Source organism: Lissotriton helveticus, chromosome 5_1 (genome assembly GCF_964261635.1).
Source record: "Lissotriton helveticus chromosome 5_1, aLisHel1.1, whole genome shotgun sequence".
Classification (NCBI taxonomy): domain Eukaryota; kingdom Metazoa; phylum Chordata; class Amphibia; order Caudata; family Salamandridae; genus Lissotriton; species Lissotriton helveticus.
The window spans coordinates 15,660,750-15,948,249 of record NC_136065.1 but is presented as its reverse complement, the minus strand read 5'-3'; the positions used below and the strand labels follow the sequence as shown (position 1 = coordinate 15,948,249).

At 48.0% G+C, this 287,500-nt stretch overlaps 2 protein-coding genes across 2 annotated transcripts in view; both read left to right on the top strand.

Moving 5' to 3' along the window:
* Positions 1-32,571, top strand: part of LOC144752900 (class I histocompatibility antigen, F10 alpha chain-like) — a 128,320-nt gene extending 95,749 nt beyond the window's left edge. The window contains exons 5-6 of the mRNA XM_078640726.1: positions 17,101-17,130; positions 30,233-32,571. Of these exons, the coding sequence (XP_078496852.1) occupies positions 17,101-17,130; positions 30,233-30,252 (50 nt within the window). The 3' untranslated portion in view covers positions 30,253-32,571. The remainder of the gene's footprint in view (positions 1-17,100; positions 17,131-30,232) is intronic.
* Positions 32,572-102,902: 70,331 nt separating this feature from the next.
* LOC144754061 (major histocompatibility complex class I-related protein 1-like) lies at positions 102,903-268,455 on the top strand. Its single transcript, XM_078641580.1, has 7 exons — positions 102,903-103,047; positions 172,634-172,684; positions 181,921-182,190; positions 182,926-183,198; positions 230,254-230,523; positions 252,451-252,564; positions 266,897-268,455. Exons 1-7 carry the CDS (start codon positions 102,984-102,986, stop codon positions 266,956-266,958), a joined length of 1,104 nt encoding a protein of 367 aa, XP_078497706.1. The 5' UTR covers positions 102,903-102,983; the 3' UTR covers positions 266,959-268,455.
* The last annotated feature ends 19,045 nt before the right edge of the window (positions 268,456-287,500 follow it).

Here is a 287,500-nt window from a genome sequence, read left to right as displayed (position 1 = left end):
TGCGGCAGGCTGGGAGACAGGGCCCAGGGCCGGAGCACCCGACCCGGGGCCCGCCCGGGCCCCTGGACCCAGCCGGGGCTCCCAAGCCCGGAGGCGCATGGGACGCCTCCCCGGTCCCTCCAGACCCCGTCCCGGGCACCCTGCCACGCAGCAGGACCAAGGACAGAGCCCGGGGTGGGGAGGCCGCCCTCCCCGGGCCCTCAGGGGCCCTAGCCACTGCTCCTGAACCCAGCCAAGCAAGGGGAGGCTCCCCGGGCACATCGGAACCCCTTCCCGGGCCCTTGGCAGTGCGGCAGGCTGGGAGACAGGGCCCAGGGCCGGAGCACCCGACCCGGGGCCCGGCCGGGCCCCTGGACGCAGCCGGGGCTCCCAAGCCCGGAGGTGCATGGGACGCCTCCCCGGTCCCTCCGGACCCCGTCCCGGGCACCCTGCTACGCAGCAGGACCAAGGACAGAGCCCGGGGTGGGGAGGCCGCCCTCCCCGGGCCCTCAGGGGCCCTAGCCACTGCTCCTGAACCCAGCCAAGCAAGGGGAGGCTCCCCGGGCACATCGGAACCCCTTCCCGGGCCCTTGGCAGTGCGGCAGGCTGGGAGACAGGGCCCAGGGCCGGAGCACCCGACCCGGGGCCCGGCCGGGCCCCTGGACGCAGCCGGGGCTCCCAAGCCCGGAGGTGCATGGGACGCCTCCCCGGTCCCTCCGGACCCCGTCCCGGGCACCCTGCCATGCAGCAGGACCAAGGACAGAGCCCGGGGTGGGGAGGCCGCCCTCCCCGGGCCCTCAGGGGCCCAAGCCACTGCTCCTGAACCCAGCCAAGCAAGGGGAGGCTCCCCGGGAACAACGGAACCCATTCCTAGGCCCTTGGCAGTGCGGTAGGCTGGGAGACAGGGACCAGGGCCGGAGCACCCGACCCGGGGGCCCGCCCGGGCCCCTGGACCCAGCCGGGGCTCCCAAGCCCGGAGGCGCATGGGACGCCTCCCCGGACCCATGGAGCCCGTCCTGGGCATTGAGCCATGCCGTTGGCCTGGAGATGGGTGCCCCGGACGCCCGGGGGAGGTCTGTCCGGGACACATGGAGCCCGTCCTGGGCATTGAACCATGTCGTTGGCCTGGAGAAGGGAGCCCCGGACGCCCGGGGGAGGACTGCCCGGTACCCGTGGAGCCCTTCCCGGGTACTTTGCAACGCCGTTGGCCTCCTGGAGATGGGTGCCCCGAACGCCCGGGGGGCGGGCTGCCCGGGACCCGTGGAGCCCGTCCTGGGCACTCTGACCTGCTGTTGGCCCGGGGGGGAGGGACCCCAGACGACCGGGACCCGTGGAGCCCGTCCTTGGCACTCTGACAAGCCGTTGGCCCGGGGAAGGGAGCCCCAGACGACCGGGACCTGTGGAGCCCATCCTGGGCACTCCTGTATGCCGTTGGCCCGGGGAAGGGAGCCCCGGATGTCCGGGACCCGTGGAGCCCGTCCTGGGCACTCCTGTATGCCGTTGGCCCGGGGAAGGGAGCCCCGGACGTCCGGGACCCGTGGAGCCCGTCCTGGGCACTCTGAAATGCTTTGGCCCGGGGAAGGGAGCCCCGGACACCCGGGGGGAGGACTGCCCGGGACCCGTGGAACTCGTCCTGGGCACTCTGACATGCCGCTGGCCCGGGGAAGGGTGCCCCGGACGCCCGGGGCCCGTGGAGCCCGTCCTGGGCACTCTGACAAGCCGTTGGCCCGGGGAAGGGAGACCTGGACGCCCGGAACCCGTGGAGCCCGTCCTGGGCACTCTGAAATGCTTTGGCCTGGAGAAGGGAGCCCCCCCCGGACGCCCGGGGGAGGACTGCCCGGGACCCGTGGAACTGGTCCTGGGCACTCTGACATGCCGCTGGCCCGGGGAAGGGTGCCCCGGATGACCGGGGCCCGTGGAGCCCGTCCTGGGCACTCTGACATGCCGCTGGCCCGGGGAAGGGAGCCCCGGACGCCCGGGGCCCGTGGAGCCCGTCCCGGGCACTCTGCCATGCCGTCAGCCTGGATGGAGCCCCGGACGCCCGGGGGGACGAAGGCCCGGGACGCATGGAGCCTGTCCCGGGCACTCTGCCATGCCGTCGGCCTGGATGGAGCACCGGACGCCCGGGGGACGACTGCCCAAGAGCCATGGAGCCCGTCCTGGGCAATTTGACATGCAGTTGGCCTGGAGGAAGGAAGCTCCGGGTGGCCTAGGGAGGTGTTGCCCAGGCATATCCCATCTGGTCCCCATGGCAGAGAACCACCAAACCTGGAGGGGTGTCCGGGCATACCCTGCCCCATAGTAATCCGGAGGCAAATTACCCCCCTTTCTTGCAATCTGTGCACGCGAGGTGACAGAGGGGACCCAAGGCGTGAAAGAACCCGACCTCATGGAGCCCTCGCTGGGATCCGGGAGGCGAATGGCACCTCATTAAGACTTCCAGGGAAGTTCGGCCATCTGGTCCCCCCCCCATAGGAAAGCGTTGCGGGCGACCAGATGCCCGAGGGGATCCGGGCGACCAGATGGCCGAGGGAATCCGGGCGACCAGATGGCCGGGCATGGAGGTGAAGCCGCCTGGACTCTTCCCCACCCCGTCCCGGGACGAATGCCCGGGACGCATGGAGCCCGTCCTGGCCACTTGACGTCCCGTCCTGGGCATTGAACCATGACGTCGGCCTGGAGAAGGGAGCCCCCCCGGACGCCCGGGGGAGGACTGCCCGGTACCCGTGGAGCCCTTCCCGGGTACTTTGCAACTCCGTTGGCCTCCTGGAGATGGGTGCCCCAGATGCCCGGGGGTGGGCTGCCCGGGACCCATGGAGCCCGTCCTGGGCACTTTTACATGCCGTCGGCCTGAAGGTGGGTGCCCTGGACGCCCGGGGGAGGCCTGCCCGGGACCCGTGGAGCCCCTCCCGGGTACTTTGCCAATGCCGTTGGCCTCATGGAGATGGGTGCCCCGGACGCCCGGGGGAGGACTGCCCGGTACCCGTGGAGTCCTTTCCGGGTACTTTGCAACGCTGTTGGCCTCCTGGAGATGGGTGCCCCGGACGCCCGGGGGAGGTCTGTCCGGGGCCCATGGAGCCCGTCCTGGGCAGTGTGACATGCCGTCGGCCTGGAGGTGGGAGCCCCGGACGCCCGGGGGAAGGCTGCCCGGGACCCGTGGAGCCCTTCCCGGGTACTTTGCCATCCCGTTGGCCTCCTGGAGATGGGTGCCCCGGACGCCCAGGGGCGGTCTGTCCGGGACACGTGGAGCCCGTCCTGGGCATTGAGCCATGCCGTTGGCCCGGAGAATGGAGCCCCCAGACGCCCGGGGGAGGTGTTGCCCAGGCATATCTCATCTGGTCCCCGGGCAGAGAATCACCAGCCCTGGAGAGGTGTCCGGGCGTACCCTGCCCCTAGTAATCCGGAGGGAAATTACCCCCCTTTCTTGCAATCCGTGCACGCGAGCTGACAGAGGGGACCCAAGGCGTAAAAGAACCCGAGCTCATGGAGCCCTAGCTGGGATCCGGGAGGCGAATGGCACCTCATCGGGACTTCCAGGGAAGCCCGGTCATCTGGTCGCCCCATTGGAAAGCATCGCGGGCGACCAGATGGCCCGGATCGAAAGGACTCCCAGCTCCCCATCCACCCCAAGCCTTCGCGGTAGGGTTCCTGACTGCCAGCCCACGCAAGGCAGGGCTCTTGGACCCCGGCTGGGCCTCAGGCGCAGGTTGGACCACCGGAGCTCTAGGGCCCGGACGACCTGGGGGAGGAATGCCCGGGACCCGTGGAGCCCGTCCTGGGTACTTTGACATGCCGTCGGCCTGGAGGTGGGTGCCCCGGACGCCCGGGGGAAGCTGCCCGGGACCCATGGAGCCCGTCCTGGGTACTTTGACATTCCGTCGGCCTGGAGGTGGGACCCCCGGACGCCCGGGGGGAGGTCTGCCCGGGACCCATGGAGCCCGTCCTGGGTACTTTGCCTATGCCGTTGGCCTCATGCAGATGGGTGCCCCCCGGACGCCCGGGGGATGTCTGCCCGGGACCCATGGAGCCCGTCCTGGGTACTTTGCCAATGCCGTTGGCCTCATGGAGATGGGTGTCCCAGACGCCCGGGGGAGGACTGTCCCGGACTCATGGAGCCCGTCCTGGGTACTTTGACATGCCGTCGGCCTGGAGGTGGGTGCCCCGGACGCCCGGGGGGAAGCTGCCCGGGACCCATGGAGCCCGTCCTGGGTACTTTGACATTCCGTCGGCCTGGAGGTGGGACCCCCCCGGACGCCCGGGGGGAGGTCTGCCCGGGACCCATGGAGCCCGTCCTGGGTACTTTGCCTATGCCGTTGGCCTCATGGAGATGGGTGCCCCCCCCCCCCCCCCCGGACGCCCGGGGGATGTCTGCCCGGGACCCATGGAGCCCGTCCTGGGTACTTTGCCAATGCCGTTGGCCTCATGGAGATGGGTGTCCCAGACGCCCGGGGGAGGACTGTCCCGGACTCATGGAGCCCTTCCTGGGCACTTTGACATGCCGTCGGCCTGGAGGTGGGAGCCCCAGACACCCGGGGGAGGGCTGCCCGGGACCCATGGAGCCCGTCCCGGGCACTCTGCCATGCCATCAGCCTGGACGGAGCCCCGGACGCCCGGGGTACGAGTGCCCGGGACGCATGGAGCCCGTCCTGGGCACTTTTCCGTGCCTTCGGCCTGGAGCCCCCCCAGACACCCAGGGGAGGACCACCGTGAAAACCATGGAGCCCGACCCGGGCACTCTGCCATACCGTCAGCCTAGATGGAGCCCCGGACGCCCAGGGGACGAATGCCCGGGACGCATGGAGCCCGTCCTGGGCACTTTTCCATGCATTCGGCCTGGAGCCCCCAGACATCCAGGGGAGGACATCCCTGGAAACCATGGATCCCGACCCGGGCACTCTGCCATGCCGTCAGCCTGGATGGAGCCCCGGACGCCCGGGGGATGAATGCCCGGGACGCATGGAGCCTGTCCTGGGCACTTTTCCATGCCGTCAGCCTGGATGGAGCCCCGGACGCCCAGGGGACGACTGCCCAGGAGCCATGGAGCCCGTCCTGGGCAATTTGACATGCAGTTGACCTGGAGGAAGGAAGCCCCGGGTGGCCTAGGGAGGTTTTGCCCAGGCATAGCCCATCTGGTCCCCATGGCAGAGAACCACCACCCTCGGAGGGGTGTCCAGGCGTACCCTTCTCCCTAGTAATCCGGAGCAAAATTACCCCCTTTTCTTGTAATCTGTGCACGCGAGGTGACAGAGGGGACCCAAGGCGTGAAAGAACCCGACCTCATGGAGCCCTCGCTGGGATCCGGGAGGCGAATGGCACCTCATTAAGACTTCCAGGGAAGTTCGGCCATCTGGTCCCCCCCATAGGAAAGCGTTGCGGGCGACCAGATGCCCGAGGGGATCCGGGCGACCAGATGGCCGAGGGAATCCGGGCGACCAGATGGCTGGGCATGGAGGTGAAGCCGCCTGGACTCTTCCCCACCCCGTCCCCGTCCCGGGACGAATGCCCGGGACGCATGGAGCCCGTCCTGGCCACTTGACGTCCCGTCCTGGGCATTGAACCATGCCGTCGGCCTGGAGAAGGGAGCCCCCGGACGCCCGGGGGAGGACTGCCCGGTACCCGTGGAGCCCTTCCCGGGTACTTTGCAACGCCGTTGGCCTCCTGGAGATGGGTGCCCCAGATGCCCGGGGGTGGGCTGCCCGGGACCCATGGAGCCCGTCCTGGGCACTTTTACATGCCGTCGGCCTGGAGGTGGGTGCCCTGGACGCCCGGGGGAGGCCTGCCCGGGACCCGTGGAGCCCCTCCCGGGTACTTTGCCAATGCCGTTGGCCTCATGGAGATGGGTGCCCCAAACGCCCGGGGGGAGGACTGCCCGGTACCCGTGGAGTCCTTTCCGGGTACTTTGCAACGCCGTTGGCCTCCTGGAGATATGTGCCCCGAACGCCCGGGGGGAGGGCTGTCCGGGGCCCATGGAGCCCGTCCTGGGCACTGTGACATGCCGTCGGCCTGGAGGTGGGAGCCCCGGACGCCCGGGGGAAGGCTGCCCGGGACCCGTGGAGCCCTTCCCGGGTACTTTGCCATCCCGTTGGCCTCCTGGAGATGGGTGCCCCGGACGCCCGGGGGAGGTCTGTCCGGGGCCCATGGAGCCCGTCCTGGGCAGTGTGACATGCCGTCGGCCTAAAGGTGGGAGCCCCGGACGCCCGGGGGGAGGCTGCCCGGGACCCGTGGAGCCCTTCCCGGGTACTTTGCCATCCCGTTGGCCTCATGGAGATGGGTGCCCCAGACGCCCAGGGGAGGTCTGTCCGGGACACGTGGAGCCCGTCCTGGGCATTGAGCCATGCCGTTGGCCCGGAGAATGGAGCCCCCAGACGCCCGGGGGAGGTGTTGCCCAGGCATATCTCATCTGGTCCCCCGGGCAGAGAACCACCAGCCCTGGAGAGGTGTCCGGGCGTACCCTGCCCCTAGTAATCCGGAGGGAAATTACCCCCCTTTCTTGCAATCCGTGCACGCGCGGTGACAGAGGGGACCCAAGGCGTAAAAGAACCCGACCTCATGGAGCCCTCGCTGGGATCCAGGAGCCGAATGGCACCTCATCGGGACTTCCAGGGAAGCCCGGCCATCTGGTCGCCCCATTGGAAAGCATCGCGGGCGACCAGAGGGCCGGGATCGAAAGGACTCCCAGCTCCCCATCCATCCCAAGCCTTCGCGGTAGGGTTCCTGACTGCCTGCCCACGCAAGGCAGGGCTCTTGGACCCCGGCTGGGCCTCAGGCGCAGGTTGGACCACCGGAGCTCTAGGGCCCGGACGACCTGGGGGAGGAATGCCCGGGACCCGTGGAGCCCGTCCTGGGTACTTTGACATGCCGTCGGCCTGGAGGTGGGTGCCCCGGACGCCCCGGGGGAAGCTGCCCGGGACCCATGGAGCCCGTCCTGGGTACTTTGACATTCCGTCGGCCTGGAGGTGGGAGCCCCGGACGCCCGGGGGGAGGTCTGCCCGGGACCCATGGAGCCCGTCCTGGGTACTTTGCCAATGCCGTTGGCCTCATGGAGATGGGTGCCCCGGACGCCCGGGGGGACGAATGCCCGGGACGCATGGAGCCCGTCCTGGGCACTTTTCCATGCCTTCGGCCTGGAGCCCCCAGACACCCAGGGGAGGACCACCGTGAAAACCATGGAGCCCGACCCGGGCACTCTGCCATACCGTCAGCCTAGATGGAGCCCCGGACGCCCAGGGGACGAATGCCCGGGACGCATGGAGCCCGTCCTGGGCACTTTTCAATGCCGTCAGCCTGGAAGGAGCCCCGGACGCCCGGGGGACGACTGCCCAGGAGCCATGGAGCCCGTCCTGGGCAATTTGACATGCAGTTGGCCTGGAGGAAGGAAGCCCCGGGTGGCCTAGGGAGGTGTTGCCCAGGCATAGCCCATCTGGTCCCCATGGCAGAGAACCACCAGCCTCGGAGGGGTGTCCGGGCGTACCCTTCTCCCCAGTAATCCGGAGGAAAATTACCCCCTTTTCTTGTAATCTGTGCACGCGAGGTGACAGAGGGGACCCAAGGCGCGAATGTACCCAACCTCCTGGAGCCCTCGCTGGGATCCGGGCGGCGAATGGCACCTCATCGGGACTTCCAGGGAAGTTCGGCCATCTGGTCGCCCCATAGGAAAGCGTTGCGGGCGACCAGATGCCCGAGGGGATCCGGGCGACCAGATGGCCGAGGGAATCTGGGCGATCAGATGGCTGGACACGGAAGTGAAGCCGCCTGGACTCTCCCGACCCTGTCCCCGTCCCCGTGCCCGTGCCCGGGACGCATGGAGCCCGTCCTGGGCACTTTTCCATGCCTTCGGCCTGGAGCCCCCAGACACCCAGGGGAGGACCACCGTGAAAGCCATGGAGCCCGACCCGGGCACTCTGCCATGCCGTCGGCCTGGATGGAGCCCCGGACGCCCGGGGGACAAATGCCCGGGACGCATGGAGCCCGTCCTGGGCACTTTTCCATGCCTTCGGCATGGAGCGCCCCGACACCCTGGGGAGGACCACCCTGGAAACCATGGAGCCCGACCCGGGCACTCTGCCATGCCGTCGGCCTGGATGGAGCCCCGGACGCCCGGGGGACAAATGCCCGGGACGCATGGAGCCCGTCCTGGGTACTTTTCAATGCCGTCGGCCAGGAGCCCCCTGACTTCCAGGGGAGGACCACCGTGAAAACCATGGAGCCCGACCCGGGCACTCTGCCATACCGTCAGCCTGGATGTAGCCCCGGACGCCCGGGGGACGAATGCCCGGGACGCATGGAGCCCGTCCCGGGCACTCTGCCATGCCGTCCCGACAAATTCGTACGGACTCCTAACCTTACGACACGGATCGGAATCGAGCCCTCTCTGACCCAGCAGTTTCAGGCGCCCGGGGGACGAATGCCCGGGACGCATGGAGCCCGACCCGGGCACACTGCCTTGCCGCCGGCCTGGATGGAGCCCCGGACGCCCGGGGGACGAATGCCCGGGACGCATGGAGCCCGTCCCGGGCACTCTGCCATGCCGTCGGCCTGGATGGAGCCCCGGACGCCCGGGGGACGACTGCCCAAGAGCCATGGAGCCCATCCCGGGCACTCTGCCATGCCGTCCCGACAAATTCGTACGGACTCCTAACCTTCCGACACGGATCGGAATCGAGCCCTTTCTGACCCAGCAGATTTCAGGTTGATTTGCTATATACTTTACGTACGATTTTATGGGGGCCGATTCCGATCCGGTACGTAAAAGCAAATACGACCGACATGTCGGACAACCACGTACACCCAGGGGATAGGACTGCCCGGGTCACATGGACCCCGTCCTGGGCACTCTGATCTGCCGCCGGCGCCGGGGATCGAACCGTGATCACCAGATGGGGATATCCCAAAAATCTGGCATGGATACGGCCCGCCAGGACAGGTTTGGGCACCCCTGCTCTAAACCTTCCCTTAACTTCATATTAGTCACCCCTATGGTAGGCCCCAGGGCAGGGTGCATTGTAAGTGTAAGGTAGGACATGCTTTGATATGTGTGGCATGTCCTAATAGTGAATTACAGCCAAATTCGTTTTTCACTATTGTAAGGCTACCTGTTCTCTTAGGCCAAGATGGGCTGCTGGAATTATTACACTCTATAATCCCAGCAGGCTCAAGGAACATGGTAGAAAATAAAGTTTAGTATGCCTGAACTCAGAATAATAAAATACTTCTTTTAGTAAAGTTTATTTTAATATCCTGTGTTTGCAAATGCTACTTTTAGAAAGTTTGCATTTGCTTGCCTAACCATTTCAGCCCGCCTCTGCTTGGATGTGTATCTGACTGTCTGGGTTATGTGAGTGACAGGGCTGGGGGCTGACAGGTTGTGAAGGCCAGGATTACACCTTAGTGGGAGGTGGGAGTGCCCCTGGACTCTGAATAGGGATGTGCTCTGCCACCAAAATGCTGGCTCTGCCCCCTAGGGTCCCTTTCATTTTGAATTGTACGCCCCAAATCTCGCACCGCTGTGCGCAATGTCCGCTGGTTCCCCTGAGGCTGGTACGCCTCTCTGTACCCTGGGACCCTGTGTGTCTCTACAAAGGTCCAGGTACGTCTTGCCCCCTAAGCGCGACTGGGCGCTTCCCGTGACTGCACCCGAAGCCGGCTCAGCCTGACGTGCCCCGCAGCACCTCTCCCAAGCGCACTCAAGCTGCCCCGCAGCGCCTCCCCCAAGTGCCCTCGAGGCTCGGAGCCTCTGGGCAGCAGCACGCCTACCTTTGGAGAACGGCCCCGTACGCTTCATTGCCAGAAGCAGTATGTCGCGAACCTCGGCTCACGCGAGAAGCGTGAGAGTTGGAAGGAGGCCGGGATTCCACCCGTCCGAGGCACCGCGAAGCACAACGAAGGGCAGGACCGAGTCCCTAAGGTCCTAGAGGGGTGGAAAAGTGCACAATCTGGTTAAACAACTGCCAAGGAACTGAGAGAACTGTGTGGAAGGGAAAAGAGACAAAGAAGAGACATTTTTTAACTATAAGTTAAAAGAACACTTACCTATTTACAACCTTGTGGCTAAGAAAATCGTTATATTGGTCTTGTGATAAGTCTACCTGCATATGTATATTTTTACATAAAGAGAAACGTATTTTTATATATCAACAGCCTGGTGTCCATTTGTGGGGGGATTGGTATATTTACTGTGTGTGTTACTGCAAATGCTTAACTAACAACGCCTGGAGAATAGCCTTGCCTGCTCACGCCACGCACCTAGAGGGTGAGCAAGGGTAATTCCAAGGGGTCATCCTTCGCCCTGACTTAGAGGAGAGGGTCCCTGCTTGTCACAAGTGAATACTTGCGCCAACCAGAGACCCCCAATTCTAACACCGAACATTACAAACGAAGAAGGAATGTGAAAGAAACAGCCCTGGAGAGAGGGGAAGGGGTGTGAGTCAAATTAGCAGTACTAAGGAGAAAAGGGGACAACAAATACAGCCAACCCCTACAAGTAAAAGAAGTATAGGACAGAGCAGCATTGCTCAGTGATGGAAATGTATGGTCCTAAGACCGCATGGCCAAATGCAATAAGATTCTACAATGGGCCCATGAGGTTAATGGGAGGACACCACAAGACCGGAGGCAACGGGAGAATGAGGAAAGTACCCCTGGGGGAGAAGAGAATCCCGGAGCTAGTGAAAGCAGCGAGGAGTTGGGAGACAATTATATCCCAGTGGCAGAGGAACAGCCGAGAGAAGAGAGTGTGACCCCGAGCAGAGAAAGACCCGGTACCCAAGGAGATAAGGTGGTGAGCCCTGCAGAGAATAGCTCCAGAGAAGTTCAGTTCACTCCAGTAAGACGCACACGAGCAGGCAGAGTGGTGGTCAGGCCCGCCCGTTTCCGAGATTTGAACTGGGAGAAGCTAAATAGCCCCCTGATGTACATAGACTGCATGTTTTCCATTGATATGGAAAAAGGGGGAGATATGTAGAGTTGCGCACTAGTTTATGCGCACTACGTCACAGCGTAGCGCGCGAAGCGGCCATCTTTAGCGCACTGCGCATGCGCGAGAAGGGGAGAAACGACCGGAGCACATCGGACGCCAAGCGCTCTCCTGTGAATGTTATAAACCTAATAAATACCAAGGTTCCACCTCACCTGCTTCACTGGTGGTTCTTCCTAGTGGCAATAGCCTCATTACAGATATGTTTTTATTTACTGCGCTGTGTTATGCTGCCATCTAGTGACCATTGTTCACATTTTTTGGGGGATGTCTTATTCATATGACATTTTACAGTTTATAGCAGTGCTTCCCAAACTTTTTCAACCCACGGCTCCCTTGACCTATTAGCCGTCGGCCGCGGCTCCCCACTATGTTACAATTTATTTTTAGGGTGGGGGGAATGTAAGCTGTTGGAAATGGGATCCCCGGCTGGCCAGGGCTTTCGCCAAAGTCAGTCAGAGACCACCACCCCCGAGTCAGGGCAAGGGAGTTACACGCCAAGATAACCCCTGCTCACCCTCTAGGTAACGTTGCGCGAGCAGCAAGGCTAAACTTGGAGGCGATGTAAGTTAAGTATTTGCGCATGCACCCCAGCAACAACACCCAGGACCCACCACAAAGGAAACTCCACACAAGGTTATATAAAAATAGCCTTTGTATTACACCCAAACACATTAGATAAAACACACACTTTACAATGTGCCAGAGGCACGGGCAGAATTTACAGGGGATATGTACAAGACAGGGCCACCTGGACCACTGTCAGGAATCAGAAGTAACACTTTCAGAAATAGCACTTAGAATGTAAATCACTGTAGCACAAAAATATAACACAACCAGTAATTACTGGTAACCTGGACCTCACTAGCACCACCTGTACTAGGGAGAAAACAACCACCTAAGTATTACAGTACCTGTAGGAGTGTAAGCACATAACACATGATGCAATGCATAACATTCATTCAGAGGTGTAAGGGAGGAAAACACATGATGCATCAACAATACATTCAGAGGTGTAACAACAAAGCACATGACGCATAAAAACACATTCAGAGGTGCAGAAAATGAACAATTGCGCCAAACTCACGTAAGTCACCACCTGTGACTGTCCCTAGGCCAACTGGCCTTATTGGGGCTAGGACGCCCTGTGTCCCAGTGTCCAGGGGCCTAAACGAAGCAGTTGCCCACAAAGTGCTGGGCAACTGGTGCAACAAGGTTTGAGCCTTCCAGGGCTCAAAAATAACAATGGGGCCAATGTGGGAGCCTCGCTGGGCTCTCAAGAAATAAATTGGCCCCCTGAGCCTCTCAGGGCTCTAGACAACTGTGGCGCTTTTGAGCCTGTCTGGGCTCCAAGTAAATCAAAATGCCCCCTTGAGCCTTTCAGGCTCAAACACAACTGTGGCACCTTTTTGTAGTAGTCCCCCCTCTGGGGGACTCGAGGACAATGGCTCACGCCAGGTAGGAGCCCCGCTCGGGAGACTCGCTGTGCCTAAAATGCCCCCAGAGCCTCTCAGGGCTCACCAACAATTCCCCTCACTCGGGGAGAGAGCACGAGGGTGGGGGCGGGCACCGACAATGTGCCCCGACGCCTCCCCCTTCCCTGGAGCAACCACTGCGCCGTCACTCACCCTGTCTCGCTGCAGCTGGCTGGAGAGCTTCCGCTCCTCGGGGGCTCTCTCCACACTTCTCTTCCGGGCTCTCCCTCGCCTAGGGGGGGGAAAGGAAAGACGCCGGCTTCTCCCCTCACCGGAGCGCGGGGTGGCCTCCCGTCTGCTTCCGGTTGCCTCTCTGTCCTGCCCCCGGCCTGCCTGACTTCCGGGTCGCGGCTGCGGGGGCGGGACTTCCGTCGGGCCGCGCTCGGATTGGCTGGCCGGCGGGAACACTTCCGGGTCGTCACGGGCAGCGCGGCGGCCCGTCTCCGGCACTTCTAGGCGGGGGGTGAGTTTATCGAGGAGTGGGCTCCCTCGAGGTAAACTCAAAGTATAGCGGCAAGGTCCCTGGCAGGGTGGGCACCTGCCAGGGGGCAAATTAATCAAAAGTAAGCGAGGTGGCACTCGCTTGGGGCGGACAATGCCGGGTGGGCACCGGCCTCTGCAGACAAAGCGCTCCCAGCGCTAGAGGGGCGACCACAGCGCTCCCAAGCGCTACAGGGCAAAAATGCAGCGCTCCCTGCGCTAAATGCAAAATAAAGCGCTCTTAAGCGCTAGAAGGGGAAAGAAAAGCGCTCCCAGCGCTTTCAATCAAATGCAGCGCCCCCAGGCGCTATAGGACAACAAAGTCCAGCAAAAGTCCTTGTAGGCAGGTAGGGGGGGCAAGGCTGGGCCTGGGGCCAGCTCACTGGCCCTCCAGGCAGGGAGGCAGTCCAAGTGGCGGTTCCTCCTGGCCCCAGCAGCAGCAGCAGCCCCCCTCAAGTAGGATCAGGAAAAGAACAACTTCTGTGGGGACACAGCCCCATTTTTATACACCATATTCCTTTGTCTGTAGGTGCAGGGTGGGGGCGGAACCAGTCGCAGCTGGTTCTTGAGTACTCTGTTTACCTCAACCACCCTCTCTATTCACTGTCAGGGCTTGGGTCATTAGACACACCACAGGGGGGCGGAGCCAGCATTGTGTGGGGAAAACCCAGCCCATCCAGGACACAGGTACACTCCTCCCACACATCACTCATGCTAATCTCCCACTCACCACCGGGCAGACCCATCCAGACTTCCTGGAGCCTGGCATGCCAGCCAGCTCCAGCCAATCACGCTCCAGCACCCTCACTGCACACGTACAGCCATGTCTAGGAATGACACTTCCCCACTAGACACATACATGCCGCATACACCATCTTGCAACATTCACTCTCACGAGTTCACACATACCAGACTCGAGCCTGTACACCCCACGCATCAGGAACTACCAGGGACACATACATTCCCCATGCATTCCTATGGGCGGGCAGGCCTAGCTCAGCACATGCACTCAGAGTGCGCACGCACTTTCCACTGGGACACAGTGAAAGTGCGCAGAATCCAAAAATCACCATCACCAGGTCACAATTTAAAGGCAAAAAGTCTAGGGGTGAACCTGCCCTAAGGGCCAAAGTCCAACATAAGCCCAGCCTCAGGAGTCGGTAGTCCCAGAAAGTGCACAATCATGACTGCAATGTTTTGATTTAGGTCCACTGAACAGTCCTTAAAGGGTTACAAAGAACAGCACCTCTCTCTTTCCATGAACACATTAAAGGAGATTGGGGTAGCTGGACCAAGACTGGAGACAAGCTGAGGAAACCTGCAATACTGTCAGAGAGAATACTCTTCAAAATGACAGAGTGGTAGACCAGACCGGTAACTCTGCACCCAGAAGTCGTAAGTTAACTGGCACTTATAGCAGAGTGTGAACTACAAACGAGTGTAATTTATACATTAAAGTGGTTTGGAGTTTATTTAAATTGTGCCTATGACTTCATTACTTTTGTTTGCAGTCAAAAATACACCCTTATCAAAATAAACGTTAACTTTTCTCAAACTCCCCATATTAGACAGATGGATTAAGTGATTTGTAGTGCAGGGTTCTCTAGTCAGGCATGGCAGGTACAATAAATGGAATAGAGGTGGATGCTAGCCATAGAGATTATATTTCAAAAGAAAGAGAAATTTGCTAGCAGCTCCAGCTTCTCCTTGTGCCCTTTATTTTATGTACTTTTGTCTGCGCCTCAGAATACTCATCCTGTACTGCATCGAGCACGGGGGCCTCTAACACCTGAAAAACTTCAGTTTGGAATGACTTTGATCTTGTTCAACACGCTTGCGGGCATAGAAATAAAAAAGAGGACCGCACGAACACGGTCCTTGGAGGAGATGAACGTCTTTCACGGTCCAATGGTTCCCAAACTCACAAACGGTGTGCTTGGTGCGCGGCGCCCCTGGCTAGTTTTGACGGTGCACCGGGGTGCTGCGGCACACATATTGGGAACCACTGGTTTATAGTGTTTTAGTCAATGCTTCACTGTTCAGTACTATGTATGGAAATTTTGTATCACTTATTTTTATTACAGCTTTACAGTGTTTCAGCTTAACGCAATACGTCTCCTTTAAGTTGAGGATGTTTGGTGTTCCATACAGGGCTTAGCTGCACTTCACATTGTCCCTACACAGGGTGTCTATGGGGTGCTCCCCCATTTTGTGCACAACTCTAGTCTGGATGTATGATGTTACAACGCATGCTTTTACCACGCATGCTGTTACAACGCAAGTATTACAACGCAAACCTTTACAACGCATTACACTTGGGGGTGCTGGATAGTGAATAGTTTAATTTACTATTCCAACTCCAGTCCCCATGGACACTAGGGAAGGTGTTGGATAGTAAATTAAAACTATTCCCTATCCTAGAGCGCCCCCCAGTGTAATACGTTGTAAAGGTTTTCGTTGTAATACTTGCGTTGTAACAGCACTGCGTGGTAAAAGTTTTGTTGTAAAGGATATTTCCCATCTAGTCTACCTTCCTTAGGTCAGCTATGCAAGGGTGTCAACCCCTTTTGTATTTATATTTGGATCTCTACAGTGCACAACATATTTGCCTTCACATGGGTGTTACATGGGTTACAGTCCCATCTTCTACGGTGCACAACATTTTTTTTTGTCTCTCAGGAGATGTTTCACATGAGTTACAGTCCCTTCTTCTATGGTGCACAACATGTTGTTTTGTTTCTCAGGAGATGTTTCACATGGGTTACGGTCCCATTTTCTACGGTGCACAACATTTTTGCCTCCACATGGGTGTTACATGGCTTACCGTCCCATCTGTTCTGTGCACAGGAAATAACCTCCTGAGTTTTTCCTTCATTACCGTGCACAACATTTTTTTATTTGTCCCTTTTTAGGGTGTGTCTTATGGGTTTTTGTCCCTTCACAACAGTGCACAATAATTTAACGTGGTGTATTTAATAGGTTTGGTCTCATTCATTTCAGTGCACGTGTGCACCTGTTTACATGTTTATTACATTATTACCTTTACATAGGGTATTTGGTCTGAAAACCAATTGATGATTCTCTCAATTTCCTTTTACAGCTCAGTTTTCCTTTTGATATCTTTTACTGGTGTCATCTGCGGATTCTGATTTCTATTGTTTTTCCTTCTTCTCTGTCTTTCTCTTACTGTTGTTTTCTTTTGTTCATTGGAGTTTTTTTTCTCCTACTCTTTGTTAGTGTTTGGTATGACTTGTCTCTTTTTATACATGCCTGGCCAGCAAGTATGTCTTGAGGTAGCCTTTGATCTTTTCTCTTTTCGTTTCTGTTGTTGTGGTAGCAGAGAGGATGGCATTCTCACCTTTTGTCTTTCTTCTCTGTTTTCCTCACTTATATTTTCGCATCTTCTTTTGGTTGTTCTGTTATCTCAGAGGAAAGACAAAGAGTAAATCAGAAACGTCGCAAACCGACATCTTTCTTTTCGTTCTCTTTTCTTTCTTCATTGTTTTATTTGGAAGGAAAGGGGATATGTTATATCCTGGCTTTGTTGTTATGCATGAAATCTCTTGCTCTGCCAGTGGAATGTTCATCCAATGATGTATTACAGAATGTTGGGAGCCAGAGATGTCAGTTGAGAAGGGCTGAGCACCATCCTGGCTGCTCCTGGCGGGGTCTTGTACTGGTCTTGTAGTGGATTGAACTGGATGACCTGTAACCAACTACAAATAAACATCTAAAGATCCTCTACACATCTGGACTAAGTCACTTTACCGTTTTACCCTGACAGAGTAAAATTTACTCCGTCAGCGTAAAACTTGACATCTGCCCAACTCAAAATCAGGCAGGCAGACCTTGAGTTTTGCGTATTGCTACAGAGTACCTGTCCACCAAACTCTAAATCAGCCCCAAAGACCTGCCTAATGCAAATCAATGCTGACCCTTCTCCTCATGGGAACAGTCCATCCAGGACCATGGTCACGTCACACATTCTCCCTGCGACCCACTGCTTTGTTAGTTGGAAAATGTGAGATGTTCAACCCCCTGAATCCACTGAGTAAGCTACACCCCTGAGGCTGTGCACCCCTCATCCCTCTCTGCTCCAACCTCCTAATGAAAACATGTGTGATCACCCATTGAGAGGACAGGTTGAGTGACCTCTGTGACCTTACAACTCATGAAATGTGTTTTATTTTTCAGGACAATCTATCTACACTGTAGCAAACCAAGGTGAGTGACTCTGACTTGTTTGTGATGAGTTTCGCTCAGTCCATGAGAGTGATTAAGAGAAGACACTGAATGTTCTCATGATTGTTAAATGACCAAGTGAATGGAGCATTGGCAAAGAAACCAGAACATCTTGAGTGAAACCAGGAAGTCTTTCTGTGTCAAACTGTGATCATTGTCAGTAAAGCATCCATGCGGTGGAGGGGTGGCGTGTACAAGTTAAAATGCGATTTAATAAATGTTCGATATCCTTCCAATTCCAGAACTAGTTAACGAGGATCACAGAACCTGTGCTTAGATTCTGTCACTGACTTCAGAAGCAGCGGTTACCAGACTGGTGCATGACCATGGCGTGTGTCATGCATATAGGTGCACCTCATATGAACCATGCACACCCTCAGCAGATCCCTTCTTCCTGCAATAGTGTCTCAGAGCCAAAAGGTGGCGCTGTGTGACCTTGGCCCTGGCTCCTCCCCGGATATGACATCATGGGGTACAAAGGGCGCCACCTTATTCGCTGGCCTCAGTTCCTTTTTGACACACCCTTTGTTGCAGACCCAGAGCTCCTCTCCTTAGTTTGTACCAAATTTATCCAGCAATTGGTATGTTTTGGAATGTGCTTTTAGGCCAATGTCACCACCTATGATCATAGACTTCAAGCGGTGTTGTTCCTGCCTCAAACAAAATGCCTGTTTTGTATCCCTGCTAGGACTCTCCCTGGTGTCCAGGTCTCAAGTACAGCTCCATTTCTGGTGATACGTTTGTAATCCAGAAGAGATGGCGCACTCTAGGAACATTCTGAACATAGTGTACAATGGCACTAGCGGTAAGGAAGATGAATTGCACGGATTGAGGAGTAGGCCAAATCCAGAGAGAAAAAAGTTATCATGAATTCCGTGAGTTTCTTAATAAAAGGGGTCACCGAAAAGACCCCCATCTGCCAGTGCCCCGGCCTCCATGGTGCCCAGCTCTCCCAGCTTCAGGTTGATTTTAATGAAGAAAGAGCAACACTGCTCTGTGGATAATGCACAATTTTAGTTCACCAGGAAGCATATAGCTCGCTGGCACCCGCCGGTGAGAATGACGGGGTCAACCAGTTCGCCTGATTCATGAGCTGCAGCTGCCATATCAAATATGGCAGTGAGCTGCCCCAGAACATCCTGGTCCTTGTCCTGGCAGACCCTCCAGGACCGGTCCAGACCCTTTTTTGGAACATTGATAAACTAGGTGACAAAGGTCACCATTTTGACATCAATCTCTGGCTTACAGTCCACCGTGCCAGCCAGGGATGGTCTTGGGCACCCCACACACAGCCGACCCCTAACCTCCTTATCCATTGGTTTACGGATGTGGGAAGCCACATACGCTGCCATCTTGCTGTCAGGAAACCAGTCCGCAGAGCGGGGATGGCAGATATCCTCAGGATCCAGCAGGTCCTGGGAACCCACCACATCTTGGGGAGTAGACGCACTGTGATTGTCCAGCCTGGGTCGTTTGGCACCACCTTCCAGTCGCCAGGGTCTACTGGGACCTTGTTCATCACCAGAGTCCTCATCAGATTACTCATATTCTTCCCCGGTATTATTATCTACCTCCTGAGGAGAGTAGGTATATCCTTCATCGGGGTAAAGCCAAGCGGGGAATCTGATTCCAGCAAGGTGTCAAGGTGGTCTTGAGGTGTTACAGCCCTGGCCTTCGTATTTGCCCTGCCGGGAATCCTGAGTGTCAGAAGTGGGCACAGGCCCCACACCTTCCCATTGTGAGGGTACCACATTACGCAGGGCTATAACGTGGACTATATGCTCACTTAGGGATTATAAGGCTGACAAAAACACTCTTTGGAGAGAGACAACAGTAGTGTCTATCAACCCCATATGAATGGGGAGGAGATATTGCTCTTCATCCCCAGCCCCCCAGTATTCTGCATTAGAACCTGCCATGGATGATCAGGTAGAAACAGTGCGTTAAAGGTAAAGGCAGTATAGAGAGGGTGAAACCCTAGCCTAAGCCACAAGAAACACGCTATAAACCCTGTGTAAAAATGATAACTACCTGTTACCTTGGCCAACGCTTGTTTCTGGCAGAGGGGCATGAAGTTACAGGTACCAATGCTTGTTGTCACTTACCGTTGACGACGAAACAAGTGTTGGCTAAAAAGAGAACTAAAACAAGAACTAGAAGAATAAATTAACAAATTCAAAGAAAAACAAGGATTGTTAATATTTGTAACTAATGTAATAAATGTTGACACTAGTGCGTGCTGAGGGAGATATTTTATTGTGTAAACTGGTTGATCTTGGTCATCCAACCGGGGAGTGGGTGATCTTCCCACCTCAAAGCACCGCACATAAATAGGACTACAACAACTTCATGTGTACTTCTTTTAGAGCGCCACAAATCCTTCTGCAAACCTCACCCTAGCTAACATAACCAATGCTTGTTGTATAAATAATAATTACTAATTATAAAGTGCAAACATATCACCCATTTAAGGTGCTGGGGCCATCGGGGAGATTAAGTGAGCCATTGCCCAGAGTCACCTGATGCTGAGCTGCAGCCGGCACCAGGGAATTGTTAGCCCCATGCTCTGGAGTCAGTCGCTCTGGCCGCTGCGCCACAGCTCTCTCCCTGTCAAGCGTGCACACCCTCTAATTGTAATGGGCTGTAGAAGGAAATACGCTCCACTGTAATGAATCACACATCTGGAGCAAGAAAAACCCAACTTGGGGAAAGATGAGACAAAGGGCATCAAACTCTTGCTGAAGGGCGCCGACACAATCGCTCTCCGCGCGCTCAAGCTCAAAATAGCGCGGATTCCCTTCTGTTGGAAACGGAGCCGATGAGCCGCGCCGAGAGAAATATGCAGCTGGAATGAGGACGCTCCGTCCGGGCACGCTGTGCCCCCCACAGGATGCAACAGGAATCAGCAAGCTGAACCGCCAGTGACAGCGCGGCTCTCCTAGAGGTGTCAGAGGCAACTGCAATACGCGGAGCCACTCAGACAGCTCTCGATAAACAGTACACTGGGGCCAGGTGCTCAGAGTGCAGATAACAGCCCGCACAGCAAAGAAAACAGTGCATTAACCTCTACACAACATGGGAATAACATTACCAAGAAAAGCAGGAAGTGTTTTTAATTGGTGAATGTTTTATATGGTGGACTCTATGGTTGAACGAACTATTAAAACTAAGACTCAATGGGATTTGTAGACTTTATTGTTTTTGATATAATGTTTGTTGGTTCTCCCTTATAGTATCCATAGTAAGATGGAGATCCTCTAGTTCTCCTTATATTATCCACAGTGCAGTGGAGATCCAGTAGTTCTCTTTATATTATCCACAGTGCCATGGAGATCCAGTCATACACCTTACAGTTTCCACAGTGAGCTGGAGATTCAGTAGTTCTCCATATAGTTTCCACAGTGAGTTGGAGATACAGTAGTTCACCTTATAGAATCCACAGTGAGCTGGAGATCCAGTAGGTGTCCTAACAGCATCCACGATGAACTTGAGATCCAGTAGTTCTCCTTCTAGTATCCACAGTGAGCTGGAGATCCAGTAGTTCTCCTTATAGTATCCACCATGAGCTTGAGATTCAGTAGTTCTCTCCTTATAGTGTCCACAGTGATATGGAGATCCAGTAGTTCTCCCTATAGTAACCAGAGTGAGACGGAGATCCAGTAGTTCTCCCTTATAGTATACACAGTGATCTGGAGATCCAGTAGTTTTCCTTATAGTATCCACAGTGCGATGGAGATCCAGTAGTTCCCTTTATAGTATCCACAGTAGGCTGGAGATCCAACAGTTCTCCCTTATAGTATCCACAGTGAGCTGGTGATCCAGTAGTTCTCCCATATAGTATCCACAGTGAGCTGGAGATCCAGTAGTTCTCCTATTAGTATCCACCATGAGCTTGAGATCCAGTAGTTCTCTCCTTATTGTATCCACAGTGATATGGAGATCCAGTAGTTCTCCCTATAGTAACCAGAGTGAGCTGGAGATCCACTAGCTCTCCTAATAGTATCCACCATGAGCTTGAGATCCAGTAGTTCTCTCCTTATAGTATCCACAGTAAGATGGAGATCCAGTAGTTCTCCATGATAGTATCACCAGTGATCTGGCGATCCAGTAGTTCACCTTATAGTATCCACAGTGAGCTGGAGATCCAGTAGTTCTCCATATAGTTTCCACAGTGAAATGGACATCCAGTAGTTCTCATAGTGTCCACAGTGAGCTGGCGATCCAGTAGTTCTCTCCTTATAGTACCCACAGTGATATGGAGATCCAGTAGTTCTCCCTTATAGTATCCACAGTGAGATGGAGATCCAGTAGTTCTCCATTATAGTATCACCAGTGATCTGGAGATCCAGTAGTTCTCCCTTATTGTATCCACAGTGCAATGGAGATCTAGTAGTTCACCTTATAGTATCCACAGTGAGCTTGAGATCTAGTAGGTCTCCTAATAGCATCCACGGTGAGCTTGAGAGATGCAGTAGTTCTCCTTATAGTATCCACAGTGCGATGGAGATCCAGTAGTTCTCTTTATCGTATTCACAGTAGAATGGAGATCCAGCAGTTCTCCCTTATTTTATCCACAGTAAGATGGAGATCCAGTAGTTCTCCATGATAGTATCACCGGTGATCTGGAGATCCAGTAGTGCTCCTTATAGCATCCACAGTGCAATGGAAATCCATTAGTTCTCCCTTTTAGTATCCACAGTGAGCTGGAGATACAATAGTTCTCCTTATGGTATCCACAGTGAGCTTGAGATCCAGTAGTTCTCCTTATTGTATCCACAGTGAGCTGGAGATCCAGTAGTTCTCCCTTATATTATCCACAGGGAGAGGGAGATCCAGTAGTTCTCCCTTATTGTAAACACACTGAGATGGAGATACAGTAGTTCACCTTATAGAATCCACAGTGAGCTGAAGATCCAGTAGGTTTCCTAACAGCATCCACGATGAGCTTGAGATCCAGTAGTTCTCCTTATAGTATCCACAGTGATATGGAGATCCAGTAGTTCTCTGTATAGCAACCACAGTGAGATGGAGATCCAGTAGTTCTCCTTGATAGTATCACCAGTGATCTGGAGATCCAGTAGTTCTCCTTATAGCATCCACAGTGCAATGGAGATCCAGTAGTTCTCCCTTTTAGTATCCACAGTGAGCTGGAGATCCAGTAGTTCTCCCTTATTTTATCCACAGTAGGATGGAGATCCAGTATTTCCCTTTATAGTATCCACAGTAGGCTGGAGATCCAGCAGTTCTCCCTTATAGTATCCACAGTGAGCTGGAGATCCAGTAGGTCTCCTAAAAGTATTCACAGTGAGCTGGAGATCCAGTAGTACTCCTAATAGTATCCACCATGAGCTTGAGATCCAGTAGTTCTCTCCTTATAGTATCCACAGTAAGATGGAGATACAGTAGTTCTCCATGGTAGTATCACCAGTGATCTGGAGATCCAATAGTGCTCCTTATAGTATCCACAGGGCCATGGTGATCCAGTCGTTCACCTTATAGTATCCACAGTGAGCTGGAGATCCAGTAGTTCTCTCCTTATAGTATCCACGGTGATATGGAGATCCAGTAGTTCTCCCTATAGTAACCAGAGTGAGATGGAGATCCAGTAGTTCTCCTAATAGTATCCACCATGAGCTTGAGATCCAGTAGTTCTCTCCTTATAGTATCCACAGTAAGATGGAGATACAGTAGTTCTCCATGGTAGTATCACCAGTGATCTGGAGATCCAATAGTGCTCCTTATAGTATCCACAGGGCCATGGTGATCCAGTCGTTCACCTTATAGTATCCACAGTGAGCTGGAGATCCAGTAGTTCTCCATATAGTTTCCACAGTGAGTTGGAGATCCAGTAGTTCTCCTCATAGTGTCCACAGTGAGCTGGCGATCCAGTAGTTCTCTCCTTATAGTACCCAGTGATATGGAGATCCAGTAGTTCTCCCTTATAGTATCCACAGTGAGATGGAGATCCAGTAGTTCTCCCTTATAGTATCCACAGTAAGATGAAGATCCAGTAGTTCTCCATTATAGTATCACCAGTGATCTGGAGATCCAGTAGTTCTCCCTTATTGTATCCACAGTGCAATGGAGCTCTAGTAGTTCACCTTATAGTATCCACAGTGAGCTTGAGATCTAGTAGGTCTCCTAATAGCATCCACAGTGAGTTTGAGAGATGCAGTATTTCTCCTTATAGTATCCACAGTGCGGTGGAGATCCAGTAGTTCTCTTTATAGTATTCACAGTAGAATGGAGATCCATCAGTTCTCCATTATAGTATCCACAGTGAGCTGGAGACCCAGTAGTTCTCCTCATTGTATCCACAGTGAGATGGAGATCCAGTAGTTCTCCTTGATAGTATCACCAGAGATTTGGAGATCCAATAGTGTTCCTTATAGCATCCACAGTGCAATGGAGATCCAGTAGTTCTCCTTTTTAGTATCCACAGTGAGCTGGAGATACAATAGTTCTCCTTATGGTATCCACAGTGAGCTGGAGATCCAGTAGTTCTCTTTATAGTATCCACAGTGAGCTGGAGATCAAGTAGTTCTCCTTATAGTATCCACAGTGAGCTGTAGATCCAGTAGTTCTCCCTTATATTATCCACAGTGAGAGGGAGATCCAGTAGTTCTCCCTTATTGTATCCACAGTGAGATGGAGATCCAGTAGTTCTCCCTTATTTTATCCACAGTGAGATGGAGATCCAGTAGTTCTCCATTATTTTATCCACAGTGAGATGGAGATCCAGTAGTTCTCCCTTATTTTATCCACAGTGAGATGGAGATCCAGTAGTTCTCCATTATTTTATCCACAGTGAGATGGAGATCCAGTAATTCTCCATTATTTTATCCACAGTAAGATGGAGATCCAGTAGTTCTCCGTGATAGTATCACCAGTGATCTGGAGATCCAGTAGTGCTCCTTATATCCTCCACAGTGCAATGGAGATCCAGTAGTTCTCCCTTTTAGTATCCACAGTGAGCTGGAGATACAATAGTTCTCCTTATGGTATCCACAATGAGCTTGAGATCCAGTAGTTCTCCTTATAGTATCCACAGTGAGCTGGAGATCCAGTAGTTCTCCCTTATATTATCCACAGTGAGAGGGAGATCCAGTAGTTCTCCCTTATTGTAAACACACTGAGATGGAAATACAGTAGTTCACCTTATAGAATCCACAGTGAGCTGGAGATCCAGTAAGTTTCCTAACAGCATCCACGATGAGCTTGAGATCCAGTAGTTCTCCTTATAGTATCCACAGTGTAATGGAGAACCAGTAGTTCTCTTTATAGTATCCACAGTAGGATGGAGATCCAGCAGTTCTCCCTTATAGTATCCACAGTGAGCTGGAGATCCAGTAGTTCTCCTTATAGTATCCACGGTGAGGAGGAGATCCAGTAGTTATCCCATATAATATCCACAGTGGGTTGAAGAACCAGTAGTTCTCCTCATAGTGTCCACAGGGAGCTGGAAATCCAGTAATTCTCCTAATATAATCCATCATGAGCTTGAGATCCAGTAGTTCTCTCCTTATAGTATCCACAGTGATATGGAGATCCAGTAGTTCTCCGTATAGTAACCACAGTGAGATGGAGATCCAGTAGTTCTTCCTTATAATATCCTCAGTGATATGGAGATCCAGTAGTTCTCCTTATAGTATCTACGGTAAGATGGAGATCCAGTAGTTCTCCATTATAGTATCACCAGTGGTCTGGAAATCATGTAGTTCTCCTTATAGCATCCACAGTGCAATGGAGATCCAGTAGTTCTCCCTTTTAGTATCCACAGTGAGCTGGAGATCCAGTAGTTCTCCCTTATTTTATCCACAGTAGGCTGGAGATCCAGTAGTTCTCCCTTATTTTATCCACAGTGAGTTGGAGATACAGTAGTTCACCTTATAGAATCCACAGTGATCTGGAGATCCAGTAGGTTTCCTAACAGCATCCACGATGAGCTTGAGATCCAGTAGTTCTCCTTATAGTATCCACAGTGAGTTGGAGATCCAGTAGTTCTCCTAATAGTATCCACCATGAGCGTGAGATTGAGTAGTTCTCTCCGTATAGTATACACAGTGATATGGAGATCCAGTAGTTCTCCCTTATAGTATCCACAGTAAGATGGAGATCCAGTAGTTCTCCCTTATAGTATCCACAATAAGATGAAGATCCAGTAGTTCTCCATTATAGTATCTCCAGTGATCTGGAGATCCATTAGTTCTCCCTTATTGTATCCACAGTGCAATGGAGATCTAGTAGTTCACCTTATAGTATCCACAGTGAGCTTGAGATCTAGTAGGTCTCCTAATAGCATCCACGGTGAGCTTGAGAGATGCAGTAGTTCTCCATGATAGTATCACCAGTGATCTGGAGATCCAGTAGGGCTCCTTATAGCATCCACAGTGCAATGGAGATCCAGTACTTCTCCGTGATAGTATCACCAGTGATCTGGAGATCCAGTAGTGCTCATTATAGAATCCACAGTGAGCTGGAGATACAATAGTTCTCCATATGGTATCCACAGTGAGCTGGAGATCCAGTAGTTCTCCTTATAGTATCCACAGTGAGAGGGAGATCCAGTAGTTCTCCCTTATTTTATCCACAGTGAGATGGAGATCCAGTAGTTCTCCCTTATTTTATCCACAGTGCAATGGAGATCCTGTAGTTCTCCCTTATTGTAACCACACTGAGATGGAGATACAGTAGTTCACCTTATAGAATCCACAGTGAGCTGGAGATCCAGTAGGTTTCCTAACAGTATCCACGATGAGCTTGAGATCCAGTAGTTCTCCTTATAGTAGCCACAGTGTAATGGAGATCCAGTAGTTCTCTTTATAGTATCCACAGTAGGATGGAGATCCAGCAGTTCTCCCTTATAATATCCACAGTGAGCTGGAGATCCAGTAGTTCTCCTTATAGTATACATGGTGAGGAGGAGATCCAGTAGTTATCCCTTATAATATCCACAGTGGGTTGAAGATCCAGTAGTTCTCCTCATAGTGTCCCCAGGGAGCTGGAGATCCTGTAATTCTCCTAATAGAATCCATCATGAGCTTGAGATCCAGTAGTTCTCTCCTTATAGTATCCACAGTGATATGGAGATCCAGTAGTTCTCCGTATAGTAACCACAGTGAGATGGAGATCTAGTAGTTCTTCCTTATAATATCCTCAGTGATCTGGAGATCCAGTAGTTCTCCTTATATTTATCTACAGTAAGATGGAGATCCAGTAGTTCTCCATTATAGTATCACCAGCGATCTGGAGATCCTGTAGTTCTCCTTATAGCATCCACAGTGCAATGGAGATCCAGTAGTTCTCCTTATAGTATCCACAGTGAGAATGAGATCCAGTAGTTCTCCCTTATAGTATCCACAGTGATATGGAGATCCAGTAGTTCTCCCTTATAGTATCCACAGTGAGATGGAGATCCAGTAGTTCTCCCTTATAGTATCCACAGTGTGATGGAGCTCCAGTAGTTCTCCTTATAATATCCACAGTGAGCTGGAGATCCAGTAGTTCTCCTTATAGTATCCACAGTGAGCTGGAGGTCCAGTAGTTCTCCTTATAGTATCCACAGTGTGGTGGAGATCCAGTAGTTCTCCTTACAGTATCCTCAGTGAGTTGGAGATCCAGTAGTTCTCCTTATAGTAAACACAGTGAGCTTGAGATCCAGTAGTTCCCCTTATAGTATCCACAGTGAGATGGAGATCCAGTATTTCTCCCTTATATTATCCACAGTGTGAAGGAGATCTGGTAGTTGTCCCTTATAGTATCCACAGCAAGATGGAGATCCAGTAGTTATCCCTCATAGTAACCACAGTGCAATGGAGATCCAGTAGTTTTCCTTATAGTATCCACAATGAGCTGAAGATCCAGTAGTTCTCCTAATAGTAGCCACAGTGAGCTTGAGATCCAGTATTTACCTTATAGTATCCAGTATCTAGTGATATGGAGATCCAGTAGTTCTCCATATAGTGTCTGCAGTGATCTGGAGATCCAGTAGTTCTCCTTATAGCATCCAGTGAAATGGAGATCCAGTAGTTCTCTCTTATAGTATCCACAGCGAGCTGGAGATCCAGTAGTTCTCCTTATAGTGTCCACAGTGAGCTGAAGATCCAGTAGTTCTCCCTTATAGTATCCACAGTGAGATGGAGATCCAGTAGTTCTCCCTTAAAGTAGCCACAGTGTTATGGAGATTCAGTAGTTCCCCTTATCGTATCCAGAGTGAGCTGGAGATACAGTAGTTCCCCTTATCGTATCCACAGTGAGCTGGAGATCCAGTAGTTCTACTAATAGTATCCACAGTGATATGGAGATCCAGTATTTCTCCCTTATATTATCCACAGTGTGAAGGAGATCTGGTAGTTCTCCCTTATAGTATCCACAGTGAGGTAGAGATCCAGTAGTTGTCCCTTATAGTATCCATAGCAAGATGGAGATCAAGCAGTTCTCCGTATAGTAACTACAGTGAGATGGCGATCCAGTAGTTATACCTTATAGTGTCCACAGTTATCTGGAGATCCAGAGTTCTCCATGTAGTATCCAAAGTAAGATCACCAGCTCAAGTCTGTTTAGAGTTTGGTTTGACCAATCAAATACATTGGACCAAAAGTGCTTTGATTAAATTATGTGTAAGGCTTAGAGTAGCCACAACTAATTCTATTGAGAATTTGTGCTGGAAAGAAATAGAAGCCCAGAGAGAGAAGAAAACACATGGTTCCTGGGGCTGTTACTTAGCACAAGTTATTGAGGATCTTTGTGTTCCGGAAATTTGGAATTCAGGCATGGGGAAACAGGCCTTTAACAAAGCATTAAACATGTCGACAAAAATCCTGTCTAATATAACAGATGAAAACAGCTTATTACAAAGACGTCATGCCTAGACGGTGATTAATTCATATGGCACCAAGAAACTGCAGGTTTATTTATCAGCACATTTCTCAAACATTTGTAAAGAACCAATTTATGAATTTACGTTCTGTATGTGGAAAACAAAGGATTTGATACCCTTCTGGAATCACCATTACCAAAATCAAGACTGCAGACTGTGCAACTACAAACATGAATCCCTATCACATATTCTCTGCGCATGCCCGAAGTTATTAAAAGAAGGAAAGATATTTTTGAAAGAGATATTCATTAATATAAACGTACGAACATGCAAGGAAGCTGTGGCCACCTGGTTGGCTGGCTCTTCAATTCCGCTGGTCTGCAGGGGGGTTAAATTCATGAATTTGTATCTAAAGGAATTAGTAAGAATTGTAGAAGAAAAACAAACAATTTAATATACAGTTTTATGATGATGGTTTTTAAGATGAGGATGATGTTGTGGTGCAGCACTTTTTGGATAGGTCTTTGGCTTTACGAAGTGTAGAATAATGAACGAAGATTCTATTTTTTTATATTGGATGTTTTAAGTAATGTAAGGATAATATATAGTGTAATGGTTTTAAAAGACCGAACATTTGAATAAATTTGACTTTGACTTTGACACAAAAGTAACATACACTTTTGGATAAGTTTACTTTTCAGTATTTGCATAATTTGTGTCTGATTTACAAACTGCACTTTTGAGTACTTTTATATTTTAAAGCACAATAAAAAATCTCCACCTAGACAAAAAATATTTTTTATTGTGCTTTACTAAGTATCAAAATTAAAGTGATTTGTAGAGTTAAATAAAATCAATGTTATTATTTTTTCATAGAATGTATTATATTATTTGTACATTTAAAAAAAGATAATTGGAATATTTTATCATTATGTAAATAAATATGTACTAATTTCATCTGTTTTAAACATTAATTTATATTTGTATATATTTGTAACTATTTTAACTACTTTATCTTAATTTAACTTTATTTTTAGCGAAGTTTCAATGTGTCCCTACTTGGCAAGTATCAGTCGTTGACCATGTGTAGTACTGGCCTTACTAATGACACTTGGAGAGTGTGTACAAAGCAAAGGTATGTTACACTGCTGAGTAAGTTTACACTTTGTAGAAAGTTACCTACTTTCAGTATTCACAAACTCTGAGTGTAAAGCTACTACTAAAGTGTAAGTTCATGTCTCCACCCCCAGAGTAATGCAATTAGATTACATGTGAGTGGGTGGGTGCCATCCCTCCTTAAATGCCTTCTACTCCCCTCTAATCCCCTACCCTTTAGGTGTAAGTTTGACCCTTTTCCTGCCAACTCACTCCAGTCCCTCCCCATTTACTACTAAAAAGTATACTTACATGTTCTGAGACTCCACATTCGGGGTGTAGACCTTTGCACATAGGCAGTGTGGAGTCATAAAACTCGGCACACAGTTTGTGAATTGCAATTTGTTGTATGTTATGTAGTACCACAAAGTGCAGAATGGGAATCAGGCCCTAAGTTTGTGATTACCAAAAATATTGAACTCACTGATAAGTGTAAACTTACTCAAAAGTGTAACCTTATTCAAATGTGTAAATTTGAGTAAAACCTTTATTGTAGCAATGAATAAATATTAGTACAATAACACTATTTTAAAACACTATATTCTTTAAAATACTATATCATATAATATAATGGATATAAAAGAGAGTGTAGCCAAGTAGGTTTTATGAAAAGCGGACTCAATTTTAGGAACCCAGAAGAAACTGAATTAACTTTTTCATATGCAGGGTTTTTAAGGCAGTTCATGGTGGCGTGAAAGTTTTTGTAAATTTTCCAAAGTGGGTGGGACCAATCAGTCTATTGGTACTTGGACATTAGGTCTTAATAAAGTGTGACCTTCTTTTAAAAATGCTGGGCAACAACATAGTAGAAGAAGAGTAGGGCCTCCCTTAAGGTGCCTGGGTCAGTAATAACTAATGAGTGAAAACCTTTTTCAAGAAAGAAATCACAAGTTGTTATTTTTTTTTAACTCAGTTACTGCTCTTGTAAATAGATGGAGCAGTTCAAGCTTGTTACTTACTGCATCCCTGGTAGGCTGCGCACAGAGTAGACCTGTTTTCCTGTGATGTTCAGTATATTTCTGTTTTTCCTGCACTGTTTCTTATAATCTGTGCCTGGCTGACAATGGAACTCCTACTAAAGAAATGCCTCCTCTTCACTCCTTTCATTAGAGGTCCAGGTCCTGGGATAGGAGGCTCCCATCAGCGCCTTCAGAAAGGAGAGAGCATTCTTTGAGAGAAACTGAGAATCCTTCTCTGGGCCTCTGTTATCCTTCGCTCCTGAATGCGGTAGCAGCAGCGCTGATCCTTCTTGAGCCGGAGCACTTGCCTCTGTCACTCTCTTCTGGCTTCCATGGGAACTTCAACTTTATTTTTATATTTGTGCCCTTGATCATAAAATGACAGTGGGGGGGGGGGGGGGGGGGGGGGGGGAGGGTAGTAATTGAATACTTGTTTGAAATAATCCTGGCCGAAGTACTAGGCTAAGCTCGCGTAGTTTGCGAAGTGTGCCCTACTTTGCACTACGTAAATTGCACGTAGCACATTGCAAACACACGTAGCGGTCATTTTTTGCTTGCTCGCAGTCCTCAACGTCAAGTTGGCGACCGCGAGCGAGCAATATGACCAATCCGCGTTGAGAAAGCTGCCGCTCGAGTAGAAATCTACTAGAGCGGCAGAAAACGACCGCTTGCACTGTGCAAGATGCGGTTTGCACTGATTGCACAGTGCGGACAAGCATCCGGCACTGTGCAATCAGTGCAACAGCATTTTGCACAGTGCACTACGCAGTTCGCGTAGCTACGTGTAGCTCGCGTAGTGCAAAGTGCACTTCGCGTAGCTATGCATAGCGCTACTATGTGAACTACGCCCAGGGTTAGTTCACATAGTATATTTTTATTTATGTTGTTTGGAAGTAATTTACCTTGAAATAACATATAATTGCTTTAAGTTTGAAGTGTAGGCATTTAATTTCAGACACATTTAACTTTTATGACTTAGCAAGTAGCAATATGTTATGCTTTTGGTTTTTCATTTTTATAACCAAGTTCAGTAGATCACTTTCAGGAAGCATGTTTCAAAGTATTTCCCACAATGCCCTTCACTCATGTGTGCATCAGATTCCTGTACCATGCCGATGTCTTTGAGTACTGAGACTAGAGGTGTTTACAGAGAGGTGAACTGTGAGTGATTGCTCTCTTGTTATAAAGCTCCTCTCCCAGTCTTAGTGGATATTTGAATACATATGTCATTCATACACCAGCTGTAGATGGTGATGTGGGGGTCACAGGACACTTTCTTTGGGTCCCAGAACAACTTTGTGAAAGTTGTAATATTTGTCAAAAGATAAAACAAAGTCCCCGGAGATTGGAGTGTGCCTCGGGTGATGGCTTATCTGATGAGTGAATGGTTAACATGGCCTCATTCACAAAGGTAAACTTACCGTTTCTTGTAAGTTTACTATTTGTTTACTATTCACAAACTCTGAGTTAATAGTAAGTTTACAACTTTGCACATTCCGCAGTCACAACAGAGAACTCGGCACATAAAAAGACAAACCACTGAGTTTTAGCAATGTTTATATTCTGGAACAGGGGTGGGAGCACACCGCTTCACCTCCCAGCAAGGTTCACCCCTGGCATTATGGTAAATGCAGTCTCATGTTGCTTGCTTTGCTTAAGTATTTACAAGTGTTTCACCAAAGTTGGCGCAGATGGTGCTGATCTCTAGACACGTGTTTCTGGTTCTTTAACGGTCATCAGTAGAGATTACAGGCTTCAAATATGGGGTTTGCTGAGTAGGCTGCAAAACATCACATCAGGTCAGGTACCTCTCACTGGCGCGTGGGTGCTTCTTCCACGAGCTCGTCAGCTCAATGACTCACGGGAAGAGCATGAATTGGTTAAGCCATTGGTGAGACAACATTAGCTGTTATTAAGTTCACCTTCCCTTAAACCCTACCTAAGAGTTGTGGCCAAGCCGTTCCATAGGCTTTTATTAATTAAATTTAGATTCAACTTGATACATCACACCTTAGGTACTTATCACTCATGGTGTAAACCGGAAAATGATCCCCCATGTGGTTGTGACGAATTCTCCCCACAGGACCCTATGCATTTTATCATGTTTTGCAGCTTGTACATGGTACCTGGGAAGAAGTACTTAGTACCCTTACTAAGGGAGGCAGGTTTTATCCAGGTTAGGCCTGCCTTTGTTTACTTACAGTCCTTATGTAGCATTCGTGTAATTTTTTGTGTAGCCAGTTTTTTAGTTGCGGCTCATAGAATCAAATCAAAAAATGTTCACTGAAGTATTCTGTATTGTAAATGCTTGTACCTATATACATTATCCATTAGATGCTTAGATTTGTACTTGTTTTTAATATGACGTACAATGATTTCCGATGACTGCATATCTGTATCAAATAAGTGCTGTTTTTATTGTATTGTATATATATGTTATTTATGCTCTTATGATTTTAAAAGAATCGAATAAAGTGTATCTTGACTGACTCACGGGAGTGCTTTTTAAACAGGAGCAGGCGTTTGAGCACACCGCTTCACCTCCCAGAAAGGCCATGGCTAAAATCGACAGGCTACTGAATCCTGGTGGCCAGTATATATATATATATATATATATATATATATATATATATATATATATATATATTCCTCCAAGATGCCTCTGTTTCAAGGACGCCACTTCACAGGCAGAAGTTTACAAAACTATTTATTTAAAGAAGCTGCATTTTACGGCTGTATTAAATCAGTCCCCGACGCGTTTCAGAGCCGCAGGCTCCTTCCTTCTGCCTGTGAAGTGGCGTCCTTGAAACAGAGGCATCTTGGAGGAATATGTGCGCGGCGGCCTCAGCCGCGGAGGATGCACTGCCTGTCTGAAATGAGGTGACAGGACCGCACGAGGGTGACTGGACCAACGTGGAAGCGGCATGGAAAGATAGAACATTGTGGAAGCTGCGCATTACGCCTGGGGCCCACCGGAGGGCTTTAAAATGAACAAAGGTTATGGCAAACATAGAACATTGACAAAATGCACGAACCCTATCTGTGGGGAAGAATTGGACTACAGCGCCCAGCATGCTCTCACTGGAGAGTGCATGCATTTTGGGAAATAAAGGGCTGTGGTTTTGTCGTCATTTGTCAGATTGCTGCCCCATGAGGAAGGAGCCTGCGGCTCTGAAACGCGTCGGGGACTGATTTAATATAGCCGTAAAATGCAGCTTCCTTAAATAAATAGTTTTGTAAACTTCTGCCTGTGAAGTGGCGTCCTTGAAACAGAGGCATCTTGGAGGAATATGTGCGCGGCGGCCTCAGCCGCGGAGGATGCACTGCCTGTCTGAAATGAGGTGACAGGACCGCACGAGGGTGACTGGACCAACGTGGAAGCGGCATGGAAAGATAGAACATTGTGGAAGCTGCGCATTACGCCTGGGGCCCACCGGAGGGCTTTAAAATGAACAAAGGTTATGGCAAACATAGAACATTGACAAAATGCACGAACCCTATCTGTGGGGAAGAATTGGACTACAGCGCCCAGCATGCTCTCACTGGAGAGTGCATGCATTTTGGGAAATAAAGGGCTGTGGTTTTGTCGTCATTTGTCAGATTGCTGCCCCATGAGGAAGGAGCCTGCGGCTCTGAAACGCGTCGGGGACTGATTTAATACAGCCGTAAAATGCAGCTTCCTTAAATAAATAGTTTTGTAAACTTCTGCCTGTGAAGTGGCGTCCTTGAAACAGAGGCATCTTGGAGGAATATATATATATATATATATTTTTTTACATACACAAGTTAGCCCCGAAAAGAGAGAAGCCACCGGCAGTGCACCAATTCACTTTTATTTTCATTTCGAGCAGCTTGCAAACAGGCTACCAAAAGGAACAAAAAACCTTCATAGTGCCAAACGCGTTTCAGGAAATTTCTTCCCTTCCTCAGTGGCTGTCAGGTAAGTAATGTCAAAGCCGCAGTTCATGTGCACAACATAAATCCAAGACCTGCCCGAGTGGGCGTGGCCACTCTCCTAGCCTTCTGTGTCTCGTAGTGCCACACGGTATTTCTCAAGTGAGTCCGCTTTGAACATTATGCCAGATTAAAACAAAATGTACTTGCCCAAGTGGGTTGTTATTCGAAGTTGTAGGGCTGCCTGTCACGCTTTCCAGCTGCCCGCTGTGAATTTCAGTCGGAACAAGGCTAGTTCCAACTCTGCCTCCCAAAGTGTTGACGCCTGCTTTGTTTTGTGCATCAGCACGGGCCCGCTGACAAGCGGTGGACCTCTCTCAAGTGGCTGGGCTCCAACCGCAATTAATTACACACACAAGTAAGCTGGGTCGGAGCCCAGCCGCTTGAGAGAGGTCCACTGCTTGTCAGCGGGCCCATGCTGATGCACAAAACAAAGCAGGCGTCAATAGTTATTAAAGTCTGTGGGATCAAGATTGTCTTTTTTTTTTAGTAAAGGCTTAATGACCGCTGTTTTCCAAACAAGAGGATAGCATCCTGAATTAGTGGCTAGGTTCAGAGTCTCTGTTAGATGGGGAACAAAAATCTCCTTACCTATCCTCATCAACTTGGGGAAACACAACTCTAGTGGGGAGCCAGATTTAGTCCCTTCCAGAAGATGGTCGTTCTCGTCATTAGAGAGGGGAAGAAAGGCTGAAAGAGAGTGATTGATTCCCGGACGCTGGGGAAGGCTAATAGCTGACAAGTTATATTTTGGTCCTCGATGGGGGCCATGGCCTTACTCTTCTCCAATAAGGAGTAAATGTTAGCAATTTTAGTGTGAAAATAGTCAGCCATACCATCACAGGAAGCCCGTGTTCTGCCGTGATGGCCCGAAGAGGAGGGGATGGATAAATTATCAATCAGCCTGAAGAGGTCTCTAGTGGACTTGAGAGTTGAAGTCATCTGAGTATGGAAGGCTGTTTTTTCTGCTCTGATGGCTGTTTTAAATTCTGCCAGCTTAGCGTTATACTTTGCTTTTCCGCTATGTCATACTGTTTATGCCAGATGCGTTCTGGACGACAACAAGATTGCTTAAGTAGCTTGAGTCTTTTCGAGAACCACGGGGATGTGAGTTTTTTCTTCCCAAATACATTTCTTTATGGGGCTAGAGAGTAAACTGCTGCATCTAACCAGTTGGAATACTCTATTGCCACCTGATTGGGATCACTACATTCTGTCCAATGTTTTTGCTTTAGGTCATGAGAGACGGATTCAGTGGTGATGTTTTATAGCTTCTTTTGAGCACCTTATTGATTCCATTTATGTCAGCTTTTTTTAGTTATTGGGAGAGTCAAAGAGAAGGGTATTGCATGATGATCTGACCACAACTGAGGAAGGGATTTCTCTACCCTAACATTCAAATTGTTGGTAAAGATGCAATCCAAAATATGGCCAGCACAGGGCGTGGCAGAGTCTACTAATTGCGAATAACCGCAACTCAAAATAGGCTCTTTGAATGTCTGTGAAACCTTGCAGGAAGCATTACCAATATGATAATTAAAATCTCCCAATAAGGTAAAATGAAGTTTGTTCAGATGGGGCTCTATGAGGTCAGCAAACTCTGTGATAAAGGCGGATCTAGGTTCTGGTGGTTAGAATTCCTGCAAAAGATTCCGTTGAGGAAATTTTAATAGTGACGGAAAATGCTTCGCAAACGTCCGGGCTGTTGACAAGGCTTTTATATGGCAGGAATAAGTCCTTCAAAATTATTGCTAGCCCACCTCCATTTTTCCTTAATCTATCTAACCTCGAAAGGTTATAATTTGGTGGGACTGCTTCAACCAGGTCAGTACCTGAGGATTCCTTGTCCCAGGTTTCTGTGGTAAATATCCACTCTGGCAATAACTAGGATACCTCTGTGAGTTGTCCCATGTTGACTTAAAGAGTGGGGGTGGTCAAAACTTGAGGGTTATCTAATTTAGAGGAAGTAAATTGATGGTGACAGCAAGTCAAGTAATCCTACCCTCTTTTGTGAGTGTTTTAAAATCCATGGGATGTATTAGTGTGCATTCATTTTTCTCGTTCCCTTGCAGGGCAAGAAGTTGTCTTTTAGTGTAACGGTGGGCTTGTGAATGTTTTAGGTGTTGAGAGTCAGGGTTTCTGGTGCGGGGCGCGGTCCAGATGCGGACGGGTGCAGACGGGCTTGCCTTAGGCACACCTTCAGAGCGCCAGTGGCGTGTCCACTGCGTGTGGGGTCCATCAGTGGAATGTATGAGCATTGCACTAGGTTGGTAACCCAGCAGCATAGAGCGCAGAAAGAGGCACAGAAAGAGGCAAGTGTGTTCCGGCTCCCGCCACTCAAATGGAAACCGCGTCGGATCGGGGTGTTGGAAACTCAAACCTCAACAAGCCCACGAGAATAGTAAGAAGCCCCCCCCCCGTTGCAAGGTAACTAATAGTTTTAGTAAAAAAAAATAAAAAGGTAGAATGTCTTAGAAGGTAATCACCCGTTAAGCGCTGCAACCTTTCTGCATGTGCACCTCAGTGTGCTCGCACCCTACCAGCAGCTTAACCTCTGTGCATCCGGCCAATCGGTGGAATTTATGGGCATTGCACTAGGCTGCTAACCCAGCCGGAAATTCACAGAAAGAGGCAAGTGAGTATCGGATCCCTCCTCTCAAACGGAAACCGCGGTGGACCAAGGAGTCGGAAACTTAAGCCTCAACAAGTAGGAGCCCAAGAGAATAGTAAGAAGACCCCCCCTGGCGCAAGATAACTAATAGTTTTATTAAAAAAATTAAAAGGTAGAATGTTTTAGAAGGTAATCACCCATTAAGCGCTGCAACCTTTCAGCATGTGCACCTCCGTGTGCTCGCACCCTCCAGCAGCTTAGACACTTCATGGCAGCAGGACCCCCTGCCCCACACTTAGCATGCATCCCGCAAATAACACACTAGACACCAGTGTTAGATTGGGAAGAAACTGCTGCAGGTTTATTTTATTACATACAACGTTATGTAATCATAGTGGGTTATCTTACAGGCAATCCAAGGGCAGGCCGCATTCTCGCCACCTGCCCGCTTGATGAGCCAGGCAGCACCGTGGCGAACCACCATGTGCTGCCCGTTATGGTAAACATAATACTCACGCCCCTTGCGGGCGTACTAGGCAAATCCCCGGTTGCACAGGCCCACAACCGCCCGAAGGACAAATGGGGCGCCGACACGTGTTCCCGGAACCTCCCATGAGGCCCAAGGTCTTAGGCTCTGGCACCCCTATGTGCCAGCTGAGGTCCAGTGCTGAACTTCTCTGCTTCCGGATTGCCCTGTAACTCCGCCACAGCCCGGCCGGCGGCAACCGTCGCTGGACGGGCCCCCCACTACTTAGCCTCCTTCCTACCTGCAACCTTTGTACGTATGTCTTTCAATTAACCTTTCTCAGTTAGCAGTGCATCCTTATAACCAGACTGCTTCCTGCCGGTCAGAAGAAAGGTCCCTCCCACAAGAGGGGAGAGAACCGATCCCCACAAAATAGGCCGAAGCTGTTACCCAAAACAGTCTTGCCGGCCAAGGCCACTCAAGCTGACATAGAAGGACTATGCAGATCCTACGCTGTGCACACTTTATTTACATAAGACAGAAGGGGTAATGCTATCCTTCTGCGCTAGAAAGTTATGCAGCTGAGTTCCTCATGGATCATACTCTGACCCCGATAAAAAGCTTATAGCCCACCCTGTCATCTCTAACATAACTGTGAGATATGTGGCATAACCTTCATTTTTTACGTAATGCCTGCACTGGCATCTCTACTTATTCCAAGGCAAACCGCATAGAAAGCTCAAGATATCTGTCAATCCACTGAGAGCCGGGGGCGTCATGCACTCCTGCTGCGCTCGAGCCTCGTACACATACAAACTGCCCAACAACGATTGCTTGATTCCTGTTACAACAGACATTATCGACGGCCAAGGCCCAGACACAACTGCTTCAGGGTGAGGCTGGTGTACACTGTGCTTTTGTTTAAACGCTTGTGCTTCTATACTCAAAGAATACAGGGGATTATTGTAGGGATAAATACAAATGTATTATAAATAACTAGTGAGGTGTACCTCCATTTGATATTACAGGATTGTAAAGGTAAAACAGCTGGCTACACATGCCCTCTTGAGTTTCGCCTGGGGACTGCCTCGTCCATGCTACCTCTAAGATAGCTTGTCTATAAGGTTGACTTACAACCACCTACGTAAGGGATTGCTTAGACTGGTACAAGGTGCCTCCAGGAATTGGAGACATCAAACATCAGGCCAACAGCTCACATTGGGAGGGGCTCCAAGAGAATCTAAGGATACTCCAGTATACTCACGAGGCTGTTCCGACCCAGGGCAGGGGAGCCCAGCCATACGTAAACGTGTTCGTGAAGCTGAGCGTCCCATTCCTGATAGAAACCCACTGTGCAAAGCCACCCCCCCTCTGAGAGAAACAAGCAAAAGGGGTGAAAATTTACCAGACAGAACAATCAGATCCCCCGCAAACTAAGCGGGGAAAGATGTGAGGGCCCCTCACCATGGAGCACCACAGGCAGAACGCCCTGACAGCAATTCTGAAAATTGTATAATTTAAGGTGCCCAGGAAACTATCGCACAACAGTAAAGGCTGCATAATAGCTGATAAGAGCAATACAATGGCTAATTACACAGGAGTATCCAGCAATAAATGAACCTCCGTGTACACCTATGAGGAGACCGCATGGTGTCCTAGGGGATTTACAGGTCCAGGCTGGCCTCCCGCCTGCTCGGGCAAGGACGCCTCACACTCCGTTACTCATAGTGAGGCTGCCCGAGTCAGCACGCTTGGCCCCAGACTGCGCTGCTTACCGACAACAGATGCAATAATGTCCAGTCAAGCAGCACAAGCCCCGACACATACAATGTACTATAAGAGCACACATAGGAATATCGTACAGGAGCTACCTCTGAGCTCCGGGCCCAGAAGACTACTACTGTAATACTTCCAAGGGGTGTAACCTGTTTATCCCGCCACATGGACCGAATGACACCTGGGGGGAACCAAAGATAGACCCAAACCCTGGCGGGCTGCCCCCAATGAGCTAACCTTACAACGGATGGTGGTTCCGTTGGCCCCCCCAAGGGTAGGGCAGTTCTCCAACTTGGTCCTGTATTGGGGAGAAAAACATCCATTAGAAGCCCCGCCCCCTCATATACCAATCTGTAACACAGAAGCGGGAAGGGGGCCGTAGATGCCCCCAGGCTACCCAGGCCAGGCCTGATTGTCAGATACAAGTACCAGTACTTCCACCTTACCCTCCCGCGAGGAGATAATTGGGCGAGTGCTTACGTACCTCCAGTGCCTGATGAAGAGGTAAGGTAAAGGCGTGGGCCTTCAAACTGACCTAAAAGATCTCCCACAAAATGACCCCTCCAATGACACTACCTGCCCTCACCAATATCTGATGGCAGACCTTACAATCTAGAGAATTCTACTTGCCTTGAGTGTGGAAGTGTCTTCCCAGTAATTCTTGTTGTAACAGAGTCCGTAAACTTGCAGAAATACTCTTCTACCAGTCTAAAGAACTCGTAGTAACATGCACATATTACTAATCTCTTGTCACACCTGTGTGCTACCTAAGCAATGAGATGGTTACCTGCAAAGCACCAGTGACACCAACGCCTGCGTAACCTTCATTCCTAGGAGTGCCTGTCGCCAGCAGTGAGGATTGGGATCACCATGCGGCCCAGGAACCCCTCGAAGAAGTGGCCCACATACCCGGCCAACAACTACTTATAAAAAGCATAAGGCTGTTCTCGCAGGACTCATAATTAGGAAATGATTGATACCTATCAAATTTAAAGCTCATAGGAGCAGCCACATAGGGGAAAGCTAAAGCACTACTTATTGGCTGGTGAAGTGATGGGAGAAAATGGCCGAAAGCCGAGGATGCCAATGTGGAGCCTGCCATACATGCGCTTGAGCTAATTAGCAACTTGTATGCCAAAACTACTCATAGTACAAGTCGCCGGGACTTGCCCCGCCAATCTACAGTGCGCTAAGCATATACCCGCCGTCGTTGCGATGCCCCCTGGTGCAGCCGGGCCCAGGTAATAACAATATTGTTGTCCGGGAGACAGTTACTCCCAGCATGCTCCAACCATGAGTATTGCTTGGTCTGAAGGAAAGTGGAAAGTATGTGTAGTCTTCCCCTGTCAAGTACAAAACCCTGTTGCAAACCCGTTGCAGAAGACAGAGGCAGCCACAGTCTCCCATGGGGGTGTTTGGGCCCAACAATCCCCTAAAGCTTACTTGCTGTGGTCCTACCCAGGTAACCCTACCTGCTGCCCAAGAGTAACCCTAGTTGTAGAACTATTGTGTCCTGGTTCAGAAGCGCCCCTGGAAGTGCCAAGCCATCCGTAGTGTTTAAAAGTGGGCATTCCAGGAACTTTGAGGTGCTGGTGCATGTGTGTAACTAATATGCATTTGTGATGACTTACCCTGCCCCTCCATAAACTCATGCATTGTGTTTGCGTGCTGACACAGCAAGGAGCACGCCAAGAGCTGCCCCTTGCATGGAGATTGAGGAGGGCATGCCAACTAGCACTAATGGAATTCGCAGTCAGGGAAAGCCTGGTGCACTGGAAGGAGTGAACGATACTCACGATACTCACGACTTAACATGCACACGTCACGTAACGCCTATGACGTACCTTACTACCTCTTAACATAGCCTTTGATTCCAGTGTTGCACGCCGCCTATCCCATACTACACTATCATGGAGAAGGCTGAAACCTCCAGCGCCTGCCGTGACTCAACCGGAGGCATAAACACCCCGCGGTACCTCAAAACCGGCCCCCAACGCTGGCACAGACACAGCCCGGCCGGATGTAGAACCAAGAAAGACTCCGGGGACCCCACAAGGAATCCCTTACCTGTAAGATACAGACCCTAGGTGCTGACTTGGCATGACCAGTCACCGAAAAACACCAGTTGTCCCGAAATACTCGCTCACCCGCGCTGGTATAAAATACCCTGTGCGCAGCTCCCTAACCAAGAAAGACTCCGGGGACCCCACAAGGAATCCCTTACCTGTAAGATACAGACCCTAGGTGCTGACTTGGCATGACCAGTCACCGAAAAACACCAGTTGTCCCGAAATACTCGCTCACCCGCGCTGGTATAAAATACCCTGTGCGCAGCTCCCTAACCTGGAGAAGAACTCTCCGAGTCATCCTGCCAGCAAGCCAAACCATAGTCGGAGTAAAATGGGCACCTGACATCCTGCATAATCGCATCCCTGAACTAAAAGAGGAGGGATTCGACATTTGAACAGCAATGCGGAGGCGAGAAAAATTGTAACGCGAAACTAAGAAAGGGCCAGAGCGAGCTCGACCTATCCCTTGCCATCAGCAGAAGAGTGCTGCTTGAATAAATAAACCTGAAAACAGTAAACAATAGCGCTCCAAGGAACACGATGCCACTTCTGCACTCTAGGGAAGGATACTCGAGATGCAAAACGACACGCTGCCCCGAACACACCCCGGGTCCCCTGCAGGCATTCTAAAAATTAGGGCGCCATTTTGACAACTCGCGTGGCCCCGTAGGACACAAGGTGGGTTATCTTAAGATAACAAACCCATGAAAACACGCCACCAGGAGGCCCATTACTAGTACAGTCGAAATTCCTGTCTGGCCTACGCGGAGACTTATCTGGACATCGCAAGTTCCCCCATGGGCGCCCAGAGAAATCTGAACGGCGTCGGAGAAAGAAAAAGCACTCCCCGTCCAGCCCCTAAATAAAGGCGTGACACCGAAAACAAACTACTCTCAATGCCAGGAGTGATGAAATGTTTAAAACCCCCTGCGCTCTTACAAAACTAACTCTAGCGTGAAAGAACACCCAACTGAGTTACGGTGCCACCCCGTAGGGTAAACGCCTCACTGCACCCCCAGTAAAGCCAGAAACGAGGGGCAGGGGAAGCCCACTGTGACTAGGAGGCCGCCCTCCAGATGGCCACTGCGTGGCCTCGGGCAGCCGCATTTCATCAATCTCATTAAAATCTGATATCGAACCCAAACGTGGGGACCGGTTCTAGATACAATTTAATTGTTTATAATGCCTGTTCTGATGCCGACAAATGCGATAAAATGAGTAATTCCGAGGTGAACTTCTCGACGTAATAGAATGCAGTCCTTTTGCAGCAGCCAGTGACGGGCAGGCATGCGACGGGGCGAAAAAGAGCCACCCACAATAGCAGACATTCAGTAAACAACACCGCACGGACACCTAGAACAACTACTCGAAACTGACCAATCTGTGAGGGAACCGACTCATGCAAACATACTGAGGGGAGTAACCAGCACCCACTGTGGTTTTTCAGCACAAAGCAAGATTAGGACAGGCCTCCATAAAACCTACAACAGGAACCTGCCTATTCACCCAACAATCACAAGGAATTGGCTCGTAAAGAGTCATCCAGGTCAACAAGGGTGATTGAAGTTGGCTATCTGGTATAAAAGTGCCACAAGACTGGTCCCAAACAGAGACCCTAAAACAGCAGTCATTTAATGAGGACCTGTGGGAGAGAACCTCAACTGGAGTGGTCCATACAGAAACATTTAGACCAACAACCATGGAAACCGGGTTATCCGACAAAGGAACCTTCATAAGACCAGACTCTAAACAGCAAAACCTTTGCAGAACAACCAGATTGTAGTAAAATGGAAGTGCAGGACTTGATGGAAATGAACCACCCAGGGCAGCACACATATAGACTACCTGTTGAGCCAGCAACCAAAATTGAAAACGCTTATAAATTAAAAGCAAGAAAAAACAGGAAACCGGTCTGCCCAGCAACGTACTGAGTGGTCAATACCTAGTCTGAAATTGAATGGAAACCAGGAAATGGTGTATACAATACGGATGAAGCGGAGGGCAAGTCCTGTCACTACAACAACAATGCACATCACAGAACTCGCAAAAGACGGGTCCACACAGAGACTCCAAGTGTAGAGACACCATAGACCGGTTCATTCTGTAGAAATAAAGCAACACCCGAAGAAGACCCTTAAAGTGGACCATTGATCACAAAGCGATAAGACTGGTGTAAAAACAGTGACTTAGCACAACCCTGATGTCCCACATGCCTCCGCTCGTTCACAGAGCCAAGACTAAGCGGAACATGAAACTGAAACCAGTCCCCGAGAGGGGCCGACTAACCCAATTGCCGGAACTGCGCACTGACGCCAGACCAGGCCTCTGGACAAGCGATCAGAGGACACCCAAACGGCGTCAGGGTACGGGGACAGCGGACAGTGGCTTTCTCCGTCAGTAGGTGACGTTGTTTGTCATTACCGAGACACGATGTTCCAACAAAGATTGGACTGGTCTCAGGGGTTAACACACGGGATACATAAGAATAAATCAGAGTGTGCAGCGAAATACTTATCTGACTCTTAGTTAAACTTTTGGGATAAGCTAGCCTGTTTCGTTAACTGCGAAAGACGAAGCCAAAGCCCAAGTGAACAAAAATCATACATTCAATGACTGGACCGCAGACGCAGAGTATGCCCGATGCTGCGCACACGCAACCCAAACGCGGGCCCATAAACTCGGCCTGCACACACCCATACACGTGGCCTGCACACCCCCACAAACGCCGGCCTGTATGTCCCCTGAGGATACCGAGGCCTTGGACCGAGGGGCCTCCCGTTGTGCAGCTGCACCCCCGCTGACCCCTCGCTACGGGAAACTTTGAATGAAAGCAAGCAGGCAGATGGCGGCAAACCCAGCAAACCGCCGCCAGACAAGGGAACAAAGAGGGTCTTGACGGCGCATCCCCTGCGAGGCAGTGGCCAGAGGACTCGCGGCTATCCCCGGCCCCAACCTCTGCCCCGCATGACTCATGACCAGTACAACCAGGCTCCCACCCGGAGCCACCGACGGAAAAGGGGAGAGACCCAAGGCTGCAGTTCCCAGACGCACACTCACCAGACAAACACGGCGCCAAGACCAGGAACGACGCGTCGCCTGGGTGAGCCAACGGCAGTAAAACAGCAGAGGACAACCGAAAATGTGTGTCCCCGCCACGAGATCACTACGACACGTCCGGTGCGGCAAAGAGGCAGAGAAAATGGCGAGGGGGGCTTAAGTACCCCTTGCCCTGCCTGCCGCACCGGACGTGACCACTCAGCTACACCTAGCTCCCCTCGGGACTCCGCCTGCCCGGGGGAGGAGAGGGGCTAGAGAGGGGCGGGGGAAGCCCTCTGTGTCTAGGGGGCCGCCCTCCTGATTGCCACTGCGTGGCCTCGGGCAGCCGCATAACCCGGAGCAGAAAGAATGTCTCTAAAAAGCGAAGTCACAAAGTCAATTGAATTCAGTAGTACTTGAGCAGCTGCTCACTTGAGAGTCTGGATTAAAAGAATGGTGGGTTACTGCACCAATGGTGCACTTACAGGTCAATCACGCTCCTGTAGGGTAAGAGCTGTGATTTGTAGATTAGCTTGGAAAAACACATTTGTTAAGCAGTTTATTGGAACATTACTGTTTCATCTGTGAAAACGACCCTGCTAATTGATTTTACTGCAAGGATGTATTGTTTTAATGAGGATAACATTTTCCTATCAGGATTGGACAGAGGCGATAGATTTGGGCATTGGGGAGAGTTCTTAAGGTTTTTAAACTTATTCTTGTGAGTGTTAGAATTTTGTGGGCGACCGTGGATTTTTAGACACATTTTTATATGTTAGAATTTGGGGATGACTGGGGATTTTTAAACTAATTTTAATGCAACTCGTATTATGAGGTTTGATTCTCTTTCCATGCTACATCGGGGACAGTTTTTTCTTTGCAGGATAGTCTGTTTAGAGCGCAAGGTGTCCTTTTGACCTATCTAGTCTGCGTGCAATTGTGAGGAGAGGCAGAGGTTTCATTTTTAGGGTTAAGTTTCTAGTGACACGTGTGTGCCCCTTGGGTCTTTGTAGGTGTTGTGAAATGAGGTTTTTCTAATTTAACAAAATTTCTGGGTCCCAATAAAACAATTTTTCTGATTTCCTCTTGAGAAATAGCTTGATGCTAAAATGTCTCCTACGGTACTTGCCTTTTTAGATGGTATAGGCGGACCCATACATACAACTTCCTTGAGATGTCCATCTTTCTTCAAAATGTGCCAGTTTTTAGCAATCATTTCTTGATGCTGAAATGAGTTGAATTAAATTCCAAAGATAATCTGTTCACATTGTCCTCTTTTTATTTATGATGCTATTTTGTGAATATAACAGTGGTTCTCTTGTTTTCTGATTGGCTCTTCTCTTTGCCCCTTCTAAGACACTTATTGGATATCCTCTTTCACTGAATTTTTAAACATATTGCACACCTCCTTATTGAAAAGTGTATTCATTGAATATATTTTCCTGGCTCTCAACATCTGACTATAAGGAATGCTCCACTTGAGAGCATCTGGGTGACCACTATTAGCATGCAATAAGGAATTTGTGGCTGTTGGTTTTCTGTGTATCTTTGTTGTCAGTTAGCCATTGATTAAATCTAAATCTACATCCAGGAAATCACAATGAGATCAGCTTTGTGTACTTGTTAATTGAAGTTGAGGTTATTACAATAAAGCTTTTCCACAAAAGAATTCGATTCAATGTCATCTCCCTCCACAAAATAAATAGATTATCTATGAAACGAGTCCATAGGCAATCTTCTGACTACTTTCTTCATTTTCATAGGCCCAGGCCAACTCCTTCTCCCACTACCCCATGAACAAGTTTGCATAGGTGGGGGCAAAGGAGATGCCCTTTCCTGTGCCTTGGTGATCTAAAAAATATTTTTCATCAAAGATAAAAGCACATTGTGGGTCAGGAAATACCTCAACATCTCTAAGAGCATTTGAGTGTGCTCAAACCATTCTATCGGATGATCCCTTAGAAAATATTCACATGTGTGATTCCTTTATCATGGTCAATGAAGGTGTACAACAATGTTACATCTAATGTAACCATTATGTAGTTTTATTTCCATGGGATATGATTTAATTTACTTAAAAAATCAGTTGAGTTCTTCAGGTATGATGGTAAGGCGAAGAAATATTCTTGAAAAAACAAATCCAGATACCATGAGCTATTTTCCAACAGGGGCCCAATTGAGCTTACAATGGGCCTCACTGGAGGGTTTTATATATTTAGATGCATTTTGGGGAGGAGATAAAAAGTTGCAACTCTAACGTGTTTCACTTCACAAACGCGCTTCCTGGCACACTACTGGTTGGGGGATGAAGTCCCCTTGGCTGCTAAGGGTCCTTATGGGCAGATAAGACCTCCTGTTACCTCCAGTAAGCCCCACACAGTGGGGTTGCTGAGAGCTGATTGGAGGTCATACCCCTTTGCTCCACCACTCTGCAAACGTGCCTCTCAGGGCCGACCCAGTAATTGCGGGCTGCCAAGGCCCTTGGCTGCGACTACGACCCCGAAAACAACAAAGGTGGGGATGGCAGAGCAGCTCACAGATTGCAACGACGAGAGAAGTGGCAGTTCCCCCTTCCCGGAAATGAGTACGGCGGCTGGAAGTGAACACAGAGCCATACACGTTCTCTGGTGCCAAGCGCCTTGGGATCCTGGTCCCATCATTACCGCTGATGCGATTCCTGATTCTGACACCAGGCCCGGCCTGTGGAGAGCTGGGCCTGGACCTGCATGACACACCCTGCCTTCCCTCACCCCTCTCTCGGGGCCAAGAAGATTGTGAAGCTGGTGGCCTCAGACATATTGGTGGTACATGGAGGCTCTTCCCCTCCCGCTCTCTCTTCCCCCTTCCCCCCTCCTGGGAGCTAGGGCCGTGTTGAGCTAGATGAGCTGCGCAACTGCTGCAGAGCAGCCTGCAACGCCCGCATGAATGCAACGCATTGCCGAGGGGCCGGACTGCTTCCACGGCGAGTCCTTGCTGCCATCGAGGCTGGGCCCTCCTTCCCGCGCCCCCCTGCACCTGGAATATTGCCTGTCACAGAGTTCCAGAGACCTGTGCTGGGCCCAGGGGGCCATCAGGGAGATGGTCAGCGCATGGTCCTAGTTGTGATGCATAATATTTGAAAGAGCACCAGGTGGGACACTGAACGGATAGCCTTGATGACTCTAACACCATAATTGGGGTGATTAAATACGGTGGAATTGGCGCTGCAAGCAGATTGGGGGCCTCGGGACGAAACGAGAACCCTCCTTGCCGCACTGGCAGTCAACATATCTTGGGCAGCAAGAAACCCCCGAAAACTGAGTACATACACGTTAACATACGGAGCGGGCTGGTGTCCACAGCGTGACCCATCTCACCCACATGTACTGCATCATAGACAGTGCTTTGTCCTCCATTTCCAGAGGACAACAGAATAAAGGGATTGCATTACTGGGCACAACAAGATCGTCACAGTGAGGATGGTGCAGCGCGGCCTGCCACAAGGAGTGTGTGGATTACTCGACAGCCTGCAGAAGCCAGCTGTGTAAGACAGGGCCAGTGTCTCCATTTTTAGAGGGACCATTTAATGCCCAAACACGCAATGGTGAAGCCACGTGTGGACAAATCACAGCCCCAACAGCCTGAAACATTGACATCTACAATGGATGGAGGGAATGCCGAACAACAAGGTGCTTCCAATACAAGTACTCCACCAGACCATTCGCATCGGTTTGTTGAATTGATGGTAGAAATACTGGACATTAAGACCACGTTAGGTCCTAAAATAGACACACTATGCCTCAATATGGGCTTCTTGTGAGAGGATAACAAGACACTCAACGCCAGAGTAGAGGAGTCGGAATCTGCACTGGCATACTTTGGCCCCACTGTACGCACGCAAGGATAGCAGTGTTTTGCAGCCCGGACAAACTCGCTTCCCAGAGAAACTATCTTTATATTAATAGATTTTCCTGTTATCTGCCGTAGAGAACTGCATCCAACCAAAGCCATGTGGTATACCCTTTTGATTTATCGCCAGGTGCAGCCACTCTGATTGCCCCCATCATCCCCCGGCCCCTGATTGAACTGGAACTACGATAAGGGCCATTTTGGATTACGCTCGATTCAGTCAGGATCCCATCTCCCCTGCTTGGAGCATAACAGTAATTGGTGAAACTGCCTTCTTGGTTTTTACATACAGGTGTGTTTGTCCCACACCACTTGTCCATCCTCGCACTGATGAAGGTGTAGTCCCGGCCGGGGCTAAACTTCAAAATGCGCATTGGCGTTGTACTGTTGTGGGTAGCTGGATTGTCTCCATCACTACCTTCTGGATGATATTTTGAAAGCCTGTCATCCAACCATCATGTGGCAGCTTAACCACCTTGATGTACTTGTTGATGTGATGATATTTTGTTGCGTTGTATGAATGACTGTGGTATCTGGAATGTATGATAGTATGATTGTGTAATCTGAATGTGGTGTGTGGGACATGGTAATTATAATAATCTGTTGTTGAGTATTATTTGTGCTATGTATTTATTCAATTAAAGTTTGATAAAATGTCTGTTGAAAATATGAAAATAAAATTGAAAAACTATGTTGTTTAAACAATTTCATCATTGGATTATTATGATATGTGCAGCTGTCTGCACCAGTGTGTTGATGTAAGTATTGGGACCCTCTTCTGTGGTAAATAAATAATTAATTACCGGTTCTATTTTTGACTGGATACAATATAAACAGATAGCTCAATAAATAAGAGTCAAGATACGAGGTAGCTGAAGTTGACAGGCTTTAATTAAGCATAAAGGACAGGAACAGGACAGCCTGCATGGGAATGGGATGGCAGGGCCCGGCAGCTGCCGGGGCAGGATCTGGGAATGGCTAGCAAACTTTAATAACAGTGCACAATATTTATAGTTAAACAAAATACATTACAGTCAATACAGTAGGCGTAGCAGTAGGCGGAGTTTGTAGCAGTCGCGAAAGATAAGGCATAAAGTGGGTGTAACAAGAGGTGTGTACAGGGCGTATACATAGACATGTGATGCAAACGTAACAGAATATGTCATAAATGGGGCGGAAACATGGAGGGGGCTACCTGAGCAGCTGGGACCTCTAACCTAGTGGTGCGCGCAAACTGACAATGACGTGTTACCAGGGAGAACTGGGGCTATGACTTCTGCACTAGAAGAGGAGACGAAAGTCTGGAGGGTCAGAGCGACATGTACCCAGGCATATCTAGTATCTGTTGTTTAGAGTACATGTTGATAGAATCCAAGAGTTATCAGGGCAAAGGCTAACAGACACTAAGACTGGTGCATGCATAATTCTACATGTAGTGTGTGTGTGAGGAATATTCTATGAATATTAATACAGTATTTCTCTTACATGGAGACATAAAGGCTAGACCATGACGGAAACTATTGATGTGATTCAGTAGCTTAGGAATGCAGAGAAGGAGGGCTGGACTGATAACTAGAATCATAACATACTCTTGGCAGACTAAGAGGCAGAGCCAGGCCGAGCCGGGCACTGTGAGGCATGAAAGTAAGCTAAGGGTCAGGGATACAGGTGGGGGCTGTATCGCTCCTCGGAGAGGGTTCAGGAAACAGGAGCTGAATCTGAGTCCGGGCCCTTTTGAGGCCTAGAAACGGGGATAATTCAATGAATTAACGTGCACACTGTAAAATGTGGCAACGTAGCTTTACATAGGCCTGATATTCGTTGTATTCACGAGAACTGGAAACTGACATACTAGAGATGGACACAACTGTAATTGCGTCTTTAATCGATCAGAAGGGAATACATGCATATCGATCATGCACATATGACATAACATGGGGAACACGTAGGCACATATAACATGGCAAAATTTACTTTTCCACATTCCCTCCTTGTGCCCTACGTTTCCATCAGGAAACATCTATATTCATGATACCATCTATCATTTCATATAGCATCATTTGCTCGTCTCGAATTGTCTTGGAACGGGACTTAGGACTAGGAATACAAGAGGTAGCACAAATGCCGCAAATCGCAGGGCCACATTGTATACAGAGGCAGCAACTGAATATGATCATTACTGCAATACCTAGAAATGACAATACTTTCCATCCCCAGGCAGATATGATACTCCAGAGCCAACTGGACCATGTCCAGGTGCCCGGATTCTGGTGTAACTGATGGGCAATTTTATGAAGTCTGGTTATAGCTGAATAAACAGACGGCGCGTTATTAGGAATGAAAATGCAGCAACTAGATCCGATGACTCTACATGCTCCTCCTCTATCGGCCAGTATGACGTCAAGAACGAGACGATTTTGGAGCACGACAAATCTCATAGCAGATTGCTCTTCGGTTAAGTTACCTAGAGCAGAAGTAGTCTCATTCACTACTGCTTCGAGGGTTCTGGTTAATCTACGTATTAACTTACTATTCTGGATAGGTCCTATAAAGAAGAAGAAACCTTTATTGAAATCTTGATATTGTTCTAGAGTAGTTTCAGTTTGATCGACAATTGGGGACTCGATCTCCCTTCTATGTCTGACGTGTACTAGATGTGTGTTTCTATGATAATCAGATGGGACTAGAAAAACAGGTGGCAGTAGGAAGGCAATGTAACAGGTTCCATCCCAATCGAGGGGCAGACGAACATATGCGGTCTGACCACAAACAAAATAAGAATGACGTGAGGCTTTGAAAATAGATTTCCCACTGTCACTATACTCGACAGTAGTAGTACAATCACTATGTCCTACATGTGCGGAACCATTATTTCGGACACATAATTCGCCTTTGACTGGTAGTACTGAAATGGCAGGTAAGTCTGGAGTAGTATCAGACTGAACATTCAATACCATAAAATTCGAAGAATAATTACCTAAATCATAAACTTCATTTTCTAGATCTAACCCTGTTCTATGGGGGAGACCTTGCTTGTCTGGAAAACATGTTCTATTCAGAAGGGACATATCATTGGAGGATGGCGTTAACGTGGACCATGCTCCACACGAACCATTATGTGAAAACGGATAAGGAAAGAGTGGCAGAACTCCCTTCGGTGTCTGGAAAGGGGGGAGTCGACCACACACCCAACAATTAGTGGCATTGCTGGTCTGGTGTGAATAATGTAACATTCTGATGAATGTGTTATTTCTCATAGCAAGACGATAGGATAACTCGTGAGGAGGCAGATCACTAAATGTGTGCTCTACTGTAGTATTAGCAAACTTATTTACATGAGAAATTGGAAAACATAAATGAAATGCATAACTTGTGCAGGTAACCATCAAACTTAGAAACAATAGAAAACTTAGAAAAACGATACATCGGATAGAGTTTTGACTAACTCTCTCACTATGGGGGTCTATCTCATACATGTCAGATACCTGTCTAACCGTTTCACCCGAGGGGGACTTAGACAATTAAACTGGCTGACTTATTTTACTAGACCGGAGCTTGGATTTATACTCCTGCTGCGGAGTTTTCTCTAACAGGGAGGGCTTGATTTCAAAGTCAGTAGCGGGACAGTCCTTGAGAATAGGGCAGTCTTTCGAAATGGAACAATCCTTTGAAAAAGTTTTAGTCCGTAATTCATGGAACTTCTTGATGTGGGACAGGTGGACCCACCCCTTACAGCCTTCCAACTTCACAGCCGTACGGGTGGTCAAGAGGACTAGTTGAGGTTGCTTCCAGCGGGGCTCCAGCGGACTTGAACGATCAAAATTCCTAACCAACACGAGGTCGCCTGGAATGACCTCATGTGGTTTCACTTCAGTATTGTCTGGAAATGCGGCGGCAACCTGTGAACGACAAGAGTGTAGGGCAGACATCAAGGAAGCTAGGTAATCTGTCAGCATATTACTGGAAACATCTGTAATACTGCGGGGTCTAGGTGTTCCCCACATGTTTGGGGGGCGGCCGAATACGACCTCATAAGGAGACAGACCTGATCTGGAATGTGCAACCATGCGCACAAAGAATAAAGCAACTGGCAGGGCAACTAGCCAGTCTACACCTTTCTCTTTACATGTCTTGGCAATACGGATTTTCAGGGTCTGATTATGTCTCTCTACGAGACCGGCTGCTTCAGGATGGCGCACACAATGGAACTTCCACTGGTACCCTAACAAGAGGGAAACATGTTTCATGAGCTCAGATGAGAATGGCTGGCCGTTATCAGAATACACGACCCTAGGGAGTCCATAACGGGGGAAGAATTCACGAACCAACTGCTTGGCAGTGGTCGCTGCTGTGTAATCTGGAACTGGATATGCTTCTGTCCACCTGGACAAAGCGCATACAACTACAAGAATATACTTGAAACCTCGACATCGCTCCATCTGAATATAATCCATCTGGAGGACTTCAAAAGGGTGATCAGGAGGTTGGAATCCACCTTGTTCCACCGGGACACTTTTACCTGGATTGAACTGGCAACATATCATACAAGTACGGACTTTCTGCTTGGCTGCAGCTCGTAAATGCTTGTTGAACCAAAGGTTCTGAATACTGTCTAACATGGCTTTTTCTCCTAAATGTGCTGGACTATGTGCGGTATTGATAATGACTTGAACCATAGAGTCGGGGAGAAACCATGTGGCTTTTCCCTTCGTCACCCATCCCTGATCTGTCTGGACCCCTCCTTGTTCGGACCATTTCTTGATTTCTTCGGGAGTAGCATGTAACTGTATGTCTATGACATCTTGTGTAGGGTCCTTGACTGTCATACATGTAGTCTGTTCTGGAGTGGATGTCTGTGTCTTGTTAACTGGAATGTCTGGTGTCTGAGCTGTAAGCTTGGCTGTTCGATCTGCTAGATCGTTACCTTGGGAAATGATGTCAGTAACTTTCGTATGTGCTCTGCACTTCATGATAGCGATAGCTGTCGGTAAATGTATTGCATCTAACAGAGCTTGAATGAGGAGACCATGCTGAATCTTGGTTCCATGAGAAGTCATGAAACCTCTTTCCTGCCAGAGCACTCCGAAGTCGTGTACAACTCCGAATGCATAATGTGAATCTGTATATATGTTTACTTTCAGGTTCTTGCACGTATGCAGGCTTGGGTCAGAGCAACTAGCTCTGCTGCTTGAGCAGACAGGGTGTCAATACGGTGTGTCTCTATAACTTCGGTTTCAGTAGTCACTGCATACGCGGCTACTAGTTCTCCTGTACTAGTTCTCATACATGAACCATCCACATAAAGTGTCAGGTCGGGATCAGGTAATGCAATGTCTGTCAGGTCTTGTCTTGGCTTAGTCATAGTATTAATGACTTCCACACAGTCATGTGTGGCAGTATTTGAAGTAACTGACGGTAACAGTGTAGCAGGATTTAGAATGTTGCAGCGTCTGATTTCTATGTGTGGCTGGAACAGTGTCAGTTCATAACCTGTTAAACGTGCAATGGTCAAGTGCTGTGTCTGTGTTCGGTTTAAAAGAACTTCCACGGAGTGTGGAACTTGTACCGTCAGGGAATGTCCTAACACTATGGAATCACTTTGTCTGATAGCTAGAGCTGTGGCTGCAACTGACTTGAGGCATGCAGGCAAAGCCTGGGCTACTGGATCTAATGTGCTCGAAAAATAAGCACAGGGCTTGTACTGTCCTGCTTGATCTTGTGTGAGAACAGATAATGCAGTACCATTACGTTCTGTGACAAAAAGTGTAAAAGGCTTACTGTAGTTCGGTGTAGCTAGAACAGGTGCTTGGCATAAGGCTTTCTTTAATTCATTAAAACTAAGTGTATGTTCAGATGTCCAAGGGAGGACAGTCGATACGGCTGCCTCCTGTGTCGTTAACTGTATCAGTGGCTTTGCTAGAAATGCATACTGAGGAATCCATTGTCTGCAATAAGAAGTAAGGCCAATAAAAGCACGTACCTCCTTCTGTGTCTTGGGCTGTGGAAGACTCGCTATTAACTGGATACGGTCTGGTGTCAACTGCCTACCCCACTTGGACAGTAAGTGGCCTAAGTAGATCACTTGCTGGACACAGAACTGGAGCTTTGAAGGGGACACCTTGTGCCCCATCTCGGCTAGGAAATACAGAACGGTAAGTGATGCTCGCTCGCAGTCACGCTCAGAACGGGCTGTGATCAGTAGATCATCGACATACTGGAGCAGGGCAGTGTCTGTTGGCATGTGAATGTTGTCTAGTTGTCTTTTAAGTGCCTGACTGTAAATACTAGGACTTTCTGTGAAACCTTGAGGAGCTCGTGTGAATTTATAGCTCCTTCCATTTAAACAAAAACCAAAAAGGTACTGGCTGTCTGGATGAATGGGGACACTGAAAAATGCATTCTTGAGGTCTATTACCGTAAAAAATATGGCTTCAGAATCAATGGCTGTCAATAGGGACGAAATATCTGGGACTACTGGATACTGAGGTATGATACATTTATTAAGTTCTCGAAAGTCAATCACTAATCGATATACTGGAGGTGCATTTGGATCAGTACGTTTCATGACTGGAATGATAGGAGAATTACATACATTGGAGTCAGTTTCTACAACCACTCCTTGAGCAATGAGCTCGTCAATAATTTTGGATAAGGCTGCTACAGCCTCAGGTGGCAATCTGTACTGTCTGATTCGTGGCAGGACAATACCTTGCTTGAGGGTCACACGATGGGGTGTGATTTGCATACAACCTACATCAGTTGGACCTTGCGCCCATAAATGCTGCGGAACCTTAGACAATCTTGGATCAAAATCTCGTAATACATAGTGACCTTTATAGTCCCTTAAAAACAATTGTATTCCTTCTGGAGAGCAACAAATTACTGCACCTAATTCTTTCAATGTTTTAATACCTAACAAATTTTCTGGACATGATTTCGTAAGTAACAAATCAGTAGTTCGGGACAATGGACCAACTTCTAGAGAAACTGGTTTGGAAATCTCGTTAACAATGGGTTTTCCTGAAAATCCAAGGGAAACATTTTTAGAGCCTGAGAGCGGAGCCCCTGGAACCTCGTCATGACTGATAGTAGTCCTACTTGCCCCTGTATCAATCAAAAACTTTCTGTCTTTCCCTAATACTTGACTGTGTACATAGGGACCCTCTTGATCTACAGGTATCTCGATGAGAGGCAAGCCTACCTCCCTCTCTAGGCTGTTTCATGAATACTGTTGATACTCTGGATACTCTGTCTGGGCATACTGGTACATCTGCTGTGTAACATGCTGTGTTGCAGCAATAGGCTGTGATGCTGGAACTGGCTGTGGTGCATTCTGTGGTGACTGAGAAGTCTGTGAAACTTGTTCTTGTCTGGGCGGACGTGGTCTTTCTTTAGTCTTACCAGTGGCTATGTTGTGTTTCAGAACTGCACACTCGTTTATAAAATGACCTGGCTGTTTACAATAATTGCAAGTCCCTTTAACGGGAGCTGCAGGATGACTGGTTTGATTCGGACCCCTTTTCTGACTGTCTTGTGGAACAGATTGGGCAATTAATACTTTCATTTTCGTATCTTTCATACGTTTCCTTTCGTGTTCTTGCTCTTCCCTGATTCTATTCTGGTGATACTGGAGCATCTGGAGCATTTGGGACGGGGTATTAGCTTGCCAAGTACTTTCGACTTTCAAAACTCGATTTTTAACTTGTGGACTTGAATTCTCGACTAGTTTAGTAACAAAAAGATGAGGGTATGACTCGCTACCTGTCCTTAAACCACTGTTAATGATAAAACATTTCTCGAATCTAGAATAAAAATCACTAGTATCTTCGTCTGGTTTCTGTTTACAGGCTGAGATGGCATCCCAGTCTTCCTTTTTCGTGGCTAATAACCTAGGCAAAACCTGAATCAATAACTCTGGTAATTCTTTACATTTATCTCCAAGACCGGTACCTGGTACACGTGCATTATCTTCAGCTTCTAGAGCTGTCCAATCTATCTTTTTCTCTCCCACCTCCCATTCCTTTTCCTTGAGTTTCCATATACCCCTGCGGGCAACAGGACTTTTAGCATTTTAATAATATCTGGATACGTATATTCTCCCATACGGAGCATGTCTTTTAATTCTCGATGGAACCCTGCTGGATCTTTGTCATGACAGGGAATTAATTTCTTCATCTCTAAGAGTTCCATCTTGGTAACTGGGGTGTAAACAAATACTCGTTGCATTTCACCATCCGGTGTCCTAACTGGGTGTACTTCTCGTAACGGATGCTGTCTATCTATGTAAAACGGTTTACTTTCCGGAGGTGAGACGTGAACGAAATGCGGATTCAGAAACGTTCTATATTTGTGGCGCTGTTCTAGAATGACACTAATTAAATCAGTACCTAAACCTTTCCATTTATACTGGAGTAACTCGTTCAGAACATCATGTAACGGACCTGGATCAGAATGCTGACCCTCATACAGTGTAATGAGGTGCTGGATCATATACATACCCACCAGTCGCTGCTCGGCTGGGGGCAGTTTCAGAAACATTTGTGCCACTATTTCGTCTGGAAAAGTGGTAGAATCAGTAATCCATCGAACTGCTGATCGGGCTAGTTCTTGTTCATGCATGTTACTAAGTTCACTATAACCGATACGTGATTTCAGAATGTGATCGGTAGCTTGAAATACTTGTTCCAGAGAACCTTGTTCTGGTGCTGGAGGATGAAAAACTTTCTTGTGTTCTAGGCGTGAATGTCGGTCTGGAAATCTGATTCTACCTACATACGCTATTCTAGTGGGATTCTCGTCGTCTACCTCTTCAGTAGAAGAGTTGTCTTCTTTCTCACTTACTTGTGCTGCTTTACGATTGTCGTGTAACCTTATTATTTCCTTACGAATTTTCTTGTACATACTTTCTATACTACTGAGTGTCTTGTGTCTTCCCTCGGCTATATTATCACTCCACCTTGTCAGAACTTTCATTTCGCTCGGATCTTTAGTCGGACAATCTTGTTCCCTTATTAAACAATTGATTAGAAACTTTAATAGCATGAGCTGGGTCTCAGCTTTCCTTAGAGACATGATTTCGCCAATACTTTCTGGATCGTCTCCTGTACGGATGAAACGATATATTCTGTCTAGATCTTCTTTCATATTCGGTAGGGTGTCCAAATACTCGGTCACCCGTCTTACACGCAATGAATATATAACCATATTATCATCGCCTGGGACTGGATCATAACGGCATTCGGTAAGAGCTCGCTTGATATCTGCAACGGACTGATATTTGGGCGTACGCTGTAACGCACGTTCATGTAACTCGACTAATGTTACACGTTTGTGTGGCGGCGGGGTACCAGGAGGACCTCCCCCCGCGGCCCCTAAACTGGAATCGTCGACTGATACTCTTCGTGCTGGCAGAGTGACTGATGTAGCGGGAACTTGTATTATGGGCTGGACCGGGGGTACCGTAACAGGTGCTGTAACAGGTGCCCCGGTGGCTGGAAGAACAGGAATTACATTATTTACGGGAGCTGGCGGAACAGGATTTGCATATTCTGGGACTGTATCGTCCAAATAGGACGAGAGAAAAATATCAGCTGCGGTCGGTTTGTGACGTAGCTTAATCGGAACTAATGGCGGCGGAAAATTACATGGTGCTTCTGGGGTTGCTTTCGGCAAGCCCTCAGCAAGAAGAGGATACATACCCTTAATAAGGGCATTTCTCTGTCTGTCTGACTGTTCGGTTTTAACTCGTTCACCTATTTCGATCAATACCCTTTCTTGGGCTCTTCCTGAGGATTCTCTACTTAACTCAGACTTTCTGATTTCTTTCTCTGTTCTTTTATGAGATTCTTTTCGCCATAACTCGATGGCATCTTTCTGGGACTGTCTGGATTTCTTTTTCCATAATGCTTCTTCTACTCGCATGATGCACTCGGCATCCCATGTACCTGATACAGGCCATCTATATTTCTCTTCTAATTCCTTGGTGTACTCTACCCATAAATCTAGATATAATATGGCACTTATGCCATGTTTATGATACATAAAATGACCTGGACTGTCCCTAGGCGGGACAGGAACTGCTTCCTCGAGCAGACCTTTTCTAGTTCTTAACTGACGTAACTTTGAGAACAGAGGCATGACTTAGACTGGAATCTAGACACAATACAATACACGATAAACACAATAATAATAACTGAAACAAATCACTCATACCACGACATTGAAAACACATGAAATAACATTTAAAATAACTGTTTGGACAGAATATTACCTGAAATACTGAAAACAGAACACATGAATTTCTCGAGAACAGAACTTACTAGAACAGAAACTTTACTAGAATGACTGGATGCACTGCTAAAACAGCACGAAACTTACCGGTCCCATAAAGAGACACGTCAGGACCCGCATCCACCTAGGTGGACACTTCGTGTTGGATCTGTGTACCCAAACCCACGGACCAGAGACAAATTACTTGACCCTGTCTAGATACTACCCCAGCAACGGTACTCACCGGGCAGCAAGAACGGAAGGCCTCGGACTGGACTGGACTGCTACGACGACGGACGGACGAACTTCGGACTTCAGTTACAGGTGGGCCTCCGGATACCTCGGACCTTGGACTCTCGGCTTGGGCTCTGGTCGGGACTCGCCGCGTTCCTCCACCGCCTCGTCTGGACGCTGGACCGCAACCTCCGTCTCCTCCGTGGGCCTGAGGGATACTTGAAGCAGAAATATCTGCATGTGCACGGTATAGTTCCGTCACGGCTACAGAGGATCAGGGGGCCTGCGTGGCTTCTCCGGCGCGTGGGGAAAGGGCAAGTCCCTATTCGGGCGCCATTATGTGGTAAATAAATAATTAATTACCGGTTCTATTTTTGACTGGATACAATATAAACAGATAGCTCAATAAATAAGAGTCAAGATACGAGGTAGCTGAAGTTGACAGGCTTTAATTAAGCATAAAGGACAGGAACAGGACAGCCTGCATGGGAATGGGATGGCAGGGCCCGGCAGCTGCCGGGGCAGGATCTGGGAATGGCTAGCAAACTTTAATAACAGTGCACAATATTTATAGTTAAACAAAATACATTACAGTCAATACAGTAGGCGTAGCAGTAGGCGGAGTTTGTAGCAGTCGCGAAAGATAAGGCATAAAGTGGGTGTAACAAGAGGTGTGTACAGGGCGTATACATAGACATGTGATGCAAACGTAACAGAATATGTCATAAATGGGGCGGAAACATGGAGGGGGCTACCTGAGCAGCTGGGACCTCTAACCTAGTGGTGCGCGCAAACTGACAATGACGTGTTACCAGGGAAAACTGGGGCTATGACTTCTGCACTAGAAGAGGAGACGAAAGTCTGGAGGGTCAGAGCGACATGTACCCAGGCATATCTAGTATCTGTTGTTTAGAGTACATGTTGATAGAATCCAAGAGTTATCAGGGCAAAGGCTAACAGACACTAAGACTGGTGCATGCATAATTCTACATGTAGTGTGTGTGTGAGGAATATTCTATGAATATTAATACAGTATTTCTCTTACATGGAGACATAAAGGCTAGACCATGACGGAAACTATTGATGTGATTCAGTAGCTTAGTAATGCAGAGAAGGAGGGCTGGACTGATAACTAAAATCATAACATACTCTTGGCAGACTAAGAGGCAGAGCCAGGCCGAGCCGGGCACTGTGAGGCATGAAAGTAAGCTAAGGGTCAGGGATACAGGTGGGGGCTGTATCGCTCCTCGGAGAGGGTTCAGGAAACAGGAGCTGAATCTGAGTCCGGGCCCTTTTGAGGCCTAGAAACGGGGATAATTCAATGAATTAACGTGCACACTGTAAAATGTGGCAACGTAGCTTTACATAGGCCTGATATTCGTTGTATTCACGAGAACTGGAAACTGACATACTAGAGATGGACACAACTGTAATTGCGTCTTTAATCGATCAGAAGGGAATACATGCATATCGATCATGCACATATGACATAACATGGGGAACACGTAGGCACATATAACATGGCAAAATTTACTTTTCCACACTTCCTAGGGCCTTTTTGAAATCCTTGGGCAGGTAATTTCTTTATATTGGTTGTTCTGATTCCCCCTGCATTACCTGCCCCTATTTACTTGTCAGGCGTCCCCCTTTTGAGTGGTTCTTGCGCCCCACTGTGACTACAGATCAACTCAAATCTCTGCAGAAAGAGGTGGAATACCTGGCGAATAGGATGGAGGACCAGGAAGGTTGTTCCTGCAGGAAAAATATCCACATAGTGGGGTTGCCAGAACAAATAGAAGGACCAGCCATAGACCTGGATCTAGAAACCTGGATCTCCGATAAAATCCTACAGGGCAGAGTCTCAGAATTCTTCTCCAGAGGCCCTCCATATCCAGGTAACCCGCTGAGACCAGTGGTGGCACGATTTTTCAACTATCGGGACGGAGACCATATTTTCCAGGTGACCAGGTCTATGGGTCTCTGCAGGAACAGAATGCAGCGGTACACATCTACCCATGATTACACATTGGCTGTCTAGCGCTGTAGATCCTCGTACATGAAGGTCAAGCAATGCCTGAGGGAACACCAGATACCATATGTGCTACAGTATCCTGCTAAACTCGGCATACACCATAAAGAACTCAATGTGTGTTCCACTCATGAGGAAACCTGGTCCTGGATAGATCAACATGGTTTCGCACATCCCCCACCCACTGCTCTAGCAGAACCACAATCACCCTGGAAGTCAGGAGGAGCACAAAGCAGATGGGGAGCCATAAGGTTCAACGGCCAACAAAGGAACAAGTGGCAGCAGAGAGGGCACAGGCCATAACAACAGCGGAACACCTCAACAATGCTATGGCATCTGCGAGATCTGAATCGAAGGATGGGCAAGACCGCCAGCTAGCCCTAAAAGACTCACAAAGCACAGAACTGTGATGAGACGGTCCGGAGATGACTCCACAAAAGGCGAATGAAGTTGGGTAACGCCCTGAGGTCTGCAGAGTCCTGAGGCAATGAACCAGCGGCAATTAACCAGTCTGCAAGTGGGGGGCTAGCAGGATGTTCAAAAGACATAAGATATACCAATATTTGTGTACCCACAAGGTCTCAATTGGGTTAACACAGGAGACACACTTTGCCACACAGACATTAGCCTCACTGCGCAAGTGCTGGCGAGGCACGGTCATAGGCACCACATACTCCGGATATGCTAAGGTGTCTTCCACACACGATACCTCAATCCTCAACTCTACTCTCAATTCTATTCAAAACTGGATGTTAGCTCATCAACTCATTATGAATCCCGCCAAAACTGAATTCCTCCTCTTCTCTACCCCACTCTCTCCTCCTGTTCAATCTTGGATGGATCAGCTGAATTTATTTAACAATAAACCTATCATTGTTGACAGTGCAAAATCCCTTGGTCTCATACTTGACAAAAGGCTCAATCTACTCTCCCACATCAATTCCATTGCAAATAATGCACGATACCAAAGCGCCTTCTCTCGGGGATTCGATGCTTCTTTCCGGAACAAGACCTAAAACCTTGTTCCTATCTCTGGTTCTCTCTAGATTGGATTATTTCAATTCTCTTCTTGCTGGTCTCCCCAAATCTCACCTTTCCAATCTTAAATCCGTTCTCCATTCAGCGGCTCCTTTTTTCTTTGGGGCCAAAAGAAGTGACCACATCACACCCATTTTGTCTTCTCCTCAGTGGCTTCCCATCGAAGAAAGATCAATCTACAAGCCTGCCTGTATCACCCACAAAGCCTTGCTCACTACCTCCTCTCAATACCTGGCAATTAAACTTAAAATTTCTGGAGGCTCTAGACCTTCTCGTAATGCGGAAAGTCTACTGCATGACCCCCCCACCTTCATAAATGACAGATCAATGGCTCAATCCTTCTCAGGCAGTGCAGTTAGAATCTGGAACTCACTTCCTCCATTACTCCGAAACCACCACCTCTACCCGGACCTTCAAAACTGGCCTCAAATCTCTTCTCCTCCAAAGATCAAAGATACTTCCAGAACTAATACATCCCTTTTCATGTCCCTCAAGGAAGTTCTTTCACTATTGTAAATTTGTAATCTATGCCTGTATGATCTTCCTAATGTGATTTTTTCTTTGTGTGACCGCCATCTTTTGTTTTATTTTACTTTTTCTTCTTTCTCATGTGTTTCTGTAATTTTCCTCATGTAACATACTTGGTTCTATTGTGAAGCGCTCTGACACCTTTGGGTAAAGTCTGCGCTATATAAAATGGCATTAAATAAATAAATAAATAAATTGATGACCTGAATCGCATAACACATATGGGTTAGTTGAGATCGTACAGTTTGCGTTTTCTTTATGAATCGTTTGGTGAGGCGACTTTAATTATTGGCCGTCAGATCCCTGTGAAAGTAGTCTTTCTGAAGAATTCACAGATCTCCTAGCTGGCCTGAACTGTAACCAGCATATTACAGTGGCAACTCATAGCAAGGGCCATACCCTCGATCAAGTTTGGACAGCCAATCTTGATATCTCCCTCCCTCTAGTATTTCCCTGCTCTTGGTCTGATCACTCTTTTATTTCCTTCTCCCTGAAGTTCATCTTGCCCTGTCACCCTCCACTTGCTACCAATTTTGTCGCACGTAATTGGAAGCGAGCTAATCTCACTGAATTCCACTCTATTCTAGCCACGACAGCCCCCAGTGACACGGTCTTGACATCTGCCCAGGCTGAGGTCCTTGATCAGTGGTTGGTACATGCAAGTGATGTAGTGGCCCCATTAAGAACCATTAGAACTAAACGTCCCCACGACGCACAGCGGTGGTTCACAGACCAATTGAAACTGGATAAACTGACCCTTCGACAAGCTGAGCACCGTTGGAGGCGCAACTACGACCCACTGCTAAAAACTGCATATGTCGACCTACTAAAACTTTATAAAAAATCTATCCTACTGGCCAAAACCTCCTACTTTTCCCAGAAAATCCTGAATTCCACATCTAAGACTAAGGATATTTTCTCAATTGTGGAGGAACTCACCCTGCCAGACCGTGTCACTGTCCAACCTCAACCCACACAAGCCCTTTGTGATTCTCTTAATTCATTTTTTATTGATAAAATCACCACTATTAAAAACAATATCCCTCTTCCTTCTTCACCTTCTTCCTTTTCTTTACCCCCTATGAACCCTTGTTGTTTTAATGTGTTCCCTCCCATTTCCCTGACCGAGTTTATTTCTCTGTTACACACAGTAAGCTCGGGTTCCCCCAATGACTGTTGTCTCCCTTAAATCCTGAAAGCCGCCTTTCTGGCATGCCCTGATCCCCCGCTGGCACTCCTTAACAACTCGCTTGCCACAGGCTCTGTCCCTGATGCTTTCAAACAGGCGGTTGTAGTCCCTATACTTAAAAAGCCTCGTGCTGATCCTTCTGTCCTGAGTAACTATCGGCCGATCTCCCTTCTCCCCTATTTGGGGAAAATTCTAGAGACCTATATTACCCGTTGCCTCAGTGCATTCATTTAGGGGTCTTCCTTTTTAGATGACCAGCAAGCCGGTTTTAGACCGGCACACTCCACGGAAGCTGTAATCGTGGTCGTAATGGATGTCCTGAGGCAAGGCGCCGACAAGAACTTGGCCCAGGCACTTGTTCTACTAGATCTGTCGGCTGCCTTTGACACGGTCGATCATGCTATCTTGATCGACCGTGTCAATAACGCGGGCATTCAAGGCATGGCTCTAACTTGGATCAGTTCTTTTCTGCACCAGCGCTCTCAGTCTGTTCATCTGTCCACCTTCTCAGCCCCTTATTCTTCTCTTTCTTGTGGTGTCCCTCAAGGTTCCTCTCTTTCACCCCTTTTATTTAATCTTTACATGCAACCTCTTATAGTTTCCGCCACACCCCGGTTACTATTTTTAATTATGCGGATGATTTACAGTTGATCTTTCCTATTGATCCCTCTCCCTCTTCCTGTGTCAACTTCCAATCCACCATGCTTGCCATCTCTGAGTGGATGCATTTTAGCCAGCTGAAGCTCAATCCCAACAAGACGGAGTTAGTATTGACAGGAGGGTCAGTTAACTCTTGGAGTTCTAGTTTTTGGCCCCCCTCTCTTGGCCCTCCACCTTGCCCGGTCAATTCGGTGAATAGCCTTGGCGTAATTATATCTAGCGACTTATCTATGAGGCCTCACATTAATGCAGTAACATCCTCCTGCTTTTTCCATCTACGCAGGATCTGCAAAATCCGTAGGTTTCTTACTACTGAGGCTCTCACACTCGTCATCATGGCTCTTGTCACTTCCCGCATTGACTACGCTAACTCCCACTACGTTGGGATTTCTGCTTACCATCTTCACCGGCTTCAGCTGGTACAAAATCAGGCGGCCAGACTGGTCTTCCAACAGCCCAAATTCCAACATGTCTTGCCCCTGTTGAGGAGATTGCACTGGCTCCCAGTGGCTTCCCGCTGCATTTTCAAACTGGGCTGTACTGTCTTTAAGGCCCTTCTTGCTCCTGCCCCAGCCTTCACTTCTTCCAGCCTTAAGCGTCACATTTCTTCAAGAAATCTTCGGTCCACTACTCACAACCTCCTAATTGTTCCCAGGTATAAACGCAAAAAGCATGGTGGCTCGTGCTTCTCTTTTCTTGCCCCCTCCTGCTGGAATTCCCTCCCAATCTCACTTTGACTCTGTCCCAATTATACCTGCTTCCGCAAACTATTCAAAACTCATCTTTTCCAATTAGCCTATGTGTAATTCTGCTGTTTGGCCTGTCCACTACTGTCTATGAGCACCATGAAACCGTCTGGTGACCGTGCGCGGTAAAAATGATTTTAACATAACATAACAGGAATTATAGAGATGGGAAAAGAGAGTACATTGCTTTCCTTGCTGATCACAAAGCAGCCAACATACATAGACATGTACAAAAGTTAGACATGGTTTTCTTTGTCTTTATTCATTCTGTCACCAATATAAAGCACAGCCTGGCTCCCCACCAAGCATCAAATGTGTAAATGTCACTGTACTGATGTATAATAATGCAGGCAGATTTTATAATGCACACATTGTGAAAAACCAATAAAGATGATAAAAAAAAGACAAGGTGACTTCATGCCCCAACTAGTAGTGCACCAGAAGGCACTTTTACAGAGTGCTGGAGAAAGTGGGCATGGCCACTGAAAACCTCTCAGCAAACCCACTGTATGGGACTTTTCTGGAGGTAACAGGAAGGGTAGTTGGCCCCCAAGGACCTTCAATAGCCAAAGGGACTTCATCCCTCTACTACTAGTGCTCCAGGCAGCGTGTTTGCAGAGTGGTGGGGAAAGGGGGCATGGCCTTCTACCAGGCCTCATCAATCCTGGTGTGTGGAACTTACTGGAGGTAACAGGAGGGGTAGTTGGCCCCAAAGGGTGTCCTCAGGGGCCAATTACCCCTCCTATTATCTCCAATAAGTTCCACACAGCAGCATTACTAAGATGTCTTCAGAGCCCATGACCCTTTTCTCAACCACTTTGCAAACGCGGCTCATGGTTAGGGGATGAAGAGTCTATTTTACTCCAGAGGGACCTTGGGGTCCAAAAAGCCCTCTTGTTACCTCCTGTAAGTCCAACACAACAGGATTCCTGAGTGCTGCTCAGAGTCCCAGTCCCCTTTCCCCACCACTATGCAAACGTGGCTACTAGTTAAAAAAAACATAGAAAGTCACTGAAACAAAAAAAGTTACATGAACGTTATAGTTGGGAATTAGCATTTAAAAAACCTTAGAAGTTCACTGAAAAAAACCAAAGGTTACAAGGACGTTATAGTTAGGAATTGGATTTTAAAAAACCTTAGAAATTCACTGAAAAAGACAAAGGTTACAGGGATGTTATACTTAGGCTCAGATTTTACTCATATAAAACTAATAAAATTAAGCAGTTATAGTTACCTGAGCTAACTATAACTTAAGTCCTCCGTAATGCACTGCTTATGACCTCTCATATTACATCACCCATGACATGGTCAGTGACATCACTGATGGCATTCTTGATGACATCATTCACAGAACCACTTACATATCTACTCACACCCCATGCAACCTCTTGTACACCCACTCGCACACCCACATAACCGCTCGCACACCTATTCAGACTCATACCAGTTCTCACATATCTACTTATTCTTCACTAGTAGTCACACACCTACTCACTCACTCATAAAGCCACTCACACAACCATTCCCTCACCCATACAGCCACTCATACAACTAGTCACTCACCCGCACAGCCACTCACATAGCCACAGACTCACCTGTACAGCTACTCACACACCCACATATTTACCTATAGTCACTCACTCACTCACTCACTCACTCACTCACCCATACAGCCTCTCAACACAGCCACTCACTCCCCCATACAATCACACACCCACACAGCCACTTACATACATATCCATTCACACATCCATAGAAGCACTCATGCATCCACTCACTCACCCATACAGCCATTAGCACAGACACACATTCTCCAATTCAACCACTCACACCAACTCACTTAACCAAACACTCACTCAAAAAACTACTCACCCACTCATACAGCCATTCAGATACCCACTCACTCACCCATACAGTCACTAGACACCCACTTACCCACCCATGCAGCTACTCACACTGCCACTCATTCACCTAAACTACCACTGACACAACCACTCACACACCTACAGACCTACTAAGAAATCCACTCACTTACCCATACAGTCACTCATACATGTATTCACACACCCATACAGCCACTCACACACCCATTCACACACAGATACAGACAGTCACACACCCACTCACATCATACGTGTTAGAGATAGGCCTGGGTGGAGTTGCACTACGCGGAACTTCACAAGGTCAACAAAATCTCTGCTGTGCTACGCGGTGTTCAGCTTGCGGGCAGTGTTTGCCAGCATACCTGTTTGCATTGTAATGGGAATGCAAATCCCACACGAACGGCACCACACAGTTCTCAAGTGCGTTCTCGCATCTAAATTTCATGCGAACAGTACCACACGGTCCGCATGTGCACAGCCATCTTCTTTTTCTGCTCTCTGTATGGTGCTGGGCCTAGAATTGTATCTCTCTTTTATCTGTGTTAACCTCCTCCTTTAAAACTAATCTACCCCTCATTTTCATTTTTTTAAATTAGCATGTGTCTTTGTGTTTGTGTATTTTACGTTTTTGGAAAATTGTTTTCCTGCCAAGTTCGGCGCACCGCCCACAGCTGATGCACTGCTGGGCGGACATCCTGGATCGGGAACAAGATCTGCTTGACCTGCTAGGCGTTGATGTTCCTCGGCTTGTGAGAATTTTATTTTTGTTGTGTTTGTGTTCTATAATGGTAAAAAAAACTTTCAGCATAACATGCTGCTCACACTCGGAGGTAAGTTACATTTAGTTTATTCTGACGTATTATTGTGTGATCCAGTTTCTAGTTTCTGCTGGGCAGGTGCTCAGTGGTACCTAATCGTACTCATCATTGGCGATCGGTTTAGCTGATTAATTACTAAACCATTACAGACTGTTCTCATGTCACTCTATGTAATCAGTGAGTTGCACTTTCTCTTTGTGCCTTTGTTTATGTAAATCATACAGTTGGGTAAAAGGATGGTTTGAAGAAAGGGTAGATAATTGGATGGTTGGATAATGGATTAGACATTTTGGTGAAAGACTGGATGAGAGAAAGTAATGCTTAATTATGGTGGCTATGGGTGAATTAAAATGAAAGGATGAATGAATATTTGGATTATTTGGATGAATAAGCAAGGCAGTTATTCTCATGAGGAGCATGCTGCTCACCTATTTTGTTTACTTTGTTTATGTAGGGTTCTCAAAGCTATGATTCAAAGTGGGGGGTATTTGTTTTGTTCTACTCCCTTGACTTGCTGTATTTGTTAAGTGAGCCACCCATCATTCATCATCCACCCTCCCCACCAATCTCATTTTTGCCAACTATGACTGAAGCGCAATATGGGTCAATTCATGACAGAAGTCTTGGCTGTGCATTGTGCTTCTGCTTCAGTTAATGCTACATATACAATGTTTTCAATGCATTGCAAATGAACACACAAGGTTTGTTGTTTCCATTCACCAACCTAGTCACCCCTTAGTACTTCACACCTTTAGTTTTTCTGTCTCAACCTGCCAAATTGGCAGTGAGATTTGGCAAAAGGTTTAAGAAAGACAAACACTGCACAAGGACAACATTTATCTGGGCAATGAGCAGCAGCACATCATTTGTCATCAATCTGTTGTGGAAGGAAGAAACGGAATGAGTATGACAGAGTTCAGATGAACGCATTGCAAACAGTACTTCTGCCCCTGAGACCCAAGTTATCAGATATCTAAAATTGTTCTGTCCTCTAGGTTGGGGAGTCAACCCACCCACCCAATTCTCCAGATTGTTAAAACAAATATTATATTGGATTGCAAAATTTGGTGGGGCATCTGCATTCTCTTTAGGAATGTCCACTCTTTGGTGGCTGTCTGGACTGGTCCAGTTGGTAAGCAGGAGTGTTGTTGAGCTCAGCTTTTGCCTTTCGTTCATGCAGGAGATTAGAAAAAAGAGAAACTGTATTTTAGAGTCATGGAGAAGGAAGGTAAGCTTTATGAGGAGTTTATCAAGAAGACTCAGAGGCAGAGTAAATAAAACAAGACAGGGACTCAGAGTTTCACTTTTGCCACAAGTCCAACACACACAAACACACACCAGCATTTCACAAACGTACCTCTCTCTTTTCCACATAGCTGAGTACTAGGCCTCAGACTCCTGGTTTACCTTTGAACTGAAGTTGATATCATCTTGCTTATAGCTGCTGATGAGGTAGTCCCTGAGCTCCTGCCCTGGGTGTTTCCATCCTCCTACTGAGACCTGACTCCGAGTAACTCCCTCCCATCATCATGACCTGAGCAAGATTGACGTGTAGTGCACTGCTGTTGAAGAACAAGTAGAGAAACAGAATTGCAGTATTTTGAATAGTTTTTTGTTTGTTAACTAAAGTGAGTGTTCTGGTCTCTGTAGAACCAGAATAAAGTTGAGGACCCTGCAATTAAATCTGGCTTATTGTGAAAGGGCCAATCACCCACAGGGAAAACAATTATCGCCCATCACTCAGGCCCCAAACATTGCAAATCAATACTCATCTTAAGAAATGTTCATTATTACAGTTCCTCACACCGTCCCTCACTGTCAGTCTCCACTTCAATCATCACTCACAGTTACTTGATAATCTGATCACTTATTGGTTACCTGTTCCAATACAGAACACTGTGGTAGGTACACCATTTTCTCTTTAATGGAGGCAACAGATTGAAATTTAGCAGTTTTGTAAATCAAACGATTGTCTAGGGAAGCTATCAGAGATGATGAAAAAACCAGAACGATCATAGGAGTGGACCATACTGGTTAATTAATTTTCTCTGATTAAGCTTGGAAGGCCAATCACCTGCAAGGATAAAATGATCGTCCATCACTCAGACCGCAAACATTGCAAATCAATCATCTCAGGCAAGTTCCCACATTACAGTTCAACTGTCTGCTGCCACCACCATTGTAATAAGTGTAGTTACCTCTTCCAATCGAAGCATGGCTAGTTTAGCTATTATGGAATTCATCTTTGATGCAGGCAACACATTGGAATTTGGTATTTCAGGCACTCTTTTTTCAATAATCAATGTTCTTCTAGGGCAGACCTTCTGTGCTAAGCGACCTAAAAAGGGATAGTTAATAGGCCTGCAAAGGGGGCAGGCAATGTCACCAATGTCATTAAGGAAATGTAGAGGCTTCTTCCATGCACACTGGCCCATCTTCAATCTGGCAATATATGTGACTAAACAAATGATGGGCAGCATAAATTTCACAGAAAAAGAATAATATTCCACTATTTTGTTTTGCAACATGAAATCTAAAAAACGTTTAGTAGAGTTTGTCCTAAAATTCAGGTGGTTCTCCCAGTAGTTGATCAGCTAACAGATTTGATTCAAATGCAAACCAATCACCCCCTCCTCCTCCTGGCTGCTGTTTCAGGAAAGGTGTAGATTTGTGGTATAAAATGTTTATTTATTTTGATCATAGTCAATCATTCCACATTTTGAGGCAAGAGACTGGTCCTTCTCACAGTAACACATTTGTAAAGCGCACAATCACCCGTAAGGGTCTCTAGGCGCTGGGGGCCGTCGGGAAGATTAAGCGAGCTATTGCCCAGAGTCACATGGTGCTGGGCTAACCTGCCGCCGGAGCCGGGGATCGAACCGTGGTCCCCAGATTCCAGCGTCAGTCGCCCTGGCCGCGGCGCCACACCTCTCCCTGTTCCAACTGCACTGGAAACACACTCGGCAGAAACACTGGTGACAGGACAAGCCAGACACTTTATTGCCAGCCTGCTGAGCTCTGGGCATTGGCACATCTACCCATACAAATACATCAATGGATTTTGATCCACATAGACCTCTTTTGTATCATCTAGATACTCCTGGAACATAACACTGTGTGAATGGTCATTGGTGCTGCCACTTGCACTACCTTTTTTTGACATTGCCTCTGCACTGGACTTGAGCCCTGCCAATTGAAACCAATACAATGCACAGGTTGGGTCCAGTCCTTCTTTTTCTATTGTTGCCGGTGTTCTGGTTGATGGTGTTGTTGGCTGTTGTGAGACAAAACTGCCCTCTCTGGAAGTTGAAGGCGGCACCCCACAACTGCGGGGTAGGACTCGAAGTTCCAACCGTTCATCTTTCAAGTTTCCAACTTACTCTACAAGCCACTTCTTATATTTTAAAACATCCTAGTCTTGTAGGAAATGCAGCAATGGGATAGCTTGGCCCATTTTACTGTCCTCCTTGCTAACTTTCCACGTGACCACCTCAAAAGGGAGTAGCATCTGTGTCAGGCATTTGACCAGGCCCCATTTGTCCGCATCCATGGTCATAGCTTTCCCAACTGCATCCCCTCCTCTTTGAATGACATAGTCATTGATCTGTATGTACTGGTCAAGCAGAGGTTGCAGCATGTAAAAGATGGAGTTCGAATGTGTGGGCACCTCCTTTATCAGGGCTTTAACATGTGCTCTATTATTATGCTGAATAAGCCAGAGCTGCTTCTGGGCTTTAAAAGAATAGCTGAAATTGGTGCAGATTCTTCTGCCGGTGGTCAGTATGTTGAGGACTACGTCTTCCTTTTTTGAGGTGGTTTTGCACTACCAGGTTGATGCAATGAACCAAACACAGGACCATGAAATAGTGTCAATCTGACATGGCCTTGACTCTGTTACTGTCATTGTCCGTGGCAACAAATTAAATTCTAAGACCTCTGGGGCAGCTATTCATACACCATGCTGTTAAATTCCTCCAAGATGTTTACAGGTGTATGTGATTTCTCCATGGCGAACATAGACACTACTGCTTGCCACCGAACACTCTTAAAGCTTTCTTCAGGGCCACAACCTGAAGATATCTTTTGCGTTACCCCAACAAAAGAGATCCAGTGTTCAGTGATGCATCAATCGCCTGGCAACTAGTCCACATGTCTGTCGTCAGGTGTATTGTGTGAACAACACTTTGCTGCAAAGCTTGTCAAACCAACTGCAGCACATCGTGATGCAGTGCTGGAATAGCCACTCTGGCAAAGTAGGTCCTACTTGGTACCTTCAATCTTGGGCAGATGGCTGCCACAAATTCTAAAACACTCCTTCCACAAATGAAAAAGGGAGGAGGTCTAGCGCTAAAATTACTGCCAGCTTCCCATTATACAAACGTGCGGTTGGATGGTTTCGCTCATAGGGGCCCTCCTGCCTAAACATGCTTGTAATAATTGCCTGGATAGTCTTATTTTCTTGGGGCACTGACACAGGTTTCTTTTGAGAAGTTGGTGCTAGTGGTAGGCTCAATGTGTGTGGTGGTGGTTGGGCAGTCACTGTATGCTACGGTGTCTCCATTATCTCACTCTAAGTCTTCTTGTGCTATTGTGAAGTCACTGGGGTGGGTGATTCTACTGGTGCACTGCTGGGGACAGAGCTGCTTTGCGGGAAGTTGTCACCCTATTCTTCCTCTTCATCACCTTCTGCCATGATTGAACTTGTAGCTGATGTTCCGGCTCTTTACACCACTACAACCATGTTTAGCAATTTTTGTAAGGTACTCCTCCCACTTGATTGTGTGATGTTTGTTCATATGGGTCATCTGGCCTTCAGTACCATAATGTGTACGAGGCTTACCTCAACAAACATTTGTGTGGCAAATGGTGCATACTGCAATGTGCTCCCCCTCTTTACTAACTGTAAAAAAGTCTCAAACTGGGGAGGAGTATTTTTTTCCAAGCCCACTACCAATACCTGAAGACAAACTGGAGGTAGGTGGCCATGTCATTGATTGTCTCTCTGCTTTGAAGGGTTGGAGCTGGAGGCGGTGCTACCTGTGCCACATCCCTTGGAGCTGGTTGAATAGCAATGCCAGAATCGTCTGCATCATCTTCCAAAATGACTACGGCGTCAGTGTCATCCTCCTCTTCATCCTCTTCCATAAGTCTAAGTCTTTCTGGAACTTTTCTTTTCCCCATGCCTCTCCTGATGTCTTCTGGTCTCTGTCAGGATCCACTACATGTCCCCATCATCATCATCAGAAGGAGTGCTGCTTAAAGAAGACTGTGCTCTAGTACCCTTCCTTTTCCTTGCTGGAGATGTGGAAGTCAATAATTCCAAAAGAGGAGGTTCAACGTCTTGCCCTGAAGGAAGCTCAACTTCTTGTTCTGCTCCAACATCAGAAAAAAACTATTGCTGGCTGTGGCTGCTGTCCACTTTGCTGTGTTTCCTGAAAAGATTGTGTCCTACTTTGCGATGAGAACAAATCCAATTCAACCTCGCTACTCGTTGGTGTCGACATTTGTGCACTGGCTGCCTCACTGACAGATATGGTCCTGGGCTTCGGTGGGGGAGGTGGTGCTGTTGTTGGAGGAGCGCTGCTTTCAGCTTGCTCACCGGAGGCCGGTGCGGCAGGCACAACTTTCCTGAATAAGGTTGCAGTCGGCATGCCAGTAGTAGAAATCTGCTTCTTCTACTCCCCACTAGCCACTTTTTTGTCAGCACCTTCCTTTTGGGGCCAACTTGAAACTGTCAGTTGGCAGTGGCACTTAGCTTCACAACAAGCTGACGAGATGACTGTGTTGCGTAGTCATTCATGTGTCACGTCATGCACAGGCCTTCTGTCTGGCAGTACTGTTGTCTCTTCTCTTGTGAACCAAAAATCAAAAAAAGCAACAAAAACATCAGTGAAAAGTGGCATTGTTGTAATTTAAGTAGTAGTACAATCAAACAATATCATTCAGTGTGGTTACTTAAGTTATCATAAATAATTCACAGTAGTCTACAGTGTTCATTCCTAAAAAGGAAAACTACACCAACATAAACTTTCATGGTGATTGTACACCCAGGAAGGATTAGAAAGAGTAACAAAAACAAAACAATACAGCTGTAACTGTTTGCTTTTTTTGGGCAATGCATTACGTCGATGTGGCATGCAGGGAGGTGCAGCTGACAAATGCAATGACAATTGAATAATCCTTACATAATGATTGCTGTTGGGCACCTGCAGCGGATATGGGCTGAATCATTAATGCCAGATGCTATGAAAATGGTTAAAAAAAGAATCCACAAAAAACATTACAAATTAAAAAACATATTTTAAAAAATCAAAAAATAAGATGTAAAAATTAAAATTAAGAAATTATGATAAGTGACATTAAACTCAAGTATATAATTTGTTTCTATATATTAAACTGCTATGTCATTGAGCAACCATCCATGCAAGCATATGGCAAAGGGCCACACTGGCTGGTTACACAAAATGGCTGCCTGCCATTGCCACATGGTGAACCAACAAGCAAGGAGGCATGGCCGCAACATAATGATAGAAGGTTAACACATGCACACCTATGGCAAAAGCACGCTGGAGGTCTACGCAAAATGGCCATCAGCCACATGGTCAGACAGCAATAGCCAGCAAGGGTGCATGGACACAAACAAGGAAGAAATGCATGCCTATGGGGAAAGCACACTGGCTGACTACACAAAATGGTGGCCAGTCACAAGGTCACAACAAGAACAACAACAACCAGCAAGGGTGCAGGGCCACAAAGAAGAAATGAGGAAAGCACACTGGCTGGCTACACGGTGCGACAGCAACAACAACCAGCAAGGGGGCTTGGACACAAACAAAGAAGAAATGGAGGCCCATGAGGAAAGCACACTGGCTGGCTACATGGTCCGACAGCAACAACAACCAGCAAGGGGGCTTGGACACAATCAAAGAAGAAATGCAGGCTGTGGGGAAAGCATCCCGCTGACTACACAAAATGGCGGCCAGCCACATGGTCATAACAACAACAACAAACAGGAGGCCTGGAAAACAAAGAACACATGCAGGCCTAGGGTGGATATCGACTATACAAAATTGTCCCAGGCCACATGGAATACTGATTCTTGAACAACAAAGGCAAATGGTGGCCTATGTAAAACACACATACATACACACACACACACATTCACACACACACACACACACACACACACACACACACACACACAGTTGCCAGACAAAAGAGGCATGGTAACACAGAGAACATAGAATTAATTAAGCAATGCCGAAAACAAAAAATAACAATGTTCACAACAACACACGTCCTCCAAATGCATTACCCCACTGAAACACTGTTTGTGTGAAAAACCACAAAAAACACATTTTGTATTTTAATTCAATGCCATCCATGGCCTAAATGATGTTTTAATTCTACAGACACCACAGAACCAGTTGTTTCATGCACCCATGAAAATTACAGGCCCTACTGGCTGGAAGGCTCATTGTTAAACTCGGCCACATAGTGAATTAATTGAATCAATCAATATTGCAATCTTATTAAAAAACATGGAGAAGAAAAAAAGAAAAATGTACTGAACTGTGCAACCTTTTTGATTTTCAAAGTAGATACACTTCATGCACAACAAAACTAGGCCCCTGCTAAAACTGCAGGCCTCCCACCACTATATATATATTTTTTTAATGAATAGAAGTCCAAATAAATCCAGGGACATGGCCCTAGTCAAACTAACAACACCCTTATACACCAGTTTTTCAACTTACTTGTGATATCTCAAAAACAAAGTCTTTAAATCCAATGGTATATATGCAGCAGACAAGGAGAGCGATCCTTTCAGCTTCAAATCCCTATGACAAGTGACCAGAAGTGGCACAAAGCACTGGGAGGAGCCTGCTGGACAGGAGCAGGATGTTGGAGTTTCTGAGGCACTTACTTCTAGTTTTAAAAAAAAGTTTTAAACAAATATGGCTTCCCTCACAGAAAAAACAACTCCAACGGCAGTTTGAGTAGAAAATCCACTCCAAATTCCTCTCAACTGCATTCTCAAGTAGAAAAGCTGCTCGACTGCTCCGTTTGCAATCGCAATCGGCTCTAAGAATGCTAGCTTGGTGCTGTCGCCACCAGAAGTCGTGTGAGTGAGCGCAAAGTCTTGCAGGAGCTCTCTAGCGGTGTGAGAAGTCTTTGTGCTCGCGGTTGTGCATCAAAAGAAGAATTGAATGCGCAAATAGAAAAAAATACTTCACTGCCAAATTGCGGAATTCAAGAATTACGTGTTCCTCCACGGAGGGCGGAGTGTCTGAATTCCACAAACACCACGAGCGGAGTGGAGTTTACCTCCTGGGGTTAGTATTTTGAAGCGAGATCAGGGACGCCATAGTGGAATATTTTCGCTGAATACTGGCTCAGTATCCAGTAATGCCACAATATGGGGACCATTTAAAGTATGTATTCTGGAAACTTGGATCGCTAAACAGTTTTTGTTTTTTGCTCCATCCGTCTGGACCTTGAGATTGTAGAAAAGGCATTAGAGGACCTTGGTGCACAGCTCTCCCTGGGAAATACCCACCTGCATTACATCAAAGGGCAAAACTTGTTGCAGAGTACCAAGAACTTACTACTCGCGAGGCCAATTACCTTGGAAAATATGCACAGGTGTGGGTATATGGTAAAGGTGAAAGACCTGTTCGTACACTAGCCAGACTACTACACCCCCAATATCAATCTTCCTTTATTATGCAGGTCCATTTGGAAGATGGCACATCAATTATTAGCAGTGCTGACATCACCACCTTTCTCTCATTTATATACCACCCGATCCACCCCCGCTAATGATGTCCTCGCTAACTATTTGTCTGAGGTTGCCATCGTCTGGCTTGAAGAAGGCCAACAGCAAATTTTGGCGTCACCTATTACAGTGGATGAGGTCTCTCAGGCCATCGGTGACCTCAGCAGAACCCGTGCCCCTGGTACTGATGGTACTGATGGGTTATCTTGCATCTTTTACAAGTCATTTAAACTATTGCTAATCCCTCATCTACTGGAGGTCTATGCAGAATCTCTGGAGACCGGATCGCTCCCCCCTGTGATGCAAGAGGCTATCACATCTTTGCTCCATAAACTGGGCAAGCCTCCTTCACCCTATGATTCTTATAGACCCCTTTCTCTGCTAAATCAAGACTATAAAATCTTCGCTAAGATCCTCATGACTTATATCTCTCTTTTGGTGGACAAAATAATATTGCTGTTTCAAACTGGGTTTGTCCCACATTTTTCCACATCTGTATATCTCCGCATGGTTTTTACAATTATTAATCATGTTACTCCTGAACTTACGGGAGCAGTGACATTGCTTGACACTGAAAAAGCGTTTGATTTCTTGGGGTGGTCCTTCCTTGTTAGGGTTTGTGTAAAAAAACATAGCACGACCTCACACTGAGTCATAAGGTCATATGTACAATCCTATTGCTGTTGTGTACTTTGTGGAGAAAACAGTATGTTAATAGTCCTTGGTTTATTATTAGTATGCACAATATCAGGAGACTGTACAATCTGCACTAAAACCAGTGTAAAAATCATTGCATTTACTTGTGCTTGTTTCTGGTGTAAAAGTCAAGGAGCTTTTCCTAAAAGATCATGCTGCCAAATCCAAACTAATTTTCATAAATACCACATTGTCTACTTGACAGTTGAGGCACGTGCGCCACGTTTCTTTGCTTCCCCAACTGAAGAACCCCGCCCTTCAAGAACTCTATAAAAGGCCTTCAAACCCAGTCGCACGTGCTTGCGCTCATTTGCATTCGTCCTCACCTGAATTCCAGAGACGTGTTCGTGCCTGCAGTGAGTGGTTCCTTTTTAGGCTGCCTGGCGAAAAGCTGCTCAAGCAGCGGTTCGCGCAGGCGAAAACTTTTGTTTACCAGTATGGATGTTCGTCCCGCCTCTGTTTACCATTGGCTAGCTCCATAAATGGACACTAGCCATTGGGAAACAGAGGCGTCCGTCATTCTGCGAGGCGACTCGTGGGCGTTTCTGAGAATTTTTCTCATCCGGCCCCTTTGGACACGTCAGTGTGGCGGTGGGCGGGGTTTATTTTTTTGCTCGTCCATGTTTCTTTGGGTCATTCCGCGGCCGCCTGCCGCCAGAGGAAGTGCAGGTCCAGGTGAGTGCTTTTGTGGCCGTTCCCGCCGCCCCCCCTCCCGCTGTCCGTGTTCCCGTTCCTGCCCCCCCTCCCGCTGTTCGTGTTCCCGCCCCCCTCCCGCTGTCCTTTCCCGCCCCCCTCCCGCTGTCCGTGCCTTTCCTGCCCCCCTCCCGCTGTCCATGTGTGCCCGTTCCCGCCCCCCCCTCCCGCTGTCCGTTCCCACCCAAAATTGGCCTCAAACCATCTTCAATATTTGCTATCTTTAAAATACGTGATTTAAAGTAGTGACTGCAAAATCTGTGCATTTTTAGAAAAACATATTATGGGGAGCAGGAAACTTAGAATCCTAGCTTCCCCACTTGTTCAGCTTCTGCGATGTTGGGAAAAGGACACCCTCTCTGTGCCTTGATTCAGTGTAGCAAACTAGCGACATCGCAGCCTCCTAGCGATTTCAAGGATGGGAAAAAGAGAGCTGCTCAGCCCAGGGACCGTGTGTCAGTGACCTCTGGTGACTCGTCGCTGGTACAGGTGATACGCATGCGCAGTTATTCTATAAAAAACAATCTATGATTGAAGCTGCCCTGTGTGGATAATACTAATGATAAAATAATATGCTGGGGCCCTGTCCTGAGTAATAATCACGAATATAAAAAAAAACAAAAAAAAACACTGACATTTTCGCTGAGGAAGGAGCCTTTAACATGTCGGTCAGTGATTGAAATATATGTGTCGATGCTGAACAGTAACCATATTGGTGGTGGCATGTATCTTCATTTGTGTAAATATTACTTGATAGTACAAGCTCCCATGCCTCTGTAAATATGGCTACTAACATGCTTTTTGCAAAGAAAAGTTTTCCGTTACCACAATCAGTACATGGTTGACTTTCTGCCGCTTGTTTTATATATCCACTATACAGCGCTATGAAACGCACTTGTGTGGAGTCTGTGCATAAAAATAAGTTCTTGAAGCACTGTACTCGGAGTTGGCACATGAAGGACGCATCACTGTAGCATTAAGGAGCCCCGGGATCAGCCTCACTTCCGCTTATGCAGCTGCTCTGCGTGGACCTGCTTCAGAGGAGTGCACTTGAGCTTCTCTTACAGAGAATATGGGAGCATTTTACGATGCGCCTCAGAGTGAAATGTGTAGCTTTCACAACCTAAGGCAGGTGCGGCTTCCATTCTCAGTCGCTTTGTAGAGTTTCCACAGAGAATCTGCCTGCAAATTGTTTGTTGGCTGCCATAAACTCACTGCGAGCAGCAAGCCCTCCCATCACTGAAAACTATTCTCCATGACTATGGAAGTGCCTTCCCAGTGTGTTCTGGTAGCTTGAGTGTTTACCATTTATTGCAGTATTATCCTTGTACCTGTGTATGGTACCCTTTTGTAACTTGCACACGTCACTTTTCTCTTGTAACACACTGTTTGCTACCTCTCACATTTTGTTTGCTTTTGATACTTGCACAAGTGCCACCATTGCCGATGTAACGTTTGTTCTTGTGCCTGAGTGTCTAGCATATATTGCAGTATTATACCTCTAATTGTACTTTGTTTCTCTTGTAACCTGCACACTTGTCACTTTTTCCTCCTGAATTGCATCGTTTGCTACCTCATGTATTTTGTTTGCTCACAATTGTCACTTTTACCTCATGTAACTTAATGTCTGCTTTTGTAATTTTGGTTCATTTGTAATTTTCGTCCCCCACCCCCCTGTGCGCACCCCTCCCCCCGCTGTCCGTGTCTCTGTTTAGGCACACCCAGGCACTCCTGGCTGTTCCCATCCCATTTTACAAGAGCCCAGCCCCATTAGCCCATTGCTAATGGCAATGTAAATGACAATGCCATTTATTTATCTGTTTTCAAAACCAACACATAAACACAAATTTTGTCATTTACAATGCCAATAGCTCTAACTTTTCCAAAGGCAAAACCATTGCATTGTAAATGCTTGTTCATTGAAGCTTCCATTCCCAGCTGAGTTTCCACAGCAACGCTGACTCGGAGATTCTTCTTTCCGGTCCTGACACTTTTCAGCTCCGTCCTGAAACAAAAAAGAAAAGCATAGAGAAGAGTCACATAAGGTTATCGCTTGTGTGAACAGAAGTGCACTCAAGGAAACTATGGGCCAGATGTAGGAGGCCATTTACCGACCAGTAATGGCCGATTTCGGCCGTTACCGACCAGTAAATGGGTATTTGGTATGTAGGGGGCCATTTTTACAGATTCTGTAAATTTACTGAATCGGTAAATTTACCGATTCTGTAAAATACCGATTCGGTAACGGACAGATGTAGGTGGGACTCTTCAGAGTCCCTAAAGCCTTACGGATTCGGTATTTTACCACCCAATCCAATTGGGTGGTAAAATACCGAATCCAGGTGTGCATGCACATGTGTGCATGCACACCTAGCCATGTGACAGACAGACATGCCCTTAGGGCATGTCTGTGTGCCACATGGCACACATGCCCGTCTTGGGGGTGCTAGAGGGTGTCAAAGTGACACCCCCTGCACCCTTGCTGAAATCGGTATTTACCGAATCGGTAAATACCGATTCGGTATTGCCCATTGATTCCTATGGGCTTCAAGGCCCATAGGAATCAATGGGCATTACCGAATCGGTATTTACAGAATCGGTAAATACCGATTCTTAACGATTCGGTATTTACCGATTCTGAAACACCTACATACCCCCCCCCCCCTCTATTTTACCACTTCTTAAATACCGAATCGGTAAAATTCGGTATTTAAGAAGTGGTAAAATAGAATTACCTACATCTAGCCCTAAGATATTTAAACATTTTAATGTCTTTTTTCTTTCGTTTGGAATCTATGCTACTTGCTTACAAAAAAGATAATTTATGAGCTTTCAAGACAAGACTCATTTCTTAGTGCACCCCAATAAGAAACGATCTTTGAGAATTAAGGCATGCTTACAGATAATTAATTACCTTGGAATCTTGAAACATTTCCCTGACCCTTAAAATAACAAAGGTCATCCAGTATGCCTGCAAAGAAAAAAGATGAAGGGAAAAGAACAATATATAAGAACATTTTCAGAGTCATTATATATGTTATTAGGAGACATTATATATTATTATCAGTCAGTCAGTCAAAAATACTTTATTCGATTATTTAAAATCATAAAAGCAAATGTGTAACAATTCATTTGTTCCTGTAGATACATCACATGTGTAAATTTAAAAAACAGTTAAGAGGTTCACCAGTTAAAAAAAGTAAACAAATATAAAAACAGTTTGTAAATAGCTTAAAAATTCAAAATCATTCATGCGTATTACAAATAACTGTTCTCTTGGCCTTCTTCCGTACTGCTGCTACCAGAAAATTTCCGACACCAAACATTACTCGGCTGCTACTTAATAGTTGCAAATAAGTCAGTGCGGGTCTAACTTGTATAAACCCAGCCTCCCTAAGTAGCGGCTTTAAAAAGGTTTTACGAGGTTCAGCATAATGATCACAGAACATAATAAAATGCAACGTATTTTGGGAGGAAAAGTTATCACAGCTGCATGGTGGGGAGGAATCCGGTTTACCCCAAACTGGAAAATGTCCTAAAGAATAGTGGATCAAGTTAAACCTAAACCTAATTAGGAGATGCCGGTGGAACGGAATTGTAACAGTTTTTAAATATGGTTCTAGGGACATAGTTGTCAACGGGGCATAATTTGATCTGACACAGGGTTTTAACAATTCCCGTTCCTCTCGTTCTAAAACTAGCATACCCAAGGCATTCTTCTTTGTCCATGCTATATCTTCCTTCTTGATGAGCTCCGGGGACCAATAAAGTTCAGGGCGCCCAAGTTTCCTAAACATTGCCTTTATATAAACTAACCAAGGTACTCTGTCTATCCTCTCTAGGGCCATACATTCTCTCAAAATTAGGTGGTTCAATGTAATCTCCTGGTTCAGCCAGGTCTTAACCCAGGTAATCAACGGGACCACCTTCAGTTGATCACTCACATAACCCAACCCCCACTCAGAATGAATGGAAAAAGTTGGGGTTGAGTTGGGGACCGCCAGGAGGGATCTTAAAAATGTATTCTCAACCACCTGTATTTTTTCCTGGGGTATATAGCCCCATAATGAGGCACCATATGAGGCTATGGCCAGGCATTTTGACTTGTATATATTTAAAAGTGCCTCCATAGGCCTCGCCCCCAGCCATTTTGCAAAGGCCATAAGTGCACATGTTGACCTTGTCACCACATTAGCATTTTGCTTCTGTTGAGGGCCCCATGTTCCTCTATCATCAAATAAACCCCCAAGGTATGTAAAAACAGATACCCCGGAAATTTCCATACCATTACACAAAAAACGTTTAGATTTAAGGCCCCTCCGGTTTTTACCCACAAGCATGGCATGTGACTTTGAATTATTGACCCTAAGATCGAGGGAACCCATAAATGTGCCAAACGAGTCTAATAGCCTCTGGAGCCCAAGACCCGTCCTGGCCAACAATACTGCATCGTCCGCGTACAGGAGGACTGGTATAGGTATATTATTATGGAAGTTCATTATAGTAAGTGAGAGACAAGAGCACATAATACTGTGGACTACGATTGGTGCATAATAGTGAATAATGTTCCTTTACTTTTACAGATATTTGTCACAATAATAATTTAAGCTGCATATTTAAACAAACAAAGTTGTGGTGAAAATAATCACAAGCACTGAAAAGTATTTTTTTCAAAATGTTTATGTTTAATAGATCGACAAAAGGAAAACAGTATATAAGAAGAGTTAATGAGTGTTCACTTGCGTTTTTTTTAGAAATCAGCTCACAGACACAATCAACCTGAAACCAGGATAAGAGTGATGTCAATTGGAGCTGTAACCAGAGGAGTGTTTCTTTTCGCTTATTATTTTGTCCCATTTTCCCCCTTGCCATGGAGGTCTATTCTAATTGGACTGCGTGGTGAATTCAGTCAGATGGGTATCGGTTTTTAGGGGTCGAAGAGAAATAACGTCTCATCTCTAAAGTTGAACAACCTGGACTTCAGGTGAGTTAAGGTTTAACATTCCTCTATGCCACATTACGCAAACTCTGATCTTATTTACCTCCTATACACGAATCATGCTGCTTGGCTCCGTATAAATGGCAGACTTACGGATCAGTTCGCTCTATCATGGGGAATCAGACACAATTGTCCTTTGTCGCCATTACTATTTAGCATCGTAATGGACACCCTTGAAAGTCACATACAGGAGCGTCACCTGCTTCGTGGGCTCCGATTTCATCGAGGCCCCTTATTGGCTTCACTATATGGAGATGATGTCCTGCTATTCGTCTGAGAACCCAAACTTATCTCCCCTCCTTCTCCGCGAGGTTTTGCAGTTCGGGTTTTTTTCTGGGCTTGTCATCAATTGGGCAAATCCGAAATATTCCCGCTAACAGATGCCACAGCCCCTTTTACTCTTGACTTCCCCCTCCGCTGGTGCAATGACCCCCCAAATACCTTGGGGTTTTTTGCACTGCAGTGCAGTGGAGGTCCTTTTGGCTTAATTATGGACCTGCAATTCACCGTTCATCGACACAAATTGACAGCGGGATCACCCTCCCCTTAACTATCGCCGGAAGAATAGCCATCATAAAAATGATGGTACTCCCTCGATTCTTAATATCTTTTTCTCAACATTCCCATTCCACTTCCCTCTAAATTCTCTGACAGGCTGCAGGGTGTGCTTATCAGACTGGTCCAGGCCAGTGGCCAGTTGCGCATCCGTTGCAGACATTGACAATGTCTTACCAACGGGGAGAGTTTGGCGTCCCAGATTTTATTTGTACTATTTAGTTGCCAAGGCACATTTTGCAAACTATTGATAACACCTGGATGCCAGACTGCAATATCTAAAACTGGAATGGTCCCAGGCTCATCCCCATTCTCTCTCAACTATTATACCTCATTGTCTATCTAGCTTGCCCACTGCGATACAGACCCTTCAGACAACATACTGGGCTTGGACAAGAATATGCTGATATCTGCGTGTTGATCTCCCTTGGACAACACATGTCTTTCCCCGATTATGGAAACTTTAGCCAAAAGAACACTATCTTGATGCGGGTTGCAGTCTTGTTCAAGTTTTCCATATTGCCCATCTGCAATCCATCACAGATCTCGCGGTAGGGACACGCTGTGTCTCATATGGACAGGTTTCTGCTACATGGGACACGCACCGCAGTGACGGCTGAACTTCGAGCGTCTACAACGGAACCGGCGGATTTCTCCCCGCTCTCACTTGTTATCATATCGGCTGATAGCACCCACCTGATTTCTGATTTTATCATTTAGCTCTTACACTTTGGCCACACAGGTGGGCATAGGGCGTGCTGCATGGGAAAGTGATCTTGGACACTCCTTTCCAGATAAGACATGGACCTGCTGTTACGGGCAAACCCGGTTTATCCCTTGCAATCATTGCCATAAGCTTTTTCACTTTAAATATATACATAGAGCGTACATTACACTTAAATTGCTAGCAAAGGTGGACCCCACTAAATCCCACAGTTGCCCTAGCTGTGCGACAGAGTTGACAGATTTCTCTCATTTAGCGTGGAAATGTGCACCAATATTACCATATTGGTGTGAAATCTTTTGCCATCTCCCCTTAATGATTGAATCTGAGCTGACCCACTCCCCAATAATGGATTTGCTAGGCTATGCTAAACCACTAGAGGCTGGAGTTCATTGTTTTTCTGCTAGTATCTTTCTCCTTGCTAAACGACAAGACTTTTAACACTGGGGTAGCCCTACAACCCCAACAATTAAGGCCTGGTGAGAGAATTAATATACTGCAACACCACTAGCGACACCTATACTTCCTTGCAACCATTTACCTCCTGACCCAAAAACATCTGGCAGCCACTTCGATCTTACTTTCTACTGTACCCTGAGGAGGCAGAGTGAATATAAACCTGTATGTTTCACTCTGCTGTACAGTATGCACACAGATTGATGATGTTAATGTGATGCCTTCTTGTCATTTTCCAATCGTGAAATGTAGGGTTTAACTGGCGTGATATGATGCTTTTTGCTTGGATATACACTTTCCCTCTCAAGCCATGCTTCTTGACATACCCTCTACCTCTGGACTGTAATTGAACAGTGCCTATATTGATTATGTTTCGATTCACATTTCAAATTATGCTTACTTATTTGTGCTCTAGTGTGTCATCTCGAATATCCCTGTGTGTTTGCTTTAAACAGAATTCATCACTTGCAGTAACTCAATAATCTGATCCCTTATTGGTGCAATGGTAACCTGTTCCAATCCAAGCACAGTGGTATGTGCCCTAGCTCCCCTTTAATGCAAGCAACAGATTGGAATTTTGCAGTCATATAAATCGATTATCTGGGACAGCCATACTAGATGATGAAAAAGCCAGAAGGATCATAGGAGTGGACCATAAAGGTTAATTAATTTTTGCTTAGCAAGTTTGGAAGGCCAATCACCTCGACGAAAGAATTATTGCCCATCACTCAGGACCAAACATTGCAAATCAAACATCTCAGGCAAGTTCCAAAATTACAGTTCAATACCCTCCCTCACTGTCTGCCGCCACTACATGAATCATCACTAACCATCATCACTCACACATTCACTCACTCATCATTGCAATAGTTGTAGCTACCTATTCCAATCCAAGCAAGGGTAGTTTAGGTTTTAGGTATTCAATCATCTTTGATGCAGGCAACACATTGGGATTTGATATTGGTAGGCAGTCTTGTAGATAGTAAATAATCTTCTAGGGCAGACCCTCTAGTGCTAAATGATGCAAAAAGAGATAGGCAATAGGCATGGGAGGGGGGCAGGCATTGTCCCTAATGTCATGAAGGAATTGTGTATGCTTCTTTGATGTACACTGGTCCAACTGCGATCCGGCAATATGTGTGATTATTAAAAAAGGTGGGGCAGCATAAATCTGACTCAAAAATAATAATGTTCCTCTGACTACTTTTTTGTTTTTTCATAAAGACAGACTTAAGTTTAATGAGAATAAAAATTAAAAGTTGTTTAGAGGCATTGGCCTACTTAGTCTTGGAATTAGAGTAGGTCTTCAAACCAATTACCCTCCTCCTCCTGTGCTGCTGTTTCAGGAACAGTATAATTGTGTGGTCTAAAAGGTTGGTTCATTTTGATCATAGTCAATCTCTTCACGTTTTGAGGGTAGAGACTAGTCCTTCTCACTGTTACAACTGCACCAGCTGCACTGAACCCATGTTCAGCAGACACACTGGTAACAGGACAAGCCAGATACTTTATTGCTAGCCTGCTGAGCTCTGGCCATTGGTGCATCTTCCCACACCAATACACCAATGGATTTTGATCCACATATACCTCTTCTGGATCATTCAGATACTCCTGGAACATCCTGTGGATGGTCAATGATGATGCCACTTTCTCAACCTGTTTTGCTAGTGCCTCCACACTGGACCTGTGCCATGCCAATTAAAACCAATCCAATGCAGAGGTTGAGTCTGGTCCTTCTGTTGCTGTTGTTGCCAGTGTTCTGGCTGGTGGTGTTGTTGGCTGTTGTGAGACAAGACTGCCCTCTCTGGAAGTTGAAGGCAGTACCCCACAATTGTGGGGTGGGGATCCAATTTCCAGACGTTCTTCTTTCAAGTCTCCGGCTTGAACTACAATCCAACTCTTGTATTTTAAAAACATCCCCTTCAAAATAAGGGATGAAAGTGGGCAGAATTATTTTGTACCGTGGATCAAGTAGTGTGGCACATATGTAATCTTTGGACTCAATGCTGTCATGTTGCAATTTTGTATTAGAAGCCAAGTGCAGGACTAAGCTCTTAACCAAGGTATGTGCTTCTGTGTTTTCATTCACACTTGCAGGGGCAAACCTTTCAGATACCTTCTTTACCTGGTATTTTAGGAGATGCAGCAATGAGATAGCTTGGCCCATCATTCTGTCGTCCTTGCTAAATTCCTGTACGAAAACCTGAAAAGGGAGTAGCATCTGTGTCAGGCATTTGACTAGTCCCCAGTTGTCCACATCCATGGCCATAGCTTCCCAAATGCATCCCCTCCTCTTTGAATTATATAGTCATTGATCTGTTTGTACTGCTCAAACAGACGTTGCAACATGTAATAGGTCGAGTTCCAATGTGTTTGGCACCTCCTGTAGCAGGCTTTTAACTGGTGCTCTATTATTACCCTGAATAATCCGCAACTGCTTCCTGGCTTTAAAAGAATAGCTGAAATGAGTGCAGATTCTTCTGCAGATGGTCATTATGTTGCTGGCTATGTCTTCCTTTTTGTGGATGTCTTGCAACACCAGGTTGATGCAAGGACCAAGCACAGGACCCTGAAATAGCCTCCGTCTGACAAGGCCTTGACTATGTTACTGCCTTTGTCCCTGGCAACAAATCCAATTCTATCACCTTTGAGTCACGACCATTCATACACACCTTGCTGTTAAATTCCTCCATAATGTCTATAGCTGGAGGTGATTTCTCCATGGCAAACATGGTTGCTCTTGAAACTTTCTTCAGAGCCAAGACCTGAAGATATCTTTTGATTTAACCCCGCAAAATAGATACCGTGTGCAGCGATGCACATGTAATCAGTCACCTGACAAATGGTCCACATGTCTGTCATCAGGTAAAGGGTGTAAACTACACTTTGCTGAAAAGCTTGTCCAACAAACTGCAGTACATCGTGATGCAGCGCTTGAACAGCAACTCTGGCAAAATAGGTCAAACTTGGTACCTTCCATTTGGGCAGATGGCTGTCACAAATTGTAAGAATCCCATTCCTTTCACAAAAGAAAAAGGGAGGAGGTCCCACGCTAACATTATTGCCATCTTGCCATTGTACAAATGTGCAGTTGGGTGGTTCCGCTTGTAGGGCCCCTCCTGCCTCAACATGCACATTACAGTAGCCTGGATTTTCTTATTTTCTGGAGCCACTGACACAGGCGTCTTTCAAGAAGCAGATGGTGGTGGTAGACTCACTGTGCCTAGTGGTGCGGCAGTCACTGTCTGCCATGGTGTCTCCATCTCACTCTAAATCTTATGCCATTTTGAAGTCACAGAGGTGGGTGAATCTGCTGGTGCACTGCTGGGGACAAGCTACTTTGCGTGAAGATGTCACCCTCTTCTTCCTCATCATCACTTTCCACTGTGATTGGACTCGTAGCTGATGTTACCGGGCTCTCCTCACCACCACGAGCATGTTCAGCAATTTTTCTAAGGTGCTCCTCCCATTTGTGTGGTGTTTTTTCATATGGGTCGTTTAGCCTCCAGTACCATAATTTGTACCAGACTTACCTCAATGAAAACTCATGCTGAAAATGCTGCATACTGCAATGTGCTCCCACTCTTTGCTAACCGTAAAAAAGTCCCAAACCTGGGAGGAGTACTTTTTTACTGTGCCACTGCCAATGCCTGAAGAAGAACTGGAGGTAGGTGGGCGTGTTGTCAATTGCCTCTCTGCTTCTCATGAGGTAGGGGTTGTACAGGTCTCATCTGGGGCTCTGCAAATATGGGAGCATATGGTGGTGCTACCTGTGCCACATCCCTGGGAGCAGGTTGAATAGTAATGTCAGACTCCACTGTGTCACTTTCCAGCATGACTGCATTGTCGTTGTCACCCTCCTCATCATCCCCTTCCATAAGTCTAAGTCTACTGAGAACTTTTTTTCCCTTGCCTCTCCTGTTGTCTCCTGGACCCTGCTGGGTTCCACTCCATTTGCCCATCATTCTCATTAGAAGGGGTGCTTGGAGAAAGTGGTGGAGTAATACCCTTCCTTTTCCCTGCTGGAGATCTGGGAGCCAATGATTCTTAAAGAGGAAATTTGTTATAACTTGTGTTCCCTGCTGCTCAGCTGATATGTATGTCATATGGATTGTTAGTACAACAAAATTCTTGCTCAGAAGGAAGCTCAACCTCCTGTTCTGCTCCAACATCAGGCAAATGTACGATTGCTCTGTTTCCTGAAACAATTGTGTACTACTTTGTGAAAGGGACAAATCCAATTCAACATCACTACTCGTCTGTGTCAACATGATTGCCGTGGCTGCCTCAGTAACAGACATGGTCTTGGGCTTAGTTTGGGGGGTGATGCTGTTGATGCAGAAGTGCTGCTTCTCACGTTGCTTGTTGGAGGCTGGTGTGGCAGGCACAAGTTTGCTGAAAAAGGTTCTGGTCAGCACACCAGTTGTGAAAATCTCCTTCTTCTCCTCCCTGCTGGCCACCTTCTTCACAGCACCTTTCTGTGGGGCCATCTTGAAGCTGTCATATGACAGTTGCACTTAGCCTCACAAGCTGAAGAGATGCCTGTGATGTGTAGTCAGTCAAGCATCATGTCGTGCACAGGTCTTCTATCTGGCAGTACTTTGGGTGATGTCTCTTTTCTTGTGCACCTAAAAGCAAACAAGCAAGAAGAACATCAGTGAAGCATGGTGTTGTTGTATTTCAATTTGTAGTACAAACAAACTATATAAGTGTGGTTATTTATATTATTATAATTAATTAGCAATACAGTGTAACTATCCATTCTTAAACCAAACCAACATAAACTTTCATGGTGTACAGTACACTCAGGAAGGATCAGAAAGAACAACAACATACAAATGTAACTGTTTGCTCTATGTACATCATGTTGGGATGTGGCACTCAGGGAGGTGCAGGTGACACTGGAATATCCTTAGACAATGAATGCTGTTGTGCACCTAGATCAGGCATGGGTTTGATGCCGGATGTTAGGAAAATGGAAAAATAAATGTTTTAATTAAAATTTAAAAAATTAGAATAAAAAAACTCAAAAAGACATTAACAATTTAAATACATTTGATTAAATGTACATTTTAAAAAACAAAACTAAAAAACTAAATTTAAAAAAAAGAAAAATTATGAAAAAAGTGAAATTAACCTCAAGCGTATGATTTATTAACCTGCTATCTCAACCATCCATGCAAGCCTATTGCAAAGGGCTACACTGGCTGGATGCACAATATGGCTGCCAGCCAGTGCCACATGGTCAACAACAGTGAGCAAGGAGGCATGGCCACAACAAGGAACACATGCATGCCTATGGTAAAAGCACACTGGCTGCCTAAACAAAATGTCCACCAACCACATGGACACAACAACAAGCAAGAAGGCATGGCGAACAAAGAGAAGACATGCAGTCCTATTGCAAAAGGACACTCGCTGCCTAAACAAAATGGCTTTCAGTCACATGGTCACTACAACAAACCAGGTGGCGTGGCCACAACAAAGATGACATGCAGGCTATGGAAAAAGCACATTGGCTGCCTAAACAAAATGGCCACCGACCACATGGTGAAACAGCTAGCAAGGAGGCATGGCCACAACAAAGAACACATGCAGGCCTATGGAAAAAGCAAAGAACACTGGTTGCCTACACAAAATGGCGGTCACAACAGCAAGCAAGAAGGCTTGGGGAACAAAGAAGACATGCAGGCCTATAGCAAAAGCAAACTGGCTGGCTACACAAAATGGCCACCAGCCACATGGTGACAACAAGCAGGAGTCCTCGAAAACAAAGAACACATGCAGGCCTATTGTTGGACCCGGCCTCGTGGCGTGGTCCTACCCCTCCCGCATGGCGGGCCCCGGACGACATCGGCCCTCCATCCAGCCCGGGTCGGCCTCGGACACACCTCTGCACGCCCTCCAAACCACCAGATCCTCCACCCGGCGGCCCACAACCACTGACAGGGCCCCCTCGGGCCGCCCCAGCATTACCGGTCCGGTGCCCACCCCGGACCCTCATTCCAGGCCCGACGCCATCTTGGGCCCATCACGTCACAGACACGTGGTCCCGGACCAGCCGCGGCCACGGCCCCAGCGAGCCCGCCATCGAGGCACCAAGAACCCTCCGGGTGGTAGAGTGGCCACTCCACCAGAGACAAGGAAAGGGGAGTTTCGATGGCTCTCCAACCATCCCCGGATGCCTGGTTTCGATCACCCTCCGGCCTCCCTGGGCTCCGGCTCCACCCCCCTGCTGGGTGTCTGGACACCATCATCCCGGCCCCTCTGACCCCCAGGCGAGAGGGTCCGGACATCAAAGGACTCCAGACCTATATCTGGGCCAGCCCCGGAGTAGGACGGCAGTTGTATCCCGGAGTCGAGAAGCCCTGCTGACGCTGTCGCGGCTGACCCTGAGACGAACTCCCCTTGCGGTGCTACCTGGAACCTGCTGGCGCTGCCGCGGTCCATCTTTGCTGTAACCACCTTGGAGCATGCTGGTGCTGCTGCGGTCCATCTTTGCTGTAACCATCTTGGAACCTGCTGGCGCTGTCGCGGTCCACACTCGCTGAACCATCTTGGAGCCTGCTGGCGCTGCCGCGGTCCACACTCGCTGAACCATCTTGGAACCTGCTGGCGCTGCCGCGGTCCACACTCGCTGAACCCTCTCGGAACCTGCTGGCGCTGCCGCGGTCCACACTCGCTGAACCATCTCGGAACCTGCTGGCGCTGCCGCGGTCCACACTCGCTGAATCATCTTGGAGCCTGCTGGCGCTGCCGCGATCCACGCTTGCTGAACCATCCTGGAACCTGCTGGCGCTGCCGCGGCCCCACCTTCCGGAACCCCCCAGCTCGAGGATTGAGAGCTGTGCGTAGGGTCCCATTGCAACCGACCATCTATAAGACTGTCCCGCTACCTTACCCCTTGCCACGAGACTTTCCAGATCTCTGGATCTGCTGTATATATTGAAACGATACTTATTGCCCGATAAATATTGAAAACTCTATCTATGTGTGGTGTATATTTGTAGTGGTGTGGTTACTCTGCTGTACGATTCTAGGAGAGGGCCCTCCCGTCGGAGGCCTCTCGACATCGCTCGGTCCCTTCTCTAAAGGAGGGGTAGACCTAGGGGTGGTCAATCAGACACCTTCTGCCTCCCCCGGGTTCGCCTTTCTAACATTGGTGGCAGGCGCTGCGATCCGAGCCAACGCAAAATCGTACAGAGAGTGATCTACCCGCTACGACGGAAAAACACACAGAGACCATGACGACCCAAGGAACCAACCTACCTGCCGAATTCCAGAAAGAGAAGATAGGAGAATACAGCCACAAAGAACTAAAACAATTCTGTAAAGACATGGGTATCGCTACCACTGGCCTGAGCACAAAAGAGGACTTCAAATCGGCCCTACAAGCCTGGGTGGAAACCCGAGACAGACCACCCCAAGAGGAGAATGGCCCGAACGGGCAACAGGAAACCAGCGCACCCCCGACGGGGGAAAGAACCGCAACACTAAACGCGGACCTCATCTATGAAGACGCTCGAGAACGAGAGCGCAACCGGCTACACGAAGTGGAACTTGCACGACTCCGGCTAGACGGAGAACTCCAGCTAGCGGAGAAAAAGATAGCCCTCGAGCAACTACGTCTGGAGGGGGATCTAGAAGAGAAACGGAGACAACGTGACCTCGAAGAAAAACGACTAGCCTATGAACATGAACGAGGCCTGAGAGAACTAGAAATCAAGGCCAAGATCAACGAAGATAGCGCGGCCGGGGCCAAGACCGCGGCCCCTCCCGTGGACACCAAGGTTCACCTACCGAAAGATGTAGTCAAAGAATACTACAAGAACGATGATATCCAACAATGGTTCAAAGCCTACGAGGTGGCCATGACCGCCCATCGGGTGCCCCTGAAGGATTGGGGCGCCGGCCTGTGGGGAAAGTTCATCAACGAAGGGAGAGACGCCCTGCTGGAACTCCCTGACACCGAAATGACCTCCTATGAACACATGAAAACGGCCCTACTCACGCGCTACGGACTCACCCCCGAAATGTACCGGCAGAGGTTCCGAGACTGTAAAAAAATCCCCGGTACCACTTGGGTAGAATATGTGAACTTTTTTAGCAGAGCCTTCGAGGGGTGGGTCAAAGGCAGTAAGGTCACTACCTACCAGCAGTTGGTCGACCTGATGTTATGGGAGCACCTCTCCAACAACTGCTTCATTGAACTACGACAGCACCTCCTCGACAGCAAGTTGACCGAGCCGCGGAAGGTAGCGGTCAAAGCAGATCGGTGGGCGAGCAACCGCGTCCACCGGAACACCACAGGAGAATACGGACGAGGGTCCCCGGGGAAGCACCGGCCGCGAGGCGGCGGGTCTGGCATCAGCCGAGGTCGAGACCTTCCGCCGGGGTCTTCGCCCGCCTCCTCTACACTAGCCGCCAGCCCGAGGGGGGCCCATCCAACCCGACCGGGGCCACGCCCCAACGTTACGTGCCACAGATGCCAGCGGCTGGGTCACTATGCCAATGATCCTCTCTGCCCCATGAACCAGCGGCCCGGGCACCACCGGGCCCCCCGGTCGACAAATCACTGCAGCTGCTCTGAGCGCAGAAAAGGATGAAGAAGAAGAGGTCCCTATGGAACCAGAAGAATGGGAGTCCGCGGCCATGTGCCTCGCCTCCCTGGGCGACAAACACATGATCCCCCGAGACCAGATTCCGATCAACACCCAGAAGTACTGCCAGTGGGTCACCATCAACGGACGCCGGGCTGAGGCTCTCCGTGATACGGGGGCCAGCATAACCGCCGTCCGCTGCCATCTGGTGATCCCAGAACAAATCTTGCCCCAAGTTCTGTGCCCTGTCCGGTCAGCGGACAATTCCGAGAGCCTGTGCCAGATGGCCCGCATCCCCTTCGAGTGGGGAGGAGTGTCCGGCCTGCTGAAAGTCACCGTCCGAGATGATGCCCCGGTGGACTGCCTCCTAGGGAATGACCTGGAAAGTTCCCCCTGGGCACAGATCGAGCGAAGAGAGCATCTGGGGATGCTAGGCCTTCCTGAATGGGTTTGCGTAACGACCCGATCCATGTCCACCCGGGACGCCGTCCCAACCGAAGACAAGCTGCCGGAAGAACCTGAATGGCCGGCACCTCCGCCCCCCGCCACTGCCACGGCCGAACCCGAACTGGGGCCGCAGGGCCCCAGCCATGAAGAACTTCCCGAGCGCGGGCCCCTTCCCGAACTAGCCCAGTGGCGCCAAGAAGGGGGCCCCACCCGTGAGCAGTTCCGTCGGGAACAAAAGACATGTCCTTCCCTTGAGGGACTCCAACAACAAGCCGCCACGCAAGCCACAGGAGACTCCTCGGGGTCCCACTGGGTCTATTGGGACCAGGACCTCCTGTACAGTGAACAAAAGATCGCCGAGCTGGGGGCCGGCCAAGTGCTAGTTGTCCCCCTCCACTTCAGAGACTTTCTCTTAAACCTGGCACATGATGTGCCCCTCGCCGGGCACCTGGGGCAGGACAAAACCTACAGCCGCCTGGTGACCCACTTTTATTGGCCGAAGATGCGCCGCGATGTGTACAACCACTGCCAAACCTGTCCGACCTGCCAAGTCAGCGGAAAGAGTGGGGGGAAAACCAAGGCCCCACTCCAACCGTTTCCCGTGGTGACCACTCCCTTCGAGCGAGTAGGGATCGAGATTGTGGGGCCCCTGGATCCTCCAACCTCCCAGGGGCACCGCTTCATCCTCGTCCTGGTGGACCATGCCACCCGCTACCCAGAAGCTATCCCCCTCCGGACTATCACAGCCCCCGTAGTGGGTCGGGCGCTAATGGGGATCTTCTCCCGAGTCGGCTTCCCCCGAGAGGTCGTCAGTGATCGGGGCACAAACTTTATATCGAAATATATGCGGTCCCTGTGGCAACAGTGCGGGGTCGCGTATAAGTTCACCACCCCGTATCACCCTCAAGGGAATGGACTAGTGGAGCGATTTAATAGCACCCTGAAAGGAATGATCAAGGGCCTAGAAGAGCCCCTCCGGCGCAAATGGGACGTTCTGCTGCCATGCCTCCTGTTCGCCTACCGGGAGGTACCCCAGAAGTCCCTGGGGTTCAGCCCCTTTGAACTATTATATGGACACCCGGTGCGAGGCCCCCTCAGCCTGGTCAAGGAAGGCTGGGAGCTGGCCGCCTCCGATACCCCGCCTGATGTTTTCCGATACCTCTTGACTCTCCGCAAACAGACTCGGAAGTTCCGGGAACTGGCCGAAACCAACCTGACGGCCAGTCAAGAGGAGATGAAGCGCTGGTATGATGAAAATGCCTCGTCCATTGAATTCGAGCCGGACCAGCAGGTCTGGGTCATGTCCCCGGTCGACCCCGGCGCCCTCCAGGACAGATGGACGAGGCCCTTCAAAGTGGTGGAGCGCAAGAGCCCCGTCACCTACCTAGTGGACATGGAGTCCCCCCGGAACCCCCTCCGGGTCCTACACGCCAACCGGCTCAACCCCCACTTTGTCTGCACCGAACTGAGCCTGTTGTTGGCTACCGATGACGGAGCAGAGGACGACTCCGAGCCTCTACCAGACCTCCTGAGCACCTCTGAGAAAGATGGCTCCGTCGAGGGAGTCTCCCTCTCTCCCGCGCTGACACCCAAACAGCGCCAGGACTGCCAAGAACTGCTGGGTCAATTTGCGAACTTATTTTCCCTCACCCCCGGAGTCACCCAGTGGTGTGTTCACGACGTCGACACCGGGGACAGTCCGCCCGTGCGGCACCGAGCCTACCGAGTCCCCGACCGAGTCCGGGCCTGCATCCAAGCCGAAGTTTCCAAGATGCTAGCCCTAGGGGTAGTCGAACCTTCAGACAGTCCATGGGCCAGTCCCGTCGTCCTGGTCCCTAAGGCCGCCGCCCCCGGGGTGCCCCCGGAGCTGCGGTTCTGTGTCGACTACTGGGGACTGAATGCCGTCACCAGGACCGATGCCCATCCCATTCCCCGAGCGGATGAACTGATCGATCGCCTGGGAGCCGCCAGGTACCTCAGCACCTTCGACCTCACGGCCGGATACTGGCAAATCGGCCTCACGACAGGGGCACAAGAACGATCCGCTTTCTCGACCCCCGATGGCCACTTCCACTTCAACGTGATGCCCTTCGGCATGAAGAATGCTCCGGCCACCTTCCAGAGACTAGTGAATCGGGTGCTGGCAGGGCTGGAAGAGTTCAGTGCCGCCTATCTGGACGATATTGCGGTGTACAGCCTCTGTTGGGACGAGCACCTGACCCACCTCTGGAAGGTCCTGACGGCCCTCCAACGGGCCGGACTACCAATAAAAGCCAGCAAGTGCCAGGTCGGTCAAGGGTCCGTGACCTATCTGGGACACCAAGTGGGGAGCGGCTAAGTGGCTCCCCTTCAACCCAAGATCGACGCCATCCAGGCCTGGGAGCCCCCCGTCACCCAGACCGCTGTCCGAGCCTTCCTGGGGCTCACTGGATACTATCGGTGGTTCATAAAGAACTATGGGAGCATTGTGGGGCCCCTCACAGAACTAACCTCCAAGAGACTACCCCCGAAGGTGCACTGGACTCCCGAGTGCCAAGTAGCCTTTGAGACACTAAAGACTGCCATGTGCACTGCCCCGGTGCTCCAGGCCCCCGACTACAGCCGAGAGTTCATCGTCCAAACTGACGCCTCGGAACACGGCATTGGGGCCGTACTGTCCCAAATGAACTCTGACGGAGTTGGCCTTCCTGTGGCCTTCATCAGCCGGCGCCTGCTGGCCCGAGAACAACGATGGAGCACCATCGAGAGGGAAGCATTCGCCGTCGTATGGGCCCTAAAGAAGCTCCGGCCCTTCCTCTTCGGCACCCACTTCCGAGTACAGACCGACCACCGGCCCCTGCGGTGGTTGATGCAGATGCGGGGCGAGAACCCGAAGTTGCTACGTTGGTCCATCTCCCTCCAAGGGATGAACTTCACCGTGGAACATCGCCCTGGCAACGACCACGCCAACGCTGACGGCCTCTCCAGATTCTTCCGCCTTGGCGAGGAGAATCCCCAAGAAGATGGGTGACTCTCCCCTGCCTTCAGCTGGGGGGGACGCGTGTTGGACCCGGCCTCGTGGCGTGGTCCTACCCCTCCCGCATGGCGGGCCCCGGACGACATCGGCCCTCCATCCAGCCCGGGTCGGCCTCGGGCACACCTCTGCACGCCCTCCAAACCACCAGATCCGCCACCCGGCGGCCCACAACCACTGACACGGCCCCCTCGGGCCGCCCCGGCATTACCGGTCCGGTGCCCACCCCGGACCCTCATTCCAGGCCCGACGCCATCTTGGGCCCATCACATCACAGATACGTGGTCCCGGACCAGCCGCGGCCACGGCCCCAGCGAGCCCGCCATCGAGGCACCAAGAACCCTCCGGGTGGTAGAGTGGCCACTCCACCAGAGACAAGGAGAGGGGAGTTTCGATGGCTCTCCAACCATCCCCGGATGCCTGGTTTCGATCACCCTCCGGCCTCCCTGGGCTCCGGCTCCACCCCCCTGCTGGGTGTCTGGACACCATCATCCCGGCCCCTCTGACCCCCAGGCGAGAGGGTCCGGACATCAAAGGACTCCAGACCTATATCTGGGCCAGCCCCGGAGTAGGACGGCAGTTGTATCCCGGAGTCGAGAAGCCCTGCTGACGCTGACGCGGCTGACCCTGAGACGAACTCCCCTTGCGGTGCTACCTGGAACCTGCTGGCGCTGCCGCGGTCCATCTTTGCTGTAACCACCTTGGAGCCTGCTGGCGCTGCCGCGGTCCATCTTTGCTGTAACCATCTTGGAACCTGCTGGCGCTGCCGCGGTCCACACTCGCTGAACCATCTTGGAGCCTGCTGGCGCTGCCGCGGTCCACACTCGCTGAACCATCTTGGAACCTGCTGGCGCTGCCGCGGTCCACACTCGCTGAACCATCTTGGAACCTGCTGGCGCTGCCGCGGTCCACACTCGCTGAACCATCTTGGAACCTGCTGGCGCTGCCGCGGTCCACACTCGCTGAACCCTCTCGGAACCTGCTGGCGCTGCCGTGGTCCACACTCGCTGAACCATCTCGGAACCTGCTGGCGCTGTCGCGGTCCACACTCGCTGAATCATCTTGGAGCCTGCTGGCGCTGCCGCGGTCCACGCTCGCTGAACCATCCTGGTGCCTGCTGGCGCTGCCGCGGCCCCACCTTCCGGAACCCCCCAGCTCGAGGATTGAGAGCTGTGCGTAGGGTCCCATTGCAACCGACCATCTATAAGACTGTCCCGCTACCTTGCCCCTTGCCACGAGACTTTCCAGATCTCTGGATCTGCTGTATATATTGAAACGATACTTATTGCCCGATAAAGATTGAAAACTCTATCTATGTGTGGTGTATATTTGTAGTGGTGTGGTTACTCTGCTGTACGATTCTAGGAGAGGGCCCTCCCGTCGGAGGCCTCTCGACATCGCTCGGTCCCTTCTCTGAAGGAGGGGTAGACCTAGGGGTGGTCAGTCAGACACCTTCTGCCTCCCCCGGGTTCGCCTTTCTAACACCTATGGAAACTGACTATATAAAAAATGGCCCCATGAATCATGGCAAGGAAACAAACACACATGGTGGCCTATGGTAAACACACTCACACACTGGGCAGGCAAGGAGGCATGGTAACACAAAAAACACAGCTTTAATTGATTAATGCCAAATATGAAAATTAACAGGCCTAACATTTTTTACAACAACAAACATCCTCCTTAGGCATTACCCGACCTATACACTGTTTGTAGGGGGAATAAAAGTGAGATATCACAAAAAACACATTTTGTATTTCAACCAATGCCATCCATGGCCTAAATGATGTTTCAATCCAACAGACACCACAGAAACAGTTGTTTCATGCACCCATGTCTAATACTGGGCCTACTGTCTGGAAGTCACATTGGCAGACTAGGCCTCATAGTGAATTAAAAGGATGTTGCACATGTAATAAAAAACAAGGCAAAAAGTACTAAACTGTGCAACTTTTTTCAAGTACAAAATAAGAACAATTACATGTCAATAAACAACAACCCACAAGGAGGCATGGTCACAACAAAGAACACATACAGGCCCATGGTAAAAGCACACTGGCTGCCTACACACAATGGCTGCCAGCCACATGGTCCCTACAACAACAAGGAGGCCTGGAAAACAAAGAATCGATGCAGGCCTATGGACACTGAATATACAAAATGCTCCCTGGCCACATGGCAAGGGGAAAAAAGATTTCTGGCCAGCTCACTCACACACTAACCAGACAAAGGAGGAATGGTGACACAGAGAACACAGCATTAATTCAGCAATATCAAAAACGAAAATTAACAGGGCTAAAAATGTTTACAACACATATCCTCCAAAGGCATTACCCCACATATACACTGCATGGGGGAAAGTAAAATACCACACAAAACACATTTTGTATTTTAAACCAATGCCATCCATGGCTATGATGTTTCAATCCAACAGACACCACAGAAATAGTTGTTTTTTACACCCATGACTTATACTGGGCCTACTCACCAGGAGGCACTTTGGCAGACTAGGCCACATAGTGAATTAATAGAATATTGCACATGTATTAAAACACATTGTCTTCTAACCGCCGTGAGACGCCTACAGCCATCTTCTGCAGTCGCGTCGTTCCGAACACGCATACGGACGGAATTTGACTCGTATAATCGAGCATTAAGCCGCTCCCCGTGGTTACATCTTCTACACATCGTGAGACGCCAAACAGACATTTCCTGTTACAGCGTCCTGGTAGTCAAGTAGATATTTTATATTTGACTCGTATCGTTTGGGTCTTTTACTTCTGGAATTTAATAGTGACACATGACGAATTGCGTTATTTCATCACTTCCTATTTACGCACTTGGGCGTTCTCACTTAAATTGCTTGGCAGAATCCCTTTTCTTCAAATGCCTTTTCTATTTTAGATATAATACACATGCCTTTCTGGGTTGCATGCTTGTGATTATCTGTCGACATATTGTGTCAGTAGGAACTACCACTGTACTCTCTGGATTAGTTGTTCGTTTTAACAAATAAGATTACTGTGTGGCTCCTGAAGAAGGCGTTCTTTTAACGCCGAAACGCGCGTCGAGTTCATTAATTGCCCCTCTTTTTTAATATGGTCGCTATTTTGAATTGTTTATTAACCATTGTATATTTTTATTAAATAATGTATTCATTGATGAGCATTATATAATACATAATTTGTTGATTTTATTATGTTTGCTTAATAAATAAGAATCTTTTTGATGACAGATTTTTTTACTGTATGTTTTTCTACTTTGAAACCTTGTCCCTTCCATTGTTATGTTATTGCCTAGGATTTGATACGCACAATTAAAACACATTGTGAAAATGTACTAAACTGTGCATAATTTTTCCTGAACAATATAAGAAAAATGATATGCAAAAAAAAACAACAACCACCAGCAAGGAGGCATGGCCACAAACAAAGAACACATGCCATAGGCTACGCAAAATGGCCCCCAGCCAAATGGCCACAACAACAAACAGGAGGCCTGGAAATCAAAGAACACATGCAGGCCTATGGCAAAATCACACTGGCTGTCTACACAAAATGGCCACGGACCACATAGTCAAACAGGAAGAAAGGAGGCATGGCCATATTTTCAGCACTTATCTGTGCATACTTCGAACAGCAAATATAAATGAAAAATGCTTTTAATTGTGTTCTAGAGCATCCTGCATTATCCATGACTGATAATGAAAGGGAACAGAGACAGAAAAGTCACATTACAAATGAATGCATACCGTTTCTATTTAAAACCCTATTTAGTTGAGACAAGATCTTTGCAGGCTCTTTAAACATCGCATGGCTGGCATTTTTCTTTTTGCAACCCTACTTTATATTCCTTTTCATGAAACGCATTCTCACATTACAGCAAAGCCCAATGGGCGTTGCACGCCTGCAGAAGACAGGGTGGGGTCAGGTAAACAATACCTGGATCTTCGTTTTCAGGAAATGCATTCTCACACCACATCAAAGCCCTTTCAGCCCATTGGGCGTTGCCCGCCTGTGGAAGACAGGGTGGGGCCAGGTAGTCAATATCTCTACAGTGCCAAAATACACACTTTTCAACTCACACACCTCTGGCACATGAACGCCCTGGGGAGGGGGGGCTTCAGATCCGCCTGCCCTCCCCCTTCTTCACCTGCCGGGCCCCGCCTCCTTCTTCGCCTGCCTGGGCCCCCGGCTGCTTGTAACCGGAGCCCCCCCATCCCTGCCCACACATGTCAAAGCCTCTATTTCTGGGAAATCAGCCCGTCTCCTGCCTTAGAGGCGGCTTCCGGCCGGTGGAGGGCGCTAGAGCACCGCAGGCGAAGGTAAACAGATGCGGCATCTCAAGTTCAACCGGCTGTCTGTCATCACAGCTGTCAACGGAAGCGAGGGCTTCTAGGCACTGTCCCAGCACAGGCAGCGAGACCTTCTAAGCACTGTTAGAGTGAAGGAAGCGAGGGCTTCTAAGCACTGTCCGAGCACAAAGAATAAGGTCTTCTAAGCACTGTGAGCACAGGAAGCGAGGGCTTCTAAGCACTGTCCGAGCACAGGAAGCGATGGCTTCTAAGCACTGTTAGAGCACAGGAAGCAGGGGCTTCTAAGCACTGTTAGAGCACAGGAAGCGAGGGCTTCTAAGCACTTCCAGAGCATAAGCACTGTTAGAGCACAGGAAGCGAGGGCTTCTAAGCACTGTTAGAGCACAGGAAGCGAGGGCTTCTAAGCACTGTTAGAACACAGGAAGCAAGGGCTTCTAAGCACTGTTAGAGCACAGGAAGCAGGGGCTTCTAAGCACTGTTAGAGCACAGGAAGCGAGGGCTTCTAAGCACAGCTAGAGCATAAGCACTGTTAGAGCACAGGAAACGAGCGCTTCTAAGAACTGATAGAGCACAGGAAGCGACGAAAGCGCGGGCTTCAAGAACTGTAGCAAAAAAAAGCACATGTTTCTGAGCGCAAAAAACGCGTGCCTCTAAGCACTGCAAGAGCACTATTAAAGCTGAGTCGCAGCACATGCAGTGAGGGATTCGAAGCACCGTTAGAGCACAAAGAACAAGGGGGCATATTATCAAGGGGGTTTATCTCCGCTTTTTTGGCTTTAAAAGCCAAGAAAGCGGAGATAAAATTATCTCCCTATTACCTAGCTGTCGCTAACACCAGTTAGCGACAGCTAGTAGGAGATAGCGACCATCTTGGGCCCCACTTTGCATGTCAGTGATATTTATCACTAATGACATGCAAAGTGGGCGTGCCAAGATGGTAGCGACTGGAAACAGTCGCTAACATCGCTATCTCCTATTACCAACTTTTGGAGATATTCGCGCTAAGCGCGAATATCTCCAAAAACTAACACCTGCCCTGAGCAGTTCTTAGCCATGTTATCCAATGGGAGGTGGATAACATGGCTGAGCATTAGCTCGGTAATGCATGAATATCGCTGACTTTTCAGCGATATTCATGCATTGCGGCCGTTTTTTATCGCATTTGCGATAAACCTTGATAATAGCAAGGTTTATCTGCGATAATTTCTGACGATACTTAGCGTTAAAAAATTCGTTGCTAAGCATCGTTAGTGATAAATATCGCTTAACTCTGGTAAAAAGTAAAAAAAGTCCACATTTGTAAAGCGCACAATCACCCGTAAGGGTCTCTAGGCGCTGGGGGCCGTCGGGAAGATTAAGCGAGCTATTGCCCAGAGTCACATGGTGCTGGGCTGACCTGCCGCCGGAGCCGGGGATCGAACCGTGGTCCCCAGATTCCAGCGTCAGTCGCCCTGGCCGCGGCGCCACACCTCTCTACTCTGGTAATATGCCCCAAGGTCTTCTAAGCACTGTGAGCCAGGAAGCGAGGGCTTCTAAGGCCTGTTAGAGCACAGGAAGCAGGGGCTTCTAAGCACTGTTCGAGCACAGGAAGCGAGGGCTTCTAAGCACTTTTAGAGCACAGGACGCGAGGGCTTCGAAGCACTGTTAGAACTCAGTCAGGACAGGCAGCGAGGGCTTCGAAGCACTGTTAGAGCTCAGTCAGGACAGGCAGCGAGGGCTTCGAAGCACTGTTAGAGCTCAGTCAGGACAGGCAGCGAGGGCTTCTAGGCAATAATAAATCCAAGCCCGTCTACAAAAGTAATGGGGAAAACGGGGCGGCCAAGGGAAGCACCCAGAGAGGCCTCATAATTACTAAAGTACGGCAAAGTCTCTGCCGTACTTTAGTAATTATGAAGTCGGGAAAGAAGAGAGATGAAAGCAGCGTTCGCTGGAGCCATTGCTGACAGTAAGGGCTTCTAAGCGCTTCTAGAGTCAGCTCACAAGCAGAGAGCAAAATAAGGGGAGCAGAGACAAACAACTACAGAGGGTCCATTGTGGAGGGAAGGAAGAAAGGAACGGGTGAAACCCGAGGAAAGAGAGAGAAATGAGCCACTGTAGAGAGCCTCCCCCGAGGCCTGCAGCCTGGGCGGCACAGAGGGCTTCTAGGCGCTGTTAAAGAGGACCAGAGCTCGACGGAAGGAATGAAAATGAAACTTCGTGTTTTCTCATTTCACACCTCACTCTCTGTGCGGGAAGCTCTCGCCCCTCCCGCGCCTGGTAAGGGATGAGGCTCGCGCGTGTCTCATCAATGCAACCCCCGCCCCCCCATCCCCCCATCCCCCCGCCTCCCTCCCTCTCCCTCCATCCTCCGAGACCCAGGGCGGCGCCGAGCTCAGGGCTTCAGGTCGGAGCTCGTCCTCACCTCCAGGCTGTGATTGTTGCCCCCCTCATCATGACCTGGGGAGCCCCCCTCCTCCTGCTCCTGGGGGGGCTCTGGCTGCAGCCGGCCCGGGCAGGTGAGTGACCTGGGGGGCCTGGGGGGCCTGGGGGCGGGGGGGGGGGCATCGAGGGCGGGGGGTGGGGGCACATCGAGGGTGGGGGAGTCGATCAGTGTAACACACCGATGTGTGTCGGTATCTTCGTAACAACACATGGGAGAGGGCTTTGTGGGATCAGTGTAATGTAACCATACACGCCAACCCTCCCGATTCAGGCGGGAGACTCCCGACTTCAAGGCTGCTCTCCCGCCTCCCGGTTCCTGCATGCAGAAACCCAATTTGGATTCCCGAATCATGATCTGCTCGAGCAAACGCTAAAGTGAGATGTTTGTGCTGTTAGGCACCTTCCCACCCCCCCTCCAAGCATGACCTCTAACATCAAAGGTTAATTCTTTGTCCTTAATTCTTGGAGGGGGAGATTAGAGGGTGTGACAGGTCTCGACATTTTATTTTTGACAGCCGCACACAAAAACAAAGTTTAACACTGAGTTTTTGTTTGTGTTATGTTTTTGCCAAAAATAAATTACTGACTGTCCCCATCAATGCCAATAGACCAGATTCAGGCAGAATGCCTCTGCTTCAATATAGGTCAATGGGTAAACTACATTCTCCTATTTATTTTTAATCTCTCACCTGTCAGCCCTAAAATGTTGGCATATGTGGTATAACACCAGAAAGAGGGCTTTGTGTGGATCAGAGTAACAGGGTGAGGAATGTGTGTGAGGATATTTGAAACAACACTTGGGGTGAGGGCTGTATGTGGGGATGAGTGTAACAAGGGGTGTGGGCTGTGTGTGGAGATCAGTGTAACACAGGGTGTGGGCTGTGTGTGGAGATCAGTGTAACACGGGGTGAGAGCTGTGTGTGGAGATCAGTGTAACACAGGGTGTGGGCTGTGTGTGGAGATCAGTGTAACACGGGGTGAGAGCTGTGTGTGGGGATCAGTGTAACAAGGGATGTGGGCTGTGTGTGGAGATCAGTGTAACACGGGGTGAGAGCTGTGTGTGGGGATCAGTGTAACATGGGGTGAGGGCTGTGTGTGGGGATGAGTGTAACAAGGGGTGTGGGCTGTGTGTGGAGATCAGTGTAACACGGGGTGAGGGCTGTGTGTGGGATCAGTGTAACATGGGGTGAGGGCTGTGTGTGGGGACCCGTGTAACACGGGGTGAGGGCTGTGTGTGAGGAGCAGTGTAACAAGGGGTGTGGGCTGTGTGTGGAGATCAGTGTAACATGGGGTGAGGGCTGTGTGTGGGGACCTGTGTAACACGGGGTGAGGGCTGTGTGTGGGGATCAGTGTAACACGGGGTGAGGGCTGTGTGTGGGGATGAGTGTAACACGGGGTGAGGGCTGTGTGTGGGATCAGTGTAACACGGGGTGAGGGCTGTGTGTGGGGATGAGTGTAACAAGGGGTGTGGACTGTGTGTTGGGACCCGTGTAACACGGGGTGAGGGCTGTGTGTGGGGATCAGTGTAACACGGGGTGAGGGCTGTGTGTGGGATGAGTGTAACACGGGGTGAGGGCTGTGTGTGGGGATGAGTGTAACAAGGGGTGTGGGCTGTGTGTTGGGACCCGTGTAACACGGGGTGAGGGCTGTGTGTGGGGATCAGTGTAACACAGGGTGAGGGCTGTGTGTGGGGATCAGTGTAACACGGGGTGAGGGCTGTGTGTGGGGATCAGTGTAACATGGGGTGAGGGCTGTGTGTGGGGATCCGTGTAACACGGGGTGAGGTCTGTGTGTGGGGATCAGTGTAACAAGGGGTGTGGGCTGTGTGTGGGGATCCGTGTAACACGGGGTGAGGTCTGTGTGTGGGGATCAGTGTAACACAGGGTGTGGGCTGTGTGTGGGGATCCGTGTAACTCGGGGTGAGGGTTGTGTGTGGGGATCAGTGTAACACGGGGTGAGGGCTGTGTCCGGGGATCAGTGTAACACGGGGCGAGGGCTGTGTGTGGGGATCAGTGTAACACAGAGGGCTGTGTGTGGGGATCAGTGTAACACGGGTTGAGGTCTGTGTGTGGAGATCAGTGTAACACGGGTTGAGGTCTGTGTGTGGAGATCAGTGTAACACTGGGTGAGAGCTGTGTGTGGGGATCTGTGTAACACAGGGTGAGGGCTGTGTGTGGGGATAAGTGTAACACGGGGTGAGGGCTGTGTGTGGGGATCTGTGTAACACAGGGTGAGGGCTGTGTGTGGGGATAAGTGTAACACAGGGTGAGGGCTGTGTGTGGGGATCAGTGTAACACAGGATGAGGTCTGTGTATGGGGATCAGTGTAACACGGGGTGAGGGCTGTGTGTGGGGATCCGTGTAACACGGGGTGAGGGCTGTGTGTGGGGATCATTGTAACATGGGGTGAGTGCTGTGTGTGGGGATATTTGTAAGGGTTCAGTGACTTAATATCGGGGGACATAATATAGAATGCCCAAAATATCGACTCCAAAATATCGAAGGACAAAATATAGAATCCCTATCTACAAACAGGTAAGTACTAAAATATCGAATCCAAAATATAGATTGTTAAAAATATAGTTAACTAAAATATCAAAATTTTAAAATATATTAAAAATGATATGAAATTAATTAAATATTAAAAACAATTGAATAAAACATACTTAAAATAATGTAAAAAATCTCAAAACATAAAAATAATAAATTTAATGTAAAAAAAAAGTAGAGAATTTGTTGGATAGCGAGAGGGTAAAAATTGCTATTCCCACTCAAGTGAGTGCAATAGTAGGGAAAGCGTTGGATAGCATAGGGATAAAATTACTATTCCCACTCCAAAGAGTGCAACAGTAGGGAAAGCGTTGGATAGTGGAGGGGTAAAAATTACTACAAATGGGGGTGGGGTCGCACACTACTCACACACCGGCGGTGTCGCCCCTAAGGACTCTGGTCAATGTAGTAAAGTGTTCGCGATGCATCATCTTTCGATCTTCTGCTATCTTCGCTGTCTTCGCCATCCCTGGACACGTGTTTCGGGGTATTACCCCTCATCAGCAGGGATAGGCCGTGTACTGGGGTTGCCGATGGCTGCCAATATCTGCCAGGTATAGTACCACTCAGGCGCGTAGGTGCGGGATCCCGGGCTCGTCAGCCCGCTGCTCAAGGGAGCTTTAAAGTTACAAATGGGGGTGGGGTCGCACACTACTCACACACCGGCAGTGTCGCCCCTAAGGACTCTGGTCAATGTAATAAAGTGTTCGCACTTTCGATCTTCTGCTATCTTCGCTGTCTTCGCCATCCCTGGACACGTGTTTCGGGGTATTACCCCTCATCAGCAGGGATAGGCCGTGTACTTGGGTTGCCGATGGCTGCCAATATCTGCCAGGTATAGTACCACTCAGGCGCGTAGGTGCGGGATCCCGGGCTCGTCAGCCCGCTGCTCAAGGGAGCTTTAAAGTTACAAATGGGGGTGGGGTCGCACACTACTCACACACCGGCGGTGTCGCCCCTAAGGACTCTGGTCAATGTAGTAAAGTGTTCGCGATGCATCATCTTTCGATCTTCTGCTATCTTCGCTGTCTTCGCCATCCCTGGACACGTGTTTCGGGGTATTACCCCTCATCAGCAGGGATAGGCTGTGTACTGGGGTTGCCGATGGCTGCCAATATCTGCCAGGTATAGTACCACTCAGGCGCGTAGGTGCGGGATCCCGGGCTCGTCAGCCCGCTGCTCAAGGGAGCTTTAAAGTTACAAATGGGGGTGGGGTCGCACACTACTCACACACCGGCGGTGTCGCCCCTAAGGACTCTGGTCAATGTAGTAAAGTGTTCGCGATGCATCATCTTTTGATCTTCTGCTATCTTCGCTGTCTTCGCCATCCCTGGACACGTGTTTCGGGGTATTACCCCTCATCAGCAGGGATAGGCCGTGTACTGGGGTTGCAGATGGCTGCCAATATCTGCCAGGCATAGTACCACTCAGGCGCGTAGGTGCGGGATCCCGGGCTCGTCAGCCCGCTGCTCAAGGGAGCTTTAAAGTTACAAATGGGGGTGGGGTCGCACACTACTCACACACCGGCGGTGTCGCGCCTAAGGACTCTGGTAAATGTAGTAAAGTGTTCACGATGCATCATCTTTCGAACTTCTGCTATCTTCGCTGTCTTCGCCATCCCTGGACACGTGTTTCGGGGTATTACCCCTCATCAGCAGGGATAGGCCGTGTACTGGGGTTGCCGATGGCTGCCAATATCTGCCAGGTATAGTACCACTCAGGCGCGTAGGTGCGGGATCCCGGGCTCGTCAGCCCGCTGCTCAAGGGAGCTTTAAAGTTACAAATGGGGGTGGGGTCGCACACTACTCACACACCGGCGGTGTCGCCCCTAAGGACTCTGGTCAATGTAGTAAAGTGTTCGCGATGCATCATCTTTCAATCTTCTGCTATCTTCGCCATCCCTGGACACGTGTTTCGGGGTATTACCCCTCATCAGCAGGGATAGGCCGTGTACTGGCGTTGCCGATGGCTGCCAATATCTGCCAGGTATAGTACCACTCAGGCGCGTAGGTGCGGGATCCCGGGCTCGTCAGCCCCCTGCTCAAGGGAGCTTTAAAGTTACAAATGGGGGTGGGGTCGCACACTACTCACACACCGGCGGTGTCGCCCCTAAGGACTCTGGTCAATGTAGTAAAGTGTTCGCGATGCATCATCTTTCGATCTTCTGCTATCTTCGCTGTCTTCGCCATCCCTGGACACGTGTTTCGGGGTATTACCCCTCATCAGCAGGGATAGGCCGTGTACTGGGGTTGCCGATGGCTGCCAATATCTGCCAGGTATAGTACCACTCAGGCGCGTAGGTGCGGGATCTCGGGCTCGTCATCCCGCTGCTCAAGGGAGCTTTAAAGTTACAAATGGGGGTGGGGTCGCACACTACTCCCACACCGGCGGTGTCGCCCCTAAGGACTCTGGTCAATGTAGTAAAGTGTTCGCGATGCATAATCTTTCGATCTTCTGCTATCTTCGCTGTCTTCGCCATCCCTGGACACGTGTTTCGGGGTATTACCCCTCATCAGCAGGGATAGGCTGTGTACTGGGGTTGCCGATGGCTGCCAATATCTGCCAGGTATAGTACCACTCAGGCGCGTAGGTGCGGGATCCCGGGCTCATCAGCCCGCTGCTCAAGGGAGCTTTAAAGTTACAAATGGGGGTGGGGTCGCACACTACTCACACACCGGCGGTGTCGCGCCTAAGGACTCTGGTAAATGTAGTAAAGTGTTCGCGATGCATCATCTTTCGATCTTCTGCTATCTTCGCTGTCTTCGCCATCCCTGGACACGTGTTTCGGGGTATTACCCCTCATCAGCAGGGATAGGCCGTGTACTGGGGTTGCCGATGGCTGCCAATATTTGCCAGGTATAGTACCACTCAGGCGCGTAGGTGCGGGATCCCGGGCTCGTCAGCCCGCTGCTCAAGGGAGCTTTAAAGTTACAAATGGGGGTGGGGTCGCACACTACTCACACACCGGCGGTGTCGCCCCTAAGGACTCTGGTCAATGTAGTAAAGTGTTCGCGATGCATCATCTTTCGATCTTCTGCTATCTTCGCTGTCTTCGCCATCCCTGGACACGTGTTTCGGGGTATTACCCCTCATCAGCAGGGATAGGCCGTGTACTGGGGTTGCCGATGGCTGCCAATATCTGCCAGGTATAGTACCACTCAGGCGCATAGGTGCGGGATCCCGGGCTCGTCAGCCCGCTGCTCAAGGGAGCTTTAAAGTTACAAATGGGGGTGGGGTCGCACACTACTCACACACCGGCGGTGTCGCCCCTAAGGACTCTGGTCAATGTAGTAAAGTGTTCGCGATGCATCATCTTTCGATCTTCTGCTATCTTCGCCATCCCTGGACACGTGTTTCGGGGTATTACCCCTCATCAGCAGGGATAGGCCGTGTACTGGGGTTGCCGATGGCTGCCAATTTCTGCCAGGTATAGTACCACTCAGGCGCGTAGGTGCGGGATCCCGGGCTCGTCAGCCCGCTGCTCAAGGGAGCTTTAAAGTTACAAATGGGGGTGGGGTCGGACACTACTCACACACCGGCGTTGTCGCCCCTAAGGACTCTGGTCAATGTAGTAAAGTGTTCGCGATGCACCATCTTTCGATCTTCTGCTATCTTCGCTGTCTTCGCCATCCCTGGACACGTGTTTCGGGGTATTACCCCTCATCAGCAGGGATAGGCCGTGTACTGGGGTTGCCGATGGCTGCCAATATCTGCCAGGTATAGTACCACTCAGGCGCATAGGTGCGGGATCCCGGGCTCGTCAGCCCGCTGCTCAAGGGAGCTTTAAAGTTACAAATGGGGGTGGGGTCGCACACTACTCACACACCGGCGGTGTCGCCCCTAAGGACTCTGGTCAATGTAGTAAAGTGTTCGCGATGCATCATCTTTCGATCTTCTGCTATCTTCGCTGTCTTCGCCATCCCTGGACACGTGTTTCGGGGTATTACCCCTCATCAGCAGGGATAGGCCGTGTACTGGGGTTGCCGATGGCTGCCAATATCTGCCAGGTATGGTACCACTCAGGCGCGTAGGTGCGGGATCCCGGGCTCGTCAGCCCGCTGCTCAAGGGAACTTTAAAGTTACAAATGGGGGTGGGGTCGCACCCTACTCACACACCGGCGGTAATACCCCGAAACACGTGTCCAGGGATGGCGAAGACAGCGAAGATAGCAGAAGATCGAAAGATGATGCATTGCGAACACTTTACTACATTTACCAGAGTCCTTAGGCGCGACACCGCCGGTGTGTGAGTAGTGTGCGACCCCACCCCCATTTGTAACTTTAAAGCTCCCTTGAGCAGCGGGCTGACGAGCCTGGGATCCCGCACCTACGTGCCTGAGTGGTACTATACCTGGCAGATATTGGCAGCCATCGGCAACCCCAGTACACGGCCTATCTCTGCTGATGAGGGGTAATACCCCGAAACACGTGTCCAGGGATGGCGAAGACAGCGAAGATAGCAGAAGATCGAAAGATGATGCATCGCGAACACTTTACTACATTGACCAGAGTCCTTAGGGGCGACACCGCCGGTGTGTGAGTAGTGTGCGACCCCACCCCCATTTGTAACTTTAAAGCTCCCTTGAGCAGCGGGCTGACGAGCCTGGGATCCCGCACCTACGCGCCTGAGTGGTACTATACCTGGCAGATATTGGCAGCTATCGGCAACCCCAGTACACCGCCTATCCCTGCTGATGAGGGGTAATACCCCGAAACACGTGTCCAGGGATGGCGAAGACAGCGAAGATAGCAGAAGATCGAAAGATGATGCATCGCGAACACTTTACTACATTGACCAGAGTCCTTAGGGGCGACACCGCCGGTGTGTGAGTAGTGTGCGACCCCACTCCCATGGGTAAAAATTACTATTCCCACTCCAGAGAGTGCAACAGTAGGGAAAGCGTTCGATAGCGTAGGGGTAAATATTATTATTCCCACTCGAGTGAGTGCAACAGTAGGGAAAACGTTGGATAGCGGAGGGGTAAAAATAACTATTTCCACTCCAAAGACTGCATCAGTAGGGAAAGTGTTGGATAGCGTATGGGTACAAATTACTATTCCCACTCGAGTGAGTGCAACAGTAGGGAAAACGTTGGATAGCGTAGGGGTAAAAATGACTATTCCCACTCCAAAGAGTGCAACAGTAGGGAAAGCGTAGGATAGCTGGGGGTGGAGGGGGGGGGGTGTAAAAATTACGATTCCCACTCCAGCTAGTGCAACAGTAGGGAAAGCGTTGGATAGCGGGAGGGTAAAAATTACTATTCCCACTCCAATGTGTGCAACAGTAGGAAAAGCGTTGGATAGCGTAGGGGTTAAAATTACTATTCCCACTCCAGTGAGTGCAACAGTAGAGAAAGTGTTGGATAGCGTAGGGGTAAAAATTACTATTTCCACTCCAGTGAGTGCAACAGTAGGGAAAGCGTTGGCTAGCGTAGAGGTAAAAATTACTATTCCCACTCCAGAGAGTGCAACAGTAAGGTAAGCAATGATTTAATATTAAAATAAAATAAAATTAATTATCAATACCAATAAAAATTTTTTTTTTACCAATTAATAAAAATTAATTACCAATTAAAAACATGAATTACCAATAAAAAATGTAATTACTAATTAATAAAAATGAATTACTAATTAATACAAATTAATTACCAATTAATAATTATCAATTGATTTTAAATACATATAAATAAAAATAATGTTTAACTTTATTACAATTAAATCACCTCCCACCCTATTCCCCTATAAACCCACAAACTGCTCCAAATAAAAACAATTAACATAATTATCAATTAATCAATTAATACAAATTATTTACCAATTAATAAAAATTACTTACCAATTAATAAAAAATAATTACCAATTAATTAAAATTAATGACAAATTAAAAATTAATTATCAATCAATTATCAATACATATATATAAATAAAAATCAATATTTAATTTACTATAATTAAATTACTTCCCACCCTATTCCCCTATAAACCCACAACCCGCTACGGACTTAAATTACGCAAACATTAAATTACATAACATTCATTACTTAAAAAAATTAAACATACATTACAAAATAATATATCATTTTAATACATATACTACCATACATAACACTAAAAAAAATTGATATTATGGAAATCGATATTTTAAATTAGATATTATGTAATTCGATATTTCAAACCCTAAATTCGATATTCTGGGCTGTCTATATTGTAATAATTCGATATTTTGGGCTGTCTATATTTTTGATTCGATATTTTGGGCAGTCTATATTTTGGAATCGATATTTAGGGTGTTCACCATTTGTAAGAACACATGGGTGAGGGCTGTGTGTGGGGCTGAGTATAACATACAGGGAAGAGGACAGTGTGCAAGGATCAGTATAATACAGGGTGAGGGATGTGTGTGAACCTTTGTAACAACACGTGGGAGCGGGCTGTGTGCGCAGATCAGTGTTACACAAGGTTAGTAGTGGGTGTGGGTCTTTGCAATACACAGGGAAGAGAGCTGTGTGGGATTCATTGTAACACACCAGGAAGATGGTTGTGTTTGGGGATCAAAGTAACACAGGGTGCGAGATGTGTGCAGGGATATTTAAACTAAGACGTGGGAGAGGGCTGTGTGTTGGAACCAGTGCAACACAGGGGGAGGGATGTCTGTAGGGGTGAGTGTAACACTGGGTGAGGTGTCTGTAACACACTGGGAAGAGGGCTATGTGTGAGGGTCAGTGTACCCTTGGAAGAGGGCTGTGTGTAGGGATCAGTGTACCCTTGGAAGAGGGCTGTGTGTGGGGATCAGTGTAACCTTGGAAGAGGGCTGTGTGTGGGGTTCAGTGTAACCTTGGAAGAGGGCTCTGTGTGAGGGTCAGTTTAACCTTCGAAGAGGGCTGTGTGTGAGGGTCAGTTTAACCTTGGAAGAGGGCTGTGTGTGAGGGTCAGTTTAACCTTGGAAGAGGGCTGTGTGTGGGGATCAGTGTAACCTTGGAAGAGGGCTGTGTGTGAGGGTCAGTTTAACCTTGGAAGAGGGCTGTGTGTGGGGATCAGTGTAACCTTGGAAGAGGGCTGTGTGTGAGGGTCAGTGTAACCTTGGAAGAGGGCTGTGTGTGAGGGTCAGTGTAACCTTGGAAGAGGGCTGTGTGTGGGGATCAGTTTAACCTTGGAAGAGGGCTGTGTGTGAGGGTCAGTGTAACCTTGGAAGAGGGCTGTGTGTGAGGGTCAGTTTAACCTTGGAAGAGGGCTGTGTGTGAGGGTCAGTTTAACCTTGGAAGAGGGCTGTGTGTGAGGGTCAGTTTAACCTTCGAAGAGGGCTGTGTGTGAGGGTCAGTTTAACCTTCGAAGAGGGCTGTGTGTGAGGGTCAGTTTAACCTTCGAAGAGGGCTGTGTGTGAGGGTCAGTGTAACCTTGGAAGAGGGCTGTGTGTGAGGGTCAGTTTAACCTTGGAAGAGGGCTGTGTGTGAGGGTCAGTGTAACCTTGGAAGAGGGCTGTGTGTGGGGGTCAGTGTAACCTTGGAAGAGGGCTGTGTGTGGGGATCAGTTTAACCTTGGAAGAGGGCTGTGTGTGAGGGTCAGTGTAACCTTGGAAGAGGGCTGTGTGTGAGGGTCAGTTTAACCTTGGAAGAGGGCTGTGTGTGAGGGTCAGTTTAACCTTGGAAGAGGGCTGTGTGTGAGGGTCAGTTTAACCTTGGAAGAGGGCTGTGTGTGAGGGTCAGTTTAACCTTCGAAGAGGGCTGTGTGTGAGGGTCAGTTTAACCTTGGAAGAGGGCTGTGTGTGAGGGTCAGTTTAACCTTGGAAGAGGGCTGTGTGTGAGGGTCAGTTTAACCTTGGAAGAGGGCTGTGTGTGAGGGTCAGTTTAACCTTCGAAGAGGGCTGTGTGTGAGGGTCAGTTTAACCTTGGAAGAGGGCTGTGTGTGAGGGTCAGTTTAACCTTGGAAGAGGGCTGTGTGTGAGGGTCAGTTTAACCTTGGAAGAGGGCTGTGTGTGAGGGTCAGTTTAACCTTCGAAGAGGGCTGTGTGTGAGGGTCAGTTTAACCTTGGAAGAGGGCTGTGTGTGGGGATCAGTGTAACCTTGGAAGAGGGCTGTGTGTGAGGGTCAGTGTAACCTTGGAAGAGGGCTGTGTGTGAGGGTCAGTGTAACCTTGGAAGAGGGCTGTGTGTGAGGGTCAGTTTAACCTTGGAAGAGGGCTGTGTGTGAGGGTCAGTTTAACCTTCGAAGAGGGCTGTGTGTGGGGATCAGTGTAACCTTGGAAGAGGGCTGTGTGTGAGGGTCAGTGTAACCTTGGAAGAGGGCTGTGTGTGAGGGCCAGTGTAACCTTGGAAGAGGGCTGTGTGTGGGGGTCAGTGTAGCCTTGGAAGAGGGCTGTGTGTGAGGGTCAGTTTAACCTTGGAAGAGGGCTGTGTGTGAGGGTCAGTTTAACCTTCGAAGAGGGCTGTGTGTGAGGGTCAGTTTAACCTTGGAAGAGGGCTGTGTGTGAGGGTCAGTTTAACCTTGGAAGAGGGCTGTGTGTGGGGATCAGTGTACCCTTGGAAGAGGGCTGTGTGTGGGGATCAGTGTAACCTTGGAAGAGGGCTGTGTGTGAGGGTCAGTTTAACCTTGGAAGATGGCTGTGTGTGAGGGTCAGTGTAACCTTGGAAGAGGGCTGTGTGTGGGGATCAGTGTAACCTTGGAAGAGGGCTGTGTGTGAGGGTCAGTGTAACCTTGGAAGAGGGCTGTGTGTGAGGGTCAGTGTAACCTTGGAAGAGGGCTGTGTGTGAGGGTCAGTTTAACCTTGGAAGAGGGCTGTGTGTGAGGGTCAGTGTAACCTTGGAAGAGGGCTGTGTGTGGGGATCAGTGTAACCTTGGAAGAGGGCTGTGTGTGAGGGTCAGTTTAACCTTGGAAGAGGGCTGTGTGTGAGGGTCAGTTTAACCTTGGAAGAGGGCTGTGTGTGGGGATCAGTGTACCCTTGGAAGAGGGCTGTGTGTGGGGATCAGTGTAACCTTGGAAGAGGGCTGTGTGTGAGGTTCAGTTTAACCTTGGAAGAGGGCTGTGTGTGAGGGTCAGTTTAACCTTGGAAGAGGGCTGTGTGTGAGGGTCAGTTTAACCTTCGAAGAGGGCTGTGTGTGAGGGTCAGTTTAACCTTGGAAGAGGGCTGTGTGTGAGGGTCAGTTTAACCTTGGAAGAGGGCTGTGTGTGAGGGTCAGTGTAACCTTGGAAGAGGGCTGTGTGTGGGGGTCAGTGTAACCTTGGAAGAGGGCTGTGTGTGAGGGTCAGTTTAACCTTCGAAGAGGGCTGTGTGTGAGGGTCAGTTTAACCTTGGAAGAGGGCTGTGTGTGAGGGTCAGTTTAACCTTGGAAGAGGGCTGTGTGTGAGGGTCAGTTTAACCTTGGAAGAGGGCTGTGTGTGGGGATCAGTGTACCCTTGGAAGAGGGCTGTGTGTGGGGATCAGTGTAACCTTGGAAGAGGGCTGTGTGTGAGGGTCAGTTTAACCTTGGAAGAGGGCTGTGTGTGAGGGTCAGTTTAACCTTGGAAGAGGGCTGTGTGTGAGGGTCAGTTTAACCTTGGAAGAGGGCTGTGTGTGGGGATCAGTGTACCCTTGGAAGAGGGCTGTGTGTGGGGATCAGTGTAACCTTGGAAGAGGGCTGTGTGTGAGGGTCAGTTTAACCTTGGAAGAGGGCTGTGTGTGAGGGTCAGTGTAACCTTGGAAGAGGGCTGTGTGTGAGGGTCAGTTTAACCTTCGAAGAGGGCTGTGTGTGAGGGTCAGTGTACCCTTGGAAGAGGGCTGTGTGTGAGGGTCAGTTTAACCTTCGAAGAGGGCTGTGTGTGAGGGTCAGTGTACCCTTGGAAGAGGGCTGTGTGTGAGGGTCAGTTTAACCTTGGAAGAGGGCTGTGTGTGAGGGTCAGTGTACCCTTGGAAGAGGGCTGTGTGTGGGGATCAGTGTACCCTTGGAAGAGGGCTGTGTGTGGGGATCAGTGTACCCTTGGAAGAGGGCTGTGTGTGGGGATCAGTGTAACCTTGGAAGAGGGCTGTGTGTGAGGGTCAGTTTAACCTTGGAAGAGGGCTGTGTGTGAGGGTCAGTTTAACCTTGGAAGAGGGCTGTGTGTGAGGGTCAGTTTAACCTTCGAAGAGGGCTGTGTGTGAGGGTCAGTTTAACCTTCGAAGAGGGCTGTGTGTGAGGGTCAGTTTAACCTTGGAAGAGGGCTGTGTGTGGGGGTCAGTGTAACCTTGGAAGAGGGCTGTGTGTGAGGGTCAGTTTAACCTTGGAAGAGGGCTGTGTGTGGGGATCAGTGTAACCTTGGAAGAGGGCTGTGTGTGGGGATCAGTGTACCCTTGGAAGAGGGCTGTGTGTGGGGATCAGTGTAACCTTGGAAGAGGGCTGTGTGTGAGGGTCAGTGTAACCTTGGAAGAGGGCTGTGTGTGAGGGTCAGTTTAACCTTGGAAGAGGGCTGTGTGTGAGGTTCAGTTTAACCTTGGAAGAGGGCTGTGTGTGAGGGTCAGTTTAACCTTGGAAGAGGGCTCTGTGTGAGGGTCAGTTTAACCTTCGAAGAGGGCTGTGTGTGAGGGTCAGTTTAACCTTGGAAGAGGGCTGTGTGTGAGGGTCAGTTTAACCTTGGAAGAGGGCTGTGTGTGAGGGTCAGTTTAACCTTGGAAGAGGGCTGTGTGTGAGGGTCAGTTTAACCTTGGAAGAGGGCTGTGTGTGGGGATCAGTTTAACCTTGGAAGAGGGCTGTGTGTGGGGGTCAGTGTAACCTTGGAAGAGGGCTGTGTGTGGGGATCAGTGTACCCTTGGAAGAGGGCTGTGTGTGGGGATCAGTGTAACCTTGGAAGAGGGCTGTGTGTGAGGGTCAGTTTAACCTTGGAAGATGGCTGTGTGTGGGGGTCAGTGTAGCCTTGGAAGAGGGCTGTGTGTGAGGGTCAGTTTAACCTTGGAAGAGGGCTCTGTGTGAGGGTCAGTTTAACCTTCGAAGAGGGCTGTGTGTGAGGGTCAGTTTAACCTTGGAAGAGGGCTGTGTGTGGGGATCAGTTTAACCTTGGAAGAGGGCTGTGTGTGAGGGTCAGTGTAACCTTGGAAGATGGCTGTGTGTGGGGGTCAGTGTAACCTTGGAAGAGGGCTGTGTGTGAGGGTCAGTTTAACCTTGGAAGAGGGCTGTGTGTGAGGGTCAGTGTAACCTTGGAAGAGGGCTGTGTGTGAGGGTCAGTGTAACCTTGGAAGATGGCTGTGTGTGAGGGTCAGTTTAACCTTGGAAGAGGGCTGTGTGTGAGGGTCAGTTTAACCTTGGAAGAGGGCTGTGTGTGAGGGTCAGTTTAACCTTGGAAGAGGGCTGTGTGTGGGGATCAGTGTACCCTTGGAAGAGGGCTGTGTGTGGGGATCAGTGTAACCTTGGAAGAGGGCTGTGTGTGAGGGTCAGTTTAACCTTGGAAGATGGCTGTGTGTGGGGGTCAGTGTAGCCTTGGAAGAGGGCTGTGTGTGAGGGTCAGTTTAACCTTGGAAGAGGGCTCTGTGTGAGGGTCAGTTTAACCTTCGAAGAGGGCTGTGTGTGAGGGTCAGTTTAACCTTGGAAGAGGGCTGTGTGTGAGGGTCAGTGTAACCTTGGAAGATGGCTGTGTGTGAGGGTCAGTTTAACCTTGGAAGAGGGCTGTGTGTGAGGGTCAGTGTAACCTTGGAAGATGGCTGTGTGTGAGGGTCAGTTTAACCTTGGAAGAGGGCTGTGTGTGGGGATCAGTGTAACCTTGGAAGAGGGCTGTGTGTGGGGATCAGTGTACCCTTGGAAGAGGGCTGTGTGTGGGGATCAGTGTACCCTTGGAAGAGGGCTGTGTGTGGGGATCAGTGTACCCTTGGAAGAGGGCTGTGTGTGGGGATCAGTGTAACCTTGGAAGAGGGCTGTGTGTGAGGGTCAGTTTAACCTTGGAAGAGGGCTGTGTGTGAGGGTCAGTTTAACCTTGGAAGAGGGCTGTGTGTGGGGATCAGTGTACCCTTGGAAGAGGGCTGTGTGTGGGGATCAGTGTAACCTTGGAAGAGGGCTGTGTGTGAGGGTCAGTGTAACCTTGGAAGAGGGCTGTGTGTGAGGGTCAGTTTAACCTTGGAAGAGGGCTGTGTGTGAGGGTCAGTTTAACCTTGGAAGAGGGCTCTGTGTGAGGGTCAGTTTAACCTTCGAAGAGGGCTGTGTGTGAGGGTCAGTTTAACCTTGGAAGAGGGCTGTGTGTGAGGGTCAGTTTAACCTTGGAAGAGGGCTGTGTGTGGGGGTCAGTGTAACCTTGGAAGAGGGCTGTGTGTGAGGGTCAGTTTAACCTTGGAAGAGGGCTGTGTGTGGGGATCAGTGTAACCTTGGAAGATGGCTGTGTGTGAGGGTCAGTGTAACCTTGGAAGAGGGCTGTGTGTGAGGGTCAGTGTAACCTTGGAAGAGGGCTGTGTGTGGGGATCAGTTTAACCTTGGAAGAGGGCTGTGTGTGAGGGTCAGTGTAACCTTGGAAGAGGGCTGTGTGTGAGGGTCAGTTTAACCTTGGAAGAGGGCTGTGTGTGAGGGTCAGTGTAACCTTGGAAGAGGGCTGTGTGTGGGGATCAGTGTACCCTTGGAAGAGGGCTGTGTGTGGGGATCAGTGTAACCTTGGAAGAGGGCTGTGTGTGAGGGTCAGTGTAACCTTAGAAGATGGCTGTGTGTGAGGGTCAGTGTAACCTTGGAAGAGGGCTGTGTGTGGGGATCAGTGTAACCTTGGAAGAGGGCTGTGTGTGGGGATCAGTGTAACCTTGGAAGAGGGCTGTGTGTGGGGATCAGTGTAACCTTGGAAGAGGGCTGTGTGTGGGGATCAGTGTAACCTTGGAAGAGGGCTGTGTGTGAGGGTCAGTTTAACCTTCGAAGAGGGCTGTGTGTGAGGGTCAGTTTAACCTTGGAAGAGGGCTGTGTGTGGGGATCAGTGTAACCTTGGAAGAGGGCTGTGTGTGAGGGTCAGTTTAACCTTCGAAGAGGGCTGTGTGTGAGGGTCAGTTTAACCTTGGAAGAGGGCTGTGTGTGAGGGTCAGTTTAACCTTGGAAGAGGGCTGTGTGTGGGGGTCAGTGTAGCCTTGGAAGAGGGCTGTGTGTGAGGGTCAGTTTAACCTTGGAAGAGGGCTCTGTGTGAGGGTCAGTTTAACCTTCGAAGAGGGCTGTGTGTGGGGATCAGTGTAACCTTGGAAGAGGGCTGTGTGTGAGGGTCAGTTTAACCTTCGAAGAGGGCTGTGTGTGAGGGTCAGTTTAACCTTGGAAGAGGGCTGTGTGTGGGGATCAGTGTACCCTTGGAAGAGGGCTGTGTGTGGGGATCAGTGTACCCTTGGAAGAGGGCTGTGTGTGGGGGTCAGTTTAACCTTCGAAGAGGGCTGTGTGTGAGGGTCAGTTTAACCTTGGAAGAGGGCTGTGTGTGAGGGTCAGTTTAACCTTGGAAGAGGGCTGTGTGTGGGGGTCAGTTTAACCTTGGAAGAGGGCTGTGTGTGGGGATCAGTTTAACCTTGGAAGAGGGCTGTGTGTGGGGGTCAGTGTAACCTTGGAAGAGGGCTGTGTGTGGGGATCAGTGTAACCTTGGAAGATGGCTGTGCGTGAGGGTCAGTTTAACCTTGGAAGAGGGCTGTGTGTGAGGGTCAGTTTAACCTTGGAAGAGGGCTGTGTGTGAGGGTCAGTTTAACCTTGGAAGAGGGCTGTGTGTGAGGGTCAGTGTAACCTTGGAAGAGGGCTGTGTGTGGGGGTCAGTTTAACCTTGGAAGAGGGCTGTGTGTGGGGATCAGTTTAACCTTGGAAGAGGGCTGTGTGTGGGGGTCAGTGTAACCTTGGAAGAGGGCTGTGTGTGGGGATCAGTGTAACCTTGGAAGATGGCTGTGCGTGAGGGTCAGTTTAACCTTGGAAGAGGGCTGTGTGTGAGGGTCAGTTTAACCTTGGAAGAGGGCTGTGTGTGGGGATCAGTGTAACCTTGGAAGAGGGCTGTGTGTGGGGATCAGTGTACCCTTGGAAGAGGGCTGTGTGTGGGGATCAGTGTACCCTTGGAAGAGGGCTGTGTGTGGGGGTCAGTGTACCCTTGGAAGAGGGCTGTGTGTGGGGATCAGTGTAACCTTGGAAGAGGGCTGTGTGTGAGGGTCAGTTTAACCTTGGAAGAGGGCTGTGTGTGAGGGTCAGTTTAACCTTGGAAGAGGGCTGTGTGTGGGGATCAGTGTACCCTTGGAAGAGGGCTGTGTGTGGGGATCAGTGTAACCTTGGAAGAGGGCTGTGTGTGAGGGTCAGTGTAACCTTGGAAGAGGGCTGTGTGTGAGGGTCAGTTTAACCTTGGAAGAGGGCTGTGTGTGAGGTTCAGTTTAACCTTGGAAGAGGGCTGTGTGTGAGGGTCAGTTTAACCTTGGAAGAGGGCTGTGTGTGAGGGTCAGTTTAACCTTGGAAGAGGGCTGTGTGTGAGGGTCAGTGTAACCTTGGAAGAGGGCTGTGTGTGGGGGTCAGTTTAACCTTGGAAGAGGGCTGTGTGTGAGGGTCAGTGTAACCTTGGAAGAGGGCTGTGTGTGAGGGTCAGTTTAACCTTGGAAGAGGGCTGTGTGTGAGGGTCAGTTTAACCTTGGAAGAGGGCTGTGTGTGAGGGTCAGTTTAACCTTGGAAGAGGGCTGTGTGTGAGGGTCAGTTTAACCTTGGAAGAGGGCTGTGTGTGAGGGTCAGTTTAACCTTGGAAGAGGGCTGTGTGTGAGGGTCAGTTTAACCTTGGAAGAGGGCTGTGTGTGGGGGTCAGTGTAACCTTAGAAGAGGGCTGTGTGGACATCATTGGAACACACAGGGAAGAGGGCTGTGTGCAGGGAGCAGAGTAACACACGGGATCAGAGTAACACAGGCTGAGGGGTATGTGTGGGAATATTTGTAACAACAGGTGGGAGAGGGCTGTTTGAGGATCAGTGTAACACACGGGAAAGAGCACCGCTAGGACTGAAGTCTGCCTGCCATCCTAATGGGACCCTGAGTGTTAGACTTGGCATCTTTTGGCATGTTTCCCCTGAGTTTTTGCTTTCTGACCTCCCAGTTTTGACTCTGTTTTTGCTGGCGTAGTGTTTCTTTGCACTTTTCTCACTGCTGATCAGTGGTAAAGTTCAAGTGCTCCTGTGGTAAATTGTGTTATGGATTGGTGTTTCCTCGGTTGGATATTTGAGTTACTTGTTAGTCCCTAGTAAAGTGCACTGTGTGTGCCAGGGCCTGTGAATCAAATGCTACACCTGGGCCTGCAGCACTGATTGTGCCACCCACATGAGTAGCCCTGATAAGGTAACTCAGATCTCCCATTGCGGAGTCTGCGTGCAGTTTGTAACTGCCATGTCGACTTGGCCCGTGCACACACTTGCCGGTCCCTCACCTTCTCGTTCCTTACATGTCAGTCATCCCTAAGGTAGGCCCAAGGTCCCCCTGTGGGCCGAAGGAAGTGTACGTGAAAGGTAGGACATACCCTGGTGTGTGTGGCATGTCCTGATAGGGAATTACGGCCAATTTCGATTTTAGGTCTCGCATAGGCAGGAAACTCCACCCATGGAGTTTTTCTTTGTTTTGTTGCTTGCCATTGGTGAAATCTGCCATTGCTGTTGTTATCTTGCTTATTATTGGCTGGATGACTGAAATGTCACTTCCGTTTTCTTCCGTTTCTGGAGGAAGCAGTATCAACCAACTACAGTTAACCTACGCTGCAGGGCAGTATCTTTTAATGTAGGGACTACTTTTTTTTTTTTACATGGTACCTGGTTTGCGCATATGTTTAATAAGCAGGTGCCACTTTTTGTGGTGTTGCACCCCCCACCCCCTTGCGCCCCTTGCTCCTTGGAACCGGGATTCCCTTCAGCCGTGTCACTGCTGGAGGGAGGGCCCGCCCAGCAGGACATCAACGTTGAGCCGAGAGGTGCGCTCGAAACCGAAAGGGCTGCCCCGCTCCTTCTCCGTGCAGCTTCACCAGGAGCCTAGTGTCCCGAAGACCGGAGGAGCCCCAGCCCCCCCCCAGGCCGGTGCCAGCCTCGCCTCTTCAACCCCAGGTAACGCTCACGGCTGGATATATGACGTTAAAACGCATGTTTTTACAACGCATACCGTTACAACGGGACTTTTACAACGCCAATACTATTACCACGCATGTATTTACAACGCATTTTTTTACAACGCAGGTACCTTTACAACGCATACCATTACAACGTAAGTATTGGTAAGTATATATATTTTTTTTAATTGTATATTATTTAAAATTAATATAATGTAATGTATTTGTATTTAATTTAATTTAATTTAATTTAATTTCATTTAATTAATTTAATTTAAATTTAATTTTATTTTATTTTTACCCTGTACCCCTTTACCCAAAAACCCAAAACTGACCCTGAACCCTAAAAATACCCCTTTACCCAAAAACCCAAAACTGACCCTGAACCCTAAAAATACCCCTTTACCCAAAAACTGAAAACTGACCCTAAACCCTAAAAATACCCCTTTACCCAAAAACTGAAAACTGACCCTGAACCCTAAAAATACCCCTTTACCCAAAAACTGAAAACTGACCCTGAACCCTAAAAATACCCCTTTACCCAAAAACTGAAAACTGACCCTGAACCCTAAAAATAACCCTTTACCCAAAAACCCAAAACTTACCCTGAACCCTAAAAATACCCCTTTACCAAAAAACTGAAAACTGACCCTGAACCCTAAAAATACCCCTTTACCCAAAAACTGAAAACTGACCCTGAACCCTAAAAATACCCCTTTACCCAAAAACTGAAAACTGACCCTGAACCCTAAAAATACCCCTTTACCCAAAAACCCAAAACTGACCCTGAACCCTAAAAATACCCCATTACCCAAAAACCCAAAACTGACCCTGAACCCTAAAAATACCCCTTTACCCAAAAACCTAAAACTGACCCTGAACCCTAAAAATACCCCTTTACCCAAAAACCCAAAACTGACCCTAAACCCTAAAAATACCCCTTTAAAAAAAACCTAACATATAACATTTTAAATATAATTATATACTTACCAATACTTACGTTGTAATGGTATGCGTTGTAAAAGTACCTGCGTTGTAAAAACATGCGTTGTAAATAAATGCGTTGTAATGGTATTTGCGTTGTAAAAGTTCCGTTGTAATGGTAGTGCGTTGTAAAAAATGCGTTGTAATGTGTGTTTACCCTCACGGCTGTGTACGCGCTGGGGAACTGCTTCCCTGTTCAGGGACCGGCTCTGTTACTCCGGCGTGGCATGGCCCTGCCAGGCTTCCATAATTCTGTATGGTGTTGGAAGTTATCCGGGGTCAGTCGACCCAGGGATAGAGGTAATCTGAAGCGCTACTCGCTTGGGTTCAAGGGCCAAGTCTTGTGTCACAAGCTCAGCGGGGCACAGTGGGGGGTTCATCAGTCTCTGGCAGGGCCGGACTGGCCGTTGCGGGCACCGGGTAATCCCCTGATGCGCCGCAAGGGTGGGGGCTGGTTTTGCTGCAAAATCGGCCCTGTAACAAAATCGTCCGAAAACCGGCCCCGGCAAAGAGCTGGGTCGCAACCCCAACGCCCCCCCCCCCTCCCCGGGGCGAGGTGGGGGGGGGGGCGGCCGAGCACTTTGCCAGGGCCGGTTTTCGTTCCCAGTCCGGCCCTGGTCTCTGGCCACCCTCCCAGGAAGAACAGCTGAGCCATGAGGCTGGGATTCAGCCCAGATTCATCCAGTTTCTAACGGTGCAATTCAACCTCTAGATGGGTGTATCTTTATAACAATAGAGTTTCATGCCTTTAATTCCAGCAGGTTGAGACTAGAGCGCGGGTGACTGGCAGAAGCCACGGTTTGTTTTCGGCAGATTCACACAGTGGAAACCTTGCACGGGGCACAAAAGCATACAAAAGAGGTACAGAATACTTTACAGCTATTTCTTGTTTTTGCAGCACTGGGCTGTTTTCTGGCACTCAAGGGTTGCTGAGCCGGGGCCTGGTTGCCTGTTGGCAGCGGTACCCACAAGGCCATAGCGCCTCCCGTGAAAGCTCGGCTCGTGTTGGGGTGGTGGTTCCAAGAGCATCTCGAGCCGAGCCAGGGGCCTCATTTATGAGGCCTTGCGTCAGTTTTGCGCTGCTGATGCGTCACTTTTTGTGACGCATCGGCGGCGTAAATCATGCGCCTTGTTGCGCCATATTTAAAAAGTGACGCATCTAGGTAGATGCGTCACTTTTTAAACCCCTGCGCCACATTATACCTGCGTCAGGTATAATGTATGCAGAGAGGGCGTTCCCCCGCAAAAAGCCTCGTAATAGTGACGCAGTGAAATCTATGAGATTTCACTGCGTCACTTTTAGGACGCTGTTGCGTCAAAATCGTGCGCCTGCCTCACAGCAGGCGTAAGACTGACGCAAGCCCTTTCACATGGGGCTTTCCCCATGTGAAAGGACGCATTGCTGGAGTTGCGTCACTTTTGTGATACACTCCAGCAATGCGTCACTTTTGCGCTTACAGATACGTCAGAAATACTGACGTATCTGTAACTCCTTGCGACATGATGCGTCATACATTAAATATGACGCATCATTGGTGTTGCAAGGAGGGCGCAGTGAAAAGTGACGCATCGCTGTTTTCACGCAGCGATGCGTCACTTTTCATAAATAAGACCCCAGGATTACTTCGCACCCGGGGCTCCCCGGTATCTAGGGAAGTGACGTCACTCCCGGTACATACCGATACCACGGGTGTAGGATTCACTGCGGGGTATCGCCTTTCCGTTACAAGTTCTACATATCCGCATGTGGGGCGGTGATACAGGAATATCGCACGGTGCTCCCTCCCTACCCTTAGCAGGGCAGCAAAACTTGGAATAGTTTGACAAAGTATTGCTTCGTGGGATTTCTGGAGGGGTAAAACACCTGTGTGGGGGTAAAACACCGGGCAGGGCGGGGTGAGTGGGCATCTTGAGCTGCGCCTCGGGCACAAACAGCCAGCATTGCCGAGCCGCGGGCAGACTGCAGGCTGTGTGCTGAAACCACCCTCCGGCTCTAAGATCGACACATGCCACCCCTAAACCGGTAGTTGTGTGTGGCCCCACCTTCCCAGTGACCCCGCCCCCAACACACCGCTCCACACCACAGCACAAGGTCACACCTACACACTTCCACAGAATGCTGCCCGACTTGGCCAAGTGTGCTTATATCTCAAAGGGGCTCCCCACCTGGCTTCTCTCTCTCCGCTCTTTCTTTCTCTTTCCCCCTGTTCCTTCTCTCTTTAGCCCGTGATCTTTCTCTCTCTGCTCTTTTTCTCGCTCTGCGCTCTTGCTCTCTTTACTGTCTCTCACTTGCTTCTTCTGCACTCTCTTGCTCTCTGCTTTTTCTTCCACTACACACTGTCCACTCTTTCTCTCTGCGCTCGCTCCCTGTCACACTCCTTCTCTCCCCTTCTCACTCCTTCTCTCCCCTTCTCACTCCTTCTCTCCCCTTCTCACTCCTTCTCTCCCCCCTCTCTCCTTCTCTCCCCCTCTCTCTCCTTCTCTCCCCCTCTCTCTCCTTCTCTCCCCCCTCTCTCCTTCTCTCCCCCTCTCTCTCCTTCTCTCCCCCTCTCTCTCCTTCTCTCCCCCTCTCTCTCCTTCTCTCCCCTTCTCACTCCTTCTCTCCCCCTCTCTCTCCTTCTCTCCCCCTCTCTCTCCTTCTCTCCCCCTCTCTCTCCTTCTCTCCCTCTCCCTCTCCTTCTCTCCCTCTCTCTCTCCTTCTCTCCCCCTCTCTCTCCTTCTCTCCCTCTCTCTCTCTCCTTCTCTCCCCCTCTCTCTCCTTCTCTCCCCCTCTCTCTCCTTCTCTCCCTCTCCCTCTCCTTCTCTCCCCCCTCTCTCCTTCTCTCCCTCTCTCTCTCCTTCTCTCCCCCTCTCTCTCCTTCTCTCCCCTTCTCACTCCTTCTCTCCCCCTCTCTCTCCTTCTCTCCCCCTCTCTCTCCTTCTCTCCCCCTCTCTCTCCTTCTCTCCCTCTCCCTCTCCTTCTCTCCCTCTCTCTCTCCTTCTCTCCCCCTCTCTCTCCTTCTCTCCCTCTCTCTCTCTCCTTCTCTCCCCCTCTCTCTCCTTCTCTCCCCCTCTCTCTCCTTCTCTCCCCTTCTCACTCCTTCTCTCCCCCTCTCTCTCCTTCTCTCCCTCTCTCTCTCCTTCTCTCCCCCTCTCTCTCCTTCTCTCCCTCTCTCTCTCCTTCTCTCCCTCTCTCTCCTTCTCTCCCCCTCTCTCTCCTTCTCTCCCTCTCTCTCTCCTTCTCTCCCCCTCTCTCTCCTTCTCTCCCCCTCTCTCTCCTTCTCTCCCTCTCTCTCTCCTTCTCTCCTTCTCTCCCCCTCTCTCTCCTTCTCTCCCTCTCTCTCTCTCCTTCTCTCCCCCTCTCTCTCCTTCTCTCCCTCTCTCTCTCTCCTTCTCTCCCCCTCTCTCTCCTTCTCTCCCTCTCTCTCTCTCCTTCTCTCCCCCTCTCTTGCCTCTCTCTTTCTCTCTCCCCCAAAGTACACTTTGAGTTGACACTTGTTCCTCTATAAAGCTTAGATAAAGGTCTTCAAAAATGTATCAGGATTAAAAATAAAAACTGGAGGAGGTGGAAGTGAAAATCATGGTTGTCAGCTTCTTAACCGTAGTAGAAGTAAAAACTGCTACGCCTTGCTGTTATTAATGGCAATAACAAGCATTTACAATTCGCACACAGGAAAATGCTTTTTGAGAGACGAAGCCTCAGTGGATTTCGATTCCCCTCCACCCCTCAACAGTGGCACTAAATACCACAATGTATTGCATCCATCTGCATATATTGTTTATGCCATGGCATTTTTCATGTTGGTTTTAAAACCAGGATGCAAGGGATTGTAATTGTTCAGAAAAATTACACCGAAGAGGCCTTATAGAAGAATTGTTTCCATGTGTGAAGTAACTGTAGTATGCAGCCTGTGAGTCAGTGTAGGAAGGAGGCATCTGACTGCATGGTTTCCCCACTTTTGTCCTGGTGTTTTGACGGTGTTTGACTTAGTTTGACTGGGATCCTGCTATTCAGGGCCCCAGCCTAGCTGCTTCCTCTCTAAATTGATTGCACGTACTTTAGGCACACTCCAGATTGGTTACTGTGGTACCCTTGTGAGTCCCTAGTATATGGTACCGTAGGTACTAAGGACATAGGTACCCCAGAGGCCTACCAGGGGCTGAAGCATGTATTATGCCACCCCTGGGAAGCCTTCCAAAATGACACCACAGGTCTGCTACTGCAGCCTGGGTAAGGTGGTGCATGCACCCCTTACTGAGTTATAGGTTACCTAAATCTACCTTTAATCACTGACACATATAAACCTATTAGTCACTCCTATGGCAGGCCTTATCAATCCTGACGGCAGAGTGCTTGGTTTTGTGTGAGAGGGTGCCCATGCATGAGCTGGGCCACTCTGCAGCTTTCGGAGCCTATTCTCTGAGGCTGTTCTGTGATGCCGCCAGACCATATACTCTTAAGTGCATTATAACCTCGCAGTAAATGCTAACTTTGGAATTGCTGCATGGAAACATGTCGTGTTTGGTGTCAAACACTTTGGAATCCTACCCCCCCCGCCAGTCCTGGTGGCGAGGGTAGAATTCCACCCTTCTAGAGGGAGAGACGTATACACACTGGTCTAACCAGTAATAGTTTAAAAGAGCCCTGGCATCACAAAATGGATGCTGCAGCCACAGACACGAGTCTGGCCTCCTGCTGCTGACTGAAACTCCGGCAGGGGAGGCCTGGACAATAGGTTTCCTGTCACAGGGAGGTGTAACCACCTCCCAGGCAGGCTTCAGTGTATTGGGGCTGGTTGGGTGCACTCTGAGAGTGCTTTGATGTCTGCACTGGGGGAACATTTGTTGTCCCTGTGCATAGTCCAGTTCAAACTGGTTGCAGGGGCACTCAGCCCCTGCTCTGGTGTGAAACTGGACAAAGGAAATGGGTGAAGCCACCCCTCTTTCCAGACCCTCCCATAGGTGGGTCCCCAGAGTATGTCCCCTTTTCTTAGTATAAGTATGGGACCCCTGGCAACAGGACTTTAGATTACACCTGGACGAAACTCTGAAATTGAATCCTGGAACTTCAACGCTCTGCTAAAGACTAGAGGATGGAAGAATATCCCTTGGGGTCAAGGAGTGACTCCCCTGCTCAAGCAGGCACCAATGAAGCATTTGGCGGTCAGCATCTCCGAAGCTCCCGACGAACTCCGAAGTATCTGCAGCCCAGGAAGAAGATTTCCAGACTTCTCGAAGGCCGAAACGATTCCCCAGCAAAGCTGAGATCCGCAGCCCCCGAGTGATGTGGAACCGGAACTCCTGAACACCGTACACTTTTGCGAGTGCATCAACTTCTCGTCATACCTCGAAGTTGTACTTTGGGTTACTTGTAGCCCAAGCCCTGAGCACCATCTGCACTGAATATTGTGGGCCTACACTCCACGAGTATTCTGTGGGCCCACTTCTTGCATTTCAGCATAAGGCTCCTCTGCGATCCCTAGTCCGCTGACTGGTGGGTCCCTGTGAAGGCAACACTGATTTTCCTTGGGCTTCCCTGGTTTCTCCAAACGTGCCCTGACTCCCTCCCAAGTCGTGAGTCCCACGGACCTTGCTAGTCCGCAAGAAAGTATTTTTTTGATTCCTGAGTGGGTTGCTGTTGCCAAGGCTTGTTGGATCCAATCTGGGCACTGACACCGCAGCACTCAACATCCTTTGTAGGACAGCTCGATTCCAGCTCCTGGTTGTCGTCGATGCCTCCTGGACCTCGTGGCAGAAGAGTCAAGCTTCACCTTCTTCACCTGAAATCACCTGACATCGGTGGGCATCCGCCTATCATGCCTCTGGTCACTGGCTAGAGACCCAGACTCTGTCCCCTCTGCTTTCAGGTTTGTCTTATCCTCTACCCAGGCTTGGATTCCTCTGGACACTTTCCTCTTCGACAGCAGCAGCACTTTGATGTAGATCACAATTGGAAACGACGACGATTCCTGACACCAAAAGACACCTATTCACCCGGCTTCCCTGGGTGAGGTAACTCTAATACTTCAGTGCTCGCACATGTGTTGACTCTAGAACCCCTCAAGTCTCAAGGGGTTTGCTCCACGTCCTCCTCGAAGTGTCCCTTTTCTTTAAATTTCCAACCGTGACTTTCCCCATAGAAGTTCATGGTACCCCTCTGTTTAGACACCGCACACGCACCCTATGGGTCCCCTGTGTCACTCCCTTGGGTGGATCCTTGTGGCCCCAGCATTTCTACAGGCTCTAGGCTTTGTGCCTAATGAAGTCGTGGTTCTTATACCACTTTATTGATATATGGTTTTGTATGCCCGTAGGGCTCAGCATATATTGTGCTAATTTACTGTGTGCTATTGAGTTTTCTGTATGTACTTTTGCCTCTAGCCTCATAAAGAGACTAGAGGGATGTGTTTAGAATAAATACATATATTTTATATATATACCTGAATGTTAGAAATGCTATCCCCGGCTGGCTAGGGCTTGCGCCAAAACCAGTCAGGGACCACCACTGTAAGTCAGGGCAAGGGAGTTACACGACAAGCTAACCCCTGCTCACCCCCTTGGTAACGTGACACGAGCAGTAAGGCTAAACTCGGAGGCTATTTAAGTTAAGCGTTTGTGTGTGCACCCAGCAACAACACCCAAGGCCCACCACAAAGGAAACTCCACACAAGGTTATGTATAAAAATAGCCTTTGTATTGTAGCAAACACATTAGATAAAAACACACACTTTACAATGTGCCAACAGGCACGGGCAGAATTTGCAGGGGATATGTACAGGACAGGGCCACGTGGACCATTGTCAGGAATATGCACTTTTAGTCTTAGAATACTTGTTAGAAATAGCACTTGGTACATAGAATAATAATCACTTTAGTACAAAATAGAAAATAGGGCACACAACCAGTAACTACTGGTAACAGGTAAGTACCACCCACGCAACTCTAACCACCTTAGGACAATATTACACAGGGAACCAGGACCTCACTAGCAACACCTGTACTAGACAGAACAACCCCCTAAGTTTCACAATACCTTTAGGGGTATAGGAATGAACACATTTACACATGATGCATCACAACATTCAGCGGTGTAGGGAAAAGCACATGACGCATAAAACAACACATTCAGAGGTGCAGGAAGGACAATTGCGCAGAAATCACATAAGCCACAACCTGTGACTGTCCCCAGGGCAACTGGCCTCTCTGGGGATAGGACACCCTGTGTCCCAATGTCAGGGGGCCTAAACGGAGCAGCTGCCCACTAAGTGCTGGGCAGCTATGGAAGCAATGGGGCCAACACGTTGGAGCCTTGTGGGCTCAAGAAACAACAAGGCGGGCTGGGAGTCCCGGTGCTCCGAAGTAAGAATGCCCCCAGAGCCCTTCTGGCTCAAAATGCACAATGCCTCCTGAGCCCCTCATGGGCTCGAGAATAAATGCAGGGCAAGGTGGGAGCGACCCGCGGCCTTCCGGGGCCACTCTACCAACCAAGAAAAATGCCCCCGGATAGGTAAATTATACTATTCTCGATCCGCGCCCCCAACGCAAGTCGTTGACACGATTTGCGTCGTAAAAGACGGGTTGTGACAGCACGCGTTGTGACGGTATGCGTCGTACCGTCATACATCCCACAGGTACCAAACTGGGAGCGGGGCGGGGAACAAATGTACTGGACACTATTTGAAAATGACACTCTCAGGAGAAGAAATATGGAACTTCAAAAACAAGTCAAGTCAAGTCAAAAACCACTTTATTCGATTTAGTTAAAAATCATAAAAGCATTCTACAATCAAAGGGAAAGGGACAGTACATATTCATTTAGAGAAAACAAAAAATCCCCTAAATGTGGTAATCTAAACTGCAGAGTTTTGTATCCTTTCCGCTGCCGCCAATGTTAGAAATGGTATCCCCGGCTGGCTAGGACTAAGCATGGGCGTAAAATCCGTTACGCTCGCGGATTTTTCGTATTTTCCGTATTTTCGGAGAATCCGCAATCCGCGAACTCTCGCGGATGTGGCGAGAATACGCAAATCCGCGCGAAGCGGATTTTTTGTTTGTGTTCGCACTGCTCGCGGTCAATCTCGCAACAATCTCGCACTCGCGAAAGTACAAAAATTACAAGGGGAGGGGTAAAGGAAGTGGCCCAGTCTCCAACTTCCTGTTCCTGTCCAGCAAGCTCCTCCCATAGGGGTGGGGTGAAGGAAGTGCCCCAGTCTCCAACTTCCTGTTCTTGTCCAGCAAGCTCCTCCATTTCCTGGCCACTTTGATTTCGATCTTGACTGGGAAGGATTACTTTTTGTGGTTGCTGCTGGATATTTGGATTTGAGGCCTTTTGGATTACTTTTGGATTCGAAATTTGATTTCACAAACAAGTAAATTGATGTTGTTTGTTTGTGGTGATTTTTGTGTGTGTTGCTTTTTTTTCGACTTTTTTGGGGGGAAAATCTGCAAGTTCGCGAGCTGAGGATGTTTTTGCTTGTGTTCGCACTGCTCGTGTCCCGCGCAGCAACAATCTCGCACTCGCGAAATTGTAAAAATTACAATTCTGCACATGAATTGAAAACCACCAGGCTTAGTTATGGGTGCATGCATGATACAACTGTTTTGTTGAATTTTTTTTTTAACATGATTCTGGCCAGGGCATGGATGGCATTGGATTGTGGTGATCTTTGTGTGTTTTATGACTTTTTGGGGTGGTGTTGGGGGCTTGCTATGTGGGTGGGGGCCATTTTATTGCCTGGTCCCGTGTGGGTGGGGGTCTAGGGGCCATTTTTAAGCCAGTTTGTGTGCTTTGTGCCATAGGCCTGCACCCAGTGTGCTCTGATGTCATCCATTATGCCCAGGGGGCCCAGAATCGGTCTGTTTGTGGATTTTGCTGGTTTTTCGCCACGTTCGCGCCGTGAAGCAACAATCTTGCACTCGCGAAATTGTAAAAATTGCAATTTTGCACCGGAAAACCACCAGCAGGCAGCATAAGCCTTCTGAAACTTGATGGATGGCATTGGATTGTGGTGATTTGTAAGCATGAGCGCAAAATCCGCTCCGATCGCGGATTTTGCGGATTTTCGGTAAATCCGCGATCCGCAATCCGCGATCGGAGCGGATTTTGCGGTCAAAAGTTCAAGCCTGCATAAATTACGATGGCGCCGGCAAGCTGCCAGCGCCATCCTCAAATGGTTACTTAATTAGCTTCCACAGGAAGCTCTAATAGATAAGATACAGCAGGGGCTCGAGCGCCTGCTTTATTTTAACAGTTGGAGCTTCCTGTTGAAGCTAATTAAGTAACTATTGCAGGATGGCGCTGGCAGCTTGCCGGCGCCATCGTAAATTATTTCAACGGTGGTGTCTTCTTGAATAAATATGAAGGGCAGGGTTCATTCGGGCACGACGGTCCTGGCACAAAAAAATAAACCTCAACAGGAAACACTTGCAGATATCAATAAAGCATGTGCCCTAGTTGAAGCTTTAATTCAGTGACTCATTGATCAGCCCAAAAATTAATCTGCTGCTCTGATCGGTCTCTGCCCTTTTATACACACAAGAGGCATGCTCGCATGGACGCCCCGTCCGTTTGGCCCCGCCCACACACTCGAGGTGTGCACCGTCTTCCCGCCATTTACCCACTATGATGGACATTTCACTAAAGGGACCCCTGCGCACTTCGGCGCGATTGCATAGTAACACACACTTGGTCGCTGGAACTAGTTGAAGCGCAAATGCAGTGACTCATTCATCAGCGTTGGGAGGCTGGGCAGATGTGCCTTCTTCCCAAATATACCATCGATGCTGACCTTTTAGACACACAAGAGGCATGTGCGCTCGCGTGGAAGCCCCGTCCGTTTGGCCCCGCCCACACACTCGAGGAAGCCCCGCCCCCAATCCGCAAATCCGCTGAATCCGCTAAATAGGCGGATTTTGCGGATCCACGATCCGTGGATCCGCTAAATCCGCGAATCGTGGATCCGCAAAATCCGCCCATGCTTAGTGATTTGATTTGTGTTGTGTTTTTTCACTTTTTGGAGTAGGGGTTGGGGGCTGGCTATGTTGGTGGTGGCCATTTTGAGGCATGGTCCTGGCCATGTGGATGGGGGGGTCAAGCGGCCATTTTGAAGGCAGGCAGTGAGCTTTGAGACATAGGCCTGCACCCATTGTGCCTTGCTTTCACCCATTGTGCCCAGGCGGAGTCAGGGGTACATGAAAGTACAACCCTCTCTGTGTGTGCTCTCTTGGATCAATGTTAAATTACTGTTTCCCAAAAATTTAGCAAATCCTAATTTTGAAATTTCCATATTGTGTAGTGTGCACATGTGTATTCATAAATGCCTACTTGCAAACTTCTTATTGAAGCGCTACATATGCAACATATATTTACTGATGTTCCTCTGTCTTCGTTTGCTTTTAGGTGCACAAAACTCCGCATCATCGTTGAGCATCAGTGCCAGGAAGAAGTCCTGCTGCGGCCTGTTGTTCCGACATCTGAAGAAGATGGCTCCAAAAAGAGGTGCCCGTAGGTCCTCTTGCAAGAAAGATGTCTCTACTAAGGAGAAGAAGAAGCAAGTGGCACCACTTACCAAGGAGACTGGTGGCTCAACCAATAAATTTTTTGGGGAAAAACAACAAAAAAAACAAATGCCCACCATGAGTGCTGCACAGGTAGCCTGTTTAGTTGTTGAATCACCAACGACCAGTGATGTTGGTTCATCGCAAGAAAGTAGCAGCACACCATCAACACAGGTTGTAACTCATCTCACAAGTACTATTCAACAACCAAAGCCGCAACAACAACTGCATGGGCTACTAGTACAAGCAGAAGTACATGCGCAAGGAGCTGTCCGAGAAGGAGCTGTCCGAGAAGGAGCTGGCTGTGAAGGAGCTGGCTGTGAAGGAGCTGGCCGAGAAGGAGCTGGCCGAGAAGGAGCTGGCCGAGAAGGAGAAGGCCGAGAAGGAGAAGGCCGAGAAGGAGAAGGAGAAGGAGAAGGCCGAGAAGGAGAAGGAGAAGGCCGAGAAGGAGAAGGCCGAGAAGGAGAAGGCCGAGAAGGAGAAGGCCGAGAAGGAGAAGGCCGAGAAGGAGAAGGCCGAGAAGGAGAAGACCGAGAAGGAGAGGTCCATGGAGACTTGCAAGTAGAGGTCAGTGAAGATGCCCATGTAGCGGCGCATGGAGCGGTGCAAGTGCCCACAATGGTTGTTCTTCCAGAAGTAGGGGCACAGGAGGAAATTGACTTTGGAGCCGGGGTATCATGTCAGGAAGACGAAGCCACTCCTCCTGATGATTCATTTTCTCCCAGGTCCCCAGCAAGGAAAAGATCAAGGAGGGTGTGTAGAAGTTCCTCTTCAAGCCCCGCTCCATCAGATGATGATCTGGATCTAGATTGGCAACCATCTCTGGCGTCTGAGAGGGAGGCACACCATGAGCTGCGAAAGGTATCAAATGTTAAAAGGAAGGGCCCCGGAAAGCTCATACTTATGGATCCGAACGTCGGACTTGATGAAGTGGTGCATTCTGATGTTGTTGAACAGGATGACAGCAATGACCTAGTCATCACACATGTCAGTCCAGCCACACCGGCCATGCAGCAGACAGACATTTATACCCTATCCCGACGTCATGCTGAGCGTGACCCTGGCGACGTGCCACTGGTAGCACCACCAACGCAGTCAAGTAGTACAACAAGTTCAACAAAACCTACAGCTCCCATATTTTCTCCCCAGAGGGGGACTCCATCCAGCTCGACTCCCTCAAGTAAGGTTGCTGCAATAATTGCACAACCCAGTAGATGTCTGCAAGGCTCATCCACCACTGCTTCATCTGGCATTGGCAGCAGTATCACCTCGTGCGGCAAAACCAGAAGTTTCCAGTCCCCAGTTTGGAACTTTTTTAGTGTCCATGAAAAGTATGATAACATAGCCGTTTGTTGCATTTGTAAGACTAGCGTTAGCCGTGGTAAGACTGGTACCAACTATGGAACCGGAGGCCAGATAGGTCATCTTGAAAGAAAGCACGCTGTCGAATGGTTTCCGCACCTAGCAAACGTCAAGGGAAAGCGATCCCAAAGAGCAAGTGGCCAAAATATACCCATACTAGGTGTTTCATCTGAAGATGACGGGGAGGTAGAAGAAGCGTCAGACATGTGTCCGGTTGCACCCAGTACCCATGGCAGCACCACACCCTCCGGAACACATAGAAGGCACACTGAGAGTCTGGGAGACACACCAATGCGGAAAATGTCAACACTGATCAGAAGTGGGTCGAAGAAGGCATCAGCATCATCCCGTAAATTTGTCCAGCGCACCATTTCAGCCATGTTCTCCTCAGATGTGCAATTTCAACGCAACCACCCAACTGTACGCCTGTATAACACTAAGCTGGCTAAAATGCTAGCGGTGGACCTTCTCCCTTTTTCGTTTGTCGAAGGTGTGGGTTTCCTTGAACTCGTGGCAACACTGGCCCCTAAATGGAAGGTTCCTAGCCGGTTCTATTTTGCCAGGGTTCCTGTTCCAGCACTACATAAAGAGGTGCTTGAGTTGGTGGGGGCAGCTTTGCAGAAGAGTGCTGTTCACACTATACACCTGACAACAGACATGTGGACCAGTTGCCAAGCCCTTGATTACATGTGCATCACTGCACACTGGGTCTCTTTTTCAGGGGTTATAAAACAGATAAATGCAGGTGGTGACTTGGTCGAGATTTTTAAGGGTGCTCGTAAACATGCAACATTAGCCATGTTTGGCATGGAGAAAAGTCATACTGCAGTCAACATTTTGGCTGACTTTAACAAAAAGGTCTCGCAATGGCTGCCCCCAAGAAATTGCAAGGTTGGTTATGTTTCTACAGATAATGGCAGCAATGTAGTTAGGGCCATGGAGGACGGTTTCTATTTCAGAGTGCCGTGTTTGGCGCACTGTATCAACCTTGTTGTGCAAAATTTTTTGAAAAAAGAACTTGCAGTCGACAAAACACTGACCATCTGCAGAAGAATATGCACACATTTCAACCATTCTTTTAAGGCCCGGAAGGAGCTGAGGCGCAAGCAAAATGAACGTAGAATGCCAGTGAAAGCACTTATCCAGGAGGTGGCAACACGTTGGAACTCAACCTTCTACATGCTTGAGCGTCTGCATGAGCTGTTTCCAGTAGTCAATGAGTATTTCTACAACCTGGGTGGTGATACAACAGAAATGATGCTAGCGGTGGAGCAATGGCAGCTAGTTAAAAGCCTGACAGACATGCTTCGTCCTTTTGAGGTCTTCACGCGTGACGTCAGCAGGGAGGACTGTTCTTTGAGCAAAGCTATCCCATTGTTGCTGAAGCTCGAGCACCAAGTCAAGGTGGTGTCTTCACAATTAAAGGACGTTGGAAAGAACGAGGCACATGAGTTGGCGCAGAGATTATTACAACGCCTAGTTAGCAATGAACGGCTTGTAAAAATCAAGAAACAACAGCACTACATTTGTGCTACTATTCTGGATCCACGTTACAAAAAGCCATTGTTTGGCAAAGTAATAATTCCTTTTGAAACATCGGATGTTACAGAGTACAAAGGTTGGCTAGCTCAGTCAGCCATTCGTTTTGAAAGAGAGCGGAAGGAAACTGTAGGAGAAGACAGTACTACTAGTGAATCAGCAGGCCATCAGGCGTCCCAAAAAAGCACTTCTGCATCTGTGCCTGTGGCAGAAGTGACTGTCTTTTCATCTGAGGCGTTAACCACACCAGCAACCGTATCATCTGCACCAGGCCCAGGCGATATGTCTGAAGCGGGTTGGCTAACTCAGCTAGGGTTTCCTTGTCCTAGAAAGGACACAGAAGTGCAAAGTACAGGAATCCGGGAGGACATTCTTTCAATGGTGCAGGCCTATCTGGATGACTCAACAGAGGTCAATATTACTGAGGACCCATTGGCGTATTGGCATGGGAAAAGAAAAAATATGTCGAGAGCTCACCAACCTGGCTATCAATTACTTGTCTTGCCCACTCGCAAGCGTGTCCTCAGAACGTGTTTTTAGTTCTGCTGGTGGCATTGTGACTTCCAAAAGGTCCCGCCTCTTGCCCGCAAATGTGGAGCGGCTCACCTTGATAAAGATGAACCAGCACTTCATACCACCAGATTACAGAGTACGAGAATCCACGCAGGAAGAAGAGGACACCGACCTACCTGAGGAAAGTTCTCCTCAGTTACTAGAAGTAACCCCGACTGATGATTTAGCAGAGTATGAGGACGAGTTCTGCTTCCCTGACAGCGAGTTCTGAAAACGAGTCAATCATTCATTAATTGTAAATTTAGTCCTCCTTATTCACTTTTATTCCTGTGTGTCTGTCTTTCTTTAGCAAGTGCTTCATCACATTCCCAACAAAACTATAATCAACCAATAAAACCACAAGCCCATCAACAGAACTGTCTTGATTTTGATGCCGCAGCATTCCTCAGGTTCACAACAGTTAGTTGACAAGAACTCAGTCCTGGTCGTCTATCCTGAGTCCTCCTCCTCCAGACTCACCCTATCCATTACCCATAATGCTGATGCCTGGATTCTGCACAATGAAGAAACTTACGTTGACGAGTCCCCTAACGCCTTAGGACACTGTGAGTTCCAGGTGGAGCCAGCCCTCAAACACAAATTACAGGTAAGATAAGCGTTTGGATGGGAGGTAGTATAATGGAGTGTTCGGAGAGGCGAGAGAGTGACAGTGGTACTAGCAGTAAAGTCCTAGGGCTCTTGAATTAACAAAGTCTGTGACAGGCATTTACTTTGGAAAAAATTTGGCCTATTACACGTGAACTTTTAGGCGTTATTATTGCTCGCTTGCCTGTCTCAGGGGTGCTGTCTGTGGGGCTTCTAGGTTTTTGGGTTGTGTGAGCACCGCTGCCACATTTCTAATGTTGATTGCTTTTGTTTTGCAGAAAATCCACGCCGGGAAACTCCAGTTGGGGCCCTGCTGCAGAACGCCTTAGGACACTGTGAATTCCAGGTGGAGCCAGCCCTCAAACACAAATTACAGGTAAGATAAGCGTTTGGATGGGAGGTAGTATAATGGAGTGTTCGGAGAGGCGAGAGAGTGACAGTGGTACTAGCAGTAAAGTCCTAGGGCTCTTGAATTAACAAAGTCTGTGACAGGCATTTACTTTGGAAAACATTTGGCCTATTACACGTGAACGTTTAGGCGTTATTATTGCTCGCTTGCCTGTCTCAGGGGTGCTGTCTGTGAGGCTTCTAGGTTTTTGGGTTGTGTGAGCACCGCTGCCACATTTCTAATGTTGATTGCTTTTGTTTTGCAGAAAATCCACGCCGGGAAACTCCAGTTGGGTCCTGCTGCAGAACGCCTTAGGACACTGTGAATTCTATAACACACAGAGCAGGAGAAAAAACAGAGTAGTGACGAGTGATGAAAAAATTGCTACTACTACTCACCAAGCCCGGGGACCTCCACTCCCAGCAGGTCGAGCAGGTCGTGCTCCCGGTCCAGGATATCGGTCCAGCGGTGGGTCACCTGATAATAGGTGCGCTGGACCCCCGTGATGTTAAAAAGGGCCCGGCACACCTGCCCCCACCGCTTCCGTCGCTCCTGGCTGTTGGTGTAACCGGCAGCGATCCTGCCGCCTGCCGCGATGGTCCTGGGGAGACGGCGCTGCACATAATAAACCAGTGAGCCCACCTCCTCAGGACTGAAGATCTCCCGGGGCACCACCATTTCCGCCCTCAAGTGGCCACACGGGAGCCGGGCACGGGCTGCGGCGCCCGTCTTGGGCAGCTTGACTGCTGTCTTCACCATGTTCTGGGCAGGTAAGGAGACAAAATGAAAAAGAATAAGAGTAGAAAAGAAGGAAATAAAAGTTTAAAAAAGTAGTTGAAAAGTAAACAAAAGTAGACTAAAACACAAAAATATAGACCTAGAAAACAAGAGGGATAGAAAAAAAGTTTAATAGATCAAAAAATAAATAAAACAAGCAAAGGATGGCAGAGATATACAGAGGATAGAAACACCATGCCCAGACACATAGGAATGAATGAAAAACAAGATGGCCGCCCGAACACGTGCGTGTAAGTAAGTTCGCACGCGATTTCTCTCGCGAACTCGTGCGAACTTGTATTCGCAAGGCGCTCATCGCGCGAGATTACACATAGCGGGCGGAAACGGAAATACTTCACGCAAACAAAATGGCGGCGCCCATACTCAACCTTGGGGTAACTCGCACGAGTTCGCGGCTTCCACGGTCGATTTCGCACTACGCCGCGCCTCGCGAATAGGGCGAAATTACCGAAAAATGAGTTTTGCAAAAGCAAAACCAACGAGCAGGTGCAAAAGTTCGAGCTCATCATTTGTAACCATTTACCTGTAGTGCTTCCTGAAGGGGCCCTCCAGAATCCGGTTGCCTACTTGCAACTATTGTGTGACCCTGCTCTGACAGTCACAGAATAGTTACAAGTATGCCATTGCATCCTGTTAAAAAAAAATTACATTGCAACAAAAAGGAAAGGGAGCAGACAAGCAGGTGCCAGCCTTCATTAATGTCAGTTGGGGCAGTGCAGGTGTTGTTGTTTGCAAAACTTAAAGCACTTAGCAGGTGTGCTTTGCTTTGCCTCAATAATGTACACTCACTGGTCAATCAGAGGGTGTTGTGATGACACCGAGGGTGGCATGGGTGTGCCAGCCAGAGGGTGGCATGGGTGAACCAGAGTGCCAGTGTTGACAGAGGATGGCAGTGCTTTGCTTTGCCCCAATAATGTACAGAGGGTGCTGTGATGACACAGAGGGTAACATGGGTGAGCCAGAGGGTGGCATGGTGACCAAAGAGAATGCCAGTGGTGACAGAGGGTGGCAGTGATGAAGAAAGCCTTGCAAACAGGCTGGGCACGTAGAAACAACAAGTTCGCAAAACTGGCGACCCGACAAGTAAGTTCGCAATTTGCGAAATTGTACAAAACCCTCGCGAACTTGCAGAAACCCGTGCGAACACACCCCCCCCCAAAAAATACGCAAATCCGCGAGAATTCGCGGAATTTGCGGATTTTCGCATTCCGCAAATACGCAAATCCGCAAATTCGCGGATTGCAAATCCGCAAAATCCGCCCATGCTTAGCTAGGACTTGTGCCAAACCCAGTCAGGAACCACCACTCTAAGTCAGGGCAAGGGAGTTACACGCCAAGATAACCCCTGCTCACCCCCTTGGTAACATGACACAAGCAGTAAGGCTAAACTCGGAGGCTATGTAAGTTAAGCGTTTGCGCGTGCACCCAGCAACAACACCCAAGGCCCACCACAAAGGAAACTCCACACAAGGTTATGTATAAAAATAGCCTTTGTATTGTAGCAAATACATCAGATAAAAACACACACTTTACAATGTGCCAACAGGCACTGGCAGAATTTACAGGGGATATGTACAGGACAAGGCCACATGGACCACTGTCAGGAATATGCACTTTAAGTCTTAGAATACTTGTTAGAAATAGCACTTGGTACATAGAATAATAATCACTTTAGTACAAAATAGAAAATAGGTCACACAACCAGTAACTACTGGTAACAGGTAAGTACCACCCATGCAACCCTAACCACCTTAGGAGAATATTATGCAGGGAACCAGGACCTCACTAGCAACACCTGTACTAGACAGAACAACCCCCTAAGTATGACAATACCTTTAGGGATATAGGAATGAACACATTTACTCATGATGCATCACAACATTCAGCGGTGTAGGGAAAAGCACAGGACGCAAAAAACAACACATTCAGAGGTGCAGGAAGGACAATTGCGCAGAAATCACATAAGCCACAACCTATGACTGTCCCCAGGGCAACTGGCCTCTCTGGGGATAGGACACCCTGTGTCCCAATGTCAGGGGGCCTAAACGGAGCAGCTGCCCACTAAGTGCTGGGCAGCTATGGAAGCAATGGGGCCAACACGTTGGAGCCTTGTGGGCTCAAGAAACAACAAGGCGGGCTGTGAGTCCCGGTGCTCCGAAGTAAGAATGCCCCCAGAGCCCTTCTGGCTCAAAATGCACAATGCCTCCTGAGCCCCTCATGGGCTCGAGAATAAATGCAGGGCAAGGTGGGAGCGACCCGCGGCCTTCCGGGGCCACTCTACCAACCAAGAAAAATGCCCCCGGATAGGTTGTAGCCTCAACAGGCTCGAGAGAAATGCTGCCCACTTCGTTGGAGTCCTTCTTGGACTCGAAATAGCCAAAATGCCCCTGGGAGCCTCGGGGCTCCAAACTACAACTGCTGCCTGCTGTGAGCCTCGTGGGCTCTAGAATGAACAATGCCCTCTTCGCTGGAGTTCCTCCTCTGGGGACTCTTACTACAATGATGCCCCCAGCACTGGAGAACCGGAGCAGCACTCACCGGGACTCCTGGGGCGGATGCTTCTCCTCGGCGCTGCTCCTCTCCCGGCGGCTAGGACTTCCTCTTTGCCGCGGGCTCTCTTCAGGTCAGCAGGCAGTCTAGGGCTCTCCCTTGCACTCGGGAGCCCCGGGCAGGACACGGCAGGCTGCTTCCGGCTTCCTCGGCACAGGAGCGCGGGGTGGGCGCCCGTCTGCTTCCTGTTTGTGCTTTCGGGGCAGCCAATGGCAGCGCGGCCCTTAGGACGAGCCTCTCGGCTCTGGGGCGCACTGGCCAATGGCTGTGTGGCGATTCTTCTCTGGAGCCGCCAATGGCAGCGCGGCCCTGGGGGTATGGAGGCAGGAACAGCGCCTCACAGGAGATCCCCGGGCCGGCCGTGGTAATTCCAGCACCAAATGAGGGGTGGGAACCCTCGAAATAAATAATAAAGCTGGGAATTCGAGGGGTAGGCTCCCTCAAAATAAATAATAAAGCGGGGCGGCCCCCATTAACATCAGCAATCTTGCGTGGAAAATGCCGGGTGGGCACCGGCTTGGAAATGCAGCAACGGGGGGATCCCCACGCCGGGGAATCCCTCTTGGAAGGACGATTGCAGCCACGGGCTGCAGATAAAAGTAGGAGTGCTCCCAGCACTCATGAAATAGTGCTCCCCTGGAGGAGAACAAAGCGCTGCAAAGCCCAGGCGCTGCCAGGCGCTGGGGGCACCAAGGAAGTCCAGGGGAAGGCCCAAAAGTGATGAAGGCAAAAGGGGGGGTAAAGGCCGGGCCCAGGGGCCAGCTCACTGGGCCCTCCAGGCAGGAAGGCAGTCCTCGTGGCGGTCCTCCTGGCGCCCAGCAGCAGCCGGCCCCCCTCCAGTCAGGATCAGGAACAGAGAACATTTTGCAAGGGGACACAGCCCCTTTTTATACAGTAAATCTCTTTGTCTGTGTGCAGGGTGGGGGGGGAAACCAGTCACAGCTGGTTTTGGAGCACTGTGATGTGCTCAGCCACCCTTCCTATTCACTGGCCAGTCTAGGGTCATCAGTCGCACCACAGGGGGTGGAGCCAGCATTGTGTGGGGAAAGCCAGCCCTATTCAGGTCCCAGGTGCACCCCTCCCTCACATCAGCATGCTAATCTCAACACTCACCACCGGGGCAGACCCATCCTGACTCCTGGAGCCAGGCTCACCAGCCAGCTCCAGCCAATCACATGCCAGACACAAATTACACAAACATGCCAACTTCTAGAAGTGGCACTTCCACACTAGACACATTCATGCCGCACACATTATCGCGCAGCATTCACTCACACGAGTCCGCACATATCAAACTCGCACCTGCACTCCCCACGCATCAGGAACTACCAGGGACACATACATTCCCCATGCATTCCTATGGGAGGGCAGGCCAACCTCACCACACGCACGCACTTTACCCTGGGACACAGTGGTAAAGTGCGCAGAAACCAAAAATCACTATCACCAAGTCACATACCAAAAGTAAAAAGTTCAGGGGTGAACATGCCAGAAGGGCCTAGTCCAACACAACCCTCTTCCAGCCAAAACGCAGGGCAGACCAATCACCACCGTGATGGGCTTTCCTGCTTGGGGCGATACAACACAGACGCGGGCCCGCAACTGCAGGGACACCCTCCTGTTCTACGCCACGGTGGACCCATGGGGTTCCTTCTAAAACCACTGTCTGGATCAACTGGGCTACCCCACTGGTACTCCCAAGCTGTCCGCGGCCAGGACCAGGCCCTAGGCCACCCAGGTGCCACTGGTCCTTGCCTATTCACAGAGTGGGGGTAGTAACCCCTGGTACATAGTATCCACTCTCCACTCTTCCTGTCTGTAGGACAGGGCTAGACTGCCACTGGTTCTCCAGCCTAGGGTCTACACCCTCAGGCGGACCAGGAGTCTCAGGGAAGGCTCTCCTCCCCCTACCTCTTCTGCTAGGGTTCCTCCTCCTCCTGTGGTTCTGAAAAATCTGGATCCATATTAAGTTCTGGACCCGAGAATAAAAACTTTGTCGAAATAGGACGAATTTGGTATCAAAAGACCGAGAAAGACGAGTACATCAAGTACATGTATTTTCGGCATATTCGAGTGACGATTTCACCTCGAAATCGTCATTTACCTTCTAAACCCTTAGCTGCATGTTGCCCTTTACATAGGCCTTAATCCAGTTGAATTTGATTCCACAAGGACACATACTCCTTAATCAACTTCTCCCTGACCTCAGTACAAGTTAGAACCATTGCCCCAGGCCGAACTCGTTAGGTCAGTTCCCTCCCAGTGGCCGAGCAAGATAGCATCTAGGCCCAACCAGCCATAAAACCATTTCAGCACGCACACCTGCCATATCTCGCTCACATCTTTCTCCACTCCTTTTCCTCACTTGCTTTATGATGGGGAGGTGACCCTTTTTATTAGGGGTCCAGCGATATCTGATGAAATGTTGGGCCTTGCCGGATGATTTGTTATGGGCAGCACGACGTGAAATATGTACATGTCATCATGACTCTGCTTTTCTTTTGTAATCAGTAACCATAAATGAAATACCACGAATCCAAGGAATGTTTTGCCCAAGGCTGAATATTATGTATAAGAAGAGAAGCCTAACTTCGTGAAGGTGTGCAGTCTCCTGAATATACTCGTATTGTACTTCTAGGACCCTGTTACCTTGGTTGCAGCCAATAAACTAATCTTTGACTTCACCTGGAAGACTCCGAGTTTCTGTAGGTCTGACTCAGGAGAACCCGAGGTCTCTGGGTGTTGATCCCCTGGCACCGCTGGGTTACCGGTTCTGTGCCGGTTCTTAAAAACCCAGTACCTCAGTTGGCGCCCAGCGTTTGGGGCGATTCCAGTGGTACCAATCAGCCTGAAGATCGTGAGGAGCTTCGTGTGGAAATTCCGGAGGAGGGCCCACCACCTCATCGGCCCCTGCATGTCGACGTGGTCCGAAGGTCTTTGCTACGAGGTTCCCCGCTTCCCGACGGCTACGAGGACTGCTGCCCTGGCTATCGCCCTGATGTTGGACCCTTGAAATTTTCGGTAGAGCGAAACGCTGAGACGAGTCTTCTGGTGAAGCCATCGATATTTTTCAGTTAAGTATAAGTGGAGCGTCTCCCAGTCCTTAGTTGGACTTACTTTGTGGTATCTTGGAGATACAAAAGGTTTTATTGGTACTTGCAAGCACCATAACCGAAGGACTCGTGTATTCACGAGAAATATCGTAATCGATAAATCCTTTGAAGTTTTGGAACTAGACTAGAGAGCGAGGATGCCTAGTCTTAGACTCGGGAATTGGTTTTGTCTTGGTAGTAATAATAGGGACTCCCGATTGGAGGACTCATGTCCGGTTCCTCCAGTTGGAACTCCGACTTACGAGCTATACGTTAAACATGGGGTAGGCCCCATCGTTTACAACGAGGTATGGATTAAATACACTAGGAAAGATGGTGTTTTAAAATGGCCCCAATATGGTAGCTTTGATTCTGAAATCTTAGACAACCTTGAAGTTAAACTCTTCAAAAAGAAAGCCCGGCCGGCGATGTTTGACTCTTTCCGCTTATGGCGCAAAGAAGCCAAACAAAAAGAAATTAAATTAGCTAAGAAAAATAAGAGAGAAGGGGGACTTTCAGTAATGCAAGCTGCTGTGCAGTTTAAAGATAATGAGGAAGAGCAGATAAATGAGCAGTTGCACAGGCAACGTAAAATGGCAATAGATAAATGTTATCCAGTTTTGCCGTCTCTTCAGCAAGGGACAGCAAAAGAGCGTGAAAAAGACCAATTAATGTCGCAATTATTAACTTCACCACCCCCCTATGCGCAGAATGCTACAGCACCCCCGCAACCTTTAGTTGCACAAGCTGCGCCTCCGGCTCTTCCACAGGACCCACCTGCTGCTCTTCAGCTGGCTCCTACTTCTTCGGTGCAGCCTCCTCCAGGCCCACCGACCACTTCTGTTTCACCTGTGTTTTCTACGATTTTGCCTACAGTGCTTTCTACATCTCCTAATGCCCCTCTATGATTTTGCCTAGTACCACATCTATTATTCCTGATACCTCTTCTGCCATCTCTACCCCCGCCTTATCTCACCCCATTTTTTCATCTGTTTGTCCTTCAGTTTCACCTTCCATTCGGCAGAAAATGGCCAGCACTGTTACTAATCTTCTTTTACCTCTTTTCGGGTCGCCTGCTACGACCCCTAACATAGGTAGAAGACAGTTGCGAAGTCAACTGCCTGATTATCAAGAGAGAGATTCCCTGAATAGTTTAGCTCGGAAATGGGTCATGGACACTGCAAAATATGATTTACAGTCTGTCATGGAAGTTTTCCATCAATGGGAAGCAGCGACACAGAGATATGTGTTCGAACAGATGTGTGTCTTTCTTGGCGAGGATTTAGAAGACAATGATCAAGAATGCATCCCGCAAGAGATGTGTCGTATACGATTTAAGTTTGGAGAGGGTATGATTGTAGGTCCCGATGTGGAAAAAGCAGTTGAAATACTATTATCATATCGAAGTAAGGGAAACAGTTCTGGGTCACCATCGGAATCTAGTGCATCTAGTAGGAAAAAGGCACGACAATACCCTATGAGAGAAGTTCCCCCACAGTGGAGAGAGGGTGACGCGACAGCTGTCCCACCTGTCCTGCCCCACTTTCACCGTGTATGGGTACATGTTCCATGGAAGCGAGCTGAAGTTTTAGCACTCAAACAAACACTACCAGATCCGCGTAAAAATCCTGCAGGGTACTATAAAGAATTGTTGCAAACTGCTGGGTCATGTATAATGAATTTGGCCGATATCGATATGTTATTCGGGAACGTTGTTCCACAGCCTTTATGGGGAAAAATTCGCCATGTAGATCATGACCAGGAATTAGGTGACACGTGGATTAATATTACTGCTGCAGATGCACGACAAGTTGGTGGTGCCAAGCCTGAGCCTCTGATAGCGGAACTACCTGGTAGAATAGTAGATTACATGAAAACGATAATGCCTGCAATACGCGTAAATTGGGATAAGTTATCTGCATGCAAGCAAAAGAAAGAAGAAACTGTTTCAGATTTCTTCACCAGATTTGAAGAAACATGCATTGACCACAGCGGTCAAGATATGACCACAGAAGGTGGTCAGAGATTGTTTGTCGATAAATTTGTGCACAATCTACTTCCAGACTTGTGTAGGAAATTAAAAGATTCGGAAAGTTCTTGGGCAGTCTCATCTTCAGCCCAGATATTAGCCACCGCACAGTACTACGAGAATAGAGACAAAGATGAGAAAGATAAAGTAGAGAAGAAAACTAGAGAACTCAAAACGAAGGTTTTACTACAGCAAGCCTATCCGCCACGTGGTGGTGGTAATAAAAAGAATAATGGTCAGAATAACTACCAGAACATTTTTCAGCAGCCTCAACAATATCAGAGAAACTTGCAAAGATTCGATTACAATCAAAACCGCGTAGGTCCCAACCAGTGTTTATACTGCAAACAAGAGGGTCATTACAAATATGACTGTCCTGCCCTACCACAACGTGCAAATGGAATTTCTGGCGTAAGAGGTCGTGGTAGTCAGCAAGCGCCTAGAGGTAGAGGGCGTGGAAACGCCCCTCAGGACGCACGTCCCCTTCCACCACAAAACTCTATGAACAGGTTTGACCAGCAAAATAACGTATCTGACAGCACAGCTCAATACTACGTTGATGAGTATTACACAGAAAATGAGCAGTGGGAGAATAATGATTGCTAGGACAGCCTTAGACAAGGAGAGGGAGTTGTTTCAGTTCCAGTAGATCAGAGTGGACCTTACGTTGAGGTGATTACATCGGGTGTGTCAGAACCTTTTCTGTTGGATACTGGTGCTACAAAGAGTTCTATTATGCACTCCAAACTCCCTGGCGCACCATTGTCTGGCGAAATGAACGTTTCCGTAGGTTTTTCTGGCGCCCCGGTTAGAAATCCGATTTCTGACCCTTTATCTCTTTCTGTTGGTCCTTGTGAATTCGAAGCACCCCTTATTTTGACAACAGGTTGTGGTGAAAATTTGCTAGGATTAGATTTGCTAAAAAGATTGTATGCAACTTTGTACTGTTCTCCCTCAGGAGTACAACTTACTTTAGGTAAGAAAGTGGTTTCTCCCATGTATTTGTCGAGAAATGCACTTCCAGCAGAATTGGCACTTCTACCAGATATTCTTTGGGCTACTGGTCCGAATGATGTAGGTCTTTTAGAAATTCCACCGTATGTTGTAACATTGAAGCCGAATGTCAAAATGCCACGAATTCCCCAATACAGGATATCCAATGAGGGCGAAAAAGCTTTGCTAGCGATTGTTTACGAGTTGATTGAAAAAGACGTAATTGAAGAAACACGAGGCAATGTTTGCAATAGTCCTGTTCTGCCTGTTTTAAAACGAACTGACCCTTCTCAGCCACCTGTGTATAGATTCGTGATTGATCTTAGGGAAGTAAATAAGATAGTGGTGCCACAATTCCCAGTTGTCCCCGACATTACAACATTATTGACTATGATTCCAGCCTCTGCCTCCTGGTTTTCGGTGATTGACCTGAAGAATGCTTTCTTCAGTATCCCGATTGCCGAGGAAAGCAGGGATATTTTTTCCTTTAGTTTAGGTGGTCGCAGCTTCCGCTTTAAACGCGCCCCTCAAGGCTACTGTGAAAGCCCCTCAATATATAGTCAAGCTCTGAAATGTCAGCTTGACACAATGGTTTTGCCCAAAGGTGCCACTCTCGTACAGTACGTGGACGATTTGCTCATAGCTGCGGATACTGAGAAAATATGTAAAATGGCCATGTTGGAATTACTGCGTCATCTATGTGATCTGCATCACAAGGTGTCACTTTCCAAGCTTCAATATTGCCGACAAGAAGTGACCTACTTAGGTCATCTCTTATCGAAGGAGGGAAGGAAACTGACCCCAGAAAGAATTCAGGCAATAGCTAAATTGAATGTGCCAAGAACGCAGAGAGAAGTACGCGCTTTCTTGGGCATTACATCGTACTGTAGACAGTGGATTCCAAATTTTTCGTTATTAGCCAAACCCTTATTGGCACTAACGTGTACAAATACACCCAATCCCATTCCTTGGTCTGATAAGTGTCAGAAAAGTTTTCTCGAATTACGCACAGCATTATGTTCGGCCCCTGTGTTAGGTAACCCCAACTACAGTAAACCTTTCACATTATATGTCCACGAGAAGGAGGGCTGTGCATTGTCTGTACTGACTCAGTTATACGGAGATAGACAGCGGCCATGCGCCTATTTTTCGTCAACTTTGGATCCGGTAGCACGAGCATTGCCGAGTTGTTTAAGGGCCACAGCAGCAGCAGCTGTTTCTATTCGACAGTCTGCAGGTCTAGTAATGAATAATACACTAATCGTGATGGTCCCGCATGCAGTAGACACGTTGTTAAATAGGACCAAGACACAGCACTTAACTAGTGCTCGACTGTCCAGTTATGAATTGACGCTACTAGCGAGCCATGTGCACATAAAAAGGTGCAGTACCTTGAACATAGCCACATTGTTACCAATTACAGAGGAATAGGATGCTTCAGAACAGCACGATTGTTTCCTCAGAACAGAGGAAGAGACGAAAGGGAGAGTTGATTTGTTCGACACTCCTCTTGCTGAATGTGATGGTACATTATGGGTGGATGGTTCCTGCTTTAAACTCCCAAATGGTAACGTGACTACAGCATATGCTGTCACAACTTTGCACACAATCATTGAAACTGCGCGAATACCACATGGTTCAGCTCAAGCCGCTGAACTCGTGGCACTAACGAGAGCATGTGTGTTATCTAAAGGAATGAAAGTGACTGTCTATACCGACAGTGTACAATGGGGGGGTTATTACCCAGATGTAATCGGAGGGACCTGGGTTGAATAGTAATATAAGGAAGGGGTCCCAGTGAGGTGAACAACACACAGTAAAATTAAATAAAGACAAAGAATCACTTGAACATAAATTTAAACCGCATTGTTTTAATCACAATGGGTAGAACATGATTAATCACAACGTCAATCAATGAATTTGTGAGAAAAGGTGGAGCAAAGCCCCGGAGGGGGGGAGGGGACGTGATATCGTGAGGATGCGGTGATAAGGAGGGGTAGGTAAGTGACAGAATAATCAGTGTTTCAAACCAGACACTTATGATAGTTACAATGTAAGTACAAAACGAACGAAAAGAATCCACTTTAAAATCAAGCAAAGTCGTACTCCAATCTGTACATTGTATGAACATTTGGGGCATGGAGTCGATAATCAGGACGGGTAACTGTCGACGTTTCGACCCTCTCTTAAGCAGGAAAAGTTATATCCTTGCAGTGGGGTCTTCTTCAGGACGAAAGAAGGGGCAGACCACCTTGATGAGGTACTAGTCGGGTGTGGTGTCAAGTTAGGACCACACTGCAATCGTCAATGAAAGACATCGTATTAATGATCCACGTCGAACTGATCAGTGCGCGTGGTAGTTAGGGTAGATTGCTGGATGCGCCTCCAAATAAATGGCGGTCGGTCATCTAATAGACGTTCCCCGTCGGAGAAGCAAATCACCGAGGGCGCGGAAGCCAAGGGCCGGAGTGAATGCCGGAGAGTTTCTGGATAGAATCGGGGGCTGAGCAAATCAGACACGATAGCGACGGATCCCAGTCGAGTTCGCAAAATGTCTATACCGACAGTCAGTATGCTTTTGGAGTGGCTCACAGTTTTGGACGATTGTGGAGAGAACGTGGGTTCCTGACTTCGCATGGAGCTAAGATTCAGCATGGTCAGTTGGTGAATGAGCTTCTTGAATCACTGACGTTGCCCCTGAAAGTAGCGATCGTGAAATGTAGTGCTCACAAGAAAGTGATTGATGATGTTGGTCGTGGAAATGCATTTGCTGATGAAACTGCTAAGGAAACTGCAAAGAATATGATGAGCCGAATGTATGTTGTGAGCCCAGAAAGATGGACTGGTGATGTTGGAATATGTGAAGACACGATAGAAAGTGTGAAGTCCATCCAAGCTGAGGCCACGGAGAAAGAGTTAAGCATGTGGAGAGAAAGTACAGGGAGAATGGATGCAAATGGTTGTTGGATTGAATCGACAGAGCAACAGAGATGGTTGTTACCCGATGCATATGTGCCTGCAGTGGTTACAATGGCTCATGGGATGGCCCATATCAGCGCGAAAGGGATTTGCGAGTTGTTGGCCCCAGTGTGGAAGAATTCAGGGATTCCCAAGTGTGCAGAGAATGTTGTCAAGAATTGCATGGTATGTCTGAAGCACAATCCTGGTAGGGGAACCCCAACTCCAGCTGGTCATTTTGCACCTCCTACGTATCCGTTCGAGGTTTTGCAGCTAGATTTCATACACATGGAGAGGTGCAACAACTTAAAATACGTGCTCGTGGTTGTTTGTGCCTTCTCAAGATGGGTAGAAGCCTATCCCCTAAGGGACAACACTGCCTTGTCCACAGCGAAAGCCCTTGTGAAAGAGTTCCTCCCCAGGTTCGGAATGCCTAGAATGGTCTGGTCTGACAACGGAAGTGAATTTGTGGGTTGTGTGATGAAAAGAGTGTGTGAAGGGCTAGGCATTAGGCAGAAGTTCCACGCTGCAAATCACCCCCAATCAGCTGGATTAGTGGAATGTTACAATGGCACGCTTAAACTCAAATTGGCCAAAATCCAAGCGAGCACAGGTCTTAAATGGCCTGACGCTCTACCCTTAGCACTCCTATCCACCAGAATGACTGTGCATTCGCGAATGAAACTCAGCCCCTATGAAATAATCTTTGGTCGGCCAGCCAACATATGGGGAGTGCCTAGGCCCACGAAGTTTAGCGAGCTGCAACACCCCATTTTGCTTGACTATTTGTATGAATTGACGGCTAAATTGCGTGTTTTATATCAACAGGTCCACAACACCTTGCCTCCGGTCTCTGAGACACCGGGTCACTCCATTGACCCCGGTTCCTGGGTGCTTGTCAGAAACTTCCAAAGAACAAGAAACGACCAGCCCAGATGGACCGGGCCTCACCTCGTCCTCCTGTCTACAAGGTCGGCTGTTAGGGTGGAGGGGAAGGCCAATTGGGTCCACGGGATCCATTGTAAGAAAATACCCTTCCCTCTGCCACATGACCAATGGGTCCGAAAAGGAGGCACTGACTCAGAGCGCACAACTGATGAACGTGTAAGAGAAGCCAATCCTGATTGTGAAAGTGGGAACATTTTTCAAGAAACTGCGCCACCACCAGAACAATTGAACATTGTGGAACCTGAGCTACTATTTTTGGACCAGACAGTACCCAGGAAAAGACGCTACAAATTGCGACCCAGAAAAACAGACTAAAGTAAAAGTGATTTATTTTATGATCCGAGAGAAAAACCTGTGGACTAATAAAAAATTTGTTTTTCCCTGAATCCTATTTTTGAAAGTGCAGATTCTCCCATCTAGGTAACTTGCTTATTTTTGTTTTTCTCGAACCGCCATCCGGGTTCCGCTGCTAGTGTCGCGGTTGATTAAAGACTTTTGGGTGCAGCTGACGACGATAGGTCGCTGGTTCCAGTTGGTCCAAGGGAGCTGCCCTAGACTGACGGAAGCATCCTTTAGCAGAAACAACCTACCACCGCGGGCAGCACCTTAGAGAGGATGGAGTTTCCTGATGTGGAGAGGCCTGCCAAACAAATGAACTTTAAGCAGAGACTTTTGAAAACAATAAGGAAGAAATTTTTTATAATAATGTGTATTTTTATGCTATTTAGCGTAATGGTCTTTTTGATAAGCTATGTTTTATTCTCTTTTCATGTGACATTTGCGCCCACTACATCACCCATACCTCCTCCTACTGTTTCCTCTCATTCTTTCCACCCTTTGCCTGACCACGAATCAAATAGGAGATTAGAGTTCATTAATAACTCCTTCGTTCAGTTATTACACCAACACCAACTTGTAATGAACACAACCAACTGTTGGGTGTGTGGTCTCATGCCCCACACCACGGATAGAGGTATCCCCTATTTGGTCCTGCCATTTAGTCGCAATGGGTCAGTATGGGCATATAGGACAATGTTCATATATGCACGAGAAATCCAACCCCTACGTTCTGTAAAAGACAACCTCAAGACTAACGCCCTAGTCAAGGGTATAGTTGACATGATCAAGGAAGTAACTTCTTACGAAGATACCCCGGATGATGAGATACTTGCATATGTAGGTTGGAATGTGACCGGATATGGCATTACATTAAGTGAGAAACAGCAAGCCAAGAGATCGTCCCCTATCTGGATCGTACCCCATCAAGGTCACCTGTGTCTGCAAGGTATTGGTAGGAATCCCAGAGCTCAGCTAGGGAAGAGTGTCTGTACAGAAACGTACGTTTTTGGATCTCAGACTTCCCCTGCCTTTTTAGCCGCTAAGGGTACTTATTTCATCTGCCATGATAGAGCCTATACATGGTTGCCCCCTGACTTCTCGGGCTCATGTTTTGTTTCATTCCTGTTACCTCCCACCTACACAGCAGCGGCGGATTACCATCGGACAAGGGTAGTTAGAGGTGTTTTGAGTAAAGAAGACACTGCAGGTCAAGAATTTGGTGACTTTGCAATGGGTGTTCTGCCGTTCTGGGGAGCCATGGCTAACAGCAGAAACATAAGGCAATTGACAAGGGTAGTTGAATCCACCGTGATTGAAACTGCTGGTGCCCTTAGTAACCTGACTGCTGAGCTCCAGTCGGATCGACTGATGACCCTTCAGAACCGGGTCGCTTTGGATGTAATACTTGCGGACCGAGGTGGAGTATGCAAATTGATCCAGTCCAGTTGTTGCATTTTTATTCCAGATAATGCTCCGACAGTGTACGGGGCCATCTCCAAACTACATAAGATTTCCGAATCTATTCATGTGGATAAAGGAGATTGGTCGTTAATGGGATGGTTCTGGGAACTGATATCTGCCTGGGGATGGAAAATTCTGATGGTCAGTGGGATGGTCTTAGCCATTCTTTTCCTGTTCTGTCTATGCATACAGTGTGCTCCTGCAATATGTGGCCTCTGTGCTACATTATGGGTAAGGAAGCCTGTGTCAAGACATGAGCTCAGCACTAGAATGATGTTGCAGCAACATCGCAATGACTTTAGGAATATAGATCTGGACTCAGATTAACATGAGGATAGATTAATTGCCTATGTAAGGGCAAAAGGAGGGTCTGTGGTTCTGAAAAATCTGGATCCATATTAGGTTCTGGACCCGAGAATAAAAACTTTGTCGAAATAGGACGAATTTGGTATCAAAAGACCGAGAATGACGAGTACATCAAGTACATGTATTTTCGGCATATTCGAGTGACGATTTCACCTCGAAATCGTCATTTACCTTCTAAACCCTTAGCTGCATGTTGCCCTTTACATAGGCCTTAATCCAGTTGAATTTGATTCCACAAGGACACATACTCCTTAATCGACTTCTCCCTGACCCCAGTACAAGTTAGAACCATTGCCCCAGGCCGAACTCGTTAGGTCAGTTCCCTCCCAGTGGCAGAGCAAGATAGCATCTAGGCCCAACCAGCCATAAAACCATTTCAGCGCGCACACCTGCCATATCTCGCTCACATCTTTCTCCACTCCTTTTCCTCACTTGCTTTATGATGGGGAGGTGACCCTTTTTATTAGGGGTCCAGCGATATCTGATGATATGTTGGGCCTTGCCGGATGATTTGTTATGGGCAGCACGACGTGAAATATGTACATGTCATCATGACTCTGCTTTCTTTTGTAATCAGTAACCATAAATGAAATACCACGAATCCAAGGAATGTTTTGCCCAAGGCTGAATATTATGTATAAGAAGAGAAGCCTAACTTCGTGAAGGTGTGCAGTCTCCTGAATATACTCGTATTGTACTTCTAGGACCCTGTTACCTTGGTTGCAGCCAATAAACTAATCTTTGACTTCACCTGGAAGACTCCGAGTTTCTGTAGGTCTGACTCAGGAGAACCCGAGGTCTCTGGGTGTTGATCCCCTGGCACCGCTGGGTTACCGGTTCTGTGCCGGTTCTTAAAAACCCAGTACCTCACTCCTGCGAGTGGTACACTTATAACACGACTCTCCCAACCTAGGGTTTAACCCCTCAGGTTGCACCGGGGTCAGAGGTGGGCTCTCCCACCCTCTGCACCCCCTTCCAGAGTTCTGCACCCTCCAAACTGGAGTGGTACCCCTGGAAGATGAACCGGTCAGGACGCTGGTTACAGACGTCCTACCCTTCAGGTCAGGTGGATCCAGAACCTGGCCTTCCAACCTCTGGTCTAGAACCTTTGGTGGAATAACTGCCTGGCACTCCAGGACTTCTGGGGATTTACACACCATCCCCCTGAGGCTGACACATGACCCATATGTCGTGTGACTTCCTGTAGGGCGCAGATCTCCCGTCCCCTGTCCCTCTGACAGTGCGCGAAGATCCCCCAGAACAGAAGTGGTGTCACCCTGGTCACTACACGGGAACTTAGCCCAACTGGGTAGTCCCTGACCCACTGGTTCTTCCACTGGGGAACTCATCCCCCAATCACTCCTCACATCGGACTCCTGTGCCCTCCCAACTGGAGTAACACTGCCTGGAGCCTAGTTACAGATGCTCCAGGTACCCTAGACACTCCTCAAGTGGACTAACAGGACACCCTAGGTCCCCAACCTGGTGTTCCCTCATGAAACCACCCAAGTTCTGAGATAGGGCTTCGGGCATCTGGGGACTCTCAGCCACCCACTGACTCCTGCTCCACTGAGACAGGTAGTAAGCCTCTCCACCCCTCTCACTATACTGGGACCTAGCTGGGCTACACTGAGCCTCTTCCACCACGCTGGGCTGGAAAATACCTGAACCACTACTGTTGGAATCACTCACCAAAGACTCTGCAGAACCTCTGGCCCTTTCCCAGCGGTCTACGTCTTCTGCAAGGGTGTCAGGATCAGTCAACCCATACTCCAACAGGTGTTGGCACAACCCTGGCAAACAACTACTGAGCACCTGCTCTCTGAGAACCAGATCAAACAGTTTGGCAAAATCAGGTTCCGTGTGAACCTCTAACCAAATAGACAGTGCATCTTGACATTCATCCACAAACTCCCCCCAAGACTGGTGAGACAATTTCCTACTGCCCCTGAATCTCAACCTCTACTCCTCCTCTTGGGAAATAGGTACCATACTCTGGGAACTGGGAATGGGACTTCTTGCACTGGGCTCTATATAGCTGCCACCACTGGACTCAACCCTCCCTGGGGAGTCCAGAAAATGATCACTGCGCGCAGGGGATAGTCTACCCTCCAGAGCTACTCTCTCTCTGGTGAAGGCCCTCTCAGCCTCCTCTATCCTCTCCTGCACTAAGACCCTCTCAGTCTCTAGCTGTTGCTTCTTAACACCCAGCTGCGCCATCGCCTGGGCATGCTCTAACCTGAGTTTTTCTAAAACCAGCTGGTGCTCCCTTTCTTTCCTCCTACCTTCCCACTCCTCTGGGGACAGGGAAAGGGATGAGGCGCTGCCTCCACTACTGGACCCAGCAAGGGACTCCCTATCTATGGGGTCTTCACTATCTGCTGATATCCATGCACTGTCATCTTCTCCCTCTTCTTCAGACTCCTCAGGGCTCCCCACAGACCCACCACCCTCATGGTGTGAGACCCGGGCCCTTTCCTCTCTGCGCTCAAGATCCCATAGATCCTTTTGCCATAGGATCAGGCTGTTCCTAAGTTTGGACTGAGTGTCTGACTCATCCACCCCTATGTCTCTCTCTTCACAGAACCATACCAACTGCAACATACCGTAACCAAACAGATCATAGAAATCAAAAGCAGGCTCCATTTTGGCGCACGTTCTTGAGAAAAGTTTAACACAGGGAACATAGGGGTCTGTGCTAAAACAGGAGTACAAAATTCAAAAAAATTCAGCAAGCTCCCTATCCCAGAGAACTCACCCTCACTTGTCTAGTGCCACACACCATTCATCCACACACAACCTCCCCTCGGACTGGTAAGGCAGTTTCTACCACCGCTGATTTCTCAACCTGACCACACGTGACACAGGTACGGGAAACATCCTTTACACCGCGGATGTTTCAACGCAGTGCTGTTACGACGCGTCCTTTACAACGCAAGTCGTAACCACGACTTGCGCTGGAGGGCACTACAGGATTAAGAATAGTATATTTACTATTCCAACACCTTCCCTAGTGTCCACGGGGACTGGTGTTAGAATAGTAAATTATACTATTCTCGATCCGCGCCCCCAACGCAAGTCGTTGACACGACTTGCGTCGTAAAAGACGGGTTGTAACAGCACGCGTTGTGACGGTATGCGTCGTACCGTCGTACATCCCACAGGTACCAAACTCTGGGAGCGGGGCGGGGAACAAATGTACTGGACACTATTTGAAAATGACACTCTTAGGAGAAGAAATATGGAACTTCAAAAACAAAAAATCCCCTAAATGTGGTAATCTAAACTGCAGAGTTTTGTATCCTTTCCGCTGCCGCCAATGTTAGAAATGGTATCCCCGGCTGGCTAGGACTTGCGCCAAACCCAGTCAGGAACCACCACTCCAAGTCAGGGCAAGGGAGTTACACGCCAAGATAACCCCTGCTCACCCCCTTGGTAACGTGACACAAGCAGTAAGGCTAAACTCGGAGGCTATGTAAGTTAAGCGTTTGCGCGTGCACCCAGCAACAACACCCAAGGCCTACCACAAAGGAAACTCCACACAAGGTTATGTATAAAAATAGCCTTTGTATTGTAGCAAATACATCAGATAAAAACACACACTTTACAATGTGCCAACAGGCACCGGCAGAATTTACAGGGGATATGTACAGGACAGGGCCACATGGACCACTGTCAGGAATATGCACTTTAAGTCTTAGAATACTTGTTAGAAATAGCACTTGGTACATAGAATAATCATCACTTTAGTACAAAGTAGAAAATAGGGCACACAACCAGTAACTACTGGTAACAGGTAAGTACCACCCATGCAACCCTAACCACCTTAGGAGAATATTACGCAGGGAACCAGGACCTCACTAGCAACACCTGTACTAGACAGAACAACCCCCTAAGTATGACAATACCTTTAGGGATATAGGAATGAACACATTTACTCATGATGCATCACAACATTCAGCGGTGTAGGGAAAAGCACAGGACGCAAAAAACAACACATTCAGAGGTGCAGGAAGGACAATTGCGCAGAAATCACATAAGCCACAACCTGTGACTGTCCCCAAGCCAACTGGCCTCTCTGGGGCTAGGACGCCCTGTGTCCCAATGTCAGGGGGCCTAAACGGAGCAGCTGCCCACTTAGTGCTGGGCAGCTGTGGAAGCAATGGGGCCAACACGTTGGAGCCTCGTGGACTCAAGAAACAACAAGGCGGGCTGGGAGCCTCGGTGCTCTGAAGAAAGAATGCCCCCAGAGCCATTCTGGCTCGAAATGCGCAATGCCTCCTGAGCCCCTCGTGGGCTCGAGAATAAAAGCGGAGTAAGGTGGGAGCGACCCGCTGCCTTCCGGGTCCGCTCTACCAACCAAGAAAAATGCCCCCGAAGACGTTGGAGCCTCAACAGGCTCGAGAGAAATGCTGCCCACTTCGTTGGAGTCCCTTTTGGACTCTAAATAGCCAAAATGCCCCTGGGAGCCTCAGGGCTCCAAACTACAATTGCTGCCTGCTTTGAGCCGCGTGGGCTCTAGAATGAACAATGCTCTCTTCGCTGGAGTCCCTCCTCTGGGGACTCTTACTACAATGATGCCCCCAGAACTGGAGAACCGGAGCAGCACTCACCGGGACTCCTGGGGCGGATGCTTCTCCTCGGCGCTGCTCCTCTGCTGCGTCTCCCGGCGGCCAGGACTTCCTCTTTGCCGCGGACTCTCTTCAGGTCAGCAGGCAGTCCGGGGCTCTCCCTTGCATTTGGGAGCCACGGGCAGGACATGGCAGGCTGCTTCCGGCTTCCTCGGCACAGGAGCGCGGGATGGGCTCACGTCCGCTTCCTGTTTGTGCTTTCAGGGGCAGCCAATGGCAGCGCGGCCCTTAGGACGAGCCTCTCGGCTCTGGGGCTCTCTGGCCAATTGCAGTGTGGCGATTCTTCTCAGGGGCCGCCAATGGCAGCGCGGCCCTGGGGGTATGGAGGCAGGAACATCGCCTCACAGGAGATCCCCGGGCCGGCCACGGTAATTCCAGCACCAAATGAGGGGTGGGCACCCTCAAAATAAATAATAAAGCTGGGAGTTCGAGGGGTAGGATCCCTCAAAATAAATAATAAAGCGGGTCGCCCCCCATTAACATCAGCAATCTTGCGTGGAAAATGCCGGGTGGGCACCGGCTTGGAAATGCAGCAACGGGGGGATCCTCACGCCGGGGAATCCCCCTTGGAAGGACGATAGTAGCCCCGGGCTGCAGATAAAAGTAGGAGTGCTCCCAGCACTCATGAAATAGTGCTCCCCTGGAAGAGAACAAAGTGCTGCAAAGCCCAGGCGATGCCAGGCGCTGGGGGCACCCAGGAAGGCCAGGGAAGGCCCAAAAGTGATGAAGGAAAAAGGGTGGTGGGGGTAAAGGCTGGGCCAGGGGCCAGCTCACTGGGCCCTCCAGGCAGGAAGGTAGTCCTAGTGGCGGTCCTCCTGGCGCCCAGCAGCAGCAGTCCCCCCTCCAGTCAGGATCAGGAACAGAGAACATTTTGCAAGGGGACACAGCCCCTTTTTATACAGTAAATCTCTTTGTCTGTGTGCAGGTTGGGGGAGGAAACCAGTTGCAACTGGTTTTGGAGCACTGTGATGTGCTCAGCCACCCTTCCTATTCACTGGCCAGGCTAGGGTCATCAGTTGCACCACAGGGGTTGGAGCCAGCATTGTGTGGGGAAAGCCCAGCCCTATTCAGGTCCCAGGTGCACCCCTCCCTCACATCAGCATGCTAATCTCAACACTCACCATCGGGGCAGACCCATCCTCACTCCTGGAGCCAGGCTCACCAGCCAGCTCCAACCAATCACACATCAGACACAAATTACACAAACATGCCAACTTCTAGAAGTGGCACTTCCACACTAGACACATTCATGCCACACACATCATCGTGCAGCATTCACTCACAAGAGTCTGCACATATCAAACTCGCACCTGCACTCCCCACGCATCAGGAACTACCAGGGACACATACATTCCCCATGCATTCCTATGGGAGGGCAGGCCAACCTCACCACACGCACGCATTTTACCCTGGGACACAGTGGTAAAGTGCGCAGAAACCAAAAATCACTATCACCATGTCACATACCAAAAGCAAAAAGTTCAGGGGTGAACATGCCAGAAGGGCCTAGTCCAACACCTGGTGTGGTTCTCCTTCCATTTAGTCATTCAGGAGATTATAGACTGGTAAAACAAGCTGCTTTACATTCCTTCAAGACTTAGCCTGAAGGCTGCTCTCCACAGCTACCGCTAGGATAGCTTTCTATAAAGGCTGTCTTTAACCTACCATCAATAAGGGTCATTTGGACTGGTGCAAGGTGCCCACTAGAATAGTGAACAGCATATGCCAGGCCAAATTCTCACAGTCAGTAACAGTGTTTTTCTCTTACCAGTTTTGCTCTACACTGGCAATAAATTTGACCTTTGTACTATTAATAAATGTGTGAACATGTATTAGTGAAGTTGCACTATATAACATATTATTGGACATTTATTTTTATTTTCATGTTATACATGTGTGTGGGGGAGGATGTGTGTGTGCTTAATTGTTTCTATTACTTGTTCTTTCTTTTCCATTAAATCACACATGTAATGATATACGGACTTTCATGGGCCCACCTTTAGTCAACAAGCATTGGAAATGCAATAGGTCTCGCATTTGTTTAAGTTAGAGCTAGTGGCATTATAAATGGCAATTTATTTTACTTATGTGTGTTGAAAACCAACACATAAATACAAGGCCTTGTCATTTACAATGCCAATAGCTCAAACTCTCGCAAATGCGAGACCTATTGCATTGCAAATGCTTGTTTGCTATTGCAAGGCTACCTGTACCCTATAGGACAGAACGGGGAGTTTGTTTATAACATCTTATAAACATAACTGGCCCACACAGGCGGACTTACCAGCATCCCGTGAGGGCAACGGGTACAACCTCTCGTCCTAGACCCCTGTGAGGGAAGCGGCACCGGCACCGCAGACACTTGCCTCTCCACGCCGGACCCACCAGCAGTAGCGGGAGAACTACAGCTCCCAGCTGCCCCGGTTGACCAGGCGCACCTGTGACACCTGAGACGCGCCCGGAGGCACTTGAAAACAGCAGAACGCCTCTCGTCACACGAGTCGCGACCGGGAGAAGCCCGGGACAAGGGCGGGGCCATCTGTGGCCATCCAGGGCAGGACGAGGCTGGGCTGGGCCACGGACCTTGGTTTTCAGACTTTTGTAGCTGAGCTCCATAATACCCGTCAAAGTGAGACTTTTTAATTATTTTGTGCATGTTTGTCTTAATGTCTGGATTATAAGGTCGCAGCACAAGTAGTTGAAATAAGCCTCTTACTACTGTAGTTTGGTTTTCGTGTTGGTTTCTGTTCCTAATAACCGAACACCTTGGATTAAATCGACAGTATTAATAATGTCTAAGGCTAAAGCTGTTAAAAACTCCCCTGTATCAGCCATGCTAGGCAACTATCTCGTGAAAGTTGTGAACCAAATCAATAGTGAACGACGTCGGTCGCTAGGCCGGGGGGTCTCTTCTGTTTCACCGCCCACATCACCTATTGTTCTGTCTGTACCCCCACCGGAAGATAGTTGTGATCCTGTTCACTCTGATTTATCAAACATGGAAGCTTCCGCTCCTCCATCTATAGAGCCAGCCCTTAATCAGGACAAACCGGGTGCTTCTCATGATTCTCCAGCTCAGCGCTCCCCAGACTCTAGAACACAGAGAGTACTGAGATCACGTAACATACAAGCTAAACGGGGGAGGGAGGGGGTAACAACAAAAGAGCAGAATCGCCACCCATTAGTGTTGCATGTGCCACTGAGTCAGCAGTTAACAATGCCACAGCTAAAATAGACACTGAGCAACTAGATTTCTTGATTAGTATTATAGACGTAAAAATTGCCAAGATCGTGAAACCCCTAATGGCTAAACTTGACCTGATTTCTGCGGAAGTAGTGAGATTGGGTGGCCTTCTGGGACCCCATATCGACATAACTGAAAGTGATAAAGCTGTTGAAAAGGGTCCGGGGGCTAATAATGAGACCTCTAAGCTTTCCAATGGGGGCTCTTGTACAGTTTAATCAGCTGTACTTGTAGCGCCGGAAACTGCATCTAAAAACTCACTGCCAGCAACAGGCCCAGAGATAAGGACAGGGCAAGCAGAAGCCAAGAATAGATGCTTGGTTAACTCACAACCAGATTTACCAACGGACTGTGCACCGTTTGTGGCAGTCCTAACTAATGTTCCACCGGTAAGAGTAACCGGGCACTCAACCAAGCCAGAATCCCATGATTCCTTGAAGAACAAAACTGTGTCATGGCTTAATCGAGAGTGTGGGTTTCCAGTGGCATTATCACACCAGATCTTAACCACTAGAAGAGCCACCTGGGTCGGCAGATCTCATAAGAATGTCAGTGGCGATTGTGTCATTATTAATTTCAGAAATCCACATCTCGCCAACACTGTATTGTTAAGAGCTTCCTCTCTACCCCATAACAACCAGGGTATTACACTTCGAACTCTGGGATTTTTTTACAGGCACTTAAACCAGCAGCCCTTTAATGATTTGTTTAGGGGTAGAGGTAACAGCACTGATGGGTCTACTGGTTTTGAGGTAGTTACATCCAACCGATATCAACCTCTGAGTGGCCTAGACTCTAATGATTGACTTGAACTTGGCCGGGCCCACTCTTTACCTGGTGTAGAAACTTGTTTATTGGGTGTTGGGGCGGAGGCCGGAAAATCAGGAAACTCAGTGAGTGCATGTGGGGGTGGCAATCTTGACATTACAGACACTTTAGGGGATGTACAAGGTGGCTGTAGCAATGGCAGGGTGGTAGCTAAAGACCCTCGACCAGGAACCAGGTTCCTTAGTTGGAACATTGCCGGGCTAAACAGTAAGGCAAAAGACGTTAAGTGGAGGGACTGTCTGACTGACTGTGATATCATCGGGCTCCAGGAAACCTGGGACATAAATAATACTTTTCTTTTGGATGGGTATGCAGCCTTTTGTTTGCCAGCAGTTGCCTCCCCTATGGGGAGGGCGAAGGGCGGACTCTTAACCCTTATCTCACTGAAACTTGAGGGCACCTATAGCAAAGTGGAGACAGGTACGCCTTACTGCTTGGCTGTGGAAATATTAACCAAAACCACTGGCAACTGGCTCACTGTTAATTTTTTATAACTCCTTTGATAAGGCCTTCTTTAATGAACATCTGGTCAGTTTATATGATTTCTTAGAATTGTATAATGTACAAATTGTTATTCGGTTATAGTGCTTGGAGATTTTAATGTTCATTGTTGTAACGGTAATTGTTAAGTCTGGGACAGTCTAGGACCAGCTAACCAAGATAACATTCATTTTGAGCATTCCCCGCAGGGATTGTATTTAGAAGAATTGGTGGCTGGAAACGATCTGATCTACCCTACCCAATCCAGAGGGGACGTTCCAACTTTTAGAGGCAAAGGCTCTGGGTCAACTATTGATTATATCTTTGTCAGCCTAAATGTGGCAAACAGGGTTTGCCAGTACAATGTCTCCTGGTCCTCATATGGTGATCACAACCCTGTAAGGCTGACCTTGATAGATGACCTAAAGAAAAAAGACAAAACTAATTTGACAGTTGGAATGTTAGATTTGAGACCCACTGATCAAGCCTGACGATTGAAATGGTGCCGGGTGGTGCCTAAGGAGTTTGAGGACAATTTGCTGGCAAAGGTTGGCCAAGAAATGTCTACCTGTTTGACGGATGGCATAGTCGGTGAGGAGGTCCTTATGGCCTACAGTAGAATTTGCAATCAGATCGATAGTGATCTTAAAAAAGTAGTTAAGGTGCAATCTAGGAACGGGGAGAAATGGTTTGACCACAACTGTTCAATAGCCCATCGGAAGCTGATGGTAGCATTGAAATCCAACTCTCCTGATAAAGTGGAAGTAGCTGTCCTCAGGAATTCATACAAAATGGCACAAAAAAAGCGGAAAAATGAAATCAGGGAGGAGGCCTTGAATGAGCTTTTATCCATTGATGTAATTAAAAATACCGCCAAATTTTGGGTTGAGGTTAATAAGCCTTTTTTCCAGGACAATAGCAAAACTGAGCTTGATTGTGGTATCCAGGAACATGGCTGGTACAGTCATTTTAAAAAGGTCTATGATGGGGAAGGGATGCCCGCAGGCCCAGTCCTAAATATGGAAAAATATTCATTGTCATTTACAGAGCTAGAGGTTATGCAGGCTATAATGCAAATGACGAGTAACAAGGCCCCGGGAACAGACGGAGTGCCGGCAGACCTTTTTAAAGCAGACGTTAAGACCTACACCAAGATATTGTATAATGTCTTTGTCAACGCTTGTCACTTGGGCTTGCCACCTACATGGGCAAGATCTGTTATCATACCAATATTCAAGAAAGGGAATAGAGGTGATTCGAGTTGCTATCACCCGATATCCCTAATTGACTCCTCTGTAAAAGTACTTGGCAGGGTGGTCTTAAGCCAACTGACTGGATGGCTTGAGGAAACGGGAACGCTTTCTGTAGCCCAGTATGGCTTCAGAAAAGGGATGGGCACAATAGATCAATGCCTAAATTTGCAACTACTGATAGGCAAATATACGGTGGCAAAGAAGGAAGCACTATTTTTGGCCTTCATGGACCTGTCCTCGGCCTTCGACCGAGTAAACAGGTCAAAGCTGTGGTCCAATCTTCTAACTCTAGGCCTGCCTGGACAAAAAATATCGTCTATTTTTTAGCGGACCTGTACAGTGATTTATCTGCAACGGTGAGGTACGACCAGCAAGGCAATTGTACGGAAGGCATACCCATTTCTAATGGAGTGAGGCAGGGGTGTATCTTGGCGCCCCTCTCTTTACACTATATATCAACAACTTAGATTCCTCCCTAACTGCCTCCTGTAAAGATATTCCCTGTGCAGGGAAACGCTTGATTCCCACACTTCTATATATGCGGATGACGCCCCGCTCTTAGCGAGAACAGCAGTGGGACTCCAGTTATTGTTAGACTCTTTTGCGGCCTTTATGAAGTCATTAGACGTAAGTGTAAACTTTTCGAAATCACACATAATGGCTATTGGTCAGAAATCCCTAAAGGTCAAAACCCTTTATTGCGAGGGTCATATACTATCCAGGGTCTCTTCGTTTCCATATTTAGGAGTATTATTCGACGACCAAGGATCCTGGGGAACCCAAATCACAGCGAAAAAACTATTCTGATCAGAGCCACATCGGCTGTGATGGGTTTTGCCAGGAAGTTAGGAGCTAGGCCAACGAAGGCCCTAATTCAAATATATAGAGCAAAGTGTATATCACTAGCTATGTATGGGGCCGATTTGTGGGGCTTTAAAAACACGAAGGCCATCCAGATTGTCGAAGATAGGTTTTTAAAGAACCTTCTTACTGTCTCTAAAACAACAGCCAATTACATCGTCCACCAGGAATGTGGAATTGGCTTTGTTGAAGATGCTATTACTGTGGCACCCCTACAGAAATGGATAACTACATGGCTAAACCCTGATTTAGTGCTAAACCACGACATCTTGAAAGATTGTATGTCACTCGATCGTGGGTTGTGTATACCCTGGCTCAAATACATCCAGAAGCTGTCAGTTAAGCTGGGTAGACCAGAATTATATAACTCCCCAGAAACACTAGAGAAGGGAGATATAAAATGGTCCAAGGAAACATACCTGCGCTTAGCAACCACGGATAGAGAAGAGAGAGAGATGGATAAGGTGACAGTATGGGCCCATCAGCTATGTAAAACAACACTATCAATGGAACCATATTTAGGCTTTGTCACAAACAACAATCACCGTTTTTTATTGATTAGATTTAGACTTAATCAATTTCATTTTCTTCTCGGTGAACAGAAAGGTTGGAAGAAGGTAGATGACCTTGGGCCCTGTACCTGCGATAGTTTCTCGGGGCAGGACACCATACACTTCATATTTTTCTGGGAGCACCTTACTGTCATTAGGAAGCGCTTTATTTTTCCAATTTTACTTAACAAAGGTTTTAAGCAAGTGAGACCAGCCCTCCTCTATTTGCAAATGTTGACAAATGAATGGGAAACTTCTAACATTGCTAATTTTTTATCTGCAGCTGTAAGAACTCTGAGGAAAATAACTTAATATCTTAAAATTGTGCTACAATGTAATCAGCTTGTACTATTTTCATTTATTGATTTTATATGTACTTATGAGTATTGATTATGCTTTTATATTAGGGATTTACATTTGTTAACATAAACAGTTTTTTAGCATGCTTTTATGGTTTGCACATAAACCGAATAAAGATATTTGACTGACTGACTGACATAACTGGCCCGGGGAATTAGGTAGGAAAATAAAGTATAGTATGCCTGAACTCAGAATCTAAAGATGCATTTTTTAGTGAAGGTGATTTTTACATTCTGTGTTTGAAAATACCACTTTCAGGAAGTAGGTTTTTTCTTGCTCATTCATCCCGTGTGCCTCTGCTGGAATGTGGATTGCCTGTCTGGGTTTTGGATGACAGAAGGCTGGGGAGCAGGAGTGGCTCCAGATGGTGTAGGTGGGTCAGAAAAGGGCTGAATAGGTTTGGGCTACAATAGGGAAAGGGGGAGGTGATTTCCTTGCACCTCAAAGGGCCTGTTCTGCCTCTGACCATGCCGTCTCCACCTCCTGCCAAGATGTCACACCAGAGAAGGCAGAATTGGTTCTGGCTGGGCACAGACACTTTCTGCCTAAGAGATCAAAGGATTTTGGGATATAAATATTGGGGCCCAGGCCCCTGTACTTTAGAACTCTTTTGGAGCAAGAAGACTGCCAAGAAGAGGAGCTGGAGAAGCTGTGAGGAGGAACTGCCACATTGCTGTGTGTTTTGCTGTGTTGGCCTGCAGTGGCTGCTTCTGTCTTGGGCAGTGAAAGGACTGGACTGAACTTTCTGCTACTTTTGTGAGTTTCTCCAAGGGCTTGAGGTAGAGATTGCCACCTGTTCACGAAGTCTCAGGAACAGCAAAGAATTCAAGCTCTTCTGCCCCCAGCACTGGGGACTGTGTGTTTTGTGCTGCAACAGAGAAAAAGCAACCCAACGCCGTCTACGGCATCGCTGCTGACTCTGTGTCCTGAAGGCACCGCAGAGGGCGCCACCGCAACACCCTGGTCTCACCACCGACCCCTCCTGATGCCGCCACCGAGCTGCTGCTTGCACCCCGATCTGTGAACCCACGCACTCTGCACCGCCTCACTTCACGACGACACCTTGATATTCCTGATGACTCAACTCAACGCCAAAATCAACGCGGCTGCTTGCACCGTGCTACGAGGGCACCGCTCGTAAAGTTACACGACACTCTGCTCTCATCCCACACCACAGCCTTGGCCTATCTACTCCGACGCCATCGACTCCAGTTCGTCATCCGACAACAGCGCTTCAGCAACGACGATGCCGCTGCTTGCACCGCGACCTGCCAGCCCCGCGACGAGCACTGCATTCACTTCGCACCGCGACCCTGGTCTCACCGAAGACGCCATCTGATGCTGCCACCGAGCCGCTGCCACCGAGCTGCTGCTTGCACCATGCCCTGAGGGCACCGCACGCCGCAGCGCTGCACTTCACCCCGCAGCACCCGACACCTGTCGACACCAGGGCTCTTGACTTCAACAGAGAGGAGTTTGATATGTAATGCGGGTGACAACGAGAGGTCGCTGACGCCCTGCTTTTCTAAAAGGTACTGTTTGCGGGTCTTCCAGACACAGTAGCTGGCCCACAACGATGCAGTGAGCCAGGGCTGTTTGGATTTCTTTGCTCACAATGCCGTGCAAGCCCCAATTAGAGCTATCGATATCATGGAACTGTTTTTCAAGCATATTTTGATAACTGAAGATTTTTAAGAACTGTATTCTGGATTTTTTTTAATTGTTTTTTGTCTTGTCTTAAGTATACAAAAATATTGGATATTTTTCTAAACTGGTGTGGTGTCCTTCTGTAGTGCTTACACTGTATTACTGTTGGTTATGTGCAAATGCTTTACACACTGCCTCTAAGATAATCCTGACTGCTCATACCAAGCTACCAAGGGGAGGAGCAGGGGTTATTTTAGGAGTGTAACTCCCTTATCCTGACTAGAGAGGTGGTTTCTGTCTGGCTTGGGCCCATGCCCTAGCCTACCAAGAATCCAATTTCTAACACACAGCGTGAGGGATGTGTGTGTTTATCTTTGCAACAACGGATGGAGAGGGCTGATTGGGGATCAGTATAACACACAGGGATGAGGTCTGTGTACGGGGATCAGTGTAACACACGGGGAAGAGAGCTGTGTGGGGGTCAGTGTAACACACAGTGAAGAGGGCTGTGTGCAAGGATCAATGTAACAAGATGATGGTTATGTGTGGGGATCTTTGTAACAACAGGTGGTAGAGGGCTGTGTGGGGATCAGTATAACACATGAGGAAGAGGTCTGTGTGCAGTGATCAGTGTAACACACAGGGAAGAGGGCTGTGTGTAAGGATCAGTGGCACACACGGGGAAAAGGGCTGTGTGTAAGGATCAGTGTAACACACAGGCAAGAGGGCTGTTTCCGATGATCAGTGTAACACATGGCCAAAGGGCTGTGTGTGGAGATCAGTGGAACACATTAGAAGGAGGGCTGTGTGCAGGGATCAGTGTAACACTGGGGTAAGAGGGCTGTGTGTTTGTATCAGTGTAAGACACAGGAGAGAGGGCTGTGTGCAGGGATTAGTATAACAACAAGTAGAGGGATGTGTGTGGGGGATTAGTGTAACAAACAAAAGAGGACTGTGTGGTGATCAGTATAAAATACAGGGAAGAGGGCTGTGTGTGAGGACCAGATTAACAGAGGGTGAGGGATTTGTGTGGGAATCTTTGTAACAGCACATGGGAGAGAGCTGTGTGGGTATCCGAGTAACACAGGGTTTGGGATGTGTGTGTGGATCTTTCTAACAACAGACGGGAGGGGGCTGTGTGTGGGTATCAGAGTAACACACAATGCAGAGGGCTGGGAGCAGGATCAGTGTTCACACATTGAAGAGGGCTTTATGCGGAGATCAGTGTAACAGAGGGTGTGGCGTGTGGGGGGATATTTGCAACACACAGGGAAAACAGTTTTGTGTGGATGAGTGTAACACACAGCTAAGATGGCTATGTGGGGATCAGTATAACACACAGGGAAGCGGGCTATGCTTGGGGATCAAAGTAACACAGGGTGAGGGATGTGTGTGGATCTTTGTAGCATGTGGGTCAGGGGTGCGTTTGGGGCTTAGTTTAACCCACGAGGAAGAGGACGGTGTGCGGGAGTCAGTGTAACACATGGGGAAGAGGGCTGTGTGTGAGGGCATTGTAACACAGGGTGAGGTGTGTGTGGGGATATTTGCAACACACAGGGAAGAGAGCTGTGTGGATCAGTGTAACACACATGTAAGAGGTCTGTGTTAGGATCAGTATAACACACAAGGACGAGGGCTGTGTGTGGAGATCAGCGTAATACATATGAAAGAGGGCTATGTTTGGAGATTAACACAGGGTTAGGGCTGTGTGTGGGGATCAGTGTAACACGGGGTGAGGGCTGTGTGTGGGGATCAGTGTAACACGGGGTGAGGGCTGTGTGTGGGGATCAGTGTAACACGGGGTGAGGGCTGTGTGTGGGGATCAGTGTAACACAGGGTTAGGGCTGTGTGTGGGGATCAGTGTAACACGGGAGAGGGCTGTGTGTGGGGATCAGTGTAACACGGGGTGAGGGCTGTGTGTGGGGATCAGTGTAACATGGGGTGAGGGCTGTGTGTGGGGATCAGTGTAACACATGGTGAGGGCTGTGTGTGGGGATCAATGTAACATGGGGTGAGGGCTGTGCGTGGGGATCAGTGTAACACGGGGTGAGGGCTGTGTGTGGGGATCAGTGTAACACAGGGTGAGGTCTGTGTGTGGGGATCAGTGTAACACGGGGTGAGGGCTGTGTGTTGGGATCAGTGCAACACAGGGTGAGGGCTGTGTGTTGGGATCAGTGCAACACAGGGTGAGGGCTGTGTGTTGGGATCAGTGCAACACAGGGTGAGGGCTGTCAGTGGGGATCAGTGTAACAAAGGGTGAGGTGTGTGTGGGGATCTTTGTAACAGCAAGTGAAAGAGGGCTATAACACAGGTTGAGGGCTGTGTGTGAGGATCTTTGTAACAACATGTGGGAGAGGGCTGTGTGTGGGGATCAGTGTAACAAAGGGTGAGGTGTGTGTGGGGATCAGTGTAACAAAGGGTGAGGTGTGTGTGGGGATCAGTGTAACACGGGGTGAGGGCTGTGTGTGGGGATCAGTGTAACACAGGGTGAGGGGTGTCTGTGGGGATCAGTGTAACAAAGGGTGAGAGCTGTGTGGGGATCAGTGTAGCACGGGGTGAGGGCTGTGTGTGGGGATCATTGTAACACAGGGTGAGGAGTGTGTGTGGGGATCAGTGTAACACAGGGTGAGGGCTGTGTGTGGGGATCAGTGTAACACAGGGTGAGGAGTGTGTGTGGGGATCAGTGTAACACGGGGTGAGGGCTGTGTGTGGGGATCAGTGTAACACAGGGTGAGGGGTGTCTGTGGGGATCAGTGTAACGCAGAGTGAGGGCTGTGTGTGGGGATCAGTGTAGCACACAGGAAAGATGATTGTATGCAAGAATCAGTGTAACACATTGGCTGCATGAGAGGTTCAGTGTGAGGTGAGCATAGAAGGACGACATGACCTCTAACAGTTCCATTGTGGAATGGGCTGGATTGGACTCGAGATCCAGTAGTTCCGTGATATAAGCGAGGTTCTTGGAGCACATAACAAATTGGCAAGCATCTTATTTGGATGGTCCCCTTCCCCATATTGTCACCCCAGTGTGTAGAAAGTGAGTTTCGTGAAGGGCTTCTTCCTGGAATTCTAATAGTTTTTCTTGAATGTTAGCTAAAGTATCTGATTCATTGGAATAGGAGTATTGTTCCTCCAGATTTTGAATATCCCTCTCGAGCCCAGCCAGGGTTCCCTGGATGGCCTTCAAGACCCCAGCTTGCTTTGCAATGCAGGCAGCCCTCACTGCCACCTTAAATGCTTCCCGTAGTGTGGAAGGCAATCCCACCATACCCACATTGTGTGTTAAATACTGTGCTATATCTTTACGGATCTCTTCCCTAAATGCTGCATCCAGGAACGCTTCTGCCGGTGGTGTCAATCAATTAACCAATCAATCAGAACATTTGTAAAGCGCACTATTTACCCGTGAGGGTCTCATGGTGCTGCGGAGGGGAGGGGTGCTGCTACTGCTCGAATAGGCAGGTATTGAGGAGTTTTCTGAAGGTTAGAAGGTCCTGGGTCTTCCGTAGGGGGATGGGGAGGTCTTGGCGGCGAGGTAGGAGAAAGATCTGCCACCAGAGGTTGTTCTACGGATGCGGGGGACTGTGGCAAGGGCGAGGTCGGCGGAGCAGAGCTTGCGGTTGGGGTGTAGAAGCTGAGTCGTCTGTTGAGGTACGTTGGTCCGGTGTTGTGGAGTACCTTGTGTGCGTGGGTGAGGAGCTTGAAGGTGATCCTCTTGTCGACGGGGAGCCAGTGTAGGTCTCTCAGGTGGGGTGTGATGTGGCTTTGTCGAGGATCAGGTGTGCAGAGGCGTTTTGAATGCGTTGAAGTCGTTTCAGGAGTTTGGCCGAGGCTCCTGCGTAGAGGGCGTTTCCATAGTCCAGCCTTCTGCTGACGAGGGCCTGGGTGACCATTATTCTTGTCTTGGTGGGGATCCTCCTGTAAATCTTGCGGAGCATGCGGAGGGTGTCGAAGCAGGAGGACGATACAGCGTTGACCTGTTTTGTCATGGAGAGGGTAGCGTCGAGGATGAACCCAAGGTTACATGCGTGGTCGGTGGGTGTTGGGGCTGATCAGACTGTGTCAGATGAAAGCCAGAGTTGGAGCCTGCATGATCTGATAGGGTACATGGTAAATGAGTTGCTGATATCACCCAGAAGTCCAATCTAGACCAGGCATTGTGGTAAACCAAAACGCAAGTGCTCTCCAGGGCTTGAGGCTCTGTCTGTCTCCAAGCATCAACTAAGTAATTGTCTCGAGTGATCATGTTCAATGTTGCCATGGTGTGTGGGTGCAGATTTGTGGATGTTCTATAACGGTCCATGCAGTCATCCATTAAAGGTCCGTACACGACAGCAAAGGTCACCAGCCTTCCATGATGGGAGCCTTCTAGTATAACATACCTGTCTTCAGGGTCAGCAAGTGAGTAGGACATCTACCATGGGAGACCTCTAAACAGCAGCACAGCAATGCCCCTGGCATAGTTTGGGGAGTAGATTTCCCCCCATCAGCGAGCACGGAGCCCAGATGCCGGAGACCCACGCAAACGAGTCTCTTGTAGAAGGCATATATCTATTGTGTGTCTGTTGAGAGGCATGAACAAGACGTGTCTTTCTATAATTTTTAAGCTAGTGGAGGTTCTATGTAATGCAGGAGAGAATGGCCATACTATTTGCAAAAAGTTGTCATCTTGTTGGCCTGTGAGTGTCTAGTGGCATATAGTCAATAATGGGTAATTGCGAACTGCAGAAAGGTAACAGCGCAGCACAGACAAAGGAAGGACAGAGGAGACGGGAAAAAAACAACAGCCCAACTATATATCCCCGGAACCACCCAGTTTACACCAACACCCACCCAATCAGGTTGAAAGCAGTCCCATAACCCAGCCCTTTGCCTCCCACCACCAACACTAACCACTCAAACAGGTTGAGACTGTCAAGGTAATCAAGTCACTCTTACCTGAAAGATGTTTACAGTCTTACCTGTAAGGTGCTTGACAGGTTTTGCGGAGACGCTATTGACCAAACTCCCTGAACCCCTAATTATAACCAAAGATTACATGTAAACACTGTGGCTACTGAATAGAAATCTAGGGAGGAGGGTCGGATTCGGACGCTGATGAAATTTCCTGTTGTCGACCTGCGAGGCAACAAGAAATATTTTGAGCTTTCTGCTATGTGGGATTTTTATTCTAGACTAACAACTCCTAACACATTTCCAAGAAACCTTTTAGTGTCAATGTTCTACCTGCGAATCTACAGGAATAGTCTTAGCGTCCAGCGCATCGTCGTGTGATCAGCCTCTTAATTATGAGGAGTCGTGAAGAGCGTCTTTAAGTCGTGAAGTCGTAAAATGCGCAGCTGGCGTAGTGAAGACCTTTGTTGCAGGATGTCACCTTAGTGCTTTTCTGTAGTTATAACAAAGAACTGCATATTAGTTTTAATTTCTACTGCCAACACGCCTTTACATTCCTTTCTAGTTTTTTCTCTCACTTACTTAATATGCTCTCTGGCCCCTTTATTCATCATACGGTTCTGCTTGTAAGAGATAATTAGAAAACATGCACCAAGAAAATATACATCTCTCACATATTGCTAAAACTTGTTCCAAAAGTTTCCTTACAACAAACAATCAATAAACTGTTAAAGTTCTATGTCTTTGAAAAGTCTTAAGTCTCCAAAGTGGTTCAAAAAATTGTTCTTTTGATTATTCTTTCAGTTTTTCATCTGCCTTGCGTAGGGCGCCTTTGAACTGAAGAAACAAAGATTTCACTTAGCTTTCTCTTTCTTTTGTAGGTGCTGGGGCTGCTGCCGATGAAGTTCCTGCAATCGGATCCGGATTCCAAGGTAAGATCTCCGTTAACAGCAAGCTCGCGTCCTGACGAATTGAAGGCTAGGCGCCTTCCAGAAGCTCGGGTTTGGCTTTTATACCCTGCCACACCCGAGACTGCCCCCAAGGAAGCGTTGACGTCGCTCGCGTTCATACGCGAGGCAACGCTTTGACCTGAACAGAGCTTTTCTCCGAGAGCGTGTAATGCGCTGTTCCTTCTTTCCCGATTGCCGCTTCTTTCTCCTTTTTTAACCTCATCGCTGCTAGAGAGTTTCCCCTGCTGTGCTGGACAGCAATAAAAACGGGTGTGGTCATGACGAGCTCAGCTCGTCATAAGCACACGAGCACTGTGCTGCATGACGAGCTGAGCTCGTCATGAGCATGGAAAGGGTTAACCAACGCTGTAGATTGAAAGTGAGTTCATACCTGTACAAGTGCTCCGCATGGCCCCGTCGTTCTCCTTCAGCCAAATCAGCGGATGAAATACTTTACCACTAAATAAGTGCCATGAGGTCATGTTTTAGCATATGAGCAATACAGTTTACCACACGAAACACAAATTAACAAATGTATATATTCACATAAACACACAATACTTTTCAGGAGTGCTGGATGCATGGGAAAGGGGTGTTTTTTTTAACTGGAAATAAGTATTGACTTATAAGGTCTATATTTGCGACCTGTCTCTATGGCTAAACTCATGACAGAGACAGGCTACCCACTTTCCCTACCCAAAAAAGTTTACACTTTGTAAAAGGGGATTGGGTATCATCCCTCTGGGCTATGGAAACACTGGGTTAAACAACCCTGCCACCATCATCTGGGTGGCCAAGCTAATGGTCTGGAGGCTAACTTGTTAAGTGGGATGGAATCAGTGTTAGCACCGCAATATAGAAACATTAAGCAGATGAAATAGAATAACAAGCCATCAAGTGATCAGAACACTTTGGAGGTTCTTGACAGAATCCTGCAGCATGTCAAAGGAGGCATAGTTACAAGATCAGTCGTTTTTGCTGAGCTGGGGTCCGCTAAGGTGTGAGGTGAGGCCACCGGGGAGTGGCGAGCCTTGGTGATATGTTTCGCAAATTTCAACACAGATTTGTCATCATCGAAGGAATGAGAGGGTAAATTCTGGGCAGAAGGATATATTGTTACCCTGGACCCACGTTCGCCAGCCAGTCTCAGGATAGTATTTTGGCTCCGGTAATTCAACCGGTGGGCGACCCGACTATTGGGCGACCTGGGGTGCCCACAGCAGAAATAGGGCCAAGGGAACGGTGGGCCCACTTCATAACAAAGACAGCTGTGAGGTCATTTTCACGCTGCAGGGTCTTGACATAGTCAACCATTCTTGAGATGGTCTTTTCTGGAATCCTGATTATGTGGCGATTGTTATGTCAGGATTGTGCCTCTAAGTTTTCATTTTGAGCTTTTATGAAGCCGAGTACCTTATCCTTCCGGAGTAAATGTTCCTTTGATTGCGCCTGGATATCATCTGCATTTAAAACTCAGTTCTCTAACTGGTCCAGTCTTGGTTCATATGTGTCAACATATTGCTTTACATGGTCTAGGCAGCTTGTAAAGAGACCGAGTTTGGCATCTACAGTTTTTAGGCTTCCTTTCACCTCCATAAATAACACTCGGATATTATTGTCTTCTGTATCACTTTCTTCCTGTCGTGATGGGGTCATTACTTGGCTTTAGTCAGCTTGTCAGGTGAGGCGTAGGCTTTTGAAGGAAAGGTTGGATTGCTTTGCATCATGCTTGATGATGATGTACAGTTCAAAGCGTAATCAACGTGAGTCTAGCCCAGCCTTGGCCCCCACAATAGCGATAGATTAGGAGGAGGCAGTCTCACTGGCAACAGACAATACGTGTATGCAAAGAGGCAGGCAGAGGGCTAATGAACCCCTGAGCCCAGCCTCACGCCAGGTTTCCACCACCTCAGGTGGCATGAGCATACTCCGCAGGGGTAGCGTCAGGTGTACGTGGCAGGTAGATACTGTAGGGGGCTGCAAAATGCAGTGGGCAATTGGGGTAGGCAAAGCCTACTTGGGGCAGTAAATACTGCTGAGGATAAAAAAGTGCCTAAGAACTACTTCTCCGTACCCCTGCTCAGCAGGTCATTGAGAAACCTTCCATTCATGTTGAGAAAGCTGCTGCTTGATTAGAAAATCTACTCGAGCGGCAGAAAGGAAGCTGTGCCCTCTTGTGTATGGTGCCATTCGCCATGCTTTTACAGCACAGGACAAACATTCGGCTCTGAAAATCACCGTGAATCACATGAACCTAACGCACTCCCTCGCTTACAGAACTCCACGTAGCATGGCAGAGTTCTTTTGTCATGTTGTGGAGTCCAGGAACTTTGCAAACTCCACTCAGGCCTAATCAAAGTCATTCCAGAGCATTTGCCACTGACTCATGGATTGGTGTTGCCTCCATTACATTACGCGAGACAAGCAGTTAAGCAGTGTCCAATCCCCGCCAGCACTCAAATCAGACACTCCATTGCAGGGAACAAACACACGTATTAGCACAGACAATGACATGTCAAATTGTCTGCCAAATGCTGTGTACTAACATCCATAAGCGGGGGGCTTAACACTCACCAATTTGACCCTGTCGATGCAAGCGTGACAGCCGCCACCACCAAGGTTCTTCTCCACACAGCCCCGACCTTGCCTCTTGATAATGGCGGACCAGCTGCAAAGCAAACACAAGATGATTGACTGAGCATTGAAACTTTTCAGACACTCACCTTCAGTCACAGATCTGGGTTGAATCCATCATCGTTCTTTAGCTCACTTCGGCACCCCAGTTCAGACACAGCCAAATGCAAATCAGTCTTGACCCTGTTCCTCATGTGAACAGTCCAGCATGGCTTCGGCGAGGCACTGGTCGCTCCCTTCCAGTGCAGCCCCGGTCTCAGGATTGCAGACAAGTCTTGCCTTAATGAAACGTATTTCTTAATTCATTTAAAGCAGACAATTGTGGGCACGTGAGGCTGAAAAATGCAGTCTAGTTTCAAAATCAGCAAGAGTTGTACTTGGGGAATTGTGTAATTGACGTTGCAAACTTTGCGCATCCACTGTTTTCATTTTACACTTAATGCAACACAATGTTTGTATTACCATTGTCAGTTAACTGTGAAAAGAATATAAGCTCTTCGGTATTTATTTATTTATTTAGTTTGTATAGCGCAAACAGCTACCCAACAAAGGGTTTCCCGGCGCTGTGATTCAGTAGTAGCTGACCGGACGACTGACTTAGATGTTGAATAGCCAGGTTTTCAAGGCCTTTCTGAATTTCATGTAGTTCACCTCAGAGCGCAAAGCTTGTGGCATAGCATTCCACAGTGAGGGGCCAAGGTAGGCGAAAGATTTGCCACCCATACGTGAGAGTTTTATTTTAGGAACAACAAACTTATTGGCTGTTGCAGATCTAAGAGTCCTAGATGGATGGTAGCAATGTACCAGATTTTGTAGATACTTGGGGGCTTTATTTGTAGAGATCTTATGCATGAAGCATAGGGACTTAAATTTAATTCTGTTTTCTATTTTTAGCCAGTGCAGCTCACGTATAAGTTTGGTGGTAGATGAAAAGATAGGAATTTTTCCTAACAGTCTCGCAGCTGCGTTCTGCACAGTTTGCAATCTGCGGACTGTGGCTTTATTTGCCCCCAAATATAACACATTAGCGTAATCTAACCTTGATGTTATTAAGGCATTGATGACCGTTTATTTTGTGTGTTCTGGTAGCATCCAACAAATTTTCTTTAGCCACTTTAAGATGGCAAAGCAAGTGGCCGATGTTTTAACTGCTTGCTGGTGCATACTCAGCGTGTCATTGACAATAAAGCCTAGATTACGGGCCTGTGTAGTAGGAGTTGGGGGAGTACCCATTGCAGATGGCCAGTGTTGGGGTCCCCAACGTTCTTTATTTTTCCCCAAAACAATTAATTCGGTTTTTTCACCGTTTAATTTCAGGAAGTTTTTTTGCATCCATCCTGCAATTTTCACCAGTCCTAGATTTAATACGGAGGGGTTGTCATTTCCTGATGATGAAAGGGAAAAAAGAAGCTGAGAGTCATCAGCATAGGAAAACATCATCAAACCGGTCTCCTCAACTATTTTTGCAAGCAGACTCATATACAAATTAAAAAGTAGCGGACTTAAAATTGAGCCTTGTGGAACTCCGTGTTTAAAAGTAAGGGTTTCAGAACATGCGGATTGGGAAAAAACTTGAAACGTTCTATTCTCAAGTAAAGATTTGATCCAGTTTAAGGCAGCGCCACAGATGCCAAATGAGTGGAGAGTCCTTATTAGTACCGCATGTGACACAGTGTCAAATGCGGCACTGAGGTCAAGAAGCACGAGTGCCACCGTTTCACCTTTATCTATCATAGCACGGATATTCTCTGTCACACCTAACAGGGTGGTCTCAGTTGAGAAACCAGCCCGGAAGCCTGACTGATGGGGAGGCAGCAGGTCGTGTGTGGTTATAAAATCTGTGAGACAACGATGGACATGTTTCTCCAGAATTTTTGCAAAAATAGGGAGAAGGGAGATAGGCCGGAAATTGGAAGGCACATTTGGATCTGCATCAGCTTTTTTTAGTATTGGGTGAATCATTGCGTGTTTCCAGTCCTCTGGCACATGTTCTTCCTGCAAGGATATGTTTAAGAGATCAGTGACAATGGACATGGCTTTCCTACTGAGTAATTTTAAAATAGAACATGGTAAAGGGTCTCTTGGTGAACCAGATTTAATTGTATTTATTAGATCGATGACAGTATCAACATTAAGCATGGGCCAATTGTTTAATAAGAAGGTATGAGTATCACAAGCATTGGCATCAAGAGTGTCATCTTGAATACTTGGTCTATTAGGAAGAGAATTTCGAGTATCTATGAGAACTTCGTTTTGTTTATTCTGGTCTTGTTCGATGCTCTGATAAATTTTGTCTACTTTATTTGCAAAAAAGGTAGCTAGTTGATCACATTGTGTTTTATTAAGGTCAGGTGGAGTTTGTGAGGTATTAGAGCCAGCCAGCTCTTTAACTATTTTGAAGAGAGTCTTGGATTGATTTAAGGCTGCAGTGATTTTAATGCAGACAAATTCGGCTTTGGCTTTACTACACATTTTTTGGTAATGTGTTAGTTGTATTTTATATTCTTTTTTAGCTTCTATGGAATAGAACTTTCTCCACTGACGCTCAGCATTTTTGCATTTAGTCTTTTCTAGCTTTAAAGAGTCATTGAACCAGGGGGCAGGTAGACGCTGATTTTTTCCCTTTAACTTTGTTTTGGGCAGGCACGAGTCGATAGCTGTCAAAAGCCATGTCTGAACTGATGCCAAGAGATTTTGGACTCTCGTTTTAGTGCACGGTGTCGTGTCTTCTAAAAAGGTATTCAGAATGTTAATATCTAGTTTTTTCCATTTCCTAACAGTAGAAGTTGAGACCAACGATGTGTCTTTATTTAAGAGTTGTGCTCGAAATGAAAATTTAATAGAAAAATGATCTGACCAGGGAATAGGCAAAGCGGTAAAGGTGTCCAGATTATCAATGTTGGAAAAAATTGGGTCTAATAGGTGACCTGCGGTATGTGTGGGGCCAGAGTTCTTCAAGCTTAGATTAAGAGACGCAGGATCGGCAATGAGTTCAGTGGCCTTTATACATTGGTCATTGTCCAAATGTAAGTTCAGATCGCCTATGACTGTGAAATTGGCAGCATTCATGGCGAGAGGGCCTAGAAGTTCTGAGATATTAGTTAGCCAATTTGATGCTGCTCCAGGCGGACGATAGTCGAGTGCACCGGAAAAAGTAAAGTTTGGGGAAAGTATAATTTTTGAAAGTGGCGCCTTCGCACCTAGCACAAGGACATTTTTTAAACTCACAAGTAAAAATTTTTTTAAAAATCACAGCGATGCCTCCTCCTACTTTGTTAATCCTATCAAGGCGTGTAATCGCATATGAGTCAGGGAGGGCCATGACAACATCAGGTCCAGAGCTTGCATGAAGCCATGTTCCAGTAATAAACAAAGCGTCAGGGGCCTCATCTAATAATAAATTGAAAATTTCTGTTTTATGTTTGGGTAGGGAACGGCAATTTAAGCTGAGAAAAGTAAATAGCTTGGAATCAGAATTAGAGCATATCGTATTGGTTCGATTCTCTATTTGTTTTGTCCCAACAGAGTTTGTTGCAAGAAAGCAGTTATGACAGATATTTATCTTACTATCCAACTCGAAAAGACTGCAACACGGCTGTCTAGGTGATTTTAGAGCTAATAATTGTTCAGAACTGTATTGTATAGAGGGAGTGATGATAGTAGCAGTGTTTATAGGGCATCTAAAACATACCAGCGAAGGAGATAAAGGAGAAAGAGGGATATGAGCCATGGCCGTCGGGCTCGTCAGAGGCGCGGACGGGCGCAGACGGGCTGACTCAGGCGTGACTCCGGCGCTGATGCAGGCGCGTCCACGATTCGCGTCCGCTATCGCGGAGTATTACCGTTTCCTTAAGTAGGGATGGCTAGAGCGCTGTTGAAGCTCACGCCTCCCACCTAAGATGTCCGCCGTTTCCGATTCAAATGCCAAAAAAATCGGTATTCAGCCCGCAAATTGGCTGTTACCGTCTATGTGCTGGGTCTAGATCTAGTGATGACAGGATTTTGGCAAGTGCAGTAAATAAATGAAATATTTAAAAAGTCGCCGTTTAAAATGCTCGCATTCAGCAATTAAACATAAACATAAAAGTGCAATTCAGAAGGCAGTCTACCTCCCGGCTAGTCGCCTCAGGAGGGGTCCAATGCTTAAACAAACAAACGAATCGGTAGTTGCTATTAGTGCAGTGACCGGTAAAATAAGAGCTTCAAGTGTTATTTTTTTAACGAAAATTGTTAACATACACTAACTTTTTTTGTCGTTTAGCATGTATTGCACTCTATGGTGCTTCAATTTTTAAGGCGCTGCTATAAAGTGTTGTGTTCTGCATATTGTACAATACTGGTGATGACACTGTAAAGAAAAGAATAGTAAAGATGCAGTCTGTGGAAACACAGCAGCATATATTTAAATAACAAGCAAAAGCACGTTGTGCTGAAACGCCGAGACCCGTACGCGTGCACATGACCTGTAGGCGTGCACATCTCCTGTCCGTACGCGTGCAATCTCCTGTCCCCCTTCAGAAGAAAATTCGACGACAATAGATCTCACAAGCGAGTAGCGCATGTACTGCATCGCTAGGCGAGACCTAAAAAGCAAAGCCATGGGAGGCCTGCACTGGCTCCATTAAGATGCTGCAGTGACATGACTGTACTAGAAAGCACAGTTGCAAACAAGGACCTGCAAAAAGGTGCCCAAATTCTACTGTGACTCTATGGGTACTTTGAACCACAGCTTCTCACTGCCACATAGTTCTGTCAACAGAGAAGGTGTTCCAAGAAAGTCCCTGATGAGGGAACATGTGACACTTGTCTCTAGAAGACAGTGCACTCCAGTGCCCCTGGTGGGAAGAGAAAAGACTCAAGCAACTAGAATTCTCACCAACTCTCATGCTCTCAGCTATCATGTTAGACTTAGACACCAGTAGTCAATAAGAAGGTGCATCCCGGAGCACTGAGAAGGAGTAAAGGTAAAGAGTGTGGCCATCCAGCTCACACTGGGATAACTGACCAGCAAGAAGAGAAGACTCGGTAGGACCAGGCCTGCAAGTATACAAAGTTATACCAATGACTATATGTGGATCTACCGACACAAGCCAGCATATTATGTGGAGCGACGACGACATGGTGGCGGCCCAGTAGGAGAACCAAACCGAGCCACTGCCTCAAGTTCCCAGCACAAACATCCAGACAGAGTCACTGACTACCTAGCTAACCATGACATGCATGCCAAGAGGTTTAGATGCCTTGCACAAGTAGAGGACAGAGAGCACCAGCAAATCACAGTCTCCAGGCTACAAATGCCTTCTGGTCACCATTACATCAACCGTTGATAAACTAAGAGTCTCTACCATCATGAAAGTAAGTCATTGACACTTGTCATCCAGGCTCACTCTACTGGCAACACCATCCTGCTGGTCCCTGTAAGATGCATCACTGTCAGAGTGGAGTCCAAAACATTGAAATACCAAGAAGTGCCCCTGACAGGAGCACAAATAAACCAGCAACTATCTGCTCCCCAGCTGCATCCTAATCTTGGCATCAGAAGCATGTCATGATCATGATCTATTTACCCCTGAGGTCGCACACGTGGTTAAGCAGTGGCTCTGCAGTCGTCTTGCAGTATCCCAGACATGGCATGAACACAATTTCAGCGCTGACCACATGCAGTCCTGTGGCAACCCATCCAAGGGACTCCACAAGCAAAAGATGGACCTGACCCTGCTCCTCCAACGGATGCCAGGAGGTTATGGGACTTTAGAGCGGAGACCTCTGCAGTTCTCTGATAATCACACAGTCTCAACAAGCCTGTCCTCAGTGAGTCAAGTAACATCTCCAAGGCAACCGTCTGATGCTCCACTTTAGAACTGTTGACACCAACCTCAAACCATCTCGAACACTAGCAGAGTGGACCAACACTATACTATTGGCATGTCCCCAGCAGGTATGCTGCGAGAAGGCCTTGGACGTCTTTCTACCTGCCTCACACCAGGATAAATTATGAATGCAAGTGGAGATGTCCTGTTGCATCCAGCGTCATCTGTTCATGCATCCATGGCTGTCCTGCTGATGCAGGCCGATAGACTGCGTTACCCAGTTTTGTTTTTGTTTTCATTCCATAGGTTAGACTTAAGTCCTTTCCTTTGGGTTTTTGAGAGGAAAGTAGTACGTAATGTAGTAAACCCTCCCTCCTGGCTGTACTTACACACACCCAACACCCATCCATCACAGTGGTTACCAGTCAGGTGACCCTGCCGATAAAAGATGCCAGGCACAAATGCACAGGGTCCAGTTATGGAAACTTACATCTGATGTCAGTTGATTTCATTAGCATGTGCGCCCATGGCCCACAACACCACAACTCTCTCTCTCCTTCCAAGCTCACACTCTCTCTGGTATCTGTACACCTTCCTGTCCGGGCCTCTCCCCGGGTGACCCAGTTGTCTTGAAGGAGTACCATACACTGTATACACAATAGGTGTTGCTGGGAGTGTGGACAGTGTTGTGTTTGGGTACAGAGCAAAGGTATTACATGTGAGGGGAGGGGTGTACTCTATTTTCTCTGACCCTCTGTCTCTCTCTCCCCCCAGGCTCACACTCCCTCCGGTATTTCCGATCTGCCCTCTCTGAGCCTCTCCCCGGAATTCCCCAGTTCTCCTCAGTCGGGTACGTGGACGATGTCCCCATCACCAGTTACACCAGTGAGACCCACAAGGCGGGGCCCCGGGCCCAGTGGATGGAGAAGATGGCTGCCGAGGAGCCCCAGTACTGGGAGAGGTGCTCGGAGATCAACCGAGGAGCAGAGCAGTTACACAAGGCCGATGTGAGGACCGTGATGGACCGATTCAACCAGACCGAGGGTGAGTGACACCCTGCAGGAGGGGGAGACTGGGAGGGTGAGTGACATGGAGGACGGGGGCAACTAGACCAGGGGGTGAGTGACAAGGGGGTTGAAGGGATTTGGAGGGATGGCATGTAGAAAGTGGGACTCAACTGCACCATGGTGTGTGACTGTGGACTGTACTTAACTGGTGAGGCTGGATACCCAGAATGATGGGGGTAACAGGGCAGAAGGGAGGCAATATTTGTGGGTGAGAGTGACTGGTGAAGGAGTGACCGATGCAGTCATGCAAACCATTTTGTGGCACAAAAGCTGTGATTGTCCTTCCTCTCTCCTTCTGGAGGGGGGGGGGCACAACCACTCTCCTCCCCCACCCAAGGGTGTCACTTTTACCCACTCCACCCTCAGACACATGCTTTGCGCTGCACTCCTTCAGATCTCACTTTGGTTCACCCACGCCACCCCCTTAGCAGGTGGACAAATCCATGGGGGTGTTTAGGTACTCCCATCACTGTCTGTCTGGAGTTGTCAGACCCCAGCTCTGCACCCTAAGCCCCTCACTTTCCTCTACCTTCTCTCAGGTCTCCCCATTGCCCATTATATGTCCAGCTGTGATCTCCAGAAAGATGGCTCCATGGAGAGGGGAACAGTTTGTGTCTCCTCTCACTCTCTACCTGGAGGTGCCTCACATTTACTCTCTACTAAGGGTCCTTACTCTGCTCCCTCATCCCCACACTCTTCTTTACCCCCTCAGGTCTTCATGTGTACCAGGTGATGCATGGCTGTGAACTCCGTGAAGACGGCGCTGTCGGGGGCTTTCGTCAATACGCCTTCGACGGACACGACTTCATCAGCTTTGACAAAGACAGACTGACCTGGACGGCGGCCATAGATGCCGCCAAAATCACACAGGACCGATTGAACTCAGAAGGGAGCATCGCCCAGTATTGGAAGGAACACCTGGAGGGGAGGTGCATTGAGTATCTGAAAAAATACCTGAAGAACGGTGCGGAGAGTCTCCAGAGTGGTGGGTAATGGGTATTTATATAGTGCTTACTACCCCTTACCAGGCACTGAAGCATTTGCACAGATGGGTAGCATTCTACTCCTCTGAGTCCATGGTGGGAGAAGGGTAGAGGTGGGGGTAAACATTGTTACACTCAAGTGGTTGTGGTTTGTTTGGCGGTCCTGTGAGGCCTAGTCTGTACCTCTTCCCACACCCCAACTTGCAGTCTCCAGTATTTCCATTTTCCCCACTAGAGATTACAGAAGCGGGTGTGTGGGAGCAGTGTTACACATGTTAAAGTAAAGGGCCACCCTGCAGTTGTGTTTGTATTTGGAAAGTAAATAGTTACACACAGCAGAGAATGTTGTACCCCCTGTAAGAGGTCTGTACACTGACCACTACCCACACCAACAACCTCACACTCTTTCATTCTTGGTTTCTACTCCTCTACAGCTCAATGTCATGGTGGGGGCCATGGAGGTGGAGATACATAAGGGGGGGAGTGGCATACATACCACTAGACCTGATTCAGACGAGAAACTTCACATTTCTTTTGGTTATTTTTTTTTACTGAGAATACAACACATTTTACGGCAGCAATTACACCACAACAGCCATGGGCACACACAGCATAGTAATTTACATTTTCCACTGTTAACCCCAATTTCTCCTCCCATCACATTGTTGTGTTCAACAAAGGCATTAAATGTCAGGGATGCAGCTCCACCTAGTAGCATGGAGGGACCATGCACGCACTTTCCCTATAGGTATTCCATTTACCCTAGATCTGTTCCCATTTACTAGGGCAACCCCTGCTTTCATAGACAACATTCTCTGCGGCCATGCACCAGTCCATATCTCTCCATAAATCTCTGAGTTTTGGTGCCGCCGGTGCCCCCCACAAGCAAGCAATATTGCGGTTAGCTCTAGTCATGCCCAGGGTCACCCAGGTCTGTTCCCTACAGCTTAGGTCAGTAGCATCCCATACGTTAAGGGGACACGACTCCGGTGAGGGCAGCAAACCTCCTGCATGCGTTTAATGAAAGCCTCCCAGAAGGTTTTCACCACTGGACACTCCCACAGTATGTGATAAAAAGTACCCTTCTGCCCGCACCGTCTGCAACAGTGGGAGTCCAATTCCCTGCCCATCTTAACTAATGTATTGCAGGAGAGATAGGATCTTTTGGGATATCCTGAGTTCAATTAATTTGAGCTTTAACGTCTTGACCGCCTCTTTGGGGGAAGCAAGAGCCTGATTGATGACGGCTAATTGTGTAGCCCAATAATGTCTGGATATTAGGCAATGCTATCCCACCATCATACCATCCTCTAGTGAGTTTCACTGTGGCTATTCACGGTGGCTTGCCATCCCAAAGGTAAGGCGTACAAAAATCGTGGAAGTGCCATAATTTTAAACAAAACGTACAGATCCTTGTACTGGGGTGAATGTATGACATTGTTCTACATTCTGTCCATCAACTGTGTTTTTTGCAATTTTCACCCCTAGTGGGCTGGGTATGCGCAGACGTGAGTCCCACGCTCTCCACACCACTGGAGTCAAGCTATCCAGGCTGAGGAAGGCTGATAGCCAGAAACCGGTCCTTGGATGCTTGATTCCGGTCTGGGAAAGACATGGCTTGGTAGTTCGGACTGGACTGTTCCCGTGAGGCACAGGGTCAGAGCTGATTTGCATATAGCCAGTGTCTAACCCAGGGTGGTGTGGAGTGCAAAAAAACGATGGATTTAGGCCCAGATCCTTGTATTGGGGTGAATGTAAGACATTGTTCTACATTTTGTCCATCAACTGTGTTTTTTGCAATTTTCACCCCGAGTGGGCTGGGTATGCTCAGACGTGAGTCCCAGGCTCTCCACACCACTGGAGTCAAGCTATCCAGGCTGATGAAGGCTGATAGCCAGAAACCGGTACTTGGATGCTTGATTCCGGTCTGGGAAAGACATGGCTTGGTAGTTCGGACTGGACTGTTCCCATGAGGCACAGGGTCAGAGCTGATTTGCATATAGCCAGTGTCTAACCCAGGGTGGTGTGGAGTGCAAAAAAACGATGGATTTAGGCCCAGATCCTTGTACTGGGGTGAATGTATGACATTGTTCTACATTCTGTCCATCAACTGTGTTTTTTGCAATTTTCACCCCGAGTGGGCTGGGTATGCTCAGACGTGAGTCCCAGGCTCTCCACACCACTGGAGTCAAGCTATCCAGGCTGATGAAGGCTGATAGCCAGAAACCGGTCCTTGGATGCTTGATTCCGGTCTGGTAAAGACATGGCTTGGTAGTTCGGACTGGACTGTTCCCATGAGGCACAGGGTCAGAGCTGATTTGCATATAGCCAGTGTCTAACCCAGGGTGGTGTGGAGTGCAAAAAAACGATGGATTTAGGCCCAGATCCTTGTACTGGGGTGAATGTATGACATTGTTCTACATTCTGTCCATCAACTGTGTTTTTTGCAATTTTCACCCCGAGTGGGCTGGGTATGCTCAGACGTGAGTCCCAGGCTCTCCACACCACTGGAGTCAAGCTATCCAGGCTGATGAAGGCTGATAGCCAGAAACCGGTCCTTGGATGCTTGATTCCGGTCTGGGAAAGACATGGCTTGGTAGTTCGGACTGGACGGTTCCCATGAGGCACAGGGTCAGAGCTGATTTGCATATAGCCAGTGTCTAACCCAGGGTTGTGTGGAGTGCAAAAAAACGATGGATTTAGGCCCAGATCCTTGTACTGGGGTGAATGTATGACATTGTTCTACATTCTGTCCATCAACTGTGTTTTTTGCAATTTTCGCCCCGAGTGGGCTGGGTATGCTCAGACGTGAGTCCCAGGCTCTCCACACCACTGGAGTCAAGCTATCCAGGCTGATGAAGGCTGATAGCCAGAAACCGGTCCTTGGATGCTTGATTCCGGTCTGGTAAAGACATGGCTTGGTAGTTCGGACTGGACTGTTCCCATGAGGCAAAGGGTCAGAGCTGATTTGCATATAGCCAGTGTCTAACCCAGGGTGGTGTGGAGTGCAAAAAAACGATGGATTTAGGCCCAGATCCTTGTACTGGGGTGAATGTATGACATTGTTCTACATTCTGTCCATCAACTGTGTTTTTTGCAATTTTTACCCCGAGTGGGCTGGGTATGCTCAGACGTGAGTCCCAGGCTCTCCACACCACTGGAGTCAAGCTATCCAGGCTGATGAAGGCTAATAGCCAGAAACGGGTCCTTGGATGCTTGATTCCAGTCTGGGAAAGACATGGCTTGGTAGTTCGGACTGGACTGTTCCCATGAGGCACAGGGTCAGAGCTGATTTGCATATAGCCAGTGTCTAACCCAGGGGGGTGTGGAGTGCAAACAAACGATGGATTTAGGCCCAGATCCTTGTACTGGGGTGAATGTATGACATTGTTCTACATTCTGTCCATCAACTGTGTTTTTTGCAATTTTCACCCCGAGTGGGCTGGGTATGCTCAGACGTGAGTCCCAGGCTCTCCACACCACTGGAGTCAAGGTATCCAGGCTGATGAAGGCTGATAGCCAGAAACCGGTCCTTGGATGCTTGATTCCGGTCTGGTAAAGACATGGCTTGGTAGTTCGGACTGGACTGTTCCCATGAGGCACAGGGTCAGAGCTGATTTGCATATAGCCATTGTCTAACCCAGGGTGGTGTGGAGTGCAAAAAAACGATGGATTTAGGCCCAGATCCTTGTACTGGGGTGAATGTATGACATTGTTCTACATTCTGTCCATCAACTGTGTTTTTTGCAATTTTCACCCCGAGTGGGCTGGGTATGCTCAGACGTGAGTCCCAGGCTCTCCACACCACTGGAGTCAAGCTATCCAGGCTGATGAAGGCTGATAGCCAGAAACGGGTCCTTGGATGCTTGATTCCAGTCTGGGAAAGACATGGCTTGGTAGTTCGGACTGGACTGTTCCCATGAGGCACAGGGTCAGAGCTGATTTGCATATAGCCAGTGTCTAACCCAGGGGGGTGTGGAGTGCAAAGAAACGATGGATTTAGGCCCAGATCCTTGTACTGGGGTGAATGTATGACATTGTTCTACATTCTGTCCATCAACTGTGTTTTTTGCAATTTTCACCCCGAGTGGGCTGGGTATGCTCAGACGTGAGTCCCAGGCTCTCCACACCACTGGAGTCAAGCTATCCAGGCTGATGAAGGCTGATAGCCAGAAACCGGTCCTTGGATGCTTGATTCCGGTCTGGTAAAGACATGGCTTGGTAGTTCGGACTGGACTGTTCCCATGAGGCACAGGGTCAGAGCTGATTTGCATATAGCCAGTGTCTAACCCAGGGTGGTGTGGAGTGCAAAAAAACGATGGATTTAGGCCCAGATCCTTGTACTGGGGTGAATGTATGACATTGTTCTACATTCTGTCCATCAACTGTGTTTTTTGCAATTTTCACCCCGAGTGGGCTGGGTATGCTCAGACGTGAGTCCCAGGCTCTCCACACCACTGGAGTCAAGCTATCCAGGCTGATGAAGGCTGATAGCCAGAAACCGGTCCTTGGATGCTTGATTCCGGTCTGGGAAAGACATGGCTTGGTAGTTCGGACTGGACTGTTCCCATGAGGCACAGGGTCAGAGCTGATTTGCATATAGCCAGTGTCTAACCCAGGGTGGTGTGGAGTGCAAAAAAACGATGGATTTAGGCCCAGATCCTTGTACTGGGGTGAATGTATGACATTGTTCTACATTCTGTCCATCAACTGTGTTTTTTGCAATTTTCACCCCGAGTGGGCTGGGTATGCTCAGACGTGAGTCCCAGGCTCTCCCCACCACTGGAGTCAAGCTATCCAGGCTGATGAAGGCTGATAGCCAGAAACCAGTCCTTGGATGCTTGATTCCGGTCTGGGAAAGACATGGCTTGGTAGTTCGGACTGGACTGTTCCCATGAGGCACAGGGTCAGAGCTGATTTGCATATAGCCAGTGTCTAACCCAGGGTGGTGTGGAGTGCAAAAAAACGATGGATTTAGGCCCAGATCCTTGTACTGGGGTGATTGTATGACATTGTTCTACATTCTGTCCATCAACTGTGTTTTTTGCAATTTTCACCCCGAGTGGGCTGGGTATGCTCAGACGTGAGTCCCAGGCTCTCCACACCACTGCAGTCAAGCTATCCAGGCTGATGAAGGCTGATAGCCAGAAACGGGTCCTTGGATGCTTGATTCCGGTCTGGGAAAGACATGGCTTGGTAGTTCGGACTGGACTGTTCCCATGAGGCACAGGGTCAGAGCTGATTTGCATATAGCCAGTGTCTAACCCAGGGGGGTGTGGAGTGCAAAAAAACGATGGATTTAGGCCCAGATCCTTGTACTGGGGTGAATGTATGACATTGTTCTACATTCTGTCCATCAACTGTGTTTTTTGCAATTTTCACCCCGAGTGGGCTGGGTATGCTCAGACGTGAGTCCCAGGCTCTCCACACCACTGGAGTCAAGCTATCCAGGCTGATGAAGGCTGATAGCCAGAAACCGGTACTTGGATGCTTGATTCCGGTCTGGGAAAGACATGGCTTGGTAGTTCGGACTGGACTGTTCCCATGAGGCACAGGGTCAGAGCTGATTTGCATATAGCCAGTGTCTAACCCAGGGTGGTGTGGAGTGCAAAAAAACGATGGATTTAGGCCCAGATCCTTGTACTGGGGTGAATGTATGACATTGTTCTACATTCTGTCCATCAACTGTGTTTTTTGCAATTTTCACCCCGAGTGGGCTGGGTATGCTCAGACGTGAGTCCCAGGCTCTCCACACCACTGGAGTCAAGCTATCCAGGCTGATGAAGGCTGATAGCCAGAAACCGGTCCTTGGATGCTTGATTCCGGTCTGGTAAAGACATGGCTTGGTAGTTCGGACTGGACTGTTCCCATGAGGCACAGGGTCAGAGCTGATTTGCATATAGCCAGTGTCTAACCCAGGGTGGTGTGGAGTGCAAAAAAACTATGGATTTAGGCCCAGATCCTTGTACTGGGGTGAATGTATGACATTGTTCTACATTCTGTCCATCAACTGTGTTTTTTGCAATTTTCACCCCGAGTGGGCTGGGTATGCTCAGACGTGAGTCCCAGGCTCTCCACACCACTGGAGTCAAGCTATCCAGGCTGATGAAGGCTGATAGCCAGAAACCGGTCCTTGGATGCTTGATTCCGGTCTGGGAAAGACATGGCTTGGTAGTTCGGACTGGACGGTTCCCATGAGGCACAGGGTCAGAGCTGATTTGCCTATAGCCAGTGTCTAACCCAGGGTGGTGTGGAGTGCAAAAAAACGATGGATTTAGGCCCAGATCCTTGTACTGGGGTGAATGTATGACATTGTTCTACATTCTGTCCATCAACTGTGTTTTTTGCAATTTTCGCCCCGAGTGGGCTGGGTATGCTCAGACGTGAGTCCCAGGCTCTCCACACCACTGGAGTCAAGCTATCCAGGCTGATGAAGGCTGATAGCCAGAAACCGGTCCTTGGATGCTTGATTCCGGTCTGGTAAAGACATGGCTTGGTAGTTCGGACTGGACTGTTCCCATGAGGCACAGGGTCAGAGCTGATTTGCATATAGCCAGTGTCTAACCCAGGGTGGTGTGGAGTGCAAAAAAACGATGGATTTAGGCCCAGATCCTTGTACTGGGGTGATTGTATGACATTGTTCTACATTCTGTCCATCAACTGTGTTTTTTGCAATTTTCACCCCGAGTGGGCTGGGTATGCTCAGACGTGAGTCCCAGGCTCTCCACACCACTGGAGTCAAGCTATCCAGGCTGATGAAGGCTGATAGCCAGAAACGGGTCCTTGGATGCTTGATTCCAGTCTGGGAAAGACATGGCTTGGTAGTTCGGACTGGACTGTTCCCATGAGGCACAGGGTCAGAGCTGATTTGCATATAGCCAGTGTCTAACCCAGGGGGGTGTGGAGTGCAAACAAACGATGGATTTAGGCCCAGATCCTTGTACTGGGGTGAATGTATGACATTGTTCTACATTCTGTCCATCAACTGTGTTTTTTGCAATTTTCACCCCGAGTGGGCTGGGTATGCTCAGACGTGAGTCCCAGGCTCTCCACACCACTGGAGTCAAGCTATCCAGGCTGATGAAGGCTGATAGCCAGAAACCGGTCCTTGGATGCTTGATTCCGGTCTGGTAAAGACATGGCTTGGTAGTTCGGACTGGACTGTTCCCATGAGGCACAGGGTCAGAGCTGATTTGCATATAGCCAGTGTCTAACCCAGGGTGGTGTGGAGTGCAAAAAAACGATGGATTTAGGCCCAGATCCTTGTACTGGGGTGAATGTATGACATTGTTCTACATTCTGTCCATCAACTGTGTTTTTTGCAATTTTCACCCCGAGTGGGCTGGGTATGCTCAGACGTGAGTCCCAGGCTCTCCACACCACTGGAGTCAAGCTATCCAGGCTGATGAAGGCTGATAGCCAGAAACGGGTCCTTGGATGCTTGATTCCAGTCTGGGAAAGACATGGCTTGGTAGTTCGGACTGGACTGTTCCCATGAGGCACAGGGTCAGAGCTGATTTGCATATAGCCAGTGTCTAACCCAGGGGGGTGTGGAGTGCAAAGAAACGATGGATTTAGGCCCAGATCCTTGTACTGGGGTGAATGTATGACATTGTTCTACATTCTGTCCATCAACTGTGTTTTTTGCAATTTTCACCCCGAGTGGGCTGGGTATGCTCAGACGTGAGTCCCAGGCTCTCCACACCACTGGAGTCAAGCTATCCAGGCTGATGAAGGCTGATAGCCAGAAACCGGTCCTTGGATGCTTGATTCCGGTCTGGTAAAGACATGGCTTGGTAGTTCGGACTGGACTGTTCCCATGAGGCACAGGGTCAGAGCTGATTTGCATATAGCCAGTGTCTAACCCAGGGTGGTGTGGAGTGCAAAAAAACGATGGATTTAGGCCCAGATCCTTGTACTGGGGTGAATGTATGACATTGTTCTACATTCTGTCCATCAACTGTGTTTTTTGCAATTTTCACCCCGAGTGGGCTGGGTATGCTCAGACGTGAGTCCCAGGCTCTCCCCACCACTGGAGTCAAGCTATCCAGGCTGATGAAGGCTGATAGCCAGAAACCAGTCCTTGGATGCTTGATTCCAGTCTGGGAAAGACATGGCTTGGTAGTTCGGACTGGACTGTTCCCATGAGGCACAGGGTCAGAGCTGATTTGCATATAGCCAGTGTCTAACCCAGGGTGGTGTGGAGTGCAAAAAAACGATGGATTTAGGCCCAGATCCTTGTACTGGGGTGAATGTATGACATTGTTCTACATTCTGTCCATCAACTGTGTTTTTTGCAATTTTCACCCCGAGTGGGCTGGGTATGCTCAGACGTGAGTCCCAGGCTCTCCACACCACTGGAGTCAAGCTATCCAGGCTGATGAAGGCTGATAGCCAGAAACCGGTCCTTGGATGCTTGATTCCGGTCTGGGAAAGACATGGCTTGGTAGTACGGACTGGACTGTTCCCATGAGGCACAGGGTCAGAGCTGATTTGCATATAGCCAGTGTCTAACCCAGGGTGGTGTGGAGTGCAAAAAACGATGGATTTAGGCCCAGGTCCTTGTACTGGGGTGAATGTATGACATTGTTCTACATTCTGTCCATCAACTGTGTTTTTTGCAAGTTTCACCCCGAGTGGGCTGGGTATGCTCAGACGTGAGTCCCAGGCTCTCCCCACCACTGGAGTCAAGCTATCCAGGCCGATGAAGGCTGATAGCCCGAAACCGGTCCTTGGATGCTTGATTCCGGTCTGGGAAAGACATGGCTTGGTAGTTCGGACTGGACTGTTTCCATGAGGCACAGGGTCAGAGCTGATTTGCATATAGCCAGTGTCTAACCCAGGGTGGTGTGGAGTGCAAAAAACGATGGATTTAGGCCCAGGTCCTTGTACTGGGGTGATTGTATGACATTGTTCTACATTCTGTCCATCAACCGTGTTTTTTGCAATTTTCACCCCGAGTGGGCTGGGTATGCTCAGACGTGAGTCCCAGGCTCTCCCCACCACTGGAGTCAAGCTATCCAGGCCGATGAAGGCTGATAGCCCGAAACCGGTCCTTGGATGCTTGATTCCGGTCTGGGAAAGACATGGCTTGGTAGTTCGGACTGGGCTGTTTCCATGAGGCACAGGGTCAGAGCTGATTTGCATATAGCCAGTGTCTAACCCAGGGTGGTGTGGAGTGCAAAAAACGATGGATTTAGGCCCAGGTCCTTGTACTGGGGTGAATGTATGACATTGTTCTACATTCTGTCCATCAACTGTGTTTTTTGCAATTTTCACCCCGAGTGGGCTGGGTATGCTCAGACGTGAGTCCCAGGCTCTCCCCACCACTGGAGTCAAGCTATCCAGGCCGATGAAGGCTGATAGCCCGAAACCGGTCCTTGGATGCTTGATTCCGGTCTGGGAAAGACATGGCTTGGTAGTTCGGACTGGACTGTTCCCATGAGGCACAGGGTCAGAGCTGATTTGCATAGAGCCAGTGTCTCTAACCCAGGGTGGTGTGGAGTGCAAAAAACGACGTATTTAGGCCCAGATCCGTGTACTGGGGTGAATGTATGACATTGTTCTACATTCTGTCCATCAACTGTGTTTTTTGCAATCATTTTAAACAAGGCAGCCTGTCCCAGCAAGGACAGTGGCAGCGATCTCCATTGGCGAATGTCTCCTCGTAGTCATGTCAGTGGGGCCTAGAGGTTGTGGGTGTGAAAAAGTTTTGAGCCTGTAGTGACAAAAATCCTGGGTCGCCAGTGGCTCAAGAATTAAAGCAAAGATTAATGGCGACAGAGGGCAGCCCTGCCTAGTTCCACACCTGAGAGAGAATGTTCATGAAGTGCGCCCATTCACCGCCACTTTTGCCAAGGGCTCCAAGTAAAGAAGTTTAAGCCAGGCGAGAAACTTTGGGCCAAAACCCATTCATTCTAGAATTGCAAATAAGTCTGGCCATTCGGCTGTGTAATAAGATATTTGGGCATCGAGGGACAGTATCACTGCATCTTTGCGGATAGTATCCACCCTACCGAGCACTCTCTGGAGTTATAAAGTTCTATTTGGAGGCCTTTTGGTGTCATTGCCTTACCTGACTGGATACTGCGGATCGCTTGGCTACCTCCTCATCAGTGGTATCACTCTCTAGTAGCCTCAAGTCCACAGGGGAGAGGGAGGTCGACTAAACGTTCTGTAGTGTCATCTGCTGTGGCCGTGGTTGTGAGAGAATACAGGCCAGCATAATGAGCAGCAAAGGCCTCTGCGATATCCTGCAGGTCTCTCAAACTCGCTCTCGCCTCTGAGTATAGTGGTGACCAAACGGCTCGTACGTTCACACCTATCAAGCCATGCCAATAACTTCCCGCCTTTGTGCCCTATTGCATACATATTGTGCTGCATCAACAAATGTCTGGCCTTTGCCGCTTCTGTTGCTTGGTCTCTGTTTTCTTCCCTCTTAAGGTCCAGAGCATGCATAGCGGTTTCAGTATTATCTCTCGTTAGTTTGGTCTCCATATCTAAAATCTCACTTTCCAGAGCTTCCATCTCTGCCCTTTTATCCTTTTTGTGCCCACCTGCTAGAGAGAGTGCCTGCCCCTTTATCATTGTTTTGAGAGCTTCCGAGACAATTTGTCGGACTCGACCGATAATTCTCTCTCCTTAAAATAGTGTTCCATGGCCTGCATGAGCCCGCCTTAATGTGTGGGACTTTTAAGTACCAGGGAATTAGTGAGATGGTCCTTCGAGTGTGGGGTGTACCTATGCCACAGCTCTCCTATAGTAGGGAATGATTGGAGATTGTCCTTGTTGGTGTTGCACCTCCCATAAAAAAAACGATTGTGCGCTCCTGAAAGGAATGTGTATTTTCTGTGCATTTGGAGTGTGAGGTCACCATACATCGGCTATCCCCAAAGTGGCAGGAAATCTGACAGATGAGAGTGGCGGGTGCTGTGGGGGACAATAGTCCATAGAATCACACAATGTCTAGTTAAAATCCCCTCCCATCAAAAGCTCCCCATCCGTCAAGTCCAATAGCAATTTGTTCAGGTCTGGGTAAGCAATGTTATGTAGTGCTGATAGTACATAGACCGACAGAATGTTTGCAGTCCTTCCTTCCTACAGACCTGATAGTGTTACATACCTGCCCTGTGTGTCCGTCCTGGTCTACCCCACAGTGAGAGGGAACTTTTTTCTAAAAAGTATCCCTACGACTCTGGACCTCAAGGTGAATCCTGTATATCACTAGCTTATTTCCCCATCTATCTAAGGCTTTGCAGGTGTTGCCTAATAAATACGTTTCTTGTAGCAGTACCACGTCCTGAGAGTGGAGCTTGATGTATTGAAGAACTATCCCCTGTTTCAGTTTGTCCCCCAGGCCATTGACATTCCAGGAGAGTAATCGCAGTGAGGGAATGGTCATAGCATCAGCCATGCTGTGGCGGTGGGGTATATCTGTCCCTCTCTCCCGCTAGTGGTGAGTGCAGCAGGAGTTGGAATCTGGAGTCGATATCCTATCTGAAGCCCTTGCCTGCCGCTCTGTGTGGTGTATGTATTCATCTGCTGCCACATTCAACAAGTTAAACAGGAGACTGAGTGTGGAAGTTGTGTCTCCCCACCTCCATCTCCCCTTAGTGTGATAACTGAGAAACTGTCCCTCAGAACTGGGAAAAACCAAACCCCCCTCCTTACCTCCCTGCAAGACACACTTTGAACTACCCACCTCCCCAACTCTACAGATTGTCTATTGCCCCAACCCAACCTGAACTTGGAGGACTCTGGCCCAGCTAACCTGCCCACCGCCCATCCCATGCACGAGCAAGAAAAGAAAAGTGTTACCAATGCTATGAAAGATATGAGATTGTCTCTGTAGATCAGCCTCCTCAGTCTCTTCTAGGGCAAGTCTCCTTTATAGTCATATGCCCTCAGTGGCCCAGGACCTGCAAGCCCTTTTCGATGATACGTCTTGGAGTCACAGCAAGGAGTCGCTTAGAGCCACCGATCATTGTTAAGGCCATCTGAGGGGAAGCTGTGTTTCATCTGTCAACGGTCTGTCTTTGAGGCCAGTTGTTTATCTGTCAATTATTCTTCGTCTTGTCTGGCGCCTACTTCGTGCAACTCGGTGCACTTCATTAGTCCTCGCTAGCCTCTCTTTGCATTAGGGCTGGAGCTCCCCATCATTCACCATCCATCCAGCCACTCCACTGCTTCATTGGGGTTCAAGAAAAACCAGGCCCTCCCTTCTGCTTCCACCTGCAGCTTCATTGGAAAGAGCATGGAGTACTTCACTTACCTTTCTCTCAGGGTGTTTTTAACTTTGAGAAAACTTTGTCTCCGGACATTATCATAAAGAAATTGATTTAACCATTTTCATATGCAATATGACATCCTGATCACGAAAATTGAAGATGTAGGCCTAGGTTGGTCTTGGGGAGGAGGGCTGGCTTCGATCTTTCGTCCGACACTCAGTGCACCATTTCAACAGAGAAGTATCGGGAGAGGCCACGAGGCTGAGGTGTTTTAGGACCAGGCCCTCCACCAATAGGTCCACTGTGGGATAATCTGCTTATTCAGGGACTCCAATAATCCTTATGTTATTGCGTCTTGACCTGACCTCATAATCATCGAGTTTGTCCTCAAGGAGTTTATCTGTGGCTTGGAGTTCACTGACTTGCTTTTTAAGAACGTCTGTGTCAGTCGGAAGATTTGCTGCTGTTTTTTTTTACCCCTTTGACTCTTGTGCTCATGTTTCGGAGGTCGGCTCTAACGAGTGAGACCTCTGTTGTCACGGAGTCTACTTGCGTCTCTAGGGAAGTACGCACCCACTGATGTCTGCCAGGATGTCATGTAGTGTAAGGTCCTCCTTTTCAGAAGTCGGCTGGGTGAGAGATTGAAACAGGTCCTGAGAACTCTCCGCAGCATCCTGGCTCTTTTGCCCAGTAAACCTATCTATCTTGGTTTGATGGGAGCTGCACATTCCCTTATTGCCTGTCACCTTGCATAGCCAGTAAGGAGGTCAAGGCAGACCGACAAAGGTAGAATACCCACTGGGGTAATCACTGCTGCCTGCCTGTGGATGTTCCAAGTAGTCCACGCAGTCTGTTTGTGCTCTCCCACCACCCTATCACCTCCACCCCAGCGGACCCACCAGAAGTCTGCACTCATGCTAAATTCCAGCCTCCCTGGGGCTCCACGAAAGACTCTGACGGGGAGATAGCCACCTGCGCTTGTTTAGGTTTGTTTGTTTGACCGCGGTGGTGTGTTGGTTTGCAGCCAATTTAGTGGGTCGGTCTGATGTTGTGTGGCTTCAAGCGGGACCTCTCTCCTCCACTGAAACCATTTATTGCCTCCGCCCTAATATTTTCATGGCCCCCTTCTGGGCAGGCCGCAGTTTGCACACTAGTTCCTCCTGGGCCTCACCGCAGCCGACAGCGGAGGCCTCCGCCAAGCGCACCCACCGTTGGACCGGGGGTCGAAACAGCAGAGGGTCCACTTGTGTTCAAATGCTTGCAGCAAGACTGCAGAGTTGTTGGCCCATGTCTGACACCAACTATGAATGTTCTTTCAACTGTGTGCTCTCACCCTCTGCCTGCAGCATCACAGGTCTCTGCTTTCTCTCTGATCACTCTTCTCCATCGCTGCCAGTCCAGTCTCCCCTGGGCAGCCTGGTCCTCGCTGGCCATCGCAGAGTGCTTCTGTTGCTGGAGACCGCCTGCCTCTAACCGTGGGTCCAGATTTTTCGATCAATTCGCCTCCACTCTGCTGCAGTGTGAGACGCCGCGTCCTAGCCACCTCTCTCAGCTCACCACCTCTCCACTGGGCTGTGCCTCTGTCTTTCCATCCCCAACAGCCACCGCTGCTTGTCTGACGGGACCATCACCCTGTCGCCTCTAGGCAGAGCCTCCTACCTCTCGTCCTCCGGGTTGCCATCTCATTCCAGGTCCCTGCTGAACCTCTCGAGTAGACCTCACCGCCCCACTCACTCTGTCCATCTCGCAGACACCCCCGGCCTCGCAGAGTGCACAGGTGAGTGTCAGGGGCCACGTTGCACACAATGATACCTCAGTTCATGGATACTGTGATGGATGGGATGGGATTTGGGCGGTGGGCAGCGGGAGCATCTCTAGTAAGTGGCCATCTTTCTCGGCAGCTGGCCACGCCAGAGACTTCAAATTTTTAAAGCTAAAATACCAATATTTTTTGACTGTATCCCACCTGAAATTGCCTTTGATCCAATCAGTCCATGAGGCAAGTACGCTCTCCAGATTATATTTTTTAAATCTCCGATTTTCCTCTGCTAAAGTGTTGCATGAATGGGGTGAGCACAGGGGGCCAGTGTTATAACTTGTGCTCCTCCAGTCTCCTCCCCTGGCTTCCTCCGACAGCTACTCTATTCAGGATTTTCCCCCTTCCCTCTCTGAGCCCCCCATAGCCACCAACTGCTGCCTTGGACCAGAGACGTGATGCGGTCAGATAAGAGACCTCGCCCTCGTCACCGTCCCCTGCATCCGTTGAGCGACCACCGGCGGCAGATCGTTCTCCCACCTTGCGGCAAAAACCTGGAACACCCTCCCCATCCGCCTACGACAGACCCAGGACCTACTGGCCTTCAGGAGACTCCTCAAGACCTGGTTGTTTGAGCAGTAGCAGTACCCCCCCTCACCCTCCCCCCCCCAGCGCCTTGAGACCCTCACAGGTATGTAGTGCGCTCTACAAATGTACTGATTGATTGATAAGAGATCAGTGCACGGTGAATATAACACTTCTCACTGTAGATAGTGCCAGCATTGTGCAGGCTGCGTGTGTGCTGCTGGCTACACACAAACACAACTGTCAATAACACACTCACACACACTGTCATGCTGATTGTGGTCTAGCAGTAATGCTGTTTGTGCACTGCTGCACATCATTAAGGGATAGATGTATCTGTTTACTCTGAGTGTAGTCATTTATTGATATGGAATTTTTTTTACATTATTTTATTGACTTTCCTTAGATCATAGTACAAAATCGAGAAACAGGTTAAATTCACACAGGATAAAATGTCAGAAAACAAAGAATCAAGTGGAGATAGTCAAATCAATTGATTCCCATCAATAATTCATTTCTGGCACATAAACTAATCGATGCATTAACTGAGTTGTTATAATATATAATATAAAAACATGCTTGCCAAATATATGACATCATTTAATTTATTCAAATAATCATTATCAACCATAGTAAAATCCCATCTAAAATTCCTCCAAACCCTCTCAAACTTTAACAGTGAGAGGGAGCCTCTTGCTTTAGCCAACGCAAGCTCTAAGGGGCATATTAGCAAGGCAGGCGGTATGACATTATCGCCGCTTTTGCGGCCGAAAACGGCGATAATTTCATCGCCCTATTAGCAAACTGTCGCTAACATTAGTTAGCGACAGCTTTTAGGTGATAGCGAGCGGTTTGGGGCCCGCTTTGCATGTCAGCGATATTTATCGCTAATGACATGCAAAGTGGGCGTACCCAAACAGTTAGCGACTGAAAGCAGTCGCTAACGTCGCTATCACCTATTAGCAAGGCAGGCGTAGCGATAAAAAAATTTGCGCTAAGCACGAATATCACTGAGAACTAACGCCTGCTCAGACCACTTCTTAACCTGTATATCCAATGGGAGTTGGATATTCAGGTTAAGACCCTATTGGGGTTAATGCGAGAATCTCACTGGATTTCAAGCGATATTCATGCATTTCGCCGCTATCGCCGAATATTTGATCGCATTGGAGATAAACGTTGCTAATAGCACGTTATCTCTGCGATAAAACCTGGCGATGCTTAGCGATAAAAAAAATGTCGATAAGCCTATTTAGCGATAAATATCGCGACTCCTTGCTAATATGCCCCTAAATTCATATATTTGATTAAGAAGGGAGCACCATTCCGTATCTTTGGGAGCATTCTCGGAGACCCATGCTTGAGCTATATAGAGTCGGGCAGATACCAGCATAATCATAGCTAGCTCTTGTCGGCCACCTTCCAATTAATTTTTAACACCCATCATTTTCTCTTTTATCGATAGTAGTTAAAAAAAAGCCCAGGCTTAGCGATGCACTATTAGTTACACCTTGTAAGCAGGGACAGAGAGCAAACATGGGAAGGCCATCAGCAGCCTGGAGCAGACACTTAGGGCATCTCGTTCGATCTCTCCCGTCTACAATAGGTGATACTCCCCAGTTTAAAATGACATCTGGGGTACACTATAGAAAGCAGGTCGTGCGCCACTGTTGTAGCTTGAGATTCATGTAGTGTACTGACCGATCTAGCAAATTTAAAGCCATCTGAATCTCTCCAGCTGAGATCTCTGATAAAAGAAGTCTACTCCATTTTGCAGCTAATAGCGGAGTATTGTCTACAACAGATTGCGAGAATAACTGATACATCATGCTTATAGTAGGGTTAATACCACTTTTAAAACAATACGAGGAAACCTCTGAGCTGTCAATGCCCTCCATGCAACCACAAGCGGTTTGCATATCGTCCCTCAGTTGAAGATATTTGAAAAAAGAGTGATGAGGCAATTGATAAGCCTCCTGTATGTCAGAGAAAGATCGAAAACCATTTACATCGATAAATTGGCCCGTGTTTGTAATCTCACGGTCTGCCCAAATCCTACAGGTTAGATCCCGGGAGATACAGGAAGAGGCAGGATTGTCCCATATCGGTGTCTCCTTATTGATAAAACAGATCGAATATTTATTACAGATCCCCCTCCAAATATAGATGATATCCTTGAGTACTTTAAAAACATACCCTCTTGAAGTAATTAGGATGATCTAGTCGATAGAAGAAAAGCCCAGCTCCCGCTCCCAAATCAAGCGGATAACACAGTGGTGTTTGATTTGGCTCATCATATATCAATAGACTACGCAAGTGCCCAGTAAAAGCGGGCCAAAAATATAATTTAAAGTCCGAGAGTGAAAGCCCTCCCATACCATAAGAGGATTTCAGGATACGGCTAGCATGCCTAGCATGCCTGTAACCCCAAATGAAACTACTAATATTGCCTTCCAGACCCCTAAAGAAGGAATCAGGAACCCTCAGCTGGATTGCCCTGACCAAATAAAGACATTTCAGCAAAATTTTCAATTTAATAATATTTACGTGACCAATAATGGTAAGTGGCAGCTTATTCCATGATTTCAATTTAACAACTGTTACTGACAGCAACATTTCATAATTTAATTTAACGATATTAAAACCGCAGAACACAACCTTATACCTGATAGAATTGGTGCTTTAGGGGTAAAATTAAAAAGAACCCAGGTTTTACCCAGATTCAATTTGTAACCCAAAAATTCGCCATAGGTACGTGCTCCTGAAAGATCTGGTGAATGGCTGTTGCCGGATTAATGTAAAAAATTGTCTTATCATCAGCGTATGCATTCAATTTGAGTTGTCGGGCCTCAAATATCCATGGCTGTATACCTGTATTCTGAAGAAGGGACTGCAGATATCATACGCAACTCTGGCATGAGGGTTCTTATAGAGTGCCTGGAACGGTTTAAGAAAGTCCTCCTCATACCGAAAGCAGGGAGTGTAACCCATAGACTGTTCCAAACAACACGTCGAATGCCTTCTCCACATCGTGTAATATCATGCCCAAGTTCATGTTAGATTTTTTCGCGATATCAAATGCAGCAATTGCTGTATTGATAAGCTCTGTAGTGTCCCTACCAGGGACAAATCCATTCTGCTGTGGGGATACTAGTGTAATGTCGCGATATGTGATGGCGTGATTACGTCGTGACGTAGTCATACACGCATGGGCTAGTTAATAAAAGAGCAGGAGCACGTCCACGGCCAGTTGGCGACGGAGACAGCGACTTGCAATTACACCTCACTTAAGGCTCCTGTGTTTATTACTGTGCTAGGCCCCCAGCCCCAACCTGTCACGTCCACTCCAAAGTGTCGGCACTGCTCAAGTGTCCGACATAACACTGGCGACGAGGGTGGGTGTACCTTCGTGTGGTGGCGGCCGCGAGCATGCTGTGCAGCTCGTGGTGCTCGTGCCCTTCGGCTGGTGCCTGGTGCGGCCCTGGCGTGTCGCTTCCTGCTCCTGCTGCTGGTGGAGCGTAGCGCTCTGGTGCGACGGCCCGGTGTGGCCCCGAGGTGAGGCTGCTGCGAGCGGGAGCCGCTGGTCGCAAGTGTGACTCCCGTGCCTGCCCCTGACACTGCTCCTGTGCCCCGAGGGGTGCTCTGCCGGTCCGCGCGTCCCCGCCTCTCTTCAGTGTCGGCCAAGCGAGGGTGGGACAGCGCACGTGGAGGCAGCATCCAGCGCGGCACGGCCAGTGGCGTTAGAGTGGAGGCCTAGATCGGGCCGCAGATTGGCCCCTCCCACTTCCGGTCTGCATTTCCTCACGCATCTGGAGGAAAGCCCGGGAACCACGTGGGGGAAGCTTTGAAGAGCACTGTGTCCTGCCTAAGGGTGAATACAACAAGCCACACCCAGCGGGAAAGTGAAACTGAGGGAACACACCCCAACATCAGAATATAGCGCCACAGGACAGGGGTTCTTCATTCAAGGCTGCCAGCACCCCATCACTGCCATTGGTAACTCGGACACAGCAAGGTGCAGCGCTCGCCCAGGGTGTAATCTGCTACAGCGCTACAGGCACGTCACCCATCCCAAAACAGGAAGGCAGCTCTTTTTGCAGCACGCCAGACCGACGGTCTAGGGGGCGTGTACACGAGACATGTCGCAAATTCCCCCCATCGAGCCCTTCATAGTCGAAGGATCCCCGTCATCCCTGGCGCCCAAATGGAAGGATTGGGTCGACCGCCTAAAGATATTCTTTGAAGCTACTAAAATACACAAAGAACAGAAGAGAGCAATGCTGCTCCACTTAGGAGGGAAAGACATTCACAATATTGCCAAAAGACTCGTAGAGGCGACGCCAAAGAATCACCACACCTTAATAAATGCCCTAAATGCTCACTTTGAGCCCATGGCCAACCAGGACTATAAAAAATTCATTTTTCGTCAGGCCCGGCAACTTCCGGATGAGTCCCTGGACACCTACCATGCCCGGCTTAAAAATCTGGCCTCAACGTGTGGGTTCCAGGATGAAACGGAGGAGATAAGAGGGCAAATTATTCAAGGATGTGCTTCTGCCAAGCTCAGGGAACGAATCCTTGAGGAATCGGGAAAACCTCTAGCAGAGATTTTGACTCTTGGGCGCACCAAAGAGCTATCCAAGGCTCGGGCAGCTCACATGGAGGCAGCCCTCCAAGTACCAGTAAAGACGGAACCAGTCAATGCAGTCACCACCAAACCCGCGTCGAGAGGGAACAGGAAAGGCCCACATGGTGCCGCAGCGGCGCCTGCCACCACCTGTGGATACTGTGGTGGAACACCCCATCCCTCTACAGACTGTCCCGCAAAAGGGAAAAGATGCTCAGGTTGTGGGCGATTCAACCACTTCGAAAAGGTGTGTAGAGCCAAGAAATTCCGCAAGCCGCGACCAAGGGTCAACGCGGTGAGGGAGGATGACAAATCACCAAGTGACATGGACGATGATGAAGAGGAAGAGAGGGTAGTGCACAAGGTGCACATGATTGGGACCATGACCCGCAAAGCACGGCGCCTGCCCCAATGCCATCTTCATGTGGGGGACCAAGAAATCACTGCAGTGGTTGACACTGGGGCCACCATTAACATCATGGCAGCTGCCCTCCATCGTACATTACGACCCACACCTCCACTTCAGCCCTCCGCAATTGTGGTGTTTGCATATGGACAGGACACTCCGCTGAAGATCTTAGGGCGGTTCAAAACGGCAGTGACGCATGGAAACCAGAAAATCCACACCAATATCTACGTCACAGAGGATGGTCAAGGCATGCTCCTAGGATGCCGTGCTGCTGAGGACCTGGGGATTGTATCCTTCTCGTTCAGCGTGCATCAAGAATCCATACAACATCTCCTGGAGGAATTTGCGAAGTGTTTGAAGGGATTGGCAGGTTCAAAGGAAAAGAAATACACCTGCATGTAGACCCCACCGTTCAACCGGTGGCCTTACGACATCGGAGAATTGCCTTCCATCTGAGGCCCGAAGTGGAACAAGAACTAAAGAAACTTGAGGCTGCTGGTATAATTGAAAAGGTGACGGGACCACTCCATGGGTCTCACCCATTGTGGTCACTAGGAAGCCCAAGCAGCCAGGGGCGGTGCGCATCTGTGTTGACATGCGCCTCCCGAACGCCGCCATAAAGCGTGAGCGGCACATCACCCCTACTATTGACGACCTCATTGGAGAAATGGCAGGGGCCTGCTGGTTCTCCAAGCTCGACTTACGATCTGGATACCATCAACTGGTTCTCGATGAAGCGTCACGCAACATAACCACCTTCTCCACCCATGTGGGACTGAGACGCTACACCCGGCTAAGCTTCGGAGTATCCAGCGTTGCCAAGGTATTTCAACATGTCATACAAGAGTTGATTGCTGACATTCGAGGAGTCATCAGCGTCAGTGATGACATAATGATCCATGCCAAGTCCTTAGCGGAACACAATGTCCGTCTCACCCAAGTATTCCGAAGGCTGCGCGAAGCTGGACTGACGCTCCATCATGACAAATATGAATTTCTGAGAACCAAGCTGCAATTCTTTGGATATACCTTTTCCACGGAAGGCGTCAACCCAGATCCCAAGAAAGTGCGTGACATCAAGAGCGCTGTTGCCCCAGCCAGTGTGACCGAGGTCCGAAGCTTTCTGGGGATGGTCAACTACTGCGGCAGATTTATCAAGGATCTAACATCGCTCACAGCGCCGCTCCGAGAACTGACTAAGGACTCTGTTCCTTGGGAATGGGGCCCTCTTCAGGAAAAAGCTTTCAGAAACATCAAAGATGCCCTGTCGGAAGCGACTACGCTAGTTTTCTTTGATCCAGAGAAGATGACCCAAATTGCGGTGGATGCGTGCCCAGTGGGTCTGGGTGCTGTCCTGCTACAGAAGCGACGACTGGAGGAGGACTGGGCACCAGTGGCGTTTGCAAGCCGGTCCTTAACGGTGACCGAGCAAAGATACTCTCAGATAGAGAAAGAGGCCATCGCCATTCACTGGGGGTGTCGCCACTTTCACCTCTATGTTTACGGAAAACCGTTCACTGTCACGACAGATCACAAGCCATTGGTGGCCCTCTTTGCTGGGACGTCTACTCAACCTCCGCCGAGGATCGAAAAGTGGATGCTCCAACTGCAGGACTACAACTGCCGTGTAGAGTATCAGCCGGGGTCCCGCAACCCGGCGGATAATCTATCCAGGCACCCTCGAGAAGCCACGGACAAGGAGAAGGAGGATGCCGCGGACACGGAGGAATACGTTCGATACATCACTGCCAGATCCTGTCCCATTCCCCTGTCGATGCAAAGCCTAGCAGAAGCCACGGCACAGGATGAGTGTCTCCAGTGGACTAGAAGAATTCTACAGCAAGGGAACTGGCACAAAGCCAAGGAAGAGTGGAAGATCCTGACCATTCCGGCTCAAAAGATAATGGAAAGGACGAACTCACTGAAGATCCCACGGATTGTTTGCTGCGAGGGCATCATCTGGTCATACCCACTGCGCTCACCACCAGGTGTGTGCAACTTGCCCATGTCTGCCATCAGGGCATGGTCAAGACTAAATCACGTCTTCGTTCCAAGGTATGGTTTCCACTCATGGATGAGCTGGTAGAGAGCATGGTTCGGTCCTGTCCAGCCTGCCAAGTCACTGGAGACTTACCTCACCCTGCCCCGATCATAACTGAACCTCGCCCGCAGTCTCCCTGGTCCTGCGTGAGCATGGATTTTGGCAGTCTTCCAGATGGTCGGCACACCTTAGTGGCCATCGATTACTGTTCGAAATACCCGGAAGTGGAGATTGTTGGGACTCTCAGTGCCAGCGAGGTAATACCCAAAATCGAGAAGATAATGGCCACCCATGGTTGATAAAGGAACCACAGACTGATAATGGACCACCGTTTCACGGTCAAGAACTGTCTGAATACCTCACCAGTCTTGGAATACAGCACCGTCGAATCACGCCCCATTGGCCTCAAGCTAATGGTGAGGCCGAACGGTTCATGAGGACTCTCAATAAGGTCATACGAATTGCCCATGACAAAGGACAATCCATTGAATTTGCCATTTTCACCTTCCTGCGTAGCTATCGGCAGACCCCTCACACCACCACTGGGGTGGCCCCTGCCCACCTGCTGATGGGTCGGGTCGTCATGGACACCATACCTCATCCTCCTCAGTGGCAACCAGAGAGGCCCGATGATTGCCGGATTGACACGAGGCGGAAGACAGCTCATGCTCAAGTGAGCCATCGCCGCAATGCTCGAGATAGCCTGATCAAGGAAGGTGACCTAGTCCTGTTGAGAAATAGATGCCAAGGGGGAAAGTTCCAACTCCCTTATGAAAAGTTGCCCTGGACTGTGGTGAGCGTCAAGGGAACCCGAGTCGTCGCGACTCGAGGAAGAGAGACTGTGACTCGAAATATTTCCCACTTCAAATGATTCTACGCCACGGCAATGGACCCTACTGCGACTTTAATGGACCTTGCTACAACTTCCAATGCCCCCACCGTCCTGAGTGGCCCCAGTGAGGACCCTGACTTGAGCAATGTTGGGGTTGGTGAAGCTGAGGCAGAGGTGAGCCCTGACGCCCCTGCCGTGTCTGACTCTCCACCACCGGAAGAGGCTCCAGAGGTGGCTGATCCCTTGCTACCTGGTCGAGGTCTGTCCCAATACAATTTGCGGAGAAATCCTGCGCCCTCATCACGACTGCGAGGCTATATAATGTAAGACTGTTCCTTATTAACTATTTTGTTCAATGAATGCCCCTGCTGCCGAGGTGGGGAAACGGTTTCCCCTGGGACAATCAGAAGTTTGGTAACAGATAGAGCAAATACATAACGTTATGTTGTTTAAAACCTTGTTAGGGAGGAATGTAATGTCGCGATATGTGATGGCGTTACTACGTCGTGACGTAGTCATACACGCATGGGCTAGTTAATAAAAGAGCAGGAGCACGTCCACGTACCGAAAGCAGGGAGTGTAACCCGTAGACTCTTCCAAACGACACGTTGAATGCCTTCTCCACATCGTGTAATATCATGCCCAAGTTCATGTTAGATTTTTTCGCGATATCAAATGCAGCAATTGCTGTATTGATAAGCTCTGTAGTGTCCCTACCAGGTACTAATCCATTCTGCTGTGGGGATACTAGTGTAATGTCGCGATATGTGATGGCGTGACTACGTCGTGACGTAGTCATACACGCATGGGCTAGTTAATAAAAGAGCAGGAGCACGTCCACGTCGGCCAGTTGGCGACGGAGACACCGACTTGCAATTACACCTCACTTAAGGCTCCTGTGTTAATTACTGTGCTAGGCCCCCAGCCCCAACCTGTCACGTCCACTCCAAAGTGTCGGCACTGCTCAAGTGTCCGACATAACAACTAGGACCGAGATCATGGGAGCAAGGCGGCAGGCTAAAATGATAGCAATCCATTTAGCGTTAGTATTTATCAATGAGATAGGTCTATATGAGCCCATGTCATCGGCTGGTTTACCCTTTTTTAAGTAGTAATATTCCAGCTATCTTCAATTGACCCTCCAGTCTGAATAAATTGTATAACATTATAAAATTCCGCACTCTGTATTTCTCTAAATGTTTTATAAAACTCTATGTGGAGCACATCCTAGCAGCTTTACCCGAGGGCAGGGCCATAAGTGCAGTTTCAATTTCCAGGAGTGAAACTTCTGTCTGCAGATCCCATGACTGCTCATCTGTAAGGGCAGGTAGGTGGCACTGTTGAATATATCACAACCAAAAAAGAATTCCTTTCTGTGTATTTCAATTTAGGTACTAGTATATATATTATACAACAACATTTGTGTAGACTGTTGAATATATTCCCAACACTTGTCACTATCACACACTTGTGACTGGCTTTATAGCCTACAATAAAACTGAGAGAATTGTTCCAAGATGAGTTTGAGTTTAGTATAATCTACCGTCTAATCCCTTAATGACCTGAATTCTACTCTTCTTTAGTAGCTCCGCAATTTAGTATGCTAATACGCCGCATACTGAAGCTTCTTATACTTTGCAAATCTGGCGGCCACTTATTGCATCAATCTGCTTTCTGCTCGGGACCGCATCCCTAGCAGCTGTACAAATACTTGGCATTCATCATTAGTACCATGAGTAATTTTAGTGGTGTGCAATACCTCGAGTTGACGAACATGTTGACGCAGAGTATAACCTTCTTCAGTGCTAGCTCTATTTATTTTGTGCCGTGAATATATGCTTTCATAGCATCCCATACTATTGTGGGGCATGTTGATCCTCTATTAATAATAAAAAATTCCCTAAGTAAGCCCGAGGTAGACTGTATGTACTTATTATTAGTCAGTAAGTGACGAGGAAAAGTGAACCTAGGGCTTTTAAGCTTATCACCCCTCAAGTCTGGGAAAAAGTGGAAATAGATGGGATTGTGATCGGAAACAACCCTCGGACATACAGTCATTTCCATATTATTTACTAGCATATGTTTATAAAAAAACATATAGATCCTGGAATACTGTTTGTGTGGGTGAGAGTAATATGTATAGCCAGAATCGAGTGGGTAGAGAGTCCGCCACGCATCACAGATCATTAAAGGAAGTCCAAATTCTAGGTTTATGAGAAGTGGTCCTGCGGCTAGTAGAATCAATACTGTAATTCATTACATAGTTAAAATCACCCATAAAAATCAATTCCCCTGCCCAATCCAATAACTCAAATGAAAGTGCATCAGATATTTTGGGTTCATCAATGTTTGGTCCATAAACAACACACAGCACATATTTGATTGACTGTAAAATTAATTGTACCAATACCCATCTACCCCTAGGATCAGCTGCAGTTCTTAATACCTGACCCTGGAATTTTTGGAAGAAAGGACAACCACACCCAAATTGATGTAGTCGGGGATGTGCAAGCAACAATATCATAATCTAGCTGTCTGAGTAAGGCCCTATCCTTGCATGCCAGATGAGTCTCAGTCAGAGCCACCAAATAGGGTTTATAATATCTAATCTCCTCTAGGACCAATTGCTGCTTAGGCCGTACATTATTCCCTGACAGATTACAACACATACATCAAATCTGAGCCCTCTCATTCATTTATACAATATAGAAAGAACCTAAGTTACCCCATCTTAGAAAGTCAGCACTGCTGATTAAAAACCATTAACGTACATCCTGTATGAAACACTTGTCTATGACCAGTTCCTCTCACAATGACCAGTTTCTCTCAGTTTCTCTCACACCCTCCCCCTCCCTAAACCCTCCATGGATGAGCCAACCTGATAACAAAAGAGAAAACTCATTAACACCCAACTTCGCTCTTCCCTGCACACCACCCAACACCCCCAAACCATACCCACCCCGTGCTCTGAAGAAGGAATCACCCCAAAACTGGGGCCGTTGATGAAGAACAGCCCACAAGACAGCCCCATCCCATCCACCCCCTGAACCCCGCGGACCACCCCACCACTAAATAGAAAGAATACCAGAAAGGAGATTTAGCATAGACCAGACAAAAGCACAAGAGCCATAAGACATGAAGAGAAGAGATAAAATAAAAACAAAGGGGGTGGGGGTGGTATCCCAGCTTACTAGCCATACTATTTACACGATGTCAATGTTCAGAGAACACAACAAAAATCCAATCTATTTCCATGTATAATTCATCTCAAGTATGCTTATTTGTCCCCTTTATGCGATCAAGAGCCTGTGCAACATCTTCAGAGAAACACATCTGGGATCACCTGTCCTTAATCATTTTAAGGCGAGCAGGTTCTTGCAGAAGCACTTGTGCGCCGGCAGCCTTCAATGGATCTATGAACTGTCGCAGTTTCCATCTACGGTCCATTGTAGACCTACATAGATCTGACTGGGCAATAATTGACATATTGTTGACTAAGACCGAAGATGTTGGTCTGGCAGTAAGAGAAAATGGCTTGTGTCAGGAAAGAATTCCCAATATAATAGCATACCCTTGTGGAGTGGGGGGCACTACGGTTGAAGGGGAGATGAAGAGCACGCTGTATTTGTGAATCCCAGTGCCAGTCACTAAGATCTGGAAAAGCCCTGCTGAATATTTGCACCATATACTGCCTAGGATCAGCATCTTCTTCACCGTCCGGTATCCCAAAAACCCTCAGATTATTTGTCCTGTTCTGATTTTCAATGTCCTCCATCTTCGACTGGAGGAATTTGAGCTGGCTCTTGTGGATTTCTCCAAACTTAGTTGTTTTTTGCCACCATCTTCTCATTGCCAGCTACTCTTTGCTGTAATTGACTCATGTCCCTCACAAGATTGCTGATCTGCCCAGAGACCTCCTCTAGTGATTTTTGCATCTGTGCATTGTCTGCTCTTGCCTTAGCATAATTGGTCTGCGCCTCAGCCCGCTGTGTCAATAAAGCTAGAAAGTAGATCTTAAAGGTGGTTCCAACATAGCATCTTCTATCTCACCCATCAGCTCCTTAGTCATAGACAGAGGAGAATGATCTGATAATGTCCCAGAGGATATATCTGGGGGAGAGCCGATATTCAGGGTGGAATGCATTTGCTGGAGGCATTGTGCTTGTGGCTTTGAATAGCCTAGAAATGGGGCAGACAATTGATTAATGATTGATTAAACTTCCTCCTTAGAACTCACCCATTTCCTAAGTGGGCTACACTTCGCACCCTAATCACTGGCCTTGTCGAGCTGCCGATGCTTTGCAGATTGTACCGGAGGGTGAACCGTAGCTTGATCCATGGATTTTCTCTGCTTAAGCTGCCCCACTGTATTCTGGTTTTTAGATGCACACTCCCTTGGGTAGAAACAACCACTGTTTGTAGTACATGCAGCATGCTCTTCTCAGACTGCGACTCTGAGCTCACTGAAGCTAAAGCAGGTTGATGGTTATTTTCATTTTTAGCAGTTTTTTAAAATCCGCCTCTGTCCCTGTCTGAGCATGACACCACAATGTCCCCAGGTAAACTTAGCCGTGCGCTTGCTGTCCACAAAGCTGCAGCATCTACAAGGAAAAGAATAACACAGCCCAGGTGCTAGCTTCGGCCGGCTGCGACCTATGTATGGCCAGAGAACGCCATCTCAGAGCAGCGTTCAGCACGCTGTGGTGCCTCCAAGATCCTGGACTCACTGGACTTGTGTGGTGGTGGCGGAGAGCGGGGAAACACGGAGCGGATCGGAGCTCCAGGCGGACTCAACCCGCCATCTGCCTCCCACCATATTGATATGTAAAATTCAATGTCACCGGACAACAAACCGAGGTTTCTGACGGAAGCACAGGCGTGTATCTTACAATTGTAGCAGGGCTCAATCACTCAGGTAGGGCTCAGGCAGGATGTCAATTATGCAGTAGTGTTTTTATAATTCCTCAGATAGGCAGAAATGATTCATTCCATGAAATCGTTTTAGGTTTCTTTTTGTTTTTCTCTTGCTCCTGTTGTTGGGCGATTGGAGCCATTACACTTGTTTAATGTATTAGGAGGGAGGCATCAGATGTTTACCATCTTTCTGACTTGTAGATACAATATAGTGATGTGTTTCAACAATACAGCTTTTTCAAGGCGATAATGGTGGATACACGCAATATGTAGTCATTGAAATACCCAAGAAAAGTGGGATTGTACCAGAGGCCCATTGAGGGTCCGGTATCAAGGATCATCGTTCAATCGCTTTTTCAATGGAAGTTTTAATAAGTCAAAAGAAGTAAATAAAGTAATCCTCCTTAAGTAAACAAAAATCTTTGAGTCAATAACTAGCAGCAGAGCCAGTCTGATGCTTTAACCCCTTCCATGCTCATGACGAGCTGAGCTCGTCATGAGTTGCGCCGCTCGCATGCTCATGACGAGCTCAGCTCGTCATGTAACGCGGCTTTTTAGAAAAAAGATGCACAGCGCAAAAATGACCGCCGCACGCATGCGGTTAAGGTTGTGACACCAAAGTGCCTATGTTGCCCCAAAGAGTCAGTTGCTCCAAAGAGTCAGTACACAGAATGAAATAGTTATTGAGCTTGCTCACAATAAAAAAAAAATATTTTATGACCAAAGAGGAATTACATGTTTTAGTGTAAACTCTAATGTGCTTCCGATTAATAGCGCAGATATAAGCCAGTAATGTTCCTGGTATCACCCGCAACACAGTTTCCAGTACGTGTAGCCTGCATTGCACCTACTAGATATTATTTTGATTTGCATTGGGTACTACAAAATTAGCCAAAGTAGTATGGATGCACATTCGTTTAATACCACTTGTACTATTATATAAAAGCTATTGCCTCATGCCCCAAAATGTTGCTGTAATCTTACTCAGATGATCAGTGAGTTTCACCAAAGAGCATGTAAGCACAAAAAGTAGTAATTCTGCACCTCAAGGACTAGGTCTATGCACTGGTGGAAATGCACTGCTTACTGGTATTTAACTACATTCCCAGTAGCTGCAAGGTTGTGCCAGGTACATGTTTCTAGACGTACTCCTGGAAATGTCATATGACTTGTCACATCTGGTCTCTCAGAAGATGAATTTCCCATATCATATGTTGAGCTCCTATGCTTTTTTTGATGGGTCTGACATCTTACCCATTTTTCTTAACTTTGGATAGATTTATGTGAAAGACCCTGCTATGTAGAAAAATACCTTTGAACTGTTCCCTTGGAATCCAGGCCTTGCACCTCCTGGTCCACCAAGTCTGCCATATCATGTGTAGAGTGTGAAGGATCCAGACGGTGGAACATCGGACTGAAACAGTTTGTCACCACGGCCACCCACAAGGCAGGACACTCCCTCAACCCCATTTTCACAACATCCACTTCAGCCGCACCATGTAATCCCCTAGGACAGACCACCACTGTGTACAATTCCATGTCGTCAAACCCACTCTGCCCAAACCTGCACGGCGCCCCCCACGAAGGAACTGGAGTAAAGCCACTGAGAATAAACCCAACTCCACCCTCAACCACGACGCCCCACCACATCAACCGATACCAACCTTGCAGCCAAAGGACTTCACACATGGATCTCCAGCTGCACAGACAAGCTTGCACCACTACGCAACCCCGACAGACAACGCCCCAGAAAAGCCACCTGGTTCACCGTCGACCACCAAAAATCCATATGCACCTCTAGATGTCTTGAGAAGACTGGAGAAACAGCAAAATGCCAGAAGACTACACCACCTACAAGTACACCATGACGGAATACCACCAAAACATCAAATCCACCACAAGGAGCTTCATCCAGAACAAGATCCTCGCCAACACCGGCAACTCCAAGCCACTCTTCAGCATCATCCAGGAATTCACCAAGCCCCCCAGCGAAACCATGAACATCACCCCTTCCCGTGACCTCTGCAACAAGCTCGGATCCTACTTCCATCTGAAAATAAAGGCACTCTGCGACACCTTCAACGACCAGACAATCAACTCCGAATCCACTTCCTGCTCCAGCAACCCCATCCAACCCACCATCTCCTCCTGGACCCCAGTCACCATGGAAGACACCACTTCAACCATGAAAGGCTTCCACTCAGGGGTCCCCATGGACCCCTGCCCCCCACACATTTTCCACAGAGCCGCCACTGCCATCGCTCCCGAACTACGACACACCATCAACACCACCTTCAAGACCGGCACCTTTCCTGATGACTGGAAATGCGCAGAAGTCAGACCCCTGCTCAAGAACCCCTCAGCAGACCCCACCGACCTCAAAAACTACTGACCCATCTCCCTCCTCCCCTTCGCGGCCAAAGTCACACAGAAGACCGTTAATGCACAACTGACCAAATTCATCTAAGAAAACTCCATCCTCGACCTCTCCCAATCCAGATTCTGCAGCACCAAAACTGCCCTACTCACCACCACTGACGACATCCGCACCCTCCTCGACCAAGGACACACCGCAGCCCTGTTCCTACTCAACCTCTCTGCAGAATTCAACACCGTCTCCCACCGCACATTCACTGCCAGACTCCATGACAACGGCATACAAGGAACCGCCTTCGACTGGATCCGCTCATTCCTCACCGGCAGAACCCAAAAGATCAGACTAGCACCCTTCCTCTCTGAACCCACGGAAATGAAGTGCAGAGTGCCCCAAGGATCATCACTCAGCCCCACGCTCTTCAACATCTACATGGCCCCTCTCGCCACCATCGTCAGACAGCACGGACTCAGCATAGTATCCTATGCCGACGACACCCAGCTCATCCTCTTCCTCACCAAGGACCCAAGCACCACCACACGCAACTTCTAGGAAAGAATGAATGACATTGCATCCTAGATGAGCAGAAACTGCCTGAAGCTCAACTCGTAGAAGACAGAAGTCCTCGCCCTCGGACCCTCTCCCTCGGCATGGGACAACACCTGGCGGCCTACCACCCTCGGCAGCCCCCACACCCATGAACCACGTCCAAAACTCGGCATAGTACTCGACTACTCCCTCTCCATGACCCAACAAGTCAATGCCATCGCCTCCAGCTGCTTCAACACCCTCCGAATCCTCTGAAAGACCTGCAAGTGGGTCCCCCATGAATCAAGGAAGGCCATCACCCACGTGCATCACCAGCAGACTGACACAAGAAAAAAGGAACATACCCTGCCGTTTTGTATGGGTCCTGTGATAGGATCCCTAATACATATACACCGTAATTGACCAACACTCAGAGCCAAAGTAGCTTCCAACAATATAGGTTATATTCAAATCATATTATTTATTCATTTTTTGTCTTTTTTAATCTTTCTTCAAGTATATATGATTTTTCTCAGTGGAAAAGCTTTACATAAATTATTTCATACAAAATTGCATATCTAGTTGTACAACATTCTAAACAATGATATTGTTCCACACACACCGCACTCTCCTATTCAACACTCAATTCTCAGACATACCCTTTTTACTTCACATCATTCATACTATCTTTCATACAGTAAAAACAGCAACACCAAGGTACATCAGTGCCTATAAATGAAACCAGGATGGAGATCGCTTCATTAAACGAAATAGAGTGTAGGGCAGGTCAAGTTGGAAAATGACCCTCCAAGATGGAAAAAGATTTCTGCCTCAAACACAAATGACGCCAACGCGCGTTTCGGTGAATGGCCAGGTCAGGCCGCACCTTCGTCAGGGCAAAGAGGTACCGTGGTGTCAAGGACAACACCAAAAAGGGCACTAGAGGTCCACAATCGAGTTTTATTTTAATAGAGGGTCCCCTCAGCGGTCGAGTAGTGGGTGGAACACAACTTTTGAAGTTCCAAATACGGCTAACTCTGTCTGCTAGGTAGAATAGTCAGGATGTCTCGACGATCCTGCAAGGAAAGGAGCACAGCTTGCGAGGTTCCACAAATGACGAACGCCGTCTGTTAGATGTAGTTTATCACGGGGAAAGTGGTTTTAATTCTTCTAGGGCTCAATAAGCCAAGAGGTCTAACGGCGCAATGATACGCCGTCCTGCATTTTATCGATGTAACCAGAGAGGGACCCACCCGTTATAGGGGATGCCGGGTTCGTCACCAAAGTGGTAGGGGTGACGAAGTTCCACGGTTTCAGTTCCTCTCCGCTTGCACCTCCAGGGTCACAATCGCAAGTGTTTTAAAATGGGACCAGTTTCAAATCCTCTCCACTTGCATCTCCAGGGTCACAATCACAAGGGTTTTAAAATAGGGGCTTTACAGGGTCGCCATGCCGTAGGGGGATGTTCCGGGAAGGACGCCAGGGCCATCACCAGCAGATTGGACTATGGAAACGCCCTCTACGCAGGGATCAGCAATTCTCTGATCCACAAGTTCCAGACCATACAGAACACAGCAGCCAGACTCATCTGTTACATTCCTCAACACGAGCACACCACCCAACACCTACCTCCACTGGCTCCCCGTTGAGAAGCGTCACTTTCAAGACACTCTCCCATGCCTACAAATGCATCCACAACACCAGACCCCAATACCTCAACGAGAGAATCTCCTTCCATGTACCCAAGAGAAACCTCTGATCCACTGACCTTTCCCTTCAAGTTCAAGTTCAAGTTCAGAGATTTATATAGCGCACTACTCACCCAGAGGGTCTCAAGGCGCTAGGGGGGGTGGTGCTAATATTTATTGAATATCCAAGGTTTTAGTTGCTTTCTGAAGGAGAGGTGGTTCTGATTAAGGCGGAGGTTGGAGGGGAGAGAGTTCCAGGTCTTGGCCGCTAAGTAGGAGAAGGATCTGCCCCCCATGGTGGATCTATGGATGCGCGGAATTGCTGCGAGGGCTTGATTGGACGATCGTAGTTGGCGGGTGGGGGTGTAGAAGGACAGTCGTGTGTTCAGGCATTCGGGTCCTAGGTTGTATAGGGCTTTGTGTGCGTGGGTGAGGAGACGAAACGTTATTCTTTTGTTGACGGGGAGCCAGTGAAGGTCTTTCAGGTGAGCGGAAATGTGAGCTTGACGAGGGATGTCCAGTATTAGTCTGGCTGAGGCGTTTTGGATGCGTTGGAGTTTTTTCTGTAGTTTGCCTGTGGTTCCGGCGTAAAGGGTGTTACCGTAGTCCAGTCGGCTTGTGACCAGTGCGTGGGTGACCGTTTTTCTTGTTTCGGTGGGGATCCAGCGGAAGACTTTTTTGAGCATGCGTAGGATGTTGAAGCAGGATGATGAGACGGCGTTGGCTTGTCTGGTCATCGAGAGGGAGGAGTCCAGGATGAAGCCCAGGTTACGTGCATGATCCGTAGGAATGGGTGCGGTTCCCAGGGCCGGTGGCCACCAAGAGTCGTCCCAGGCAGCGGGGATGAACCTAAGATGAGGACTTCCGTTTTGTCCGAGTTCAGTTTTAGACGGCTGTTCTTCATCCATTCGGCAACTTCTTTCATTCCTTCGTGTAAGTTGGTTTTGGCGGTGTTTGGGTCTTTGGTGAGAGAGAGGATCAGCTGGGTGTCGTCTGCGTAGGAAATGATGTTGAGGTTGTGTTGTCGCGCGATGGATGCGAGGGGGCTCATGTATACGTTGAAGAGGGTGGGACTGAGTGATGATCCTTGTGGTACGCCGCATATGACTTCGGTGGCCTCTGATCTGAAAGGGGGGAGGCGGACTCTCTGGGTTCTTCCAGCGAGGAACGAGATGATCCAGTCCAATGCTTTTCCTTGTATTCCGATGTTGCTGAGGCGTTGTATGAGGGTGCTATGACAGACTGTGTCGAAGGCTGCGGAGAGGTCAAGTAGGATGAGGGCGGCAGTTTCTCCGTTGTCCAGTAGAGTGCGAATGTCGTCTGTTGCTGTGATGAGGGCTGTTTCGGTGCTGTGTTTGGCTCGGAAGCCGGATTGTGAGGGGTCGAGGGATTTGTTGGATTCAAGGAAGGCGGCGAGCTGACTGTTGACGGCTTTCTCAATGACTTTGGCAGGGAATGGGAGGAGCGAGATGGGGCGGTAGTTCTTAAGTTCAGTGGGGTCTGCTGTGGGCTTCTTTAGAAGGGCGCTGAGTTCGGCATGTTTCCAGCTTTCCGGGAAGGTAGCGGAGTTGAAGGAGCAGTTGATGACGTCACGGAGATGGGGTGCGATGATCGAGTCTGCTTTGTTGAAAATGTGGTGGGGACATGGGTCGGTTGGCGATCCTGAGTGGATGGAGTTCATCAGGCGGATGGTGTCTTCGGTGGTGATTGGGTTCCAGGCGTAGAGGTTGTTGGAGTGCTGTTTTAGTTCGGGGGTGGGTGAAGAGGGCTGGTGTTCGGACTGGTTTTTGAAGCTGTTATGTATGTCGGCGATTTTGTTGTGGAAGAATGAGGATAGAGAGTCGCAGAGGTCTTGGGAGGGAGTGATGTCGTTGCTGCCGGCGGTGTGGTTGGTGAATTCTTTGACGATGTTGAATAGTTCCTTGCTGTTTTGGGCGTTGTTGTCAAGTCGATCCTTGAATGCTGATTTCTTGGTGGATCTGATGAGTTGGTGGTGTTTGCGGGTGGCGTTCTTGAAGGAGGCCATGTTGTCAGTGGTTGGGTTTTTTCTCCAGGCTTTCTCGAGGGTACGACAGAGCTTCTTGGATTTCTTAAGGTCGTCGTTGAACCAGGGGGCTTTTTTGCTACCCTGCTTGATTTGGTGGTTTTTCAAGGGGGCTAGTTCATCGGCGCAGTGGGTGATCCATTGTGCGATGTTGGTGGCTGCTTGGTTTGGGTCCGATGATTTGGTAGGGGGGTTTTGGTGAAGCGATGTGAAGAGCTGGTCGGTGGTAATTTTGTTCCAATTTCTTCGGGGAATAGGTTGTGGGGGGTTGTGGGTCGTGGTCTTATTGTAGTTGAAGTGAACGCAGCTGTGCTCCGTCCAATGGAGAGCTGTGGTGTGATTGAAGGAGATGTGCTTGCTGGAGGTGAATATAGGGTCGAGCGTGTGTCCGGCAAGGTGGGTGGGGGTGTCAACAAGTTGTTTGAGTCCGAGATTGGCCAGGTTGTCCAGGAGGTTGGTGGTATTGCTGTCGTTTTTCTTTTCCAGGTGAAAGTTGAGGTCTCCCAGTAAGATGTAGTTCTCGGAGGGGAGGGCATGTGGGCTGATGAAGTCAGTGATGTCTTCGCTGAATTGTGTACGGGGTCCTGGTGGTCTGTAGATGAGGGTGCCTCTGAGTGTGCTCTTGGGGTCGGTGTGGATCTGGAAGTGAAGGTGTTCGGCGGTAGCGCAGATATCGTCGGAATTGGTCGTGATGCGGATGTTGTTTTTATGGACGATGGCAATGCCTCCTCCTGTTTGCTTGGTGCGGTCCTTTCGGATGATCTTGTAGTCGTCCGGAGTGGCTATGGCGATGTCGGGCGCTGATGAGGCGTTCATCCAAGTTTCTGTGAGAAAGGCGACGTCCGGCGATGTGGTGTCGAGTAGGTTCCAAAGTTCAATGGCATGTTTGTGGACCGAGCGGGTGTTGAGCAGGATGCACTTCAGGTGGTTAGTGTTGGAGTTCTGTGTGGAGTCTGTGGATTTGGTGTGGATCCTGGTGCTGTCGAATTGGCAGGAGAGGCAGGTGAAGGGACCATGGGTTTGACCCGGGACGGCTTGGTTGCAGTTTGGGAGTCGGCCGGGATTAAGTGCTGAGAGGGTTGCGGCGTCGTACGTTATGGGGGTGGATTGTTTTTTGCGGGGGCCAGGGGGTCTGGCGCTGGGCGCGGTCCAGGCGCGGACGGGCGTAGACGGGCTTACCTTTGGCGCGCCTTCGGCGCGCATGGGGAGCGACCGCTGCGCGTGAACGCTGCGCGCATAGGCATCTGTCATATATGGATGGTGGAGGGGGAGGGGCGAGGGAGGAGCAGCTGGGAGGCGGGGGGCGGGGTGGAGAGCCAGGCAGGTCGGCACAATAACAAACAACAAAATGGATGGCTGCGAGCCAAAAGTGAAAGAGGATTGGGGCACAAGTAATGAAAACGCGAACAAAATGGCAATGGCGCCGGCACAATCAGGCACAAGACAAATAATTAGGCAAAGGCAGCACAGCACAGTACAATGATATAGAGAGCGCACTTTCGCACTATAGCGCTGTTATACAAATAAATGTGCAGTCAGGCACTACTGGTTTCGTGAGCAATGCGAGCTAGCAGGTATTAATTTTGCAGTCTGGTGCTATGATACCAATCAGCAGGGAGCTGGGAGCTGGGAGCAGCGTGAGGAGCGACCGCTTCTGATTGGATCAGATCGGATTGCTGAAATCTCATGCATTCAAAGAGCCAGACAGGTGGAAGAACCTTCTCCTACATCGCAGCCAAAAAATGGAATGAGCTCGAGCTCAACATCAGACGCGCCTCCTCCCTGAACATCTTCAGGAAGATGCTCAAGACCTGGCTCTTCGACTGAATTGAGCTGCTCACCCACCCCAGTGCCTTGAGACCCTCACGGGTGAGTAGCGCGCTAACAATTCCCCTGATTGATTGATTGGAAAACATTTGAAGCCATGTGGCTCTATGCTCTGCTCTTCTGTTCCCAGGCTTTACAAGGGAAGAAAGTAGAATTCTCACTTATAAGGTTTACAGCGCATCCACCACCACCTCTGTTGAAGTGGCCTTGCCTGGATTACACAGTGTAGAGGAAGAATAGGTTGGTTCTTCTTTGGTCCATTGCTTCTGAAAGTCTATCCTTTTGGGGAATTTGAAACTGGCCCTGCTAAATATATGTGAGAAAACTTTTGTTAGAGATGATAGTGCTTCCTCCATCATTGTATTGTTTGGCTGTATTTGCCCAGGTCCCTCACACAGGTCTTGCTGAACAGATTCCCCATCTATTCCCAGCCCATGTCCGAGGAGACTACTCTCCCTATTTAGGTTCCAATGTGAATATCGCACAGTTTGCATTTCCATGCAAGCTGATGGCCCGCCGAGCCCAGCATGAGGAATCTGTGGGTCAGTGGGCTCCCCAGACTCATTCACTGTTCCAGACAGTTCCATTATCTTTGTCATTAACCCCCACAAATCCAAAAACCTGGGGTATGGTTCCCACTCAGCCAAGTGGGGATGTCGGATGTCCTCTGGATTAAACAAGTCCAAAGCAAGTTTCTGGACTTCAGGGGGAATTGCTGGCTCACTTGTGAGCTTTTCCAGAGCCCCCTCAACATGATGCCAGTCCCACACTCCATCCTGCACAATGGTGTGGTTGGAGAGTTTTCTGTCTTAATCCCAGGATCTTCAGCCCCTGGGGCTTTAAGAGATGCCCTTCTGCACCCTCGAGGTGAGTGCATTAGAAGCACCCACTGACCTCTAAATGTTCACTGTGGTATAAATCAGACATCTTCATGGCCCAATGTAGCCCTAAAGCAAAAACTGGGTCAATGCCATGAGAATCCTGTTACTTCTTTGCACTATGTGGTAGCCATTGGAATCCTGTATGCCTTCCATCAGTAGTCCTCCATGTGGTAGCCATGGTCCTCAGCTGCCTTGTCGAATAGACTTACCTAGAGTTTACACAAGCGTTCAACCAGATGTATTTCAACTACTCCCCAACTGTGATAGGGTAATCAATCACTTAAGTACTTAAGTGAGACGACCTCCTCTGAAGGCTTCAGAAACCAGACCTGAAGCCAGCATCATCATCTGACACAAGATGGCCGGACGCACTAAGGTTGGGTATAGAAATGGAATGAGAGTACCAGTGCGTCTCTGCACTGTCTCTTTGAGTTGTCTGTACACGGAGGCACCATTGATACCCGCTCTGCCGGCTTGCTCCGCCTGTTCACTGGCCATGGCCAACGCTTCTACTAAGGACCACCATGAACAAGCTTATTAATGGGGCGAATAACTGAAAAAGGGGCTTCTCAGTTCATGGGGCTGACTCCAGCCCCTGCAAGGGGGAACCTAACCCTGAATAGAACAGGTGGGTGTAAACAGGCAACTTTCCAAATTTCCCTTCATCACATAGGCGAAATAGTAACATGTTCGGAATGCATATTTAAAGAAGCTATATTGGAAAAGGTAAAGGAAGTATGTATCTCGGCTTCCTCAAGTAGCATAGAATGAGGCTGAAGGGAGATTGTGGGGCCATAATATGTGCTTTCACTTTTATGATCAGTTGACTTTAACCATATTATTTGTGGTTTCAGCCGATTGATTAATGGGTATTGTAGTTGGTTTTATTCTGTCTGCTATAAGTAGTATAGGAAGGCCATAAGACTAATCCTCGCCTCCAGTCCTGACATAGACTTCAAAACATAGTAATCTGATCTGAGTAAAGTTTCTGGTCTGGGGTTGCTTGTGTTCCGGTTCAGAAGGGACCTGGCATGGAAGCTAGGGCTGGACCAATCCTATTGAGGCAGGACCGAGGATGATTTGCATATAGCTGGGTTCAGCCTGAGGTGGTTTGGTGCCAAAAAAGCAATGGGCTGGGATGCGGCCCGAGTAATTACCAGTGGGTGAGATCAATTTGAGCATTCCACCCATCACTCTCTTTGTATTCCCGAGTAGAGCTTAAAACTCCTTTTTGTGAAGTAACCTGCGTTCAGGACAACCGTTCGGGATGTCAGCGGAATGTGAATACTCACAACTGACATATGCTGGACCAGGGTCTTGTGGTTTATTGCTGGAGCAGTATTCAACGTTCAGTACCCCTTGTGTTGCAGTAGCTGTAGAAGGATCATGTGGTTCCACAGTAAGGGCCCATTAGGATGTAGGGCAGATAGCCACAGTGGTGGTGATCCGCCCTACATCCTAGCCCACCCGCCACCCATTTCCCCCACCACATTAGTATGGCGGGGGGACCGCGGTGGACGGCAAGACCGTCCGTCGCTTTTCCGCCCAGCCAACAAGTTGACCGGGCGGAAAAGGGTTTAATATGGTGGCGGTGTCTGTTAGACACCGCCAAGCATATTGTGATGGGTGCGGAAAGATGCCTTTCTGTGGCAGCAATGCAGCAACGGAAAGGCATGTGGGAATGGCCTGCGGGGGCTCGTTGCGGCCCCCCAGGTACTCAGGGGGTGGGGGGTGCACATGGGGGGTACCTATGGTACCCCCCAGCAGTGCCATGCACAACATGCCTTCCTGGCATTGTGGCGGGCGGTGGTGAGTGCACCGCTCGCCACAATGACAGAAATGTAGGGTGCGCCCGCTACTGTGGCGGGCGCATCCTAATTGCCCCCACGGGACCCCCGCCCTTAAGGCGGGCGGTCCTGTTTCCCGATAGGATGGCAGGTGGACAAAGTAAATGTAAATGTAAATGTAGTAGTACTTGTATAGCGCACGAAGCACCCATGAGGGTATCTCGGCGCTTGTACGCATACCACTATGGAACCCTTCCTGGATTTTCCCTGTGAGGTGCCCACTCCTGGGCACCCCCAAGGTGAAGCCAGGCATCCTAGCGTTGTTGGGTCCATCTGTCATCGTAATGACCCCCTAAGTGTGGGATTTCATCTGGTCACTGACACTGCAGTTTTTGGCGCATACAGCATACTCGCTGCTTCAGATATCCATTTCTGATTTCAATCCCCGGATATGAGTCGAGCTCCTTGAATTTAGCGCTTTGTGTCATTTAAAGGTTCCTATTTTGGACTCAACCTCAGAACACTCATTTCCCTTCGCCAGCCGGGACGGAAGTATAACCGGCATAGAGTGAAGCCTTCTCGCTCGGCTCCACTCCCAGGTCCCTAGTCCTGGACTGAATTCAACCTAAGAATACATACTCCACTTCACCAGCCAGGACGGAAGTACCACTGGCAGAGAGATTACCTTCTCTGTATATTTTGTCAGAAGCCCTGAAGAAGTCGTGGGGTACTCCCCCAGACGAAACACGTGTTGGCTTGGCATCGGTTCTGGATTAAAAAGAAAAAGAGAGAATACTACTCATGACTATTCCTCGTTATTTCCACTGTATAAATACAATACTGTGCTTCCATTTTTAGACAAGATATAATATAGGGAAGTGACCTAAAGATACTGTTCACGTGTACACAGGTTTGTTGTTTTGGTCCCGCAGTAAGTGTGTGATGTCATCTGCGTTTTGTGCATGCAGGGACTCCAAGACAGAGACCAAGCTGTAGTGAAGGTTTAATTCTAAGAAGGTTCAGGAAAAGGGTTGAATGATTAATCTTATTTTGCTGTTCCTAATAGAGATGAGCAAGGGTTGTGCATCTCATCGGTGGCTAATGCATATGTTTCATTGATTCTTTATTGTACCTTTTCTTTCTGATAACCACCAGTATCATCCCAGCGAAAGGGAACTCTGATGGGTGTTGCTCTGCTTTACAAATAAGATAGTAGGATGTCAATAGATAGGAAGTAATTGTCTGTCTGGATTTATTAGTTGTAAATGTGAGTTTATTACACACAGTTGTGTGAGTTTATTATTTGTAGGTGCAGGTTTATTATTCATGTGACATTTTTACTCATAGTGGTAAGTGTGAGTTTATTACTTAACATTGTAAGTGTGTGAGTCTGTTACTCATTGCTGTAAATGTAATTTCACAGACAGCTAGTCTTCAGCAACCCTTGTCATCTAATCTTATGATAACCACCAGTATCGTCCCAGCAAAAGGAAATCCTGATGGGTGTAGCTGTGCTATACAAGTTAGATATATAGGTATACATTCATCATATGTCTGGGTATATTAGTACTAAATGTGAGTTTATTATCAGTGGTAAGTGAGTTTATTACCCACTGTTGTGTAATATTCATATGTGTGACATGTTTACTAATAGTTGTAAGTGTGAGTTTATTAGTCGTAGCTATAGCTATAGGCTTATTATTCGTTTGTGTGGCATTTTTACTCATTTTAAGTACGAGTGTATTACTCATAGTTGTAGGTGTGCGAGTTACTCGTACCTTTAAATGTAGTCGCACAGACCTACCTCCCAGAATGCTCCAGTATAGAGGTGGTTTGATGGCCTGCTCCATTGTCACACTTCGCCCTTCTACTGACATGTCTGATTACTTTCTTAGGAGCAACTGGAGCTAATAACATCTTATTTGATACAATCGCTCCTCATCCAACTGTTTTATTTGAGGATTAAAATTACCCCCTTCCGTTTGTCACAGTCACAGTAGATTGTATGACAGAATATCAAGAGACAGAAAATCGTCCTACAAAAATATCGACGCAAATATATCGAAGTCAAGAATATGGACATCCTATCTACATTATGGTAAGTACAAAAACATCAAAAAAATAATATCAATCTCAAAAATATCGTTGTTAAAAATATCGTTTTTTTTAAAGTTACAAAAATAATGTAAAATAAAATAAAATATATATATAATTAAAATACATAGTTACAAATATTTTAAAATGTTTAAAAATTATAACTAATATATATAATGTAAAAATAAATTAAACATACATATAATATATATACTTACTTATTAATATGTTTTATTCATTATTTTATTAATTTATAAATTGTTCTTATCAATTACAAATACATCTCTACACATAAAACAATATTATAAATAAATAAAAAAATATAACAAATTAAAAAAATTACAATTATTTTCAATACTTTTAAAATTAATTATAAACTCCATTAACTAAAATAATACAAAAAAATATTAGATAGCGGAGGGGATAAAGTTACTATTCCAACTCCAAACAGTGCAACAGTAGTGAAAATGTTCAATAGTGTAGCGGTAAAAATTACTATCCCACTATAATGAGTGCAACAGTAGGAAAAGTGTTGGATAGCGTAGGGGTAAACATTCCTAGTCCCACTCCAGTGAGTGCAACAGTAGGGAAAGTGTTGGATGGCGTAGGGGTAAAAATTACTATTTCCACTCCAGTGAGTGCAACAGTAGGGAAAGTGTTCGATGGCGTAGGTGTAAAAATTACTATTCCCACTCCCGTGAGTGCAACAGTAGGGAAAATGTTGGATAACGTAGGGGTTAAAATTACTATTCCCACTCCAGTGAGTGCAACAGTATGGAAAGTGCTGGATAGTGCAGGGGTAAAAATTACTATTCCCACTCCAGGGAGTACAAAAGTAGGGAAAGTGTTGGACAGCAATAGAATTAAAATTACAATTCCAACTCCAGTGAGTGTAACAGTGTGTAAAATGTAGGATGGCATAGGGGTTAATTAAACATACTTGTTAATTACATTTTTAAAACATATTAATAATTAATTGACAGAAATATTAATAATAAATACCAATAAAATGTAATAAATATTTCCTTAAATAACATTAAATTACTTCCCACCCTATTCCTCTATAAACGCACAACCCACTACACAAAAAATTTAACAAAAATATTTAAATTATCAATCAATCAATCAATACAAATTAATTACCAATTAATAATTAAATAACAATAAATTATGTATACCAATTAATAAAAATGTAAATGTACTTAATTATAATACATTACTTCCCCACCCTACTCCCCTATAAGCGCACAATCCACTACACATAAACAAATAACACAATTAATGTATTTGTAAATTAATCAATGAATAAATAGTGATTTCCAATTAACATTTAATTAACAATAAATTAATAATCAATACCAATTAATAAAAATTAAAATCTACTTAATTATAATAAATTAATTCCCACCCTATTCCCCTATAAACTCACAACCCGCTACACATAAAAATGAACACATTTAATTATAAATTAATAAATTAATACAAATTAGTAACCAATTAATAATTAATTAACAATAAATTTATAATCAATAAAAATTAAATACAAATATTCATTCATTAATTACAATTAAATTACTTCCTACCGTATCCCCTTATAAACCCACAACCCGCTCTCATACTAAAACTCAAAATTTACTTTAAAAAAATTACTAATTTCTAAATATTTAATATATATATATTTAAAAATAATTAAAAGACATTACAAAAAATGATAAACACATACATATAAGTCACATACTAGAATACATAACACTGATATAAATATCGATAATAATTACAACAATATTTTTGCTCACAATGTTAATTACTTCGATATTACTTACTTCGATATAAAGAAAATCGATATTACTTACCTTAAGGTCAATATTCCGGTCAACGATATTCTTGACTATGATATTCTATCCCTACAATATTTGAAACTCGATATTAGTGTAGGTCGATAAAAAAAATTCGATATTATGACTGCATACCAGTCACTGTATAGAGGCAGGAAGCATGCAGTAACGGATTTCATGGGATCTTTTTTCTGAGGGTTCATGTCTAGTGGGTTTTAAAATGTTGGTGCTGATAATATTCAACCTAACTCTTGTCATCGCCTCTAACTTGACATCCTTGGAAAATTAAAGATTTTCGTCGCAAAGATGGGATCTTGGATTTAACAACCTATTGACTAGAAGGTAAGTCTGGAACAACAATAGAATCTTAAACAATTGGTCGTCAATTGGCTAGTGGATGAGGATTGACTGGATATCCCAGGTGAGACAGTATCACTCACAAGGTTGTCATCTTCAATCAACACTACTTTGGCATCATCTAATTTAATCTCCATAGAGTTATTGATTATGGCAAAGCCCTGCAGGTGAGCCCCAGCTTCTATCATTTTCTTTAGTCTTTTCCTTGAAGTTCTACCAACAGACTTAGGGCCCGATGTAGGTAAATGTAATTTACCGACTCTAAAATACCGAATTTTACCGATTCGGTATTTTAGAATCGGTAAATGCTATGTAGATAAAAAATCTGTATTTTTTACAGATTCGGTAAAATTCGGTATCTGTCATTCGGAATTTACCGAATCGGTATTTACTGAATCGGTATTTCCCATTCATTCCTATGGGCCTTTTGGCCCATAGGAATGAATGGGAAATACCGATTTGGTAAATACCGATTCGGTAAATACCGCATCGGAAAGCAAGTAAAACTGAAACTGAATCAGGCAGCCAATCAGGTGCTACCACCCTCCCCCTCCCTACCAGGAAGTGGCTACACAGGCAGCTGCAAGTAATTAGAAGGTTCTGGAGAGGCAGTTGGAGCTGAGCTGAGTGCAGGAGCCACAGAAAAAGTTTTGCAATTTTAAATTGTGAAAAAGGCAAGCAGCAGTGAAAAGGAGCAGCCAGAGAAGAAGAGGAAACTAAATTTCAGCTCCATGGAGCTACAGGTCCTTGTGGAGGAGGTAGTGAAGGAACACCAGAATTTATTTGGCAAGCTGTCCCTGACTGTGCCTGAATCTGCCAAGAGAAAGATTTGGCTGCACATTCAAACAAAGGTTAATGCTGTTGGAGTGACTCTAAGGGACATAGAGGACCTGAAGAAGAGGTGGTATGACCTCAGGAGCCTGACCAAGAAAAAACTGTCTGAAATCCACAAACAGGCAAACAAAACTGGAGGAGGGAAGAACCGTGCACCCCCCTGACTGACCTGGAGAAGCTGGTGGGGTCCACCATTGAACCTGAGAGCGTCTGTGGACTGGGAGATGCAGACAGCTCAGCCAGAGCTGCAACCAAAAAAGGTAAGATGCATGCACAGCAAACACCCCCACCCCATCAGGCTTCCCTTTTCTCCATGTGGCATAGTTAACCCCAGTCCAGTAGAGGTTGCACTATACAAGAGCAATGCATCATGGGACATGTAGTCAGTAAATGAAAGACCATGTCATTCAGCACAGCCAGCATAAAGTCAGGCAACTCATGTCAGACATAATGATGCGCAGGCAACATATAAAGTGTTTAAGTGTGAAACAATTTAATTGTAGTGGTTGTGAGGCAGTAGCACTGAGCTAATGTTCGTTTATATGTCCACAGGCGAGACCTCTCGCAAGCACACCAGGGAGACGGAAGGCACGGCACTAGAGAGGGATGAGAGCCAGGATCCAGGACCAAGTGCAGGGAATGTCACAGAGGACACAGGTGCACCAAGTACACAGCCACCATCCCAAGACACAGAAATGGCGCCTCAACTGCATGCGCCCCCAGAAGGTTCAGGATCCCCTCTGCTACTGTCCTCACCTGAACTGCCCGCATCACTACCTCTGACACAAAAGAGCAGGAGGCATGTAGTTGCCCCACTAGTTGAAATGGAGTTATCAGCAGGTGACATGGAGGGGGATGACACACAAACCATGGCAGGTGAAGGTAGCCCTGCAACACAGCAGCCCACTGCAGAGGTTGCCCGTACAGCTACCAGACGCCGCAGGCACAGACAAAGCATTGTACAAGCACACGTTCAGGGTCCCATTGTCTTCCGTGGCCTTGAGGGGAGCATGGTCAAAATCCAGAGGATGCAGGGGAAGGCCATCCAGTCTGTGCAACGCCAGATGCGGAACCTAAACACACATATGGAAGGAATAGGGAAGGGCATTAGAGAACTGGTAGATGTGAACAAAGAGATGACACAATCGGTGCAACTGCGGTGCACCAAACTGGACAAGGACATGGCAGCTAGACGCAAGGAGAGGCAGCATGCGCAGCAGCAAAATAAAGCTATTAACCGCCTAGCCACAGCCACTTCCTTGCTATGCAGAAGATGCATTAACATGCAGGATGGACTCACACACAACAGCATTGAGGTGTCTAGGGGCATTGCTAGTTTGACAAGTGCTGTAGAGGTGCTGGTTAATTCTCAAACAGCACAAACTGCTGCTCTGGATGCACCAGAAAGTGAGGAAAGCACCAGTAGAAGCAGCATGACAAGCCCCCTTGTTGTGGAGACACGGTGGAGCAGCAGGCGCCATGGTGAGCCAGCAGCCCCAACGCACAGTGAAGAGAGCCAGCCACCCACATCTGGCACTGGTAGGCGTGGCATAAATGACTTGCTCAGTTAATGGGGAAGTAACCCAGGACTACCATTATTGCCTGGATGATGTTTATGTTGCACATTTGTGCTTTTGACCACCTGCGTAGTGACAAATATTAAACTACTTTGGGTGCATACTCAACCTGTCTGTGTCTCTTTACTTACTTAAAAGTAGTTGCGTGTGATCTCTTCCCGTCTGTGTTTGCCATCTGTTGGTGTCACAACTCCAGCTGTGTTGGGTTCAGGCACTGCTTGTTCGTTATCATGGTCCTCATAATCAGATAATTCCACCTTGGTGCCTATCTTCATGGCAAGGTTGTGCAACATTGCACAGGTTGCAATCAGCTGGCAGCAGGTGACTGGTGTGTACTGGCGTGCCCCTCCACTTTTGTGGAGGCAGCGGTGCCTGCTTTTCCACAGCCCAAAGGTGCGCTCCACAATGTTCCTGGTAGATTTGTGTGCCCTGTTGTATCTCCTCTGGCTGGGGGTTGAAGGGTTGAGGTAGGGAGTAAGGATGAAAGACCGGACCCCATATGCACTATTCCCCTATTTGTAAAATGAAAAGACATTACTCACATGCACACATACACATAGATCTGCAATATGTATCAAGGGAGTGTCACACAGTGTTTTACCTAGCAGGTATCCTTCGCCAAATTCCTCTGCTTTCAGGCGTGTGTAGATACCACTGTTTTGAAAGATGTATGAGTCATGGGTACTTCCAGGAAACTTGGCAACTATGCCCGTGATGATGTACTTTGCATCACAGATCACCTGTACATTTATGGTGTGGGTAGACTTCCTGTTCCTATAAATGTACTCTGTGGCAGCAGGTGGACATATTGGTATGTGGGTGTCATCAATACAGCCAATGACGGGGAAATGTGCCATTTGATAAAAATCTGTCTTGGTCCTGAGCAGTTCTGCGTGGGTTGCAGGGAAACTGATGTAATAATGCATTCTCTGCATCATGGCCTCTAGGAATTTCCTAAAAAAACGGGCAGGCAGCTCTGGGACACCCCACCTACCGCAGCAACCACACTCTGGTAACTCCCAGAGGCAAGCAGGTGTAGGCTACACAGCACCTGCACATGGGGTGGGATGGCGTGCGCCCTTGGGGTTGGGTGCTCCAAAAGTGGGTGGAGGTCCCTGAGCAGCTGCAGGGTGCTTTGGGGGTGTAGCCTGTACCTTTGTAGGATCTCTGGCTCAGTCAGTTGGAATAGGGTGATTATCTTCCTGTAGACCTGCTCCTCCCTTCTCCAGACCCTCTCTCCTTCTGCCTGTAGCCATAGCCGCCTCGCAATCACGTAGTATGCCGCCATTCTGGTCAAACTGTTGCATTTTCGGCCCTTTTTTATGGCCTGCACCTGGTTACCACCTGATTTCAATCCATGGTAAATACAGACTCTTAAATACCGAATTTCATGCAAATTCAGTATTTAAGAGCTTACCTACATCTCAATAGTCATTTTTACCATTTCTTATTTACCAAATCGGTAAATTTACCGATTTGGACGTTTTTGAGGCCCCTACATCTCAAACACCACATACCGGTCGGTAACGGCCGAAATTCGGTATTTTTGGCCATTACCGACCGGTATTTGGTTACCTACATCGGGCCCTTTGTTCTTGGTGTAGGATTGAGCTACCAATGTAGTTGAGTCTGTAATCTAAGATGGCTGTGGGGAGGCTTCTCCTGGCACCCTCTCTACCAAGGTTCCTTCTCTGATCAGGTGCACATGGCATCCTGGATGTTTCATTAAGGTGGATAGTCAAAGCATGAGAAAAGTATTACAGGTAAGTAATTCAAAGTGACTTATTACTAAATTCTAATGTGATTGTTGAGTAATTGTAGGTATTGCGTTTCCTTGCAGTTGCCCCTCAAACAATGGTTTCACGAAGAAAGAATGGCGATCGCACCTTTCTGATCGGCTACGCGTATGGATTTTATCCCAGAGAAATTGAGGTGAAATGGGTCAGGAATGGTGTAGCGATGCCCTGCGAGTCGAGGGAAATCCTACCAAACCCTGACGGAACCTACCAGGTCCGGACAACAGTGGAAGTTCTGGAAGGAGATGATGAGAAAATGTACAGATATGAGGTGTATCACAGCAGCCTGCCGGACACTGTGACCGTGATGTATGGTTAGTACACTTTGGTCTGTAGCGGGTGATGGTGACGATGGTGCACATATTAACTTTGCATGGTCCCCGGTTTGAATTTATCCTGTTATGGGCACCAAGCCCAACCACACAAGTAGGGTACAGTTTTTATGGGGGTATTTGTGGAAATTCTGAGTGGTGGGAATTTTGTGGATCACCATAGATTTATATGTTTCCATCACAGAAGTATGAGGAAAAAGTGTGATTTCAGCCAAATACTGAGATTTGCCGGGCATTCTAGGTAACAGAAACCTAGTGGGATTCATGCAGGTCATCTCATCCTAGACTCCACTGGGAGTCTAGTTTTCAGAAATGTCTGGAATGGTTAGGGTTCCCTGGTTGCTAGCTGAGCCCCAGCCCGAATAGTGAAGCCATTCAGCACAGTAAGTGAGAGAAAATTCCTCCCCTCTGCTGGTCCATATGTGAAAACTACACCCAGAGCAATCTAGATTTACGTCTGCTTGCCATAAATACAGGGTTTATATAGGCGGGCATAGAGACTGTCTGGGTGTTAGGAGTGGGGTTGCGGCCCAATGCCTGGGTGGGCAGCCCTCACTCCACATGACTCCCCTTAAACATATGACATATATGTGTGTGTATGTACATACATGTTCATAGCATGTATGGCTGTAGAGACTCATAATATGCATACTCCTGCCAGAGCAATATTATTATTAATATCTTATTCAAGAACAAAATACAGGAGAGGGTAGGACCCAGAAAAGAGAAGGTACACTTTACAATATTCAGAGAGCAGAGAAGATAAACATAAATAAAAACATATATATTGTAGTCCAGAAAGCTGCAGACTCAGGCAATTTCAAGAAAAGAGAGGGTAATGGCAGGACTGATAAGTCGAAATCACTAATGTAGCTGGAGAAGTAGTTGTGAGTGTAATTGAGGAAAACAGTATCTTATGATCTGGGAAAGAAATGTGTTCATAAGGAGTTCTTTGATTTATTTCTTGAAGGATACAGTTGAGGAATTCATTTTGACTTCAGGAGGCAATGTGTTCCAGATTCTCTGTGAAATCCCAGACAAAGATCAATTGCAAGTTTTCTTCTCGTGGAATCTCTGATGTTTCAGAAGATACCCATTGCCACTGCAGGATTCCTTGTGTGCGGACGGGCTTCGTTGTGTTTCTGGCCCTCAGCGCCCTTCATCTGTGCAAGCAACTCGCCGGACCCGCTGCGCGGGTCCCGCAGCGCACTAGACCTTGCGAGAGTTGCCAAAGAGGAGGGGCTGCTCTCACCTGCTACGAGCGTCGCCTGATCGGGGCTGCGAGCTAGGAAGCAGGGACTCCATTGTCCAGGAGTCCCTGCGAGCCCAATCACCAGCACCTGGGCTGCTCTCCCTGATCGCCACGCCCCCCCGCCTACGGATGTAAAAGTGGACGCCTGGAGCTGCCCTACGGGATACCTATTGCCACTGCAGGATTCCTTGTGTGCGGACGGGCTTCGTTGTGTTTCTGGCCCTCAGCGCCCTTCATCTGTGCAAGCAACTCACCGGACCCGCTGCGCGGGTCCCGCAGCGCACTAGACCTTGCGAGAGTTGCCAAAGAGGAGGGGCTGCTCTCACCTGCTACGAGCGTCGCCTGATCGGGGCTGCGAGCTAGGAAGCAGGGACTCCATTGTCCAGGAGTCCCTGCGAGCCCAATCACCAACACCTGGGCTGCTCTCCCTGATCACCACGCCCCCCCGCCTACGGATGTAAAAGTGGACGCCTGGAGCTGACCTACGGGATACCCATTGCCACTGCAGGATTCCTTGTGTGCGGACGGGCTTCGTTGTGTTTCTGGCCCTCAGCGCCCTTCATCTGTGCAAGCAACTCGCCGGACCCGCTGTGCGGGTCCCGCAGCGCACTAGACCTTGCGAGAGTTGCCAAAGAGGAGGGGCTGCTCTCACCTGCTACGAGCGTCGCCTGATCGGGGCTGCGAGCTAGGAAGCAGGGACTCCATTGTCCAGGAGTCCCTGCGAGCCCAATCGCCAACACCTGGGCTGCTCTCCCTGATCGCCACGCCCCCCCCGCCCATTACCTCCCCTATTTAGGGAAAGCATCATCCCCGCTGCGCGGGAGCGCCCGGGGCGCAAGGGCGGGCCGTTTGAGGCCGTTCGAGGACGAGAGAGACCAGACCGGGCCACCCCCCTAAATTTTCACCCCTGAGAAATCCATCTGGACATTGTATGTACCGTCCTTATACTGAGCCTGCACCCGCAACCTCTCAAAAATCCTAGCTCTATCGTTTTATGCTTAAACAAGCTATTAACCTCCCCGCACTGGTCAAAATAGAACAATGGTACTAACTAGAGGAAGTAAATCCAAGGTATTAGGGAGCGGGGGCAAACTATTAGAACCCATGGATGATTTTATTACCAAGGCTAACTTATTTATCGATCAAAGTATCACCTTGATGGAAGGTAGGGTGTCCTTGGACCTAGAACACGCTAAGAGATCTTCCATGGGTCATCTAGCGAATGCAAGATCCCCTGTAATACACAGTAATCTTGGGGAAGGGATTCTCTGTGAGGGTAGGTGTAGTCTACCAAACAATGTGGATTTGTCGGTCTCCCAGCTGTCAGTCTCCCAGATAAGCTCCGATATAGAAAGGACCCCAGAGCTTCCTCCCCAAATTACACCGGATGACATAAGGCAAGCAAGAGGGAGGAGGGAGGGTGCCATAAGCAAAAGAAAAAATTACCAGAAAAGTTCCAACACTATAGAGACCGGAGATATGGCTAGCATGATAGAGAACGCACTTCTCAGTTCGGATCAGATACCAGTCATTCGACCATAAAACACTCTGTACATGACTCTTCCAATCTTATCAGCCTAGAATCCCCCATCCCTATACCCTGTAGTAACGAAACGACTGCTAGTAATAACTCACAGCTTCTAAGTAACATCAAGGACATATTGAAATCTTTACTTGAGCCAGTAGAAGCAAGACTGGTGCACATAGAGAACCAGTTATCCAACCTTGCGAAATACATAAAACCAATGCAAGTCCCGGGAGAACAAAAAACGGGGGGAAATAAAGCCAAAAAACAGACTCTTCCCAGTCACCCAGCTCCACAAAATAAGGTACCCATATTGCCAAATTTAACACCTAAATCAACAGCTCCCGAAATAACAAATAACAACAGAGCTGCGAAACTCCCCACTAATGCTGTCATAACTCTCTCACAGGGCAATTCACTGGTAGTATTAGTACCGGCGCCCAAAACACTGGCACCTAAGACATTGGCGCCCAAAAAATCGGTGCCAAAAACTATGGCGCCTAAAACCCCGGCAACTAAAACTCCGGCTCGTAAAACCCAAGCTCAAAAAAACCTGGCCCCAGTATCAAACAGAGGTGGCCCCAGAGGACCTCCTGAAGGTAGACTCCCTGTTGAGATGCTATCGGAAGCATCTCCCTTTGTGGTAGTAATGACAGGGGTCCCGGAGTTGGAGGATTATAACACAGAACCTACGTGGTCATTGCAAAACAAGGCCCAACATTGGCTAAATACCAATCGCCCTATTCCATCAACCTGGCCTTCCAGGATTTTGATGGTACGTAGGACTACCTGGGTGGGAAATGGTAGAAAAACAATTCCGGGAGATTGTATTGTCATTACATTCGAAGACCCCCGAGTAGTAGATTATATTTGCTCTTGGGAGTACTCGACTGTAAATGGAGGTAAAGCACTAAACCACTTTCCTTTTTTTATCCAGCAAGGCAATGCAATGGTCCCTTTAACGATCACGAAACTCCCTGGGAAATAACAGCCCCCGGCTTTTTGAACATGGCAACACAAGACAAACAGTGCCCCCTCGTCGCCATGACTATGATAGCTTCTGGCGCACAGTAGGATCACGCTATAGGAGAGGGGGTTGGGACGATTGGGGTCCATATATGCAGAGAACGACACATAGAGAACCGCCTCGCTGGGACACCTGGTTTAACATCCCGACGAGGAACAGATTTAGTGGCCTCGAAATGGTCGATTGACCATTAACGGCGACTGAATCAAGTAATTCCATCTCACCCCAAGTAACCCCAAAAATAAATACACCGTCCCCAGCAAACGAAAAAGAAGCGGTCAATACTGTACCACCGCCTGTACCCATCCTCTTTTGGAATGTGGCAGGTCTCCGCCCTAAAATTGAGGACGGGACGGCTTTGTACTTTTTGAAACAGGGGAAAATTATCTGTCTACAGGAGACCTGGTCCACAACGGAACTCCACCTTCTAGGTTATAAAACGTATTCTATTCCAGCTCTGACCTGCAACGCAGGCAGATCAAAGGGAGGGTTGACTACCTATATCGCAAATACTGCAAATCATCTAAAAGTAACAACAGTTGGGTCTGACCCAAATTTTCTAATACTCTCCCTGGCCTTTAAGAACAAGGATCCCATTCTTCTAATTAATCTTTATAATAATCTAGAAGAGGGACACTTTTTGACCCTTCTTTCTACCATCGAGGAGAAAATAATCCAGTTTCACCAATCTAGGACAGGAAAAGGGGCAACCCATCTTCTCTGGGGAGGGGATTTTAACTTGCACCCATGCTCACATGCTGCGAAAAATCAATGTGGGATAGTCGACGAACATGACGTCCCATTAATGCATTTCATCCATACTAAGGTGGGGATTGCCATGAACAACATGCTATCGGATTTAGATCTCGTAATAGCCAACAGGTCAAGCCCAGTTACAAACTTCTTGCAACCATCTTATCTGGGAAGGGGATGCCAGACGCCAGTTGATTACATTCTTTTGTCGTCTGGACTGGCACCTGCGGCTAGATCATTCGAGGTCCTGGATAATACTTTAAGTGATCATTCCGCCCTGAGGCTGGATCTCCACTTGTACAGGTCCAAACCCCGAATGACAATTATAGAAAAAACCCTCGCCCAGAACAAACTGGAGATAGGCAAACAAAATGGATACACACTAAAATGGGAGAAGCTAAATCTGGCTGAAATTACCGGTAAACTGGTAAAAGCGGCTTACCCAAACATAATTAAATGTTTGGATTTGCAAGAAACGGATGAGGCTGTTATAAATAATTTCATCCAAATACTGGAGAAAATTAAGGGACTTCTCACAGCAAATCCCAGAAGCTGGAAAACAACCACCAAAGGATGGTTTAACCATAGCTGTACAGTGGCCCTAACCAATTTAAAATTGGCTCTAAAAAAACACCTAGAGACTCGGTTCAGATTCAACTCTGTAGACAACAATATGGAAGGGCACATAAATTAAGAATACAAGAATTAAAACAGAAGCTATGGGATGATCTCCACACTAGTGCTCTCTCTAAAAACAGCGAGGTATTCTGGCGAACAGTCAGGTCCCCTTATCTAACAGACGATAAGAGTCCCAAGATAGACGTGGCCATAGGAGAAGACATATGGGTGTCTCACTTTTCAAAAATCTTCAGAAATATAGTAAGATCAGGAGGGACAGAAAACACACTTCCAATGGTTGAGTACCCAATATCCCTGCAGTTTAACATCTCCGAGGTATTAGTTGCACTAGAAGCAAGCAAAAATGGGAAAGCTCCGGGCCCAGATGGGGTCCCCGTGGATCTCTTTAAATATAATCTAGATCTCTGGGCCCCCATTCTCATGAGAGTATGTAGCGCAGCAGCAAAAGTGGGACTGATAGAATCTTGGACCAATTCTATCATGGTCCCAATCTTCAAGAAGGGGGATCGCCAGGATGTTACATGCTATCGCCCCATCTCACTGCTGGACTCGCTGGGCAAAGTCGTAGGCAGGGTAGTCCTCGAGCGACTCCAGCAGTGGGCTGAGGAGAAAGGCATTATCTCCGATCTCCAGTTTGGATTTTGAGAGGGGTTTGGTGCGGGGGAGCTGGCCCTCAATCTTAGTTTGATAGTGGGCAAATACACCCAAGCAAAGAAGGACATGGTCTATATGGTGTATGTAGACCTGTCCGCTGCTTTTGATTGTGTCTCGCACGCTAAACTCTGGATAGTTCTGAGACAAATGGGAGTGGATCCTCCGCTCTTAGACTTCCTGAGAGAACTATATTCTAAAGCCTCTGCGAGGGTGCGTTTTGGTGTAAAGGGGGAGTTGACAGCATCGTTTGGTGTGGAACGTGGAGTCAGGCAGGGGTGTGTCCTGGCCCCCTTCCTATTCTCATTGTATACCAACGGCCTCAAGGAAGAGATGTTGGGGGGGGCCAGGACCTGCCACGGGTAAAAAAGCGCCTGATTCCCGCTCTGCTCTATGCAGACGATGCTGTCATACTAGCGCGCACTCTGTGCGAACTACAGAAGTCACTGAATAGGTACACGGACTATATGGGTGAGCTGGACCTACATGTGAACGTCAAAAAAACGTTCGTCATGGTAGCAGGCAGTGGGAAAAAACATGTGAAGAGCATCTATCTCAAAGATCAAAAACTTGAGGTAACTGCCCAGTACCCGTACCTAGGTATCATGATTGATAAAAAGCTGAACTGGCGGCCTGCAGTAGAGGCAAGATGTCATCTTTTTAAAAGAGCTACAGCGGCACTGATGAGCTTCTCTCAGAGACTGGGGAGAAGGGCACCAGTAGAGCTACTAAAAATCTATAGTGCAAAGTGTCAGGCGATTGCACTATATGGAGCGGGCGTCTGGGGTCATGTAGATGATAGCCCCCTTCAAGTGGCAGAAAATTCCTTCTTTAGATTTCTCCTAGCAACACCGAGATGCACTTCTATCTATGCTTCTCATTTGGAACTTGGTGTCCCCTATATAGAAGATCTCATAAAGATCCAGCCACTATTGCTTTGGCGGCGCATCTGGACCTCTGATATAAACTCACTCACACAGACAATTGTAGCAGATAAAATGACTCTTGATCACACTATAAAAATAACATGGCTTCGGTACATCAGAAATTTCCTTAGAGACCTAGGCCTGGAGAAGTACTACCTCCAACCCGAAGGCATTATTGATCTACCAAATAGAGTGCTGAAACAATTGGCACTGAGCCATCTAGAGTCTGAGGCTGACCTCTGATTCTACAAAACCCTCGGTCCTCCACGCCAATATGATCCAGGCTACATACTTTATCCAGCCCTATCTAACATTGCAGATTAGTACCTATGAAAGGATGTTACTGACAAGATTCAGGCTAGACCTCTTTTTCAGACTAGTAGCCTTCAATGATGGAAACAGGTGGGATGTAACTCTCCCTGCCTGCCCTTGTGACGAGGAATCAAAACAGACTAACCTACACACAATACTGTTTTGCAAATTCCACCTTCCGCATCGGAAAATTTGGCTACTACCTTTGTTAAGGCATTGGGGACTCAGACAATGTCGTCCTGCAATGCTCCGTCTCCAACTGCTAGAATCTGAATCCATTTGTTTTCATGTCCTGAATTTTTTAAAATGCATTATGAAGCATAGGAAAAATCTGTAAAATGTATCTTGGATGTGGTTTTAGATGATGTAATGAAACAACACGATCCTTCATTCTGAATGTATTAACTTGATTTTGTTTGAATTTTAGTCTGTAACACGTTTACCTTTTTATTTCTTAAAACATGAAATTGTATTATCAAAATGTTGCTTTTATGGTTTTCCAATGTGCAAAGCCGAATAAAGAAAATTTATATATAAGTAAGGTGTTGAATCTTCTGGAATATCTGGAGCCACCAGAAATGTCAAACTTCTGAGTAAGATACCTAGGGGTTTTGAAGTGGAGAGCTTTAGGTGTCAGGCAGGCAATTATTAGCTGACTTCTTGCTTCCTAAGACAGCCAGTTGAGGGATTTCAGATCGGGGGTAATGTGGTTGTTTCTTTTTGAGCCCGTGATGAGCCTTGCAGCAGCATTGAGTGAAGCCCTTAGAGGAACGAATTTGGATCTGTGAAATCCAGAGAGAGTTGCACTTCCAAAGTCCAACCTGGGAATCAGGAGGGCTTGCACTGCATGCTTAATGTTGTTGGGGGGGGGGAACGGTTTTTATTTTCTTAGATTGTTCATTTGGTGATTTGCTCATTTGGTGGTGGCACTGATGTACTTCTGTATGTTGAGGTCCGTCTGAGACTTAATCCCAGTGATCTTGCAGAGTCAATGACTTGCGGATTGCAGTTGAGGGCAATGAGATGCATCAACCATTCTTGGATGACAGGTGGCTGGTTGGGTGGGTCGATTAGGAGGAATTTGTTTTTTGGTTATTCAGTTTGAGGTGATTGGACGGTAGCCAATTTTGGCTTTTCTGTAGAGTTGCGTTGAGGGAACTGATGTCATCTGGGGCAAAGACTTTTAGGTATATTTGGGTATCGTCAGCATACATGTGGTAGTAGATGATGGATAAACTCAGAATTTCCGTAGTAGGGGCACCATGAAAAGGTTGTAAAGAGTGGGTGAAAGTTAGGAGCCCTGTTGGACCCCTAATGTGACTGGAGTGGTCTCCGATAGTGAGTGATTAACCATGACTCTTCAAGTCCTGTTTTGGATGTAGGAGGAGAACCATTTATGGACAGATCCTGTTAGTCTCAGACGGTGTTCCAGAGGGTCTAGGAGGATGTTATGCTTAGACATATCGAATGTGACGATAGGTAAATGAGGATTAAAAGCAAGATTGGCTCTGATCCAGAATTTTAGTGCATCATCCACAATGTGTGTCACAGCTCATTCGGTGCTGTGCCCTGCACGGAAGCCAGATTGAAATTGGTCTAATAGTTGGAATTGATTGATATGGATACAGAGTTGGATGTGAACATATTGTTGAAGGAGTTTCACCAGAGCCGGAATATTGGAGATAGGTCACAGGTTTTTTTAACTCAATTTGATCTGCTTTTGTTTTTGACCAGACTTTAGGCAGGCATGGATAGTGCCTTAAAGGAGGGTGACATTAGCATTCTTGGTCCAAAGTAGAAGTATAACAGGTATGATCTCCTTGTAGTTAGGAAGAAGATGGGCATTGAAGTCGCTCGAGGACTTCAGCGTTGTTCGGATTTTGTGAAAGGAACTTTCCTCAAAGGTTCTGATGAGGTGTTTTTCGGGACATGCCCAGGAGGACTAGAGGGAACAGTAGTACGAGAGGCAGATAGGATGGTTTGAGGTGGTAGAGGACATTGGGCCTGTACGATTACAACATGTTTTTCTTCAGAGGAGTCTGAGTTATGAGACTATCAAACCTTGGTCCACAATGCACCAGCACACTGGCTCCATCTCGGATTGTTTTTTTTTTCACCACTGGTCTCGCATGTTTGAGAACGCTCTGGGATCAATTTGTTAACATTTACAAGTTTTTTCCTTCATGGTTCCAGTCACTCACCTTTTGAACCCCACGGCAAAAACAGTGCTATTCTGCAAATAAAAAGCATTGTTCAGATCTCACAATGCACTACCCCTGCTTGATTTCATTTGTAAGCTGGTAAAGCGCGCGAATGCCCGAGGGCGTCTAGGCGCTACTGTTAGATGCGCTTCAGGTTACTGCAGAGATGCTATTCTAGCTTAACAGGGGTACAACCATGTGTTGACTGCCTTTCTGAAAGCCAGAAGCGAAGAGCTACTTTTTATATTGATGGGTAGAAGGTTCCATAGTTTGGCTGTCCTCAACAGGAAGCTTCTTCCTTCCCACCTAGCCTGCTTGAACATGGGTACTTGAAGAAGTTTTGCGTCAGTGGATCTTAGACTTCTTTCTGGGACATACCATTTGAAATGAGTTCTCAGGAACTGTGGCCCTGAGCCATGGAGTGCCTTATATGCCAGACCAGAGACTTAAACTCTATCCTTTTGTCCACTGGCAGCCAGTGAAGGGCCGTAAGTCTGTGGGAGACTGATTTGGATCTGGGAATGTCTAGCACTAGCCTTACTGCTGTGTTCTGGAGAAGTTGCAGTTTAGTTAGAAATTGGGCTTGAATCCCTGCATTTAAAGCGTTGCCATTGCCCAATCTAGACAGCTGTGACCACTGTTTTGCGTGAATCATGGGGGATAAACAGACATATTCTTCTGATCATTTTCAGTATACACCAAATGGATGAGGACAGATTATTGGTCTGGGCGTTAATGGTCAGTTTGTCATCGAATATGAATCCTAGACTTTTAACTTTGCCTACTGGGATTGGGCAATCACTCAGACTGTCAGGCCACCATTTGGGGGACCAGAAAGCTTCAAGCTTACTTTTGAGTCCTTGCTGCAGTTTCTTGGAGAATGCACCTAGGACATAGGTATGGAACACACAACCTTTTCCTTCTGTACTAGCATAGTGCTGCAAATCCAAGATACTGAGAGTACGCTGAAAATACACAGATAGTCATACATAACTTATTTGTTGCTCATTATAAGGACGTTTATAGTGGGGCAGATATAGCTGCAGACGCTGGTATTAAACGATGCCTGAAAAGAGCAGCCCTACCCAAACTGTTGGACAATACCCAACAGTTATTGGGGCAACAGATTACACAACCAGAAATTAGGGGAGCCATTAAGGGGTTGGCCACCAGGAGGACCCCCGGGCGTCGACGGAATCCCAGCTGAGTTTTATCAGCTGTACGCATCTCTCCTTGCTCCCCATCTGGTGTAAATGAGTAAAGTGGCCTAGGAGGTGGGTACCTTTCCCCCAACCTGCAGAGAGGCTCTGCTGATATGCTTATGTAAACATCAGAAGGATCTGGAGGAGACCTTCTGCTATTGACTTCTGTCGATGTTGAGGATCAACTACAAATTTACTTAGTAAAATCTATAGCCAGACGACTGCAGCCCCTCTCTCTCCAACTGATCTCCACAGACTAAAATGGGTTTATCCAACACCGTAACATTGCCTTAAATATGAGGCGCCCCCACTGGGTGCTAGTTGAAAGAACGAACAGAACTAGTGGCTTTGGGTCACAACGCTAACAATATTCCCTTTCTTTTATCACTGACTTTCACAGGAGGGATGACGTCATGCAGCCATGGTGTACTCAAAGAGGATGTGTGTGGTTAGTCTCTTGGAATATGCATTACACAATAGTAATAGTCAATAAGGTCAGAGTTTAGACACTTCTTTATACACCCTTCCTGGGCGGAGGTCTGAACCTAAACAGTATCATATCTCCTGGACGTAAAGTGCTATTACTGCAAGTGACACTGGGGCCCTGTGTTTTGGATGATAGTTGCAAACATTGTGCAATACCTTGTGGTGCAACTAAAGCCAAAACGTCCTTCACTTACCAGCAGTAGTGTCTAGCGTTCTCAGTGGTGGTTTTCGGGTTTTGGTTGCAGGTGGTCCATTCTAATGTGCTTGATGAGATTCCTGCCAGTGGACATGTTGAGGCAGCCAGCAATGACATTTCAAGTACTTACTATTCCCATTGAGATTTCTTGCTTCTCACATGTGATGACAGTGCCCTGATGAATCCTTCATAGCGCTACGCTGACTGTGGGCTGTGGTTAGATAGCAGTGCCCTGAGAGAGGCAGCAAGACCTGAGAGAGGAAGCCTGCACTGGGCTAGGTGTGAGCAGTGCCCTGAAGAAGGCTACAAAGTGCTGAGTATACTGTGGGCTGTGGTATGATAGCAGTGCCCTGAAGAAGGCTACAAAGTGCTGAGTATACTGTGGGCTGTGGTATGATAGCAGTGCCCTGAAGAAGGCTACAAAGTGCTGCGTATACTGGGGGCTGTGGTATGATAGCAGTGCCCTGAAGAAGGCTACAAAGTGCTGAGTGAGTATACTGCGGGCTGTTTTGTGTCAGCACTGTCCTCAGAGAGGGTACATAACATTGTGTATATTGTAGGCTATGGTATAATAACAGGGCCTCAAGGAAGGCTACAAAGTGCTGAGTATACTGTGAGCTGTGGTATGACAGCAATGCCCTGAAGAAGGTCACAAAGTGCAGAGTATATTGTGGGCTGCGGTATTATAGCAGAGCCCTCAAGAAGGCATACGGGAAGACGGGTGCAGAATGCCAACAAAGCATTGGGCGCCCAATGCAAACCAATAAGAAAAGCCAGTTCTGGAAAAAGGCTGTAGTCTCAGGCCAGGAGGCCGGTCAAGGAAAGCTTACAGATGAACAGGTAAGTTGGGATGTTCTGGAGCATTAAGACACAGTCATTCGATCTCCCCAAGGCCAAGGGGCTCCGCTTGCAGGGGTATCCTTTTGCATCAGGTACAGCTTACCGGTGCAGGTTGCAGTTGGGGTGTTGTTGTGCAGAAGCTAAAGGCATTGACATAGAGTCCAGCAGAGATCAACCCTCGATGGACTCTGTCTTAGAATTGTTGGGGAACCTTTGTAGTACCGGTGGGCCACTTGGACTCAGGCAGTGGGCGCCGGGTGCAGAGGTGGGTCCGGTATGCTGTTTCACGGTTCCTCAGGGCAGAGCTTCTTGGCCTTTAAAGTTGGTTTCTTCTGCACAGGTCCACTGTCCATGACAGATTTTGAGTCTTTATGGAAATCAAGCAGTCCTCCTAGGGTTCAGTAGGTTGCTGGTCTGCGGGACGAGTCGTGGAAGATTGCAAAGTTTGGAATTTGCAGAGAGGCTGGTAGGGCTGGAACCAGGCCAGTCACTGGTGTTACTTGTCATGCAGAAGCGACTCTTCCTTGTCCTTTTCTTTGTAGGTAATCTGAGGATTAAGGTTCAGGGGTGCCCCTTAATACTCAATTTAGTGTAGTTACAGGAATTAGAAGGTCGTAGTAGTACTTACCTTTAGGGTGACTAAACTCTTTGTTTGTCTACCCCCTTTGGGGAGAGGGCATATCTCTAACCCTTTTGGCTAGTCTCCTACAAACCAATATGGAGGATTCTCGAAAGAGGGGTTCACCTCAGCTCAGGGCACCTTGGGGGTGGCTGAGAATGGACTCTCCTCCTCTGCTTTTCCCACCTGGCATGCCGCCAAAAGTGGGGTGTGATCAGGAGGGTGGGCAACTCCACTAGTTGGAGAGGCCCCGGTCAGCATAACGAAGGATGGGAAGCCTTTGAGGCTCACTGCCTTCCTATGCTGTTCCTGCTTGGGGGTAGGTGTGAAGCACCTCCACCCAGAGCAGGCTTTGTTTCTGACCCACCAGAGCAAACGGCTCCCAGCTCAGGGGGTCAGAAACATGTCTAGAGGTGGCAGGCTGGTGGGGACCGGTCAGACACACACTAGGGGGGTTGGTAGTTTTCCAGGGAGCACCCCTGCGGTGCCCTTTGGGTTAATTTCTTAATAAATCCAACACTGGCATCAGTATGGGTTTATTAAGCAGCAATGTTCGGTATCAAACATCTTGGAATTCAGTGAAGCCATCATGGAGATGTGGAGCTCGTACTGGCAAGCTCCCAGCCCATGTACTCGGTATGGCTTCACTGTGCAATTATAATATATAACTATAGAGGCATATCTGCTCATGGAATTATTCCCTCACATGTGGTATAGTGAACCCTGTCTTAGGGCTGTAACACCAGCAGTAGGTGTGAAGTACCCATGCCTCCTGCAGTGCTGGTAGGCCTGGCACACAGGAATGTGTGCCAGGTTGACCCTCACTTTCATCTTCACCAATACATGCCGGCTGCAGTGGCAGTTTGCCTGTGTTTGGTGAATAGTCTCTTAAAGTGGCACAATACATGCTGCAGCCCTTAAATACCCTCGCTGTTCATAAGGCCGTTGGTACCATTGGTGTATTTTACAATGGAGTTATATGTGAGCCAGAGATGTGCCAATTGTGAAAGCAATGGTACAGTTTTGGGAAAGAACAAAGGCACTGAGAACCTGGTTAGCAGGAACCCTGTGCACGCTCAGTCAAAGATGCATCAGAATCAGGCAAAAAGTGGGGTACCATGCCAAAAAGCGTACTTTCCTGCAGGGTTCTCATAGGGTATAGAACACTGAGTGCACTGCAACAAGCAAGTTTGGAAAGCGCTGTGTGAACTGTGGCCTGTGGTATGATAGCAGTGCCCTGAGTATTCTGTGGGATGTGTTGTGATAGTGCTTTGACCCTCTCCCAGGGTACTGTTGAATATTATCTGTGCTTTAGTAATTGCAGAGACCTGAGAAGGGTATACTCGGGCTGTGGTGTGATGGGAGTGCCATGTGGAAGGTGTAGGAGAGTGGGGTCTGCAATCCCATGGCCACCCCAGATTTTTGCTTTTTGCTTCACTGGTTTACGACTTTCCCTGACTGTGGGCCTGCTAATCAGACCCACAGCCTAGCTGTTCTCTCTCTAAAATTACAACCATGTACCCTAGGTGCATTTACCAATTGGTACTGGGCCACCTTATCAGCCCCTGTACAGTATACCTTAGGTATCCAGGGCATAGGTGTACCCAGGGCCTACCAGGGGCTGCAGCATGTATTATGCCACCCCTGGCTGGCCATCCAAAACTGACACAACTGGCTGCACGACAGCTGGGGCAAGGTGGTGTAATCACCCTTTGCTTTAGATATAGTTCCCTATATCTAAACCTAAAATGGACACATATATTCCTATCAGTCACTCCTATGGAAGGCCTTATCAATCCTGAAGGCAGAGTGCTTGGAATTATGTGAGATGGTGCTCTGGCATGAGCTGAGCCCGTTTGCAGCTTGCGGAACCAAGTCCTAATAGCTGTTCCATGATAACGCTATACAATATACTCTTAAGTGCATTATAATCCTCGCGGTTAAATGCTAACTTTGGCATAACATTATCAAAACATGTCGAGTAAGGTGTCATACGAATTGGAATACTACCCCCTCGCCAATTCTGGCGACGGGGATAGCATTCCACCCTTCTAGAGGGACACGACATGTATGTAACTGTAAACCCCGGTTAAAGTTAACTCGAGCCTTGGCATCACAAAATGGATGCTGCCAACACACACACAAGTCTGACCTCCTGCTGCTGGGAGTCCTTCCAGCAAGGGAGGCTTGGACAAAGGGTTTCCTGCCTTGGGAGGTGCTAGCACTACCCCAGACAGGATTTTGTGTATTAGGTAGGCCCAGGCTGAAAGGAATGAGACATGCCTGGGGCACACAAGGTGCCCTGTGCATACACCGGTTCCAACCAGTTGCTGGGGCACTCCAGCCCCAGCTCTGGCGGGAAACCGGACAAAGGAAAGGGGGTGTAACCACCCTCCTTCCTGGTCCCACCCAGGGGAGGGACCTAGTCGTAGTGCAGCCCCCTTTAGCTGAATAAAGGTAGGAGCTGGTCCCATTCCAAAGTAGATTACTCTTGACAACTTCCACAAAGAACTCTTGACCTTCGACCTCCTGGACACCAGAAGACTGAAGAATCTCCCCTATGGTCAGGGAGTGACCATCCTGCTTTGCAGGCACCATCAAGCTCCTGTGCGGTTTGCTGCAAAGTCCTTCCATCCCGGAATCCGACGATCCAGCTCGACAAGACCCGGACCTCCAGACCTCTCTGACCTCTACCCACATCCACAGCACAGCTGGGACCCGTGGGTGCGACGAGCAACGTGGAGACGGCCATCTTGAAGAAACCTACACAGCACTTCCAGCACGACCCCCGAGGGACCCTCGAGTGAGTGCACTGGGGACTGAGAAGCCCCACACCGACGCAGCTCCTGCACCAAAGACCAGCCCTCCAGCATCCACGTGATCTGGGTGGGGCCCTTTTACCTGGTTGCTGCATCTCCTGTTGTCTGGTCCCTTGCCGGCTGGCTCGTGACCTCTGAGACAACGACCCGAAGATTTCAACACTGCTGGTCTGGTCCCCCAGACTGGCCCTTGCTTCCTTGTAAAAGAGAAGTACCCCGGACCCTCCTGGTCCGCACCAGACGCCATCTTTGTTCCACCACGTGGCTTGCATTTGCCAAGGCCTGTTGACCAGATCGACGATCCAACACCGCCATCAGCAGCAGACTACATGGGACAGCTCGTGCCTCCAGCCTGGTCGTGAAGAGCAGCTCCTGGTCCACGCAGCTACAGAGAGAAGCGACCCTTCCTTCACCTGAACACGGCAACAGCACCTGGTTCCAGCACCGTCACTGGCTAGTGACCAAGACTCTGTCCCCTTCCCTTTCAGGACTTCTCCTTCGTAGTTCCATCCTTGGAACCACCGGACTCCTCCATCTGGCTGCCTGCCAGCAACTCCTTGTTTCAGGCATCACCGGGATCAACGCAGCAAACCCGACACCACTTCAGCCCTATGCACCCGCAGCCTGTGGGTTAGGTAACTAAAGCTTCTAGGTGCTGAAGTCAGTGTTCACTATCCTAGTGTCCAGGTCCACTGTTGTTTTCCCTCCATCCAGCCGGGTTCGTCCGGAATCCGTAACTTTGTAAACTGTAGTATCCATAGACGTTGGTACGCATCCCGCGTGAGAGTTTCCACTCTGCACGTGAGTCCCGTGGGCCTCCTGCTCCTTACTTACCTAGTTCGTAGCGTAGTCCCAGCGATCCTCCAGCCTCTGGATCTCCTTACAGTATTTTCCTTTCTCGCATTCCATTGTTTGTAGTATATGGTTTGTCGTGCCCCTAAGGCACACGTGTAAATATTGTGCGAACTCGTATTTCTTCCTGAGTATTGTCATGTGCTTAGCCCTCTGATCTCATAAAGAGTTCAGAGGTGTATGTTAGTTAATAAATATCTGTTTATTTTCATAACAACCTGTGTGGTGTCCTTTCATCTGGTATTCAAGGGATTGTATTGTGGTAAAACAGCTGGCTTCACATGCCAAAAGAGTTTAGCCTAAGACTGCTTTGTCCATGCTACCATTAGGATTGCTGGTCTATAAGGGTGACTTACAACCAATCACCATAAGGGTTGTTTGGACTGATACAAGGTGATCACTAGAACTAGTGAGCATCATATATCAGGCCAACTTCTCACAGAAGGATATAAAGCGCTTAGTATACTGTGGCTTGTGTTATGTATGGCTTTCCTATCCCAAGTACACTGGGGGCTTAGGTGTGAAGGGTGAAAAGTGCCCAGTGTAGTTCTGTTTGGAAAGGTGGAAAGTGCAGAATAGAGCGTGGCCAGTGGCATTTTTACAGTGTTCTGAGGCAAGTTACAAAGTGCAGTGTGTACCATGTGCTGTGGTGTGATAGTGCTCTGTGGCCTCCCTCAGGGCACTGCTGTGTATAATGTGGTCTCTGTTGACAGCAGCGCACTGAGAGGGTAAAGTGTGGAACTTTGTTCTCAGGGTTCCGGGTCTCTTTCGACACTGGATCCTGCTCCTTAAACGTTTTTACAATACTTATGAAGCAGATGTCCCACTATCCACCCTTCCCCCCTTCCTTTCCTTTTCCTCCCCCTTATTTTCTTGTTTGGCAACTCCTGTTACACAGGCGATACAAAGGCTACTTTCTTCTTGGATATTAAATCTACCTGATGATCTCAGCTCATACAGGCTACAATTCCTCTCTGAGTCATTTGGTAATATACCTCACTAGCTTTATTGTAGACATGACCATATTGTTGTCTTTGTATGCAAGACCTGTTCTGATATTCACTTATATTAATGGATATGTGGTATGCATTACGATGTCATTGCATTATATTTTGAACAAAGAAAATGTGGAGTAAATGATGGGCTGTTGTGAGATACTAGTGTGCCTGGAAGGCTGCAAAGCAGTGAGTATGCCGTGTGCTGTGGTGTGATAGGAGTGAGTGCGGAGGGTTACGGAGCAGTGAGTATACCATGTGCTGTGCTGTGATAGGAGTGAGTGCGGAGGGTTACGGAGCAGTGAGTATACCATGTGCTGTGCTGTGATAGGAGTGAGTGCGGAGGGTTACAGAGCAGTGAGCATACCATGTGCTGTGGTGTGATGGGAGTGAGTGCGAAGGGTTAAAGAGCAGTGAGTATACCATGTGCTGTGGTGTGATAGGAGTGAGTGCGGAGGGCTACAGATCAGTGAATATACCATGCGCTGTGGTGTGATAGGAGTGAGTGCGGAGGGCTACAGATCAGTGAATATACCATGTGCTGTGGTGTGATAGGAGGGAGTGCGGAGGGTTACAGAGCAGTTAGTATACCATGTGCTGTGGTGTGATGGGAGTGAGTGCGGAGGGCTACAGAGCAGTGAGTATACCATGTGCTGTGGTGTGATGGGAGTGAGTGCGGAGGGTTACAGAGCAGTGAGTATACCATGTGCTGTGGTGTGATAGGAGTGAGTGCGGAGGGCTACAGATCAGTGAATATACCATGCGCTGTGGTGTGATAGGAGTGAGTGCGGAGGGCTACAGATCAGTGAATATACCATGCACTGTGATGTGATGGGAGTGAGAGCGGAGGGTTAAAGAGCAGTGAGTATACCATGTGCTGTGGTGTGATAGGAGGGAGTGCGGAGGGTTACAGAGCAGTTAGTATACCATGTGCTGTGGTGTGATGGGAGTGAGTGCGGAGGGCTACAGAGCAGTGAGTATACCATGTGCTGTGGTGTGATGGGAGTGAGTGCGGAGGGTTACAGAGCAGTTAGTATACCATGTGCTGTGGTGTGATGGGAGTGAGTGCGGAGGGTTACAGAGCAGTGAGTATACCATGTGCTGTGGTGTGATAGGAGTGAGTGTTGAGGGTTACAGAGCAGTGAGTATACTGTGTGCTGTGGTGCGATAGGAGTGAGTGCAGAGGGTTACAGAGCAGTGAGTATACCATGTGCTGTGGTGCGATAGGAGTGAGTGCGGAGGGTTACAGAGCAGTGAGTATACCGTGTGCTGTGTGCGATAGGAGTGAGTGTGGAGGGTTACAGAGCAGTGAGTATACCATGTGCTGTGCTGCGATAGGAGTGAGTGCGGAGGGTTACAGAGCAGTGAGTATACCATGTGCTGTGGTGTGATAGGAGTGAGTGCGGAGGGTTACAGAGCAGTGAGTATACTGTGTGCTGTGGTGCGATAGGAGTGAGTGTGGAGGGTTACAGAGCAGTGAGTATACCATGTGCTGTGGTGTGATAGGAGTGCGGTGCAGAGGGTTACAGAGCAGTGAGTATACCATGTGCTGTGGTGTGATAGGAGTGAGAGCGGAGGGCTACAGATCAGTGAATATACCATGCGCTGTGGTGTGATAGGAGTGAGTGCGGAGGGCTACAGATCAGTGAATATACCATGCACTGTGATGTGATGGGAGTGAGAGCGGAGGGTTAAAGAGCAGTGAGTATACCATGTGCTGTGGTGTGATAGGAGGGAGTGCGGAGGGTTACAGAGCAGTTAGTATACCATGTGCTGTGGTGTGATGGGAGTGAGTGCGGAGGGCTACAGAGCAGTGAGTATACCATGTGCTGTGGTGTGATGGGAGTGAGTGCGGAGGGTTACAGAGCAGTTAGTATACCATGTGCTGTGGTGTGATGGGAGTGAGTGCGGAGGGTTACAGAGCAGTGAGTATACCATGTGCTGTGGTGTGATAGGAGTGAGTGTTGAGGGTTACAGAGCAGTGAGTATACTGTGTGCTGTGGTGCGATAGGAGTGAGTGCAGAGGGTTACAGAGCAGTGAGTATACCATGTGCTGTGGTGCGATAGGAGTGAGTGCGGAGGGTTACAGAGCAGTGAGTATACCGTGTGCTGTGTGCGATAGGAGTGAGTGTGGAGGGTTACAGAGCAGTGAGTATACCATGTGCTGTGCTGCGATAGGAGTGAGTGCGGAGGGTTACAGAGCAGTGAGTATACCATGTGCTGTGGTGTGATAGGAGTGAGTGCGGAGGGTTACAGAGCAGTGAGTATACTGTGTGCTGTGGTGCGATAGGAGTGAGTGTGGAGGGTTACAGAGCAGTGAGTATACCATGTGCTGTGGTGTGATAGGAGTGCGGTGCAGAGGGTTACAGAGCAGTGAGTATACCATGTGCTGTGGTGTGATAGGAGTGAGCGCGGAGGGTTACAGAGCAGTGAGTATACCATGTGCTGTGGTGTGATAGGAGTGAGTGCGGAGGGTTACAGAGCAGTGAGTATACCGTGGACTGTGGTGTGATAGGAGTGAGCCCGGAGGGTTACAGAGCAGTGAGTATACCATGTGCGGCGGTGTGATAGGAGTGAGTGTGGAGGGTTACAGAGCAGTGAGTATACCGTGTGCTGTGGTGTGATAGGAGTGAGTGCAGAGGGTTACAGCGCAGTGAGTATACCATGTGCTGTGGTGTGATAGGAGTGAGTGCGGAGGGTTACAGAGCAGTGAGTATACCCTGTGCCGAGGTCTGATAGGAGTGAGTGTGGAGGGTTACAGAGCAGTGAGTATACTGTGGACTGTGGTGTGATAGGAGTGAGTGTGGAGGGTTACAGAGCAGTGAGTATACCATGTGCTGTGGTGTGATAGGAGTGCGGTGCAGAGGGTTACAGAGCAGTGAGTATACCATGTGCTGTGGTGTGATAGGAGTGAGTGTGGAGGGTTACAGAGCAGTGAGTATACCATGTGCTGTGGTGTGATAGGAGTGAGTGCGGAGGGTTACAGAGCAGCGAGTATACCATGTGCTGTGGTATGATAGGAGTGAGTGTGGAGGGTTACAGAGCAGTGAGTATACCTGGGGCTGTGGTGTGATAGGAGTGAGTGCGGAGGGATACAGAGCAGTGAGTATACCATGTGCTGTGGTGTGATAGGAGTGAGTGCGGAGGGTTACAGAGCAGTGAGTATACCTGGGGCTGTGGTGTGATAGGAGTGAGTGCGGAGGGTTACAGAGCAGTGAGTATACCATGTGCTGTGGTGTGATAGGAGTGCGGTGCAGAGGGTTACAGAGCAGTGAGTATACCATGTGCTGTGGTGTGATAGGAGTGAGTGCGGAGGGTTACAGAGCAGTGAGTATACCGTGTGATGTGGTGTGATAGGAGTGAGCGCGGAGGGTTACAGAGCAGTGAGTATACCATGTGCTGTGGTGTGATAGGAGTGAGTGCGGAGGGTTACAGAGCAGTGAGTATACCGTGGACTGTGGTGTGATAGGAGTGAGCCCGGAGGGTTACAGAGCAGTGAGTATACCATGTGCGGCGGTGTGATAGGAGTGAGTGTGGAGGGTTACAGAGCAGTGAGTATACCGTGTGCTGTGGTGTGATAGGAGTGAGTGCAGAGGGTTACAGCGCAGTGAGTATACCATGTGCTGTGGTGTGATAGGAGTGAGTGCGGAGGGTTACAGAGCAGTGAGTATACCCTGTGCCGAGGTCTGATAGGAGTGAGTGTGGAGGGTTACAGAGCAGTGAGTATACTGTGGACTGTGGTGTGATAGGAGTGAGTGCGGAGGGTTACAGAGCAGTGAGTATACCATGGACTGAGGTGTGATAGGAGTGACTGTGGTGGGTTACAGAGCAGTGAGTATACCGTGTGCTCTGGTGTGATGGGAGTGAGTGTGGAGGGTTACAGAGCAGTGAGTATACCATGGGCTGAGGTGTGATAGGAGTGAGTGCGGAGGGTTACAGAGCACCGAGTATTCTTTGGGCTGTAGTAGGATCAGACCCCTGTTTCCAGCCTAGGGTACAGCTCTCTATGACTCTTTACTCACAGAGATCTTCGTGCCTCGCAGCCTTTAGTGATAAGTGTGTATATCATAACAACAAATTCACAAGCAAGAGGAAGGGTGACTATATCAAGGAATCACTGATACAATTCAATATAAAAACTCAAGTTCATTTAATAAATGTTCATAATAAAAACAAAATGTATTACTGTAAAATATCGAAAAGGTGGCAATCAATGTGGAAACACATTGATTGCCACCTTTTCGATCTTTTTTTAAATACATGACTATTTTATGTTATTGTGGTGTAGTTTGTCACTTTTTGTGTATTTTATTGATTGTTATGTAATGTTGACAGTAATACATTTTGTTTTTATTATGAACATTTATTAAATGAACTTGAGTTTTTATATTGAATTGTATCAGTGATTCCTTGATATAGTCACCCTTCCTCTTGCTTGTGAATTTGTTGTTATGATATACACACTGGTTTATTCCCTGTCCTAAGGAATTATCATTCCCTATCAGGGGGTCCTTGTTGTACACATTATAGCCTTTAGTGATAACACATCCTAAATCTCATCTTTGAAGTGGTTTCTGCCCAGTAACTCTGCTCTTGTCCGTCAATATCCCACAGAAGAGAAATCTCGTCCAATGGGGGTCATTATCGGAGGCGTCATTGGAGCCCTCGTGGGTGTTGGACTGATCGCTGCTGTGGTTTGGGCTGTCTATTCGAGGATTAAAACATCAGGTAAGCGGATTCATTTTGATATTGTTAGAGGGAGGTGGCGTCACTTCCTGATTCGTGTGAAGGGGGTGGGGTGCAGGTGAATACCATCTGCAGGCCGCCCGACACGGAGCCGCAGGTGACCCTCATAAGAGGGCGGGCATCTTAGTGCCACAGGAGAACCGGCGCACCAGCCCTCTGGGGTCCAGTGGCCGGAGGCCGCTGCCCGGGGCATGACGTCAGAGGTATTTATTGGGGGGCGTGGGGGGACAAGGTATTTAGGATTCCTACACGCCCTGGAGCAGTCTCTTTTGTCTTCACTGCCCCTCGATGTTGCCCTCCCTGCCGCTTACCCTACATCTCGGGTGGCAAGGGGGGTTTAGGATTTAATGAATTGTTATTTGTGTTGCAGGAGGAGTTACATGATGATCCAGAGGCGAAAGGTACTTAGGAGTACCCTATGCAGAAGCACAAAGGGTGCTGAGGCCTATTATCCCTGGGAGATCCGTGCGGTGGACCCTGGGGGTGCGACGGCGCCCCGTTATCCTACGGGCGGTTGGTTACCTGGACAACCGGGGGTTGCTTGAACGCTCCGCCCCTCGTAGGGGGGGGGCGTGGGCTAGAGGGTGGACTAATGGTTCACCGGACAGGTGAGGGGCTACCCTCTCACCATCAACCGCGAAGCACCGCAAGGCCAAGGCCGCGGGCTACTTGGCCTATCAGGTGGCAAGCTGCGAGGGGCGGCTTGCCTTGGATCATCTGTAAGTTAACCCACCATGTTTTAGCAATGATATGCTAATAAACCTGCGACTACTTTTCCCAACAACAAGTTGTCTTGTCTAATTATTTGATGGGTGTTTATGTATTTGGAGGGATGGTGGGCGCGCCGATATTGGCACTATGTCACTTGCAGCAGGGGTGGGGACACATCCATGCCTGGAGGCCTTCTTGCTGTATATTGAGGTGGGGGGGAGCAGGTATTTCCCAGTTGATGCACTGCTGATGCAGGGAGATTGACTGCACTATTTCACTACTCAGTTTCCAATACCCAATGCATGAATGAATCTTAAAGTTACCCGGGTTTATAACAATCTTGTGATTGGTTAGTCTTCCGTCAATGCAAATCGGCCACCATGATTCAGCTGTTTTGATTGGCTGCTTAGCTAAGACACCCTATGCCTTCCTGGACCAGCTTCCAGTAAGATGAGGAGCTCCAGGACACTATGGATGGCTGCAAGGCACCAAGTGTGCCATGGGCTGTACTCTGAAAGAGAGGAGCTGAGAGAGGAGCTGTCTGAAGCTGGGGCAGAGAGGAGCTGTCTGACGCTGGAGTAGAGAGGAGCTGTCTGACGCTGGAGCAGAGAGGAGCTGTCTGACGCTGGGGCAGAGAGGAGCTGTCTGATGCTGGAGCAGAAAGGAGCTGTCTGACGCTGGGGCAGAGAGGAGCTGCCTGATGCTGGGGCAGAGAGGAGCTGTCTGATGCTGGGGCAGAGAGGAGCTGTCTGACGCTGGAGTAGAGAGGAGCTGTCTGACGCTGGAGCAGAGAGGAGCTGTCTGACGCTGGGGCAGAGAGGAGCTGTCTGACACTGGGGCAGAGAGGAGCTGTCTGACACTGGGGCAAAGAGGAGCTGTCTGACGCTGGAGCAGAGAGGAGCTGTCTGACACTGGAGCAGAGAGGAGCTGTCTGACACTGGAGCAGAGAGGAGCTGTCTGACGCTGGGACAGAGAGGAGCTGTCTGACGCTGGAGCAGAGAGGAGCTGTCTGACACTGGGGCAGAGAGGAGCTGTCTGACACTGGGGCAGAGAGGAGCTGTCTGACACTGGGGCAAAGAGGAGCTGTCTGACGCTGGAGCAGAGAGGAGCTGTCTGACACTGGAGCAGAGAGGAGCTGTCTGACACTGGGGCAGAGAGGAGCTGTCTGATGCTGGAGCAGAAAGGAGCTGTCTGACGCTGGAGCAGAGAGGAGCTGTCTGGATCTGGAGTAGAGAGGAGCTGTCTGACACTGGGGCAGAGAGGAGCTGTCTGACACTGGGGCAAAGAGGAGCTGTCTGACGCTAGAGGAGAGAGGAGCTGTCTGACGCTGGAGGAGAGAGGAGCTGTCTGGAGCTGGAGGAGAGAGGAGCTGTCTGGAGCTGGAGGAGAGAGGAGCTGTCTGGAGCTGGAGGAGAGAGGAGCTGTCTGGAGCTGGAGGAGAGAGGAGCTGTCTGGAGTTGGAGGAGAGAGGAGCTGTCTGACGCTAGAGGAGAGAGGAGCTGTCTGGAGCTGGAGGAGAGAGGAGCTGTCTGGAGCTGGAGGAGAGAGGAGCTGTCTGACGCTAGAGGAGAGAGGAGCTGTCTGGAGCTGGAGGAGAGAGGAGCTGTCTGGAGCTGGAGGAGAGAGGAGCTGTCTGACTCTGGAGCCGGGAGGAGATGTCTGACTCTGGAGCGGAGAGGAGCTGTCTGACTCTGGAGAAGAGAAGAGGTGCCTAACACTGAAGGGCTACAACTAGGCCAGTTTCTAGATCTGTCTGGAGTATGAATTAAGGAATTGGTTTCTCCAGAAACCTGACCATGGTTCAACATAAGACATTTAGTGCTCGTCGGGGAAGAGTACGCTCCGGACCACTGAAGGGCTGTACATGGCGGGACGTGAGCCTGCTGTTTGCCTTTGTTGGAAATGGGATCCCTGGCTGGCCAGGGCTTTCGCCAAAGTCAGTCAGAGACCACCACACCCAAGTCAGGGCAAGGGAATTACACGCCAAGATAACCCCTACTCACCCTCTAGGTAACGTGGCGCGAGCAGCAAGGCTAAACTTGGAGGCGATGTAGGCTAAGTATTTGCGCACGCACCCCAGCAACAACAACCAAAGGCCCACCACAAAGGAAACTCCACACAAGGTTATATAAAAATAGCCTTTGTATTACACCAAAACACATTAGATAAAACACACACTTTACAATGTGCCAGGGGCACGGGCAGGATTTACAGGGGATATTTACAAGACAGGGCCACCTGGGCCACTGTCAGGAATCAGAAGTAACACTTTCAGAAATAATACTTTTGCATGTAAAATCACTGTAGCACAAAATAGCACACAACCAGTAACTACTGGTAACCAGGATCTCACTAGCACCACCTGTACTAGTTAGAAAACAACCACCTATGTATCACAATACCTGTAGGGGTGTAAGAACATAACACATGATGCAATGCATGACATTCATTCAGAGGTGTAAAGGTAAAGCACATGAAGCATAACGTACAATCAGAGGTGCAAGGAACAGCAACACAATAGCGCAAAATCCACATTCGCCACCACCTGTGGCAGTCCCTGTGTCCCAATGTCAGGGCCTAGACGTGGCAGCTGCCCACAAAGTGCTGGGCAGCTGGGAAGCGATGCTGGGGGGGACAACGTTGGAGCCTCTCAGGCTCTGCACAAAGCACTTGTTTCCCCTTGAGCCTCTTTGGGCTCTGAAACACAATGTGGGCACTCAGGAGCCTCTCAGGGCTCAAACCCAAAAAGATGGAGCCTCGTTGCGCCTCGTGGGCTCGAAGAACAAATGCCCCCCTGAGCCCCACTGGGCTCTGCACACAAGGCCTGGAGCCCCCCTTTCCGGGCTCCGAACACCAAATGGGGGCGTAGTTGGAGTCCCCCTCCTGGGGACTCAGCGAACCAAGTAATGCCCACACGAGCCTCTCGGGCTCTGAAAACAACTGCTGCCCTGAGCCTCGCAGGCTCAAACAACAGGTAAGGCCCCCACGAGCCTTTTACTAGGGGGGAGGGGCGGGCACCGAAAATGCGCCCCGACGCCCCCTCCCCTCCCGGGCACTCACCGGTCTCTGCAGGCTGCAGCACTTTCTGCCTCTGACTCCTGGCGGGCGGGGAACTCCTCTTTCGTGCTCCGCCCGGGGCACACGTCCAGGCTCTGTCTCTCCCTCGGGGCTCTCCCTGCAGGCAGCAGCTTCCGCCTGCCTCTCTCCTGCCCCCGGCCTGCCTGACTTCCAGGTCGCGGGTGCGGGGCGGGACTTCCGGTCGGCCTACTCCCTGATTGGCCGGCCGGCAGGAACACCTCCGGGTCGTCGCGGGCAGCACGGCGGCCCGTCTCCAGCACTTCTAGGCGGGGGATGCATTTACCGAGGGGTCGGCACCCTCGAGGCAAGAACGAAAACGGGCATCAAGGTCCCTGGCAGGGTGGGCACCTGCCAGGCGACAAGTTAACTACAAATAAGCGAGGTGGCACTCGCTAGGGTAGGCAAAGCGCTCCCAAGCGCTATAGGCAGTTAACACAGCGCTCCCAATTGCTCCAGCCAGAATAAAGCGCTGTTAGGCGCTAGAAGGAAAACGAAGCGCTCCCAGGCGCTAGGAACCTCAGAAAGCGCCCACCAGCGCTAGCAATAGATAAAGGTCCACAAAAAGTCCTTCAGCAAGGCAGGGGGGGGCAAGGCTGGGCCCAGAGCCAGCTCACTGGGTCTCCAGGCAGGGAGACACCCCAAGTGGCGGTCCTCTGGCCCAGCAGCAGCAACAGCCCCCTCAGGATCCTGGAAGAGAACAACTTCAGTGGGGACACAGCCCCATTTTTATACAGTATTTCCCTTTGTCTGAGGGTGCAGAGTGGGGGCGGAACCAGTCACAGCTGGTTCTTGAGTACTCTGTTTACCTCAACCACCCTCTCTATTCACTGGCAGGGCTTGGGTCATTAGACGCACCACAGGGGGGCGGAGCCAGCATTGTGTGGGGAAAACCCAGCCCATCCAGGACACAGGTACACTCCTCCCACACATCACTCATGCTAATCTCCCACTCACCACCGGGCAGACCCATCCAGACTTCCTGGAGCCTGGCATGCCAGCCAGCTCCAGCCAATCACACGCCAGCACCCTCACAGCACACGTACAGTCATGTCTAGAAATGGCGCTTCCCTACTAGACACATACATGCTGCATACACCATCTCGCAGCATTCACTCTCGCGAGTTCACACATAGTAGACTCAAGCCTGTACACCCCACGCATCAGGAACTACCAGGGACACATACATTCCCCATGCATTCCTATGGGCGGGCAGGCCTAGCTCAGCACATGCACTCAGAGTGCGCACGCACTTTCCACTGGGACACATCATTGCACCTGGCTCATTGCACCATCAGGATTCAAGCAAGCCGGGCCGACGACGCCTGAAATGGCAGAAACAGGTCCCCGGAAGCTTGTTTCCTTCCCAGTATAAGAATTGGCTTGGTAGTTTGGTTTGCCCTGTTCCCATCATGCACTGGGACAGGAACAGACTAATTTGCATATAGCCAAGTTCTGAGCTGGGATGGTGCAGTGAGCTAAAAAACGGTGATGGATCAAGCCCTGTTCTTTGGACTGGGTAAGAGTGGTCTGCTTAATTCAGGCACTCTGTTCATCACCACCCCCTTTTCTGAATCATTTTGTCCACCATAAGCGTGGAAGGGTATACTCAGATGTGAGTCCCTTGCTCATTGCACCATCAGGATTCAAGCAAGCCGGGCCGACGACGCCTGAAATGGCAGAAACCGGTCCCCGGAAGCTTGTTTCCTTCCCAGTATAAGAATTGGCTTGGTAGTTTGGTTTGCCCTGTTCCCTTCATGCACTGGGACAGGAACAGACTAATTTGCATATAGCCAAGTTCTGAGCTGGGATGGTGCAGTGAGCTAAAAAACGGTGATGGATCAAGCCCTGATCTTTGGACTGGGTAAGAGTGGTCTGCTTAATTCAGGCACTCTGTTCATCACCACCCCCTTTTCTGAATCATTTTGTCCACCATAAGCGTGGAAGGGTATACTCAGATGTGAGTCCCTTGCTCATTGCACCATCAGGATTCAAGCAAGCCGGGCCGACGACGCCTGAAATGGCAGAAACCGGTCCCCGGAAGCTTGTTTCCTTCCCAGTATAAGAATTGGCTTGGTAGTTTGGTTTGCCCTGTTCCCATCATGCACTGGGACAGGAACAGACTAATTTGCATATAGCCAAGTTCTGAGCTGGGATGGTGCAGTGAGCTAAAAAACGGTGATGGATCAAGCCCTGATCTTTGGACTGGGTAAGAGTGGTCTGCTTAATTCAGGCACTCTGTTCATCACCACCCCTTTTCTGAATCATTTTGTCCACCATAAGCGTGGAAGGGTATACTCAGATGTGAGTCCCTTGCTCATTGCACCATCAGGATTCAAGCAAGCCGGGCCGACGACGCCTGAAATGGCAGAAACCGGTCCCCGGAAGCTTGTTTCCTTCCCAGTATAAGAATTGGCTTGGTAGTTTGGTTTGCCCTGTTCCCATCATGCACTGGGACAGGAACAGACTAATTTGCATATAGCCAAGTTCTGAGCTGGAATGGTGCAGTGAGCTAAAAAACGGTGATGGATCAAGCCCTGATCTTTGGACTGGGTAAGAGTGGTCTGCTTAATTCAGGCACTCTGTTCATCACCACCCCCTTTTCTGAATCATTTTGTCCACCATAAGCGTGGAAGGGTATACTCAGATGTGAGTCCCTTGCTCATTGCACCATCAGGATTCAAGCAAGCCGGGCCGACGATGCCTGAAATGGCAGAAACCTGTCCACGGAAGCTTGTTTCCTTCCCAGTATAAGAATTGGCTTGGTAGTTTGGTTTGCCCTGTTCCCATCATGCACTGGGACAGGAACAGACTAATTTGCATATAGCCAAGTTCTGAGCTGGGATGGTGCAGTGAGCTAAAAAAACGGTGATGGATCAAGCCCTGATCTTTGGACTGGGTAAGAGTGGTCTGCTTAATTCAGGCACTCTGCTCATCACCACCCCCTTTTCTGAATCATTTTGTCCACCATAAGCGTGGAAGGGTATACTCAGATGTGAGTCCCTTGCTCATTGCACCATCAGGATTCAAGCAAGCCGGGCCGACGACGCCTGAAATGGCAGAAACCGGTCCCCGGAAGCTTGTTTCCTTCCCAGTATAAGAATTGGCTTGGTAGTTTGGTTTGCCCTGTTCCCATCATGCACTGGGACAGGAACAGACTAATTTGCATATAGCCAAGTTCTGAGCTGGGATGGTGCAGTGAGCTAAAAAACGGTGATGGATCAAGCCCTGATCTTTGGACTGGGTAAGAGTGGTCTGCTTAATTCAGGCACTCTGTTCATCACCACCCCCTTTTCTGAATCATTTTGTCCACCATAAGCGTGGAAGGGTATACTCAGATGTGAGTCCCTTGCTCATTGCACCATCAGGATTCAAGCAAGCCGGGCCGACGCCGGCCTGAAATGGCAGAAACCGGTCCCCGGAAGCTTGTTTCCTTCCCAGTATAAGAATTGGCTTGGTAGTTTGGTTTGCCCTGTTCCCCTCATGCACTGGGACAGGAACAGACTAATTTGCATATAGCCAAGTTCTGAGCTGGGATGGTGCAGTGAGCTAAAAAACGGTGATGGATCAAGCCCTGATCTTTGGACTGGGTAAGAGTGGTCTGCTTAATTCAGGCACTCTGTTCATCACCACCCCCTTTTCTGAATCACTCCTAACCAAAGCAACTAATTCCACCCCCTGGATTCCACTGAAATGTCCAGGAAGGATCCTTACTCAATTCTAAAAAGGATACACAGCCACAACAATACAACTGGCAGCAAATGCAGAGTGGCAACGACTGACCTCTTAAGAAGCAATTGGAGCTGGTGCCGTCAGCCGCATCTTTCAGACGCTCTGACTGAATCAATCCCCAGTGCCATTGTGCCCTGAGCCTCTGTAGCTATACCTTTGCCTTTGGAAGTTCTAAGGTCTCCAGCAGCAATGTCAGTCCCCTGATGTAACAGCTTTCCTAAATGGTTACAACATCATAGCCCTGCAGGAAACATGGGATGAGATGTCCGATAACAGGCTACATGGAGCACAGGAAGACATCCATCAGAGAGCACAAGTATGGCAGATCAAAGGGTGGCCTGTCTATATACACCTAGGCAAATCTGCAAGGGAATATAGTTTCATTAACATTTCAGGAGAGCTGGCTGCAAGGAATCAAATCTGGCAACTGGAGATCATTGTGCTCCGTTCTGCTGATTAACATCTATTAATCCAGATGCAAGGGAGAAGAGTCAAAACTCAATGGCTCATAGTGATTCTGTTCAACTTAATCAGGAATTATCCACTAGCAGACTCTATGATAATTGGGGACTTTAATACAAATCTATTTCAGGATTATCATGAGGTCCCCAATGAGAATTCCCTAGGGTGTGCCCAGGACATCTCAGAGCAATCTAGGCCAAGACGCTGCCCTCACAGCCCAGTTGGTGAGCTCCTGGTTATGCAACCCAACAGCGTGGGCTTCAAAGTACCGAACAGTTGGTTCCCACAAGACACCACCAACCTGGTCTAGAGTCGATGGGAAAACTTGCTCCTATCTTGATTACCCCATCGGTAACATGGAGATGCTTTCCTCAGTAGAAAGCTATGGTATTGGTATGCAAACTGAAAGTGATCATCGTCCTCAGATTATCATAATAAATTCCAGCCTATCCTATCAATCTGGCAAGTACTATGTGCAAAGGAACATACACTGAGAGCCTTAAGCGGCTCAACTGGAGCAACAAGGTAAGCGACAACATCAAGCCTAAATGCATAAACCCTGCGGTGGAAGGAGGCTCAGGAGCAGGGTCACCGATGGCTCAATGAACAAACCTTACCACCTGGCTCCTCTTTACATTTTCACAATCAGCTCACTCGTCAGGGGCGTAACACAGGCCCCTGCAGACCCCGTGGTGCGGGGGTGGGGGGGCCCTCACCCTCCAGGGTGACCCGTCAGCACCACACTTCTGCTGGGGAGCTCTAGATTGAGTCCAGAGGGGGCCCCTTCACGTACCCTGCAGGGGGGGCCCCTCAAGGTTCGTTATGCCACTGTCACTCGTATGGCCACACAAAGTCACTCTTCATTGCTTAAAGAAAGCCAGCAACGAGCCCTTGAAGGGCACCCAGAAGAACCAGGATCTAAGAAATTAATCAATATATTTAGTAGTGTGCAGAAAAACTTTAGATAAGGAATCTATGCAGAGGATGAAAGCTGCTTACACCACAATTGGGGGACCCTTTTCTGTACGAGCAAGGAATCCAACTCTAGGAACTTTTGAGCCATTGTGAACAGGCAAATGAATGGAGCTAGCAGGTTCGGATGTTTGAATTTCATGGAATTGGCACTTCTTGGCGAGTGGGGATGCAGGTCACTGCCATCACCTCAAGATCAAGATCAGCCGTGTCATCCTGCCACAGATCTGCCTCTCCTGATAAGCCGGCTGGACCATGTAACATCAAAAGCAAGGTCTGATGGGTCCTCTGAACCCATCAGCCTCCTTCAGGCTCTTTTCAAATAGAACAGCCCATTCTGGAAAGTAGGCTCTCTTCACTTTTTGATTATTTCCAGAGGAGTTCAACAGTCCCAGAATCTTGTTGTGGGGCAAATCATCCCATTCACAAAAGGGGCTCCAGGTCAGATTCAAGCAATTACAGACTTATTGACCTTCTAGACAATGAAGCTAAATTTTACACTAGTTTACTCCTGGAGGATCTGCGGTTATGGGTACAGTTGACTGGTCTTAGCCAATAAACCGAACAAGTTTCACAGCCAAATCTGGCATTCATTCCAACTTACTAGCAATATCAATCTTGGTGGACTAAGCAACTTCTTCAAACACCTTGCTGCACTGCTGCTGTTTTGTTGACTTTGACGTGGCCTTTGACTGTGTACCCAGGGGGGACTTTGGTCCAAATGACTGAAATGGTACATTCCCTCAAAACTCTTGGAGCCTAAAAATCCAGCTGCACTCCAATACCTGGATACGCATTAAACTGGGTGATGGTGCCTGCGTATCCAGGAAAATCCCTACCACCCAGGACATTAAGCCGGCATGCGTGTTAGACTCTCTACATTTTATCTTTTTATTATTGCTGATCTGTTGCAATCTCTGTATTCCATCAACAGTCCCCTTCCTAAGTTAGGTGGGGAACGGATCAGTAACCTGTTATACGCTGCTGACCTCACTCTACTCAGTTTTCCGAGAGTAGGACTACAACATTTGCTAAACCAGCTATATCTTATATCACCACTAACAACTTCGAGGTCAATCTGAAGAAAACAACGGTTGTAACATTAGAAGGGAAATGTATTGGGGTGGCTGGATCTACAATGGTAAAAGGATCATAGTGGACCAATCGTAAAATTACCTGGGGCTCACATCGACGCACGGGGCTCCTTTACAAGACAAGGCAAGGAAGTTGAAGCAATGGTCCTGGGTCTTCAGGAGACCCTTTTAAAATGATCAGAATTATTACTGGGGCCACGACTACCCCTGTTAGAAGTTATGAGGGCCAAAATCTCACCCTCATTGTCTTATGGCAGCGAAATAGTATTGGGCAAAAAAACAGCAGCTTATTAAATAAACTCATTACAAGGATATACAGAGGCATTATTCACTGGCCAAGGTGCTGATCCACAGCCCGGATCAGGCTGGAACTGGGCCTCTCTGATCAGTGGGCAGCCAGGGCCTGTGCCTACCTCAATCTGTGTTATGAGCTGCAGGTAGCCAGGGGTGGTTTTCTAGAGGCACTCTTATGGGCTGAAATCAGTACCAGCGGCCCGACCCAAGCGCATCATTAGTTCCCTGAAGATTATCAGCAGCTCCTGAATGTAAACAATCTTTGGGCAGTAAATCTGTGTCAACATGCCTTTAAGCAGAGAATGAAAAAAAAAGTCTGCCTCTGATCAAAGCCTTCTGACAGGGCCTTCCTAGCAAAGCATAATCCCGTCTGGGAGGTCATCAATGCCCACGGCCTGCAATCCCCTCATCTTATCTTACCTGCACATACTCCAACCATCTGAAGGCAAGAGTTATGGCTCCAAGGTTGGGGGCGTGGCAACTCTTGAAACAACTTTCCGGTTGGTGTAGACCCCTGGAAGGAACCATCTGCAAACCAGATGATTCCATTATATAGCAAACAGCATGAACCAGATGACTACAATACATAGTAAACAGCATAAAACATTAATTAATTCTTACTTGGGGTGGAGGGTGGGGCTGGTCAAGTAGGCAAATATCTGCCTGCGGTTAGTATAAACCAGGTGACTCCAATACAAAATAAACAGCATAAACCAGATGGCTCCACTATATAGTCAATGGCGTAAATGAGATAACTCAAATATATAGTAAACAGCATAAACCAGATTGCCCCAATATATAGTAAACCGCGTAAACCAGATGACTCCAGCATATAGTAAACAGCATAAACCAGATGACTCAGTATATAGTAAACAGCATAAACCAGATGAGTCCAGTATATAGTAAACAGCATAAACCAGATGATTCAAATAAATAACAAACAGCATAAACCAGATTATTCCTATTTATATTAAACAGCATAACCAGATGGCTGCTGTACTTAGTTCATAACTGCAGTGCTCTCCAATCAACTTCTGTTTGTACAAGTTCCTGAATCACTCTTACATGAAGATGCAAATAAATCCCACCGCTGGCAACCAGTGTTCCTGCTGCAGCAACATGAAAGCCAATTGGCTGTAATTGGTGGATAAAGATGGCCGCTGTAAGTCTAGACAGAGTCGCCGACATCTTGGAAATGGTGGTTAGCCTTAGTTCTCTTACGTCATTTGTGTAGAGTAGGCATTGCTCCTTTGAAGCTTCGATCCAGACGGCACCTGTGCACTGCACTCACCTATCATCTCCTCCACAATGAAAAAAGTATGTGGCCATGAAGTTCAGTTAATTACATCTCTGCGCTCACCCCACATTCCCAGGTGAGCGCGGATCATGAATTCTGACATTTGATCCGCCTGACTTTGGGAGCCACATCCTTTTCTTTTCACCTCCACAGAGGACAAGCTTTGTCCCGTTCAACCATAGTGCCTTTATGATTCCACCGATGCTACGGTATAAAGGTAGGAAGAGCCCTCACCGTAAACCCAGTTACTGGTAGTTCCAGTGGCTGCTCATGGTGCTTTAGGTTAAACACGGGCACTAAACGGGATGCAGTGAAAGATACTTTCATAGGAGAGGCTTAGGGAGGAACAAGGAGGGGTTTAGGGAATAGTAATGCAGGATTTAAGAAGGGACAGGAGCCAATCCACCAATGATTGGGCTGAGGTAGCCTATTGCTATTCACAAACTGCACTTTTAAAGTTACTACAGTCAGAAAGGACTCAAAACAGTAGAAAATATACTCAGAGCTGCAGTAAGTATAAATAAAAATCATAGAGGTAGGGACTTAAAATAAAACCCCATCGGAAATAATTTTAAATTAAATAACATTTTTAAATTAATTAAAAATATAACTACCGTAAAATTAATTTCATGCTAAAAAACTGTTTAAAAATAACACATTTATTATTTTATTTCAAAATATGTAATAACCTTTTTTGAATTAAAGAAAGAAAGTAACATTCATTTATTATGAATATATAAATACATTTCATTTAATTATGTTTATGCATTACATTTAACACTTTTTAATGCATAAAAAATGTAATTTTTATTTTACTCTAGGTGGGATATTTTTAATTCACACGTCAGAAAAATAATTTTGTTTTTAATATATTAAAAATATTTACTTCAAAAAAAAAACCTTTTATTGATCATTTTAAAAAGGTGTTTTATATGGAGAGGCGAAAACAGGCATATACATAGAACAGAATACTCATGTAGTTATCACAGATAGAATGTCATAGTCCAAACAGATATTACATCTATCAGCTTCAAAGAGTCACCAATATCCTTCAATCACAAGTCGCCTGCAGTACTAAAGTCAAAGGCAGCCATATGATAGAACTGAGTGACCAGTGCCTAGAAACCCACAGGGGATCCATGATCTATCAATGATATAGGGCAGAGGAAGCACAAGGTACTTCTCAACATAGACATATATAAGATAAAGGATACTGCCTAGGTTCAAGCTTTACATCACTTATGTAGGCTCTAGTCTAATGGATCTTCGTTTATTAAGAGATAAAAATTAATGTGAGAAGCCTTTGTAGTGAATAATGTGTAATTGGCAACTTGAGAACATCAAATCCACGTGAGAACAATGGACCCTCCAGGCATTCACAGGCTTCTCCTACTCGACCTCCCCCCCCCCATTTAATTCTTGACATGTGGCATAGATGGAGCAGGGTACATCCAATAATGGGAAAAGTGTGCCTGGGCACAGAGATAGTACAATTCAGTTCTTGGACCTCAAACCCTCCCAGCCTGAATGGCATTGTTAGACTTTCCCATCACACTCTCGCATGCCTCCCCGCCCATGCTAATCTGATCCGCTGCCTCCTGAGCAAAGGGAAAAGGACCCATGAAGTGGAAGAGACAAATTCACAAATAGATAAAGCAATCAGGGTAATGTAACCATCATTATTAGGCCTATACATCCTGCCAGGAATAATGGGAGAGATATCCAACATGTACCTTACTCAGAGATCTTATTCATAAGGACATTATTGTTCTTGTAACTTTTAAATACAATGATGCTAATAGTGCTGTAGCATTTGTTTTATTATGTTCTACAATTAAAATTATAAAAATATATAAAGTTAATTGACATTATTATTTAATGTCAAAATATTTTTTTAGAGTTTACTAAATTGTATTTACTTTTTCCTCTACATTACCATATGGAGCTCTCCACCACCGGGGTTTACCATATCATAAAGTGTGTGGTAAATTTAGAATTTGTATCCAACTTGAAACAAATTGTAAAAGTATATTTTTGTAAATATTATTGTAAATTGATTTTCTATGTTTAACTTCAACATGGAACACAATTAAAAAGCAACATCACTAGTAATGTAATCTTTAACTAAATATTTGTTACTTTGACTGTATTACATTATCATTATTTTTCTGAAGTTTAAATTGAAAAAATATTTCCACCTAGCAAGAGAATATTTTTTATTATGTATTAATAATGTTTAAGAGTGATGTATAGTATTAATCATTTTTAGAAATGATGTACAGGATTCATTTTTTCAAAAAGTTAATGTCGCCTAATTTCTTTTAAATAAAAAAAAATATTTAATATATGTTATAAATTAAACAAGGTTTTAGTTCTAAATTGTTAACCTAATAATCCCACTGGATTTTTGTGCCGTGCAAGAGAGAAAGGATCTGGGCATCTTCTTTTGCATTTCATTTTGCTCAGATACTTAATTTATGAAAAGATGGCTCTGTTAATGGTTGTTACAGCATTCCCCAGGGGCTTGACAAGAGTAGAACTGGAGTCCAATGTTTTTCTGTGATGTTCATTATGTTCACTTTTGTCCTGCACTGTTTCTTACAATCTGTGCCTGGCAGAGAGTGCAGCTTTGAGGGTTCATGGAAATGTTTGATCCTAGGTCTTGTGTTTTTTACAGGTCCAAGACCTGGGGAGGGAGGCTTCCATCAGCCACTTCAGCAACAAGAGGCCATCATTTAAAAGAGAAGAGGAATCCATCTCTAGATCTCCAGCAGCCTCTGCCCCTGACAGAGGGAGGGAGTGGCAGCCTGTTTGTTGCTGCTCCAGGATTCCACCCTCTGTGGCTCCCTTCTGACTCCCTCGGAAGCTTCCGTTTTCTTGTTACTCATCAAACCCTTGGTTATTAAATGGTGGAATGTGAGATTGCAATTAAAACTTTTGAGATCTTTTGGACATAGGAAAATGTATTTCCCATATATATTTAGTCTCCTATAAATTGAATTTGGAAGTGTAGATACCTAGATTCAGATTTTTAGGCACATTAACTTTTGTGCCACATCCAACAATAAGTTCTATTTTTAGTCATTGTGCACGCTGGTGCATGCAAGGTCCTTTACCTGACCAGAGCCAAATCAACACTCATGTCATTTGTGCCGCACGGTTCCAGTGTTTCTGTACTCAGTTTACTGATAGGGTCTAAAAAGGAGGTAAAATGTGTCAATGGTCATCCTGTGATGTATTCCTATAGGTTCTGTATCGATCCCCCTATTCCTGACCCTATTCTGGTTAACAAGTTAACTAGCAGCCATCCCATGATGCAGAAAACCCCCATGATGCAGGAACCGTTGTCTGATAAAGCCACACTACGGCACAGGAACGTGTTATCTGATTAGGTCATAACGCTTGCCATCTAATTAGACAAGCGATATTCCTCCAGCCCCTGATAAGGCATACGGAGTTCTCAAAACAAATCAAACCTATGACCACCTGGGAAAAACCCTGCGGCCATTGTTTTGATTTCATCGAGAACTTCAGCAAAAGAATGTGCTAACGACCAAGTCGTATGACATCCTTATTGACGTATCTATGTCCATCCTTACGTCAATCTCGGCACCTTAAAGGTATAAATATTACCGATATTGCCCTATGCAAACACACGCGGTGGTGACGAGATCGGAGCAGCCAGACTTGCCGAAGCCCAGAGCAGAGCAGACCCCGCTGGCGCAGCCCCGCCTTCCTGACGCGCTGAGAACGAGACGCTGCTTTCTCCTGCCGAGAAATCCAGCACCGGCGCTTCAGGGTAGCCCTCGCAGGCAGCCTGGAATATCGAGACCAGAGATGAGAGATACCATCCCTCATTCATCCTAGATTCCAGGTACAGAACTGAATATCCCCTCGCAGAGAATTCTTTAGTCAGTCACTTGGCAAAACAAACTTAACTTAAACTGTAACTTTCTATCCCCACCCACGTATTAGGCTTATGTCAGGTACATTGGGGTAGGCGTAGTTAGAAACACCAGTTGAGTACGATTAGTCAAATGTATATGTGTATGTATCTATTTTATTCATTTTAAACCTTCATATGGCTTAGAAACCATATCAATGTTTTTACAGTATTATTTTATACTTCTGCTTTTAATGTATGCACTTTACTTAACCATAAGTATTGCAATAATATCGATCCATTTCTCTTGTATGAGAAAAGAGACTGATCAATAAATAACATCTTTTATTGAACACGCCCGTCTCTTCCTTTTCTCTACAATCTGGTGAGACTAAGAATGCACGTACTGACTGAGTAAAATAAGTCGTCTTTTGTTTTCACACGACTCTAGAGATACACTCTTGATTAGGGGAGAGCAAAGTTGTCATGTTCTACGGTTGTCAGAAACTAAATCCCTTCTTGTCTATCCAGGGAGGTTCAACTCCTCCTTGCCTATTCGAGAAAGTTTCTAGTGAACTCTGAGCTAGCTGGCAAACCCAAAACTTTAAGTCTAATATCGACAGTAGTAGACCTAGTTAATGTCTGGTCTAGGCCTATACTATTGAAGGTATTATTCCAATGCGCAGAGCCTATTGGGATAATAGGAACTACACTACATGGCGCCCAACTCGTTTGGATAGGCGATAAAACTAACGCAAGACATTTAGAGTAACTCAGTCGTGCTTTTTCACTCAGACCCCTTTTTCCCATAATACTCCAAAGACGTCTGGAGTGGGTGAAAGGTAATATCCGCCAGACCTCGCAGGAGGAAACTCCTATGTATGGTTCTTGGTTTAGTCAACGTTGAAGGATACACTGTTCCAAAATATTGTGCATCTAATCTTTGTTTCCATAAGAAACCTGATCTGCAAACAAAAGAAATAACCTTCCTGTCGGTAAAATGGTAGACAGTGATGATGAAAGAGAGACAGTTAGAATAGCAACTGAACTCGCAGCAGCTGATACTGCTATGCAGGAAGCAGACCCGGGTATAATAATCATCCCGGTCAACACAAGAAAATCTATAACTTTAAAACTTATAGAAAATGGACTGACACCTAGAGGTGGCACAGTCATATTCGTAATTGAGGCACACGAATATCGGCAGACAGAGGTATTCTACACATGGATAAACTTTCCAGCAGCAAATGCTGTAACAAAGTACTTCCACTATTACAAAATAGAGGAACCTCCTAATGAGTACACTCCTTTCGAGGAGGTGGAAGTACCACTTAAATTTCAAGAGCACCTGCTCTTATTTAATGGCGCCCTAAAACATAATAATCACATCACCAGGCTCGGTCCTTTAGGTAGACCAGGAGCAACGTGGCCGGTCCTAGCCGGATACACACCACATCCAGACATTGAAAGAATGCCTGCACCAGAGCTTTTAACACAGCTAAAACAATTAATAAAAGTACATAGACAATTAGTCCAATATGTGATGCGGACTTCAACAATCCAACCAGCAATTAAAATTCCACAGCTGACCCCTCACCAGGGGAACACAAATAAAATTACACCACAGAACATACAGTCCTGCCTAGGTAAAGTACCGGCAAAACGGGAACAAATACCATTCTGGCTAGCACAAAAAATCACCCAAATAGAGGCGGTGTTTCCAGACACCACCCCGTTAGAAAAACACAGGATTCTGACTATCTGTCTTCCAATGGGAATCGCACCACACGTGGAGGACTGTGACACTTGGGGTACAGTCTTTGCTTCCATTTACACAAAAACGCATGGTGTTCCATCCATCTCGGTAATACCAGATGTGCTAAAACAAATTCAAGATGAATACGGCCCAGAACCCGCTTTAACTCTTGGTATGAAATTACTAAAAGACTTCAAGCAGGTCTCGGCTATATTATTAGCCAACATAAAGGGAGAAGCAGCAAACGTGGCGATCCGCCAGAGGTTAAAAGAGACAGATATAGCAGACCAACCAGCTGAAATTGCCAGAATCATAGAAAAATCCTATGAGGAACTAGGTAGAGATAGTTTAGGTGGAATACCAGTAAAACCACAACTGATTGAAAGTCCTGAAAAAATATTTTTTAATAATAATTCAACATCACAAAAAAAGAGCTGGGATGGAAACAAACAATCCAATCCTAAAGAAAAGAAATTCCAGTCCAGAGGAAGGTCTCCTCGGCGGAGAGAAAAATCTCCGAACCAAAGACACAGGTCACCCCAAAGTGACCCCTCTGAGAAAAGATATAACCTTAGAAATAGGGATAATATAAAGAAGCCTGATAGATATCAAGACATTGATACACGTCCCTCTCAATCTTTTCAGACTTCCTCGCAGAAATCGGAAAGAAGAGGACGATCAGAACAAAGAGAAGAGCACGCCAAGTCCAAAGACAAGGAACCTGCTCATCTAAAAAAGAAATTACAATTTCCAAAAAAGAAGGTAGCCAGCATTAAAGTAGTTAACGTCTGGTCTAGGCCTATACTATTGAAGGTATTATTCCAATGCGCAGAGCCTATTGGGATAATAGGAACTACACTACATGGCAATGCCGAGAATTCTGAGGACACAACTGAAAAACGGAGAATGGGCTCAGACAATGCTAGACAGCGCAGCAGAAGTGAGCATAGCTCGCAAAGTCCTTATGAATCATCTGGAGACAGTGGACACGAATGAATATCTTCAAGTGGAAACTGCAGACACCAGAGTTAGCAAACCTCACAAAATATATGAAATAACTTTACGTATAGAAGGGGATAAGACTAGAAAAATAAGGTGACTATTTTGGGATAATCTCTCCAAGGGCTATGACATCCTTCTAGCTGAAAAAGACTGGCCACCAGAGTTTGTCAGGGATTGCCCTCATGGCGAAGAAATAATTATGCCTGCCTTCTCAAATCATATCCCAATTCATAAAAAATACACACTTGCTAGAAAGTGGGCAGTAGCTCAAGCTCCTGCTTTATATAAAAATCATGTAGGATGGGATGAGGACTCTCCTCCTCACAAAATCCAGTTAAAATCACAACCTACTGCACAAAGGCAGTACCCAATTAAGCAAGAAGCTAAAAAACAGGTAAAAGAAATCCTAGATCAATTAGAATACCAGGGGGTGATTGAAACTTGCACCTCACAAATGAACAACTCTTTGTTTCCGGTCTCCAAACCAGACAATTCATATCGTCTAGTTTTGGATTACCGACACCTTAACTCATGTTGCAAAACTTTTGCAGTGCAAAACTCGCATAGTGCTGCACTAATGAATAACATAGTGCGCAAAAAATACAAAACAACATTAGACATCTCTAATGGATTCTTTTGTCAAAATATAGCACCAGAGAGCAGATATTTGTCTGCGTTCTTAATAAATGGCACTCAAAAACAATTCTGTCGGTTAGCCCAGGGGTACAAGAACAGCCCGGGAGTATTCTCAGCGACAGTAACAGAATTACTACAAATGTATGATGACGAAGCATTATCGTATGTCGATGACATTTACTTAACAGATGATGACTTGGATACTCACTTGAAGAGAGTGAACACCATAATACTTGGGTTCGCAGCAGAGGGTTACAAATTCAACTTTAAAAAATCCAGAATTGCCCATCTGACAGTCCTGTTCTTAGGATATGAATTATCAAGTGAAGGCAAAAGCCTGGCTGACAATTTCCTAGAGAAATGTGCCGTACTCCAAGCACCTAGAACACTAAAAAACCTACAGTCAATTCTAGGCTTCCTAAATTTCGGAAGAACATACATTGCAAATTACGCAGAAAGGGTCAAACCCCTTTATGATCTAATAAAACCAGATTTTAAAAGAACCAATTGGACTCAAATACACACAGAAATTCTGAGATCCTTACAAACAGACATGTTAATTAAAACAAAATTAGAAACACGTGATAACACACGCAATCTTGTGATTCGAGTCATCCCAGGAAGATGCGGATTCACATACCTGACCTCTAATGAGGGAGAAAAGGTACCAATTGCATTCAAATCACACTTATACACAGAAGCTGAAAAGAAGTTCAGTATTAAAGAAAACATTGTTCATGCAGTTCAAACCGCAATAGCTAGAGAAAAAGATAAAGCTGACGGTAGACATATCATTGTCAGAACAGCTGAATCAGCCTTTGAGACACTAACAACACCGTGTAATTTACCAACAACAACATTGAATCCGGAATGGATACAATGGGTGAATTCAATTACAACGGACAAAGTATACTACTATTTTGATCCAGAATTAAAAGAATTAAAAAATCTAGAATATGAAAGAACATTCCCTCTGCCAATCGACATTCTGCCCTTACGACAATACGCTTGTGTAATCTATACAGACGGACATGCTCAACCCTCCATTTGGGGAGAACAAGCATACAACGCCACATGTGAGATTACAAAAGAAGTGTGGCGCGGAGGTAAACTAAGACCTCTATTAACAAAAACACACTCAGTAGAAACTAATTCAGAACAACAGACTGAAATATTAGCATTGAAAATGGCGCTAGATAATGCGGATCGCGAATTCCCGACACTTATAGTGTCCGATTCATATTACTGCGTCAAATCATATAACAACGATTTGCAGACATGGATTCAAAACGGTTACAAAGATGACACAGGTGCAACAATAAAGCAAAAACTGCTTTGGGAACAAATAGTTCTGTTACAAAAAGAACTACCAAAGACTCACGTGACACACTCACTGAGTCATCAGCGTGATGGCGTTCACGTTGCAGGGAATTCATTGGCTGAGACAGCCACAGCGGTAGCAACGAAATCGGCTTCCGTAGTCAGAAAAAAGCGTACAATGAAATACATTGACGGTGAAACAGTGCTGGCGGTGAAAACGCCATCAAAAGGCTACTGCTCAGCACTACCGATCAACTATCCACTCAATTATACATACATAATCGATGCAAACTCCGTCCCTTTTGCTCGAATCCCTGGAGTGGGGGATAGAGTAATTCCAAACATGGACAGGAGAACTTTGTTAATTGCAGACGCACATATGGGCGAGGGTCTCGGACACCTCAAACTAAAAGATTCTCTGGAAGAATTACAATCAAGGTACTGGTGGCCAGGCATGAGCCTGCAGCATCACATTTTTGTAAAAAAATGCCTGAACTGCAACAGGGATCGCAGTGGCGAGAGAAATGGTATACTACCGTGGCGTTTCACTCCACAAAAAATCAATAGTAAAAAGCAAAGTGTCCGATTAACATATACAGGCTAGTTTCCATTTATAATGTAGATCCTCAGCACTCGGCTGACGTCTGGACTGTTATACAAAGATTAGCGAGTCTAAATGGCATATACGCTAGGAACATGCTACGTTTGACCAATGTTTTCACATTAGCCCTCAAGCCTGTGGGGAAACATGGCCAAATGAGCATAGCACAGCGGGATTCTTCTCACTTCCTTCCTGAGGGATACGGGATGGTGTAAAGAAAAAACCAAGACAGAAAGCAATCTATAATGGAAAGGGTATTAGGTTCGGGAGCTGGGTGGGTCAAACATCTAATAAGTGTCCAACGTAGTCTAAATAACCTGCCAAGAAATTCTCTGAAGGGATTCAGTCCGTACGAATTATTATTTGGAACTAGGATGTTAGTCTTAGACCTCGACAGTCAGACTTCAGTGGTGAAGGAAAAAAGCTTTGATATCAAAGACCGTTTGGCTATTTTGCAGGACTTAAACGAAACAAGAAAAGACCTGAGCAACATAAAGTTGAAACAACAGCCAACAACCACTGAAGAACCACCACCTGTCCCAGCAAGACCTGTCTGGATTCCAAAAGTTGGGGATCTAGTCAGAGAAAAGATCGCGGTAAAGAAGGAATTTGGGCCTTCTTACAGAAAAGCAGTTCCTGTCTTGTCTATCAACGGGACAAGATCAGTTGTACTACCGCCGCTTGCTGGTAAAAAGGAGAACCGAGTTGTATCAATCGACCTGGTAAAACCACAATCATGTGGCCGATAACAAATAGTAGGCCAAGTGGACTCCCAATAAGTAGCAGAACACCAAGGTTTGCTACCAATACAGAGGTCCTAACTAAGAGGCTAATCACATTCGAAACGCCTACAGAACAACAACAAGGACAATGCAACAATGCAATGGAACTTAAACCTCTGAAAACCCAAATAAAAACATTTAGCAGAGACACACCAATCTACAATGAAGTAACAAACGAATATGCAAGAAACAGTAATCCTGAAGCAATTGGAACAATTGACAGAACTGCATCCGGCTACTTCATAAACTTCGATGATTCCTCTGAAGGCTTCAGTGAATCAAAAACACAGCCATCAACAAAAACCTTTAAAGATAAAGCTAAAGAACTTTTGAAACAACTGAAAGAAACATATCTGATTTCTCCATGGATCGAATTTTGGGTGGGTTTTGGTGCATTTATCCTCATACTTTGGCTCATCATGGTACTAACTTTGGGACGCTTCATTGAGGGAAAATATGCTAAAATGGACACAGCAAGTCAGAAAATCAACTTGATCCTCAAACCACACACATCTTCACACATCGAGAAAAGAGAACTTTCTTCAGTCAACTTCACAGCCAATCCTATACCGGGTGGGGTAGCATGGGACAACACTGACTACGAAATCTATGGTCCGGTTGAAATCCTGAAATATCCACACCAAATTAAGATCTCATTGAGTGACTTTGTAAAACCAAGCTCATTTGCTGATGATTGGGACTTTGAAAGTATAAATAATATGATGTCTGACCTAGTGATGTCTGCTAAATTTACCAAACATGATTATTTGCAGGGTTCTACAAATTATGATAGTATTTACTGTTACAACCACTATGGTAACCATTTTCTACATAAATCTGCACAACCTAGAAATGTTTTAAATTATAATCAATGGGAACATTGTGCAACCCCTCCAAAAGGAAGCTCAAGAACCTTTTATGACAAATATTCATACTTTTCAGGTTTTAACACAAGTAATGCTGAAACATTTTATTTTAAATTGTCAAATAAGACAGGGACAAAGACCATGATAACAAACACGAAATTGATATATTCAGACTCATTCTTTGAACGAATGAATACTTTTGGTTTTGATTATTGGGACAAAAATGTTGAATTAAAGAGTGTTTGGGGTACAAAAGAATGGCAAGTACAAGGTATAGAATCTTTGTTTAGAGCCTGCATGATCCCAGAACAAATTATATTTTTAAATGACACTGTTCAACAAACCACCTGTCTTGGCCTAGCCAAAATCAAAGACTTAAATAAACTGTCTATTCCAAAACCAACAATGAACAGCAATAGCTCTACAGATGAGGAGATAGACGTAAACTTTGTATTAAACCAAAACAGAACACATCCTGATTGGAAACAGTGGTTGATCTGGCCCACAGATACTAATAACTGTCAAGACAGATTCCTGAACAAAACACAGGGGTTCAAATTGACCAGGCCAGACCCTAGATATCCCCAAAGACAACACCCAGGGATAATAACCACCTACAGTGTGGGCAAATTATGCCTTCAATGGCTACAAACTTCCACACTGGCAGAAATTAAGCAACACCTAACTTTACTTACTGATGGTGCTGACTTGCGTGATTTCATTATGGGACCACGCAAGCAGCGTTAAAAGCGTTTCATAGCAGCCTCTGTATATGCAGCATACAACGAGGCCTGGAAGGTGACTCAAATTGAGACAGCAGAAAAAATACGGGAAATTGACCGTATTAATTTGGAAAAATCACTTTCTGTAGTGGACAATGGGTTAATGACTCTGTCCTCCAGAATTTTTTCTTTGGACAGCATTGTGTCTTCAGCAATCGACATAATATCGCAAGACTTACTGTTGTTACAACACGGTCAGTCTCAATTGCGTTCTATTGTACAACTTGGCTGGACGTTACAAAATCTGCCTTCAGGCTATGTGCCTTGGCGTTTAATCAACACAACGTCACTATTCAATATCTTTAACCTTACTGATAAACAAATCAGTATGGCACAAAAGGGTGCTGATTATACAATCCTGAGCATTGAGAAACTCGAGAGATTACCAGTGACAATGTCAGAACGACCTGTCAGTGAATGGATAATACACGGGATAATTAATATTCCAATTTCAACCTTCAGGTTTCAATACTGCCAAAAATATATACAGGCTGGCATGTACGAAAAACTGGGAAAGGGGTTAATTAAAACAACATGGAACTTGCCCTATTCACATGCATGTGTCAGTAATAAAGGACAGAAAGTGTTTCTTAGTGGCAATAATTGTGCAATGTCACTAAGCGGTACACTTCTGTGTAATGGAATTAGTTTGCATGGAGCCTGTGAAGGGAATTCATATAACCTTTCATGTCACCAGCTAGGCGCACCTGCAACAGAGATAGAACCATTCTTTCAAAGACTCTATAATGGGAGTTACGTTCTAATTGTAGATCGCAGATGTTGTAGTCTTATGCCAGGGACTCCTTATCTCGTAACTACGACTGCGAAGGTCAAGTGCTGTGGACACTCATTGTTCCCCAGCTCCTTTCCAGACAGGGAGGCAAGGGCATGGCCCAACTTGAAAATTACTTCTATTCGAATAGATACTTTAAGCAGAATGAAAACAGTGCTTCTTCAGACGCCGACCAGGCTCACGTCATCAAAAGAAACGTATGATCTCCTAGTCGCAAGGACCACTGCAGAGATTCACTCTTTGTTATCAACTAATTCCCCCATACATTTCGCAGAAATCCTGAATGAAATCTTAAATATTTCTGATACCAGTGGAGTCTCAAAGGTATTTAAGACAGTATTTTCAATGGCATTAACACCATTCAAAGCCATACTGGGTATTTTTCCAGATTTCGTCCATTCGATTTTTGGCGGACTTCCCCTCATTTTGGGACTAATTGCAGGAATCCTATTCTTGGTCCTAATATTTCGTTATGGCAAACCGTGTCACAGACAAAACACCTGCGACAAGGGAAGAAACAATCGGAGCCATTGGATACCGGGACCGGATATCAAAAATCCTGGGACTATCCCGGCTTAGAGACCTGAACATGACTTGGTTTCTATCATTTCGAACAATGTGCCATCGATGTGTTTTACCTGTATTAAGGTGCTTGCTATGCGGAGAAGAATGCGTGTTAGACACCTGTCTGACGCTACAATCGGATGCGCCAATGGATGCAGAAACATTGTTGAGTCCAATAAAGGCTCATGCTTTGTGCTGCCCTCAACGGCTACCAATCCTGATGACGGCATTCGTGGAAGCTTCACCACTACGATTAAGGGGTAGTGAAGTTCAAGATGAAAGCAGCATCGATCAGGTACGACCTTCTGTCAGCAATACTAATCAAAACGTCAATGGAGACAATCATGCGCACGAATGCATGGTTACACCTTTTTCCGAGTTAGTGGACAGTCTAAATGATATGATGTTCTCACCAGAGCAGAAATAGAGACTTTTGAGCAAGCTCGCACACGGCGTTCCCTGAATTTGGCCTTCAACTAGAATAGCAAAATACCATGAACAATTTTCTCTCCAGTTCACGGACAGCGATTTTTTCAGCAGCCCCAAAATATTTTTACAATTTTTCGGGACACTTATCTTCTGCTTAAATTAAGAACTATTCTTAGAGAACTAAAAATTCTATTTTTAGATACTTTATAGACATTAGCTGCCCGCTGGTATGTTCATAATTATTCTTATTCTGTGATGAAATGGTCTCGAACATTTTTTCTGTATTAAGAGCCATTTCATGTGTAAATTCTCATATACAAATTAGTGATAATGTATAGATATGCGTGATTACTTTAGCATTATTCTACAGCTTGAGTGCATATATTACATATGACTGCCTTTTTCCGTATATTTGATAATTTCAAAATGCATTTATGTATTTTGGGGTGGTAAGGTATACACTATACTCTACAGTATGTTTTACTATGCCTAGATTAGTAAATATGTCCATAGTTAGCGTGGAGTGGGTGTGATGTATTCCTATAGGTTCTGTATCGATCCCCCTATTCCTGACCCTATTCTGGTTAACAAGTTAACTAGCAGCCATCCCATGATGCAGAAAACCCCCATGATGCAGGAACCGTTATCTGATAAAGCCACACTACGGCACAGGAACGTGTTATCTGATTAGGTCATAACGCTTGCCATCTAATTAGACAAGCGATGTTCCTCCAGCCCCTGATAAGGCATACGGAGTTCTCAAAACAAATCAAACCTATGACAACCTGGGAAAAACCCTGTGGCCATTGTTTTGATTTCATCGAGAACTTCAGCAAAAGAATGTGCTAACGACCAAGTCGTATGACATCCTTATTGACGTATCTATGTCCATCCTTACGTCAATCTCGGCACCTTAAAGGTATAAATATTACCGATATTGCCCTATGCAAACACACGCGTTGGTGACGAGATCGGAGCAGCCAGACTTGCCGAAGCCCAGAGCAGAGCAGACCCCGCTGGCGCAGCCCCGCCTTCCTGACGCGCTGAGAACGAGACGCTGCTTTCTCCTGCCGAGAAATCCAGCACCGGCGCTTCCGGGTAGCCCTCGCAGGCAGCCTGGAATATCGAGACCAGAGACGAGAGATACCATCCCTCATTCATCCTAGATTCCAGGTACAGAACTGAATATCCCCTCGCAGAGAATTCTTTAGTCAGTCACTTGGCAAAACAAACTTAACTTAAACTGTAACTTTCTATCCCCGCCCACGTATTAGGCTTATGTCAGGTACATTGGGGTAGGCGTAGTTAGAAACACCAGTTGAGTACGATTAGTCAAATGTATATGTGTATTTATCTATTTTATTCATTTTAAACCTTCATCTGGCTTAGAAACCATATCAATGTTTTTACAGTATTATTTTATACTTCTGCTTTTAATGTATGCACTTTACTTAACCATAAGTATTGCAATAATATCGATCCATTTCTCTTGTATGAGAAAAGAGACTGATCAATAAATAACATCTTTTATTGAACACGCCCGTCTCTTCCTTTTCTCTACAATCTGGTGAGACTAAGAATGCACGTACTGACTGAGTAAAATAAGTCGTCTTTTGTTTTCACACGACTCTAGAGATACACTCTTGATTAGGGGAGAGCAAAGTTGTCATGTTCTATGGTTGTCAGAAACTAAATCCCTTCTTGTCTATCCAGGGAGGTTCAACTCCTCCTTGCCTATTCGAGAAAGTTTCTAGTGAACTCTGAGCTAGCTGGCAAACCCAAAACTTTAAGTCTAATATCGACAGTAGTAGACCTAGTTAACGTCTGGTCTAGGCCTATACTATTGAAGGTATTATTCCAATGCGCAGAGCCTATTGGGATAATAGGAACTACACTACAATCCCCAGTAACAAGTTATAAACTGAGACCGGGCACTGAGCAGAAGAGACTGCGGAGAATGATAAAGAAGGTATTAGTGTGCGATGTCTGCAGGGTGGAAAATGTCAGAGCCGTACGTCCGTGTGCAGTAGAAAGTTGCAGTATTGTACACCTACATGCAGAGTCTACAGTGGCCAGATCATCCTTTTGTGTACAGAATGGATAGTGTTAGAATGGTACATCTGTATACAATGGAAAGTAGTGGCATGGTACTGCTAGGTGCAGAGTATGTGGTGTCTGGATGGTTACTCTGTGCAGAGTGCATAGTGTCAGAGCTGTACATCTGTGTACCATGGATAGTTGCGGCATTGTACAGCTACACTTGGGGGCCGATTATGATGCGGTTTGGAAGGCTCTGACCACCAGTCAGAGCTTTCCGAATCGCATCGTAATGTGCCAGTTGGATTCCTCTCTGACTGCCTCATTTTGATTGAGGCGGTCAGAAAGGAATACGACCAGTCATTCTGGATGGCTTCCAACGGCCCGTCTGCCGGTCAGCATGCTGCAAGTAATCTCAAGGGCAAGCCTTCCTGCTATTGAGATCACAATGACAGTTTCCGACATGGTTTCCAGGCCGATCTGTCTGACATGGAAACCATACCGGAAAGTGTCTTCGGGGCCCCCAGCAGGGCCCACTTTTGTGCATGACCTGCGGTTAGAGGCCGTGCGGCACCAATGGTGCCCCCCTGTTGATCCCTGGTGCCTGCCACGGGGTGCAGGGATGAACTGCACCTTCCATTTTACTATGGAAGCCTGCATTATGGCCGGTTTAAATCCGGAATGCTTGCTCCCATAGTAAAATATAGGATTGCGACCGAGCAGTGTTCAGTCGCATCCTAATGGGGTGGTCCCGACTGCCGACCAGGTGTCGGTCAGTCCCTTGACCTATGCAGTGTTGGGCGGAATCCCGCCCTACATCGTAATGAGCCCCTTGGTTTCTGGATCGTCGCTCTGTGTACAGAGTGAATACTGTCAGAGCAGTACTTCTGTGTACAGTGGAAATTTGCAATATTGTATACCTACATGCAGAGTCTACAGTGTCCGAATCATACCTCTGTGTAAAGAATGTACAGTGTTAGAGCTGTATACAGTGTATAGTTGTTGCATGGTACAGCTACGTGCAGAGTACGTGGTGCCTATATGGTCGCTCTGTGTACAGAGTGGATAGTGTGGACTTCTGTATGCACAATGGGTGAAGGTGGGGTCATACTATATATACACACACACACCTATATATATATATATATATATATTTATATATTGGGAGCTGTACATACATATACTGAGTGGACAGTGTCAAAGTCACACAAACGTGCGAAGAGTGAATAGTTTTGGGATCCATGCATGAGTGGATGATATTGAATATGGGAGCTCAGGACAGGATGCCGTTGACATGGCAGTGTCATAATGAATCAACTATCCTTTAGCTGTGGGTGTTTTTGGGGCAAATAAAGATAATACAAACTGTATGTTTTGTTAACTTGATGTGATTTACAATTATTTCCTCCATCTGTTATAAACATCATAATGTTACCCGCCTGAGGCAGAACCCCAAACCACATTTATTTTTTCAGTGATAGTTGAGGGACTTGAAGTATCCAAGTGGACAGACCCTGCCTGAGGTGTGTTCTGATTTCAATAGATGTTGATGCTGCAGGTTCGAGGGGTCATTGGAAGGAAAGGGGCAGGAGGTGTTCAGCTAGATATTAATACCAGGGCTTCGAGGAGTTGTTGGAATGAAAGGGGCAAGAGGAGTTCAGCTAGATATCGATCCAGGGGCTTCGAGGAGTTGTTGGAATGAAAGGGGCAGGTGATGTTCGGATAGATATCAATACCAGGGCTTCGAGGGTTCGTGGAATCAAAGGGGCGGAGGTGTTCAGCTAGATATCAATGCCGGGGCTTCGAGGAGTTGTTGGAATGAAAGGGGCAGGTGGTGTTCGGATAGATATCAATACCAGGGCTTCAAGGGGTCGTGGAATCAAAGGGGCAGGGGGTGTTCAGCTAGATATCAATGCCGGGGCTTCGAGGGGTCGTGGAATCAAAGGGGCGGAGGTGTTCAGCTAGATATCAATGCCGGGGCTTCGAGGGGTCGTGGAATGAAAGGGGCAGGAGGTGTTCAGCTAGATATCAATACCAGGGCTTCGAGGGGTCATGGAATGAAAGGGGGAGTAGGTGTTCATCTAGATATTGATGCCAGGGATTCGAGGGGCCATTGGAAGGTAAGGACCACGAGGAGTAGATGGAAAGGTATTTCAGAGGTAATTGTGCCAAGTTGAAAACTAAACCCCCTCATGGGTCATCTTTACAACTGACTCCATCTGGTCGGCCAATACATGTGGGAAGCTTTGACAAGTTGGCACAGTTCTTCACTTCCTGGAAATCTCTCTTGAATCAGACCCAATAAATAGGATAATTGTATTTATCTGCAAAACTATGTAGGTGTCATCATTTTTACAGCACTCTAAGTTTGTGAGTCTTTGGCTTTGACCTATACTGGGTGCCCTCTTGTGTAAAGGCAAGGTATGTTTATCAGAGCTCTGAGAGCGAAACATGTGTCAGGAGTTGCTTTTATTCATTCCAGGTTGGCTTGGATAGTTTTTAGTAATCCAAAGCAGTAATACTGTACATACAATGGCAAAATACTTTTATCATATTTCAGCATGGGTGGATAACACTGGCTAATCCTATGCTTAAAGGCTTTGCTGTAAAAATGGCAGAAGACTTTGTCACTATGGCACTGTACTAATCCTATTCTTAAAACTCGACTAGAAAAACAGACATTTGAGGTGGGCAGATTTAGTATGTCTCATATTGTAGATGTATTCCAACAAGAGCAGCTGTCCGCTGAAACCTGGGAACTACCCAGAGTTCCCAGCTTTGTTTTTCATAATTTATGCAACACTCTATGTTTGTGAGTGTTTTATATATGTGAGTTATAGTTACCTTTTTTGTTTAAAACGTTATGGTGTCATTGAATTTTCACTTAACTATAATGATCAAAGATTCAAAATAAGCTTTATTCGATATTCAAAAAGAAATATCATATAAGCATACATAGGAATAAATTAAAAAATATCAATAATTTTAAGGAACATACCAGTACAATCTAAAACCCTCAATTTGTCAGCTAAAAAATACAATAAGCAAAATAAGAAGCATTTAAGAATGTCATCAATATATACAGCATTACAAACAACCAAATACAGATAGTAACATAGGGGTTAAAGTTAGTTATTACAAGTCCAAGTGTTTCCCAGGAAGGTCCTGATGTATTTTATGAGTTCGACCATATAAGGTGTGATTTCTGAAAAAGGGGAAAACAAGGAATTGAGGGATAAAAGTCATATAAGTCCCATATAGATATTGGGCCGTCTCTCTCTTGAGGCGGCCAGGTTTTCAGGTAAGGGACAATGTTTGTGGCTCTAAATCTCACGAGTACCAGGTCCCCAGGAATATCCTTAGGAAGGGAACCCAGCCAGTCCACCCTCCTAACGCTCCTTATTGTTCCATATAAGTGACGTGGCAGTGGCCTATTTTTTGACAGCCAAAATTTGGTTTTATTAACTAAGTCATGTTGACTCTCAGTTTTTCCAGGTGGAAGAGTAGGGACCCCCGCAAGAATGCACACGTATGGGGCCGCCTCCGGTGGTAAATGGATAGAGTTAGCCTTGTTATGAACTACTCTAGGTGCGGTCAACTGGGGAGAGGAGACTTTGGGAGGGTGTTTAATTACTTTTTGCCCTACTGTACTAGGGCCAGTTAATTGTATTTGGCAGCTTCTATCCCGCAGAGATGGTTTAGAGCCTTGATGAGTGGGAGGTGACTTTAGGCGGTTGTGTGTGTCACTGCATTTGTCAGCCAACAGGTTTGACTTGATGGCTGACTCTATTCCAATGAGCCTCTCCCCTAACAAGTTAATTTTTTCCAACAACGGGGCTATCAGAGAACTAAGCAGTTGTTCAATGAGCGGAAGTATATGCAGGTGTGGAGGGGGGGTTAAGGCATCTGGGAGCTCAACAGTCGGTGAAATCATTGGGGAGTTAACAATGAGTGAGCTTGGGCACGGGGTATGATTACCTGGATTGTTCAGACTGCAAGTTTTGTTGGTTGAAGTTGGGTACTCTATGAGTGTGAGCTTATCCGATTGTATATTATCGCTTTTAGGCGGAAGGGGAGTTTCTGATATAGCGTAGGTGGTTTGACATAAGGTGTTTAACTCGTCTAACCAAGAGAACTTTTGGTCTGTACCTGCTACGCTGGCTAAGTAATCCACTTTAGAAGTCATGATGATAAAGGGATGTAAGGCAGCGATATGTCAGCAAGACCATAAATATAGAGACAGATGGGTGAGTAAAGGTCTTTACCTTCTTAATGACCTACAATGTAGCAGCCAAGGGGGGTGGCCCGTCCCGTCCTTATCCGGCCTTTGAGGGCCGTAGAGGGCCCGCCCTTGTCCCGGGCTTCTCCCGGCACGTCCCGCGCGCTGTCCCGCGGGACAGGAGGCGTTTCGGTGTTTGTAGGCGCCTCCGGGCGCAGCCTGCAACGTCCCAGGTGCGCCTCTGCCACCGGGGCACCTGGGAAATGGAGTCCTGTGAGCTGGGAGCTGTGGTTGCCTGCCCGGCCGTTCCCCTCACGGCGCTCGGTGGGCTGAAGGATGGCGGTAAGGCTGGAAGTATGGGGCTGTGCAGCTCTCCTCACGAGCTGCCAGGCAAAGTTTTGTCCCCCACGGAGCTATCGGCGCTCCGGTGTTTGTAGGCGCCTCCGGGCGCAGCCTGCAACGTCCCAGGTGCGCCTCTGCCACCGGGGCACCTGGGAAATGGAGTCCTGTGAGCTGGGAGCTGTGGTTGCCTGCCCGGCCGTTCCCCTCACGGCGCTCGGTGGGCTGAAGGATGGCGGTAAGGCTGGAAGTATGGGGCTGTGCAGCTCTCCTCACGAGCTGCCAGGCAAAGTTTTGTCCCCCACGGAGCTATCGGCGCTCCGGTGTTTGTAGGCGCCTCCGGGCGCAGCCTGCAACGTCCCAGGTGCGCCTCTGCCACCGGGGCACCTGGGAAATGGAGTCCTGTGAGCTGGGAGCTGTGGTTGCCTGCCCGGCCGTTCCCCTCACGGCGCTCGGTGGGCTGAAGGATGGCGGTAAGGCTGGAAGTATGGGGCTGTGCAGCTCTCCTCACGAGCTGCCAGGCAAAGTTTTGTCCCCCCTTAACTATAATGTTATTTGAACTTTAGTTTTTTTCAGTGAATCTAATATATATATATATATATATATATATATATATATATATATATATATATATATATATATATATATATATATATATATCTATATATAGAGATATATATATTTATATATATTGAATAAAACATAGCTTTCAGGGACGTTATAGTTAGAAATGAGCATTTAACAAACCATAGAAATTCACAAAAAAAACATAGGTGTCAGGGACGTTATAGTTAGTTGGACATTTTACTCGTACAAAACCTGCGATATTCGGCCGTTATAGTTAGTTGAGCTAACTATAACTCACGCCCCTGCAATGCACTGCAGATGACATGATATATTACATCATTCAAGACATTGTCAGTGACATCAATGATGACATCACTGATTACATCATCCAGTGACTGTGTGTTTCTGTAAAGTTTAAATATGTTTTATATATAATGTGAATCAGGGAACAAGGGTGCAGAAAGAGGCAAATGAGGTGAAGAAAGAAGTAAGAGCAGTGTGGAAAGAACCAACAGAGGTGCAAAAAGAGGCACAAGGGGTATGAAAAAAAAGGTAGGAGGGGTGCACAAAGAGGCAAGAAAGGTACAGAAAGAGGCAGGAGGGGTGCAGAAAGAAGGAAGAGAAGTTGTGAAAGAGGCAAGAGAAATGCTGAAAGAAGCAAAGGAGGTTTAAAAAGAAGCAAGATAAGTGCAGAAAGAGGCAAGAGAGGTGCAGAAAGAAGCAAGAACAGTGCAGAAAGAACCAACAGAGGTGCAAAAAGAGGCAAGAGGGGTAAAGAGAGGTAGGAGAGGTGCACAAAGAGGCAAGATGGATACAGAATGAGATAGGAGGGGTGCAAAAAGAAGCATGAAAAGTACAGAAAGAGGCAAGAGAATTGCTGAAAGAAGCAACAGATGTGTAAAAAGAAGCAAGAGAAGTGTGGAAAGAGGCAAGTAAGATGCAGAAAGAAGCAAGATCAGTGCAGAAAGAACCAACAGAAGTGCTGAAAGAGGCAAGAGAGGTACAGAAGGAGGCAAGAGGGGTACAGAAAGAAGGAATAGGAGTACAGAAAGAAGCAACAAAGGTGCTGAAAAAGGCATGAGGGGTGCAGAAAGAGGCAAGAGAAGTGTAGAAAGAAGCAAGCAACAAAGGTACAGAAAGCGGCAAGAGTAGTGCAGAAAGAGGGAAGAGAGATGTAGAAAAAGGCATGAGAGGTGCACAACTAGGGAAGAGGGATGCATAAAGGGGCAGGAGGGGTGCAGAAAGAAGAAACAGGTGCACAAGCAAGAGAAGTACAGAAAGAGGCAAGAGAATTGATGAAAGAAGCAACAGAGGTTTAGAAAGAAGCAAGTGAAGTGCAGAAAGAGGCAACTGGAACCAACAGAGGCGTGGGAATAGGGAACAGGGGTGCAGAAGAAGTCACAAGAGGTGCAGAAAAAAGGAAGAGGAGTGCAGAAAGAAGCAACAGAGGTGCTGAAAGAGGCACGAGGGATGCAGAAAGAAGGAGAAATGCAGAAAGAAGTAACAGAGGTATTTAAAGAGGTGCAAAGCGTGCAGAAAGAGCAAGAGAAGTGCAGAAGTGCAGAAAGAGGTAACAGAGTTACCGAAAGAGTCAAGAGAGGTGCAGAAAGAGGGAACAGGGGGACAGAAAGAGGCAAGAGAGGTGCAGAAAGACAAAAGAGGGGTACAGAAAGAGGCAAGAGATCTGCAGAAAAAGCAACAGAGGTGCTGAAACAGGCAAGTGAGGTGCAGAAGAGTTAAGAGATCTACACAGTGGCGTAGCGAAACTTGAGGCAGCCCCCCTACAAACTACATGGAGGGGGCCCCCCTACCATTCTCCGTGACAGTCTAGAGCTCTCAGGGGAGCGACCCGTCATACTGCAGGGGAAGCGGGGCTATTGTTATGCCACTCTCACCAATATAGCCGTTATAAGTAACACTGGATGGTGGAGTTAAAGGTTGGGCTTAGTCTGCCCGCAGGCTATCATAGGTGGTGGTCCATTCATTACAGGGTCCCTGCCATCAGTAGGCCGGGGAAGTTTTCCCAATTTTAGGTGGGTTTCCTGATGCAGACTCCTGTCATGATATACAACATCGGGCCCACTCATCGTTCAGTTTTGACAAAAGTGCATCCACTGCTCCTTCTCGTTTCGGTTTTAAAACATTAGACAATGCGACAATGCAGTATTTCAAAAGCAGATTTAACTACAAAGAGCACATTTTGATAATACATTTTGATTAGTAGACAACAGCAATCTTAAGAGGCATTGCATAGCTTCATACACACTTTGACCCCCATTCCATCACAGTCTCTCTCTGTCAGCCAGTCTCTCTCTTTCAGTCAGTCAGTCTCTCTCTCTGACAGTCAGTCAGCCTATCTCTCTCTGTCACTCAGTCTCTCTTAGTCAGTCAGTCTCTCTCTCTCTGTCAGTCTCTCTATCTCTCTCTTTCTGTCAGTCTCTCTCTCAGTTTTTTAGTCCTCTCTCTCTCTCGGTCAGTCAGTCTCTCTCAGTTAGTCAGTCTCTCTCTCAGTCAGTCTCTCTCTTTCTGTCAGTCAGTCTCTCCCTTTCTGTCACTCAGTCTCTCAGACAGTCTCTCTCTCTCTGCCAGTCTCTCTCAGTCAGTCAGTCTTTCTCTCTCACTCAGCCAGTCTCTCTCTCGCAGTCAGTCTCTCTCTCTCTCTGTCAGTCAGTCTCCCTCTCTCTGTCAGTCTCTCTCTCAGTCAG

What these genes read in the sequence shown, in the direction of transcription:
- LOC144754061 (XM_078641580.1), top strand. Translation starts at nt 102,984, where the DNA reads ATGACCTGGGGAGCCCCCCTCCTCCTGCTCCTGGGGGGGCTCTGGCTG. An exon ending in GCTGCAGCCGGCCCGGGCAG is followed by an intron (nt 103,048 to 172,633) that starts GTGAGTGACCTG and finishes TTTCTTTTGTAG; the next exon opens with GTGCTGGGGCTGCTGCCGAT. An exon ending in TGCGGAGAGTCTCCAGAGTG is followed by an intron (nt 183,199 to 230,253) that starts GTGGGTAATGGG and finishes GTTTCCTTGCAG; the next exon opens with TTGCCCCTCAAACAATGGTT.